The sequence below is a fragment of the Micropterus salmoides genome, unplaced genomic scaffold, assembly GCF_014851395.1.
Source record: "Micropterus salmoides isolate LMB-PRFRI ecotype aquatic unplaced genomic scaffold, ASM1485139v1 Ms_hic_scaffold_19, whole genome shotgun sequence".
NCBI lineage: Eukaryota > Metazoa > Chordata > Actinopteri > Centrarchiformes > Centrarchidae > Micropterus > Micropterus salmoides.
Genome location: NW_024041039.1, coordinates 20,657,934 through 20,941,937, shown reverse-complemented (window position 1 = coordinate 20,941,937; position 284,004 = coordinate 20,657,934). Strand labels below are relative to the sequence as shown.

The following is a 284,004-nucleotide window of genomic DNA, read 5'->3' as shown; positions in this document are numbered from 1 at the left end:
TTACATGTTACTAGTAAGGGATCATTGTTATATATTTATTTGATCATGCCTCATGGTAAACTTGTTTGATGCAAACAGGTTATGAAGGGTACAGTAGGCCTACAGTAGCATAACTGTGGATTAAACAAATGTTACTAATAGGGCTGTCCCCGACTAAGGGATTTACAAAGTCGAATCAGAATCAAGTCAAGTTCTGCCTATTGTCGACTGATAGCTGAATCATGTGAGTTTTTGTGCACGGCCGAAGCTAAACTGAGGCTTATTGACCATTTTCTCTCTCTCTCGCCTGCCATTCACCAGTCTTGAGTTTTTGCCGTGTTGTTGACAACTGCATGCACGTCGCGGTTCCTCACGGTTCTATTTATTGTTTAAAAACGATATAATATTTGTGTGGTTCATCAACGGTGATAAATAACCCGAAAGTCCCGCGAGGTGCGGACAACTCCGCACAACACCATTGAAGGTGGGACTCCATCTTCAGCAAGTGTTCCTCCTGCCACTACACATATACATGCTACGCCTACTCATGCGCACTGACGACCCAGGGTTAGGGTTAGAATTTTGGATTTATTCACGCACTTTAAAAACATTTATTGGAAGTTTTTTTTTTCTTTTTACATGTTTATTTACAGCATTAAACGTCAATATATATATTGTAATAGGCTGTACATTTACTTATTGGGAGAAAACTGGTAGTTCTATGGAAAATCAGACGTTGAGCACCCCCATATCGCCAAAATGGAATGATCCTTGTTTCGCTGTGAAGCTTCGACTGTGAAATTGACAGTTGAAACAGGCCCCGCCTATCGAAGCATCGACTCTTCGACTATTTGGGGTCAGCCCTAGTTACTAAGTAGGTTTATTTGTCAGACAATGTACAGTAATAAAAAAGCAATTATAAAAATGGTAAGCAGAAATAAACTATATTCAGCAGAGCAGTGCTGAGGATGAATTTGCTTGGGGGGAAAAGCTGCTCTGCAGTCTGGTGGTGCAGCAGCAGAAACTAATATATCTCTTCCCAGAAGGCAACAGGGTGAACAGGCTGTGGATGGGTGGGTGCTGTCCTTTAGTATCCTTTGGGCTCTGCGTATGCACCTCACCAGACCTGTCCTTTGTTTATTTATTTTTAAATTTGAAAACATGATGACCTTTTACCTGATGACCCCATCTATGACAAGCCCTGCCATTCAGACCAGACACCTTTAGTGATTCAGCAGCTCTGCCTACAGGACACCTGCGATTCCGCCGGTAAGAGGGGTTTGCCGCAATGTGCTTGTTGTGGGCTTGGGTTGGATGTATTTTACTGATACTGCCTGGACTGCATCAGTGTTCGAAATGTTCAAAAAAGGACCTTGACTCTATGGAAGCTGATTCGGCATATTGGACTTGTGCATGCCCACGAACCTCATTTCAACATAACTTGTGGGATAAGTTACTGCCAGTCGGCTTTTTCCAAGTATCATTCTTTTTGGCGGCATGTTAATCGTAAAAAACAAAAACAATATTTGTAATGCTCTGAATCACCTGAAGAAACATCCGAAGAACTAGTTGAACACACAAGCAAGTTTTGTCTACATCAGATTTTTTCAGAAAGCATGCGATTCAATTGGGTCACCATACATAATAGAAGAACACTGCAAATCAAAAATGGACTTGACAGAACAAATCAGTTACGCTGTAAGAGACAATGCAGGATTGAAAATTGGTACTTAAGTTCCAATCACACAGCTATTAAAAAATATTGCTGTGTAGATGATGTGTGGGAACAGGTTGTTTTGGATAACCACAGAAACTGAGATGATGATGTTCTGACAGACTATGGTGATGGCATGTACTTTAGAGCACTCATTTTTCAAAGATAATCCTCAAGCTCTAACACTTCATTTTTATGAAGATGAATTTGAAATTGTAAACCCACTTGGAGCTAAAAGAAATAAGTATAAAATCTGTGCTTTTTATTATACATTTGGGAACATAAGTGGAAAATATCGCTCAAAGTTGAGTCACATTCACTTAGCTTTAATGGTTCACCATTCACATGTGAAAGAGGGCTTGAAAGTACTATTACAACCCTGACCTTAAGATGCTCTCCACAGAGGGCTTCACTTTCAGTCTTAATGAAGTAGAGCACACGATTAAAGCTGCTCTAGCAACTATTTCATGTGAACAGCATCTCTGCTCATATGATTGGGCGGTTGTCTTTCAATGGTCAAGTCAAGTCAAATTTATTTAAAGTGTAAAATCACCAGCTGTGTGGTTCCAGTACACTTTACAGAAAACAGAGACACATAAAGATTGCAGAATTGGATAAAAAAGGCTGACAACACATAAGATACACACACTAAAAACAATAAAATCCACAATTATAAAACTAATAATAAACTAGAACCGCCAGCCGTACCCCCTCGCCCAGCGGAGGGCGCGTGAGTTGACCCGGGCGCTCAGCCGTGGCTTCGGGGACCCGCGACAAATAAGCGACCAGAGTTTGACATCAAAGGGACTTGCGGTTACGGAGATATAAAATGAATGTATGTCTATGGTAGTGGGATTTCATATACGATTAACAGCGGCGTCTAGATTCACACCAAATGGTTCTGAATGCAGCAGAGGTCTGGTTTTTGATCAGCCCAAAAGGACGCATGTCACTCCATTGCTGTGTGACCTCCACTGGCTACTCATGGCTTCCAGAATCAGATTCAAGTCACTAATGCTTGCATACAGAGTGACTACTGGGTCTGCGCCCACCTACCTAAACTCCATAATACAAGTTTACGTTCCTTCTCGGGCCACTACGCTCCTCCAACAAAAGCCGCCTTCACACAAAGCAATCCCAGTCCCGGCTGTTCGCATCTGTGACACCACGATGGTGGAACGAGCTACCACATGCCATCAGAGCAGGGGCGTCCCTCTCTAACTTCAAGAAGCTCTTGAAAACTCATCTCTTCCGAGAACACTTATAACACCTCTAACTCCTAACCTCTAACATGCACTTCCTGTGCTCTTCTTCTTCTGTCCCCTACAATTATCTTGTGTTGATTGCACTTTTTAACTCTAACTTCTTTCCCTACGTATTCCCATTGATGCGATATGTGCCATTAGCGCTTACTAGTATTTATTACTGCTTTTATTAATATGTATTGTCAGTTGTAGATCTCGTGCTGTATTTTATGCTTTGTTAATGATTGTATGTTGTTCCTCAAATGTACGTCGCTTTGGATAAAAGCGTCTGCCAAATGAGTAAATGTAATGTATATGTAATTGTCGGTGACAAGTTTGGTGCCGATCGGACTTGCCGCTTCGGAGGAATTAATTAAAATAGGTTTTACAGTTTTCGCAATTTAGCCAAATGAAAACGTCATCGCACAGAGGCGTGTCCTATACCATACGAAACGGCAGTATTCCCCAAACACGTAGACATAAGGTTTATGAATGTGCGACGTAATGGCGCGTAGTTATGAGGCAAAATGTGCCCTCAGGGGGGTGTCCCACATTATTGCTCCAAATTTGGTATGATCGGCCATTCTAAACGTAAAATATGACATCACTTCCCGCAAACATTTGTTAGCATATAATTGCAACATTTTTTTGTCAGATCAAAATTTCCTCTGCAGACTTTTATCAGCTTGGTCCAGAGATTATCCGTACCAAATTTGGTGTAGATCGGACATGTGGCTTTGGAGGAGTTAATTAAAATAGGTTTTTCAGTTTTCACGATTTTGCATGGGTCATCTGTATCTGTTAATGTTGTCAAATATGCCCTTGGGGATGTTTTTGTTGTAGGTCATGTACACACAGAAGCCATCCCTTCATTCTTGAAAATTCAGTATGTTGAGACTTTTTGGGTGTTGTGTGGGAAACTTATTTCCTTGCTCTTTTGACAATCATTTCCACGCTTACCGTGTCACAGTTAACAGACAACGGTTGGTTTGGGTTTCATTGAGGTATTCTGTCTAAATATGTTGAATTTTTTCCTGTTCATACAGACGGGGGACAAATCGAAGGAGTATAAAAAGTGTCTATTGTTCAATGTATCCTGTAGTTTCACATTGGGGTTTAGGTAGAAGTGTTATATCAGTGGATGTTATAGTGTTATAATTAACAGTCAAAAAGCAATTATTGTGTAAAGAATTCTGGTACATTTGTCTCCTTAAAATCCAGAATAGCTTTTCGCTGGGGTGGTGCCCTTAATAGGACATATTACCCTTTAAATGGGTACATTATCGTACTACTGTATATACAGTGGGGCCAAAAAGCATTTAGTCAGCCACTGATTGTGCAAGTTCTCCTACTTAGAAAGATGAGGTCTGTAACTTTCATCATAGGTTCTAAAAAGTTCTATTTTGGTTTCATCCATATGCTCTCTGGCAAACTTCAGACGGGCCTGGACATGTACTGGCTTAAGCAGGGGGACACGCCTGGCACTGCAGGATTTGAGTCCCTCTCAGCGTAGTGTGTTACTGATGGTAGCCTTTGTTACTTTGGTCCCAGCTCTCTGCAGGTCATTCATCAGGTCCCTCCGTGTAGTTCTGGGATTTTTGCTCACCGTTCTTATGAACATTTTGACCCCACGTGATGAGATCTTGCGTGGAGCCCCAGATAGAGGAAGATTATCAATGGTCTTGTATGTCTTCCATTTTCTTACAATTGCTACAATTGCTCCCACAGTTGATTTATTCACACCAACCTGCTTGCCTATTGTAGATTCACTCTTCCCAGCCTGGTGCAGGTCTACAATTTTCTTCCTGGTGTCCTTCGACAGCTCTTCGGTTTTGGCCACGGCGGTTGAGTTTGGAGTCTGACTGTTTGAAGCTGTGGACAGGTGTCTTTTATACAGAGAACGAGTTCAAACAGGTGCCATTAATACAGGTAACAAGTGGAGAACAGAAGAGCTTCTTAAAGAAGAAGTTACAGGTCTGTGAGAGACAGAAATCTTGCTTGTTTGTGGGTGACCAAATACTTATTTTCCAACATAATTTACAAATAAATTCTTTAAAAATCCTACAATGTGATTTTTATTTCTCATTTTGTCTCTTATAGTTGAAGTGTACCTATGATGAAAATTACAGACCTCTCTCATCTTTCTAAGTAGGAGAACTTGCACAATCAGTGGCTGACTAAATACTTTTTGGCCCCACTGTAGTTTAAAGGTACCTTTATGTCTTGCAGGGTACACAATTGTACTTTAACTAGTACAATTTGATAAGGTACAAAAATAGACTAGCAATAAATGGTAAACAATTGTCTCTCAAAAGGGTACCTTCCCAACGACAAGCATTTGTACCCTTTTAGGTACACACCCGTACCCGTACGCAGTAGTGGTCTTATTAGGAGTGTCATGTTAGTGGATCATTATCACCAATGCAGTACTGTGTGTAACGTTTTAATGTTTTTCTAGTTATGATCGTTAATTTTAACAAATGTATATACTGTTGGTAACATTTTCAAAGCTTATCATATGTTTTACATGTAAAATCTTTTTCTTCAAATAAACTTCTAATTAAATAATGAAAAAAAATAGTAAATACTACAATAATTACCTTTGAAATGTAGTTTAGTAGATGTAAAGTAGCATACAACAAGAACAGTACAAGTATCTCAACATTATACTTAAAGTACTTGTGTAAATGTACTTTCTAACAAGAAATGTAAATGCAAAAGTAGTACCATGAGTGATTGAGGTCATCCCAACGCTGTAGCCTACACGTGTTTGTTTGTAACCAGTCACCACCGGTTCAAACTGCAACAGTAGTAATACCAACCTCACTGTCTGTTTGGGTATTTACAATAATTACATCCCTTGGGCACCACCTTTCTGTCTTAAGTCATTCGTAAAAAACATCACATGAGGTGATCCAGGTAAGTGCACTAGAGGACAACAAACCGGTCTCATGAAGTCTGATGGGTGAAGGGGAGTTTTGTAGACGGCCAAATTGTGACCCGAAACGATCAGTCTTCTGTTTTCTGAAGCGCAAACATGTCTAAAAATGTTGTTTTCTTGTATTTTGATATTCAGCTCTTTGTCATGTCAAACCTGATGATGATTTGTGCACTAATTCAAAGAAGCTGTGATAGATAGGCTGTGTGGCTCAGGCAAAGGAATGTCTCAGCACTCATTTTCATGTGAACATGCACAAACTTGAAAGTTTAGTGCATACCTAACTTGTGTGAAAATAACCTCCCTTATAAAAATGCTGTCAAATCATGTTGATTCAGGTGAAGGTGCTGCATCTGTTTTAAAGCTGCAGCGTTTCTCATAATGTCTATAATTGCACCTTTGTGATTTTAGATAATCATTCATCTCTAAATCAGGTTATAATAACAATAAACAGCTGAAAGGGGAAACCAGGTGTGAGTAAATAAAGCCTGAATGAGTGTGGTCATTGCTGTTCACTCACTTCACTTCACTTAGTTTTCACTTATCTTTCACTGAGTAATACTCAAAGGCCTTTCTATGTAAATGATGATCAGCTTTTTTGATCCAGAAAACGAGGACACTGTAGTCAGTATACAGTAAACAGCAGCCCATGACAAGCAAAGTGAAGGGGGAAAAAATGGGGAAGATTGCAGATGATTTAAAACAGTGACACTAGAATGTTTACACTGAAAATGCTGTTTTCATTGCATTATTGTTTAATTTATTCCAAGTAGATTTGAATTGAGAAAATAAAATAGATAAAGTTTTTGTTTTTGAAAATATTAGTTGTGTTTATTATATATCATTTATATTGCATTAGTTTATTTTTTTTTCTGAGAACCACAAAGGGCTTATATCTGTCCATAATATCTGATTTAAGTAAAGATGCTCTCCCCACACAATGACAATTTGTTGTGAAATATTTTATAGCTGAACAGGTGACATAACATGGAAAAACAACTACAGTTCCAGCATGGCTAATGAGAAAACTCAGTCTGGTGATGAGGACCAGGGGATACAATCAAAAGCTCCAGGACAAGCAAGTAAGTGGACTCTGAGTTAAAATTGCTTTGTCAACACTTTTTGAGTCACCTTGATATTTCTGACCAAAAAGCCACACAGGGTGACTGAACAGCAGATTCATACTAAATATCTGGGTCGTATCACAGAGCAGTCTATATTACAGGATAACTACAGCACAGCTGATGTGTTGAGCACTGCAGGAAGTGGACTGTCTCTCTTCTTCTGTGTCTGTAGCTGCCTGTATATGTGTAGGTTACAGTTAGCTTGTGCATCAGCTATAGGAAAGCAGGCTGGGAGGCAGGCGGCCTCTTGACCTCTTCATATTTTGGAGGCTCCTTGTGACATAGATTTGGCGCCACATTGTGGACATGATGTGCAATTGTCTCTGCTGCTGCCTCTGCTGTTAGCTTGATGACGGTGAATAGTTAATGTGGAGGGTGCCGTACTTTGATGCCACAACACACGCAGCAGTCTGGATTTATATCGTGCTATGTTGTGAATAAGGATCCCCTATCAAAATGAGATAGTGACTCTGCCTTGTTCAACAACTGTTTTTCACACAGACACTGACCTCTGTAAATAATTTATTTGCTTTGCCCACATGGCTGCTGATGGGCAACTTGTGTTCTATACAACAGCAGCATCAGCCTAAGGCACACCTGTGCAATACCCATGTTGTCTGATCAGCATCTTGATATGCTACACCTGTGAGGTGGATGGATTATCTCGGCAAAGGAGAAGTGCTCACTAACACAGAGTTTGACAGATTTGTGAACAACATTTGAGAGAAATAGGCCTTTTGTGTACATAGAGAAAGTCTTAGATCTGTGAGTTCAGCTCATGATGAATGGGGGCAAAAACAAAAGTGTTGTAGTTATAATTTTGTTCAGTGTATTTGTGGCTCATAATCTGTATTTACAGTGATTTTTTTTTCAATGACTTATCTAACTAGTTTTTATTGAAATGACCTAAAATGATTTAATTTCTACAAGAAATGAAATTTATGGTGAAGATCAGGCAATTAAAGGACTCTGCAAGCGAAGAGGGTGGCCTATCCTACCAATAGTTATACATTTACAGTATTTGCATAAAACATGTAGAAAAGCGCATTAAAAATGTAGAGGCTTGACTTATGATTAACTTAGATACAAGATCAGAGGAAACATAGATGGCCACAACTCCACCCCTGGAGCAGCTATTAGATCTACATAGAACATTTATTTTCTGAGATGTTGCTTTGAGCCATGTTTCAGAAAGTTTATTTTTTGGTCTAGGTGCTGATTGATTTGTATTATCACCCTGACTTTTATTGCATTTTATTTCACCAATGTAATCAGTTCATCCTATGCAGAAATCCTCCAAACATTTGTTTGCCACATGATGTTGCTGACATGGCTGAAAATTCATAACAAACACAACGCATGTTTACCACACTTAAATTATAGAGGCTTTAGATTTGTTGAGTTGTGAATGGAGCCATAAAAGTTTCCATGCGTTTGCTCTGGATAATTGTGCTATATATGTGAATAAACAATAAATCAGTCTTGTCTTTTTCTGGATTATTTTATTAGAGATGCATTTAATTCTTTACAATCATTATCACAGAATGGCGATTAAAGGATCATTTATTTGTGACCACCACGGGGTGCTCCATGTCCATGTCCCTTTTCCTTCCCAGGTTCCTTTGCGTGTTCCTTTCCAGGTTCCTTTCCTTGTGGCTTTCCATGTTCTTTTTTCCCCTGTAAACAACCACAACCACAATGATTGATGCATTTTCTTAAAATACAGACAGAGAAACGCCTGTATAGTTTTAATTATTTTTAATTAAGCACTCTTCAGGAAGATGAAAGATGACTTACTCCATCTGACCCAGATGTTGAGTGTCCTTCCGCCGCCTCTGGCTTCTTTGCCTTAATGTCCTGAGAGGGAAACCGCATCATGAGTACACATGTTTTCATGCTGTTAGTCACAGGTCTAAAGGAACTATAATGAAACAAACTGACTCACCTTTTTGCCGGCTGTGATGGAGAGAACAAAAATAAAGTCAGAAATTAAGTAACTAAAAACCAAATGTGTCAAAAGAGGTTGCACGGGACAGTTTGAAATGGCAAAATGGAAATAATCCATTAAAACATTTAAAGCGTTTATGATAAGATTTTACCTACTGCTCTCAAATGTGAAATAAATGACCAAGTGCAATATGCATTAAAATGTGTGCATACAAATAGAATAAAGTACAATTAGTATTTTAACTTCACCAATGCACTAAAGCACAGCATTCTCAACCTACGATAATAATTAGATATTGTTCAAAGTTCTGCGCAGAAAACTATTCTAAAGCATTCTTAACAAATAATCAAAGAGACTTACGTTCACTCATTTTGTCTTGTTGACAAGGGCAGTACAAAGTATTTTCCTGGGCAAACAAATAAAAGGAAGAATCTTAAAAATCTGAATCATTACATTTCTAGCAGTCATTACAAATAATCAGCAGTAACCATTACATACCTGGTGCAAAAATCCAGAATTGTGTCTAATGTGTGTGTTCAGTCTGTATTTATAAGGGGCTGTACGACATTATGTGGGTGTGTTATTGTTGCACACAAGTTGTGAAATGTGACTGATAGATGTAGGACAGGTGTGATTGTGGGTGTGGCCAGTCAGTGTTTTTCCATGTGAGAGCAACTGACTGTTCCACCTCTAAACATTAATATAAGGACATTCACAGACACTTGAGAGCAGGGGCGTAACCAGAGGGGTGACTATGATGACAACTGGCCCACCCTTAACTTGACGCTGTATCTGCAAACCTTTTCTCTGAAAAATCACCTTCAGGCACAGCCATTTCCTTGTTTGCTCAACAGTGTATTTTGCAGGGGAAAGATAACATGCTGCCCGGATTCCGTTACATCAAATGATTATATTGAACACATTTAGAAAATGTTCATAGTCAGTGTATTCAGCTGATAATTCACTGTTAACATGCCAAATATACCTGTAAATAGTCACTGTGAAGGTGGTCCAGGTACTTTATAGGCAACTGAATTAATTTGATTAAAATTATAAAATGATCACTGCTATGCAGGAACAGGTTTCAACCACGAGTCAAGAAGTACATTCCAGCATAATTATAAAAGTCACACTGTTCCCGGGGGAACTTATCCTGATAGGCCTACTGCAAATGTATGCACTTCAACTCCTTGGAGGCAAGCCCGCATTTTCTTGCATGTCACAGGCTTTTTAACCCATTAATGTTGACATGTCGACACCAGTGCTAGGTAGGCCTATTGGTCTTACATGTTACAAGTAAGGCATCATGGTAAACCTGTATCATGCAAACATGTTCTGAAGGGTACAGTAGGCCGACAGTGGCGGCATAACTATGGATAAACCAAATGTAGAATCTCTAAATCGTTACTGATAATGAGTGGTTGGAGGATTGAGATAGTTTACTAAAGTTAAACAAGAAATACCATACTATGAAAATACTCCAATACAGATATTTAATATTACAGATCATAAATCAAGGACACACCTTTCACTGTCTTCTGGCAATTATATAAAACCTGATGTTAAACGTCACATGAGGTGAGCCAGATACTGAATTAAAGGACAGACAAACACATGTGATAGCCCATCCCACTCTGCCTGCCTGTTTTGCAGATTCTGGGAGTCTCTTGCAGGCGGAGCTGGGAGGGTCGCTTGCTTGTTCTTGCTCATCTGGGCTGGGCTTCTTAGCTTCAACCATAAAGGACTGCCCTTCTGGAGGTCTCACTCTCTGTCAGCGGGCCTACTGCATCAACCTCAGCTTTCTTCCTTTGCTTGATTTTGCAGCACCAGCCAACATGCATTACACATACATATATTTACACTCATCTACAACACCTCTGAGATGACTGATGTCTCTCCTTCATACACACACACCCCACCAGTTCATTCATATGTTTATTAGTTTGAGTTAAATACATTACTTTCTGTCCCTGTATCTGTGGGTGGCTGACATCTGATGGGCAAAAGCAGCAGACAGCCAAATTAATATGACCTAAAACAATCTGTCTTTTGTTTTCAGAACTATAACTCTTTGTCATATCAAACATGATGATCAAAAAGCCTTATTTAGATTTGTGCAATAACTCAGCAATGCTTGGCATACATAGGCTGTGTGACTCAGGCAAAGGAGCGTCTCAGCACTAGTTTTCATGTAAACATGCACAAACTTGAAAGTTTAGTGCATACCTAACTTGTGTGAAATAACCTTCCATATAAAAAATGCTGTCAAATCATGTTCATTCAAGTGAAGGTGCTGCATCTGTTTTAAAGCTGCAGTGTTTCTCATAATGTTGAAAATTGCACCTTTGTGACCTGAGAGTCATTCCACTGAATCAGGTTATAATAACAATAAACAGTTGGAAGTGGAAACCAGACACATGTAAATAAAGCCTGAATGAGATCATTGCTATTGATTCCACAGCCAGCATACTCCACTGCTGGCAAAACAAGCAATTCTTTTTTTTTTTTCATTTTGTTTTCCCTGATCTTTCACGGAAAAATTCACAGATCTATTTAAATGATGATCAGCTTTTTTGATCCAGATTTTACCACCCAAACCAAAAAAAGAGAGGATTGTTTATCAGTTTATGGTGAACAGGGGCCCCTAGTGGTGACCTCATAAATGAAAAATAAATTGCAAATGATTTTCTGATTATATAAAACTGACACTAAAAGTTTTACAATGCAGATGCTGTTTAATTATATAATACCCACATATTTTTTTGGATTTTGTTCATTCATTGCATTTTTCATTGCATTATTGTTTTATTATTCTCCAGTAGATTTTAGTTAAGTAAATTCTTTTTAAGTTAAAATTGTCATTTTGAAAATATTAGTTGTGTTTATTAGATATTATTATTATATCTTATTTTCACATTAGATCTTTTCTTTTTTTCTAAAAACCACAACTGGCTTATATCAGCCCATAATATCGATTTAAGTAAAGATGCTCCACCCACACAATGCTGTTGTCTGTATTACAGGATACCTACAGCACAGCTGAACTGTTGAACACTGCTTGAAGTGGACTGTCTTTCTTCTTCTGTAGCTGCCTGTACTTGTGAGTTACAGCAGTCAGTTAGCTTGTGCATCAGCTCTAGGAAAGCAATAAGACAGGCGTCCTATTGGCCTCTCCTTCATATTTTGGAGGCTCCATGTGACAAAGGATTTGGCGCCACATTGGGGACTTAATGTGCAATTGTCGCTGCTTTTAGCTTGATGACGGTGAATCCATCTAATGTGGAGGTCGGTACAGTCTTTATTGATGCCTCACTGATCTATCTAAACAAAAAATAATATCTAAATAATAGCAGTTTTTTAATGTAACTTGTGGGGAAAATGGCAAGAAGGCAGCATAGCTGCAGCCCAGTAGCCCAACGTAAGTTCTGTTGCTTCACAGACGGTCTTTGGTTTGGCTGGGGCCTCCCGGGGGCCCTTCTGTGTGGGTTCTCTCCAGGTGCGCATGTTCCCTACCACAGTCCAAAGACATGAAAGTCAGGTAAATTGGAGACTCTAAATTACTCTTATAATGTCAGGTGTCAATGTAAGCTTTCATGTGTTTTTAGCCCTGGGATAGACTGGCAACCTGTAGTACCCTGACTCTCTCCCAGTGCCAGCTGGGATTGGCTCCAGCCCCCCTGCTATGGATGGACGGAGGGAAGTAAAGATTATGAATATGGTATTATGCTCAAGGCAAAACAGCAGAATCAACTATATAACTATGATATAAATAAACCCAATAATGGAAAGTCACCTGCATTTGTGAGAAGAAGGATAACATTATGTTTAAAATTAGCCTGCCAGCCATAACACTTATTATTATTAACACCTATTACTCTGATCACATACCTGCAGGACTAATAATATTCCCATCAGCTTTAGTTGTTCTTTGTATTTAGTGCAAATTAGCGAATGATAGCAATAACATGCTAACACGCTAAACATTATACCTGCTACACATAAACATGTTAGCTTTGTCACTGTGGACATGTTAGCATAATGGCGTTTGTAGCTAGGTTCTTTGTCTTGTTAATTGATATATCTGTTAATTAACTCTTAAATTATAATAATTAAAATGTAACTACTACTCACTTCACAAGCAATTGTTGTTAATAAAACTAATGACATGTTTAAAAACTCAACAACTTAGTTCACCATGTAGTACAATACTTTCCAGGTATTAACGTGTTAGAGGCATACACAAATTTAAACACAAACTTCTTAGGCATTAATTCTAAAATAACTCAAATACTTGCAGGCAAATATATTTTGTAAACAGCTTTTGCTCATTAGCAGGGTTGATCTAAGTAGAATGTAAGCTATGTGGACTATGTAGCTCAGACTGGTAAAAGATGTGTTTGTTTCCATAATGATCTAGAAATTGCAAAACACTGACTCTGAGTCAATGACTGACTTCACCTCTCCTTGAGACGCTTGTGGCATTTGTCTGCCAGGCTGCATGTTTTCTGCATGCCATTTGCTCTCAGATTTGGCAGCATACTGTGCATGAGGTGTTGTGGGACCCCCCCCCCCCCCAGTCTTTAGGAAGCTTGTTTAGTACTCTAAACATGTAGTCTGGAGCTCGTAGGAGACGCAGCTGGTGAATCCACAGTGAGAGCAAACGACACACACATCTCATTTTTGGTGTGTGGATTTATATTGTGGCATATTGTGAATGAGGATCCCCTATCAGAAGTCAGTAACCAACCCCATATCCCTTATATATGGCTATTTTGCTGCCAACACAACATATCATACACAGAAGAAAAAATATGTTAATGTGTCAGTTAAGCAAAAGTGCTAATTTGGGCCTAATTTAAAATTCAGTGTGCTGTCGGCAGGGTGACAGGATTTTACTAGCATGCTTTGAGCAGAGGATAAGTGAGGAGGGGAAAGAGCAAGTGCTTTAGAAGGCGAGAGGGAGTGAGAGAGCATATGTGCAGGAGGGTGGGAGGATTGGTGAGGGAGAGAGAGGGAGAGAGGGAGAGGACATGCGGATGGGTGCTGTGAAATCCGTTAACAGGGGAGCTCTGTGCATTTGTTAGACGTCTTGGCTGCTTGCCCAACTTGGCTCATTGTAGTCGAGGCATGATCGTCGACTCTAGAAAGCCCTCTCTGCCGCCTCGCGCCTGGACCCAGCCCAGCTCTCACTGCTGACATGGAAAGACCCGTGAGTCCCTTCTCTCTCCTCCCCTTCTCTCTTCCCAGCTCTGTCACTCTGGTATTAGGTTCCCCCTCTTCTTGTTCAGCTCTGTCGCAGATTTAGCTGTGGCTACATGCGTTTCAGTTGGGTCTCTGGCTCCTGTTGTAGCTCCTGTAGGAGGCAGGAACGCTGTGTGGGGAGAACGCTTTGGCAGCTTTCTCTCTGCAGGGCCCCCTCCTCCCCTTTGCCTGCTTGTTCGGGCATGGGTGCTGTCCGCTGGCAGACCCACAACGGCTTGGTGTGTATTGTAGTTGTGTGTGTGTGTATGTGTGCATGTTAGCCTTGCTGCTGCACAATCACAGAACTGGCCAGCAGAACCCAGAGGGGTACCATCCACGCACAGAGTCTCCCCACTTTGGTTTGTGGAAGCCGGCGTTCACTTCAGTCTCCGCCATTGGCCTCGCTGAGATTCAGAGCCGGCAGCGTGTCTCTCCCTTGCGACTATTCTTGGTGGTATGTCCTCATGGTCTGTTGTGTTTGGATACCCTGACAACTAGAAGCCGTGAGGTAGCCACTTTCCAGCTTGCTGTCTCTCTGAGTGAGTCTAAACTTTTCTGAAGCTCACTGTGTCTTTGCAGGTTAGGCACAACTGCCTTCAGGATGTGTAGCTTTTGTTGTTTTACGAAAGGTCTGTGCTGTCATCGTACATTTAAATAACGTCTGATCGCTCTTATAAAAAGACTGACTAGAGCGTGGTTGTTGAACTCAAACTGTTCAACAGTTTATCAGTGGCAGCAATTCTTTGCAGGCGTAACAGCGGCGGCGATGGAAAAAGCACAAAAGATGTGATGGTCTTTGTGCGCTCACTAGCCATGAGTCATCATTCTGTGCTAGTAATATCACATATAAGTAGCCTTGACTGTCTTGTCGTCACTGGGGCAACAGTGAAGGATGACTGAGTCACTTTGGCAGGTCTACTTCCTGTCTCTGTCAAGAAGGTTTGACCCAGCTGAATAATAGAGTGTGGAGAAAAGGATAGTGTGAAATGAATTATATTTTTTCACCGTTTTAACAAGCAGCTAGTGACAACTTTCCTAATTGACAGCGTTGTTGTCACTCCTCCTCTATAATAAGCAAACATCAGATGCAGGGATGAAACAGCCGCAAACTCATAAGTCTCATATTTGCCTTTCACATCACTTTCTCTCATGAATAAACTTACATTTTGCTGTTTCTTCATGCTTAAACTACGAGCTGCGCGCAAGTGAGCAGTTTGCTTAAGAATAGTTTCTTTTTCCTTTTCGTATCATCTCATTAACTGGGGCATTTGTCTTTGCAACATTATGCTGCATTAATTAGGCAGGAGCTGCCTTGTGATCCATCGTGCTGGCATTTCATCCACTGTGGTACCAATTTAGGGGAATAGTTCAACATATTGGCAAATATGCTTATTCTTTTTCTTGCTGAGAGTTAGATGAGAAGGTCGACACCACTCCAATGTCTGTACGTTAAATATAAAGCTAAATTCAGCAGTCAGCTTAGCTTAGCACAAGGACTGGAAACGGGGAGACAGCAATCCTCGCTCTGTCCAAAGGTAACAAAATCTATCTAGTAGCACCTTTTAAACTCATAAATTCACTCATTTTGTTTAATCCATACAAAAATTAATTGTTGTAAAGTTGTGTGAAGCTGTGGTTTTACAGGTGCTTATGTGCCGGACTATTTTTGCTGCCTGGCAACATCACAATGAGGACAAGACTTCAGGAAGTTACGACTGTATGCTACCCTAAGCTAACTTGTTGCTAGCTGTAACTTCATGTATACCTTCAGACCAAGTGGCAACCATCCGGTGCTTCGTTACCTCAGTAAAACACTTTGTCACTGAGTGTAATGAGCTACGTCCGCCTCTTTTACAGTCTATGGTACGGACATGAGCTTCATATCAATCTTCTCAACTCCTGCCAAGGAAGTGAATAAGTGTACTCCTAAAGTGCAGTGGTTTTATTGCAGCTTCCTCTTGGCATCTCTGACATGTCATGCACCTAACCTGAACCTCTATTGATCTTCTTCTTTAAAGAAGTTGGCATACTCTCTTAAGCATTGTGCTGCAGAGAATGGAGTTTTTTTATTTTGCTCTACAGCCAACTAAAGGAACCACACTTTCCCCACTCACACATCACCTAAGAAAGACTACACAGACCAGATAGGAGAGGGAACATTAAGTTCCAGCAGGTTAAAGGAAATGAGATATCTATGTTGGAGATGGTTGATGCAATATTATCCTAATTTTACCTGTTGTGAATATGTGTGGACATTTCTTAACCTCTGCAGCTCTCTTGCACATGTTTGCAGTTGGTACAGCAAGTTAAAGAGAGATTTTCTAGAAAGGAAGTGTTAACACTCACCTAGTTACCGTTTCATGAGAGCACAATCGGTATAGGGCCTCTTGTTGTGTGAGGAGGCGCTGACCGCGTTGAGATGTTTAGGATGCTCTATGCATTTTCAATGTGTAACTGAGCTTCTTAATGAATGCCATATCTGTGGGGTGTTTGTTAGTGTTGTGTGTTACTGCAGCACACGCGGTGGTGTGAACAAACAGGGACATATTCCTTTTTTCTCCTTTTTTAAATTTCATTTTATATGTACTTTTAGGCCATGTACATTCAAAAACACAAACAAGAGACAACTATACACAGACAAACTTTGGTTAAACTTTTAGTACATTTGGAAATAATAGTCCATCAAATTTATTTTGGTACAGACCTAAATGTGTCCATTGTAACAAGGATTGAAAAACAAAAGCATGCAATATCTGGTCTTTGTAATAAATATTAATTGAATCAGTATTACACTATTTTATGTACGTTCTCATACAGCTGTTTGTGTTTGTAAACCGTGGCTTCTTTTATTAAATGAAAAAAGGTTTTGTAGAAAAACCTGTCAAAGTAAGGTAAAAAAAATTGTTCTTGGATCTGTATCCTAGACTCAGTTAACATGTTGTTTTTTTGCATGCAATACCCAGAAGTTTAAAGTAGACCAAATTTTGAAATGTGAAGGTACTGATATGTATCTTTCCAGACTCCCAGTGAAACGATGCCCAAGAAAGATCATGAGAGGGACCTGGAGCTGGACAAGAAGATCGAGGCTCTCCGCAGGAAGAATGAAATGCTCATGAAGAGGTACAAGGTATGGACAAGTGCTTGCAGGCACAGACGCTTCTGTGGAGTCCAAAATTTCACTGGTCATCATCAGGTTAAAAATGCAGGTCTGCTCTGCTCTTTCTGACTTCCTAATTAATTTGTTTTCATTGAGTTGCATTTAGGAGGTGGAGGAGGACAGGAAAAGGGCAGAAGAGGAAGGAATGGCGCTACAAAGCCGCAAGGGCAAAGCTGAGGATCTTACCATCACAATCAGCAAGTCTACCAGTGTGAGTTTTTCCATATAAGATGACAGACTTAAGAAGTGTCATAATACAAACTGTAAGAATATTTTATAACATGTTCTTGTCTTTGGTCAGCAGGATAACCGCGTGGTGGTGACAAAGCCATTAAGCAGTAGTTCACCAGCTGGGAAAGGACAGCAGGAACCCGGCCCTGACCGGGGGCAAGAAAGTCCTCTGCAGGGTGCTGGCCGAGGCCACAGGAAGCAGCTAATGGTCACCATGGCTGGCAAAAAGGTAAATACACTGCAGTGCCAATCAAAATGATTTAGGAGACCCCAAAACCTCTGTAGTTTTACAGTAATAAATGAAAGAATAACACAGAAGCAATTCCTTGTTGCTGTGGCTCTGGAGGTAGAGCGGGTTGCATTTCGAAGTGTCCTTGGGCAAGATACTGAACCCCGAATTGCCCCTTGTGGCTATTCCACCAGTGTGTGAATGGTGAATATGATGTAGTGTAAAAGCGTTTTGAGTGGTCAAAAAGACTAGAAAGGCACTATACAAATATGGAGCATTTACATTTATTCACATTAATAAATACACCTAGCTAGAAGCAATGTAATAAGGACTCAATTAATAGGTGTAATGTTGAAAGCATGATAGTTTTTAAAGAAGACAGGAGCACTCAAGAATGATGGATATGCAGCGTAGACATTATTTCACAAGCTGATGCATATACAAAAGTGTGCATTCTTGAGTTGAAAGCATTCCATCACTGTACAGCTAGAATTGGTCAGACAGCAGACACAATTTGAGGATATGGAATTGAAAATATTATGATTATAACATAAACTATTAACAAGACCTGTATAAACTTAAGCATAATAGTTGAGGCTTTGATGTTACTCTGAGAAAGTGTTCAGCAACAGCAGATCTTTTACAGTTGAGATTGCTGTATGTGTATCTGCATCTCAGCAAGTGCTTTACTTATTTTGTGATTTAAGATTTCTATACTACACACATATTATATCTGTCTACCTGAGAACCATTACTTAGTCAGTGCTACCATTTTCTAATGAATCTATGTACTCATTGTGTAGTTAACAAAATATGGCTAAATATGGCTTATTCAACCAACATGTGAGAGTAGTCAATGAGACTAACACCTTGAATCCCTTTTACACCCTATGCAATTTAGATTCAGAAAAAAATATCCAACTGGACCCACATGCTGCTACTTGCATGAAGTTATTAAAGCAAACTGAAGATGAGTGGTGGGAGCAGCTCTAAATAAAAAAGAAATAAATTATCACCCCTCAAAACTTGCGCCATGGGAGTGCCACAAGGCTCGATTCTAGGACCACTGCTTTGCTGTATAAACACATCTTCCATCTGTTTGCAATAATGTTGAAATCATGATGTATGCAGATGACTCCTATATACCCATGGGAACACTAATTATGTTGCCACAAAATGATCAAAGGGAATGTTGTTAAATGACTCCTGTCTCAATCGTAGGGAAGAGTGTAAGTTACCAATGTACTTAACCAATAAATACAAACTGTTCTAAGATTTTCCTGACATCTGTGTAAATTGACAAAACACATGTGCCATTCTTGAGCCAAGTCTTGACTTCAAAAAGCATATTAAAAAGGAGGAGAATTAACATACTAAAATAGAACTGTGCAAACTTCAGAAACTCCCTTACAGTTGAGGCCTCAAACACTTACTTAAATGCAATTCTTTCACACTTTTGTACTGTGTGACAAGTTATTATATAAAGGAGCTTTTAAAATTCATGATTAAACACATCAATATCACCACTGTCATATACTCAATACATCTAATATGTTACATTTTTATGGGTTTGTTCCAGGGTTATAAATTGTAATTGTAATTCAGTTTTTGTTATCTTTGCCTGACTGTAAGGGAGCCGGGAGGGACAGTTGAATGAGATTCAACTTTTTTTTGCTTGGGAAGGGAGAGGGAGGGGTTTTATTTTGTGTGGTGTGTTACAACAAGATGTAAGTTTGGACTTATATTCCCGGTTATTCCATATTAAGTTTATGTAGTTAGGCGAACCCAGGATTTTTCTGGTTGACTGGCGTGTGATGGGCTGACCGATAGACACTAGCATGGCTGAAAATGTAGTCACAAAGCAGCTGTTTGAAAGCTTAGGTTTGTGCTAGCGATATCAAAATCCTCTGTCCAGGAATGGTCTGTATACAGATGAGACAGCCAGAATAAATGTTTAGATTTGTGAATGTGAATTTCTTTAATATTTTGCATAACAACTAAGTAATTTGTACCCTCAAAATAATCATCAGTCTTGTGCACAATTTGGACATGATGAGGACTGGCGCTCTTACATTACAAGGCACATTGCTACAGTTATGATACTCTAATATGACTAACTGTCTCTCCAGGGTAAGAGGTTGGTGAGTGAGAGGCCAGAGAAGAGGCCGGGCCCTGCCGATGTCAAGAACTCTACAGAAGACTGTCAGGCAAGGCATGGGGAGTCAGCGGGGAGGGGGAAGCAGCCACATCACATGACCAGGAGAGACGCAGTGGCACAGGTCTGAATCAGACACACTGACCACTCCAGTGATCATATGCTTAAAACCCGGCATGCATCATCTGGTCTGCTTCCACTCTCTCTCACACCCCTCTTTTGTTCATTCTCTTGTGCTGCAATGACGTGTTTTACATAGATGTCAGACAAGTCGGTCAGCCACTCCCCTCCAGTGATGGAGCACAATGGTTTGTGGACAGGAGGTGGACTGGGGCTGTGACTGACTGGTTTGGGATTGACGGAGGGGGACTGCTTATAGAGCTGTTTGCTGGGTAGAACCAAATCTTGAAATGGCCTGGTTGACTGTTTCTACTTTTCTTAGTGTATCCCACACAGGTCTAATTGTTATTTATTTTATTTCCTCCCTCTGAGGATCTTTTGTTATATTTTTAGCTAAAGAAAAATCACTCAACCTCTGGGTGTAGATGCCTTTAGGTGCGTGGGCCCAAGTCCCTCGGAGCCATAAAAGATGGATAAATGCTTTAAAGTCTCTTGACCCAACAAAAGACCTTGTTTTGAGTAGTATGAGACAACAATAGCCTTACTATATACTGTAGGTCTCAGATACCATGTTTAACACAGATAGGCAGAGATGCATGTGCACATGGTAGTACCTCCGGCTGAAATGCCACACTGTTACCGACCTCAGGACCTCCGGGTATGCAAAAACTCTACAACAGCTGCTCTGCCTCAGTCTGAAACCTCACACACACACATACACACACACACACACACACACACACACATATCCGTGCACTCACAGACATACACAAGCTGCTCAATCAATAAGCTGATGCACAGCACAGACAACTGATCCTCACCACTGTAAACACCGACACCAGTGGAGGCTCTTTCTAAATATGTATACCGGTATATATTTCTGCCTCTGATTGGCTAAGAGACTGAGTACTGCTCACTGGCCCGTCTGAGCTAATGTGCACTAAATCTATGGATTGAACACGCTGTTCTCTTGACTTTATTTCTTGCCCGCTTGGTCTATCCCCCTTTATTTATCATGTGGACTGAATCAGCACTTGAACAGTAGCCAGCGCTCCAGCGCTCCAGCGCTCCAGTGCACCAGCCATCCGTGAATCCCAGAGACCTGTTTTCCATGTGGCTGCTGTTTACATAACCAGTATCATTTAACCTGGTTTATTGAGAGCGGCAGGGGAAATGCTGCGAAAGGGCATTGATGGAAGGAGAAATTATCATGGATCTATCTGGCAAGCATTAGAAAAACACTATGGATAAGAGCCGCAATAAACTGCACATTGCTATGGTTTTGCCCTGCCTCTGAAATATTTTTTGTGTGAGTGTTGGACACCCTGGAAATAAATAATGACTCTGTGAGAGGGGTGTGGTTATTTGGCAGTGTCCCAGGCAGATTGTAATGACTAGAAGTACCCCTTGACTAGACTGTCGGTTTACACTCATGACAGAAAGAGACAGGAGAAAGGAAATGTAGAGGGAGAGAGTGAGGAAAAAACAGCGGTAGAGAAGGGGAGACACTCCGGCAGCCCACCATCTGTTTCTAGCCTCCATTTCTCCTCCCTGGAACCTTAAGTGGTCTGCTCTCCTCTGGCATGATTGTTTCCCCATTCCCACCATCCTGAAAGGGCCGATTTGATCTAATTAACATTCGACTGCCTTCTCATTCTGAAAAGGCTCATTATGCAGCCAAAGCGATGGGCCTGGCGAGTTGCCAGGAAAGGGTCAGGGAGGGAGAGGAAGAAGGAGTGAGAGGAGAAAGAAGAAAAGACACAAGATAGTCAGGGGTCTTTTGTTTTTGTGCAAAAGCCAGACTGCATTTGAGTGTGGGTAGTAGCGTGTGCGTGAGTGTGTATGTGGGCGTCATTGTCTGTAGGTGCACTAGACCCCTCGGTTCAGCTATGTTCTCTCCCCTCTCGGCTGTTCATGCAAGTGAGGCTGTTAATGGAAACATGACTCACCCGCTGTGCTCACCGGAGAGCATCTTTTTAGTCAGAAATGCTCTAAAACCAAAATTCACACAATTCTTTGCTTGCAATAAGATGAGTTTCATTTTCCAAACCACTGAAGTTCAACCACCTGATAATTGCACTCTGCTATGATGACCTCATTGGATAGCGGACATTTAAAACTGAACCACCATTGCCAATGCACACTGTAGCACCATTAGTCCACTTGAGGGCAGTGTAGGCCTCTCAAGCTTAATGTGTGTGTCTGCGCTTTTGCTTGATTTGCTTTTTATGGCACCATTAATGTGACTCTTTACAACCATGCTTAATTGGCTGGCAAGATGCTGTTGTGCCACCCTTATTGTTGTTCTCATCTTACTTCTTTCCCTTGTCTCTCTGTGACAGGCTGAGGATAAACAAGGGCAGAGGCACACTGAGGAGCATCACAGGCTTTCAGAGCCCTGCCAGGTACCACAATACCTCTGTTACCAAGGCTGACACTCACTCACGTACATAAACACACATAATATATTAATGTGCATATTGCCAATATCTCTATGTACCCTCATAAGCCAAAGGGTTGTATCTCCATCTCACAATGATCACATGATTCACTGAAATTAAAACAAATGTGAAATACACAAAAATAGGCACACAAAAACACAGCAAAATGCGAAATGCACACACATGCAGACAGGCACAACACGTTGTCATGCACACTCTCCTTTTCTAGTGCTTGTCCCCATCTGCCTTCCGCTGGCTCACGTGTTATCGTGGCTGGAGTAGCTCAGAGCTGTCTCTCAGATCAGGCGCATGATTAACAGGCTAGCAGGGAAGACGGGCTTCAAAGGCCCGCCGAATACGCCACATGACAAGTGATGCTGCTCATGCCTCTCCGTACCTTGCCTCCTTCGCAGTCTGACCTGAGTGCTCAATACCACGCTGAGTACGTTTATTTTGTGTTGTGTAAGGTCAAACCCCTTGGCTTTGTTAGCTGTGGGGGATGAGAAGGAGCAGTTCAACAGTCTAGATTAAGAGCATGATCATTTACCAATCTTTAATCTATCTAAACATGCATGCACAGTCTGAGTCCTGCTCTCTCTCAACACTGGCAAGACTCACTGCGTAATGCCCACCCCACCTGCCTTGGCCCCTGACAACCTCTCCGTGAGGCAAGAGATTGGAAAGTGCTAATTAGAGGGGTGGCTGGGGCGGCTGGGGCAGCCGCAGAACACGGCCTGTTTTACCATGCAATAAGAGCCCTCCCTCGTGGCCCCTGACATCCTCCGGGGGCCAGAGGAGAGGGAGGGAAGAGGAGATGGAAAAAAGAGGGATGAGCACAGATGCCATGTTCTCTAATAACTGTACACAGGAAGGTAACATGTTTACTTGAATGTGATTGGTCCACATCATGGTTTCTTACTGGCACTGTGGTGTTTGTCTCTCCGTCTGACATCATATGTAGAATAGAATGTCGATTTTTATCCCTTTTACGCTCACACACAATCAATTTAATTTTTCTCCTTCCTGCTGTTTTAAAAAAAACAAGCACAGACGAGCACGTTCTCTCAGAGATTTTTGTGATTTCCCTCCAGGGCTTTGTAACCAGAGCACATAGCCTCTGTCCCCTTTGATGTGTTAAAAAGCCTGCATTAGGTCTCCCCTTACGATTAGCAAGCAATACTTTCTGCTCTCATCACAGTAATCCATAAGCAGGTTAAGAGGGGAATGCAGGAAGGGGACGTCCGTAATTGCATTTATTGTACATTGCACTTTTCCTGGAATATTGTCTCAAATAATTTGATTGAGTAGACAAACAAGAAGCTGTTTGTAATCAAATGGGAGCTGACTAGAGTTAATTGACACCCAGAGGCCATCATTAGTAATTTACAGTGAGGACGCGATTGACATTTACAGTAGAGTGCATAAAAGTACCAGAACTATCCTTCTTTGTTCCCTCTCTTTTGATGCTGCTGATCTGTATATTGCCCTGTTGCTGTTTAATTATTTGTTTAGAGATGAGAAGCTGTTCTTGTTTATGACCACCCATGCTTAATGTGAGGCGATTGTTGAGCTTGTTCCCATCGATGCTCTGATTAGTGTGCAAAGTGATGCTTCAGATGTATTATAATGTGACACAGTGGTGCAGGATTTTCATTTCTTTTCAATGCCATTGCTTCATTACTGATAAGTGGGCAGTACCATGCTGCTTGTTTTTATGCATTAAAAGACACTGAACTGTTTTGTGTCTGCTATGGAGCCTGACAGCCTGCAGGCCAGCACAGACCTCACAATCCCCACATCAAAAGAGGAGCAGGGGGAGTATCTGCGGTGGAAGAAGGAGCGCGAGCAGATCGACAGGGAGAGAGTGGCACGCCACAAAAACGCCAAGGGCCAGTGGAGACGGGCGTGGGACATGGACAAAACTGAGAACATGTAAGACATAACACTCGCCAGGAACTTCATCTGCTGATGTCTTTCTAATAGCTGTTCCTCAAAACTTTCTTTATCCAGGAAATGTTGACTGAACATAATTTCCAGTCAGGCACAGTTTCACATTCACACTTATCTGGCCTTTGGCCACTGAGCAGTAGGGGATGAAAATGATTTTCTCTGTATGTTGAAGCAGGATAAAGACTAGAAACTGCTAGCATGGCTCTGTCCAAAGGTAAAAAATATGCCTACCAGCGCCTCTAAAGCTCACTAATTAACATGTTATATCTTGTTTGTTTAATCTGTACCCAAACAGAAATGTGAAAATGATTAGGGGGAGGTTTACATACTGGATCTCACATTATTTCTCTGCCACCAGCTTAGAAACTTTTTTTTTTTTACCCTTTGGACAGTGCCAGGCTAGCTGTTTCACCCCGGTTCCAGTCTTTGTGCTAAGCTAAAATAGGGGTCTTCTGGCTGTAGGTTCATATTTAACAGACATGAGCGTGGTATCAATCTTCTCATCAAACTCTCTGCAAGATCATGAATAAGCATAATTCCCAATTGTTTTAATGTTGGCTGCTAAGTTACTAGCTTCTTTAGCTAATCCCCTGCCTAGCTAACAGCTATTTTGATCAACAAAATTTAGCTTCTCTCCTTCTCCTCTCCTCTCTCGCTTTTTTGACTTCTGGAGTGAGTGAAAAGCTCCATTCACTTTTAGTACAGATGTACATAACAAACAAACTAACCTTGAAGGATAGTTTGTTTCTTTCTCCTACCACATGATCACAAGACTAAATCTCAGGATGGCAAGGGATGTTGTTAAATTAACTTTTTGTGTATTCTCACATTTCTCAGTTTGATCACAGCTTCTGCTAACTTTAAAATGCGCCTATGGGCAGGATGTTGAACACAATTTATGAGCTTGCAATCCCATTGCTTTTTGAAAACACAAAATAGGAACCCAAAGTGAACGGAGGAAAAAAGAACAAACACATCCCATTCATTTGAAGTATTTGTTAGATTTCAAACAAACCAGGTTAAAGTACAAAGCGTGACCGAGTTGCAAAGTAACTTAATGTGCTGTTTAAAGAAGCATCCAAATGTAAAGAGACAAGGGAGGAGCGGCTATTTTTAGCCTGGGATAAGGGATGGAATGCCTTGCCTTTTTTGGCGAGACTTTAACAAGGCTCTCGAGTAAGAATAGAAGAGGAAGTGTGTTTTTGATTCAACAATTTAGATAGACTTGTGGAAGCAAAACCTCTCACTGATTCTGCAAATTCTCAAATTATAGGGCCATAAATGTACAATGATGATCCTCGAATGAGGAAGAGACTGTTGATGGGGGTGGAGATGTGTTGTTATGTTACCTGAACAGAAAGTGCTGAATTATTTTGAGTCATGACCACTGCTTACATTTTGGTTTGTGTTTCTGTCTAAACTCAACCCCTCCGCTTTTAGGTTTTCAGACAAATCCCTCCCTGATAGAGATTGGGGGTCTTCCAGCAGAGGTGAGACATTCACAGTGACCTTTCACATCCAAATATGATGATAACATGATGTGTTTCATTGTCATCTTAGACTGTTTTTTTTTTTTTATTCAAGGTGGACGAAATGCTAGAAGAGGACAATCCAGAGCTGGGTCTGACCCAAGAGGTATCCCACACTTTAATGTTATTTATTTATCAGTTTAGTGTCTTAAAATCACCATAAAGCGTACATAAAAGCCGAGAAAACCTTTATGAATTTATGTTAATTATTTAAGAGAAACAGCATTTTGTGTCTTGCTGCTTTTGCATTTTTCATGTTGAAACAGAATATTAGTGTAGGACATAATTCATGTAAGGTTCAGTAAACTGGTTAAACTGGTGGGATATCAACTAGAAAGAGACAATGTTAATGTTGGAGGTGGTAGAGTGGTGGCAGAAAATCATTGTTTTTTTCTTAAGAAATTTTAGCCCACTCAACAAGGACAAAAACAAAGAGAAGTGGCTTTTTATGTAAAATGTCATTTAATTGTGACATAAACTTTCAGTATCCTTCTGTCCTAGGTCATGAGAAGAGAGGCAAAGACAAGGGAAATAAAAACGTGCAAGTGATGAGCAGTAAAGCAAAAGGCATAGATCGTCTGACTGGGAGAGCCAGGAGGTCAGTAACGGCTAAACATCATCTGCATTAGTGCCATGCACATAGCAGTCTGATGTTAAAGTTGATTCAACCACCCAGATGTCTCCCACCACGGTCTCAATTAAGGGCTACTAGAAAACACACTATGACTAATAAAAAAATGTAAAACGAATGTGGGAAGGCATGTTGTTTTCCTGCACTGTGCCCTATTGTACAAACTCCTCTGGATGTCATGAGACTTGATTTAGAAGTTGTGACGGCTGACCAAATAACCCAGAGGGCCTCATTCATGTCTCACTACATTCATTTTTTCTCCTCCAGCTTTCCTCTGTTGTGAAACAAGCTGCTGTGCTGGGTGGTGAGGAGGCTTTCAGGGTGTGTTGTTTGTTGCACAAGCATTGCTCATAAATTGCAAAAAGCCACGAGACCACAGACCTAGATTATAGCCTTTCAGCTGGAAAGTGAAATGTGCTGCATGATTTTCTCTCTATGTTTGTGATTGAAGTGGCTAAGGGTCAGGGGGGAGTGCAAAACAGTTTTCAGGTGTGTCCGCCTGATAAGATTCTTCATTCATCTTGTCACCTTTCTCACCCCTACTTTTTAAATGATTGATACCACTCTCATAACTGTACGGTATACAAGAAGCCGTTAGCTTAGCTTAGCTTAGCATGAAGACTGGCAACAGTTAGCCTGACTCAGTTCAAAGGTAACAAAATCCACCTGCCAGCAACTGTAAAGCTCACTAGTTAACTTATTATATCTTGTTTATTTAATCCGTATAGAAACCCAAGTTAAAAATCACAAAATATGTTTTTTGTAGTTTGTTATGTGCGGGATATTTTTTGGGCAGGCACAGACACTTTATTCCTTGCTGTTTTATGTTTTACGGATTAAACAAACAAGATATCCCATGTTAAATAGTGAGCTTTAGAGGTTCTGATAGGTGGATTATGTTGTTACCACAGGATAGAGCCAGGCTAGCTGTTTCCCCCTGTTACCTGTCCTTATGCTAAGCTAACTAGCTGCTGGCTGTAGCTTCACATTTACTGTACAGATATGAGAGTTTACTGTAAATTGCATATTGTAATGGACTGAGAGAATTACATCCCACTATTTCTACATTGTTTTTAGATGGCAGGCAAATGAAGAAGGAGAGAACCTACAGGTGAGAGATCAAACCTGTGTGGGTGTGAATGGGAATCGTTTGATAAATGTTACTAAAGAAGCAATAACACCTGGTTTGTTCTCATCTCACCCTCCAGACTTCTGACACATTAGAGGAATTCTTGGAGGAACTCGACGCCCTCACAGATGCTGAGGTAGAAGATCAGAAGGATCAGGAGTCCAAAATTGAGCTGTCGCCCAGCCCCAATTCACTGAGTACGTCTGAGGAAGTGAGTGGATCCATGGCTCCTGAGTCAGCTACTCCCCTGAGAGAGCACGCCCCCACACAGGGCAAGGCAGAGGCCTCGTCCCCTCGGGGTTCGGAGAAGAAAGTGCGCTTCTCAGAGGAACTCGTCCAGGGTACAAGGCAAACCACAGGCTCTCAGGACTCTGCCTCCACAGAAGCAAGAAGTCTGAGTTCCTTAAAAGCTTCCTCACCTAAACCCCCCCCACACGAAGTGCAGGGGTCACAGCAGCCTCTTGAAAGTGCCAACCAGGATGATGGTTTTCCTCAGGATCAGGGAGGTGGTCCCTCTGCTCCTCCTGTTGCCCAGCAGCAGGCATCTGAAACTGAATGTACTAAAAAAGACAGCATCCCCCCCACCGCTCCCAGTTCCCCCTCGCCTGAAAAAGCCTGTGCCTCTCTACAGGAGAGCTCTGTCCAGCTTGTAGAGCTTGCCAAGTGCAACATCAGCAACACAAACACAGGTATGCAGTAGCTTCAATGGCCCTTGACTTTTCCTGACAGTACATCTGGATGATGTATAACTAAGCTAATGTTTCTTTCAAAGAGGAACTAATAGACTCCGGTCTGTCTGTCCTGAGCCTGGAATCAGGAGAAACGAACCCAGCACACTCCACCAGCAGTGACAAGGTCAGTGTGAGAGACAGAACAGGAAGAAGGATGGGAGAATCAATAGATGTGAAAATGGCCTGATGGAGGGAAGTGCAAATAGATGATGAGTTAAATGAGTGAAGAGAGACAGCGAGGCGGTATATCTGCTCTGAAATTTCGGTTTAAGTGTATTCATCACCTCTGAGGCCTTTTTGAGTGCAAGACAAGTAGTCTCATGAGAGAATGCCTCTTCATAGCATCCACCACTGAGATAGCTTAGTAATATATAACTGCTTGCTTAAATAATTTTTACAAAAGAGAAAAGGTGGGCCTGAGATAAATAAACTGTCTATGTGAATTATGGAAAAGAAATCCGTTGTAACTAATACTTTTGTGTATGTTTTTCTTTTTTTTCCCAGGCAAGAGAGCATGGGAAGATTGTTTGATTGACATTTCCGGGATGTAAAAATACTGTAACCAAATGACAGCAGCACAAAGCCTTGCGTCTTTGTATGTGGATGCATCATTTTGCTTCAGGTAGCTCCTTTGAGATACCACGTTTATGGTTTACACACAAAATCATGGTTTCATTTTGCTGTGGCATGTCCCAACTGTGGAAATTTTGAAATATTTAAAATTCGACGTAGGAATGGTGAATGATTTTCCTTCCTCAAATCATTTTTACATCCAAGCACTTTATGAGTATAAAGGTTTGTGCACTGACACATTGTCCAGTATGTTAGTATGCTGCTTGAGTGCAATATCGTTGAATGTTTACATTTGTATGAAAAGGTACATATCAGGAGGCTAGCTAATCAGTTAGGTAGCCCTTGAAAGTTAACTTCAGCAACAGTAAAATGATCTAGTGCCTGGTTCTGCCTTAGAGGTATTTTCAATGAATGAAATAAAGTCTGTATTATATGATGATTCAGTAGTGACAGACCTACAGTAGAGTCTGTATTTCTACACTGTGTGAGTAGATATTATTTATTTACTGCTTCCAGCATCAGCCAATGGCCTTTCATGAATCAGAAATCAATACCTGATTAAAGGGCACATTTGAGATGTATTGCCTTATTGGCCACTGACCAACACATTGTTAAGTTTATGAAATATTACTACTGGCATAAATGTTTTTATTAAGAACATGTAAAGGGGCACTTGAGTCTGACATAGTAAACCCCGTGATGTCATAGTGATGTCATCAAGGTTAACTCAATTTGGAAATCACAAACTTATAACAGAAAGCCTATGTTACAATAAAGGGTTAGGGTATAGGTATATTGTTTGTCACGCAGAGATGATCTAACAAAGAAATTATATCAAGTTGCATTATGGGAAATGTAGTATCCAGTGTTTTGGAGCTTGATCCATACTAAGGACAGGATAATGAGGCAGGATATCTCCGCATCTGCTACATAGATTTAGACTATTATTTTTTTAATCTGTCCCTCCAAAGTCCCTGAACTTTCTGAAAGTACAGAGCTATATCGGTTGAGTTCCCCTGTTAATGTTAAACTGACAGCCAGCTAAGAGCAAAATCCATATTACTGGCATCTGTAAATATGTAATTGTTTAAAAAGAATCATATTCTTACTAAAACTAAAAAAAATCTCAAATGTGCCATTTAACACATTGTTATTGTGTTGGCACTGTTTCACAGGTGAAACCCCACCATCTGGTCTTCCTCAGACACTTACTAAACTTTAAGGATTTAATATGGAATTGTAAGGTATGTCTGTAATCTTTCAAATTTAAACAATGACATCAGAGACATGAAAGGTTTATGAAGTTTTGTGAATCAGAAACTTAAATTGGGAACTAGAACATTATTAATAGTTTCCTCATGCTGTTTTGATCCACCAGAGATAAGGAGTCCCAGTTCAGTCTCCATCTTTTTTCTCTGTTGGGGCTTTTAGCCCCAGTGCGACCGGCAGATGGTGAAAATAAATAATCCATGTCCGTGAGGGGACAGTTTTTAGTCCACAGTAACACTGGGATTCAGCTGTAATTCATAGTTTTTTTTGTCATTTGTTCTCTTTTCTAATCATGAAAGACAACTAATATTTTCAGCCAGCTGTTGTGCCTTGCATATTGGCTTCTTCAAATACTGAAGGTGTACTTTTATGTAATGGATTGTATCGTAACATACAGTAGTATTAAATGTACTGTACTAACAGTGCAGCATCAGTATTAATTTTATTTATTGACTCCTCCATTTGGACGACAGAATGTTAACTAGAATTATTTTGCAAATCTAAACCTGTTTCAAAAACAATGTCTATGTGCATTAATGTAGCTGTTTTTTCCTCTGTGACATGTATTGATTTGTTATATATTGCCAGTCCATTACTTTCTTTTTGGTATGACGTGACAACTATAATAACAAGCCTTACAAGAACCCTGTCCTCAAAGAAGTTTTGGCTTTTGTCAGTGCTACAGTATAGTAAACAGTTATGTAACCTTAAGTAGAGAACATAGAGGCCATGCTTTGTGCTGCAGGGCCCCTGGTTACATAAAATACAAATCATCAGGAATCTCGTAGAAGCACACTGGGAAAACCAAGAAGCAATAACAAGGTTTGAGGCCAGTCCAACCATTAACAGAGAAAATGTGCTGTTTTTGAATAGGGTCTTTACTCTGTGTTATATGTGAAATTGGGGTGGATTGAAAAGGAAACAGTTGTTTGAAAAAGCAGGTCATACAGATTACCTCTGAAATATTACAAATTCCCTGTGAGATTCAATTTAGTGAAATGAAATTTAGGACCTGCAAACATAGAGCTTTTGTACATTTGTCCTTGTTTCGCAGTTGTTCATTTAGTAATCAGACATCTGTATTCCCATCTTAATTGTAAAATTTAGAGGTGGTGATTGTCTTGCTGCTCTTGGGTGTCCACTGCTGTCCTCCATGTTTTCACATAAACTCATAAGGAAGGATTTATTGTGAGTGCCTGTGTGTGTGTGTGTGTGTGTGTGTCAAGGTGTGTGTCAAGGTGTGATCCCAGGTTTTTACTGTTCGAAGTGCTCATGCTTATTTAAATCTGTGTGCAACATAGCTTCATTCACTGTAGAGCACTTTAGAAGGAATCATACCGAACGTCAATAAAGATTTCTTTTCTGTATTACAAACTCAAGTCATGACTGGTGTCGTTTTGTTGCACTGTCCCCCTCTCTTAGCCCGCTTCTCACTAACTGATGCACCCATGATAACATAACAAATGCGTACGAATCCTATCTCTGGAGAATTTTTAATGTCTTCAGAAAAAAACAGGGCCACTGAGTCTGAGAGAGCAGAAAGGGCAGATGTGACAGAGCGTGTTGCAACAACAGCCTCTATAGTTTGACCTCGGTCCACTGAGTCTGGCTTCATGGATTTGATTAATTTCAGATGAGCTCTCTGCAGGGCTGTTACGTTGGAAACGGCTCCCTTTCGGCCCTACATGTGGGACCTCCCATAGGTGCTACCATTTTAATTATCTCTTCCCAAGGCTATTTCCAAAGCAGCCTTCTGCCACTGAAGCTTTTGGGCTTGTGACCTGCTGTGGGAGTACAGCAGCCTCACTGTCCTTGAAAATAAACTGTAATGCTTTGTTTTCATAAGTTATTCTGTTTAACACAAGCCCGAAGGTGTTTGATTCCTGAAATAAAGTATTTTATAAAACACAGTCCATAACACTCCTGGTTCACTTCGGTGCTAAGCTAGCTAATAGTATGAAGGGTCTGACGCAATAGTACAATACAGTGGGGGTGTTGATATTATGGAAATAAGTCCTGTAGGCTGTGTTAGAGGATTGAAGTGCCATGTAGGATTATGTCAGCTGCACTCTGCAGCAGAGACAAGCTTCAGAAGCTTGCCTTTCCGAGAAAAATGCAACAACAAAAAAAGAGCTTGTTTGGTCGAAGCAGCTTTAAAGCAAGGTGAGACCCGTCACAGTAGATCACACACAATCTTGTTTTTGTGTGCTACAATAGGATTTTTGGTTTTGGTGCTGCGTTTGAAATTTGCGACTTGGAGAAACTAACAGGAGCTTTCTCTCAGATATGCTCCAATATACTACCACTAAATCCAGCTATGATGATGCCTGGGGTTAAAGTGAACTTTTGACTGCAGAATAATTTGAGAATTAGTATAAAGCAATAGTTTGGACATTTTATTTTTTAAAAACACTCCCACATAAGTGTAGTTTAGTTAGATGCAATATTGACACCATTCACAAACATGTCTGGTAGATTTGAAGCAACAGCCTGCAACTAGTTAGCTTAGCTGAGCATAATACCTTTGAACCGCTAGCTTGGCTCTGTCCAAACCAGCAAATCTTACTTATCACTACATTTAGATTACATTCTTTTGACAGATACTTCTGTCCAAAGTGACAATAAGTGCATTAAAACCTCGTAGGAGCAAGAGCTTGATTATAGCATTCAAAATTGGAAGTGTATCTCATTTAAACAAATAACAAAACACATGTTCAGTGCTGAAGTACAAGTGCTTAGAATGTTTTTTTAAGAAATGAGACATAATGAAGTGCTAGCAACCTCACAGTGACTCTGGAACTACAGGAAGTCACTGTGTCAGACAAAAAATAGTCATTAAACCAAGGAGATATATATTGTGTCTTCTTAGTGAGCATTAGAGGTGATAGTGGGCAGACTTACTGCAGTTACCTTCATACAGAGCCAGGCTGGCTGTTTCCCCATCGCCAGTCTTTGTGCTAAGCTAAGCTAATGGGCGTGTTACCTTATATTTATTAGACAGCTATATAGTGTAGTCAGTGTTCTCATCAGCGTATACTGTTTTTCATTTTCCAAAATGTTGAACCATTACAAGTTAAAATCTGAATAGCTAAAACAATGTTCTTCTTGTGTTTATGATGCCATCTATGAGCATATGCATTAGCCACATTAAGGTAACAGCAGCAGGATCACGAGGTGTTTCATTACAGGTGATGGATGTAGGTTAAGTGGAAGCGAAGTCTGCCCCGGCGCTGCGACCCTGACAGAACCTCACATAAGCAGGTTGGCAGTCCCCACTGAGTATGTGTGTGCGTCATCTCCTCGGCCCTGTCATGGTGTCAGGATGTAACAACCATGCCTCAGCAGCTGCCCTGATCCTCCACATAAACCCCCTCCTTTGAGATCCATCTTTTTTGTTAGCGTCATTTAATATCTTAATTAAAGCCTAGTTATTTTAGTCTTTTGCTGCATAAACAGTTATATTACTATTTCACTGGTGAATGTTATAGGGTAACAATTATAATTGCATCCAGCTAGTGACCTGATTTTGCAGTTGCCACTTTTAAATGGGCCAGTACTTGTGTGTCACACAATGTTTCAGTGTTGCAAACCTGCAATGATATGGGAAAATGAATGTCATATATTTTTCAAAAAGTCTTGAGGCAACGTTATTAAACTGCCTGAAACATGACAACACATTGCCTTCCTATACACATAGCTTTACTTTTGTTTTATTATCACTCCACATTAAGGGCCTTTTATTAATTGAAAAAGTTATTGTTCTCTGCCTTCATATTGTTCTTCTGTGCTGCGAGACATCATGTTAATATTTCAGAGCTTTGTGTTGGTGTCATACTCAAACAATAGTATTCTGAAAGGCTGTTAATCCCGCCAGATTTGTTGGAAAGGTCTCTTGGTTGTAGTGTTTCACCCTCAAATATGTCAAATCTGATAAGAATAGTTCACCTCCACTCAAAAATGTGTTTTGTTTGTTGTTGTTAAATCTGAGTATAAGAACAGTATTTTATTTATTTATGGTTTATTTTATTAGGGACCACTACATCTAACATAGATAAACTGAAAACAGCAATCCAATGTGTGTGTGTAGCAACTGTTGCTAATTTGCAACACCCGTACCTAGAAGTGCATACGTATATGATTTTTGCGGGCATCACTTTACACATATGTAGGCCAATCATGGTCCAATATGAAATTTACACAAGTGTGATGTGGAAACTTGAAGCCTCTAGCCCACATACACTATCAAAAGGACGAGTGAAGCTTTTTCAGTGAGGGTGAAGGAGTGCATGTAGAGTTTACTAGGCAATTGAACTTTTTTGAGGGAAATTTTTTTTTATGGCCTGGTCTGGTTGGGTTAATTTTGTGCATGCTTTTCTGTTTTGTAATTTACATTATTAGCAATATAAATCTTATTTTTGCAAATCTTGCTTTATAGTTTGTTTTACATTTTCTCACTGTGGATCTGTCTGGTGGATGATGCAATTGTTTAGCTTTTTTCTTGATAAATCCAGTATTAAACTGAGCTTTACAGCCTCAAATGCTACCATTTAAAAACTATTGTATTATTAAAAGATGCTGTGTCCTGACTTAGATGTAGCTTTCCAGAAATAACTGTCAGTACTGATGAACTTCAAATGTCAGAAACAAGAAGCCAGAAGAGGCACTGGAAACACATCTGTCAAGGCTGTCCTATTTACAGAATAGAGGTCAGTGCAGCATTGACAGGCCTGTCATTGTGCGATGCACACTCTATTCCGTTTTTCCAGTACACGTGGTTTATGTTGTGATGAAAGGCGATGTTTGTGTCTTGTGCTGTCTTCCCTGAAAAATGGACTTCCTGTTTATAGCTCACCAGACACATACCTTGGCTTCAGTTCTGAAAATCTGTCATATTAACAAACAGCGCATCTCATCACTGTTTACATCACAGTGCAACTTCACCGAGGTACTGGCTGCTCAGCCGAAATCAAGTGTTTTCATTTTCAGTGTGATGGTGAATGATGCTTGTCACCGCCAGCACAGAATCCAAACCTTTCTGGCGAAGAGTCCTTTTCAGAGAGTTAGATCAAAATAGCACCAAGCGCTATTGTGTAATGTGTTCTTCTCTGTTTTGTACGGCTCAACAACAGAGCTCTCAAATCGATACACCTCCCTCACATGCTGCTGAGAGAGCGCACGGGGTGGTTGGTCTTATTTTCACTTCATAGTTCACCAAATGTGACTGTGTGAAGTGGTTTCAGTGAGAGCTGCAGTGACTGAGCTGTGGCAGACTGGGACATGAATGCGTCTCTTTCCATGAGCAGCAGACAGTCCCCTCTGGTCACACACTGGACAGTTCACTCGGATAATTAGGGCCCCCACCAAAATTGGATTAAATGTCCATCAGGGGAGTGCTCTTTGTACTTTTAACATGTTAATTATTATTATTATTATTATTTTTCTGTTGAGCCTACCTCTTTGTTCCAATCAGAAAATGTGGGTTTTGCACATTATACTTCTGATAGCCTGAAAGGAACCATAGCTATTTAAATCCATTCAACAAAATATGAGATGTTAGGAAAAAAAACCCAACATTTATTTGAATATTATCCATTCTGGCTCTGAATAAATAACATATCATTAACATACAGGATAATGTCAGTGATTAATTCATGTTTTACATATATCTATTATAAAACCATACAAATGAATAATTTTCTAAGGATGTTTATTTGTACCTTGTGATATAGTTATACCTTAATATACTGTACCTTTAATAAAAATGATCTAATTACACTAAAAGTTCATCTAGGCCAAAAAGATTTATGCCTGCTCTATATGTACATAACCAAATACACAATACATTTACATGGTTATATGCACATACCTGAGCATAACTCAATAATGCAAGTTCTTCTACTCGGAATCCAGGTTTGATCCATGACAAGAAAATACAGCCTATATGTTAAAATGCAACAATGCAGTATTGATTTAGATCAGCCGATGTATCAGTTGTGTTTAGAGACATAGTTATGCCCTGCAAATCCAAAAGCATCTTTGGAGCCTGTTTCCTATTCATTTAACAAAATATCTAAGCCAGTGTCGTCCGCGTGTACAGGCAGGTTAGTGGCCTCAGAAGCTGTCCGAGGTAAAGTAGACACACATTGATTTAAGGCATACAGATGGCCTAAAACAAAAAAAAAAAGCATAGTTGGTGTTGAAGGGGAAACAGTGTTCATTGAAGAAGCGAGGTCTCCTCTTTTCATGGAGGTTCAGAGCGAGATGTCAGTTTATATGTGCAGTTCAGCTTCCATGAGAGGCTCTGCAAAATGTGTTTAAAGAAGAAGACCTGTGTGTTATCCGACCTGCGGCATTGAGTCTGTAAAACACTCCTTGTTGGGTCAGTTTATGTGTGTGGGGGTGGTGGTGGGGGTGTGTGTGGTGGTGGGGAAAAGGCCCGATCATTCTCCCCTCAGGCCAGCTCGGCTCGTCGCGGAGGATGGAGGAACAGTGGCAGCCTCTGCAGCCGCCTGGTCGGGGTCCCGCTCTTCCTCGTCCTCATTAAGCGCTGCGCCAGACTCCCTGGTGCTTGACGGGATGTTGTGCATCACTCCGGGTTGAGACGCCTGTGTCTTTATACCCAAAGTGCCCGATCTCTCCGCGCTTGTGTGACCGTGGGAAGGTGCGTAGAGTTCTTCCTCCTGCTGCGAGTGCGCAATTTCTGCTCCGGCCACCCTCTTGGCTCTGCCATCCCACTGAAACGCCCGACTGTGAGGGGTTGTGTCCTGCCTGGTCTGGTTGAGAGAAAGCAGCCCTGTCTGTGTAGAGTTCCACTCTGAGCCATTGTTGCCTGTGGAAATATTAGTTGAGATGTTTGCGGTGGGGGTGACCTCCTCGGGCACTCCTGGCTTCCCCGCAGAAGAGGATGAACTGGTTGGTTTCCAGATCAGGCTGTAGTAAATTGCCAGGATAATGGCTGCTAAGGACACGGACAATACATATGCAAAAACAGTGGCTAGTCTCACCCACTTCTTGTTAGTCTTAGCAGCCATCTTCGCCTTTTTGTCCCCCGTGTAAGTAGCAGGTTTGCCCCTCTCCATATTGGGCATGAAGTCCCGCTCTCTCATATTGCCCCTATTTTTTCCTCGATGCTCCACCACCCCCTCCGTCTTGAAGCCTTCTTGTTATCCACAATCCAAGAGAAGACAGGAAGAAGAGAGCTGTGGAGAAAGAGGCTGTACCACCTTGAACCGTCCGCACAACAGGAGTATTTGCAGCTAAACAGATTTCTGGTATTTCATTTGATCTCAGCAGCGCTGCGCCTAATATTCGGCAGCCCGTGCAGCATCGCGTTTCATAATGGACATCAAGAATCCACAGGCTGATTGCGCGTTTCAGCATCCGACAGCGGCGGGACAAATGTCCACCCGACACGACATTTCCACTGGAACAACTAGCTGTAGGCCCAAAGCAAATCCGCAGTATAATATTTGATTTATTAAAACGATTAAGTGAGATCATACGGTACACAACTGTCTGTCTTATCCAGCAAATGAAGTGGCTGGCTCAGCTAAAAATACAGGAGAGGGGGCGGGCGGTGGCTCTTAAAGAAGCAGCAGCTGTGCAGCAGACCGAGAAGAAACCACACAAAAAAACCCAACCCACTCATCACCTCAACATCAGGACGCGTGTGCCGCACATGGAGAGCAGGATGTTGTAGTCAGGATGAACACTTGTCCAAGTGACGCTGCAAAGTGTTTACCTTATACTGTGCGCACCCAGGCGATAAGGATGCATGTCAGATAGCCTATGTGCGATCAGCCAATAAAGTGGTAATTAATTAAATTTGACCGGGATTTGTGAATTATGTAATGCTTAACGAGTCCACGGATAAACCTGTAAGCACAACCAACGACATTGTATGAGATATGTGGTTCATTTTGGATCAGTTTTGATCTGTGGGCTGGTCCACTTACAGCTCGTTATTTCAGCACAACGGACAGCGCTCGGAATTTGTCATTGCGCATGTCCTCTGGAAGGTGAAACAGGTGAAGGTAGGGGCAACAGCGTTTCACCAGTGATGTGCCGGATTAAGAAGTGTTTAAACTCCATGTATCTGATAACTCACACAGCTATCAATAAAAGCAAAACAAACAATAATGTGTATTTTCAGAGGAGCAGAAAACTAAGTTTTGTGTTTAGGCTATAATTGTACCCTTAAAATAGTTTGGCTCACATCAGGATGATTGTATTTAATGATAAACATGATAAAAATTAAAAAAATTTCAGTTGATTTTGTTACTTTCATGCATGGGGGAGGGTTATGAGTCTACAGGGTCCACAAAGATACATGCTTATGTACAGGGTCCAAAAGGAAGATGATCTGCTGAAACGTGGGGTTTTCTACCTGTGATACCTGCATCTTAAATGAGTCAGTGGTGGTTTACCAAACGTCACTCCTCTGGTACCCGGCTGGCTGAACGTTTGCATTAGAAATTGCACGGTCTTAAGGTTTATTTGAATGATATCCAAATGACCACGACTCTTTTGTTGAAACAGCAGTCAGTGTCCTGCCTGAGTAATGACACTACATTATGACCCTGGACTGGTGGTTGTGGCATAATTTGATAAAATGATGAGCTGGTGTGGAAATGAATCGCAGATGATTTGCTATTTATGTAAAATGTACTGTATGTGGAGCTGCAAGCAGTGATTTATGTACACTAAACAAGGAAACAATCAATATAACACCTCTAACTCCTAACATCTAACATGCACTTCCTGTGCTCTTCTTCTTCTATCCCCTACAATTATATTGATTGCACTTTTTGTTAACTCTAACTTCTTTCCCTAAGTATTTACCCCATTGATGCGATATGTGCCATTAGCACTTACTGGTATTTATTGTTGCTTTTATTAATATGTATTGTCAGTTGTAGATCTCGTGCTGTATTTTATGCTCTGTTAATGATTGTATGTTGTTCCTCAAATGTAAGTCGCTTTGGATAAAAGCATCTGCCAAATGAGTAAATGTAAAAGTAAATGAGCATGCCTGATCTTAGACTGCTTCACATCCTGTTTCCACCATTTCTATTGTGTGATTGTTAGAATGTTTTACTTTGCAGCCATAAGCCAAAAGTGATATGCTCACAGCAAATGACAACTCAAAATGACGGTGTGAAAAGCAGCTGTGAAAATCACTTATTAACGCTTCAGTTCGTCCAAACTACAAGAAAAACATTTTCTCACTTACCTCGAGTGGTGTCAAGTCATTCAGAGACTTCTGAATATATGTGCCAGGATGTGAGGTTATCCATGTGTGAGATATCCACCTCCGACCCAATGCAATGGAGGTGAATGGAGTTTTGTGTCCGGTGCTCACAAAATGAAAAGATTATATATAATAATAATTTAACAGAAACATCTCTTTCCAGAAACTGTAACACTGTTATTCCATCCAGAAGACAGTGTCAGCACTTGTTATGTGGACTATTTCTTCAGTAGAAAGTTGTGAAAACGGTTTAGCACTGTTTTTGGAAAGAGATGTTGCTTCTAAATGTTGTATTAGTATGTTTATATCACACATAGATAGCTCACAACCTGGTCAAATATACAATTAAAGCAATAAGATGGGGTTATTTTTGTCATTTAGATGAAGGTAACCCTTTGAAATCAGTGAGAAATCAATGCCTTTTTAAATGTACTCTGCTGACTCTTGAGTTCTGATTCAGGGCCTGTTGAAAGGGACACTTTTGTTGTTTTTTTTAACTTAATTTGCAATGCATATTTCTCAGGGTGTGTCCTGAGTACAGTCAGAGTCTCTGCACTAAACTCAATTGTAGTGTATCTTTTGACTACAGATGGAGGGATAAGTGAGTCAATGGTTATGGCCATGGTGTGCACAAAGATAGTGGATATATTTCAATTATAGCATTAAACTGTAACAAAAGTTACTCTAGAAGGACAAAATGAACAAGAAAAGGCATTTTCTGGAGCCTCCTGAGGTCAAAGACTACCTAGTCAAAGGAGAACGATTTACCAAGTGGTCAGAGGTGAGTGGAAATAAAAAAAAGAAATCTGTATTACTAAATACTAGCTAAAAGTAAACATTCGAGCAACACAGGAGTCTCATATAAGTCCCGCTGTAGCTACTTAAATCTGTGGTGTTAATGAACTGTTCTGGAAATATGTAGCCCTATGGCATAAATGATCTAATTTAACATCAGCACATCATCATTGAGCAGGTCTGTTTCAGAGGATTAAACTCAATAAATATCCAAAACGTGTGAACCCTAATTCCTGTGTTCCCAATTAGGACTCCACCAAGACTGTTCCTGTCACTATGAAGATGGATCCAAAAGGTTTTTATGTCTACTGGATCAACCAAAGCAAGGTAATCAATATTTAGTCTGGGGGAAAAAAGCCCTTGCACGACATGTCATAGGTGTGGGGAAGTGTTGACTCCCGTTCAGTGTCCAGTAGAAATTAAATGGCTTTTTTAAGCGTTAGACAAAAAGAGCCTGACAGATTAAAACACATATCCAATAGAGGTGGTCATGTTTCATGTTTCAGTGACTCACATCTAGAGTATGTGTTATGTGCATGTGATTAGGATCTGCCAAAGCTGTGGGCTAGGAGCTGCACTGCACTTTCCGGTCCCAGCAGCTTGTGGAGATTATTGATTGGTGCTGATGTAGGCCCACCATCCTGCTGCACTGTACAGCTGAACTGTGATACAGATGGAGATCTGTCTTTGTTGTCTTTCCGTCTCTCTCTCAGTGAAGCGCCTTCTGTTTTTTTTTTTTTACCACATCACAAAACCAGTGAAGCCTACATCAAATGTGTGCCTCGCGTGTCTGGGCTCAATCATGCTGGCATGCTGTTGCTGACTTTATGTGAATTTCAGATGAAAAAGAATCACAACAGTTTCCTACGCGATATTTCAGGACACTGCAGTCAAATATCCTTCACACAAACAAAGTAAATCCCATAGTTTTTGCACTTTGCCAAAGAATGACTTGTATCTGAATCCATATTTGGAACGGCGCCTACATGTTGAATTCAGGATTGAAGATGATTCTCTTCTTGTTTCTAGGAGACAACATTCCTAGATGTTGCCACCATCAGAGATACCAGAACTGGAAAATATGCAAAACTTCCCAAAGTGAGTACAGTATTATTATTCAATATCATAACCTGCTCTCTAATCCAATTAAGTAAAACTGTTTGTTATATAAGAGTCTCTGCAGGCATGCAAATAGGGGGTCAAGCCCTTAGTTTCTCCATTAGTACGAGAGGCATATTTGCATTGCAAAAATGGCAATGGACCCATGTACCCAGGCTGCTCCCACAATAAAGAAACACACAGTTACACACATACACAAACAAACGTAAACACACACTGAGTCATGATCTGAGATTTCTGTGAGTAAGCTTGTGTGAGTCGAAATCTGACAGTTGTAGTTCTTCCTTTTCCGCTTCCTCGCTGGCCTCCCCAGAGAGTTGCAGTATGCAGCCATCATCATCCGTCACTAAGGGTTCAGAGGTGAAATCTGTTTCCCCTCAGGGAGAGCACAGAGCTATGCATCATCCCGGTTGGGGTGCCGTTGAAAGCACGTTTCTCTTAGGCCCCTGAGGGATTTTGGGAAAGCGGCTTTAGTGGTGATGTTAGGTGCCCTTCTGAAAGTAGCATAGAATAGATTGATTGCAGCGTAGCAGACACAGGAAGGTAGTACTTGGTGTGTGTGTGTGTGTGTTCATATGTTTGCATATCTTGGTCAGCAGATTTGCCTGTGTTTGAACAAGCTCCCAGAGAACAAGTGCCGCAGACATGATTTTACTTAAGCATAATTATCTTCACATGAATCAGCTTCAGCACCATGTATTTAGAGCCAATGAGATCTATGAAATATATCTTTCTGCCTTTTACAGCACCCCAAGGTTCGCAATGTGTTCAACCTAGACTTCCCAGACAGCAACCATCTCGCCAAAACTCTTACCATTGTCTCAGGTCCAGACACAGTGAACCTGACCTATCACAACTTCTTTGCCTCCAAGGAGAAAGTGACACAGGTAGATAAGCCACTGTATACACTGACTCTGTGTGTTATTATTGGCACTGTGTCCTTCCTCCAGCTGTTTACAATCCTCCCTTTCTGTCATTGATCTCCTCTGACTGTTCAAACGCAGCTACAGGTCATTAGCCATTATACAATGAGCCTCATCTCCACCCCCCAATAAGGCGCCCCTCTCTCCCTTTTAGTCTTTATGAGACATTTCGACTCAAATATCCGGATTTCATAAACTGCAATTAAATCACAAATGTGTTGTTCAAACTCAACATAGACTGCTCTCATTTCCTGAAGTACTCTTATTTTGATGCCCTCTAGTGGTGAATTTGGGTCAATTTAAAATCTTTCATAATGGTTTTAGGGCCAAAGACGTTTTAAGCACAACTCATGTTGACATTGGATGTAATATCCCTGTTTGTATTTGTAATAAATGCACATCAGAACTGGGCAAATGACATCCTTGCAATTGCCTACAACGGTGCCAGAAACAATGCATGCAGACACGTCTTCCTGGAGAAAATGTAAGTGAATGTCGACAGATCAGCTTTTGCTGAGTGAATACAACACTTTAATTTAACTTCCATATGTATTATTGGACTACATGCCTTTATGTTGAATTTTAGATACATCCGCATTTCTCTTCACACCAACAAGGACGGCAAGATTCCGGTGAAACAGTAGGTCACAGTGCAACTATCAGAAGGTGTAGGATGGCACACATGATTTAGTTTGTACAGTAGATTTCCATATTTCCTATCCAATGTTTCACTGTGTGTTTTTCTTAGTATTTACAAGATGTTCCCTGCGGATAAGAAGAGGGTAGAAAGTGCCCTAGCATCAGCACACCTCCCTAAAGGAAAGGTCAGAAACATATAGACATTTTGGTGTGTTGGTTATCCATCCATTTTACTGTAGTGTTTGTCACCTCTCCCATAATGTCCTGGCATATGTTGTGTTATTCTATCAGTGCATAATAAGGTAGCCAGTCTTTTTTTATTTTGTTTTTACAGTAGCAAAGTTTGTTTTTGATAATTTTGTAATAATTACATACATGTTTTCACATTTCAGTATGACACCATCAAGTCTGATGTCTTCACTGAGTCTGCCTTTAAGGCCTTTCTTTCAAATCTCTGCCCTCGGCCTGAGATCTATGAGATCTTCACTTCTTAGTGAGTCAGCCTTTCCTGTGCTTCACTGACTATCTCCTGATATGGATGAATAATCCTCCATTTATCATATTCTGTAGTTTCTCCAAATTCATGCCTTCTGTAGCTCAAATCTTGTATTATTCTTATATTTACTTTAATCTTGCTTTGAGACTTGAACAAATTTTGGGCCAAAAAAATGTTGTGATTTTTGTCATCATTTTGTTTTCTAAAAGGCTCAGCTATTTTGGATCAACTGCTTTGAAGTCAAAAACATACTTCTTTACATATTCTTCCATATTTGGCAGCACAAAGCCAGAAACTGAGCCTGATGGTAATTGTAATGCAACCCTGTTTCCAAAAAAAGTTGGCACACTGTGTAAAAATGTCATGATGTGCAAAACATTAAAACCCCATATTTAATTGAAAGACAACTTATCAAATGTTGAAACTGAAATTTTGAATTGTTTTTTGAAAACTATATGCCCATTTTGAATTTGATTACAGCAACATGTTTCATAACAGTTGGAACAGGATCATGTTTACTGCTCTGCTGCATCACTTCTTCAACAACACTCTGTAAGCATCTGGGAACTGAGGAGACTGCTATAATCTTTAAAATAGAATGTTTTCCCATTCTTGCTTGATGTAGTATTTCAGCTGCTCAACAGTTCGGGGTCTCCTTTGTTGTATTTTACATTTAGTAATGCACTGTTTAGTAATGCGCCAAACATTTTCAAGTTGGGACTGCAGACAGGCGGTCATGCTGTTGTAATATGTGCAGAATGTGCTTTGGCAATGTCTTGCTGTAATACACAAATGTCCCTGAAAGAGATGCTGTCTACTTGGCAGCATATGTTGCTCCAGAACCTGTATATATATATATATATATATATATATATATCATAAAGCATTAATGCTGCCTTCACAAGTTTGCAGGTCACCCATGCCATGTGCACTAATGCAGCCCTATTTGATCACAGATGATGGCTTTTACACTTTGAGTGGATGACAACCCACATGGTCCTCCTCCTCTTTAGCCTGGAGGATGTGGCGTCCATGATTTCCAAACAGAATTTAAAATTTTGACTTGTCATACCACAGGACAGTTTTCCATTTTGGCTCAGTCCATCTTAAAGGAGCTCAGGGCCACAGAAGGCGGTGGTGTTTCTATATCTGGTTTATGTATGGTTTCCTCTTTGCTCGGTAGAGTTTCAACCTGCATCTGTGGAAGCAGGGACACACTGTGTTCACAGACAATGTTTTTTGGAAGTGTTCCTCAGCCCATGCAGTGATGTCCACTACAGAATTTTGTCTGTTTTTGATGCAGCGCCATGTTAGGGCCTAAAAGGTCATGGTCATCCACTATTGGTTTTCGGCCTTGAACCTTGTGTACAGAGATTTCTTCTGATTCTCTGAATCTTTTAATGACATTATGTACTGGAGACAGTGAAATCACCAGATTCATTCATTCAGACAATTTTATGTTGAGAAACATTATTCTTAAATTGTTGCAGTATTTGCTATCGCCGTCTTTCACAGAGTTTTGAACCCCTCCCCATCTTTACTTCAGAAAGACACTTTTTATACTCAAGCATGTTATTAACTTCTTGCCAGTTGACCTAATTAATTGTGAGTTGTTCCACCAGGTGGTTCGAGTTGACATCGTCCCAAATTTTTTGAAACCTGTTGCTGGCATCAAATTCAAAATGGGCAAATCTTTGTTGTCTTTATGCTATTTTCAATTAAATATGGGGTTTCAATTATTGCACATTATCGCATTTCATTTTTATCTAATGTTTACACATGCCAACTTTTTTGAAAATGGGTTTATAGCCGGTCTCAATTTGAGCATTAGCTACCTGGCATAGGCTCAGATGACAGGTAGTGGGCCATGACAGGCAGGAACAACATTACATGCAGCGCTGATGTGATTATCACACCCACTGTGCCACCCAGCTCCAACAAACCCACCATGACAAAGGACAATTTCACCAAGTTCCTCAACGAGAAACAGAGGGACTCCCGGCTCAACGAGGAGCTGTTTCCACGTCTGCGGCAGGACCAGATCAAGGCTCTGATTGACAAATACGAACCTACCTCCTCTAATTCAAACAGAAGTGAGAGTGATTGATGATAGGTTTGTTCTATTCTGGAGGACTTACATGCTAATACATGCTACAGTATTTGTATTTTAAATATGTGTCTCTCATGTTCATCTGCAGGTCTGATTTCTCCAGAAGGGCTCTTATTCTTCCTGATGGGGCCGGAGACATCAGTTGTCATGCAGGACAGGCTGGCCAAGAGTCAGGACATGACCCAACCTATACCCCACTACTTCATCAAGTCCTCCCACAACACATACCTGACAGGTGATATACACCACTTTCATTTTAACTAATGAATTCTCATACCTGATCAACTCAACATCTGAGGATCATTTATGCTGGATTTTTCTGGGTCTGTCTGTCTGTCTTCTTGCAGCTGGTCAGTTCTCTGGCGTGTCCTCTCCGGAGATGTACCGTCAGTGTCTGCTGGCCGGTTGCCGCTGTCTGGAGCTTGATTGCTGGAAGGGCAAACCTCCAGATGAAGAACCCATCATTACCCATGGCTTCACCATGACAACTGAGATCCTCTTCAAGGTGATTACACATGGTTTTGGGCAAGCCTTCAGTGGGCTTTCACATTTCACTAATCTTTACATAGTGACATTTTTGTTTGCCTTTTATACATTAGCCTCCAGGGTCTAGTATCTTAACAATAGGGATGTAAACAAGAATAAACACATTATACAGACATGAACAGATAATGTGGTCTGAGCAGATACAAACAATGTCCAAATTTTTGCAGCAATATTCGTGATATTTTCACCTTGTGAACAGATAGTGAGTTCTTGCATTGCACACCTTGCTCAACTTAAAAGTAGACAGGAAGCTGTAGAGCTAAAGTTAGGGAGCGTCTCAAAAGTGCATGCTGAAAGGCCAAGAGAGCTTTTCAGATTTCTGTCAATAGCTTTTTCCATTTCAAACTAACTTTATTTTTGTCTGGACCTCCTCTGATTGTATTGCACATCATTATCCTACATACACAACCCCAACTTTTTAAAGACGAATCGTACAATATGGCCATTGGGACCAAAAACAGTTAAACATGTTTTGTTTAGACTCACTTTAGACTCACTTAAGATGGGGTAAAAATACAAATCATATTTTATTATTTGATTAATTTAGGTACATGCTCAAAATACGGTTGTATAGTTTATAGACAGCTAAACTTATACACATACCTATAAGCAATAGCAGCAATGTGTCACGGACATCATGATACACCTATAAATTCACTGATTACTTTTTATTCATGCCAGTTTGCACATTAAAGAACAAAAGAGTGTGAAAGCTTAAAAGTACACACATACACACACTCTGGCAGGCCCCCCTGTCATCTTCTCACACTCAACACTTCCATTTAAGGGCAGACTGAGCTCCACATTCCCAAGGGTTTACAGTCAGCCTGTGGATGTGATAGGTTTGGAGCTGACCTCAAGGCTTCTGCATAAAAGCATTAGTTCTGCCGTTTGTCATGTTATCTCTCTTCCTGCTTTGGGAGAATAGTCATGATTGACCCTGTAGTTTATTTGGTCTCATGCTTTTGTGTGATTTTCATGATTTTATTCTACTTGTACCATGTTTTCTGCTGTTTGCTGCTTTTTCTTTAATCTTAATCTAATTCAAATTATCGTCTAGTTAAATGCATAACCCCCCCCCCCCCCCCCCCCCCAAAATGTCTCTTTTTGGTATGTGACAGGATGTGATTGAGGCCATTGCTGAAAGCGCTTTCAAGACCTCACAGTATCCTGTGATCCTCTCATTCGAGAACCACGTTGACTCGTAAGACCTGAGCTTTTCCATGACCATGTAATGTTATTAACACAATGTAATAATGTTCTGATGCCATTATCAAAATGGAATATTAATGGGACATATTGAGGATGTAATTGAGCCGTTAGTTCTGGCAGTAACAGCAGACTGCAACAGGTGTTACACTGTTTTATTCCAGGGTGAAACAGCAGGAGAAGATGGCCAACTACTGTAAAACGATATTCGGTGATGCCCTTCTAACAGAGCCGCTGGACAAATATCCTGTGAGTACAGTGCTGCAACATAGCTCACTGTTAAAATAATATAGTTAGATAAAGTTTATAAATGTGGATTTTGTTTAACAGAAATCCACCTTCATAGGTAAATTAGATGAAGGATTATCATGTTGTACTGTGTAAATGCATTAGCATAAAGGCAATAAATGGTAAAGTTCAAGTTTCCTGTTTGTTCTCTTTCTTGTCACTGCTAGACATGACCCTCCTAGGCTCCAACTGATTTATATCAACAGCCAGCATCTGTTTACCTCCTCTCAGGAGGAGGAGTGTGTTGTATTCCTCCGGCAAAGAGAGGGCTGGTTTAACGGTCTCAAATAATATCAGGGCAGCAGCCAGGTTTTCAAAAAAGCTGACACAAACCTTAGCCCCTTAAGAAATGTTTGCTTAGTCATGTAAAACAATCTGTAAATTATATCTTCTGACATGAGGACCTTGCACTTTTAAGGCCCCCTCTGGCCCATCAGGAATATAATTCTGCGAGAGAAATAGTAAACTTTTATTTTTGAACAAGTTGAATTATATGTTTAAGTTTTGATCATGAGGCTTTTAGGTGTACATGATCTGTGTCTAAATTGTTAGCTATACAAATATAAACCATGTGTAAAACAGTGTATTGCAAATGCCTTCTCTGGTCAACACAGACATTGTTTGACATTTTTGAAAATGTACTTCGCTTTGAGTGTGATGAGAACATGACACCACTCTAATGTCTATATGGTAAATATGAGGCTAGAGCTTGCAGTTGGTTAGCTTAGCATAGCGTTAAGACTTGAAACAGCTATTCTGACTCTGTACAAAGGTAAAAGGTCTGCCTACCAGAATCTGATTGTTTTAGTTACGGCCCTGGACAAGTATTGTTTTGTGACTGTTTACCCCACATTAGTTTTAGGTTTCTTTCTATTTATCTTTAACATCCAGCTGAAGCCGGGCCAGCAGATCCCCAGCCCATCTGAGCTAATGGGTAAGATCCTCATCAAGAACAAGAAGGGCAGCCATGAGAAGCCAACCCAGACTAAGAAAACCAGCACAGCTGCCGCTGAGCAGACTGCAACCACAGATGCACCTACCCAGGACCCAAACACTACGACCACAGATGCACCCACCCAGGACCCAAACACTACGACCACAGATGCACCCACCCAGGACCCAAACACTACGACCACAGATGCACCCACCAACGACCCAAACTCCACTTCCCAGGATCCTGCCAACCCAACACCCAGCACCCAGGGGAACCAAGGTGGACTAGATGAACCGCAAGCCAAATCAGATTATGTTCCTAAAATAGCGTTTAGTTAATTTTAGGTGTCACTGACATAATGTTTATATATTCAACCAGAGGGGGACGCAGCTGTGGAGGACATTGAGGAGCAAGAGGAGACAGACGAACAGGATGAGGAGAAAATGAAGACATCAGATGAGGTAGAGAATGCCGTTGCGATGACAGTTTTATTGCTTCACATCATCCCTGTCCAGCTAAAACAGTTCCAACATCCGTAAACTTCCTGTCAATCTCCCACAGGGCACAGCTGGACAAGAAGTAACAGCGTATGAGGCAATGTCATCCCTGGTCAACTACATCCAGCCCAACAAATTCATCTCTTTTGACAATGCCAGAAGTATGTCTTTGATTCATACATTTAACTCAAACTCAGACAAGATTGATTTTTTGACAGATACTTCACAGGTAAATCAATCAAAGTCAGTGAGTTATGCGATTCTTCCTCCCGTTCCTTTCTTCCATCACAGAGAAAAACAAGAGTTACGTCATCTCATCTTTTGTGGAAACCAAAGGGGAGACAATGATTGCCAAGAATGCTGTTGAATTTGTCGAGTATCCTTTAAGAGTCCTGCTGATGCAAAACATGGCAACCTGTGTCAAATGGGGTGAATTTGATTAAGAATGACACAAAATTAGACAAGAATATGTTTCATTATGCTGTCATAAGAGGATCCTGGTCCACAGAAATGAAAAACTGTGCTTCCTAAACCATCTTTCCCAGATATAATAAAAGGCAGATGAGCAGGATCTACCCAAAAGGAACAAGAATGGACTCATCCAATTACAGCCCCCAGCCTTTCTGGAATGTAGGCTGCCAGATGGTGGCGCTCAACTACCAGACGATGGGTAGAAACGGACACAAAATGCACTGATAATCCCTTAAAATGTCATGAATGTGTTGCACTACATGAAAGGATTAAACCATTCACTGTTACTTTTTAATCACCACTTGAGTCTAACATGTTTTAAAATACCATATTCTGTTATGTTTAAGCTTGAGCTTCTGTTTTTTCACCACAGCAGGTCAGTGTTGCACCTCTTTGTGCTGCACATGCGTCTTTTGTGGTTTGCATCCCAAATGCCTGCTGCTCCTCCTTGTGCTTCAGAGAGGGGGCATGAATGGGCTGTTTGTGTCTATTTTCAGATTTTCCCATGCAGCTGAACATGGCTCTGTTTGAATTCAACGGCAGAACAGGCTATCTCCTTAAGCATGACGTCCTGCGTCGCAGTGACAAGAAGTTTGACCCTTTCTGCGACAGGATTGACACCGTTGTGGCGAGCACATTGACAATAAAGGCAGGTTCACTGCCTCGTTATCATTATGCTTCTCACACTGTGCTGTGTCTGGCAAAGTATCTTTGCAAACTAAATGCAAAAAGAAAACAGTTTAAAAAGGTGAAAATAATGACTGTAAAGCTGCATCATTTATGGTATTGCATTGTAGGGAAACTGATGAAGAATGCAATATGAGAATAGCTGACAGCTGTTTTTGCTTTCTCTAAATTGAGCAATAAATTTGCCTCAGTAGCCTTAGGAAGTGTCTCTCTCTCTCTCTTTCTCTCTCTCATTGTGTGTGTGCGTGTGTGTAGCCATGTTTGCCCTCTAGTTTAGATGCAGAGTCCATAACAATACAAGCTTCCTGCTGAGACTGATACATGGTTCCTGGTATTCAGCAGACTGTGTGAATGAACTGTTAAACACTTCATACACGCATGTCCTCAAATCTTATTCACCTGTCTCACTAGATCTATTCCGGCCAGTTTCTGTCTGACAAGAATGTGAAAACAGGAGTTGAGGTGGAGGTGATTGGGTTGCCGGGAGACCCCAAGAAGAAATATCGCACCAGGTGGTCCACCACACCCAACGCCATTAACCCTGTGTGGAATGAGGAGCCTTTTGTTTTTGAGAAGGTGTGTGTCAGTAGGTGTTCAATACATGTGTAAGTGAATGTGTTTGTGAAAACCTAGCTATTATAACCTACTGTGCTGCTGCTGCTGCTTAATATATTTGTTGTTGTTATGACGAGTAGATTCTGCTCCCAGAAATGGCCTCTCTAAGAATTGTAGTCCATGAAGAGAATGGTAAATTCTTGGGACACAGGATCATCCCACTTGATGCCATCCAATCAGGTCAGTGAGTCATCCAAGGCCTCAGAATATGTGCTAACGTGTTTCAGCCAGTTTCTGGATCAGGGAAGCTGCTGCCTTGTTTAATTCACTGGGGTTTGTTTTATACCCTGTAGGTTTCCATCACATCTGCCTGCGCAGTGAGAGCAACATGCCACTCACTCTGCCTGCTCTCTTTGTGTACATCGAGGTCAAAGACTACATCCCTGCCGCCTTTGCAGGTGCTTGGCTTTTCACATTGTGCTTTTGCAAGAGAAGAACTTCTTCTTCTGCTGCAACTGAATGCATGTTGTCAGAGGGATAGTCGGCACTGCCAAGGCTGATTTATTTTGGGGTTTTTTGCACACATTTCTATTTGGTTTAAGGATGAATTGTTGCTACATTGTGCACTGACGCATTTTATTCTGCCACAGATTTCACAGATGCCTTATTTAACCCCACAAAGGGCACAGAGAAGACCACAAAGACCCCAAAGGAGGTAACAAAATGCAGCTAAGAGAAACTGAGCTCAGCCATCATCTACTACAATTGACTTATCAGCAATGTCCCCAGTTCTTCTTTAAATCCTAAACAAGACTAATTAACTTCCTGGAAGATGACCAGCCTTGTTAGATTGTGATGTTCCTGTCCTTTTTGTGCCCATGCAGTCATCCTCCGACTACATTTCTCCCTATGAGTTGCCTCTTGTGGTCCAAACCCCCACTGACAAAGCTGGGGAAAGTGAATCCCCTGCTGCAGGTAATTAAGCTTGTGAAGGGGACACAGTTCAGAGTTTGATACCGAGCTTTAATATTGCTCTTGTAGTAGGTCTTTAGTGGTGAATTAAGAAGCTGTTTTTGATCACTGAACTTTCCACTTCCCCTAGAAAAGGCCATATCCGAACCTACACCACCAGTTGATGCCAATGACCAATCATCCAAGTCTCCACCAGAAGCAAATGCAGAAGAAGCTAAAGAAGAGGCTGAGAATAAGTCAGACACTCCGCAACCTGCAGCAGATCTTCCTCCTGACAACGCTCCTGCTGATCCAGCCCCGGACGCAGGAAGCGCCACATCTGAAACCCTTCCTGAAGCCGATCCTGCCCTTGAAGCGGCAGCACCTGAGAAGGAAGCGGTTCCAGAGACAGTACCTGAAACCAAAGAGGAAACTGAGCCTGCTGCAGATGATAAACCAGGAACAGAAGCTGCAGTTGCTGCTGAAGAGCCTGCACCTGAAGAGCCTACTGCTGAAGAGCCAGTTGCTGTGGCCGTGACCTGTCCAGCAAGTGCATTGCCCGAGTCTGCAGGATCAGATAGCTCATCTCAGCCGCCGACATCCAGCGAAGGTAATGAAGCGCTTGAGGTGCTGCACTCATCACGGTTTCTCTTTCATTAGTACAATTTAGGTAAAGATCCCCACAAAGAAATACAGAGACGAAGTAAGTCTTTTTTGTCAAATAGATTTATTAAAAATGCATTTACATTGCCGACACAAGCAGGAGGATTCTCACAACAAAGCCCCGTGTGTTTATGCTGCAGAGCCTTTGACTGTGACTACCGAAGAACTGACACAGCACAAGAACTATGTGAAGGTCATCAAGCGTCAGGAGAAAGAGTTGAAAGAAGTGGAAAAGAAGTATCAGAAAAAAGGAGAGGATCTGATTCAGAAATACACTGACTCCTTCAAGACCATCAAGAAAAAGGCCTCGTTGAAGAAAAAGGAGTAAAAGGATTTATTTGTTTGTTCCTCTTTGTTGTCATATTGCTTTTCAGAGTGAGTTTCTAGCTGAACTATTGTAGGAGAAAAAATGTTTGACAAAAGACAGATAGTGTTGGCGGAGGAGGGGTGGCATGTAATAATTTTAGAGTACTTCGATCCATCTGTCCAAAGACTGTTCTGTTTCCTACAAAGTAGCAGTGAATTCTGCAGCATATTAATATTGACCAACTAATGAAGTTGTTTTGGTCACTGTCATTAATGAGATTACATTTAGATGCACAGAGAATATTCCTCAGCTAATGTGTTTTTCTAGCTGAAGCAGAATATTAGGGGATGAAGAGAACAACTAGGCTAAATTAATATGGGCTTTTTGTGCACAGCCCTCCTCACTAACCTTTCAGGATAAAACATGTGTTATTCAAGGCCAGTAACCACATGGTTGTACATTCATTTCTGTCCTTGGAGAGGTAGTTGCTGTCAGTCGATAAACTCTGTTCCCCTCGCAAATGTCCTGTTATGTTTTGTCATGTTTCCTCAAGCAGAGGGGGAAACACCTCTGACTCCAGTGTGTACATTGAGCGGGTGCAGGAGCAGAAGGAAAAAATGCAGGTGGAGCTGCAGACTTTGTGGACGGAGCAGTATGATCAGCTGAGGAAGAAGAAAGAGCAGTGTGCTACAGAGGTTAGTAAAATACAGGTTCATGTTTAAAACCCCGCTAAATGTCATTAAACATTTAAAATGAGAAAAAGAAGACATTGAAAGTATCTCTTAATCTCAATATTTTTTATTAACAAGGCGTCAAAAGACAATTTATAATGTGAAAGGCATCACATGTAATAACCCACCGAGAATTAGCAATGCTTTAAAGAGTGTTTCAGCGTCTTTCAGCAACTTTACTGTTTTGGTTCAGTATTCAATAAAAAACACTAAACACCCACTGTACAATACCTGCTGAGCACCAAACAGCAAACAGATAACGTTAAAGTCAGTTATTTCCCTCAAGAGTTGGTGGAAACCAAACAGAGCTAAAAGGAGAGGTAATATTGGACTTACATTTGTCAGATTTCCACTGCTAATTTTGTTTCGTCTGCAGATTGTGTAAAAACTGTTTGGTAACACCTTAGCGATATCAACTTTATAAGCTGATAGTATGTGTTTGTACCTTATTGTACTGCCCTCAAGTGACCAACAAATTAAGTAAACATTTGAAGTACTTTAATATTTAAATTTCTGCTTTTTTATTAGCTGTTTTAAGTATCAAAAGTCTCTAAAAACTCACTGTACACAACTTTGCTGCCAATTAAAAACAGAACTAAAAGGAGGGTGAATACTGAACTTACATTTGTTTGTTGCCACAAGGCAACTTTGTGCAGTTCGGCTACTTGGTAGGACAATAACATGCTCAATGATGTCAAGCAGGCCTAATATTTTAACTGCTGGATGTGTAAATAAGCAACTGGTTGCAAACAAGTTTGCTATATCAACTTAAAAGGCCAATGTTGTGTTCACAACTTGTTTCCACTGGGCAAGATTTGCATACAAAATCATATAGAAAAACACGATGCATTGTTATAGATTAAATTACCCAACTATTGTTAATTGTCAGATTAACTTTTAGAATCACATCTCTTTTTATAGTTAGAAAATAATACACTTTATTCTGCTATGATTACAGTGTTATTTTTATGTTTCATCCATATACAAAGATTTTTTGTGAATGGGTACCTGAAAGTGAAGATCTGCTCCTTGTCCTACTATAATCTAAGCACTTTATGGTCTCTATTGATTATACACCAGAACCAGGTGCTTGGGGTGTATAGCATAAGTGCTGCATCTGTATGAGACTGAAGGATCAGTCGGGTAATAGACAGAGTGTAGAAGTGCAGTGGAGCAAGGTGAGAGTTAACATCTCGCATACACGTCTTCGGCCAAATGCTCTCATTGAACTTAAAGCCAAAGTTCATGCAAATTAACAACAGAAGCTGAACTTTTGTTTGGCTTAAAGAAGAGAGACTTTAATCACATACAGAATGGACATTGTTATTTAGAGCTACTCAGGTCCCATTTATCTTGACTGTGTCTGTGTAATTTCCTTCTTCTGGTGTGACAGAGACTGGCCAAACTGTTGGAGATGGCCACAGAGAGACACTACAGTGAACTGAAGACCCTGGAGAGGTGCGAGCACACACGCAACACATTTTGGACATGCTGTACACAGAGTGCAGAGGGCTTTGCTGAGTGTTTCCAATCTGTGCCTTGAGATTTTGGTGTGACACTGTTTGTGTGTGTGTGTGTGTGTGTGTGTTTGTGTGTGTCATCTAAGGTGAAACATCTGACATTTTGCAAAGACAATACCTCAGATAATGAATGAATCACCTCACTGTACAGGTCTTCCAATGTCCTTGGCTGGCTTATTGTGCTCAGAGAGAAAGAGTGTGTGTGTGTGCGTGTGTGTATATGTGTGTGTGTGTGGGTGTGTGTTATCCGAAGTCCCCAGCTGGCAGATGGCTATCTCAGGACAACCATTATCCAACAGGTGTTTAAACAGCAGTAGGGAAGCGAAGGCAACTCTGGTCATCTACCTGCCCACATAGACAGTATAACACTGCATCTAAGCCTTCCTTTCACTGAAAAGGTCACACCAGAGACCTGTAGCTCTTGTTTAACGGGAAAATGTTTCTTTATATGTCCACGTTACTGACTGACTTTGCCTTGTTTTGCAGTGTAACCAAAGAAAATAAGAAGAAAACACTCTCAAAAGGTTCATCCTCAGAGAAAGCAAAGTGAGTTTGACCTTCAGTTACTTTATATGTTTCCGTTCATTGCTGTTCCTCTCACAAAGTTACAGCTTCTTGTTCAAATTGAAAAGAAATATGAGAAGTCAAATGATGAGGAGTAGCTTAGCTTCTTACCCCTCTGCCACATCGCATTGCGCATTAAGTCTTGTTATTAAGGCTTGATTTAATGATTTTTTAACATTGTGTACTAGAGGTCTAATTGAAAATTACAATTATCTTCTCTCAGGCTGAAAAGGGCAATGAGCACAGAGCTGTTGGATGAGACTAGTCAGCCTGATGTAAGTAGTCTTTTAAACTTATTGAAAATAGTGGATTTAGAAACGTTGAGCATGCATGTACAATTAAAGGAGTAGTTTGACATTTTGGGAAATGTGCTGCTTTGCTTTCTTGCCAAGTGTTAGATGAGAAGATTTATACCATTCTTTATACCAAGCTGGAGCTAGCAGCTTGATAGCTTAGCTAAGCATAAGGACTGGTAACATCTAGCCTGGATCTGGTTAGAAAATCTGCCAGCACCTGTAGATTACTGTTTAACATGGTACATTGTGGGGTGGGCCTAAACACTGGTTGCAGTCTTTATGCTAAGCTAAGCTAACAGGCTTCTGGCTGTAGCTTCATATTTAACTGACAAACATGAGCATGGTATCAATCTTCTCGTCTTACTCTAGGCAAGAAAGCAAATAAGTGTGCATCGTGCAAAAAGCCGAACTGTTCCTTTAAAGGAAACAGCAGTTCACCTGGAAATCCCCACATGATTGTGACTAAAGTCTGAAGTTACGCACTCATCACTGCATTTACCATTTTCATGCGTACCTAAAACAGTATTATTGAACTTATTGTATTCAATAGTGTAACTATGGTTACAATGAGGCAGCAATTGTCTAAATATTTGAACAAAACATGGAAATATTATCACCTTAGGCATGTTACAGAGCTTTCCTTTCATACAACTGCACATATGTTCACATACACCCACGTGTTTGCTTACAGATACAAACACACACACACATTGTTGAACTGTAAGTACACACATACACGAGCATGCACACCAGTTTGCCCACAAGCCACCCACATACACAAATGCACACACCCTTTTACCCACTGAGTAAAGTGCAGCTGGCCCTGACCATAGGCCAGACTTGTCCATTACTCATTACTGTTTACAGGGAGCTAATCCACGTGTGGTCGATGACTCACTGAGCTCTGCTCGTGTTCCTCTGTTGGCAAGAGATTCAGATCTGTTGTATCTGGGTTAAAGACCCGGCCATTTCACTCATCTCCAATCCTCTATGATCGACTCAAGCACACCCCTCTCATCCTTCCGCACAGTAGGGTTGCATTGCAGCTCATTTTGATCTACTTAATCAGCATTTGCCTGTTAATTTAAACTATTTATAACACAATCACTATTTTAATCAGTCAGTATTGAATGGCTATAAGGACTGTGTAACTGAATTGGACAAGTCCAACCTGTTGTGACTTAACTCTATTGATTCTTTTGCTCAGGTTGCATCCCATGGGTGCATTCCTCACCAGACATACCCGCACATACACTCACAGGCAGGTACATGAGCAGACAAACTGCTTTTAGACATACAAACAGTCTTTATCTCACATGCACACACAACAAACTCACACAGACTCAAACCACAGGTCGATTGTGTTTTTCAGTGGCAACATATTGTGTTGTATTTTGCTATATTGTTACAGTCTTCAGATTACAACCCACAGCAAGAGGCTCTGACAAAGAAACATACTGCTACTCTGGAGGAAATCAAGGCCTTGACAAATCAGGTACACACACAGGACACACTTGTTTCTGTCACTCAAGAGGATGTTGCACTGACTTATAGCCCAAAACACTGGAACTCAGGAGCTATGACAGATTTACCAATCAACAATGTTCAACACTGCAAACTTTGATTGGTTTGTAAGTACTACCCCCTGAAAAAGGACTTTTTTGCCACATGGAACTATCATGCAATTACTAAATGTAGTTCTTCAAAAGGTTCTTGGTTTCTTGGGAAAGCCCTTAACCAAAATCCAAGTCAAAAAAAAAAAAAAAGATTTGTGTTGATTAGCATTTTGTCATCATCGTAGGGAGTCCCAAATGGGAGATGTGTTTCCTTAATGTGATTAATTCAAAAGAGCAGAGAGGTCTAGACCGTACTCCGTGATATTATTTACAGAAACCCAGCAATTCCCACCAAGAGCAAGCACTAGGTGACAGAGGCAAGGAAAAAACTCCCTTTAAGAGTCAGAAACTTCGAGCAGAACGATGGCTCAGGGTAGGCGGCCATCTGCTGGTTGGGGGTGAGGGAGAAAGAGAGAGAGAGAGAGAGAGAGCCACAAAGAGGGAGAGAGGGATGGGGAGGGGGAGCAGCCTACACAATATACACACAGAGGTACAGACAATAAAGGTAATGTTGGAACAGACTGAATGAATAATGGTGATATTTATAGTAGAGTTTATGATAATAATAATAATGCCCCGGCCTTTCTGTGTGGAGTTTGTATGTTCTCCTTGTGTCTGCGTGGGTTCACTCCGGGTGCTCCGGCTTCCTCCGACCGTCCAAAGACATGCAGCCTAGGTTAATTGGTGACCCTAAATTGTCCTTAGGTGTGAGTGTGACTGGTTGTTTGTCTATGTGTGGCCCTGCGGTGGACTGGCGACCTGTCCAGTGCTTTTTATAATATGATCTCTTTTCCTGGTTCCTGTTAGAACACTTGCTGCAGCATTCTGGATCAGCTGAAGAGTCTTAATGGAGTTTTTCAAGCAGCCTGATTATAAGAATTGCAGTAATCCTAGAAGAAGCAACAAATGCATGGACTAGTTTTTATGCATCATTTTTAGACAGGATGTTCCAATATTACATAGGTGAAAAAAGGCAGTCCTTGAAATTGCTTAATGTGAGAGTTAAATGACATGTCCTGATCAAAGATAACTCCAAGAATCCTCACAGTGGTGCTGGAGGCCAGGGCAATGCCATCCAGAGTAATTATATCTTTAGATAATGCGTCACGGAGGTGCTTAGGCCTCAGAACAATAACTTAAGTTTTATCTGATTTCAACATTAGAAAATTACAGGTCATTCAGGTTTTAACATCCTGAAGGCACATTTTTAGTTTAGCTAACCGATTAGTTTCATCTGGCTTGATCGATAAATAAAACTGAGTATCATCTGCATAACAATGAAAGTTTATGGAGTGTTTCCTGACAATATTGCCTAAAGGAAGCATATATAAAGTGAAGAGGATTGGTCCCAGCACAGATCCTTGTGGAACTCCATGACTAACTTTGGTGTGCATGGAGGACTAACATGTACAAACTGAGGTCGATCTGATAAATAGGACTTAAACCAGCTTAGAGCGGTTCCTTTAATGTCAATTAAATGTTCCAGTCTCTGTAATAGGATATGATGGTCAATGGTATCAAATGCAGCAGTAAGATCTAATAAAACCAGAACAGAGACAAGTCCTTTGTCGGATGCAATTAGGTCATTGGTCATTTTCAGCAGTGCTGTCTCTGTGCTGTGATGAACTCCTGAAATCCTGACTGAAAATCCTCAAATTAACTTGCTCTGTAGAAAGTCACACAGCTGTTTGGCTACTGCTTTCTCAAGGATCTTAGAGAGAAATGGAAAGTTAGATATAGGTCTGTTGTTTGCTAAAACATCTGGATTAAGGTTGGGCTTTTTCAGAAGAGGTTTAATTAGTTACTAAAAGTATTGTGGTACATAAATAGATTGATCATATCTAGTAAAGAAGTTCTTGCCAGTGGGTAAAACTTCTTTAAGCAGCCTAGTCGGGATGGGGTCTAAGAGGCAAGTTGATCGTTTAGATGAAGAAAGTATTGAAATTAGTTGGTAAAGATCGAGAGAAGCAAAGCAGTCTAAACATATATCCGGTTTTACAGCCGTTTCTAAGTTTTCAATTAATACAAGCACAAGCACAAGCACTGTAAATTACACACACATATACTGTATTTTTTTCAAATACACTGCGACAATCAAGATTGGCCATCTGTCCATTCAGTGATTATATCTAACGTTGCAGGGTGACACATCCAAGCGATTGAGAAGATACAGACCAAGCTCCCACCGCTGTAAATGATGTCAGAGCACTCTATGACAATGCTTTGCTTTGGATTAGTGAACTCTTGGCAGTTACTATTGGGAAAAGAGGTGTTAGATAGTTTAGACATTGACGCGTGAACGCCAGATGGATGGTGTGTTTTTGTATTTGACCAATAGGATTAGCTTAATTTGTAAGCTAATATGGAGATTTTGATATGGAGAGAAGCAGTGGGAGAAGTGCAAAGAGATTAAGAGACAAATGAGGATAACTTATTCGTTTTAACATGCTGGTTGTTTTTGTTGTATGTATTTAACAACACTGGTTGAATATTGAGCCATTTTCCTTAATACAGGGACATTGCCACATTATAAAATATCCTGAAAGCTCATCGGCACTCTTATTTAAAATCAATCCGTGTCACTGGATCAGGCCAGGTCCCTATCTCAGGGTTATGATCTTTATTTTTATTGGCACCACTACACAAATCTATGATGATCTAGATTATGATAAGCACCTGGCATTAGAAAAGAAATTTACAAAAAAAAAAGTCAATGTCCTTTCGACAAGCCTATAACCTCTAACTAACCTTTGGCCCCTGTTTCTGCAGCTCAATCAGGAGGCCCTGAAGGAGCACGAGCAGAAACGGAGGTCTCTGCCAGCAGAGGTGAAAGAGACTGTCAATGTCTGTGTTGGGGCCCACTTTCCTGAACTGGTCGACCAGACTAAAGACAAGAAGGTGCAGGGAGGGTGCTGCTATGGAGATGTATTCCTGGGTTAGATGGGCCCTTTGACCCTTCAGTTATCAAGCGTTGCCCTACCAACCTGTCACATAACCTTCTGTCTGAGAATAATAATGGAATAGTAGGAGATTATTCAATTAATTATTTCAATTTAGAATTGTTTTTCATAGAGAGTTTCTGTTTTGTTCTTAAATTTTAAGCCATAATGTTGTTTTCATGGATGTCCTGTAGACCAAAAGTTAGATTATTTGGAAGTTATATATTCTCTATTTGACTCTTTATTTCTGTTGCTTTTCACCAATGAAATATAATTAATACAGCGACAAATATCTTCTAGATGAAAGCACATCATTAAAAGCCTTAGTTTGGTATATACAGTCTCTTAATGAGTTCAAAAATGGGACTAAATGTAGCAGAAAAAATGGGTTATCAGAGTCTGCAGGCTGAATCGAGACAATGACTCCATCTGTCACACTTCAACACATGGTGTGTGCGATACTCCATGATGCTGCAGCAAAGCATTCACGAAAATCTTGCAGAAAAAAGGTACATTTCTCTTTAACTGGAACAAAGATCCTATAGAGTCATGATAATGGCAATACACCAATATTCCCTTTACAGTAAAAACATTATTTTCTCTTGTGATGTTCTTAATAAACTGTAATTTTGTACATGTTTTTTCCTTTATCTTTCCAGGGAAGTTTTACTGAATATGTTTACTTTCCAGTCTGTAGTTGTGGTGGATCATAGGGATAAGACGTTTACTTGGAGGATAGAGAAATCTGTTATTCATACAAAAGTATCCAGGTTTCAGATCACTTGCATGCATCAGAGCAGGTGTGTCTTTTGTGACTCCACCACATCCAGCAAATCTGTCATTCTGGACCCTGATATTTCTGTTTGCTGCTTGAATACAATTTCAGCATGCCGGTTTACTGGCTATTATGTCACTCGGGTTGAAGACAAACCCGCGTGCATGGCAGATAATTATCAGGTGTTTAGATGTTGAGTATCCCATTTGCTATCAGAGTACTCCAGCTGGCATATCCAGGTGTCTGAAAACAGCATATGATATTTACATGCACTAAAAACCCGATCATGAGCAGGATACTACTCAGCATGTAATACTCACTAAGAGAAATGCTCTCTTTTTCAGGTATGCCCTGTTCAGACACTCACACAGTTACCTACATTCACACCTGCAAAGCTGCCCTGTATAACTACAGTCTAAGCTGGTGGGTCTTGCTCAAAAGCACTGTAAATGAGGGAAGGGAAACTGCTCTTTCACTACTTTAGGATGGACATTTTACTAGTGGCTCCCAACCTTTTGGTTGTGACCCCTTAATGCCAACCAATATCTACTTGCAACACCATGTCACAGGGTGCATGTCAAATAGTCCAATTGAAGAGTGATTTACCCTGCTCAGACTGTTTATTACCAGGGGCCTAAAGAGGTAAAACTAGCGTATCTCACCAAAAAAATGCAAAATAGTGAGAGTTATTAAATGATAGTCCACATTCTTAATGAAATACATCAAGTAGGTACACATGGATATTAGTGACAAAAACTGAGGACAAGAGAGGCACAATCCAGGCAAAAGACAACTAATACGTGATCTGCTGTGGATCAAGTCATAATAAAGGCACGTGGACTGGAGAGAATGTGTTTACATGCATATATTAATGAACACAGCTTACCCCTGATTCATCATCCAAAGCAATCTGTCCATTTCCCTTATTTCCTTTTCGGTGTGAAACCCTTTTTCTGAATTAAATGACATGATTGACATTTAGAAGTGTAGGATCGGGACAAACCACGTCTGGGTGACACAGCTTGTGCCTGAGAGTCCTGCCACCTCATGCACAGCACAGATGAACTGTGAGCCTCGGAGTGTGAAACCAGTCAGCCCTGAATCACTGGGCTGATAATCTTACATAAGATGAAGAAAACTCCAGCAGCTCTGCCTCATGCCAGCTGGAGAGGGATGGCCTGAGCAGGATCAAGGATTAACAACCAGGCAACACTCACACTGGATGGACGAAATAGAAGGACGGAAGTGCTTCACATAAAAAAAAACATTACAGAGCAGGCACGGGATCAGATTTAATAGTGATTGCTAGAAGAATTCAGTGCATGCATGTTCAGATACAAACATTAAAAAGTGAGAGAAAGTGAAAGTTAGGATAAAAGAGATACTAAAGAAAAATCCTTATATACTAGTGTTTTAAATGCAGGTACACATTGGAATAAATGGGGTATATGGTGCATGTTTGGGTGTTCGTAAAGCTCAAACAAGAGTTGCATATACAGTATGTCACCTAAAAGGAGATTAAATCCACTTCCTCTTAACATCAAACATTTTAAAAAGACCACAGATGAAAAGCATAAAAACTGTTAACAGCAGTCATCAGTGAAGTGCTACTGAATTTTTGCAGTAGCTGAATTTTTACAGTTCTAGCTTTCCTGTTTTGCTATCTGTGTTCAGTCAGTTTATTTTAACCTCCCAAAACAGTGCAATGTTGAGACTCAATTCTGCACAATGTTCCAGTGTAACATGTACGATTATAACAACATTATCAGAGAATAGAAATGATATATTTTTAGTCACAGAAGCACAAAGAATGAGGACACTGTGAAGTGAAGCGTGAACTACTTTTCTCTTCTTCTTCTTGTTTCCTGTGTGAAGAAGCCGGCCTGACCCACAGGAGGTGGAGTCATGATCTATAGTCCATCTTGGCTTGAAGTCGATGCCATCCTGGATGAATATTAAGCACCCACGCCACCCACATACACACCACCTGCTGAGGCTGCTCTGTCACAGGCTGCATGTGTGTGTTTGTGTGTGTGTTGGATCGTGGGATTCAGGTTGTGCTTATGCTGCCTTTAAAGAGGAAAAAGCCATTGCTAGAACAAGAGATTGCAATAAAACACTGATTCCTTTATACATGGTTTGCATACACTTTTATCAAGCTGCAGGATGTTGTTTTTTGTTCCCGGATACTTTACACAATCCCATTAAAATCATGATTATGGCATGGGATTAGCAGCCTAATGAGTATTCCAGGAGGCTCATCTCCCTGCAGCCAGTCACCCTCTCCTGTGTGTCACAGTCACATGAGGGCCTGTGAGAGGCTCCTCCACCTTCTCAGAGATGCAAATTTTAACTTCCTACGTGTGTTGAGGATACGGTGATTACATTTAGAGAAACCCACGGACTCCTACAAATACACACACACACATGAAACACAGACACTCACATACCATAAGCCAGCACCAGATAGCACTCTCATACTTGAATTCTGATATTCTCATATTCCCCAGGCAATGTTTGAGCTGAAATTCATGCCATCACGCCCAGGTTAGGTGATTTATTCTGCTCTTGCTCTGGATCTTTTCACCATTTGAATACCCTGTTGCCTGGTAATATCTCCATTACAGCCCGAACCTCACTGGTATGAGAGCATCTGTCTCACCATGAGTTAAGAGGGCCGAGACACAAGAGCCATTTCAAAACTCCGGCAGCTGACTGCACTTTTATGTTCCTGTAAAGATGGTTGATTTGAACTGCAAATTGATCATGCATAATAACGTCCACTTGTTTCTGCAATGCTAATAAGTTCATGGCATGAGGTGATGTGAAATGTTGTTGAATGCGGAATTTTCATATATGGTACAAGAGTCAAATGAGTGCTTTGGCTGAATTTAGAAAGTTATATTTGATTTCTTTTTAAGCTATGGAACATATGTAATTTACATAAAGCAGCAGTCAGTAATCCTCTCATCTAACTCTTGGCAGGAAAGTGAATATGTGTAATTACCTATTTAAAACTATTGCTTTAATGGTTTGAGCCATAATCAAATATTTTTGTTGTTTGGGAGGGCAAATAACTAGGGATAGGCCCTAGTTATTTTCAGTCGTAGATTAATCGGGCCAATATCTGGCATTTTGAAATAATTGGCATTGGCTGATACCTGCTCTCTCGTTAAATATATATTCTTATACTGTAACTGTACTGTGAGATTAAAGCAGTTGAATGGCATCTATGCTTCTGACAAAGTGTACCCCACTATCTCTTAAACACCAGTCACACTCTGAAATCTACAACATTCCCTGTGTATTTTTCATTCACTGACAAAAATTCCATGTAAAACAACATGTTTCTGGCTAAGATAAAATGTATATTAGATAGTAGCGGCTGTATCAGTTCAAGCATGCTGAAATCATAAGTTTAATTTTCCTACGTCTTACTTTTTTGGATCTTTGCTCATGAGGCAGCAGCTGACAGGAATGGTGAGTGTGGAAAAGGTCATGAGCTGCAGTAACACCCACTGTATCATGACAGCAAGCATTTTATGTTATACACGTAAGGCAGGTGAGTCACAAAGTGCCTCTTTTCAAAGTAATAACAGGCTTACTGGGGGCTCATGTGATGTGAAACTTGCTTCTCCCCAGAGCTAAATTTACTGTATATGGCGTGTAGCTAAAAAAAGAGCCACAGGTGCCGATGTGAAGGTGAACGCTGAACAACGTAAGTGGCAGAGCATGGGTGGGAGAGAATAGATAGCCATGGTGCTCATGGCTATAAGTTCATTTAAAAAGAAGTGAAGTTCCTCCGGGGAACATAGAGGGTTGCCATTTACAAAGCTTTGTGTCTTGAGGTGAAGTTTGACTGATATGGTCTTGTCGTAAATGTTGCCATCTGTCACTCTTCTAGATTCAGTCAGATGTCAAATATTTTAAATTAATAAAAACTAGGGACGTAGATAAAATATGTGACAGTGTCAGCAGTGGAGACATCATGTGAAATGAAACCTGGCATCTGTTATTGTCTTCAAGCCTCCAGGTGCTTTCTTTCTGTTTTCTCCTCCTTTACTCCAGGTGTGGCTGAGTGTTACCCATCTCCGCAAAATGTGGCCATCAAACAAATACATTTGTTATCCATTTGAACAATTTATCGAGCTGTCAGAGGTGAGCAGGCCTGCAAGGCCACAAATAGGGCCTGTCAGGTGGGAGATGGAGAGGGAGCGCTCTGGCCCTCCATCTTGTCTGCATCATTGCAGGAAAGGAATTTCTATCAGACCTGATAGATTGAGCAGGGGGGTACAGGTGGCTCATGGGGAACAGCACATAGGCTCAGCCTGGCAAAAGGTGTTGTTGAAACAAAATCAAGTCATTTTGTTCAACAGGGAACCAGTGACAGGTTTGATCAGTGGGACGTCTCAGACATGCTATGTTGTGTATTTTCAGATAAATACCATGAAATTAAGTGTTGCTGACAGGCCTGCTTTATTTTACACAGCACAGCTGTGATGTTTTGCAGGTATAATGGTCACCATCTTTAGTTTAGTGTGTTAGCATGCTAACATTTAGCAGAAAGTGTGGCTGAGGCTGATTACATTACATTTAAATCTACTAATCTGGCAGACTCTTTTTTTCAAAGCGACTTACATTTGAGGAACAACATACAAGCATCAGTAAAGTAAGAGATCTACGAGCAACTGCTAAAAGATAATAAACACTTAATCATCACAAACTTTAATATAAGGAATATCAATCTGTCCAGTTAGGAAGCATAAGGAATCGTGAATTAGTGTCACCTGTTTTGGTGCAAATGAAAGAGACAACAGGTGCACTGAAGAGGCAACAGCAAGACAACCCCCCAAAAAGGAATGATTTTGCTCTCTCCTTATCCTTCCTGACTGAGTTTTCATAGTGTCCTTGGCACCACTGATAGCATGAGGCGGTACCTGAAGCCCATTCAAACTTCACAGGTAGTCCGGCTCCTCCTGGATGGCACATCCATATGTGCCGTCACAAGAAGGATTGCTGTGTCTCCCAGCACAGTCTTGAGAGCATGGAGGAAATACCAGGAGACGGGCTGTTACACAAGGAGTGCTGGACAGGGTCGTAAAAGGGCATCAACCCAGCAGCAGGACTGGCATCTGCTCCTTTGTGCAAGAAGGAACAGGAAGAGCACTGCCAGAGCCCTACAAAATGACCTCCAGCGGCCTACTGGTGTGTATGTGTCTGTCTGGTGATTTTGGTTCCCATTGACTGTTGTTATGTAATTTTGTTCTCATCGAAATATACAGTCTACAGGAAAGATTTTAGCATTGCAATAGAGGTGAGAGATAACCATGGTCTGTATCATGGTACATGATGGGAATGATACAGGTTATGAGGGGAACATAAATGAACCACATTTCATGAATATTCATCAAATGGAGATATTTCCATCTAAACTAAACCATTGGACCGACCCACTGAAAGGCTATCTCCATCCGTAGAGACATGCCGTGTGGCCAAAAAGAGTGGCCTGTCGAATCAAGTTGTGAAGTCTGTTATGCCATGTGCAGATACTCTTTGCTTTCTTTAAATAAGCCATTCATCAGCAGTATCACATGTATGCAAAAAGACAAAAAAATCTGCCACAATTTAAATTTTGCTATTTCCCCCTAGCAGTGCTGCTTTTCTTCTTGAACTATTATCAAACCCCCACTGCCATGGCAAAAGAACACAGGCCAGTCACGCTGTAGGTGCTAATTCTCTGTTGTCCAAAATGTCTCAGTCTGAGAACAGATATTAGAGTCCCCTAAATCCGAAGGCTGACGGAACAGCCTACTGTTTACCATCTGGTTGTGGCAGCCTGGCAAGACTGAGTCTGGGCGATAATTGATGAGAGCAGAGAGAGCAAAGGCGCTGAGGGGCCTGCCTCGTGGCCAATAACATATCAGTAGCACATGTGAGTGGCAGCTCCTGTTGTACTGGGGTCTTCAGCTGCAACAGTGTAACACTATGTAATTGTCTTCTCTCCAGCTCTGCCTTGCTATCTGTCCTTAGTTTTGTGACTGAAATTAGATTGTGGTGTATAACATATGTGCATTTGACGCATAACAGTTTAACATAGCACTGTAGCAGCTGGATAGAGGATTAGTGACCTTTTAAGGGGAGAGCAGAGGTCAGTGGTTATGTGGAGACTCAGACCCTTATATGGTGTCTAACAGATGCCTACACTTATCCTATAGAACTGTGCCCTTATATGGATTGGTGCCTTAGTTTGCAGACTCAGACCCTTATATGGTGTCTAACAGATGCCTAAACATATCCTATATAAGCTATGTTTGATGTATAGAGAGACAGAGTGGTCATCGGGCTGGGTCACTCTCCAAGCTGCTGCAGAACTTGTAATTGATGCTGAACTCCTTGATGTAATAAACTTTTATGATCAAGAACAGTGTCAAGCGGATTTCTTCTCAACACATCATCGCAGCATTATTGTTCGGACACCACAAGATCTATGTCTGCTTTTGATGAGTTTTTATCCTCAGGAAATAAAGACTGAAAACAAAAGAAAAGTGACTTTCATTAAGGTTGGGAGTTCATTTCAAGAGATTCTGCTGTTCAACATGGCTTTTGCTCTCTGCTATGGGACAACCACAGTGACCTGATACAAAAACACCATGGTTACACAGGGACAGCGGGCCAGCTGCTGCCTCTTTCCTGGAAAGGAAGGCATGTGAAATCTCCATTCAACCTAAGACCACTGTGTCCTTGTATCACATCAAAGGGCATTAGAGGAACTGAATAGACACACAGACACATGATTGTACTAGCTGAATACAAATGCATCAATTTAAAGCTTTTGTCCCTGCAGGAGTTGTTATCCCCCACTGCTCAAATGACCGGGCTTCCTGTGTTAAGATGTTACATATCTGTGTGGGAAAAAAAGTCAGATTGTGTTTTTGTTGTGATTTGAGAGGAATTGGCGTTCCACCAAACTGGAAAATTCTTGTTTAATTTGGCATGATAGTCTTAAAACTTATAGGAAGGCCTTACGTAATGCCAGAGCAGCGTACTACTCATCATTGATAGACGAAAATAGGAACAACCCCAGGTTTCTTCTCAGCACTGTAGCCAGGCTGACAGAGAGTCACAGCTCTGTTAAGCCAAGTATTCCCGTAGCTCTCAGTAGTTACGACTTCATATACTTCTTTAATGATAAAATTCTAACTATTAGAAACAAAATTCACCAAGACCTGCCCTCAACTGGCACGACTTATCGTTAAACTCAGGAACCTTAGAAACAGCTGTAGAACCAGATATATCTTTAGACTGCTTTGCTTCCCTCAATCTTTACCAACTAACTTCAATAATTTCTTCATCTAAACCATCAACCTGCCTCTTAGACCCCATCCCGACTAGGCTGCTTAAAGAAGTTTTACCCTTAGTCAGCACTTCTTTACTAGATATGATCAATCTATCTTTATCAACAGGCTATGTACCACAGTACTTTAAAGTAGCTGTAATTAAACCTCTTCTGAAAAAGCCCAAACTTGATCCAGATGTTTTAGCCAACTATAGACCTATATCTATCTATATCTAACCTATATCTTTCTCTCTTAGATACTGTAGAAATCAGTTGCTAAACAGCTGTGTGACTTTCTACAGAGCAATAGTTTATTTGAGGATTTTCATTTAGGATTTAGAGTTCATCATAGCACAGAGACAGCACTGGTGAAAATTACTAATGACCTCCTAATTGCATCAAAGTAACAAAAGGACTTGTCCCTGTACTAGTTTTATTAGATCTTACTGCTGATACCATTGACCATCATATCCTATTACAGAGACTGGATCATTTCATTGGCATTAAAGGAACCGCTCTAAGCTGGTTTAAATTCTATTTATCAGATCGATCTCTGTTTGTACATGTTAACGATGAGTCCTCCATGCACGCCAAAGTTAGTCATAGAGTTCCACAAGGATCTGTCCTCGGACCAGTCCTCTTCACTTTAAATATGCTTCCTTTAGGCAATATTATCAGGAAATATTCCATAAACTTTCATTGTTATGCAGATGATACTCAGTTATATCTATCGATCAAGAAACTCATCAGTTAGCTAAACTTCAAATGTGCCTTCAGGATGTTAAAACCTGGATGACCTGTAATTTTCTAATGTTAAACTCAGATAAAACTGAAGTTATTGTTCTGGGGCCTAAGCACCTCCGTGACGCATTATCTAAAGATATAGATTCCCTTAATGGCATCGCCCTGGCCTCCAGCACCACTGTGAGGATTCTTGGAGTTATCTTTGATCAGGACATGTCGTTTAAGTCTCACATTAAGCAAATTTCAAGGACTGCCTTTTTTCACCTACGTAATATTGCAAAAATCAGGAACATCCTGTCTAAAAATGATGCATAAAAACTAGTCCATGCATTTGTTACTTCTAGGCTAGATTACTGCAATTCCTTATTATCAGGTGGCTCGAAAAAGTCCATTAAGGCTCTTCAGCTGATCCAGAATGCTGCAGCACGTGTTCTGACAGGAACCAGGAAAAGAGATCATATTTCTCCTGTCTTAGCTTCTTTGCATTGGCTTCCAGTAAAATCCAGAATAGAATTTAAAATCATTCTTCTTACCTACGAAGCTCTTAATGGTCAGGCACCATCTTATCTTAAAGAGCTCATAGTACCTTACTACCCCACCAGAGCACTGCGCTCCCAGAATACTGGGTTACTTGTGGTTCCTAGAGTCTCCAAAAGTAGACTAGGAGCCAGTGTGTTCAGCTATCAAGCTCCTCTCCTGTGGAACCAGGCTCCAGTTTGGGTTCAGGAGGCAGACACCATCTCCACATTTAAGAGTAGGCTTAAGACTTTCCTCTTTGAAGCTTATAGTTAGGGCTGGCTCAGGTGAGTCCAGAACCATCCCTTAGTTATGCTGCTATAGGCCTAGACTGCCGGGGGATTTCCCATGATGCACTGAGCTTCTCTCTCCTCTAATTTCTCTCCCTCTGTATGCAAACTCATCATATTATTGCATGTTACTAACACAACTTCTCCCCTTTCCGGTAGTCTTGTGCTTTCTCGTCCCTCTCCTCTCTCCTCCTATCACTTCCTGCAGGTGTTTCTGGCTCTGGAGCTGTGGAGTCTGGATCTGTGATTGCGAGTCACCTGCTGCCCCCGTGTTCCTGCTCGACACCCTCTGCTACAATTATTGTTACTAGTCCTATTGTTATTATTGTTATTATAATCATTAACATTACAATTATTATCATTAACACTACTGTAAATATCTGTACCATTATTCATTCAGTCTATAGTAACATTATCTTTACTGTCTGTACCTCTGTGTGTATATTGTGTAGGCTGCTGCCTCCCTCCCCTCTCTCCCTCCTTCCATCCCTCTCTCTCTTTCTCTCTGTTCCTCTCTTGCCCTCTTTCTCTCCCTCTCAATTCAATTCAATTCAAATTAGCTTTATTGGCATGAATGTGTAACAACAATATTGCCAAAGCATCATACATACAACCACACAACCTCTCCCTCTCCCTCTCTCTCTCTCTCTCTCTCTCTCCTTCACCCCCAACCGGTCGAGGCAGATGGCCGCCCACCCTGAGCCATGGTTCTGCTCAAGGTTCTGCCTCTTAAAAGGAAGTTTTTCCTTGCCTCTGTCGCCTAGTGCTTGCTCTTGGTGGGAATTGTTGGGCTTCTGTAAATAACGTCACAGAGTATGTTCTAGACCTGCTCTTTTATGAAAGACGTTGTGATTTGGCGCTATATAAATAAAATTGAATTGAAGTGAATTAAAAATTTGATATTTGGACATTAGAGGGAAACAAGATGTCCAAAAAGAGGTCTGTGATACTGGTGACATGTTCCAGGAGAGTCACATCTTATCAGGTTAAAGATTATAACTTGATTAGGTTAATTGTGCCCCAGATGACAATATTCTTCTCTTAACAAATGTGTGCAGGGAATGGAAAATGAAGGTCACCACAAGTTTCATCCTGTTTTTCACAGTGCAAGGCAGGTAATAGCCTGAACCACATCATTCTCAGGTGTGATCAATTAGCAGGCAGAAGATGAAGTAGTCCATGGAGGATGAGGGCATGTTGAGTCACCGGTAAGAAAACATTTTTAGTTACAGTGAATGGGCCCTGTTGAATCTAGTGTCGAATGAGCTCCATTTCCTGCACTCTCCTCATACACTAATTTAGTCCCAGGTGTTAGTATACCAAGGGGGTTAAGTAAAGTGTTTTGTTTCCATTTACAAGTTTTTCTCGAAGACTCCTTAAGACATTTGTTGATTTTGTGGCACTGAAAGTGCATTATCCCTAGTGACTAATTAAGATATTTAGGGCTGCGGATAATACCTTAACTTGACACGAGCGTTAATTTCTAATCAGGCATTCAAAGTGACTCCTGCCTGGGCCAGGCCCGCAATGAATGGGAGATCACATATTTACCATGACATGTCTGCTTTATTGCATACATCTGTCCAATTAGCAAATCTCATGGTACCAACCCTTTCACATTGTGAATATTTCATCCACATTTTATTCATTTCTGCTCAGTCCATTTTTAACATTCAGTGAATCGACAGAGTGGCTTTGTGTCATTCATAGAGGCATACTCAGTAGCATGTTTTATGGCGGGGGAGGGTGACACACTCATGAAGGAGATATATATCCATTATAAATTCTAATTATTCTGTTCAAAAATAAAGATTAGATAAAAGGTATATATAGTACATAGATAGCTGCACAATAGGAACTATTTTAGAAATATTAATCCTGAAGTATTTCTTCTAAAAACAGCCCTAGCAGAAAATATCACAGATAATCAGCAAAAGCCAAAAGTCTTGGGGCCAACACAATAACTCAAGCACAGCTTGCGGCTTACCTGCGAGGACGCATGCAGTCCAGGCGGCTGAAGTCTGCTGAAAAGAGCAGCCAAAGAGCATTCAAACTGGAACACCTGATAAGACGTCTCGTGAGCACAAGTGTTGTCAAGCTCTGCAACATTCAACGTCTGTTTTTATCAGTTTTATTTAGTACAGTACAGCGCTGATGCTGGAGCCTTGATGAAATTCTGTTGATACAGTCAGTCAGTAAGTTTTTATTATTTTATCAACATACTATAGTGCCATCAGCATGGCCTCATTAGTATGGAAAGTGCGTGCTAGGTGTTAATTTTTGAAGGTGACCCAAGGCATTTCCAAGAACCTGTGATGGGGCATTTTATCAACATGCATGTTTCACATAAAGGACTAAAGCACACTGCAGTATGATTTGTCGTGACAGTTTTTGAGCCTAAAAAGTTAAACAGACATTCCTGGAACGGTCTGCAGGATGCAACTTTGTGTATATGAAACAATCAAGAGCTAGAATTGTTGCTACATTAAACATTAAAATGGCAAGGCACATGGTATAGAGAAAGAGACTTGTCTGTCAGTGAGAGATCAGAGTAGGATGGCCAGACTCAGTCAAGCTATCAGGATGACATACAAAATATGTAATGAACAGCACAGTAGTGTTCTGAATAGCATCTCTGAACACACAGAAAATCTTGAAGTGGATGGGTTATAATGGCAGAAGACCATACTGGGATCTCTTCAGCTACAAATTTGATAAAAGACCAGACTAAATCTAGAGCATGATCACCAAAACTAGAGAACTGCAATCTAGAAAAACCACCTAGTCCAACTATTCTTAATTTCTGTCATGATGTGCTGGCAGTATTAGGTTTAGAATCTGACATTATCAGTATGAATCCAGGGATCCATCTAAATGCCACAGGTAGCCTAAAGCTGGTAGTGTGGTTTTAGCTGAGCATAAATAAATATTATTTCTGGACAGAAGCATCTACATTCTCATGGTCACAGTCTATTATTTTTCAAATGTGTACTTCCAGCAGTATAATGCACTATGAGCTCATCACTGCCAGGTAGTTCCAGGAACATGGCAGTGAGTTCAGTTTACTGTGACAGATTTTACTCCACATTTCAACCCAGGTGAACACCTTTGGGATGAGGGGGAATGGGAGGAATTGCTACAGAAAAAGACTACACTGTAGTGCAATATACTGTGTAGTAATGGACTAAGAATGTTGCCTAACTTGTGAGATGCATTCTTTAAGGTCCAACAACCAATCCGTTGTATCCCAGTAAAGTGTACATATTTATATACATGGACATATTTGACAGATATTTCTTGAGATTTTCATGGCTCTGTGGATGGCAATGTTGGTCTGAATGTCAGTCTACCACTTTGATCCAGACTGAAATATCTCTATTAAATGCCAAGAAAGTTTTCACAAATATTCGTGGTCACTGGAGGATGAATCCTAATGAGTTTGGTAAAGCCTGATTTTCCTTTGACCGCCATCATGAGGTTCACATTTGAGGCTTTATTTGATGGATTACCATGAAATCTGGTACATATATTTTGGTCCCTTTACTTTTCATCTACTGCCATCGTCATGTCAAAATGTCATTTTTCCAGCTTGTGTTTGTGACAAATAAAAATGAAGATGATGATGATGAAGCGTCACAGAGCTGCTAGCATGGCTGTAGACATGGCTGTCTTATTTAATCATATACAGAGGTTTATGTTCCATTCATCTCACAGGCCTGCTCCTATCAGTAATTCAGTTTTACCATTTTATTATTTGTATTGAGTTTCAACTTCCTTTCTATTAATAGTATAGAAGGCAGAGCATTATAACACGTGCGGATCCAGACTCTGGCCCAGGAGGAAGTATTGGTCTGTTGATGAATTTCAGCCATGTTTAGATGCTTGAATGGCTCTCGGTGCTGTATAAAGGCCCCGCTGAGGTTTTGATGAAGCCGGATGCTTAACGGTGAGGAAGACAGAACCCCGACGATGTTTCTCTCACCTCCACTGTTTGGCACAGTTTTGGGTCCTGCTGAGATTTATATTAGCAATTGAAATTAAATTCTGGTCTTGTGGAGGAGAAACAGCTGCGTAAAGGGTCCTTGTCATTTTTTTTAACACAAGCTTTGACAAAAGATACAAGAGAGAAGTTTTTAAATTTGGTGCTTTTGATGTTGAAAGTAATAAACTGAGTAAATATTAAAAACAAACTTGAAGGTTGTAAGGAAATTGGAGACAGTTAAACAAAATAATGAATTATTTAAGTAATGAAGAAATGCAATAGAGCAGTATTACCTGTGTGCTTAACAAGGCTCACGATAGACATACTCCCTTACTACAACAATATTATAGTTTATGCTGTGAACAGTTATATTTAGAGGAGGTCTATAATCACAAGAGCATTTATTTTTATTCTTACTTCCTAAAGCAATAGATAATAATCATGCTGATATCCTCATACAAACAGCGGTCTTGTTCGTAAATCTAAGGGATTAAAGGGATCCATGTCACTGCAACGGCTGGATTGTTTGACAAAGATCAGTCTGAACACATCAGCTGGGTACTGTTTAGTGTTTTTTTAATTTAATAAGATAATTAAACATGGCTCTTAAAGCCCTTCTCAAGGGATTTTCTATTTACCATGACAAAAAAAAGACCTTCAGGCAAACTCATTATTATGAAACTTTGAGAAAGTCAAGGCACAGCAGAGTAGCATAATTTGAATTTGTTGATTTGAGTAAACTAAGAGCAGAGGATAGGTGGATGCAGCATTTAAAACACATGTAAGGCAGAAAACAAGCTGTTAATTTTCCCTCCTGTCCTTTGAGGCAAACTCTCAAAGCTTAATTTCAATCTTCCCTCAAACCTTTGTTGAGAGTCCTGTTAACAGTCTTGAATATAAATGGACTCAACATAATGTACTATTCATAAATTTCACAAAATGCCGGATTGTCCTTCTATATTTGACTATTCTATCAGCAGCAGGAATTTGTTAATGAAGTTAATTTGCATCAAAGAAAAGTAAAAATGGTTAACCTCACAGACCTCACATGAAAAACATTGGCCATGTTTTTTCTCCTTGAGTAATTATTCTGTTCAAATAGCATATATTTCTCTCCAGGCAGATAGTGCTTGGGCTGAATGGATGCTGCCACTGCATAATGGTCCTCAGACGTTTGTTTCCTTGGCAACGTGGGGAGGGCATGTGAAGAGGGAGGTATAAAAGCACTGGCAGCTCCTCTCTGAGTCTTACTCTGAAGTAAATGCATTCACTGTCAACACGGAGAGCCTCAGAGAACTTGCTACACACTTTCTCTCCCTATTTGTCACCTTCTTTCTTGGCTCACTTGACGGCTCAGCTCCACAAGTAGCTGTTCAAGAATGATGCGACCGAAAGATTTACGCCAGGGTTCTGGCACCAAGACCTTCCTAGATGCCATGCACGGCGGTAAAGTTCACCTCGCACGCTTCATCCTGGATGCCTTGGATGGACGCATCATCAACTCTAAGACAGAAAACAGCCGCACTCCGCTCATGTATGCTGTCTGCCTACAAGACCCCGGGACCAGGGCCAAGTTCACCCGGCTGCTGCTGGAGAAAGGGGCAGATGTCAACTGCCAGGATGAGGACGGTCGCACAGCCCTGAGCCTTGTCTGTGAGTTGGGTCACCTGGACGTGGTCAAGCTTCTTGTGCAATTCAATGCTGACCCCGACATCTTTGACGCCTGGGGTAACAGTGCTCTGATGTATGCTGCCTTTTCTGGGCATAGCCAGGTTCTGGAGTTTCTGGTCCGGGCTTTCAAAAGATTGGGACTGAGGCTGGACAGAACAAATAATGCTGGTCACTCAGCCATCGAGGTGGCCAACTTCTTCGGACATAACCAGTGCGTGCAGATTCTGAACTTTCCTTGCAGGAGGGGTGTTGGCACAGATGATCCACTTGCTGATTCGGGTACCAGTGGTGAAGGAGAGTGTCGGCTGCCCAACAGGCTCCCCAGGCATGTTCTGGAGACGTTCTCCAAGCAGTTGAATAGCAATGAAGACCAACTGCCTGGGGTATTTCAGAAACAGCTGAAGGTTGGTGACAGTAGTGGGCTGTGGAACCGCTTCAGATGTCCCAGGAGCCAGTCTCAAGAGGAGAACCATCGCCACAACTGGGCTCTGCCTCCTCAGCGAGAGAAAAGCCAGTTTGAAGGGGATCACAGCGTTCTCTTCACAGCCAAACAACTGCAAAATTGCCAGCTTAGAGACCCGAGAGGGGCTAAAACACTGAACTCTCTGCCTCAGCCAAGCCAGAAAGATGTCAGAAACACTGGACTCCAAGAGCCTACACCAGTTAGTTTTCCTCTCTGGGGAAAAGCGAAGTCGTTTAACCTGGACCTTCTGAGCAATAGAAAGCAGTCCTATCAGGGTGATGTGCGTGACATGAGCCTGTCAGCCAGCAAATTAAAGAGAGCCTCGCTACAGGATGAGAGATGCCTTATAGACAAGATGGAATGTCAAAGGAACACCCGGGGCCTGACAAACGATGCTAACAAAACTCTCTCAGTGCCAAAACCTCTTTTAAACAGCAAAAGTCAGCCCGTGAGAGCAGTCGAGGAGAATCTCAAATCAGAAGAGGCTAATGACATAGTTCCATCAAGTAAAAGAGAGCAGCAGAAGAGGGGAAGCTTTGGCCCGACCAGCAGACACAACAAACTGCTGTCTTCCAGAGGGGAGATCGAGACGGGGAAGATCCCAAGCCGTATGCCGGGGTTCATGGGCCTGGGCAACAGACTGCTGCGTAGATTCACCGCACCAGAGTTCATGAGAATGGTGACAGACTGTTCGTCTGGCTCCTCTAATGGCCGAGGGCGCATGTCCCGCTCCGAAACCTTCCCTCTCTCTCACACACATCAGCAGGTAAACAGCCAGCCAAGCGTTGACAGCATCAGTGGAGTGAAGTGCGAGTTTGAAAGCTGCTCTTCTCAGTCCGCCCTTGATTAGAATAAGGACATTATGAAGCAACAGAAATGGCTGGTAAAAATTCTGACAATGCAGTTTGATTGTTTGATGATATTATCTATTTATTGAGAGAAATAATAATATTTTGCTTTTGTTGCAGTTCATTAGTTTTTTCAATGTTTATCAATAAAAAACGAGATTTAAAGAGGTTTAAAAGCTTATTGTTCAGTTGCATACAATTTTGCTATTGTATATTTGAAATAATTTATAAATTAACACAATATCCATCTGTGAGCTACTGAAAATAATTATTTTTGTTTGACATATATAAGATTTATATTGTATGGAATTTAATGGATTTGATATTGCTTCTGTGTTTATAAGAAATATTGTACGTATTTTGCTTAACGATATTCAGTGACTGTGCACTGTATGATCCATACTGAATACCTAATAAACACTTTAAAACACCAGTATTCATTAATATCTACATGTGTGTGAATGAGGAAAATGAGGGATGAATTCTGATTCAATATGCATCATTTATTGATTTATACAAAATTAAAATGTGTAATTCTCTTTTCCATGAATGATCCACACAGAGATAGAAATACATGAAACATGTCAACATGTATCCGTGTCAGAATACAAAGACTATGTGCAAAGTGTTTCTGAGCAGGTGGACGTCCTGCAGCATCACATGCCAGGCCTGTGTGCTTTATCTAGGCAAACAAATGCAGTCATATACATCTTGTTGAGGAGCAACACACACACATCTGGTGGTTTTTAAAAAGTCTGTCACAGTACAAAGAGGGCTGTATCAGAAGGAAACAGTGAGATGTTGCCTCACACACATCCATGTACCCATGTGCTCACACACACACACACACACACACACACACACACACATGCACACATACAATTATACACTCACATTTCAGTAAAGAAAAGTAAAATTTTGAATTCATCTCATATAATTTACTGCAGCAGGTGTAATGACCTAATATCCAGTATTTGTATTTACATTATTCATGTTTCTGCTTAGTCCATACTTAATAATGAAACCATATTTGCAACTTCACATCATACAAACAATCCACAATACCTTTTGGAAATAAATAATAAATGTGAAAAAGAGGAATATGGTACTGGTGATTTTCCAATAGCCCAATAGTAGCAGCTGGGCTTTCATCTACCCATTTATTATGCTAATAAAAGAGAAATGTCTTTCACATCCCAGTTTGGTACATATTCAAGCATATTCGCATCAGGCCAGGTGTGCCTCCATTTGGCCATGCAAAGAGTCTACTGTCAGTATTTGTGGAGTGTACTGACTGAGTTTCCACAACAGAGTGTGTGAGTGTGCAGAGGTAACTTTATCCTTCCCTAACAATGTCACAATGAGCTACTGTGGTTTGAGCCTAACACCAGCTTTATAAGCTTTACACGGCTAGCAATAATGCCCACTATAAACACTATAAAGGATCTTTAGAGTAGCACGTGTTCATTACATATAGTTACGTGGAATATCGATTAGTTGATATGCACCATCTTGTGTTGAATCCCACTGAATGTTAAAGGAAGCCAATCAATATTCGGATTCGAACCGAGTTGAGAGGTGAGGGATTGCATGCTGCCTTTAACTCACTCCTAAAGTGCTTCTGTCATGCCCGAGACCATGCGGTGTCTTTCAACCAAACTTGCCGTCCTGCCACCATCACTCTGGCAGCAACATGCTCTCTGGGTCTGTTTCTCTAGAGCTGATCGCCCATTGGCTTGAGTGCAAGAGGAGTTGTAACCCGGTGCTGGTCCTCGTCCGAGGCCAGATCAGGACAGATTTAAGGTGGGCATTGGTGAGAGGGATCCCCCACAGGGTCAGCAACGGGACATGCGCTTGCGGTACTGCTCCACCAGCGGGACCAGGCACTGAGGTGAACCGCTCTGCAGCAGGAAGGGGTGCTCCAGCAGGTCAGTGGCGCTGGCCCGCTCTAGAGGGTCCCGAGTCAGCATACGGTCCAGGAAGTCTTTTAGAACTGGGGAGATCTGGACCAGAGAGTAATGGGTAAATATATTTTAACTCCAATAAATTGTTGCAGTAGTTATTTTGATACATTTTTGTAAAAGTACAGTAACACTACAACCAAGACAGCTGAAAGTCTTTATTAACTTTGCTAAGAACATAACATTTATTCAACAAGAAGCAGTGGATTTGATAAGAAACATTGTCTTATTTTTGGGGAACTAGAAGGGGCAATACTGCTGTCAAGATGGCATTTGATTGACAATACCAAGGTACTAATTTGTCACATTTTACAGCCATGCTAGCGAATCTGTGTGACTGTGCTTAGGTACAGTGGTGCTTTGAGCTAAATGCTAACAGGCTCACAATGAAAATGTGACGGTTGTATCAGATATTGCTGCTATTGTATCATGATAATGTTTAGCAAGTGCATTAGTTACCATGTTCACAATCGTAGTTTGGCGTATTGGCATGCTAATGTTTACTTATTAGCACTAAACCCAAAGTACAGTTGAGACTGATGAGAATTTCATTATTTTTGCAGGTATTTAGTCATAATCCAAAGTATTGGACAAAGTAAAACATTGTCTTTACCAAATGTCATGATAATCATTCAGAGATATTTATTCAAGACACATGACACATACATTACCATCTCTAGAGCCACGTCACTGCAAATGCTATACACAGCATGTTTTAAGAAAGTTACGAGTGTATGTGAGTATGTGTGTCTGTTCTCGTACCTGGCTGACATTTCGTACAGTTGGAGCCAGCTCATCCCTCAGTCTCTTCATCGCTGCTACAGGGGTTTCACTGAAGTACGGGGGCTCTCCATCCACCATCTCCACCACCATGATACCCATTGACCAAACATCCACCTGGTGCACCAATACAGAGATAAATTAGGAAACAGATCTTCCACCTTAGGCATTCATACTGCACGAGACAAATCACCACTGCTATTCAGTGTGAGTGGATTTGAATGTGTGCCTCCTCACCTCAGTGCCATATGGTGATTTGGAGATGACCTCAGGAGCCATCCAATAGGGTGTCCCCACTAGAGACTTCCTCTTAGGGATATCCTTGCTGATCTGAGCACAGAAGCCAAAGTCTGAAAGCTTGACCTGGGGGTACAAGAGAAATACCTTAGTATCAAGATAGCAAAACAAAGAAAAACAGAAAGAAAGAAAGAGCAACACCATCTCATACCCTTCCGTCTAATGTTAGTAGTATAGAGTCACTCTTGATGTCTCTGTGAATGACTCCCTGTGAATGGAGATAGGCCAGGGCTTGCAGAACAGCTTCACACACTGTGGCAATCTGCTCTTCACTCAGCCTGCAGGATAACACACACACACACACACACACACACACAAGCACACATGTTTACACCATGGTTTACACACACACACACAAACACACACACACACACATGTTTACACCATGGTTTACACACACACACACACACACACACACACACACACACACAAACAGATTTTATATTAACATTTCACACTTTTCCATTACGATGTATGACGAATCACCAGCTGCGAAAGTTAGAATTCATCATTCATCATCAAACATTAAAGGCAATGATAAAGAGTGCAAGGTTCAGAACAACAACTCCCACACAGCAGAAAGACCCACAAAACATGTTCAGTCCTCTACAATGTACATAAACATAAGAGACAGAGACAAAAGACAAAAAGCCATTTTAAAACAGCAAGCAAGGTCAGGAGCTAACTGAAAACGAATGTAACACATAGTAACAATTACCTAACAAAGCGCTGTATTCTCCCACATGATTCTCAATATATTTAAAAGACATATCTAAAACTATATTAGGGGAAAAATAGGCAGTTATTCTGCTTCTTAATTTATGGATACTTTAATGAGTCTAAAAATTATATGACACCAGACTGTAGCTAGGAAAAACAGAAGAAGCCAAGGACTCTTATTCTTGATTGTTCTGTCAATATACTGATTATTTTAGTGTCTGACAAACAGTAGCTGTGACATCTGGCTCATTTTACATGTCATCTGGCTTGAGAGAAATTTTTATAAGTGATCTCACCCTGAGGTCATGCCATGGCAAACAGTGACAGTTCAAAATAGTTACAAATAGTGTTTTCCTTGTTTTTGATGTATGCGCTACTAGACAACGTGACAGCATCAGGAAAACTAATTTTCAACTAAAATGACTTTCCACATGGCATCTAAACATACACATATTTGATTATGTTATTGAATTATTAACTTTCCCCAGAGAAAAGCAGCTGGCTTGGAGTGGGAGAGAGTGCTGAATGACCGTCTTTGTAAGTTTTTGTGATGCTGGTCTCAAGACTGATCACTCACCAGTCGATACCACACTACCCCCTTGTGGTTGATTTAGTTATTAAAGATGATATCATAACCAAACAGAATGCACCAATGCAGCTTTCTTAAGACGGGTCAAGACGATCTCTTGGTGGTGCTCTTACCTGGTTTCAGACACAATGTTGGTCAGTGCTCCACCCTGCAAGTACTCCATGATAACCCACAGCTCCTCCTCTACCAGGGCTGATTTAAACATCTCCACCACATTCCTGTGCTGATAGTCCCTCATGATGACCACCTGCACACAAAACATACCTGTTAGAACCAAAATCTTTAGAGATATTGCTAATAATGTGACCACACATTTGGTTCTCTAATATCAAAGGGGTACTTAAGCAATTTTGTACTCAACCACTTTCATAAAGTTAGGGGACTTGTAAAAGAAGAATGGTGAAAATCGGGGCTGTAGAGGTAAGGACTCTTTAGCATGAAACAGTCTCTTCATACCCAAGTCAATAGTGTCTTTGATTAGAAATCCTGACTGGTAAACACCCACACTTAAGCCAATTAACCCCTGATGACATCATCGGGGGTTAATTTCTCAGACTTTAGAAAGCTCCCTCCATAGCCAAAGAGGACATAATACAACCGTTTTACAGGCTGAGTAGTACTCCCAATGACATATTCATGATCATTCAGGTCGAAATAAACTGGAAATATGCTTTAAAGGTGCCGTAGAATGCTTGTTTTGAAGTCCATCCTTGTATTTAGAGTTTCTACCAGAAAATGTTTGCATGCTTTAATTTTCAAAAAACACATTATTTTTCTCATAACGTCCATTGCTCCAGCTTCTCTTTTCACCCTCTGTCTGAACACTCCGTTTTAGCTCCTGTCTCTTTAAGGACCCCCTCTCTGAAAGCCCACTTGCTTCTGATTGGCCAACTTCCCTGAGCACAGCAGTGGGACGGGACCTAGCTGTACTGGACTGAATCAAGGCCTCCTATGCGAGACTAGGTGTCATTAATTACTGTACGAAAACACAACTTTATAACTTTTTTTGCTGGTTTTGGTGAAACTGGATCAGATTTGACGGAGAAAATATTTTCTGGATTTCCCTCTGATGTCCTCCAGCTGCTCTGCCTCCACTTTTGGTGATTCACAGAGTGTTTGTTGTTACTTTACCTGATAATTACTGCTATCAGCAGTGTAGCTGCTAGCAACTCAGTTGGCTGTGCAGCTAGCCGTCCTATTGCTGATTCTGCCTGGACTGGAAGCTTGGTGCTCCAAGGGTGTGTTGGTGTTTACACCTCTAACATTCTAACAGAAATTTTGGACCGCTGGTTCAGAGTGAGATGATAACAATACAACCAAAACCATCAGCAGCAGCTAGTGGTAGTGTTAGCAACAAGTAAAGTCCATCGGGAAACTTCATAATCACAGAGTTGAGGCAGAACAGCAAGAGGACCTCAGAGGGTAAACCAGAAAATATTTATCATTCCTTCATAACCATAAAAGCACTTTCTGTGAGATATACTGAACAACCTTCAGCTCTAGGTCCATGAACTCGTATGACCGCTTCTCTAGAACGTGGGCTGGTTTATGTAAATGTTGGGGGAGTGAATATTAATGATGCCAGATGTTACGTCACATCTAGCACTTGTTGGCATTCGCCCGTTTTTCCAGGGTCTTGTGCATGAGCGAGATTTACATACGAAGGAGGAAACAGTGGTGACTGATGCTCACGGTATGTCAGTTTCATGGACTGAACTCTTTTTACTATGATAAGGTAAATACAGTTTTCCATTCTATCTTTCCATCTTTAAATGCTAGACCACAAAGAATAGCAAGCAATAAATTTGTAGCTGTAACCTTGAATCCATTGTGTGTTTGTGATTTGTCTTGTGTTTGTTTGTGGGAATCACTTAGCTGGATACTGTACCTCGTTAAAGAGCAACTCTCTTCTCTGCTGCCGCCTCAAGTCCATCATCTTCACCGCTACCTGCTTGCCACTGTGCTTCTCTGTAGCGATACACACCACCCCCGTCGACCCCTCCCCAATCTTCACAAAGTTCTCCAGGTAAGACCGCGGATCACCCTTGTCTACCACCATCTGTAGGGCCGCTTTGAACTGTTCATGGGTCACTTTGGGTGGGTCTGGTGGTGGTCTGGGTGAAGGATGTTGTGGTGGTCTGAAGGCAGGGGAGCATGTGCCAGGAGGACTGGTGGCTAGTGAGCCTGTAGGGGAGGGTCGAGGCTGGGAAGGGCTGTCTTGCCGGGGGTAGGGAGGATTGGGGCATCCAGAGTGTCTGAAGAAGGGGTCAGGCCCACTGGGCCTCAGTCCCATGTTAGGAGACAGACCCAGCGTGTAGCTAGCTGAGGAACGCACAGTACGCTGGGGTCTGATGCCGCCCACAAGAGGACTGCTGTTGCCAGTGGGCAGGAAGCTGGAGTGGTACCTCACTACAGACTCTGCCTGCACAATGAGAGAAAAAGGGTGAGGAACTTTAAGAGAGTTTACTCTTACTCTGTATCCACTTTACCTGATATGACCCATGTATAGATGTTGCTACATGGACCCAAGTGGCCCGCTGAGATCTTGCCAAACACACCATCGCTCAACATTTACAACCCCACTGGCACTTTAAACCCACATTTCATATTTTAACTCTTAAATTAAATAAAATTCTCAGCCCCAGAATTTTAATCACCTTAAGTTTAGATGTAATCAATATCATGCCTCGCTAAGGTTTCGACAACCCAAGCATGAAAACGAACCCCTAAGATTTCATGACAAAAATTTGTATTTAATGGATTCAGAGTACATGCAAAAACATGCTGAATACTAAATTATGATGTACATAACATTAGCAGAAATATGCATATATTGTGTATTCTGTGAATAATGTATTAACAGTGCACTTAATGGCCACAAAGATGTGCAAAAATCTGCTGTAATGTCAGGCTTACTTTCAGGTCATAGGAGGAGAACGGCCTCCCGGGGCTGTTCTGTGGGTGCATGTACATTGGTAGGTTGGGCCGGAGCTCCGTGGTGACTGCCGCTTGATCTCCATGGGGCGGCTGTACAGTCATAGCTGGGCTGTAAAAACAAGCTATAGGTCTCTGGCTTGGAGGCATTCCCCTAGGCAGCTGGAAATCTCTCTTCCATATCACTCTCTCCTGAGGGCTGCCAACCTCACTGCTCATATAAGCCCCGTGACTTAGCATTGGGATGTTCTGAGAGTGAGCTGGTTGCGAGGGTCCCTCCAAGGAACTGACGCTGACTTCATAGGTGGACTTGGCCTTTGGCAAGATCCCATTGGGCTGCAGAGTGATGCTCTTCTTCATGCCCAAGTATGGGGTGTTGGTCTCACTGTGGATGTTCCTGGCCTTGTCCCTCCACTGGTCTTGAACCGCATCCTCGTCGTCTTCATCATCTTGGGTCAGGCCCTCATACTGGTAAGGGTCTCCCTCATTCACTTCCCCCAGCCTTCCCAGAGACTGTGCCCTCTTCCTGGCTGAGGGACTGCTCTTCCTCAAAGAGTTGGAACTGGTCACAGACAGACGGCTCATATCATTGATCATGGCTGCGATGTAGTCTCCGTGACCGATCATGCTCCCTCGCACAATGGTCTGAAAGAAGAGAGGCGTTTATCTTTATCACATTGTGCATGCCATGATCACATTATAGAAAGATTTCAGACTGGAAGGAATAGTGAGGGTGACAAAATCATTGCTCAGAGGCAAGTTAAACTTAGACTTGAGAATCTGTAAAGGACATCTCATTCTTCAAAGACAGTGACATAAATTATTTTCCCAGTGGATAATTCTGACGATACACTGACAAATGTTTCAAGAGACACGATAAAAAGACAGAGCCTCTACAATTGTTCTTACATTACACAGTTCAGATATTACAGAGAACTGTTCCTATGACCACATGGTATGCATAGTTAGCAGGCATGCAATTGGCCTATACTTGACAGCTGACAGAAAATGATCAGACAAACTTAAGTTCTTTTGCCAGATTAGTGTTACTGTTGCAACTGTAAGAAAGAGTGCATGGGGGCTCATTAGTCACTCTCGGGGTAGAGTCATGTTCAGTTCACAGCCAGTCAACAGCCTCTCCTGTTTCTCTAGGTCTGTGCCATTACATCTGCACTGGGGGTAGAGGTCAGATGACATCTCACCTACAGTAGCACCTCTCAGAGGAGGGAATGGCAGGTGATAATGGCCTTGGTGAGAAATCCTATTCTAGAAGAAAAAATTCAGATGTCGCATCACATCATCTTTTCAGTGAGAGCAACAATCTAAAATGTACTTTATTTTCACCTATATGTTTAGTATTTTTGCAGTATGTGGTTCTTGTTCTTCACACTCATCTTGATGATGCTATTAAAACCATAAATCTGACCTAAATGCTGACATGACGGTTCTGATATTGATCAGCACTAATCACATCAGGGCATTGATGAAATGTTGGTGTTTTAACCATTTTTTTCTGGGGGGGCACAAACAGCATCGACAGTATGCTCCGTGAAGCATAGAAATCTTTAGATTTGCAGCCTTTATCATTCACTGGCATTTCCTTTGCTGTACCTGCACTTTTTATCCCTTCTGCTTGACATCTGTGAGAAGGCACCATGGGCTGTTATTAATTGCCTGCATGGAGTAATAAATCTTGTGGCCCCTCTGAGCATTCAACATTGTACAGTCAGTGTGCACAGCAGGGTCATTAGCTCAGCCCCACGATAGATAAGAAAGCAAAAAGATAGGGAGGAGAGCCGGCCTTCCTTCCACGTTGTCATCAGAGGATTATGGCATTTTCTGAGACAGCAGGATCCCTCTGCAGCACTGAAGGACTCTGCATCAATACAACCAGCAACATATCTTTATGCATGAGTCTCTCATTGATTAAAAAGATATTTTAGAATGGCAAATTATCGTGAGAGATTAATGACAGCCTAGTTGAATGGTGTGCCAGTTATTATTGATCAGTTTAAGGTAAGGTCAGAAGATCAATGACGAGTTGAACAGAAGGTGTGGTGTACCTTCTTTGGCCTCAGTTCCACCTCTGTGATCCTGGAAGGGTCTACCATGGGTTTGGGCCTGCGCAGGTTCTCTATCAGACTTTGCCATTGGGTCGGCAGGCCCACAAAGCAGCCGTGCTTGGCATCAAATGAGGTGTGGACACGATGTTCAAAGTTCTTGGGCGCTGATATCTCAGGCCTCTTCTTTTTCTTCTTGCGAAACATCCTCAGGTCCACGAGGGCAACAGCCTGCCCGCTTCAAAATGTCCCTGCAGAGAAAAATATTCATCTTTTAATAAACTGCACTCCACATTACACAGACACAGCACATGTCCAAGTTACTGTAATCTTGACTTTTGAAAAAGTAATCAAAAAAAATGTTGCCACTGACGGACCACTCTTCTTTACTATCTACAGTTTGACCAGGTGTATTCAAATAAATACTGACAACAGGGACGGAGAAAAAATTTCAAATGACTTATCTAAAAGCTGTTCCATGTCTGGGATGTGTATGTCCCATGCTTTGCTGGCTGTCATGAGCTTGTGCCTCTGAGAATGGCTCCAAGGAGAGTGGATGGATTTGTAAGCACATGTGTAATGAAGGATATCTGGTCAATTAAGGCTTATTCATTCTCTGTGCCATTTTACTGATGAGCACGCGGCCAGGCTGGCCAGCGCCCACAGGCTTTCAGTGCATTAGCAGGACAAGCACACACACGCTCATGCACACACACACACATATGCAAACACAAATATACTATGGCAGGCTATCCTTCATAAACCCTTTACCCTTTTATATCCCGTCCTAATTAGTAGCGTGTGTGCCCTTGATTGCAGGGAGGGTAACCACTTAATCCTTGGATGGTTGGTCCTGTGTTTGGCGAGCCACTAACTTGGGTTAACTGTATGTGCTTTATTTTCCATTCAAGTGAAGGGAAATAATTAAATACATTTCATACATCTCATTTCCTCAGCTGCACAGCTGTGCTGGGAGATAATCACTCAAATTTAAGTCTCATGATTAGTATTAATACTGTGTCATGAAGCTAACGGTATGGAGGATGTTCTGGCAAGCCGTGTTACCAGCATCGCTCTTGGGATGGCAATGCAGGTTTGTTGGTCAGTCTGTCGATCTTTCCACCACAAGACGTGAGGGGAGACAACAAGATGTTGATGCATGATGTAATGAGCTGCATTCAGTGACGTGGAATAACATATTGCTGCAATGCATATTTCATGCTAGTGGTCTGATACATCATGCGCGACAAAGCACTTGCAATAAGGAATGTTGGAGAATGGCATACATTTACTGCCTCTATAAAGTCACCCATTGAGCAAATAGGGCTATGGCTGTGAGCACAGTTTTGCTTTTTCAGGCGTGCCAGCAGCAAGGGATTGCAATGTTGGTCAGTTTGTTAGTGGACTCATCACTTTGGTCCAAACTTAAATATCTTGAAAGTTATTAGATGGATTACCGTGATATATGCTACAAATGTTCATGGTCGTTAAAGGATATATTTTAATGATGATCCTCTGCATTTTCCTCTATTGCTACCAGCACCAGTTTTTTGAGTGAAGTACCGCAACAATGACCACCAATGAAATCTGGTGCAGACAGTCATGATCCCCAGAGGATGAATTGTTATAATTTCGATCCTATAAGCCTTTATCTAACGCCATCATCAGGTCACATTTTAATTTGTCCAGTTTGTTTGTTTGTTTTGGTTTGTGGCCATATACCTGCAAAACTATTGACATTGCCGTCAGCCTCAACTTTACTTTGCATTTACTGCTAATTAGTGAAGTAGGAAAAAAACATTGCACTCAACTAAAGACAAAATAGAGAGATGGTGTGCAGAATTTGCATACTCAAATCAATGAGATTATTCCTTTTATTCAATTTTCAATGTCAAAATGAGCAAATGCAGAGGACATTTCAGATATGCCTTACCAAGAGGTGCATCAAGTAGCTGCGGTCATATTTTACCTCTGTATGTTATTGCTTTGTCTGTTCTTTAACTTGTATCCACTGAGATGGTGAACATGTTACACATTATACCTACTTAACATGAATATGCTAGCATTATCTTTGTGAGCATGTTATCTTGCTGATGTGACCATTAAGTTTAAAATACCAAGTACAGCCTCGCAGAGACGCTAGCATGATTGTAGAAGTCTTGTTTATTTTAGCAGAATGAAGCACTTAGAGGCCCTGATGGACGTGGCCAATGCAGAGGCTTATATGGTGCCCCTATACTATCAGATACAATCTCCCATCATGCACTGTGAAATGGTGGGAGTTGAGGAAATTAGTTTTGCAGTTATCTGCAGCTCAGCAGGCGATCACGCTGGCAGCCTCTCCTCTCTCCACCTCCGCCCTCAGACCAGCACGGCTCTAAACGGCATCAGCGATGCCTGTTATGAGCTGTATCGGTGACTACCACACACCACTCGGCCCGCAGCATCACCAGAGGGTAAAAGGAGGTCAGGCCAACTGGTCACATCAGCTGCCTAAATCATCCTCATTACAGGAAGGAAGGCGGAGTTAGGACAAGGTGGGGGCATGTCACCCTCCAAGGATGATTCAATCACAAGGCTAATATGCTAAGTGTTGCATAAGCGCATCACTCTGTGCTCTCCCTATGTACATAACGTGGTGCTGGGAAGGACTTTAATTCCATCTGACAGGGACATTATGTTTTGAGGGCTCTCAGGGGGTGGGGAGAGAGGAGTTGGGGCCAAGATTATATTCAGACCTGGATGTTTTAGAGATACAGGGACCCAGATTCCTTCTCACAGACACAGAAAGGCTTTTAACCACCAATTGTGGCTGTTTTTTGAATAACGAACGACTGAGAAAACAAGCTGCAAGACAGAAGATTATGATCTCTGATTTTTTTCTTCTTTTTCCACTGCGCAAGAGACTATCTGCTTAGATAACTGTTAACGTGCAGATGTTGGCATTGCCTGAATAAATATTTACACATAGCGCTCATGTATCCTTTTACAAGCAGATCAATCAATATTTACTCATGAGTCAAATGCAAACTGCTACAGTCCTTCACTGCCAGCAATAATAGGGTGATACCAGCACAAATAGGACGGCTGCTTTGTATGGTACTTTATCAAGCTTCATTAGTTCAAAGCAGCAGAGAACAGAGCACATCACAGCATTCATTATTCATTCTCGACCACTGTTCTCCTCTGAAGACTCTGGAAATACAAACTAACCACTGTGATATTAGAGGCAAGTAGAAACATACACACACTTTCTTTATTCATGTCCAGCCAAAATGTATTGAAAAGTTGATGCAATTATTGATTTACAAGCTTTAATCACATGCAACTGGCCTTTTATTGACCTCTTTGACTCTGCCAAGTTTATGACTGTCTTGATAACAATATGCTATTGATTTCTAAGTCACTAGTATAATACGTATGCACAGAGATGAACTTGCAAAGTGCATAATAACGCTTTCTGGTCACATCCCTCTAAACTGCAGGGATTTGACCCTATGCCTCAGTGGCTTGTCTTGAATCTATCAAAGTGCTGAGGCAAAACTAAGCCAGCTGCTGTCAGGGATATGAAGAGCCAAAGGGAGATGAGATCACTCCGAAATTGTGCTACATTAGGAATTTCCATCTCTACTACTGTGTGCAGGAGCAGAAAATTAAATAGATCCAAATGCTTGACCTGGCAATCCACAAATCACGTCACTGAGAAATAAAAGCTCACTCACAGGAAATCATATGAGCATAAAGCTGTTTGTAGCTAGTCTACTTGTGAAGTCTAAATAAACACAAACCTTGAAAAAAAAAGATGTTGGAGCGTCCAAGTTGTGTAAAACATGCAAAGAGATCACATTTTCGCTGGAGAATCACAGCTTAATCACAGCAATACCTATTCTAGGCTCAAATGAAGATCCAATCACAGCCTTACCCCGCAACTGAACAGAGCTTCTCCACCTGGCAGAGCGGCCGAGCCTCTCATGCTATGCAGAAAAAGAACCAGGCAAACCATATGTTTCCCACAGAAAACATGACAGAAGAGGAGAGGGCATGCTCGCATTCCTCTCATGTTCAAATCACCCAAAACAGGAGTTGTAGATGTGTGGGAAGGGATCGAGAGATAAGAGAGATATTGGATTTGCTCCGAGCTCTGTTGAATGATTTTTTTCCCTATTTGCCCTGATTTCAGTTTCTATCTTTTTTATTGGCATGCATGCAGGAATGTAGTGAGTGTGCAGGTGACTGTGATGGCGGGATTAGTATGGTGTTCAGTCCTTCACTGATCTAATTTTAGGACACATCATGCCCCCCCCCCCCTCAGCACCAGACGCGTGTTTATTTGGTACAGGATTCATGTCAAATAGTGAGGTGAGAGTGGGAGACGATGAAGATGAGGTAATCCTCTTTTTGTGTTTGTCAATGCATGTAGAAGCATAATCCAGCTATACAGAATTACAGGGGGCTACATCTATTTCACAGTGGCATAGATACCATCAAGGTCTTAACTGCTGTTTTTTGGACTCGGCACTGCAGTGTGGGGGGTTTAGAGATTGCTCTTCTATCAGCTTCATTATGATGACCGTTCTGCCCTTTGAGTGTAATGGGACTGCCTTTCAAAAGGGGGGGGGGGGGTTATTGGTTGGTCATCTATTCCTTGTGCTTTGTGAAACACATGCACATACACACACCATCTGAGGGCATGAAAAAAGGTACATAAGCGCTGGACGTGACCGGACAGTGCAATAGCAGTGTTTATGATTTAAGTTGATGTCTGCTTTCTCTTTGAAGTCACCTCTGCAGACATGGAAGGATAGTCAATAAGAGATGACAAGTGATGTAATAAGCTGCATTCAGTGACACAGAGTAACACGTTGCTGCCATGCATATTTCATGCTAGTGGCCTGATACATCATGCACGACAAAGCGCTTGGAATAAAAGGAATGCTGGAGATTCGCACACATCTACTGCCATCTAGCCCTGCTAGCTGCTAGGGACGACAATGCCGGTTGTGGTTGTGGTTTGCCTTGAAATTTGATTCGCTGACTTTTCATCTAGCGCAACCATGAGAGCCAAATTTGTCCTAAACTTTGGTTTATGACTAAATACATGCACGAATAATGTTAATTCCATTAGCCTCAGCCCCACTTTTCTGCTAATTAGCAAATTCAAGCATGCTAACATGCAAAACTAAGATGATGATCATAGTAAACATAATGCCTGCTTAGCATCAGCATGTGAGCATGTTAGCATGCTGATGTTATCACTGAGCTCAAAGCACTGCTGTGCCTAAGAACCGCTTCACTAACATGGCTTTAGACTCTAGTCTTGTATGAAAAATTTATCATGTAAAAGTACTTTATCAAAAATATAGGATACGGATGAAACTGAAGATGCTACTATGGAGGTAGTACAGGTGAAGATTTGTGCCAGCTGTTTCTAATGTGGTCAAACAACAATGTTCTCAGTCCTCTATGTATTGGTATCTCTAATAAAAGCTCCATTCAGGAAGGGTAAGGACACAATGTAGAGCATACCCAAGGGCATGTGAAGTGAATGTTATGGACTAGTTTCAGTATACAGTTTATGAAAAGCAAAGTACAAAAGCAAGTAAAGGTGCGTAAAAGTGTCAGAGGCAAATAATAATCAGTGAAATACTCAATCATATCAATATTGTGCATTTACTTTTTAGTTGTAAAATAGGGGATGACTCATATTCAAACAGAGAGTTCATTGATGTTGACATATCTTGGGGTATTTCAAATGTCACATAACTTGCAACGATGCGTCATGTGTAGGTTTTCACTCAAACCTCTGTATGAAGTAGTTCAAGTCAGAAATGGTTCAAAGTCACCAAGCACTGCAATTCTGAGGAAGTAATTTTCTCATGCGCTGAATGAGTAAGAAAAGGCCTCAGGATTGGAAGGGAATAGTAAAATGTGATGTCCATGCCCAACAATGTGGGCTGTCAGTTCTTCAAGGGCAGACATCTGCGCAGGAGAGCACATCACTCCTGTGTTAATATTGACAGAAGGAAACAAGAAATGAGAGGTCGACATGGGAGGAGAAAGAGTGGGGGAGGAAAGGAGAGTCTGGACACTCAATTGTAGTGACAGAAAAAGAGATGGAGAAGATGAAAGGGAAGAAAGCGAGAGGAGAGAAATGAAAAGAATAAAGATGCTGAATAGATAGACATACATTTAAAGTGTCCGTCCCCTGGAATAGGGGCATAGCGTTGTCGACAGCAGCCCTCTTTGTTCTGAAGTTCCCGACAAGAAAACAAGTTTGATCTTTCCCTGCGGCGAGGAGTGTGGACATAAATGTGCAGTAAAACCTACGATCTCTATCTACTCCAAATACCTTAACATAATGACATTGTAAAAGCAACACTTCTAGTGTCCTGGGGGTTTTATGGGATGTTCTACTGATGCTGACACATCACTAGAAAAACACACTCAGGAAGTATGCACCTCCATACAATATAACAATATGTAGGGGTGGCCTAGTTGCTCCATAGGCATGCGACCTCTGACATATCTAGCAATTGTAAGTAGCTTTGGATAAAAGCGTCAGCTAAATGAATAAATGTAAATGTTAAGGGCTAGAACGCAGCACTGACCAACACTCTGCTTAATTAAAGATCCTCTTGGCTTTTACAAGTGCTTTGAACAATTTGATGCTGTGCTGATAGAGACATATGACCAGCATGGACCAATAGTACGAGCCCAACTCTTCTCTCTTGGGTCTAATTTATTGATGCACCGGGCCTCGGTGCAAGCTTTACTGTACGCGCATGTGCTTATGAAAGCTTTGATTTATATTTTTTAGCTCAGGCCTCAGCGTGTCTCTCCCAGGGACAAAGCACCGACCATTTTTAACCTCAGATCCTTTGTGGTATCAATCTGCACTGACTCTGCTGCCATCCTCTGTCACCCAGCACGGGTGCTGTTTCAGCCCAGAGAGGGAAATCATGGCACGCTGTCCCAATTTGGACTCAGAGCCTGTTTTAATCCTTAGTGCTTGACGTCTCAGGGCCAGTGGCGACGCTAAGCTGGTAATGCACGCTGTCCCCTCCTTTGGCTGACATGAACATGACACTAGCATTCCTGAAAACAATCATGAACACAGCAGTGCACATGACAATGATTTACCGCCTACACCTGCTTGTTATGTTCATGTGTATGTGTGTGTGTGAGAGGTCCCTATCACTTCCTGTCCTGTCAGTGTCCCATTACTCGTGCTGTTTAGTCTGTGCTGCCAGTTTGCTTTGTACTATGAGTTTGTAAGAGTGTGAAAACAAGATGGGCGACATGAGACGCCCTCCAAAAAACTAGCAACTTCAGAAGACGCCAGAGTGTTCACATCATCCTCGGTGAAGCAGATGTCAAGCTGTGTGTGTGTGTGTGTATGTGTGTATGTCTATTAGTGTGTGTGCATGCACCAAAGAGACCTTCTCTGTCACCTCCTCTACCCTTTCCCTCCTCCTCCTCCCTCCTTGAATATCAATGAGTAACCTGAGACACAAACACATGGTAGTGTGACAATTGGAGAGACTATGTTACATCATCATCAGACTCATGAAATGCATGATTAAAAACCCTAATAAAGAGAATGCAGATTCAATGAAAATCTTCCTGACTATCTGATCTAAACCCTTTGTGCTGATCACTTACAGTATATGTCTGGATAACATCAGGTGCAGCCACCAGTCTGTGTTGTGATTCTGTCAATAAGAATGAGTGCAATGGCGATGCTAAAGCATTGGACTAAAACTAAAATCTATACACTTCTTTTAAACACCTTAGCCTCGGATTGATTTTCACTGGGGATTTAGCATCTAATAGAGAGACTTTACAAACCTCTTTTCAATAATGCGGAGCAGATTCAAACAGAGCACGGTTCAAACATTGCCTCCCACGTTTATGCAAGCTCTAGTACAACAGGTTTTCTCATGGTTACATTTACAGATGTAGAAGTAAATGCTGTTACTCAAATATGTCACATGTCAGTCTCCTATCCTGTGGCTGTTTTTCCACAGCCTCCATCTACTGAAGTGTGTATATACACAGAAGCAGCTTAAATCCACATGCAGTGGTGGGACCAGAAAGATAACCTAAGAACTCAGCCTACACACCAACACTAGAACACACAACAGTAAAAACAGGAAGCTTCTGTTCACAGTGCCCATAGCAATGGCACAGTCTGTATTTGTCAAGTAGTGTGATCCGTCCTGAGATAGGCAACATGTAAGCGATTGTTGCACCCTTTTCCTTGAAATACAGGCTAAAGACAGAAGCAACAGAGACACAGAAAGAAAGGGGATGTGGGGAATTAGAGGAAGAGGGTAGAGCAGAAGGTGAAGGCTCCTCTTTTGAGATGCAGTCCATCACAAAATACATCCAGTAACCCTCTCCGTCTTCCCTTTTTGTCCTTCACATCAGCACCTGGCTGCACTGCATTCTGCTCACAGCCACTTCTCTCCCTCCACCACGGTTGAAGCCTACCGACGGCATACCCCCTCCACCCCCCCACAGAGAGGAAATGGGGCTCTGGTGGGATAAATCATTGTTAGAAGAGGGGAGGGGAAAGAAAATCTGTCATCCCTCTTACCTTGCCTTGTAGTGAAGAGGAGAGAGGAAGGATTGGAAGCCAGAGTGTGTGCGCACACACACACACACACTATTATACACCTCTCACTCACATTTACACACACATACACTCACTCATGGACTTATACGCTCTCTCTCTCTCTCTCTCTCTCTCTCTCTCTCTCTCTCTCATGCACACAACGGCGAGGAGGGTTAGCTCCTAAGCAAGCGCACACTGCAGGCTGCCGCTTGCCTGGGAAAGCCTGATGCGTTCCTCCCTCCAGGCAGAAGCACACACTGCCATCTCAAAGGCTCTTTGTCGGGGCTGATTCATCCCCGGCTCCGTGGCTGAGTGCTGGTCCGCGTAACGGTGCCTGCTCCTGGGGAAACAGGGTGACCGTACAAAAGAGGGACAAAGCCATGAAGAGGAAAGGCAGCATCCAGGAGGAGAGAATATCACGGCCCCATACAGCTCCTTCCATCCCCCCCTCTCCTTCTCCTTCTCTGGCTCGCTGTCTCTCTCTCTCTCACACACACACACACACACACACACACACACACACACCCTCCCACCTCCCTTTCCCTCCCTCTCTTTCTCTCTCTCTCTCTTTATCACTTCCCTCCTTCTCTGCCTCCTCCCACTCCCTCATTGGGCTGCAAAAGAACTGATAGCAGTGTGTGTATGTGTGTGTGTGTGTGTTTTAAAGCCGGTTTCCAGTGACTGTAAGGAGAGGAGAGCTCCGCTACACCTCATCACCTGGGATACCTTTCATCCACCTCCATCTCCCCCTCTGTCTCCTTTACACATAATGTGGGTGACATGAGGGTGCTGCATTCGCCCAGTGTGCTGCTGTTCAGTCTATTGTATTATCCACTGAATGACAGGGTCAGTAATGGCAGATGACGGGAGGGGTTGTAGTATCACTGAGTGTAAAAAAAACAAAAAACAAAAAAAAATAGGGGGGGGGGGCATATTGTGGAGCTATTTCTGTAGAGGGTGAAATCCTCATCCTCACAATCTCTTTTGAGTCCATTGTGACCCAGAAATCTTTGTGGATGAAGGCATAAGAAACTGAAGTTACAATGTTGCCCCAGTCCAGCATCCTCATTATTTGACTGAAAGGTTCCCCTTTCTTTTTACCACAATCATTTCCTGAATAATTTATACAGCAGCAAAGACCAGACACAAAGCAGGGAAATGTATTAGGGTCAAGTCATGCAGAAATTGCTTGTAGTGTGAGCCAGATCCAGGGCCTATGTGTAAAACATGGTGTTTTGATATGAGAGACGCATGCAAAGGCTCTACAACAGGCTTAAATAATGATGTTCCTCCTTACACATCAAATAAACTCAAGTGAAAAAGGCTCCACTGAACCAATCTGCATAACAATGACAGATTTTGCCTGTTGGGGGTTTGGCAGACACGACCCCTCCCTCTATTTCACTCTTACTTGTCAGCATTATTGTCACAGCTATTTATTGGCATTGCTATATTTTACTGCCTCGGTTGACATATTTTCCTGATTTCTTTTAGTTCAGAGCTGCGAACAGCAATAAAAACGCTCTTGTAATGTAACGTTTTTTTATGTGCAAAAGAATTGTGGTTACCACAAAAAACAGCTCAGCTTGCTCAGGATATCTGCTGTAATTATTAGTGTACCCGCTTGGCCGATATGAAGAGAAACAGGAAGGGTCAAATGTTATATATATGTTGTATATTGTCTATGTTTTTACATCATTATGGTATATAAGATTTCTGTTAGATTAACAGGGACTATAAGGGTTTATTCAAATTAATTTGTCAGCTTCACTGTCAGACTTAATGACCTTGCTAAAGCATCTCCTGAAAACATTGACCCCCCATTTGGGTAAACAGTGGGAAAATAGCCTGTAATGTAAAAAAGGGCTTACAGGAACAAGAGTAGTCTTAAACCACTGTCATTACAATGAAAGCCTATAAGTGATACTGCCTTAATTGTTTGCATTTTAATTCATTCTATTGTTTAGGATGAATCTGTAAGGATTACACCAGGGGTTATCCAGGTTCAGCCTATACAGCTAAAGCAAATGTAATTTCGTGCCAAAAGAAATTATAGGTCATCTGGAAATGCCATTGACATTTCCAGATGACCTATAAATCCATTTAAATTCGGTAAGAGTGAGGCTACTACAGTAGAAATTAAAGCTCTGTCATTCATACTGTATATTGAAAAGCATTTCTGGACAGAAAATAAAAAATAAATTACAAGTTAGTCCTAATAAAAACAAATTCACACCAGGTACCGTAAATCACAATTATGAGATTAAAAAGTCACAATTACGATTTAGGAAGTCAGAATTGTAAACTACAAGATACAAAGTCAAAATACTGACTTACTAAGTCAAAATTATGAGATAGTAAGTCATTATTTCAATACAATGTTGATTTATTGAGTATAAATGAATAATGAAGTAAGTCAAAACTATGGGACAGTAATTCAAAATGATAAAAAAGTAAATCAAAATTATGGGATAGTAAGTCACAACTACTATAAGTAAATTTTTTTTCATCATGCCTAAATTTCTATCTTTTGTTCTTTTCCTGGCAGAAATGGGCTTTTTAAAGAAACTGGTCTCATGTTTGCAGCTACACTCTTCCTTCTCCATGCCTGGTTAGCCAAGTGCTGCTCACCTTGATGCAAAATGCCTACTGACCTGTAAGTGAGGTACTGTAGAGGCTCGGGTAGAGAACTTTCTGTGAACTGCTGCATCTAAAAAAAAAAACGTAACCGTACAAATAGGTTAAGAGCTCTGATGGCAGCCCACACAGAGTGTTCTTGTCTATTACAGTAACAGTGCTGGACAAAAGCTCTTCTCTGAGGGTCTGTCCAAAGCGCATTAAGGAAAGGTGGCTTGCTTGTACCATCTGTCCACTGCAGTAAGAGAGAGCTATGGATTTTCTGTCTGAGGCGCTATCGGAGTCACTGGCTGCTTGCTTCCATGGAATGAGCTTTTAATAAGTCCTGCCAAATAGCAAGCCATAGATGATGCATTATGATATGGTTATGCCGTGTTATTATGATGGGAGTGCATCATGTTGCCTATCATTTGTCACTGAATTTCAGCTGCTCTCAGTGCTAAGCCAAAATTTAAAGTAGACAGTTTGGGAACTCACCAGTTGAGAGGATCTTTGCTGGCAGTGTCATATTTCCAATATGAGATTAAAGTCTGTTCCTACAGTGCTCCATGTGCATGTAAAAGCAGCAACACTCTGTGCCACAGTACATCAGGGTGGTGACCTCCTGGGGATAACCGAGGTCTGCCCACAACCGCAAAGGGTGGATTTCACTTGCTAATGAGCAAACCACCTATCTTCCAGCCATTCATCAAAGTCTGCCCTGCAAAGCTGCCTGTGTGTGAAGTACATCCCATCATCACAGTAGATTAGGTTTACTCCTACCACTTTAGTCAGCAGGCTTCTAGGTAGCCTCTCCTGGACAATGATTAACATTTGGCCAGCTGAATGCATGATCTGCTCATAAGGATCTCGTGCCTGGATTCCTTAAAAAGCACAAGTATACCTGTGTGAGGGAGTTAAATAAAGTCACTGCATTAGAATAAGTAGCAATAATGATGGCATTTATGACTATTTAAATGCACATTGTTTCTGTTTTAACCCTTGCCCACTAGTGTTGGCTCTTTAAACTGCAGCAACAGATTACAAACGACACTAAATTGTTCTTGTGCTCCATTAGTAATCCAAATACCATTACCATACAATCCATGTTTCCTGTCGCATGCTCCCTGCTGACAGTGCATTACTACAATCAGCTGCTGTCTAAAAAAAAACCTCCCACCACTAGTCATCAGCCCAACATTTTAACAAGTTTATTGAACATCAAAGACACACTTCACTCAGACTGAGACATAAAACGCAGTGGAGTCACCTCACTGCAGTAATCTTTAGACTTTGTTGGAAATGTATTGAAATATCTGTATCTCTATCAAGACAAATCAAAGGCAGCACACAAACAAACACAGTTCTCAAGAACAGTGCAGTTAAGAATATGGATAAATGGACCAAGAATGAAATAGTATTTCTGTGGCAGACTTTAGCTGTGGTAGACAAACGTGTTTACTATTTACAAGGAGTTGATATAACAAACAATACATTCCAGTAGCCCTTTAAATGGTACCATGAAGCCCATGTAGTTTATATTCTTTGTTGATGTGTGGATTTTTATTTCATGCTATTGTCAGTTTTGCAGTTTGTAGAATTTTGTACCAGATTAAATTACATTGTACAGGTGTTCCCATTATTTGGTCCACTCACTGTATTTTAACAAATCCAATACAACTATTAAATTACTGTGTCTTCAGTTCAAAGGGTTTCCAAAAAGCTTTACCCCTTTTTTGTCTTTTTACCTTTCGGGAAAACTCTATGAATAAAATATTTACAGCAGGATAAAAGCAATACAGTAACTACATGATACTTGCAGATAATATCTTGTCTAAATGCAGGTAAAAATACAACAAAAAACTGTCAGACTTCTTAGATGCATCAGTTTGAAGTACTGGAACTAGCTTAAGCCTTTTCACCTCTGACTTCCTGTGATTCTTGTGCCATTTTTTTGAAGAAGCGCTCCGCACGCAGTTCCTCAAAGCAGAACTCAGTGGCGCCGCTGAACAGCAGTTCTTTACAGTACATGCTCTGCTCCTGTAGTTTTCCTGAGTCTGCTTCCTTTTGTTGCTGATGGTGTTCCTGTAGTCTCTTTAGTGGAGTTTCCTCTCTGCAGGGCTTACGTGATGATAAAACGGTGTTCACAGCTGAGTTGATTTTACATGGAGTCCTGAGATGCCAAAGAAATCAAAGAAATTTAACTAACATAGGCTGAGAGGAATAAACTATCATTGAAAATAAGTCAAAAATAGCTTGAATTGTCTGGCCATCTTTCTAAAAATAAAAAAAAATCACAATTGAAAGTAGGGCTGGGCGATACGGCCAAAAATGTTATCACGATAAAAACATTTCATATCATTTGATATCGATAATTATCACGATAAATGTCAAATCATTATTTCTTTCAAGTTTAAAGTCTGATTTTTGCTCCTTAGTGAAACCTGAAGAAACCAGATGGTTAATTATGTGGTTAAACTTTTCTTAATGATCAGAATGAGAGGTTGAAACAGGAAGTGCTTTACTTCATTATCATAATTGTTGATTAATTCATTTCAGTGCTAGTCATCAATTTCAGGAATCTGGGGCTTCTCATTATCAGGGACCTGAATGTGTGATGTAAATAAAATGTTCAGCAAATACAACCAACAAATCAAAACTGCAGATAAAACTAAAGATTCTTGTAGTCACTCACATCACTGGAGGCTGGTCTGACTCCTCAACAAATGGTTGGAAGGTGGGTTTGGGAGGCGGTGGGGCCATAACGGTATGTCCAAACTTGGACTTCTGTGGCATCTAGGGTACATACACATTAAATTGACATCACTGGTTTACATTTCACACATTTAAACAATTAACACAACACCTGCTTGTTGGTCTCATACCTTGACATCACACCATTTTTCAAGCCTCCGCTCATTCTCCTTTGCCCTGGAAGTGGGAGGGGCCATCCAAGACTCCATCTTAGGCTCTGAAGGGCCAGCACTTTGAGCCTTGTTCTCATCAAAGATCACCAATTGACTGTTTGAAGCATTACTGAGGACAGGGGCAGTGTGTGACTGCAGGCCTCCAGAAATACCTGTTCACAAAACCAATTAAACATCAAAATTAAACAGACCTTTCAATGATAATGTTAATTAGGGCTGGCCAATGACACCAAAAAGTCATATCCCGGTATTGTTAGGCTGACTACCAGTATAAAATTCCACTCCATATTTATATATTTCTACATTTATTCATGTTGACTGTATGTTTATCTACGTGTAGCACCTTATCACCACAGCAAATTCCTCGTATGTGTAAAACACTACTTGGCAATAAAGCTCCTTCTGATTCTGAAAATATATCTCGGTATTTTCTGCTAAGTATGCACACTCACAGACCTCTGCTGCAAACACGTAAGCGCGCCCCGCTTCTTTCAATCTGTCCCTCTCCATGCAAGTCTGCTCCATCAGTAGTAGGCTGTGTTATATAAAGTCGCCAAAAAAAATTTGTCTTCTGGACTTTTTCTCCCGCAATTTTGTTCACAGCAGCAGCTGCGCTGCATGTTGAGGAGTTGGCGTAGCCTATCAAAACAAATCCAACATGGTAGCTAACAAATGACATCTGACTGGTGTGTTCATTGTCGCTTGTCTAACTGGTCCGCGCTTCTAAAATATCCGACATGTCGCGACTTGTAACGTAATAACTCTGTGTTTCTCAGAAAAATGCTACAATATGTCGCCTAACCTGGGGGGACCGCCAAAGTAAAGTGCATGTTTGGGAAACACTGACTGAGGCGTTGTTTTTCTTTTTACAAGCCAGGCCGGCACTGTGTCTCCCTCCATGTTGTTGAGAGTTTGTGAGAAGACAGCTGCCTGCAGATACAGAGGGAGGGGCAGGGCTGTGCAGTGAGGGAGGGAGAGAGGAGCAAACGCTGGCAGGACTTTATGGAAACATAATAATTAACTCAACATCAAACTATATTGGTATAAACAGTATGGTCTAATTTTATATCTCTTTTGAAATTATATCGGTACACCTCATAATACCAATATATCGCCCAGCCCTAATATTAAAATTTAAAAGCTGCTGGAGCACTGGGAAAATCTGATTACATTTTTATTTTAATATTCAACTTATCCAAGGTGACTACTCGAGAGGATGAAAAGGACTTATCCCCTATTTCCAATGCTGTCCTTTCGTCCCTTCCCAGGAGATTGCACAAACTCTCACATTTGGTCTCACGCGACAATGCCAACTATGGTCATTCAGACTTCAAGTGACTCCAATGACCATAAAGACTGTCGTTACAACAGCCAGGAGCACTAATGAACCAGGCAGTATCCATCACCTTGATAACAACTCCACAGATGTTAAAGTCAGCCAGTCAGTCAGAACCGAAGAAGCCTCTTGGATGACAGGCGAAACGTCTTCAAGTATCTTTAACCAGTTGAATTGACTGATTTCAACCAATCTTGGATAACTATGACCAGGATGACTGAGTATCTTCACAGACATATTCTACTTACTTCTGATTGCAGTCCCAGATCTGTTGATGGGGGCAATGGCCTTTTTCTTCCCCCTATATTTGAGGTTGGCTAGAGAAACTCTCTCATGTTGTTTAGGCTCATCATCACTATCGTCCTCCTCCACATTCATCATTACCTGTCGGGACACACGTGCCTGCAAAGCCCTACGAATAATACAGATAATTGTGATTATGCCAACATTTTGCATTTTCAAACAATATCTCAAACTTTACAGGATTAATCCATACTTGTGAAACTGCAGGAGCTTATCATGCGGCTCAGCGCAATTCTTGAATCCTTCCTGATAAACTAGGTCTGCTTTGCGACAGTTGCCCCGGTTCTCATACTCCTCAGACCAAGCGATGTAGAAGGATGCCTGTGTTACTCCTATTCCCTGCGTTTGCATGTACCTGTAATTGTCCAAGGGCTCTGGGCAGTTCTCTGCCTAATGACACACAACACACATGTATGGCAAAAGTTATTACTGCTGCATTAGTTTATCAAAGTAGCAACAATAGTCATAGGTTAAAATATTACACATACAAATTTGATCCAATGGTCAACATAACGAGGGTCGTTGTGATATTTCTTTTCCTCTGTGAACTTGGTCACAACTCGTTCCAACAGTTTAGCGAGGTTGCTCTCCTTTCCTCCCTGAGGGAAGGTTTGCTCAGTCCACTTAATATACCTGTAAAAGACAGAGCCATGTGAGGATTAAAAACAAAACCTCTCACATTTAAGAGCAGTTTACTGTTTACACATTTGACTTACCGATCCCAAACATCCAGTGGATCATCTCCGTCATACATTCGCAGTTCTGACTCAAAGGCTCTGGAGAAACAAAAAGCCACAAAAGCTCAATCAATATGTGATAACTGCTGTGAAAACGTGTTCAACAGAGAAAATGCCAGCACACAATCTGGGTGCAATGTTTTAAAAATCATCCATACTGTCTTTGCTGGTTGAGGGCAGAGCTGAGTCCGTCCTGTTGTTGACTGAGCGCCTGATGTAAGGCTGATATGTCTCTGCCCCTCCGCAGTGGCTGTATGTTTTCTTTGCTTAGCTCCCATTCAACATTTCCTCCTTCTGCCATTGTTGAAATTAAAACACCTAGATGCCAATAGGCAGACAGACAATCACACAAACATAATCAGTTATTAGTGATTTTAAGAATTTATTAAGTTCTTATTTTCTAAAATATCTTCTTGAACTTGCTCCTGTCTATGCTGATGATCTTTTCAAATATATTCTTTTGAACAAAATTTGCATAAAAGCCTTATTTCTTCTCACTTTCAATTTTGATAATCAACTAATTGTTTAAGCTATTTATCAAGGAAACATGCCGAACACTCTACGTTTCCAACTTCTCCTATGTGAAGATCTACAGCTTTTCTCAGTTTTCTGTAATTGTAAACTTGATATCATTGGATGTTTCACTGTTCGTTGGACAAGCCATCTGAAGACGTTTTTTTTTTTTACTATTATCTTACATTTTATTGTAGGAACACCTATCAATTACCTAAAAATACTGAAAGATTTATTGATAATAACTTGATTGTTAGGGAATACAATCTAAAACAACCTGGCTAGATTGTATTCCCTTCATTCAAAGGCTTATGGAATAACATCATAAACGTTACTCACACAGGGAGTTGTACAAAGTTTATTTATTATTAACAATGTATTTATATTTATCTTGACATGTAACGTTAATCTTTGACCTTTAACGTTAGCTTCTTACAGCATTGTATAACTAAGGTTGTAAAACAGCGACGTAAGTTGGCTTTCGTATTTAAAGTGTCCCATAACAGTTTTTTTTTTTTAATTACTATTTATTGTAGCTATTAGTTTACACCCATGACTGAAGGACTTCTCTGCTGTTTCCAGTGTCCTAGCTAACTTACTAACGTTAATGAGTGCATGACGTGGGGGAGCTAACACACTAGCTAGCGAACATTAGCTTTAGCTCGAGATTTTGGTCGTTGTTCGAAATATTAATTAAACATATCAGTCAAATATAAACATAAAACTGGTGATCAACAAAATGGTGGTTCTCATACCGCTTCCTATCGTCCTTTTGTCTCTTTTGCAGATTATTACATCTACAACGTTGCTGCAGGCAAACAGTTCAGCGGTCGGTTCTATGTTTTGAACAAGGACCGCGAGAGAAATTGGAGAAAGCTGATTGGACAAGCCAGACGCAGGAAAACGCAAACGGACGTCACTCCGCATCTTCCGGGATGGTTCCTGTTATGATTATAGAAACGTTGAAAGGTTGAAATAGGTAGCTAGCTGCCACATTATTGTTCGTAGGGTCACTTTTCTTTTTCATATGTACATGCTAGAGCAGTATAAGTCCGTTTTCTGATGACTATTAGTCTACACGTGTTGGCATGGACAACCGTTGTTATTGTTGTGCATCAAAGTTCAGTCTCTTCAAGAAGGAGGTAAGATCTTGCTGGCTAATACTGACCACATAGCTTGTGTACGGTAACACATTAAACGTTTTATGGGAAGTAAACGGTGTTATTTACGCTGCAATATCCTCACAGCTTGGCTGTAAGAGCTGCGGCCGCTCCTTCTGCTCCAGCTGTTTGACTTTCAGTGCTGTGGTGCCTCGCTGTGGCAACACCCAGCAGAAAGTCTGCAAACAGTGCCACGGTAATCTGACAAGGTAAAGGTCAAACCATGCAGAAAAATATAATAGTGATTATTAATTTATTATTAATTAACCATTATGGCTTATCTCAATTTCTTCATTTTTAGTGGGGAATCTCCAAACAGTGCTGAGAAATGGTCTCCTCCCGAAAATTACAAAAAGTCAGTATATGATCAAATGTGAAAAAAGAACTTTGTCAACACACAGCAGTTTCATGATATCTAAAAATCATGTTTCTTCCATAGACGTGTCGCTGCACTTGAGGCCAAACAGCAGGGACTGTTACAGCCTCTTGCACATGGGGCCAATAGAAACATTAGAGCAGGCCATCTACCTACCAAAGGCCTGAGTAAAGAAGATCAGGCTATTGCTGAAAGACTTCAAAAGCTGAAGGAGGACACTGCCCCAAGTAATGAAATTAGATTTTTATCAGCAACCTTTTTAATTTAATCCGACAAATACATTACCAATATTTTTTCTCTTGGAAAAAGCCATTGTAAGCTTTTTACCTCTTCTTCAGAGTCTATACCCTCTGAGAAAGAGCTTGAGTCTCGCCTTGCTGCTCTGAAAGCTCCCAGCCGACCAGTGCCTTCTGCAGAGGAGATGGAGGACCGTCTGGCAGTTCTACGGGGTCAACCTCCACCATCTCAAGCTCCTCCACCTGTGAGATAAACCTCTCCCTACTTGTCGACATGGACAGCTTAGAGTATTAAAGGCTATTTAGAAGACACTGCACGTTAAATAGTTTGCTATAATTGCTCACCAGTGAATGTACTTTTGTGCTCATCTGTAAAGGTGCACCAGCCTCCGGATAACAGGACTCAGACTGAACAAGCAAATGATTTGATTACTCAGATGACAGAGGAAGTTTCCATAGATAACCAACAATCAAATCCTGAATCCAGTAAGATGTTACTTGTTTCATTAATTTCTCCCACATATCAGTTACTAATTAATGATGCAGTAATATCATAATTTCATGCAGTCATAATAATATATCAATTTAGCATTCTGACACCAAAATCGGACTTTGTTGAGCTACTCTGGGGGGGCTTCCTAAATATGCTGAATTTTTCACTGCTATTAATCCCTTTTCAGGCGTAGATGGCTGTATGAATGATCTCAACAAAGGGGAGGAGGGCACATTGGATGAGAATTTGGAGGAGAACCAGGAGGCGGTCAAGCAGCTGGAGGCTGGGAAGGCCCATCTGTTGGAGGAGGCCATGGAGGAGCTGAGGAAGGAGCACCACTCCCAGGATCAGATCCTCCACATGGCCAAGAGGCTGGCGCAGCTGAAGGGGCAGGACCCAGACAAAGGTACATCACACGCAAAGATCATGGTGTACCACTTTCTTAACTGGTAGGTGGTATCCGGTATCCTTACTTCCACATCAGAATGTCAGAAAATATGATAAGAGCTATAGCTGTCAACATTGTGGCCATAAGGCAAGGCACTGAAATACAATTGTTTAATAGAAAATAAACATAAGACAAAACAACAGGAAAGTTACAGTGCAGTGAAAAGCCTTGAATTTTATTTAATTAAAGGTAGTAGCAAAAGTAATAGTCTTAGACCTTGATTTAAATCAACTGAACTGCATTTTTCTGGTAGTTTGTTTCAGATATATGGTGCATGTAAGCTGAATTCTGTTAAGATTTGACTCAGACCTGTCTCAGATGACCTGAGAGGTCGGGATTGTTTATAATGTGGCAGAAGATCAGAAATGTATATTGGTCCTAAACCATTTAGTGCTTCATAAACAGTAATATTTTAAAATAAGTTATTTTACAAACAGGAAGCCTGAGCAGCAGCGTTCTGAATGAGTTGCAGTTGTCTGATTGACTTTTAAATAAAAAGTTGTAACAGAAGTGTGAATGTCTTAGAGAAACTGTCATTGTTGTGTTTGTACTTTCACCTCTAGTTACTATGGAGGACTTTCAGCATCCTGACAGTGAGGAGGAGACTGAGGAAGAAGCTGTGATGCGAGTGTTAAAGCAGGTCTGGGGCTTAATGCAAAATGAAGTTAATACTGTAATGTATATTATAATACATTTCATTTTATTACTTCTGGGTGCATGTCACACCTCTTAGAGGTGATCTGATCTTTAAACAAACCTGGACCATTGTAAGAGGCCACAAGGGGCTGCTATTTTGCCATTTTAATCATTTGTAATGTGAATTGGAGGACATGCTCTGAAATCCCTGTGTTTCTGATGTTTGTTCCAGCTCTCTGAAGAGGCTGCATTGGATGAAGCCAGTGGCTACAACATACCTTTGGAACAAAGTGGGCCAAAGAACACAGAAGAGAAAAAAACTTATAAGAAGGCACCGGTACAAAACTGCCAAAAAGCAAAATTCTTAATTTTTATAAGTTATTTGAGAACATAACATTTAACCCCCTGTTGATCTGATGTTTTTTTAAGACCCAGGCTCCAGCACCCAAGAGTAGGATTTCACCGGCTGCATATCAGCCATCAGACAGTGATGAGGAAGAGCTTCCATGGTGCTGCATCTGTAACCAAGACGCCACCCTTCGCTGTCACACCTGTGATGGAGACCTATACTGCAACCGCTGCTTCAGGTAGCATGACATACATTCATTATAACAAGCGCAAGACTAATTCTGGTTTCTGTCTCATAGTAGAGCTTCCCATGGAAATTTTAGGAAGATGCCTGTGATTTGGAATGTATACCATGACCCAGATGAATTGTAGACAGGCTGCTGCCATACTGTGAAGCAGCATGAATATAAAGTATTTAGTGGGATGAATTATCAATCCACTCTCCATTATCTCCCCAGGGAAGGCCATGATAAATATGACAGGATGGAGCATCGCTCCACTAACTACACTGCGCCAAAGAAGAAGAGGAAGACATGATAGTGAGACTGTGCTGTAGGTGTTTGCTTTATCAGGCTGTAGTCAGTCATCACTGTTATACCTGTGCTTTCGACTTAAGTGACCTATTATTGTTAATAAAACAGTGTCTCAGAAAATTTAAACACTACCTATTATGTAAAGCAAGCCGTAACCCTTCATTTTAACCCCATCCTCTTTTATCCAAACTGTCCAAATTTGCTACAAACATGCAGCATCTGCTTTCTGTAATGGCTAACAGATTAACTGAACAACTAAAAAATGATAGGTAACTTTTATGGCGAAGCAGAGACTAGAAATAGACGAATGTTAATGTAAATGTGATACACTTTGTATAATATGAAAAACATAGCTCCTATTTTTTCTGTAATGTATAAAAATAGAGTTACATAATTCTTGCAGAGGCTGCTAGACATTGTTGGTATTTTAGCAAAATGCACAGCTTCTGCACACAGAAAAGTTTTAAAACTGGCCAACCAGATAAGAAGCTTGAAGAAGGTTTTATTTAAATTTTTTTTATGTCACTTGTCCTACTTCCCAAAGGCAACAGAGGCTCATCGTAGACACACTTTGCACTTGTCACCATTTGATTATAACACATACAGAAAGCAGACACATCATGAGCTCATCTTGCGTGATAAGATGCAAGATACAATCCCAGACTGCTATCAGCTCTGGACTGAAGAAGTACAGAGGAGTCAGTATAAAAGGATTACTGAGGGCTTTGTTTTCTTTTGGCAGGCACTGCAGTCACACTTGTAATCTATGTTTGGCTGTGAGTCTGACATGAGTATTGCCTTTCTTGTCCTTGTGTGTACTTTCATTATAAAGGACGCAAAAGTGTTAGGAGCTATCCTCTTTGAGGTAACGCTGCATTCCCTTTTAGTTATATTTTCATTGCTGAAGTTTTTTTTATTTTATTGCTGATAATATCACTCTACGAAAATGTCCCAGGCTGGCAGGCAGTGTTGGAGTATGGATGGCCTGTGTGTCAGAGAAGAGTGGAAGTGAGGGCGAAATTACTATGATGGAGCCCTCAGCTGAAAGACCCTCTATGTATGACAGTGAGATGGCCAGGGTGCAGCTTCATCAGTGTGCATTACTGTGAAGCTAACTGAGGAGAAACCATAATTACACTTTCCTCTAGGGGCTTGCTCCATTAAAGTTTGTATGGAGGCCGTTACCGTGTTTGCCTTTTCTTCCCATGTCAGACTCGCACCGCAGGCAGGAAATGGATGAGGATAATGGGTGCATACTTAATGGACCTTCCTGCTGCTGATTTCACTGTGTTTACTCCTAGACCTGGCATGTCAACGTCTTTATTGTCTCCATCACTCTGTTGAAACATTTACGCCAGACAACAGAAGCTTGCATTCTGGGAATGATATGCTAACAGCTATGCCACACTGCAGTAAAGTCTTGTAGTTGTTCTTGAACAATGGACAAAATCATTCTTTAAAGGCAAATCAATGTTTTAGAGCTGCAGTAAAAGGAAATTGCGGTAACTGTAGTTTAATTGGTACTGTAAATTGGAATGTTAGTATTTATTTGTGTGGAATAAATAATACCTGATGATACCATACTGTTGAAAATCTGATGTAACCCTTTTGATATCTCATCAACAGACTTGTCTTGAAAATGTTCAATTTTATTTTGACTTATAACACTGCTATCAGAACAAAAATATTTATGTACATAAATAGGCAACAGAAAATGTACAGTCTTACACAAAAGAAACAGTCTGTCTGAGTAATAGTACAACTTTTATCACATGTGCATTATTGGTATATTGATGGGAGACGAGATGTTATAACTGTCCATAAAATAAAGTGAAATAATAAAAAACTATTCAGCCATTCAAACCCCAACTGCTCTGGTGTTAGATTGATGCTGACCCAGGGGGGTGGGGGGACCACACATACAGGCATCCAAACAGTTAACACATGGGGGATGGGAAGATAAGAGCCTCCACCTTGTCTCAATTCTTTATTTGACCTATAATTATTTCTTCAAGGGACCTGACATTTTGCGTAGACCCTTTATCCTGTAGAGCAGGCTGTTGATAAAATCCTGTGGGGAAAAATGGAGAAAATGTTTGGAAACTTTTACACACAAGACATGACAACAGTAACAGTAAAAATCAATGTTTCAAATTGAAATCTTTATATGTTTGCATGTAGCTTCATATATGTTTTTTTTGTCTCACCTCTTTCGGCTTTCCGCATTCTTGCAACAACTCCTAAGAAAGAAAACAAATGCAAATAGTCTCACTAACAGCACTGGACATTGCTTTTTCACTGCAAACATTGCAACATTGCAGAATCAAAATTCTGATTCTGACATTGGATTCCAGCAAGTTAAGTTTGTTAAGCTATTGCCCCACATAGCTAATAGGTATCAGTGAGGAACAAGGTGTTAAAATGTGACTTCAGGTTGACCTTTGTTTGACTAACTGCAGTTTGAACAGTTCCAAGAAGCTGCTTGATATACAAATAACTAGAGATGCAGTGTGAAAAAAATGTCATTGTTTTTAATTTAACTTGCACATTCTTACCTGCAGCCGGGTTCTCTGCCCCTCGTCCGTCAGCTCCAAAAGCTCATCTATGTCAATCTCTAACTCTGGAATCTCTTCCTCCTGTAAAGGCAGAGAGAAACAACAAACGTTAGGGTTATCGAAGGTTAATATTCCTCTTTCACTATATTGCCCTCACTGCATGCTACATGCAAACATTGTATAATGTGGGCATCTTGCCATCCTTTTAGTCACAGTGGTAGGATAGTCCACATCACTGAGCAGAGTCAATCAGAAGGAAAAGAAAGTGTAAGCTGTGATCCCAGATGTGAGGGAACATGGGAAGGACTTCATTGCAGTCACCTGTGTTAATAGTATTGGCTGTATTGTAAAAGTAAGAATAAACACCGTAATCATTTCTCATAACAATGATATGATTGATGATGTGCTGCACACATGAGCAAAGCTGGAGAACACTGAGGCATGAAGGCAGAAAGGCTCCAGGAGGAGTTGCCACATGTCATCATCAGATTACATGGGTGGTTTACCCAGCTAGCATTCAGCTCAGCCATTTCTGAGAGATAATTTCCAGTGGAAGTATTTTCTAAGGAATATATTCATCTCAGCTAGGTTGTCCCACATGGTATGTTTACCTGCATTAATATACAATCACAAGGGCAGCATGAACTGCAGTATATGAACTAGATGTCTGACTAAATCCACAAAAGCCTATTTTTCTAAAATGTTAGCCTTAACTAAACAATGGCAATTGGAAGATTAATGTCAACCTAATGTAGATATACATCCAGAGATTGTAAAAAAGGGCACAGACTCTCCAGTTATATATATATTAAAAAAAACAAATATAGCAAAGTAATAAGTTTGTATCACAAGCTCTTAACCGCACCTTTTAACTTCATTTTCAGAGAATGAGCAGTGCTCACTGGAGGAATCCTAGATATCTAGAGTCAGCAGGTGTTCGCTCACATTTGACAAGTGGGGCTTCTTTTTTAAGTGGAATATTTTCCGGTTGGAGAGTTTTCATGGCTGGTGAGGATGGGGCTCGCACAGCTTTCTGGATGAGGAGAGAGCTAATCAATGTGGTGGAAGTGCTGAGTGGCGGAATAGATGGACCCACCTTCAGAGTCTCCTGTGCCCCCCTCTAACTGATACATGCTGCCAGTTTGGACCCCGTGTGATTCTGCTGATGCTTGCAGGACACAAGCACGGCTGCACTCTTGTTTTTTTTTTTGTGGTCCATGCTGTACGTTTCTGTGCTGCGTGGGTTTTGTTTTGCCAGCTCTGCTGTGTTAGCCTGTGGGTGGTTGTGTTGTGCTTCAATTGGTTAGGCCAAATGCTGTTTGGTATAAATGAAATAGTCCAGATTTGTTTTAAGAATTGCCCTATATAACAGCCATTGCTCATTATATGTGTTCTGTATATGGTTACATGTTTGCAGTAATCCATTTTTTTCTTTTTTCCTTAACATGCAGCTTCAGCTTGCTATCCACAGTCTGCATGTAGTCCAGAGCTAACATGATGCTAGAGCAGCCCAACAGTAATGAATGTTAGTTATTTCAAAGATTTACTTATTTCTGCTCTTAAATTAGGTGTATTCTCTACCCTCTTGGCATCCAACTAAACATTTTGGGAATAACCATAATTGCTACAATATACTATATGCAATAATGATAGCATGGGTTGATGTAACAAGGATTAATATTATATTCCCAGTAATTGCACAGAACTTCAAATGGCTATCTGGAGTGGCATATTCAGTAACTAAAGACTGTGAAATGTGAAAGTGTGACCTACTACATCAGTCATGAGTATAGGGACAGTAACAGGGATATACTTTAAATCATGCAGAGCACCACTGAATATCATGAGAGGCATTTTCACTGAGCTGAGTGGAGCATGTGCATTTACCATGAAGAAATGCTTTCACCCGTCCAATAACTTTCAGGATTTTAAATTGTACGCAGTCACAGTTTTCAACTTGTTGAGAGTTACCTTCATTGTCAGAGCAAAATCCCATTTTAATGTGGCCTCCGGGCAGGAGTGTCTAAGCAGCACTTTTTGAAGTTAAAAGCAATAGACCGAAGCTAAAATGAATGTTGGCGCTAATACTGGAATTCATGAATATCAAAGTGGTTCTCAGAGGATTGCAGTTTTAGACAGGCTACACAAACGCAGTCTAAATAAGCAGTTGGATTTTGTTGAGATAAGATGACCTCCATGACATAAGTATATATACAAGTCAGTTCAGAATCGGGAAATCAGTATTAAGGTGTATCCTGAGGTGACCTGTTTTTTCTTCTGTCAGGACTTCTTTGGTTTGGACCTCAAATTTCAAGAGCAGCAAGATCATTTAAAATATATATTTTTTGATTTTACTCTTGCAAGTAGGCTACTTGTAGTTTGTTTAAGGCAGTCTTATGCAAATTAAGTTTACTAAAATGGATGATGGTACTGAAAAATCGGTCAGCCCATGCAATACTTTTAACCACAGGGAGATTTCTGAACTTTTAGCAAGATTGTCATTGAGTATTGCTATTCATGGTTAAGTGAAATTATGTAGTATTTTTATCTTAAAATAACAGCTTCAAAATATTTTTGATGGTACACTGAATTTAAATGGGGTGAATAGCGCCTGTGTCCACTTCGGCCAGGAGTGCCTGGTATTGTGTAACATTGAAATCCCGGACGGGAAATCTATCGCGAGAGTGGTCTTGTCTTCTTAGCAAAGTAATGTAGTCATAACAAATGCACGTGTACAGGTGTCCTTAGTTACAAAAGCTGTGAATTACACTCTACAGTAGTGCTAACGGTAGGGGTGCCAAATTGCACAAAAAAACAAATCTTACATGATGTTGCTTTAATGATTTTAGTGACCCCCCTGACCCATCATCTAGGGCAACACTCAGGCCAAAACTTGTCATTTCCATTCACTCTAAGGATGTACTGGATATTCGTGTATGATGATCCACCACCAGGACAACATTTCCAGTGCAAAGTCCAGTTCGCTTAGGATGAATACTGAAAATGGGGATATAACATGTTAATTAATGACCATTAGAGGTACTAGACATATTTTGTAAAATCTGGGCTAGGGTAACCAGTTGCTGGATGTAGCTTCATACTGACCATACAGATATGAGGGTGGATTTTTTATCTAACTCTGGACCAGAGAGCTAATAAATGTATTTCCCAAAGTATGGAACTATTTCTTTATATACTTTTGTTTCCCTGCTTACAGCTAGATTCCTGTAGTTCTCTAAGTGTTCCTTATATGTAAGACAAGAAACAATATTCACTGTAACAGTAATGTAAACGTAACATCAAACATAGTGTGGTTCCATTACACACCCTATGTGTTATTATAAGGTAAGGAAAAGCCGGGAAACCCAGCTGTTCTGAGAAGATGCCAGTGCATGTTTAACTTATCAGACCCTTTCCTTTTCCTGTTAGAGGCACACAGATCAAAATATTCATTAACTTCACTGAGTGAGTCATGACACAGTTTAAAGAGTGCAAACTGAGTGAGAAGATCCAAATTATATAAGCCACTTCCTAAATTTAAATTAAAACTTATGAAAACACGATGTGATCTACAATACACAAAGTCTTAAAATAATTAACCTTTTGTCAGTGGAAATTTTGATTACTGTCCTGCAGTCTATTAATTTAAGTAAAACAAACATTCACTGAAAGGTGCTCACAGTTTAGTGGCAGTGGGGGAAACCCTGATCTGGGTTACTTTACACACACAAGTCTAAACATTGCTCAACATTTTCGAGTCTACCTGAGAGCTCTGTTTCATTCACACCCCCTTTATTAGTTTACCATTTCTCAAAAGGTGTGAAGTTTGCAAAGGAAGGTGGTCACTCCAGACAGAGGCAGCACTTGTATGAATTAGAGATGCGGCTAAATAATTCAGGTGGTGACACAGGGGACTGATGGTAAATGCTTCCACGCGGAAGACTCTGAGAACCAACAGAGTAACCTTCCCCTGAGCCCCATGCAAAATTCATCGCACCGGCCAGTGCACATGGACAAGGCACGACTAATTCCACACAAGTGGTTGATGCAAATATCCATTATCACAACTTGAAAGTAAAGCCTTACTTTGCACATTGCAAGGATGTAGATTGTACTTGAGCTTATGTTCACTTCATTGCATAATGTCCAGCACTGTCATGATGGAATTATTGCTGTGTTTCACTATCTCATCAATCATACCGAGATCACATCATTCAGCTTGCTGGGAAAACATCTACTAGCTGTGCTGTACATGTGCTGCAAATTTATCCCTATGTTTTATTATGTTAGAACCAGAACATGACGTGGAAATAATTGTATGTTTCTGGGACAGGATCAAAAGAGTCCACAGAGAAAGACTTCAGATCTGTTTTTGTTTTCCACATGTCCTGGTTTCCCCTAATGTGATTTATTCCACCCTCAGCTGTACAAGCATATTATCATTTCCACAGGGAAGAAGGCTTGGGATGTAAATGGAATCAAGCTCATAAAATAAGCATTGTAATGAGGAAAACAGTAGCACAATAACCCTTACTATCTACTTGTGTAGAAAAAGATGAGGCGCAGAGATAACTGGAGGTGCTACTTGACTCTCATTAGAATTTGTTGTATTGAACTTCCATGTCAGCTGGCCAGTCATGCTCACGTTCTGCAGCGTTAGTATAAGCCATTTTCAAAGGGCTCCCTGGCAGAGTAAGGGGATGCCAGAGAAAGAGAGGTGGCTACAGGCCATCTGCAGCCAAGGGTCTCTGTGTGGTTCGAGAATTAAATGAGAAACAGTTTGTCTCTGCCTTCTCCGGCATGAAACGTAGGCGGTGTTGTCATCGGATCTGCATCATCATTAGGAAGCTCATGCTCCCTAACAGACACCCCTAATTCCACTCTGCCATGCTGCCTCATGTGGGCGATGAGACATCTGTTGCCATGGTTTCCCCTTAGAGAATGCCAAGCAAATCAATATGTATCCTCTGACATAATTGGACTGTATCCCACCTTACAGGAGTAGAGTTATGAATGTGTGTGTGTGTGTGTGTGTGAGCTGGCTGATGTCTCCTCATAATCCCCTGTATATTACCATCTATGCAATGAGGCCATTAATTAGGCACACTATGGAAATATTGATGACACATTTCCAAATTACAACTCATTTTTACATAGCACATGGGCTGTGTTAGTATTAACTGCATATGATGATGGATGGATGGCAATATATAGGGGCACTCATGCATATTTATTGAGTGACTGTGTCCACAATAATGGGTCTGCATATCCCAGACACACATCTTAAATCAGACGTCATTTCTTGGAAAAAGTCACTCTGGTGGAACACCACGGTGCACACCACACAGCTGATTCTGCTGTCAGGTCGATGACACATGAGGGTTCCTGTGCCAAAAATTGCAGCCATGAAGCAAAACTGCTTGCTTCCCACCCACTGCTCTTTAAGGATCGCTATAATCTCTCATACATGACGGATAGCCCACCACTGGCACCTAAGAGCAGTTCCCTGCCTCCGTTGCTCTTCTCCCTCACCTCCTCCTTCTCTTCAGGCAGTGTGCGTCTGAGTGTGTGTCTGTGTGAGCCAGCCCTACCCTACCTCACAGTCAAATAGGAGGTGCAGCTGCCCGTCGATCCACTCCTCGATATCCAGCCTCCTCTGCAGGTCCTTGCGGTTGTATTTGACCGTCAGCTTTCCCAGCTTGCGGTGCGCCGGCTCCTCTGTTTTGCCCGTTGCCTGGAACATCACCCTGGACTGGGTGCTGGGGTCTGATGCCATGGCTGCCACGGCCTCGGGAGAACCGTGGAAACACACTGAGCTCACACAGACAGACAGACCCACAGGCTCTGACACGTTTGTTTTGCACACCGGCTCGCCTGCTCTGTCTCTATCGTCGCTTTTCCGGTGGGCTGCTGTCCCACGCGTAGCTCTTGTTATCTTGTTGACTGTTTCTGCTCTCCCTCTCTGTAACACTGGCTCTAGTTCTCTGCCTGTCCTCCCCCCACTCTTTCCCTCTCACTGTCTTGCTCTCCTTCCCTCCTCCTCTTGCAACACCCACTGGCTGCACTATCAGGAGGATGGTAATGAGATATGCCTATGTGTGAGTTTGTGCATGCTCTTGTGTGTGTGTGCACTCGCACTTTATGGGGTGTGTGTTTGCTTTTTGCTCTCTGTGTTATAGCAGGTGGGAGAGCATAGGTCACTTACAGCGATTAAAAACTGGAGAAAGGGTGAGAGGGCAACCACAGCAATTAAGTTAGGAATATTACTACATGTCTTACAGACATCACAAAATATAGCAGTGTGTGTGTGTGTGTGTGTGTGTGTGTGTGTATGTGTTTACTTTAATATGTTTGTACTTTTGTTCCTTTATCTCTGATCATATGGTTTTTGGCATCTATATCCCAACACACCATATTATTCTAATATTCACTCAGTAAGAGTCTAAAGTCAACAGGGTTTGACATGCTAAGGGCTCTTGTGTTCAGAAACACATCCAACAATAGCTGGCTCCCCCTGACAGGTGAGCCAGGGTTCCTCTAGTGTGATAGCTGCCTTGTCCTTTATAACAGACTTTATCAGGTGTACGTTTAATAAGCCTTGAAGTCAAATTGGCATCCTCGGTTACGAACCCCTAAATAATGGATGAACTGGAGAGCACTATTTATGGCTGTTCAGAAGTCAAATGTCAAATAAAAGTCTTGAAACCATCAATGACTGTGAAGTCAAACATCAACAGTAGCACATAACCCAAGGTCATAAATTCATTGTTGTACCTCCCGGTGCCAAATTATTAAAGTTGAGACAACAGAGACAATAGGCTGCAGAGTTTCCACAGATCCTATTACGATATGAATAATGGGGTTCAGTTTTTTGCTTTGGCACAGACTATCAATCAGCCATAGTTGTGCGTGTTCACCCACTGATGCACCGTCTGTTACAAACACTGAATTATTGAGTGCTTCTAGCAGCTCACCTTTCCAGGCAAACAAATTCATTCATCTCGTCTTATGCTGCTTGTTCTGCATTGTCGGGTTTTCAAAAAAAAAAGGCGGGGGGAAGGAGACCTGCGTAAGGCCTTCTCACCTTGGAGCCACAGCCAGGTGATGCATTCCATGCAGGAGAAAAGGAAGGCAGAGGCAGGAAATGAGCTTGACCTCTACCTTTTTAGTTTCACTGCTGGATGAATATCTAACATCTCACTCCCTGGAAGCCGTAGAGTTTGCGGATACCACCATTGTCTTTCCAAAACTCAACTATCCTCTGGCTAAATGTTGCTAGAATTATGATTCAGTCTACATCACTAAACCAATTAACCTATTGCTTAATTTAAGCGACACCTTCCTGCTTTACCTGTAGTCTAAGCTGATGATAACTTCATAGGTGGCTTCATGACTCATCACTTAGTGCATTCCGATGACTCAATGCATGAATCATCTCAGTATCACTACTATTGCAAAAAGAAGTTTGTGGGAGTTTAAATTATAAGTCATGTTAATGATGATACTGTATGTGAGAAACAAAGAGCCAACAAGCGTGTTTTACAATGCTTTGAGAAAAAAAAATAAACAAAGAGTTCACCCTCAGCTGTTTCTTCAGCCAGAGTTGGGATCATACTGCCACCTTCTGGATTAAAGCTTGTGAACTTGAAAGATGAAAACACTTCTACATACGTACTTTCTTGTCGAGAAATATGTGGTAGAAAGTTATGATCAGAAAAGAATTGATTGATGAATTGATTCTGTATCTTGATGAATGTCTAATTTGTGCATTAACATGGTTAGTTGGCTTGAGAGGGCCTCGTTGTCTTTGGCAGGGCTTATGTGAGCAAGCTCCAGGGTGCCCGGAGGTAACGACAAGGTTTTGACCTTGTTGATGTTCCAGAGTAAAGCACACATTGTTGGCACGCCTGTCTGTTGCCGTGAAGATAAAAGATTCTGTATAATGTAGAATAGAGGTTTTCAAAGTGTGAGGCGGCCCTCCCTTGTGAAGCTTTGTCTGAGGGGAGGCCCACAGTCGCAGACTTTGAAAACCCCTGCTGTATGACATACTGTATAAAGCTGAGTGACTAAATGTTACTTTAGGTTTTTTGGTATCTGGTGTCCATACACACACGCTGTTCCAAGATCTTCTCTGTCGACAGATTTGTGTTATATGTTATTATTAAATTTATTAAATGTATATACGTTTAGGTCAGAACAACTGAGGCTCATCGAGTCTATTCTTATATTCATCAAAGTGAAGACAGACCAGAGTACAAGGTTTTCCACATCAACATATTTGTTTGTGTAATACAACTTTGCCCTATTACCACCAGATTATGTTTCTTTTTACTCATCTTGCTGTTTTGTTTCTTTTCGTTTTGTTTATCTGTGCAAGTTATGCAACTATTTGATTGTTTTTTTTTCACCTTATCGATGGTTTTAGGTCTTTTTATGCTGATGTTAATATGTGTGACTGTCTTCTATGCTGCCACCCTGAAGCATGTGTGGAAGTTTGAAGGTTACCCTCAGTCCAGTCTCTAAATTTAAAGTTGTCCCAGTTTTACGGGCACAGGTAAACCACCACAGATATGGAAAAAATAAAAAGAGAATGTTTTTTTATAATAATTCCGTTTGAACTGATAAATACAAATATATAGTTCTTATAGCCAATTTTTAAAGAAGCTTCTTAAGTGTTTCACAGTTACAAATGACAGAAATGTTCATAGGCTACAGAAAATCCACAACAAAAAGCTGACCTACAGAGACCTATTCTATGTCCGTGAAAAGACGAAGAAGAATTAAAAGTAGTGTAAAAGTGTTTAAAAGCAGCTTACTCTCTACTAAAGGCCATATACCGTGTCATTACATGGGACCATTTCAATAACGTAGGCCTAAGGGAGTGGCATCTCACTTCCTGTATCTCAGGTGAGTCACCTGGGCAATGTCGTCAGTTTCTTAGGTAGTAGGCTCCTCGTCGACATCAGTCGGTTAAATCTCTTGTGAGCGTTTCAGAGTTATTAACATTCAGACCCGTGGAAGTAATTGTGGACGTTTTTCACTATTTCTGGATGCGTTAACAAAACGACAGGAGCTTGTTTCACGCAAGTTAACTGAAGCTTGATCTGTGAGCAGGCGCGGTGCTGTTTTGCCCCACTGCGGCCTAAACACACCTTGAGGAAGCTGACTTTTTTTATTCATATAAGAAGGGGTGTTTTTATTCTATACTCAAATTCCCGTGGTTACAAGTGGTCTCTGGCTTTTATTTGTGTGGAAATCTTTACGGGAGTTTGAAAATGAATTCACTCCGTAAAGAAAGGACGGGAGCGCCTGCGCTCCTGCTCCTAATTTTACTTCTTGGATCCACTTCTGGCCAGGAGACTGGTGAGCAATGCTTAGCCCGATTGAAGAAAGGTCGGGAGGATTTTATTCTCGAAGCCGATGAATCTGTGAAACACGGAGCGACGTTCATTTCGTCGCCGCAACTGAATCGATATAAGGACTGCTTGAGCGCCTGCTGCAAGGAGCCGAAATGCAATGTCGCCTTCATGGAGAGAGGAGACGAAGAAGGCCTGATCAACACCTGCTTTCTGTTTGATTGTCTCTACAAAAAGAAATACGTCTGCCGCTTTGTCAGGAAGACGGGATACATGAATTACATCCTGGACACCGTTTATGAGAGTTCTCTTAAAGAGGATGCTCCTCCAAGTAAGACCAAAACTTTTAGGCTATAGCAAACTAAAGAACCAAGAAAGATATTCATTTGCATGGCAGTGTTATAACAAAAACAAACATCATGTAGAGATGCAGTTTTGGCCCCCTGTTGATAAAACTGTCATAAGGGATCCTTTAGGATCACAGTGGTGAGTCATACGTTTGTTATGTTTCTGTAGAACTGAACTACTATATGTTATGGATGAAGATTTTACATCAGAGAGGGATCCACCTTCATTGAATTCTTCCTTTTGGCTAACATCTGCTAAGAGAAATGTTTCCCTCCACATGAGCCCCCTTTAAAAACCAAATGTCTATGTGCACATACCAGTTAAATAGCCTACATCGTTTTGGCTCATTTACTCAGGAAATATCTATTTTTGTGTGCTCAAAGAATTTCTTTCAGTGGTTTGTGTTAAAACACAGTTTGACATGTGAGGCCACAGAGTTTGGGCCGAAACCCCTCACTTCAGCATGTTCACGCACGCCAGGCCATTATGCCCCTGGTTCAGGTTTCTGTTTCTACCTCCGCAAGTGCACAAGTTACTGTAGAACTCGTCTATATGTGATTACACACATGACATTGAAACCACTGCCTCTCTCCAGATGAATCTGACCGTCCACCAGTGGCCAATGGAGGACAGGACCTGGTGATCCAGCCTCAGGAGAGCGTGGTACTCAATGGCATAGGGAGCAAAGATGACAATGGGATTGAATCCTACCTGTGGAAAATGCTCACTCCATATCCTTATGCTGTCATTGAGGTGAGAAAAGAGACTGCAATGCAAAAAAAAATGCAATCCCACATCTGTGTCTGATATTGCCTTTTTAAATGTCCACTGTAATGTTATTTATTTGTACCTGTCACTTCCTTAAAAATCTATTTGAGGATAATAGGAAAACACTGTCTTTCTGTGCCCTGTAGAAAACCACCTTTAAAGACCAGATTATGGTGTCCAATTTGACATCTGGGATATACAAGTTCCAGCTGACTGTAACCGACACCATAGGCCAATCAGACTCAACCAAGGTTACCATCCTGGTCCTTACCCCTGAGCAGTCTGAGCGTGAGTATCTAGACTGGGGAAGACGATGGCTAAAACCTCAACGTGATCTGCACATATTCATTTATACAAGACATCTGTTTTATTCAGTGTTTCTTGGGATGCATGGGAAACATTTTCATCCTGTAGACTATGACATTAATATCTCACTGCCAATCAGAGCTTGTAAATTTAAAAGTAATATCAAAAGTGGGTAATGCGGTTTTGTTTCTATGCAAATACAGACTTTTGGGGGGCATTTGGCAGAAGAGTTTCAGTGGTAAACATGAGTCGACACTTCTTTTGGCTTATCCAAAATCACCTGCCTTGTATTTAATGTTGGGACAAGAGGAGGAGGATGCCCATTGAATTTTAAATGTTTTAAGCACATAATTAAATTCCATAAATCTCCCATTTATTCTTGTTCTAAGGAATGTAACTCGTTGTTTGGTATTTGTCACAGGGGTGAGCAGTTTCATTTTGGTTGTGATCAAACCTGTCAGGGCACGCTCGCCTATTTTCTGTCAGCTGAATGACGAAACAGCATGAAGACAGACATAAAAGCTTACTTTATAAGAGGATTAGAACAGATTCAGCTCTTGTAATGGTGGAACTGTTGGTAGCAAAAACTGAAATATAGAACACATTGTTTCTTTAGTATGGAGCAAGTTGTTTCTATGTTAATGAACAGCGGTCTGTTTAATCACGTGAAGTATCCATGCCACTTCCCTTGAAACACGACACAGAAAGCTGCAGTTATGCTTTCTTTGCATGATAATGTTTGCAGTTTCTTGAGAAAACCGGAAATGAGCAGTGCGTTCAGTGGGTTTTTTTTCTTACTGCCTCAGCTGAGAGTCTACCACTCTTTCCACCCCCGACTCAGCGAAACCTGTCAATCTGGTTTCATCATGTGTTACACAAACAAGACGACGAGTGTCTTCCACGATCTTCGTCTGTATTGATTAAAAGTAATTTACCTTTATAAGTGCTTTATATTGCTCAGGGCTGTATTTAGAGGTTGTTTGTTGATTGTAGACTGAAGGACAAGAAAAGACTTTTAACCATTCTGTGGCTCAGTTACTCATTAACATCTTGCGTCCTGAATAGTGTTAGGAATGTGCTTCAGTGGATTATGCATGGGGTTGGTAGTGACTCAGTCAATGCTGCTACATTTACACAATGACTGGACCCATTCATGAATGACAGTCAGACATGATTACATAAGATGACAAATCTGTGCTGTAGGCTGCATGAGAACTCAGGTGATAGAATAGTTATCATTAACCAAATGCAGTCATCCTGCATCGTCTTTTCTAACCTCACTTCAATCGAAACATGCTGTCTCTTTGTCTCAGTTGCAGTTCTCTATACAGGAAAACCACATGTGCAATTATGTGTCTGCGTAGGACAAACGACAAAAGAAAATCCCACCAACTCTGGTTTCAGATACAAGACAAATCTTTTAAGGGTTATTCAAACTGGTTTAACGATTTGAAACAACATTACAAGTGTTGCATTGTATTTTAGGACATAAGAAAACTTTTGATCTTTCAAGATTTTACCCTCAGTAAGCCTTGGCGGGAGAGTTAGTGCTATTTCATACTTAACTGAGCAATGTTTGTCGCACCACACACCATGTATGTGAAAGTGTAGGGAGAAAATACAAATAATTTACATAATAATTAACTCTCAAACTTCTCACAGTGGTGGAAGTGTTGTGAGCTTTTTGAGCAAAAAAGTGAATGTCCCCTTCAAAGTCACAAAGAAATGGCATTTTGATGGGTTGTTGTGCTTTGTTTCAACATGATGTTGGAACAAAATGCACACTAGGGTTGTTAAAACATTGAAAATGTTCTTATTCCTTTCCCACAAATTTCAGACTTTGTTTAAAATGAATAGATTCTTGCCAGTGGGACACAGCAGTTATTTCCACTGTGATAGTATTACTAGTGAGATTTGATATGTATTTAATACTGGCACACGACGAAGTAACCACAGAATTTTAGGGAGCATAAGCAAAACACGACTGTGTAATTGAGAATCAAACCTAATCCCCTATTTTGTGTCCCACCAGACCACTGCATGGCTCCAAAGAAGGTTGGGCCGTGCCGCAGTGCTTTCCCTCGATGGCATTACAATGCTGCCTCCGAGAAGTGTGAGCAGTTCACCTGGGGGGGCTGCAGGGAGAATCTTAACAACTACATCACCAAGGATGAATGCGTCAGTGCCTGCCATGTCTCAGGTATCTGTGCTTTTATACTTGAATTGATATGGTGTCGTGTTTTGTTTGTTTTTGTGACTTTGTTGTTGGTGTTTTAAATTATGACCTTTTTTAATTCGAAGGATTTATGTTACAAAATGTTTGGGTGTAAGTTTCATACTTTATTTCTTTTATCCTGGTGGTTTGTTTTATTTATTTTTGTCTTTGAGGTTCTTTACATAAAGCTGCTTTACAGAAGTTTAGATGGTAAGAGAGAGAGACAGATATTCTTTTAATGTAAATCTAGTAAAGTCTTTAGCCTGTTAGTTACAGTTGGTGCAGATCTGAGTTCTCCTGGCAGTTGATTCCAGCAGTAAACGGCAAAATAACTAAATGCATCTTTGCCATGTTTTGTTCGGACTCTGGGAACAGTTAGCTGACCTGACCAAAGAGCCCTGGGGGGTTCATATGGAAGAAGTAGGTCAGGAGTGTATTTAGGCTCAAGCTATGACATGATTTATAGACAACCAGCAGTAACTTAGAGTCAGAGACCTGAGAATTGGTGTATTGTGTTCAGCTATCTTGGCGTTAGTTGCGGCATACTGAATGAGCATTTCTAAAAGCATTGCTATGTTGTTTTAGGTGACAATAGGCTGTCTTTTTCATTGATTTGATATGACTTAAAATTGAGATCTGAATCAATAATAACATGTTAACAATAACAAGTTTTTTGGGGGGGGGCGTTGCCAAAGTCAGAAATGTTGTAATCACATTTGGCTTTAACATCTGCAATTAACTAACTTTTTTTATTCAGAGAAAACCTGAGGAGTAGGAGTAGGAGTAGGAGTAGGAGTAGGAGTAGGAGTAGGAGTAGGAAATGCTTTCTTGTCTAGAGAAAGTCATGCCTGTAATGTCAAGGTAAATATGTTGCTACAGCTAGGAGACGGTTAGCTTAACTTAGCACATGAAGAAAGGAAACCGGGGGAAACCGCTAGCCTGGCTCTGTCTGAAGGTTATAAATCTCCCTACCAGAACCTCTAGAAGTCGTTAATGAACAAATTTATATCTCACTTGTTTAATCTGTAGAAAAACAACACATTTTGGTTTTATGGGGGGTTATTTGCCTCCACTAGATGCATGGTGAAACATTTGCTTGGTAAACATGTCATTTTTAACAAATTATTGAATTTTGATTTAGTTTTTTTGTTTGTTGATTTTCTTTCAGACAAAGCAGGTAAAGCTGGTAGAGGTTTGCCAGTTCCTGCGCCTCAAGGTAGGTTCATTCGGCTAATTGATAATAGGCATAATATGTATTTTATCTTCTGACACCATTTCCTCTACTACACTAAACAGCTGATAATCGTCTCAATCATAATATTTATTTTTAATGAGTAGTAAGCAAATGGTGAAAACTTACATGTGCAAATTATGCATATCAACTGGTCTGGGTGTGAATGTGAGTGATTCTAAGAAAAAAAACAATCCTGCCCTTCTTAGAGTTTAAATACTACTGTTAACATATAAAGAAGGCAACAACAGGTCACAGCAATGTTGTTTACCAAATGTGTGTTTAGTTAGACCTGGAATAACAGATTTTTGGGGGGGGGCCGAGGCGGAGCAGCAGATTCGGGTGATAATTTCCGGGAGGTTCATCCCTACGAGTAACCCCTTGTTTCACAACATTTTTGCATTGTTTTCACATTTAATACATCGTTATTATAAAGATCTCAGTATAGCTGCTTAAAAGCAGCAGCCCTGATGCACTACAAGTGACAATTCCCTCTGTGTTTGTGTGCCACAGGAGAAAAATGTGATGCTCCGTGTACCACAGATCAATTCACCTGTGCAAATGGCTGCTGTTTGGATCCAGGCCTGGAGTGTGACTCAACCCCACAATGTAGTGATGGCTCAGATGAGAAGAACTGCGAGGACTGTGAGCAATGACTATGCAAACTATGCAGGCTTCATTTTCAAACAGCCTCATGGAATTATAAATGCAGCAATGATATGACACTGATAAAATGTTTCCTTGAAAGACATGCTCACTTGAATTATGTCCTTTCTACTTGTTAGTGAACAACACATTTCAGATTCTGATACAGATTCCAGTGGATGAACAAAAAGGTAATTTGAACTGTGCGTTCGAAGCCTTTGGGCATAATGATTTTTGTCATTTAAAATTTGTTGTAATTGTAAAAAATGCTCTTGCCATCTGTTAATACTCCACAACCTACTATCCCACCCAGTCTGCTCTTTTATTGTCATTCACAGTGCGCTGCACAGAGCATCCTCAGACAGGAGACTGCAGGAATAGTATTAGCAAGTGGTACTACAATCCCCTCCAGGAGAAGTGCTTCCGCTTCCACTACGGTGGCTGCCAAGGAAATGAGAACAGATTTGACACTAAGGAGGACTGTATTGCAGTTTGTAGGGGGGTAACAGGTGGGTTGTTATTAATGTTAAGTAGGCATTTTACAGATATTTCAACATCCTATGTGTACCACTAAGATATACATTGCACAAAATCACACACTGGTGAGAGCCCTCCCATGAGGCACATGAAGAGGGTATGTTTTCACAACAGTCATTCTCCAACCATTCATTTTACACGCATACATTTTTTATGGTATTTTACTTTTTGTTGATGTAGATGGTTTTGTTTGGGTCAGCATTCTTGTCTGCAGTTTAAGTGGAGCCTACTCTTTCTACTGCCTCAGGCTGTTTTCTCAGATTGTTTTCTAATCAACTGACACCTGCACTGGCCCAGGGGTAATGGTTGACAGCCTAGACAAAAACTGTCAACAGGGTGAAACGTTAATTTGAACTCTGAATTATTGATTTCCCAGGAAGTTCTGCTTATTGGGTATTGTCAAAAACTAATATGAAATGACTACAAACGTTTTAAACTGGTTTTATTTAAGTGAAATTGCTTCATGGAGATGATATGGCAAGGAAATGTACTGAAAAATGAATACTTATTTAATCAGTGTTTTTATATAACCAAAATAAAAATGACTTAATGTAATGGGAAAGGAGTTGCTTGCCATGATGAACCTACAGAAAATAAAAATCTGACTCTGCAGCTTCCCCCAGCTCTGCTGAGAGTTTTAGTGTCTTTTAATTCATTGTTTTGGTTTAATGGCCCGCAGCTTAACTGTGTGATTCGCTCTCACCGCTCTCATCTGCAGCGTTGTCAGTCACAGCAGGCAGCTGTTTTCAGCAAAAAGCAGTGATAAAACATTTAACCAGGCAGCCGGAATATTTTCCTCAAGAGTTGGTGGGGACGGCTCCAAATGCGTGCTAACATTGCTCCGTGAGTGTTGGATGTATAAATAGGCAGCAGTTTGCCAGCAAGTTCACCGTATCAACTTAAAGAGAACACCACTGATTTTACACATACAGTCTCTTTACAGGTCTCGGGGGAGTAATACTACTACTACTACTACTACTACCAACAACAATTACTGCATATGTTGGAATAAAAGTTAGAAAAACTGGGGGTGTGGAGTTAGCAAGAAGTGAGTTAAACTGACCTCTGTAGCCCGCTCCTCATCTCTGCTAGAGGCTTTAGGCTACATTACCCGATGTACTCTCTGCGGTGACATTGCATTGTGGTTGCCAGGTTTTGACATGGAGTTATTGCAGATTTAATTTACCTTCATTGTGCAGATTTATGTTTAGTGAATCCTTTTCATGTTATGTGCGAAGATGTAGATTGTACCACGTAAAAATTCAAAAATCATAGGATTTATTTATTTTTCTTTATTTCAGAAAACGATGTATTTTCAAGAAAGGGTGAATATGAAGCCAGTGTGTCTGAAAGCCAGACAGGTATGGTATTACCCTTCATTTTTTCACTCTACTATAGTGAATCTACTATAATAAAAGAAAGTTAAAATTACACCTACCTACCAGCTTCGCATCCTTTCATGTAGTGTCTGTGACTGACCAACCACTAAGCTCACTTTTAAATTGTTTTTTCATTTATTTGACAGGTACTATAGTGATTGCTGCCCTCCTGGGTGTAGCTATCTTCATCCTACTGTGCATCCTGGTGTACTGCCTCATGAAAGGAAAGAAGAAGTCTTCACAACACCAACGTTTGCCCGTCAACAACGTCCCAGTCACCTTTGAGGACAGAGAGCGTCTGGTCTACAATAGCACCACCAAGCCCATCTGACCCAGCAGTCCTCACCTTTGACCCCTTGTTCCTGGAAATGAATGACGCTGATTCTGAGGCTGTGTCGTACACTGAGCATACTCAGATTGATGAGAGAGAAAGTTTGAATGCTGGCAGAGATCTGTTTTCATTTTGTCCATATATGGATGAATTTTTAAGGGTGAGATGTGACTTTAAGCTTGTTTTTAGTGCAGTGGTCTGTTCGTATGAGTTGTTGGATATCAGTGTGTACTCAGGTTAAAAGGGCTTTTCATTAGCGCGGAGGTAGATTACCACTGGATATCTACTTTGTTTTACTTGCTTCCATTAAATTATCTGATTGTCAGTGAACAGCTGTTTTTGAAACACTTTTAATGTCAGACCCTTAATTGTCAGTAGGTCCACATTGGTCTGCTACTTCAAAGTAAGAGTCTAGATTCCTCTGTGTCTTCTTAAAATGGACCTCTGGGAAATTTAGTGTATATTTAATGTTATATTGTAATACTTTCAACTCAGCAAGTCCTGTCAGGCCAGCTTCTTTATTCTGTCAGATTTGTTTTTATCCTGTTTTATACACCGTTGTTGCAATAGATTACACATACATGTTTAATGTTGTACATAATCTTAGAATTTTGAGAAAGTAATATTTTACTTGAAGGTTTTTTTGTCAGTGATTTTTCACAAGTGGTTTTTAGAACAAGCATGAAGCATACATTAAATAATGCTTATTGGTACCTCCTTATGAAGCAGCATTGCTGTTGAATATTCCAAATTGTAAACATATCAAGTTTGTACATATGACGTGGAATAGGTTTCTGTAACTTTAGCAGGATCATCATGTTTATACTGAATAAAAATATCAAATGGTACTTGGGAGATTTTGGAAGTTGTTTTTATTGATGTAACTGTTAACCAATGCACTACTGTCTTGCGTCATGAGACACACTTTAGTTATTGATGCTACAAGTGAAATGACTATTTCATGCTGCTAAAACGGCTATGTGCTCATTCCATTCTCAAGTGCAATTTCACTTTTTACATTTGGTTATTTAATGTTTAAAGTTTTTTTTCCAAGGTTCCTTATCTTAAACTATGCACATGTTCATTTATTGCATTTTGCTGTTCTGAAACTTCAGTTTCCTTGTGTGTGGGATCAGCAAATTTATCAGTTTTAATCATAGATGGACGATTTAAATAGTAATTTAGGCATATACTTTTACCTATAAGTCATTATGTTTGCATTCAAACAAAATGTGACACGGTTCAAGGGCATGTGTTTGGAAAAATGGCTCTATAGCGCTCCCTACAAGATTTCTGTGTGTTTCTCTTGGACCCATATGCAAAATCCAACAGGAAGTCCACCATATTGCATCGAATGTCTGATTTTACATTTTTTATAGGCTCGTACATTGACGAACTTGTCCTAGAGCTTTAACCCGACTTCAAACGTGGGCAGTGCGACCATAAATGCCTTGCAATATTAAATTGCGAAGCTTTTTTTTGATTGATCAAAAGGGTGTCCATGGCCTGGTGTTCAATTTTGATGATTCGCAATGAAAAGGAAGTAGCATGTAAATGGACTAGACATGGTCAGATCTGTCCCAAAATCACATGTCAACCCCTAAGAGACTTAGGACAATCACACATCATATAGCAGGATGTGTGCTTCTGCAGGAAAGCCATAATGCTTTAATGATGTTACATTGTGAAAATTCTGAGTTCTTATCAAATGCTGTCATCCTGGTGAGTAATTACTCGCCATGAAACAGGAAGCTGTTTTTTAAGAGCTGTACCTTTAAACCCACGGAAATTCAGCCACGTTGAATTAAAGTAGTAACTTACACATCAACCACACAACTTCAGCAATTTTCCACACATCACCTGTATGATATGTGCAGTGTTAACTTATAGCACGACCCATTATTCAACGGCTGTGCTTAACCTTGCGGAAATGACAGATGCAGGACACCCCAACTTGAAGGAAGTGGTACCACGCGACAGCTGCACGGGTACGGCACACCCCGACGAGCGAGAGGTGTTCGGGCCCGCTCATCGCTGCTTGCAGCTTTAATTTAATCTGTTATCTAAATTCAACATAAAGAGCACACCCTGACAATTTTTGAGCTTGTGATGCCTTTCAGCCTCTGTTAAACTGTTACTTTCAAACAACTGATGTTGTCAGTTTTTGTGTGAGACCGACTAAGAGATAAGAGAAACAAATGTCTCTGCTAACAGTTAGATGTCTCTGTCTCTGACAGTGACATCTAGTGGCAGTTAGGTGATCACTACAGAACACAGCTACTGGGTTTAGACCATAGGTTTAGACTAATCCACAGGTGCAGTTTGAACTGCAGACTCAATGGGGTCTAAACCATGTTTATTCCAGACATGTTAACCTGTCTTACGCCTTAAACCACATTCCCATAGGGACCATATCCACTGTGGTCTTGTATTATGTTGATTTACAACAGTACAACATATTAGGCCTATATCTTTTATAGAGCTTTATTCTGAATAAGGAATAGTCCTCCACTGTACTGCCTTGAGACTTTAGTCTTAAGGTTTTGACAATATAGTTACTGAAACGTTTCCTACGTGACACAGTTATTACCAGCAGATGGCGACATTGGTTTATTAGACAATCTACTCAGATTAATATTGGCTACACAAACTCTTTCTTTTATTCTAAAATATTTGTCTTATTCAGAATCATTAGGATGCATCTCTTGCTTTGTAACATATATTTAAGACAATAAAGATGCACATTGTGGCATAATGGAGCAAGTTCAGTCTAAGGCCTCTGTATGCATAACAATAAGCGCTGCATTTTCACACTGTGCTGACTCTTTCAGTAAAGTCGTCCAGCATATTGTTTTCTTCACAGCATGTATGGGGTTCTTGAGATAATCTCCTGGGGGGCATGGCCGAGAGGGCGTTGTGCAAAGCAAAAGCGCCTCTCTCTATTTAAGGGTAACATAAATTAGCACTCACCCAATTGATTCACTGAAGCCATCTTTTGTGAGCCGCCCCCAGTGATCTGACCTGACCGACATAAAAGTAACGTAAATGGCGGGTTAAAATGTGTTGTCTTTTTCACAAGCCTGTCATTGGTATCTTTTATTTTATAACTTTTATCTCTCTCTCTCTCTCTCTCTCTCTCTCTCTCTCTCTCTCTCTCTATATATATATATATATATATATATTACTAAGATACTTTTGAATTTAAAAGATACTTTTGTGGGAAAACTATCTCATACTGACATAAATTACCAAACTATGCAGGCCAGATGTTAAGATGTGGGAAAACCTCTTGACAGTCACCAAAACAGACACTGGGCTGTCAAAAACAGGCGGCCCTTTGTTACATTCACTTGCTCCTCGTAAATTAGATACACTTAAGACAGGTGGCCTTTCATAGATATTAGGCTATTCCTGCTTTTCACAAAAACTTTAAAAAATTAAGGAAGCTACAGCTTTTAGGTTCTCTTTTTTTTAACGTTTATGTACTGTTGGGAAGTGACAACTGTAAACAAAACAACAAAATGCATCCTACAACAACAGCAGTTTTTCTGTGACCAGTAGCTATTCCACTTAAGGTCAAGCAGTAACAGTCACTAAAATTTCAATCTCCAATCGACATTAAGCCGAACCAAAGGAGAGTCACATTGTATGTTCACGTGCGTTCACTACCAATTCGTAGCTATATTTCCGACACGTCTTGAATGCGGCACGAGTTCTTCGCAGACCTTCAAAGATGCAGCAGTGTTTGGACGCAGTACGAGTTGAAGACCTGCGCTGGGATGTGTGTGTGTGTGTGTCTGTGTGTGTGTGTGTGTCTGAGCGACTTATAACCATGTGAAAAGAAGAAACTAAGTATCGGAATAACTTTAAGATTTTCAGCAAGAAGAAACTTCAGAGAAAGCTTTTCCTGAGGATAATAACGATAGTCGTTGGAAGGAGAGAAGTTGACGAATTCGGTACGGGAACTATTTTTTATCACTTTGACTTACCAAATTGAGCTAACTCAACATTAGCTAGGATGCCAGTTAACAACATGTCAAAGGGTTTCTCTTCTGTGGTTGTCATGTCTGTATTAAGAGGGTGTTTTTGAGGGCTGTTGAACAACACCGGGCATTTTATTAGCTTTTGTAAAAAGCAGAGTGAGAGATTAAGTTGACCTTTGCACAATTTCAGCCAGTGTCAAAGTTACAAAACATCTACAGGCGTGTGTTTCTGCCCATGAATTTAACACATCCCGTGAGGATGAGCTCACCCGCCTTTGACGCTGCATTACTTACACACAGATTTTAGGTGCATTTATGCTTCATATAATTTCACAACCTCAAAGCTACAAGAACTTGAGGCTGGAGTTTCAGTCAGATGAGCAATGTTTATCTTTGGGCAGAAACACTTTCAGTTGAGTGAACTTTGATCAGCTGCGGGAGTCTTTTTTTGTCTGTCTTTTTATACAGGATGAGACTTTTCCAAATGAGACTTAACTTGTGACACAAACTAACCTCCATGCTACAGTTGAATCATTTGCCACTTCCCCTTTTTCCTGCATCCCATTCCCCCCTGTGGTGCCCATACTTGGCCCCAGCAAACCTAATTGTTTTTTCTAATGAGCACCCTGTTGAGGCACAGTGAGGTTTGAAATGCAGGCTGAGGCCAATGACTTCCCCCACCAGCTGTTAAAGAAGAATGGGACAAAATCAATCAGTTACTAGTGAAAAGTTCAATTTTACCCCTTTGACCTCACTTGACCTTTCAGACAATAACATCTCAACTTCATCTCAGATAAATGTTGCCTGACTGAGATGGACAGCGCTCTCTTCCAGGTGGTCCAGACAGGAAACTGCCCAAGTGTGTCTTGGATCTCAGAGTTGGTGCTTTATTCCTTCCTCCCAAGTCTTGGAATGCTGCAGCTGCAGAATGTAAGGGTGGTTTCAAGAGACCTTGTAACATTAAAATAAACCTACATCAGGGTCATCTTCTTTGTTAGTTAGTGGTTCAATGCTTATTTGATGCTGATAGACCTGGGATAGACCTGGATCTCATCAGACCATGACGTTCTGCATTTGCAAATTTCAGCTGGGACTGTGAGAGTTAAAGGTCTTTGTGTTTGTTTGACAGCGAAGAGTGTTTGCCTTAAATGATTTAGCAATCCAGACGCCCACGGGACGTCCGACTCTGTGTTTTTGTTGTTATGATGTTGACAAGGCCCCATGAAGGCACGAGGGAGCCGTTTAGGTGCAGATGTGGTGTTAGGCACCTTTAAATGGGAACACTCCAATTCTATTTGAAGACTTGTCGTTTCATTTTACCCGGCAGCCTTCCAGTGCAAATACTGCAGGGCAGTATGGAGGACAACTTACCCTCTGGTTGTCTATCATTTATAACTTTAAAGAACTGGAAGTCTTCGCTTGTTATCTGCGAATTAGGATGGCAGTTGCCAACTTCACTTGCCAGGTATGCATTCTGTGGTTATAGGTCATTGATGGGGAGGTGAAAATTGCTATTTCTCTTTTTTCAGCACAGCAGGGAGCGATTATTCTTCCATTAAGTGCAATTTTGGCCGGGGTGTAAATGCACCATATGGGCAATACTCCTCACACTGCCCTGTGGGTGTTCATTGGGATGGATCACTTATTGGCCACATCTGAGCAGCATGCTCAACATGCAGTGGACTAAAATAAGAGGCTCATATGTTGTGTGTCTGTGGGAAGTCACGGGTTAGGGCGGTGCTTTTGTGGAAGCTGCGGATTTGATTGAGATGAAGAGTGACCGTGAGGGTTTGTTGTTTTCCCCAGTGAATGAAAAGCTGTTAGTCTCTTAAGGCCTGTATGTCAGGGGACAAACTGCAGGAGTAATGTGGGAAAGAGGCCACTCACAGAAAGGCTTTTTGTCAGGGGATATTTTATGCTGGGGTCGACAGGGTGAGAGAGAGGTCTCGCAAGATAAACATGGCACCAATGCTGAAATAATAAATAAAGACTTTCTCTCTCAGTTAGCCTGTATAACCCTGGACCACTGCCTGCCTTGCCAGGTTTGCTTTTTATTTGTTCTGAATGTAAATATCCGTCCTGACTGATGGTGTCTTAAAGAATCCCACACCAGTGTGTCTGACTGGAGACATCCCAGTGGGCTTATGTCATACTTCCAGATTCCCATGGGCCTTATTGGGGCAGACGGTGAATGCAATGTGAGGTGCAGCCGGAATTCTCTGAACTATTCTTAGCTTCTCCTCCCATCAACTTGTTCCGCATGAGGAAGAACCCATTTGTGCTGTTATTTGTTGCACAAAAGGGGCGATTATGTTCTCGTTTTTTTGGATTTAGATGCTGGATCCAACCTGTATGTAATCAGTTGGCGGGAGGACAGCTGGTGGATGGGTGTTTGCTTTGGAGACTCCACTGTGACACATCAGGATTTAAATGTAAACACAGTCCATTACTTGGAAGCAATCTTGGCACCCAGTAATGTTTTTTTTGTTGATTAAATCTGATGTCACATTCTCACTGACTTGTCTGTAACCCTTATTTAAGAGACAGAGAAAGTGACATGTCTCCCCAAGAGAAGAAGTCTTGCTTTCCTTTGGCTTCCTCTGTAGACATGTTGAGTGGTTTCACTTCTGTTGTAACCTTGACGGGCTGTCAGTGGTGAAAAATGTTCCTGATAGTAAACCCCCCCCCGAGGACCTTTTCTCTTTAATATGAGACCTGAGATCTTCATTCAAGGTGTTTGTCTGTGCCTATTTTTGGGGCTTTAAACACATTTGTGGTGATGACTCAGTATAAATCTGTTTTTTTATTTGCACGAGTGTTGCATCTTGCCAACATCTGCCCCCCGTAATCATCTGTTTGTTGTGTTTTGAAGAAAAGAATCCAGGCTTTGACTGCCTGGATGAGTGTTAAGCCTGGCGATTAGAGGAACAAGGAATTTTATCAGCCCGTCTGAAGAAGTGATCCATTGCAAGTCTTTCTTTTAATAACCGTCAGATGGGCTCTTGTAGCATCTGTCTTCAGTTAAGGGGCAAGTTGTAGATTCCCATGCAGGAGGTTCATGCTGCGGGTAATTCAGTTGTCAGCTGTGGGAACCAAATGCTCTCCATTTGTGTGAAATGGCAGCTAGTTTAAGCACAGGTGGCCAGCTTGGCATGAATGTTAGCCTGTATGTAGTGTTTTCTTTAGGATTTGAAATGTGGCCGTGCCCCCTCCCTGGGAAAACAAGGATTTGGAGTTGCCATATGTCAGCAAACAGTAGGTGAAAGTTAATGAGTTACTATTGTTGAATTCTGTCCACATGTGTTAAGATTGTGGGTTACACTGCTTCTTGAAATCCTACTAGACATTTTCAAATATTTTCTCCACCAAACCATTTTTTCCACCTTCCGACCGCCTTTAATAAGTAAAGTTAAAACATTTTTAAGACCCAGACGTCCACAGTATTTGTATGTTTTGAACCTATTATTCCTAGTCTAGCCTCTTATTGACCAAACACAGATTAGCATAGATTTGGTCTAAGTGGGGTTAACTAAGATAAAGTCATGGCAGGTGGGATTATCAGAGGATTTTATTAGTTCACTCTTCACTGAGACAAGTTCAAAGCTTGCCCGGCCTCAACATGAATACTACTCTTGCAGGTTGTGCAAACTAACCCATCACTTGAAAATCAATTGGCCAAGCTTGGTCAAAGGCTTTTTGAGGAGGCTTCATTCTTGGATTAAGAATGTGATTGTAGCAGTGCTGAATTGATGGAGCATAAATCTTCTTGTTTTACAGCATTTGTTATTCTCTGAAAGATGCAACAAGATTATTGATTTCAGTCAGATCCATGTTGAAGACAAGTCACAACAGATTCAAATGGTGATGCTGGCTGGATTTGTCAATTTACAGACACAAAGTACATTCTGTGCCTTAAAGTTCCTGAAGCACACTCTGGACATCTATATAATATTAGCCTTCTTTGTCGCTAAACATAAAAAAGTCACCCAGACCACAAATTGAGAAGAAGATTTGTTTTGTTTTTTAATTGAAATAAAATATATACAGTCCCCTCCAAAAGTATAGGAACGGTAAGGCAAATTCCTTTGTTTTTGTTGTTCACTGAAGACATTTGGGTTTAAGATCAAAAGATGAGTATGAGACAAGAGTTCAGAATTTCAGCTCTCATTTCCTGGTATTCACATCTAGATGTGTTAAACAACTTAAAGTTAAACTTAGGACATATCACCGTTTGTATTAGACCACAGCATTCTTAGGTGAGCAGAAGGAATGGAACAAATAATCTTAAAGTAAATAACATTTAATATTTGGTGGTGTAACCCTTGCTTGCAATAACTGCCTCAAGCCTGCGACCCACTGACATCACCAAACTGTTGCTTTCTTCATTTGTGATGCTATCCCAGGCTTTTACCGCAGCTTCTTTCAGTTCTTGTTTGTTTCGGGGTGTTTCTTCCTTCTTAAGGAGGAGGAAGCTCTCTTAAGGAGGTGAAATGCAGCTCTATTGGGTTCAGGTCAGGTGATTGACTTGGCCAGTCTAAAACCTTCCACTTTTCCCCCTGATGAAGTCCTTTGTTTTGCTGGCAGTGTGCTTTGGGTCATTGTCCTGCTGCATGATAAACTTCCTCCCCATTAGTTTCAATGCATTTCTCTGTAAATTGGCAGACAAAATGTTTCTGTACACCTCTGAATTCATTCTGCTGCTACCATCATCAGTTACATCAATAAATATTAATGAGCCTGTTCCTGAAGCAGCCGTGCACGCCCAAGCCATGACATTACCTCCACCATGCTTCACAGATGAGCTTGTGTGCTTCGGATCATAAGCAGTTCCTTTCTTTCTCCACACTTTGGCCTTTCCATCACTTTGGTAGAGATTAATCTTGGTCTCAGCAGTCCATAAGATGGTGTTGTAGAACTTCCGCGGCTCATCTCTGTACTTCTTTGCAACTTTCAATCTGGCCTTCCGATTCTTCCTGCTGATGAGTGGTTTGCATCTTGTGGTATGGCCTCTGTTTCTGCTCCCTGAGTCTTTTTCCAACAGTGGATTGTGATACCTTCACCCCTGCACTGTGGAGGTGGTTGGTGATGTCACTTACTGATGTTTTGGGGGTTTTCTTCACAGCTCTTACGATATTTCTGTCATCAACTACTGTTGTTTTCCATGGCCGACCTGTTCGACATCTGTTGCTCAGTATACCAGAAGTTTCTTTCTTTTTGAGGACACTCAGCACAAATTGTTGTGTTTGCTGTGCCCAATGTTTGTCCAATGGCTCTGGTCGATTTTCCTTCTTTTCTCAGCTTGACAATGGCTTGCTTTTCTCCTATAGACAGCTCTCTGGTCTTCATGTCCTGTCTTTAACAGGAAATGCAGTCTTTATAGGTTTGAACCAAAGATAAAAACTTAGACTAGTCATGCAGAGCTATTTAATGTTTGGACAATCAACCTAAAAGGCAACATCTGGGCAACAAGAAACATCTGTCAGTCACATGTTCCAATAGTTTTGCTCACTTGAAAATGGATGGGTTCAAACAAAGGTTGGTATGTCCTAAGTTGTTTAACACATCTAGATGTGAATACCAGGAAATGAGTGCTGAAATTCTGAACTCTTGTCTCATACTCATATTTTGATCTTAAACCAAAATGTCTTCAGTGAACAACAAAAACAAAGTCTTTACCGTTTCAATACTTTTGGAGGGAACAGTATATTAAAGGTGCCCTATGGAGGTTGTAAACAAAGATTTGTGTTTAATTTAGTTTTACTCAGCAAATTGCATTGTATAAAACATTTGCAATGCATTTTTTTAAAGAATATTTTAAAACCTGGATTGTTTACATATACAGTGTGTTTTCTAGCTTGTATAGTTGGCTTATTGATCCAAAAAATGGATCCTACATTTGATTTTGATAAGATAAATAAGATATTTTCCCCATTTCACTTCTGTTTTGCTGTAGGATGAAATTATAATAGCTTTATGGCTGCTGAAGCAGTAAACAAGTGCTTCTTGAGCTCAGGCTGCAGCTGCATGGACGCTACAGTGAAGCAGTGATCTTAATGTGTGGATCCAGCTCTGTGACTTTTCTCCATGCATTCCTGCACATCTTAATTGGTGAACCTCCTGGCAGTGGGCTTGGTTTGGCCTCAGCTGGCCTGGCTGTCAGCTCGGCACAGTGGCCAGCAAACACGCTAGGAACAATACCCAATCCTAATCCCTGAAGAATTCCCGCTCCTCTGATCTAGCTGGCCCAAGAATGTAATGTTTAAATGGCCGGAGACTCACCAGGAATCACAGGGAGACAAGTTCCCATGCACAGTCTTCCATGTTAATTTGTTGTAAGGAGCCAGAGAGGCAGTGATGTGAGAAACTGGCAGCACAGTGGCTCCGGGGGGGACACACACCTCATCATTAACAACACTGCAGCCTGGCATGAGGGATTATGCCACCAGGGGTGAACCTGTAATGTCACGAGACATTTGCACAGATAATGAGAGACTTGTTTTGATGTGACATGGATTTATTTGTTTATTTCTCAAATGGCAGTCACAGAGGTTCTCATGTCACATCCATAAACGAGTCCTTGGTAGCTGCTAAATCTCTTGAGCGTAAATTCATGTTAAGCCAGACTGTTAGACTGCCCTTTCTCTACTGATTAGCCTGAGTTTATATCACAGTTTCCTCTACCGTGCATACCTCAGCCCCAGCTTTGCTATATAATAGCAAGTGGTTGGCATGAGCCAATACAGAGCAGTGAGCCGGGGAATGGGAAGAATTTCCTTTTTATATAAGACCTGAATAGACAGTAGCAAGTTTACGTTCAGTGAGCAAGGCCAGCAAAGAAAGCATGGGTCAATTTACAAATGAATAAAAAAAACTTTAAAAGACTAACGTAAAGGGAGGGCACTTAAGTTGTTTTTAATGAGAACCCACCAAGAATGATAAACATTGCCATGATGTATGCCCTGACACAAAGTGCTTGGGTTCTGTTTGACCGTTAATGTTTTGTTTTGTCAGTTCTAGGGGCTTGAGTGCCATGCCAGAGGGGTCCCATTCTGCTTTTCACCAGGGCCCAATGGGGGAAGGTAAGATCAGTGCAATTATATTCAGTATTCTCTGGCAATTGCTGCCTATGAATTAAGCAGTCTTATACATAGAGTTTTAATAAGTCGGGTTATTCCTAATGGTATATCTGGTTACCCAGGACAGTGAACTAACATAACACTCAAGTACAGCAGAGGTAAATGGAAAAATGCTGGAAAAGTAAAGGCTTTACTGAACTGAGAGAGCAATGAACTCCCCTCCTACAGTCCAGACTGGCAGAGAGGCTCTTTGTGTGGCTGTGGAGCTCAGCCAACCCCTTTTTATACAGCTGAAAATCCTGAACAGTCGCACATCAAACCAGAATGTGTCAGAATCACAGACAGCCAAGATGGCTGGTGCAGCCAGCGGTGCTGACCTTGCATGCTGAGGGCCACTCAAATTACATATTATTTTAGTGTTCATTATCTTCGGTCACAGAGCAACAGCATTGACACAAGGCCTCATTGTATCTGTTTGCCTGCTCTGTCCTTCAACCCCCCCCCACCGCCCCTGCACCTCCTCTCTTCTCTACTGAACACATTTGACGCTGGGCTTCCACTTTGGCTGAAGAATACCAGTATCTCAATGGTTCCCTTTTTCCTTTGCGCCTGTCCCTTTGGGTCAGCTTTGGCCAGAGGAGGCTTTTGGCTGGAAGAGACGTGTGCCGCCCTCATGAAAATCTGTTTCTCTGTTTCTTCAAAAGGCCACTCTGCAGCGACTGCACGTTCTCACAGCTCATTTTGCAGCTCAGATGTCCAGCGCGAAATCACCTTGGCACGATGGAAAACGCACTTGGAGTTAAAACATTTTCAGACTGATTTAGTTCGTCAGCCAGTTGGCGTTGGCCTAGCACCGATGCTGTGGATGGATGGGTGGTAATTAAGGGGCAGTGCTGCTGGTAATGCGCTATCTGTGTGGGTAATGATTGGATGTGGTTAACAGACAGGGGGAATGCACATGGTGAAAGGAAGCACCATGTCTGGTCAAGTAAAACAATAAAATGGTTGTGGTGACTATCCAGCTCCAATTCCTCTGAAGAGTCAAAGAGTTTTGAAGTGAAAAGAAGCTGTATCGTCTGTATTATCAGACAAAACCAGCATAAAGTAAAGTATTTAAACTCCAAGAGGTACCCAGATATTCTTTTCAGCTGTTGAAAAGAAGTTTCTTTTTTTTTTTTTTTTTTTTTGTCGTTGTTGTTCTGCACTTAGGATTCCCTTTTCCAGAAGAATTAGATGATGGGGAATCCACATAAGCCCCCTCATTATTTCCAACTATAAGCTAAACTTTCATCACCGTGGTGGAGTATGATTATAATCCTTATGTAGCACTTGTACGTCTAGTCTGTCAATCCAATGACAGGAGCTCAAACAAGCATTAACAGACATGAGGCAGCAGGAGCATCTCTTTTAAATATAAGGATTTCCTCTGCACTACTTAACCCCAGGGAGGAATGTAGCTGTGTGTGCAGAATGTACACGTTTAAAGCGGTTCTAGGGGGGACGAACGGATCATCTCCATTCACTGCAGCTTTTCCAGACCAGTGGGCATGGGGCTGTGGACATAGATATATGATGACAGGGATGGCTGCATCTCTGAGTGGGCTTGTTGATGGAGCTCCTAGACTGGAACTCTTTCTCTGCTTAATTACCTGTAGCGTTAATTACAAGCAGCTCAGGTGAGCCTGCACCTTTTTTAGCAGGGTTTTGAAGTCACACACTGAGACTCCCGACAGACCTTTATTCTGTCCATAACATCTTTAGTTGCATTATGTGTATCATTATAACTACTATTGTAATAAGATTCCACATTCACTGTATTTCACTTCATTGTTTGGCTCAGACCCCCCTCCTCACAAAACTGTATATTTCAATGTAAATAATTTTACATCCTCCCACAATGGCATTTCCTCCTATAGAGCTCTTCCGGTGGATTACCCACATTAGTTGCAGGCTTTCTGCTTTGGGTGTTCCTGTTAGTTGGCCTCTTGGAAACTCATTTGAATCAATAAAAATCTTTATCAGCTGCCTTCATAACACTTAACATTCAGTTGACGTTTTGTTATAAGAGCTTGCAGTGCATTAGAACATTTTAGTGACACCACAGATACACACAGGAATGGATTTGAGATGTTAATTACATGTTATTGTAAAAGATCATTTATGTGATTAATGCTGTGTCTTGTAGGACAAAAACATATCTCTCCTGTGTTTAATAATGTACACAAAAGACAAGTAAGTTAGTATCAAAGCAAGCTGTCAAATTCCTCATTTGACTACTGTGTTATTAAGGTCTAAACCAGAGGAAAACAGCATTGCACCTTTTATAACACTGCATGTGATAAACCGCTTGATGTGAAGTAAATTAAGTCTTCCTCCTGACCTTCTTCCCTCCACACTTCGCGCAGCTGTCCTGCCACCAGCTTGTGTGGACTCTGCAGAGAGGCGCTAACAGGACCGCAGTTTGGTTGTAAAGTATCAAATTGGTGGTAACGTTTACAATGAACTCACACCTCGGGGCCCAGTTGGTGTGTGTTGTCTAGAGGAAATGTGAATTTTGAATAGCTCCAAACCAGCCTGTGTGCTAGTGCCTGGGGGGGGGGGGGGCTTGTTGATGGAGGAGTTGCCTAAGTGGATCATCACATGCCTGTGCACTGAGGTTAGCTGGCACAGCTGGATCCTTTAAGAGCCAGGGTCGAGCACAGGGGGAGTTTTTACAGGATTAAATTTGAGAGAATCCTGCCTCTCTAAGGCCCCATCCACACTACTGCGTTTTCGTTTTAAAACGCTGTTGTGTCGCTGTTTACTTTGCAAGGACTCCCTTGTTTTCCACTGCAACACTCCCGTGTTACATTCAGTAACAGACCCAGCTTGTTATTGGTCCGTGCAAAAAAAACCCCGGTGTGATTCTTTCTCTGCATTACTTTAGTCTTTCACCAAATCTTCTGTAACTACAGAATAGACCATCTGCTTCATGTTTACACCGGCATGCGCATGCCCAGTATATGTGCACAGCCACTAGATGTGCATTTTCAGTCGTTTTAATGTAGAAGGAGATCAACTCTAAAACGCAGCTAAAACACTGGTGTGGACTGAGATTGTATTTGTTTTAATCCTCTGTTTTTAAACTAAAACGGAGTAGTGTAGATGGGGCCTAAAACATGTCACTCTCTATTTATGGTTAAGTTATTTTGTCCTTTCTCTCATCCTGTTTTTTTTTATTGGTGTATGTTATAAGTTTGAATCCCCAAAAATGTAAATGTTGCTATAGTAGCCCTTTTTTTACTATTATGGTTGTCTTATTCAATGGAGATCATTTTTTACACACACACATTTCAGGAATCTAAAGAATCTTAACAAAATCATGTTAATATTTTACTCTGCTTAGTGAATAAGTGACTTTTGTAGACGACACAAAGCACAGTTAGTTTCACTTTTAAAAAATAGAATTCACCCAAACCTTCCCAGCATAAGGTTTTGACCTTGACTGTTGGTGTGGAATGTAGGATCAGCTTGTGTGTGTGTGCTCAGTCTCTATTGTCCACTACGGTTTATTTGCCGACCTTCAGGCTAATTATTAACACCGTATTAACAGCTCCCTGTGAGGCCAAAGGCAGGTGGAAATCAAACCATCTTGTACATTATGAAAGACCGTTTTACGCAGAAAAACCTTGTAATGACATAAATTCTTTCCTCCATCAAGGGATAAGAAATAAATCCAGGCCATCGGTCTCAGTGTCTAATCTCCAGTGTTCTGGCTCATGCTGTTTGATAATGGTCTGTGAAGACTTGGGGCCTAATCCTCGGAGACACCCTTTATGCTTGTGCCTCCTGCACTGCTGAGGGGAGGCCATTCACCGTTGCCAGGTGGGGAGGGGTTTTTCCCAAGGGGATCAATGCAAGACTGCCTCCCGGTCTCCCAAGAGCCACTTGGGGGGGGGGGCTTGAGTGCCAGAGGTTGTTATGGAGGGGCACTGAAGATGGCAGTTCAGAGTGGATCTTGAGGGGCGGAAGAGCTTTATTAAGATGTACTGCCAAACATCTGGGAAACAGGGTCACACACTGTGGCCTTCGCTCTGAAAGAGTCAGCAGATTAGCTGACTCTTTCAGAGCGAAGGCCAGCAGTCTCCTTAATAGCCGGTTTGAAGTTGGGTTTTTTTCTTCCTTGTGAGAGAACATATTAATCAGCCAATTAGGAACTAGGATTTTCCACCATGTTACATGCTGTAATGTGGGAGTGTGGTGGGTGAAAGTTCACTTTATGGCCAGTGGGAATCTCCGCTAAATAGTTACTACTGTAATAGTACAGTAAAGAGGAACTGCCCAAAGGACGGCAAGAACGTGCTTTGAACAAGTATTTTGTCAAGAAAGATAAGGGCATGTTGCACGAAAATGTGTAAACTTTACAGAGGAGACTAAAGTTGGTGTAGATGCATCCCAAATTACCAGCACTTGTAAAAAAAAAAAAAAAAAAAAAAAACATCTCTGTTTGTCCTAGAGGGATTTAAATAACGAATAAAGATGGTGGCAGGCACTGAGTAGCCAAGGAAAGATCTTCCTAGATGACTCAACATGATGAAACTGAGGACTGAAATGACCAATATTTCCCAGTTCTATCGTCAATGATCATGCAGTTGCAGGTATCTTATCAAGCTAGTGTCTAGAGGAATATCACATAGAGACTTGAGATGTGATTCATTGGTCGCCGGGATTTAATACATGAGTCAGTATGAATCAAGCAGGAGCGGCTTTGTGTTACTAACAGTGCAGGCAGGGGCTTGTCAGTGGGAGGTTCTATCCACAGTGCTGTTACTCTGTATTATTTGTTTTCAATGCTCTGGAAAACGCTCAACACTGATGCAGATGACAGACTTGCCACAAGCAGTAAAGTATTTAGAGGTGCTTCGGTGTGGCGTCTGTTATCAACTTTCCAATAAACAGAGAGAGAGTCATTTTCTGTTGCTAAGAGCTCTGAATTAGGAAAAGGATTTGCATGCTGCATACGGATATTGCTGTGTTGTTCCCGTTTCTTTGCCCCTGATTTGATTAGAAAACAGAAGGCCGCAAGCCAAACAATAGCACAAACTCTGGGCTACGTACTGACTGAGTACTGACTTATAGGCAAATAAAGAAACTTTGACTTGGGGTGCTAGAAAGTTCAATTGAAATACTCATAAAGGTGTGTCTTTCTTCGTGACAGCTCCTCTCTAACTGTGTAGCGCACACTCATCGTTCATCATATTAAACATGTGGTCACAGGGGTTGGAGGGATTGGCGAAGGTGATTTGGAAATCACCCAGGACTTTGACACGTTGATGAATCTCATCTGTGTGGTCTTTAAGGTAATGTGAGAAATGACACATTAGAACATACAATAATAAGTTATTTTATATATAAAAGATACATATATTTTTCACTGTTGAAATACTTGAAACATATAATTAGTTCAACTTGCCAGGGATTCTTATTATAAGTTGTTGGCGCTTCTAACATTTTCCATCACGCAACATCATTTCTTGACTGGCTTTGTTATTACCCTTGTTTGTGTCTAGTTTGTTTCCTAATACCCTATGTCAATTATACACTGTGTGCACTGTATACAAAGATTTTACTGCCATCCTGCTGTGAGTGCAAAACAGAAGTTAGATAAGCCAGGTACGTGGACGGGGCAGTTTTAATAATAATACAGAAAATAAAATTATAGCTTGTCCTGCATTGAATTTGCATGGAGGCTGGTTTGCATGAACTGATGTGAGAATGCGAGGCACATCACCACAGGGTTTTGCAACCAGCAACGAACGTCATAGCTACATGCTGTGGCTTATCATGTTCTCAGAGATGGTGGTAATGTTTAGCTGGGAACAGTGGTGCTCTGATATATGCCAGATCATCGTCAGTGGAGGTTATGGTAGGAACATTAGTAAGCGTTTCTGAGATGTGTCTCAGCATGCTAATACGGTTTTTACACAAGCCAGAAGCCTATTCTTTATAAAGGAATGCTCTGTGTCCTGTACACTCAACAATTTCAGATAGATACAGATCATGTCTGTCATACATGTCTCTGTAGCCTTTTAAAAAAAAGTTAATAACCAGGTGCAGGGATATTAATTTCAGTGTTTCTGTTCACCTCCTGTGCCATTTTATTAGGCACTGCGTGTCATTCATACAACCATGATGTCAGAGGCGGATGAGCTTATGAAATGTCTGTCTTGTTAACTGCATAATAAGCTCAGACCGAAGTGTAGACATTATTAGTTTTAGACTCATTAGTCATCGAGCCCCTCTGTGAGTGAATCCACAAAAAAGCCAAATTCTTTATCATTCATACTCCTCTCACTCACTGGTGATGGGTCAGTCTGGGATGAGTCTGATCTTTTAAGTGAACAATGGGAGGCTCCTGCCTTAGAGCCATTATATGCCACCTTTTAACAATCAATATGACAGACTGTTTTAAAGTATTGCAGATAAAGAACCTTGCATATTAATTTCTTGCAAGAAATCTTGAGAAGTGGTACTAAAGGAAGAGCTGTTGGGGAGCAGAGCCAGCTCTGGGAAAGGAATGTAGCCATAAGATCCGGCTCCCTTCAAAAAAGCTGTAATTACCATCACTAACACTCACTGGTATTATCAACTAAAGGGTCCTGGACTTGGAAGCTATTCAATTTGACTTTTTCCCAACACCCAAAATCACTTTCTTTACACGTTTTTTGGTTACAGGTTGTGTTAGTGTATGCCAGCACTTCATTAAAAGGAACCACTGTCCAGGGGATTTGGATTCAGGGGATCAACAAAAGAAAAGGGACGGCCATGCCTGTAGTATTAGCACACCGTTGTCTGTAAAGGTTAACCTTGGCTTAACAGCCAGGAAACTGGAATTCAAAGAATTGAAATGAGGGGTTGGGAGATTTTTTTGTGTGGAATTCCAACCATTTTCCCATTAGGAACAGCATTAGTGATCTGTTCACACACACAAGCAGCTGATATAATCCATTAAGGATCACACCGTCTCTACGCACTTTAACAGTCTTGCTGGTGACTGAGACGAAATGGGCTGTGAGTTTTTGAGGCTAGAGGCGGTCTGAAATGTAGTCCAAATACTATACTATCTATTAAGCCTTGACTTGGTTAATGGTTATATTTGTGAGTTAACAACTGTATTGCTGGAGTACTGACACAAAGGAGAGTGTTGTGTTGAGGTAGTACGCTTTGGGAAATTGTGGCGTGTGAATGTGAAAATCCATGGCTTGGCTGAAACAAGTTTTGTTCTGGACCCTGTACTTAACTGTGCAGCCATTCTGTGTAAGTTATGATTTAACAGGTCTGTCCACTGAGCTGGATTGTTTTGTAAAGAGATACAAATATGCTGCTCACAAATTACACTTGACAAAAAAAACTATGTGGATGTTAAGCAATCATTCCTTCTCACACGTGACCTGTATGAACAATTTGAAGTCTACCTCAGTGAAGGAAGTCAAAACCTTCTTCACAGCTGAATCTGACTGCTACTTGCATGTGTTACATCTCTATAAAGATTCGCTGTGTTATTTAGCTTAGCTGCTGTTGTTGCTATGATCACTGTGCTATATTGTGCGCTGCTCACTGCCTCTGTTTCTTTTTATAGACTTTCCCTGCAGTTATTGCCAAAACATCATTGGCATTTGGGCTTTAAAGGATGAATTCCAAGTACTATTTTTCCTACTCATAAAGTTAATGGTAACAAATTTGGCCTTACAGCAGTCAGAAAGCTGTGCTTATCTGTGATCTGTCTAAGTTGCTGAAGGGAAAATTGCTTGAATGGAATGAATATAAAGTGATGTATATTCGTTTCCCATTGTTAACCATCAATTCAGTGGTTGTTAACACTGCAGAGGCATCAGCAATTATACAACCAACAAATGCAAATAAACCATGACACAACTAACATACAGAAATGCACACTATAGATATACATCCGATCACCTTGAAATATAAGAACACTATGGAAAAGCATACCAGGTAAAAAAACAGCCTAACCTTGCTTTCTATAAGCGAAAACTTGTACCATATGTTTACAAACAGCTAAATCTGATACCAGACACTTTACAGTCCTCCACATCTGACAACAGGGTGGCACAGCAATGGGCATTGTTGTTGCTGCAGTCCCTCAGAGATTAGTGATAAATGTTTACAGATGCTGAAGAGACTCTGTGGCACTGAGGGAGACCAGACACTCTGCTTTTGCAATGTCTTTATGCCGCTGGTTGCTTATTATTTAGTATATTGAGAAGAACTACATCATAACTGGTAAAAAAACAATGACGTAGATGCATAGTCTTCTCCGCCTGTACATGCTTGATGAAGTGTAGCGACTGCGAGTCGTCTTTGTCTAGAGTGACAGACAGAATGGTAACATTTGGAACTACATCTCACAGGACCGGGCTCCTGGCTTATCTTTGACCTGCACGTTGACCAGATCATTTGCATTCCTCTGCTTGACCTGTTTTGACAATGTCATTGTATTCCTACATCGCCGTTTTCACCTGAAACATGTGGTGGGTCGTATCAGCCACGGCCTGCCTGTAGAGTCCGTGTCTGAAGTGGTTGATCAAAGCTATGCTGGTGCTGGAGTCAAGTGTGTGCTCAAGGCTTAAGATAAGTCAGATAATATTAATACAGTACCACTGTCTGTCTTCAGTTAAGTTCAGTCAGAGTTGTCTTGTTTTGGCACTTAGGATGTGCTTGAGGAGATATAGGTTGTGATTCTGAGCAATAATATATTCACAAAAGGTTTTGCTGCAGCACCGCAGCTTTATTACAGAGGGATACTGGGTGCGAGGACAAGAAGGAAAGGGGAAGGGAGTTCCTACATGCCAGACAGGCTTGAAACCAAATGTAAAGACAGAAGCGGCAAAGGAAGCGGATGCCTCGCTCTAATTTGTAGTAGTTTAGTGAGTGTCATAGCTCACCACTACACTCGCATTACACCATCAACCCTGTGATTTGACACGGAGCGTAAACAGAGTTTTCTCTAGTGGTCAGCTCCTGCTTGCCAGCTCATCTGTTTCTCCCTGTGAGGTTTTGCATGGGAACTGTGTCATTGGACGGCTTCGTTTGGATTGTGGAGCAAGTTGTGCAGCATGAGCGAGACTCTCACGGGCTCAGTACTGACTCATGGAAAGTTAGAGGATGCCAGTAGGTGTGTGTGTGTGTGTGTGTGTGTGTGTGTGTGTGTGTGTGTGTGTGTGTGTGTGTGTTTCTAAATAAACTGAAAGGATCTGTTTGATTGTTCCTGTGAAGCCAATCATCCAGCTGCATGTCACACTTTTTCAAGACTTAATAAATCACTAACTTTGGGTACTTCCCATGATCTCATTGGAAACGTGTCCTGTTTAACACTTTATTCCAAGAGACCTGTAAAGGTTGTATGTTCTGTATAAAGCGGTACATGTGAGATAGATCAAGTGAGTGCACTTGTTAATAGTGAAACACCCTTTGCAGACTGATAAAATACCTTTTCCATCAGGTTTGTGTTATCAGCGGTGGGCTGCTGACCAATGATGCAGCAAGGAAGCATGACATAAGCTACATCTGTGGGCCATCAACATCAAATAATACTCTCCATCCCCACTTGGCAATATCACTTACTTGATTCATTGCACTTAATGGCTAACTTGATTATGGTTTGTGCCTCGTAGATTTCCATTTATTGGTCTGAAGAATTATACGACAAAGCTTCATTTCTTTAGCTGGGTAAAATGGTTTTGACCCTGTTGCCCTGCAAATATTTAAGGAAACGGAGCTCTCTGGCTGCTCAGTGCTCCCATTCTCACACTGTCATGACTTCATGTATTTAGGAAACGCTTGTGAGGAAAATTCCCCATTTGGCCAGGAAGGATGTGAAACTGAATATTCCTTTTCTCTTAAATTCAAACATAGCTCAATACAGACATATAAACAAAGCTCCTGGACCCCTTCCCTGTGTTTTTTTTTTTTTTCTCCTCATCAGTTTTCTCCCCCTCTGTTTTTCCAAGGTTCAGCCTTTAGCAGTCAGGAGAACAAGAGGAAATGGCTGGGTTTTCCACAGAATATGCATTGTTGTAATTAGGCCATGTCAGTAATGATTTGAGCGAGGCCTTTTACTGTAAACCACTCCTTAGTGTCTCAGTGTGGTCATAGTAATCTGTTCTTGATCTCAGCATAGTACTTTGTTCAGTGTAGCTAGAATTATATTTATCTGAAATTGTCCCTAGACTGTGTTTTAATGCAGTCATAGCTTTGCTTTTTTTTATCCACTGCCAGGTATGCAAAAGTGAGTTAGAGGATGCCAGTAGGTGTGTGTGTGTGTGTGTGTGTGTGTGTGTGTGTGTGTGTGCGCCTTAATAGGTTTTGGTAGTTTGTAGAGTTTATCTTCTAAGAATGTTGAAGTGAGATGAAGTGTGCTGACCATACTGCCTTTTTAAATACTGTTGTATTGTGTGTTTCTCAAATCCTGACACCTACCTTCTGTCTTCCTCTTACCTGCCCCAGAATCTCCTCAGTTGTCCTCATCCCTGTCCACCAGTGAATATGACCAGGCAAACATTGACCCAGGCCCGGACTGTTACAACCGGCTTTGTGCGGAGCCGCTGGACGGAGAGGGTGAACGGCCGGTGAGCCTGGTGTCCACCCTGTCCTCTGGGTCATCACGCGATAGTCGCAGCCTTTTTGGGAGCACTGTAGCCCTTCCTTCCTCCCTTACCCCACCCGTACAGAGCGAGGAGGACATTGACTTGGAGTTGAGCCCAGCCGAAGGCACCGGAGAGCAGGCAGGTGACCAGAGTCCCACCCTTACTGGCCCCAGGGGCCACTGGCAGGACCGGCTGGTGCCCAGGGTGATCAGCAATCAGTGGAACAACAACAATGCCACCTCCAACAAGAAGGCAAGTGGTGAAGTACCTCACATCCCTACCCCGCCTGTCGTCACAAACATCATGGCGCCAAACCCAAAGCTGACCTATGTGGACCGTGTTGTCATGGAGATCATTGAGACGGAGCGCATGTACGTCAAGGACCTGCACAGCATCGTGGAGGTGAGTGGGTGTCAGGGTTATGCCGACTGTAGTCAAATTGAATTTTCCGTTACAATTATTTTTTTCACTTTCAGCCAAGCATTCACTGTGAGCCAACTATTTGAAGTTAGTTGGCTCAAATCTAAATCAAAGCTAAATCATCAGTAATCTGTGTATTTAAAGCACATGTCTGACTTGGATTTAAATGCAGCTATGACTTCATGTCTGCAGCACCTCTTAGGAGGTGATTTACTGAATTTGGCCAGCCAGGAGCTGAAATAGGGGAATTGGACCAAACGGCTGTTGAGAGAAAATAATGTCTACTGTTTTCGAAGCAGCCGTTTGTGGCCACAAATTAGTCTGATACTCTTAAAACATCCAGTGGATTTTTCTTTTTCATTACCAGGATCCTGCTTTCTAAACAAACCGCTCAGCTGACAAGAATGCGCGCCTGACATCTGGCAGTTGTGTGCTTTGTTTATAGATTGGAGTTTTAGTTCATAGAGAAGGCTGTGGAGCAGTTTATGATCTGGTCATAGTGTATATGAACCGTTCTGTATAGTTAGAGTGCAGTGAAAGTTTACTGCCTGTAGCCTGGGACTCCGCTCATATCTGGAGTGCAAACACAGAGTCAAAACTGGGACACAGTGCAGGTCTTTCACAGCAGAAAACTTGGGCTTTATGATCTTAGTCAAAGATGGTAGGAACCTCACTTTGGAAATGTGAAGCATGGAAAACGGGCCAGGGAGGATTTTACCACTCAACAGACCACTTACCTCTTATCAATCTTCTACCTTTTGTAGTCTGGAAATAACTTCCAGACCAAGAACCATCTCTGGCCCTTAATCATTCCTGGGTCTTGCAATAGAAATAGGAGTGCTGTGCTGTCAGACAGTCTCCACCTCACTGACGGTAATGTCTTAAACACATGAGGCACTTCTGAGACCGACTGGCAGTAAACCAGCTAGCACCTCTCCTCACCTTGTCTCCGACTGTGCTGGCGTCTGGCAGTTGGAGTGAGTTCTGCCCTGGTCACAATTTGAGTAACAACTTGCTCCTGACAAACACTTCCAGGACTTCTAACTATTTCAGTTGACAGGAGTAGCAAGCCCAGCCCGGTCTGGCCCCGGTCGCACAGGCCATGCAGCGAGCTCCTGCCTAGCCTGAGCGCGCAGGCTAGTCCTCCCAGCCAAGACAAACACCTCCGTCTTTGCCCCAACTGGAGAAATAAAGAAAGGAAAGCGACTGGTTTTTCCATAGGCTACAGTGTGGGAAACCCGGTCTAATAAAGATCTATCCTCTATCCTTTTAAGATTACAGTATGGCTTCCATCAAATTGATTCCAGACATGTGTGAAACTCTTCCTTAATTTTCACATTGTTTCTTCAGCAAACTAATTCAAATGACTTGATATTGACACAGGACTCACAAGCAGCTGTCGAAGCTGTGTCTACTTTAGCTGTAGTCTATCACTCACTCTCCACTGTCTATCTGTGAAATAAAGTTTTGACAACAGCTGTTTGACCCAGCTGGTCTCACATGTCTAAAATACATCCCCAACACCTGGCCTGAACACACCCAGATGAATCCTACTCAAATTGTTGAACCAAGAATGTGGTCAGTGCTTGTGGGATTAAAAAAGTATAATTTAACAAAATAATGTTATTTGACCCATAACAGTACCACAAAGACAAAACCGCCCTGCTTATTCTTTAATAAAGCCCAGCTTGAAGCACTATAAACTAGGAGACTACATACATAGCAATAAATCTCTTACGCTATGCTAAAGGTCACGTGTTAATGGTGTTAACACTAGTGGCAAATTTTTCTATAGGAGACCATGAGACGCCCTGCTGACTGCAAGTCAGCATTGCTCTCACTGCTCTGGAATTCTCCATCCATGACCGGCTGCAGTTCAGTCAGTGGTGCGATGTGATGACTCTACTCTCAATCTGGGCTGGCCGGCCAGCCTGCGAAGTGTGTGTGTGTGTATTTGCACCACATCATCTGGGAGGCTGTGTGTGTGTGTACAAGCTGTTTACTGGTATGCTCTTTATATAGTCGCAGCGTGTGTGTGTGTTTGCCTGTCATCAACTTACTCCTCTACTTGTTTGGAGTTGTTTGTATGCCACATGAGTGTGTAATTGACTGAGAAGGAGGGTAATCATCCAGATGTTGGCATATTTGGCTACAGTTTTTAGATCATCTACTTCTGAATACTCCTGAGGTCCAGGGGGAGTTGGGTCCTTGGAGTGGAACAGACTGTGCTCATGTTTCTGGTCTGGGTGCAGCAGGATCTGCTCCAGACAGTCACACTTGCTTCTAGTCAATGGAAAAAATCCTTAAAAGGATCCTTTCATAATCACATCAATTGTATGTGATTTACCATGATGATACTCCTTTTTTTAAACAGAAAAGCCTTGAAATCATGATGCAGTGCTTGTCTCTTCATGTGCATTAGATGTCATACACTGTAGCCCTAAAACTGTAGAGATCAGTTGATTAAACTAAATGTCTGTATGGAAACAGAACACCTCAGGGAGAAATGTTTTTCTGTATACATGCTCCCTCTGCTGGTAAGAATTTGGAAGTGCCTATGTGACACCAAATATTTACAGTATTTTTGTATGACTCTATCTTTACTGTTTCACCAGGACTACTTGGCTCACATTATTGATATGAATAACCTTCCCATTCGGCCAGAACAAGTATGTGCCCTGTTTGGCAACATAGAGGACATCTATGAGTTCAACAGGTAAGTCACACTCACAAGTACAAACACACTGAGAAGCAGTATTTCTCTGGTAGATATTTAGATTTTTTAAACAATTTTTTTCATGACTGACTGAAAATGGCCACAACAGTCAAAACTACAAGATAATTAGTGAAAAGATACCATATTTGCTTTCATGGCAGCCTGGTATTTCTGACACAAAATGGAGGCAATGAGAAACAAAAGAACTCCACACTCTACAGTAACGACAGTTTTGCAAATATCTGAAAGCCAGGGAGATGGCGGTGCAGCTAGCTTTACATTTAATCATCTTATGTCAGCAAGTGCTCATTGCTGACCACACTGCGTGCCAAAACACACATTAACATTCCTCTCTCCCCGAGCGAGGAGCCTCCCTGCTTATGCCAAGGCTATCATACAGCTCTGAACCACAAATGGGGATGATTTGATTCTTATTAATTTTTAATGAAATTCTAACCAGCCAAACAAGAGAGGTTTGTGTGAGGTTTGCATGTGTTGCCTTTTTCTGGGAGATTAGGCACTTCTTTGTGTCACATTGCTCTGGGAGGCCCTGTTTTCTTTAAGTTAGCAATGAAGATAATGATAATGTCTTTTATTATCTCCACCAGGCATAAGCTTAGAGGGCATTATGCTTGTGTGTGTGTGTGTGTGTGTGTGTGTGTGTGTGTGTAATCTCGCATACTAATAAAGCAAAAGCTGTTTCTGCACATGTTTCGTTATACAGCTGCATAACGAAACAACTTTTGTAGTTCCTTCACGCTACACACAACATATTAAGGGTAGGCCTATATTAAAATATGGTAAAATAAAACAGTATATACAGTTTATTGAGACAATGTCACACCGCTAAAGGCATTAAAATGCCTTACATCTCTCAGGTTTTAGCTTCCCAAACTCTGAATAAAGCTGGGTTTTGATGGGACTGTGTCCATGGAGAATTCCAAGTCAAATGCATGTTGTTTTACGCTCAGTCAGAACCATAGACTGTATATAAAAAGGTCTGAACATGCAACCATGTTTAACTGTGTTTGCTGCCCTCTTGTGGAGATATTCTTTAACATGAGTAAAATCTAACTTGAGGCAGAAATAGAAGTCATTCTGTCCTTCTTTTCTTCCTTCCTTTTTGTGGTTTACTTCTGTTTTTGTAATCCTTCCTAAACACAGAAATTAGGTTAGTAAAGCCACTGAAACTCTACTTTCTCTGTGTTGATTTTTCTGCATTTCAGTGAACTGCTGCAGTCCTTAGACATGTGTGAAAGTGACCCTGTGGCCATTGCTCGATGCTTTGTAGATAAGGTGAGAGGCACTGTCTTCCTCATACATATTACAGTGTTATCAGGTCCTCAAGATAATGAACACTAGTGATTTGTTTGTCTGACCTGTGTTTCCTCAGAGTGAGGACTTCGAAATATACACTCAGTATTGCACCAACTATCCCAAGTAAGTAGATAGAAAATTTCATTTTAATTAGACTTTTGCTGGTGATCCCAAATGTAAGTGTCAATGTAAAGTCAAATATGCCATGATTAATATAATTCTCTGCCGTCCTCCAGCTCAGTGGCAGCACTCACTGACTGCATGAGGAGTACAACTTTGGCCAAGTTCTTTAGGGATCGGCAGGCTGCTCTGAAGCGCTCCCTCCCTCTGGGCTCCTATCTGCTGAAGCCGGTCCAGAGGATCCTGAAATATCACCTGCTGCTTCAGGTACAGAATGTCCTCGGTGGTCATTTTGCTTCAACACAACTGTTCTTCAAAATGCAGCCTGCAGGCTTTTGCTAGATTTATGGTTCTATAACTATGATTGAGTAGTTGTCAGCCCTTATGGATTAGGAACAAGCAGCGTCATTTTGTAAATACTTATTATGCTGAATGTTGCCTTTTACTGTTGAGCAGTTCTATCAAAGTGTTTTTTGTTGTTCTTTGATTTGATTAATTATTAAAATTATTTTATTATTAAAATCTCTTTAGCATTTAAAAAGGTAAAAGCAGCAACAATAACAGAAAAAAAACACAAAAAGATTCACTTGGACACACACCTTTCTTGGTTTCCCTGATCTCTTTTAAAGGAAATTGCAAAGCACTTTGACCCAGACGAGGAGGGCAATGAGGTGATTCAGGAGGCCATAGACACCATGACCGGAGTGGCCTGGTACATCAACGACATGAAGAGGAAACACGAACATGCTGTCAGAGTGCAGGTCAGAGGGAATTACCACACATGCATGCCAACTTCCTTTTGAAGGAAGGTGTATTTATGCCATTGCGATGAAGTGTTTATATACAGTACATCACATACTCAAGGGGAATTTGCTCTGTTACACCTTGTCTTTCTCTTTCCCCCTTTCTTCAGACGCTTTCTGATTTTCTCATGTGCGTCTGTTGTCCAGTGCTACTGTAGCTCTCTCTGCTCATCTGGAGGCCTTGATGGCCCAAAGTAATTTCTTTCATCGGCTTATTCCACATATTTGCTTTTCTCAACAAGGCAGCCCTCTATGACTTCTGTCTCTTATATAAATATGTATTTTAAAGCTCCAAGTCTCTCAGCAGATATTGTCCAAGGCAAATCTTATTCATTCTCATTCACATTCAGAATTTGGTATTGACCTCTCTTTTTAATGATTTCCTGCATTTGAATGAATGGCCAAGTGGCTGGTTGACCTTCCTAATTTTCTTCGCACATGTGTTTGTGTTTGTAAGAATTACAAAAAAAAAAGTTGACACTTTTCTACCAACGGACTGTATACACCGTCATATCGCCCAACACTATTTGGCTGGCATTTATTTCATTTCATGCAGAAGGAACATGGCTGAGTGTGTGTGTGTGTGTGGTGGTTTGTGCTTTCATGTGTATCTGCAGGAGATACAGTCTCTCCTGATCAACTGGAAGGGTCCTGACCTGACCACCTATGGAGAGCTGGTGCTGGAGGGCACCTTTCATGTCCTGCGGGCGAAGAACACCCGTACACTCTTCCTCTTCGAAAGGATGCTCCTTATTACTAAGAAGCGAGGGGAACACTATGTCTACAAGATCCACATCTTAGTATGGTTCTTTCATTGATTATCATTTTATAGCTTGATAGCATAGGTGAGGATATTGTTGTACAATAAAAAAAATGGATAAGATCATATTTACTGTTAAATTAGATAAGGTAGCAAATTAAGAGCAGTAACCAACTCAACTGGATGAAGCCTCCGCTACATCACTACATTCATTGTGGTTGCAGTGCTCCACCCTAATGCTACTTGACAGTGCCAAGGATCCCCTGCTCTTCAGTGTCATCCATTTCAAGCATCCCAAGCAACCCCATACAGTGCAGGTAAATATGAACACCAGTAACTGTCAACCTTTTTCCAAACATATACAGCATGTTTATATTGTTTTTGAAAGTGCACCTGTGAAGAAAAACAGAAATTTGCTGCTTGATTTTTTTTTTTTTTCTCAAACACTTCAGAGCCAGTGATTTGTACTGTAGTAAGTCTCTATTTTGTATGCATGCCGCATGTCTGCTGTGTCTTTATTAACATCAATGACTCTTAATGACAAGTGCTTGTTGTTACAGGCTAAGTCGGTAGAAGAGAAGCGTCTCTGGGCCCATCACATTAAGAGGCTGATTCTTGAGAACCACAACACCATCGTACCGCAGAAGGTGAACGACACCGTCCTTCACACAGTAGTTCTTTCTTCCCACCTACTGGAGAATTGCTTTGTATTTTTAACACGCTGTCTTTGTTATTTTTTTTAAAGGTGAAGGAAACCATCATGGATAATTCTAACTGTAAGTGTTGCACATAGAGTAACTTTTCCGTAGCTACCTAAGATGCTGCTCCCAAAGAAGGAGGGCGGTTCATTTTCAGTGGAAAATATGGAATGCTGTTTAATTTACCGGGAAGGCGTAAGCCGTCTGTCTTTGTGAAGAAAATTGTTTTTTGTAATTTTTTTCGCTGAGTGTAATGACTTATCCTTCTGCTGATCAGATCCAGGGAAGTACCACTACAGTCCTGAGAGGCTGAAGAAAGCAGAGTCCTGCCAAGCTGACTTCCATCTTGGAGGGCGAAATGGGAGAAGGAGATCAGGTTGAAGACCCACTATTCCATCTATTTGTTATGTATTAATATTTAGAATATTGATAGAATATTATTGCTGATGATTAAGTGTCCCTTACACCATTAGTGAGTTGTTTTAATTTCTTTCTTGTCTTTTTAGAGCCTGCAAAACAACTCATTAGGAGCACAAAAGGTTGGTACATTGTGGGCTTTTTGTTTATATCACCGAATGTTCAGTAAGATTTTGGCAGCCCATTCATTAAGAGTGGGTCAGTCTGATCCACATTCTTTATGCTGTCGAGTAACCTAGCGCCCACACAGCCCCACTACCAAGGTTATTTTGTGGCTGTCCAATAAGAGCTCTCCACATCTCCATTGCACTTTGGCTTTGTTCTCCCTCAAAGACACCTGGAAAAAAGATCAAACACAACACACACACTGCCACTCCACTGGCCTCCTAATGAACTTTAATTATGTGCCACATTGGTCGAAGGCTTTGTCATACACAAGCTCTTTTCAATAGTCAAATTCTGCCCTCAGATGTGCACATCGTCCTGTTCCTGTCTATTCTAATCGGCCATTATGAAAGAGAAGACCTCTGTATTCCTCCAAATTGATTTTTAAACCAATGTAATGAAGAAGTAATTTTCATGTCAACCTTCCCATCTCGTTAAGGGAGTAGGTCATCACATCCTGGCTAATTGCATCATGTCCAGTTTGAGGCTCTGAGAGGAAGATGCTTCTAATTGGTATTTATCTAATCACAAGGCCTCCCTTAGGTCTGGGCCAGACTGACTATTGCCTCACTCAGTCGTGGAGGCAGAGATTGTGTCTTGACCATAATTGTACAAGAACCATGTGGTGTTCAGGTTATTTAGTCATATAATTTTTGACTTGAGCCTGCTTTTTTTCAGTGCTATTGACATTCTCATTTGTTTATCTGTCCCCTTCCTCTTTATCTTTGTTCTCCATGCAGCTGTTTTGAAGGTAAGCAAATGTAGTTTTTTATTAAACCATGATAAGCTTTTTCATTCTTTTGTATCAAAGCATTTTTTTTAGGTCAGTCTGCACCGGTGAGATATGGTTTACCCAGTTTTGACTCAGCAGTTCAAACTTTCTATTCTAATTGCAACTATTATTCTAATAGAACTCAAACCAAAAATGAGAAAGTGCAAACCTAATCTTCACGGAACATATTCTGACTTGTCCTGGATTATAAAAATCATATCTCACCCAAAGCTAAAGCCGCTTTTTGATGATTCCATCCCATTTACAGCCTTGCAATCACAACATGGCTCTAGCATTGGCCTTGCTATAACAAACCACATGTCTATGACTTCACGCTACAGCATGCAGACAGTGAGGGTGCACTGCTCGGGGAGAGATGCTCCCTTCAGCCAGCCACTAGTGTCAGTATGCTGGCCTCCAGTCTAGGCGAGCACCAGGCTGAGAGGCCATGTGTGGAGGATCTAATTCCCAGAAGGGACTCTCTGGAGCAGCTAAGTCCTACTGACTGTCACCCGAAACTGGGCTCTTCACCCAGTGAGGGGGGGCTGGAGCTGGAGAAGGCTGAGGAGGAGGAGGAGGAAGGGGAGAGTTACGAGGAAGATATACTGATGGGGGACGACCAGGTAGCCGACTTTGCCAGTTCAGTGCTGGCAGCCATCTCCTGCTGGCACTATAGAGCCAGGGCTTTGCTTTCTACTCACTTCACAACGGTGAGGGTTTCTGCCACCCACGGGTTTCCCATTTCCTGCTCCATTCTGCTGGCTTACCTATACTCTCTGCCACTCTTTCTCCCACGCTGGCTCTCATCCCTCTCACTCTTTTATTTATTTATTTTTCTCCCTCAACTAACACCTCCTACCATTTGAACTGTGCACACTGAATGCCTCCGGTTGAATTCATGCTATTGAAGTGCACAGACCCGAACTGCTAACACTGAACTCTAAAACGTATGGTGAAAATCAAAAGTGAAACTTGGTGCATGTCTTTGTATTGTTTTGTACTTGAAGGTCATCCGACTGTGCATCCTCACCTGTGTAGTTCCAGTGTGCTGTGTTTAAAAATTGTGTTTTTGGGATGTGATTGATGTCAAAGCTTATGCTGTTGAAACTCTGCCTGCATTTGCATTACAACCAGTGGCTTAATGCGTCCTGTTAAATGTTGTTTGACTTCAAAGGTTAATTTAGCCATCAAATTAAATTATCATTATAATAGAAAGAGCTTTGCTCTTTGATAATCATATTTCCCAATCACATTTCCCCTCTGAATTTTCATAATTAGAAAGTCTTTGTTAAGGTTAATTGTTATACCAGTATGGTTTCGGAATATGAATTAATACTTGTCGTTTGAATTGTAAGACTTTTATTATAACCATTGAAGTAGATCATTTCAAGGCTGATCTGAAAACACATTAAGTGTCCAGGGAATGTTTGTCCGCTGTGACAGATTCTTCTGCTTCACGCTGCCTCGCAGTGTGATCCCTAGGAACATTTAGAACAAAAACTCTTTTCAACTGTTTCAGGATGATCAGAACAGAGAAACGGCTGAACTGAAAATGACACACAGAGAGGAGGCAGAAACTCGCAGGCGGGAGGAAAAACATGTGGACGCGGCTGTGAAAGAAACTCTCACCACGCAGGTATTTAATAAAGCCGTGTATATATTTATACACACATCCATTCATTACGATACGTGTCTCTAAGGCCACATGTGCAATTTATTCAATGTGTAAAAAAAAAATCCCATCTGTCCTCATGCAGGCTTAGCTTAGTTTGTTGTTAAGCCTATTCTCTCACCATGACACGCTTTCACTGCATTCACTGTTGTTATATAGTGTATCTGTGAATGAGAGCATGCAGATTCAATACTACATTATTACTTTTCAGTAAGTTCCCTACCTAATAGTTGCCCTTAGCCATGAGCACAGCATTTCTCTAGGCCTATTTGAGTCATGCCTGGAGCTAGATTTGTTCCTGGAAATTAAAATGCCTCACACACAGTCAGTACTCCCACTGAGAAAGGCAACATTGTATTTCGGTGCCAGGTGTCGGTCTCACCTGATTCTAATGGTAACTTTGCAAAACAGCTCCTGTATCAGATTATTGGCTGTTATTCTTCCTAACGTTATCTCCACCACTCAGCTCCAAGCTGCACTTTTTTTTTTTTTAAATTTCAGGCACTCCAAAAGAGCAGGCAACACCTTGGAAACAGATTTAGATTAATGGCCGACTAGGGTGACATCAACACTATGAGTCTTGTTCGAGCTGCAGACGTTGCAATGTTCGCCGCTTAACTCGCCATGGGTAACAAAAAGGAGTCGTTAGGAGCCAAGCTGCAAATGTGATCACAGCGTCTCCTTTTTAGATAGAAAAGCTCGACTGGGCCTTATAAGATAAAAGACGTGCATCATAAATTGTGGATGCTTTAGATTAAACTGCGTAGTTGACTTTGAAAAGGCCCATTAAGTCAGTGGGGAATGGAGAGTGCTGCCATCATAATGCTTCTTTACTCATTACATCCCACTTTGCTTCTAACACTCCTATCATGTTTCAGGTCAGTGTGGAGGAGCTGTGCCCTCTAGACGGTGTCCCTCACGTGGAGAAGAGCAATCAGCTGGAGGGCATTACTCCCAATGCCCCGAGTCTCCTTCCTCCCTTTTGCCACAAGAAGCCAACACACCAGAACCCCAGGATACCTCGAGAGAAACCGGAGGGGAGGTAGAAGGGGAGAGTGATTCCTCTGGTCTCCAAGTGGAGGAGACGAGTGTGCTGACGAACTGGGAGCTCTCAGAGGAGGAAGAGGAGGTGCTTTCAGGCAATAAATGCATCCTTCCTTCCTCTGTATTGGATCAGGCTGGTGTGATAGCTGAGCGCTTTGTCAGCAGCCTGTCCAGACGAAGCAGTCTGGTGTCAGAGGAACTGGGTTCAGTCGCCTGCCCCTCACCCTCAATAGATAATGACGCCTTCAAAAGCCCCTCAGCTTGCATGGACTTGGAGAAACACACCCAAATGTTGGCCAGCTCTTCCCCAGAGCCACAGGTGACCTCAGAGGCTGATCTGTCAACGCCTGCAAATGTACCTGCCCTGGACGCCCTCTATGAAGGGGAACGCAGGTCCACTCTCTCCAAACAAGATCGCCTCCTCATCCACAAGATCAGAAGATACTACGAGCACGCTGAGCACCAAGATGCTGACTTTAGCGTCAAGCGCAGGGAAAGCCTCTCCTACATCCCAGCAGGTCTGGTCCGGCACCTGAGCAGACAGCTTAACAGTGGTCCTCAGGAGCAGGCCTCCCCAGTCCACAGGAAAGGCCTCTCTCGGAACCGCCCCACTTCCTGGTCTGTTTTTGACCTTCCTGGCTTAGAAAAGAGTCGAAACACTGACACTCATCAAAAAACTGAACCACAGAGATCAGTGGAAGCCTCCACCACAGATGAAGAGTTCAGACCCTCATCAGACATGCTCAAGGTTTGGCAAAACATGGAGGAAGGGAGCCAGGAAGTCCAGCAGATCTCAGGGGAGAAACTTAATGATTCTAGATCAGAAGCGACACAGGATTCAGTCACTTCAGGTGATGAAACCAGTGGGCAACCGCCTCAGATTTTGGAAGAGCCTGAAATGAGCACCGCCTCAGACGACTCCTCCATCTCATCTCCCACCACAACCTTTCCAGCAGAGGAGGGGGGATCCTGTCAGGACTCTAAGACATTTGGGACCTCCATGTCTCAAGAAATCAGCCATGGCCATCTACCCAAAGTCATTAGCTTACGAACAAGCATGGACGAGGACCAGATCCTTCAAGACATGGGAAAGATGAAAAACAAGGTGTTCCAGCTGGCACGTCAGTACAGTCAGCGCATCAAAAACAACAGACCGATAATCTGGCCGAGGAACCGAGAGCCAGCAAGTCAACGGGACTTCAAGAATATGCCTGCTGTCCATGAGGAGAAGACGCAGTTTGGGAAAAAGGGTAAATAGGGTGCAAATGATTGCCATGTTGCTTTCTTTTGCAGTAACCTATCACTCATGTATGGAAAAAACTGAAAAGCATTTTTCTGGATGTTTGTCTGTTTTTTGTGTATGTACGCAGGTAAACCCAACCTGAGATTGACCTTTAACACTTGCAATCAGGCGGTCATCCATGAAGAGCATCTTCCAAGCCCAGTCCAGACCCCCAGCTCTGGAGCCAGCTCCCAGAGCACAGTTACCTGCCCACAAAGCCCACAGCCAGACACCTTCCACTGGCCTGATGTACAGGAGCTGCGCACCAAATACACCAAGACCTCCCACCCTAAAGTAACCCGTAGCTACACGGTCCCAGACGGGATGCCAGAGTATAGTAATGGCTGCTTACACAAGTACAATAGCTCCTCTGACCTTCACAAAGCTCTGACAAACTGTCCTAGGACACAGTCTGAAACAGTATACAAGGAAATGTGTCCTGTGGTGGAGGACTGGCCCCAGTCCCAGCCTCATCTTCAGCCCCTGCTGTACAGGTGGAGCTCCTTGGACCACATGCTTGGGTCTCTTCCCCTCCATGAAGTACAGAACCTTCAGGAGCCTGTGAGGACCTGTTACACAGCCAGCCAGGTGTCTCTGCTAACAAGAGACACCGGCAAGCTACAAAACGAGGACACCCTCCTGCAGGAGGGCTCGGGCTGTGCAACAAAGTCTGCTGCCTTCAGTTCAGGGAAGATGACAGAAAGTAATCTAGTGAAAAGCTTACGGGAGAAGTTTCAGAGTTTAAGCGCAAGCTCGTGAGCACATGTACATTTTTATTATCAGGGACTATCACAATGGAAACATTATCTTTACCTGATACTTCTCAACCTCCCCTTTTCCCACCCCTCCCCTCCCCCATAAAATAATGCAACTTGTTGTCTGCACATTGTTGCAAGTATACAGGACCCGGTGATTATGTCAGCACCAGTGAAACATAAAAGGGATATTATTGGTCATTGGTTAGGGCCACGATGGGGATTGTCTTTAAAAAGGTGTATTGCAATATTTGTACATCGGATATTTGTCTGCACTGTACAATACAAAACAGGTTCATGTAAAAATATGTATATAGTCCACTGTATCAGTTCGAGATTAGGTTCTGCTTTATTATTATATGCATCTATTTGGTTCCCTCAAACTGTTGGTGATTCTTGTTACTATAACACTATTACCATTAAACCATGTAAACTGTCAGCTGGTGTTTCAGGGGAAAGCAAAAGTCTCTGAACGTATACCAAAGTGGGTTTTCCTTTTAGCATTTGTTGACTTTCAGTGCATGTGGTCACGGCAGTAATTTGCTTTCACGTCTACTGTTGCTGCTTCTACAGCTGTTTTCACATACTGTATCACTGGAGCTTTATTTTTCGCAATAAGTTGTGTATTTCCTTTAATATTATTTATGAAATTGTATATTTGGGAGAGATTGGCCTCATGTAAATACTAACCAGTAGCAAGCCTTTTTACTATTCCATTCCAGAAAATATATTATTTCATACTTGAAGTTTCCCATATTTTCAATAAAAACAGAAATGGTTAAGCATCCGCATGGATCCTGCATCTCAATACAGTATATGCATCTGTTCTGTGGTTGAAGTGAGTCAATCTAGTTATATCTACAACATCCATGATCAACTGGTTTAATGGAAAGAAGAATGCTTCCTTTATTTATACTGAGTATTTCTGTTTTTGCAATGCAGGATTGAAAGAGAGTCCAGACTATTTTATTGTTATGTAGAATGTTTGTTGTTGACAAAAGACGAGACGAGGACCAAGCAGCGCCACTAAACTAAGGAGGCAAGTGATAGTTATTAATGCATTTGTGGCTAAAAATAACGGTTTATTTAATAAGTGGGGGGAAAAAAATATCAAATTAAACTTGTGTTTGCAGTCTGGTGACCATGGGCTTCCAAAAAAAACACCATTAAAGTTACTTTTAATTGATGACATGTTTCAGAAGTCTGCTACAGGAAATCACATATTGGTGTTTGCACATGTATAGCATATAACAGGTTTACATTTATAACATTGTGTAATACTTTTATTATTTATACGACTTTTATCAAACGTGAAAGCCCAGTTTGTGGCAAATGGAAGGATTACCACTTATCAATTTTATACATTTGGGTTTTGAAAAAAAAAATGGGAATGTGGGAAATGGTTGATTTAGCAATTATTTTTTACACATGCAGCATTGAGCTCTATCGGAAACGAACGTAAAGCCACTGTCAACAAAACACAAGGGTTTAAATTTTGAATTGAATTTTGTCAGGTTTGAGTGTACTTAAATTGAAATCAGCAACAGGCTGGGAGAGGCAGTGGCAGTATGATGAGGTGGTCGCGCTTGTGTGTGTGCGTCTTTATTCATTTGTGTTGGCTATCTTTTATTTTATACCACACAGCCCATCAGATCATAAGCGCCCTTTATGGACCGATGCGCGCTGTTTCCCTTTCAAGCGCATCATCTTTGCGTCAAGAGACCCATACTTACACCGGAAGTAAGCAGGGCCATCCTTCAACATAAAAGCGTCATCACTGCTTAGTACTCCCGTTGCATGTGCTCGTCAACGAGAGTTTATATTTTGAGCCCATTACCAGAGCTTGCATCCTGTTGATCTGTTTACTGACTTGACACTCTCCGTGACACCGACCGGCGGAGTGTAGTTCAAGACGCAATCGCACACTTAAACCAGATGCCAGCAACATCACATATCATCTGGCACAAAATCAATTAACCCTCGTTTTTTTCCTTCTTCTTCGTGGATCCAACATCACCGTCAATTTTTTTTTTATGAAGAATGGGCTGCGCAATATCAGGTGTGACAGGAAAAGCAGAGTTTGGAGAGAGGAACACGGAGGATGCTGCTGCTGCTGCTGCGTATCCCAGCGAGGATCAGATTCAGATGATCAAGGAGTCATGGAAAGTTATCCGGGACGATATAGCCAAAGTTGGGATTATTATGTTCGTCAGGTAAGACACGTGAGCCTCTGCTGTACTTTAACAGTGTTGGTTGCATGTTAATAATTATTGTTATTGAAGAGACATGCGTCCACAATTGGAAGGGTAGTAATGTAAAGCGACAGGATCAGGAATATTGTGGCGTAATATCAGGTCACACTAAGTAGCCTAAACAGTGTAATTCCATGCAGACATATTTAATGGTGTGTTTAAATGGTCCATAATCAAAATGAGCAAATGTTGACTTTTCAGTTTAAACTCAGCTCAGTGAAATGTGATGAAAGTCTCTGCTCTGCTACCTGACCCACAGCTGTTTGATTGAGAGCTTGGAACAGGACACCCCTTTTTCCCTCTTATCACTTCATATCACATCTTAACAACCTTACATAATAATACACAGCTCCAGGTCTGCCATATGACTATAAAGTTAATGGTATCAGCTATCTGGCAAGGGCTTTTTATCAGTTGTGATGATGACCAGCATCCGGGAAAACATATTTGGCCTTTGGTTTGGAACTAAAACAAATGAAAGAATATGGTGATATAGAGTGGCAGACATTCAGGCTGCAGCTGCTAGATCTACAGTAAAAGGGACTACCAGCACAGGACTAGAAGCCCAATTAAGGCCAAGTGTTTTTGGTAGAAGAGATTGACCTTAGCATGTTTGCCTGAAAATACATGGGCCTCTTGTGGGTCAGGGCCACGCCAGGTCCCCCAGGCTGTCAGGGCTTGTATCTCATAGCTGAACAGCAATTATTCCAGCAAATGGGAATCACCTGTTTTTCATTGTGTGCTTTCTCTGAATTTAACAGACCATGTGTGTACCATGGCAAGGGGATGTTCTTCTGTCAAATTAATTTATAATAAGATACAGACGTGTGGGATCTATTCTCGAGTGCCAAAAGAGCTATGAATACAATCTCTGGACAACTCCAATTAAAATGATCCACATGAGCTAATATAGTGCTACATGCTGCATTATGTACGGAGCACTTGTATGTCCACGAGAGGTGTGCACAATGGAACAAAATAACCTGCGCTCTACATGTTGCTGCTGTGATGACAGTGGCAGAGACGGAAAAATAAAGGGCAGCTAATTTCCCATTTTCTCTAATAAGTAAAGTTGGAATATAATACACCGCCTGCCTAAATAGTAAGTACTACCATATGTTGCAACGTCTCTGCATTATCATCTGCTTGTCATAGGGCGCAGAGCTACCTGTGTTTTTTGCAGCAGCCATTAGAGACCAACACTTCTCTGACACCTCTCTCAACACCTCTCTTCATACATCTATCTATGAAGCGGACCATGTGTTCTAGACATCTAATGCATTTATTCATGAGGACTCTGCTCCGCATTACAGGTGTAAAAACATATGTATCTTTTTCCCCCCTCTCGCTAGCGGCACTGGAGGCCATGGAAAAATAAATAACAGGAAATAGAATAAGCTTCTGCTTGACCTGCCACACAAACAAGTTTATTAAATGTCATAATTTATTGTTAATGTCTAGCTCAGTGTTACAGTTCCGCACCACAAATATCCAGGGTGTTGGATTAGAACATATGCCGATCATTAGCCTTTTTTGTCTCTTTCCTTTCCTTTTTTTCCTCCATTTTTTTTTACCCTAACCCTTGCATCTTATTGTGAGCACAATACAATGCACATCCAGAGGAGGCAACTGTGTATTCTTTTAGCATGACTCATCACAGGTACCTCAGCTGGAGACTGGAAGGCTCTCTGATTGGATGGCAGCATGCTTAATTGCTCTCTCTGGTTAAGAAAATTGATTGAGGTTAAATCAGAAAAGGAAAACTCTAGCAGGAGCTGTGGCTCCATTTAACTGAGACTCTGCACTGGCTCTTGTCAGGGCAGGGTGGTTCGTCACAGCTCCAGGTGGAAATGAGAGTATGGATAGACGTGGCAAACAAACCCACGGATCCACCATATCCTGTTACTGATTGCAGCTGTTGGGTGTAAAAAAACAGGGCGGGGGGCCGTGACAATCAGAAGAAACAGAGTAAGATCAGGAAGGCACAATCGCATCACATTCACACTCAGCATTGTGAATACAGGATTCCAGTTTTGTGACTTATGTCATCCTAGTTGGGGAGCTCAGTGGGAGGTTTGTTGTCGTGTGGGAATGAATATGTGTGCTCTTGTCTTCTTGGTGACAGGTTGTTTGAGACCCATCCCGAATGCAAGGATGTCTTCTTCCTTTTCCGAGACGTTGAAGACCTGGAGAGGTTGCGGACCAGCCGGGAGCTCAGGGCACACGGCCTACGGTCAGTCACCAACTCTGCACTGCACAACACATTAACACATCATCATCCTCCACAACAAACCTGAGCAAACCGTGAAGGAATTTTCCTCAGGTCAAGTTAGTCAGTGAGACAGACAGTAAGTCAAACTCGCCTCTCCTCTCTATCTGTTTGGTTGACGGACTTATGCAGCTACCTAGATAACCCGAGGTCAAGATTATCTTTTGTTTCATACAGACAGACTGGTGAGCATAGTGTCTAGTTTTGAACAAATACCCAACAAAATCTTCACACAAGATGGGTGAAGAATAACATTAATTGGACACAATCTCTGTAGGTCTAGGTAGGATAAATACTCCCCGCCAAGATGTATCCTTGTTTGGTATTACACTGTGTTCTCACTCTGCACTCCTGATGCCATTTTTTCTCCCATATTGCTGCTTAAGACCTACTTTATCAGTAAGAATTGACTAGCTTACACAAACCAGCCAATGACAGCAGAGCGTGGTGGTGCATGGTATACACTGGGCAGGGGAGCATTTTGACATCCAGCACTCTCTAGTCTTGCTTATAATAAAAAGGTATTCAAAGTAATTCCATTGGCTTATGCCATAATAATGACCACATTAAATTACTATGCAAAAAGAAAAAGCTTGTAAGCAATGCTTACATTATCATATATTTTCCGTCTCTTAATAGTTTCCGACTTCCCTCCTGTGTCTGAGGCCACTCAGTCACTCACAGCTCACAAATATATAGTTTCATTTTTACATATTAGGCAGGCAATGATTTTTGGGGAATATTTTCAGCCATTGATAAATACACATTTGGTGCTCTTGAGCAGTGATTCCCAACCTTGTTTGTGATGTACCCACTCACAGCCCCACCGGAGGAGCTCCTTCATCGAAACCACCTCAAATCCCAAATGTGCTCATTTGAATTGTTTTAAATTGGATGTGAGTTAATACTTTTAATCACATAAAAGTGGATCTTGTAACAATACAAGACAGTGATCCTGGAATTGTGGATGCTACGCTTTACTGGGCTGTTTTTTCTTGTGCAATGGCTTTTGGACAACAATGGAGTTCTATGGCTCCACGAAGGAACAGGCTTTGGCAACAGACAATACTTGCTTTGGTCTTTTCATGGGGAAAAACATCCACCCGATCCAGGTTAGGTTAGGTTTCTGTAACAACAATGTTACAATGTGATAAAAACCAAGCTGCACACAGTGCAACAGTGCAAGACACAAATCACGAGATAATTGGCAGAGCAAAACACCTCAGGCAGTCATATCATTATAACGTTGCTTACCACTCTGCTGCAGACAGAGCCTGCAGCATTTATCACAGCCACTTGTCTGTTGTTTCCCAGCGTGCATCAGGCCTCTCTGTGTTCCTCTACACACAGGGCCAAAGCAGCCAATTACTGCCTGAGGACCTGGAGGTACAGAGGCCAATGTGGCAGCAGTGAAAATGTGTCGTGCATCCCAGCATGAACTGGCTGCTCTCAAATACAGCGATAAGGCCAAATGGCCCTTCAGCTGCACTCAGGGACATCAGTACGAATGTCCACGGTGGCAGCTAGAGAGAGAAGAGAGCGCTAAACTCTAAACCCTTTGTTCCATGCTCATCTGCACACACTCTGCGGTGATGGCAGACCCACCTGCAAAGCAAAAAAGGAAATTGATCCTGTGGTGTTTTGTGCAGGGAAATGAAGGCAGATTAAGTAGTGTGCAATCAGTTTGTTTTGCATCAGGTGTGGCCTAGATTCACAGATACCCAATGAATTGTGTTAATTTTTTTGCGCCATTTGAGTTTTGTGAAAGTACAAATGCCACCATGCAACCTTTTAACACACTTCTCTGCAGTATCAGGGCATCAGTTGGGCATTGCCTACTGCTAATGCACGATTAACTGGTGGATCAATAAGGGCCTGGTGGCTCATCCTACATCTCCACCCTCATTTCTTTCAGGGTGATGTCTTTTATTGAGAAAAGCGTGGCCAGACTGGACCAGCTGGAGAGACTGGAAGCTCTGGCTCTTGAGCTCGGAAAAGGCCATTATCATTACAACGCCCCACCTAAGTACTACAGTGTAAGTCCCCAATGATCCAAACAGTGCTGTCTGTTTTTGTGATGCTCGTTTGTTTATAGAGGAATACACATGTTGTTATTTCAGCTGACACTGTAGCTCCAGACTCACCATTATACTGAGATCCCTACCATCACAGCAGCTGAATACACTGACGCACAAAAGATGCAGAATGAAAACAACCTGTGCAACACACCAGCATTGTTACCAAGGCATAAATAAGCACGTCAGTAAGTATGTCACACAATTATTTTCCAGTATGTTGGAGCAGAATTCATCTGTGCCGTGCAGCCCATCCTGAAGGAGAGGTGGACAGCTGAGCTGGAGGAGGCATGGAAGGTGAGGAGCGTCATTGTGTGACCTGTGTGGCTAATCATAGACCTTCAGAGGGACCCGTTCTGGGTATATTCCTTGTGAGATAGGCCTGATGTGCAGCAGTGAGGGTTTGCGTCTGGCTCAGCGTCAAGAGTTGTGCAGTTGTGTGTCTCTTTTTAATGCGCCATGGAACATGTCAAGGTGGAAACCAGTGCAACACAAGCTTGACTGATGTGAAATGTACATCTCACTGAACCATGCATGAGCATACTGAGAAAAAGGAACATGGCTCTGTCACATCACGTTATGTCACTTAAATATACCTTGTGTGGTTAATACAGAGACACCTGAATAATGCTGTTGCTACACAATAGAAAGATAAGTGAGTTCAGTTTTGTTGTGGAGCTTTCTGGCAAAGGACAACATAGGCGTTATGACATTGAAGGGGTTTAAGACATTATTTACTTTTGGAAAAACACATAAAATTGCAACATTTAAGGTTACATTTAAAATTAATTATTATTAAAAATTTATTTTAAGGTAACAATTGTGTACATCCTTGTTCATCTGCTTCAATTTATGGCCTCTACTTCCCTCTTGTGGCTGAAGTAAATTTTCATTTTAAATTACCCCACTACTCTAGACACTACTACATATCCAAAAGAAAACAATACTATATACTTTCAATAAAACGTATTCATGTCAACATTTTCTGATAAATAGTATAATGAAAAGAACTGCTACAAGCCTAAAGTTTATCATGACGAAGAGCATTTTTCCCCGTCTTCCTCCAGACTGACATACTGGTTTCAACACAGTGATAAAATCCTAGATCTCAGCTAGGCACATCAACATTTTCGCTTCTTAGATAAATGATATATAGGCCTACATAATTCTCAGTATCATATTGATAGTTTATCATCCTAAATGTGACCATTGTCAAAGCATTTTAGTGTAGCCCACTGTTTGTACCTCTAAGCTGTTTTTTTTTCATTATTCAAACAAATGACTCACCAAACACAAAGTTGTAGCACAATATGCACACTTCTTTTGTCCAGGAGCCTAGAATTAGTTTTTCCTAAATAAATCTCTCCTTTGCATCCAAACCCTTCCCATTCTCCCATTCCCATGTTTCTCCACTCCAGCGTTGGTCCATATTTGTGAACACCTAAACATCACATAGCACTAAGGCCCTGGCTGAATAATCAAGCACAGGAAACTGTGTTGTCTGCATACAAAATAATGCTCACACTTTAGTAGCTTAAGCATCACAAAGCATTTCCCATTTGCTATCAGACAATTCAAATCTTGTTTGAAAGAATCATGTCCAATGTCCACCTATGGGGACCCTGACCCAGTTCAATGTTTCATTGTGTTCTTGTTTATGATCCAGACCATGTTCCAGTATTTGACCAGCCTCATGACGCAGGGATACCAGGAGGAGAGCCACCGACAGCGCCACCTAGCAGTCTCCCCAAAAGAAAGACCGGACAAGAGGAACACAGCACTATGAGACGCTACTTCTCTCAATACACAGCTCAAGACTGTTTTTCCAGAACATCACAGAAATGTGTTTTGTGTAAATAGTGTATTTACTGTCTACTTTTCTACATCGCTTGTCATTGTTTACCATTTTATCCCAATGGACAAAACCAAAACAGTGATTTTTAACAAAGCACTTTATTTCTGAACTTAAACTCTGCTGCAGGATTCAGGAGCGCAACAAGACAATACAAATATTTGACAAAATATTCTGGTTGTAGTTAAATCTGCTTTGTAATTGTGAGGAACAGAAATGACATTACAGCCAATACTTGCTCTGTGTATTCATAACTCAAAATCAATGCCTTTCAGTAAATCTACAATTTAACGTGTTTATTGTGCTATTCAACTCATTCAGAAAAGGTACCATCACATTTCAATTAACCACATTAGCTGAAGCTACACAGAACATTTTATTGGTGTTTAATGATTTCAAAAGCTTGGTATGCAACCATGATTCAAAACAAGGGGGCGAAATAATACACATTGTACTTCAAAAAAAGGTAAATTCAATTAAAAAAAAAAAGTCAAATACAGTAAAATGTGTTTTAAAAGTAGAGGAAATGATTTAGTTCTGCATTTCCAAGCAACTTAACAGTAATCTCAAATGATTTTCATCTTTAAAATAAAAAATCTCAATGACTGGACATTCTTCTTGAAATGCAGTCGAATTGAGACATGGCAGCACAGCTCACAGGTTGGCCGTAAATGTAACATAAATAGGGACTCTAACAATTAAATAGTGTGAAAGGCAAGAATCATTGGGCTCCATGGATTTGGCTCCAGATGGAAATGCAGCCATTGATGACCTGGTTCTGAAGCAGAAAAGTTGACTTTCCTCATCCTGTATGAAATCCTCAGGTCTTCTGTTCCAGATCACCGATGGCACCGACCGACCAGGAATGAGACGTCATCATGCAAACAATGGCATAATATCAAAGCAGTCACCAGGTAGATGAACAGTGATTCTGAGGCCTCAGGTGAACGAGAAGTAAGCCGGATGGGGCAACAGACCAAGTGGAGGCCTTTCCCATTCCCTCAAATAGTACAGGCCAGTTTAGGTACCCATGGTTATGTTAAAGAGTCTGCTGCTCATTGGGTGGCTTTGGTTTTCTTGCTTTTGTTTTTCTTATCCTTCTTCTTTAGTCCATCCATGTGAGCTCTTAGAAGGTTGGAGTATGCCTGTAAAGACAATTTGATGTTATTGATTAAGTTCCAATTGCTCATTCATCAACAAGTTAACACCATAGAGACCTAATCAAGAAAATCAGCATTAAGTGATCCTGTCAAACAATAGCTTTCAAACAACAGTGAAACTGAAACACAATACAAACTCAACCTACCATTTGAAACTTGATTACTTCTTTCGTGCTCACCTGAAATTGCAAGAAATGAGAATTCTGCATTAACAGCTTGTGAAAAACAAAAGAAAAAATATCATAAGATATAAAAGATCAAACACAAAAACTTAATAAACATAGCTCACCACTGTGCTAATTTTCCTCTTGCCATCAGATGCTCTGATGAGACATTTGTTGTCTGCTGGTTCAAATGACTCTGCGTGACCCTTTCGGGGCGCTGGTTTGGTCCTCCCGTCATCTGGAAAGAAGAAACACATCCCATCCCAGCTGCTTAGATGTTGAGAGAGGAAACTCGCAGCTTTGCTTCCTGACTTGAACTTGAATGATAATTACCAAAACTAGGGAGGGATCTACTCACATTTCTTTAGCGTGATTACAACACTGCCAGATGTTCTGCACTTCTGGAACAGCCGAGTGAGCTCTGTGAGGAACTGGACAACACAGCAAAAACAAACATAATAACATAAATATCGACAATTTTGGGGCTGCAGTTGATCTCAGCACAACGAATTAACATACAGGGACTGATTATGTACTCACGTGGCAGTTTATTAGGTACACCTAGCCTAAACTAATGGATTGACACTTGTTTTGTTGAAACTGTTGGAGAGGGGAGTTTTTTCACCTTTAGGGTTGTTTTGAAAGTTTGTGGTGGTGTTAAATTGTATTGCCTCATAATAAAAAGGTGTTTCTAATCTTTAGCCAACCCTCATTTATATAAACGGGAGAGCAAAACAGACATTTCAGTCTATTATATTAAGACTGCATTAGTTTAAGCTAGCTAACGTTAAGTGTAATGCTGACGTTACCTAATAAACTGGCGAGAAACTCATAGGTTGCTATGAATAACCTAGTAGATAACCTATAAATGTTGATTAACTAGTCTTTAAAAAACTAAATTAGAAAGCCACAACATGTTGTTTAGTTAGTTAGTTCTGAATGCAGATAATACGTTACTAACATAGCTTTAATGCTAACGTAACTTACAGTAACGTTAGAAGTTTGTGTATGAAATGGTAGCAAGACACAACCGCAGTTACACAGGTATTTACGTTACAATAAAACAATGTAGCGCTTAATATTATAGAAAATACATCAACTTTATCCACATATTTGCCATTTTAACGCAAAACCAGTGTTAGCTTCAACCTAACGTTAGTAGGCTTGCTAACGAGTCTGTTTGCCGACTAGCTTGTCTAACGTTGAGGCTATTAGCTAGTTAGCTGTTGGACAACTAAAGCAGACAGTGTCAGTTTTTAGTTTATAATAAAAAAGCGTCAACGGGTCAAATTATTCAAGTTTTCTTTTTCCTTACCGAGTCATTTTCAAGCAGCACCATGATTCTCACTTCAATTCAGCTGTAGTTTTAGCTTACTGGCCGCAAGCTGGCTGCTGGCTGTGAAGCACCGAAGCACACGTACTACACAAGCCGGAGCTCCGCCCTGCGCCATCACTGCGGAGACAGTAGTTTAATCACAGAGCCCTCTACTGTCAGGGAGGGGAACAACACACACAGCTCCCTTCAGTCAGCCATCCAGCTTCAGGGAAATATTTGTGCATTGATCTTTTCCAATGATTTTGGGCCGTTAAGAAAAAAACACTTTCTATCCACTGGAAAGCATGGAGACTTGATCATCTAACCAGATAATGCTCTGTCAAGCTGTAATTGTTGCAGTGTTTACATGGCTGCAGATATTTTTTTCAAATTCTGACTTTATTTATATAAACAATCCATGTCTCATCAGAAAATGGAAAGTCTTCACGGCATCAAAAAAGGAGCACATGTCAGTATATTTATTTTTAATTTAATATTTTTAAGAGCTTTGTTAAGATAAGGACTTTTCATTTTATAAAAATTGAACAAACCAAAAAGTACTCCTTCTAACAAATCTTAATGTTAGAGACGATGTTATCAGTTATGAATGTTGACATTTCTTTCCCTAAGAAATCTGCATGAGCCCAATGCCAAAATAAGTTTAACTGAGTTTCTGGTTGACAGCTAAAGCTGTAGTCTACTGATGTTATACTTATAGCTTATATTCTTTTGACTGGCTTTGGCTATTCTGATTACCAAGGCTGTGACACAAGGGTTGTTGTTGAACTCACTGCAATCTCAAGGATGTTGACATACAGTATATTTAAGAATTATAAAGTATATTAACCACATACAGTATTTAATAATTATTATACAGTATATTCAGTAAGCATATTATTCAACTTTCAGCTCAGCACTAAACACGCACTACATCTTATAAAAACATCAATGACAACTTAATAAACCATATTTGCATGTGCATTACATTCAAGTCAAATAACTGAGGATAAAACAGCTGGTGTACTTTAAACATTTAAAATCATTTGTAATAGTGTCCACTTCCTCCTCACTTTCAGTGCACTTAAAGAATATAATTAAATTGTTTTTAGCATTCACAGCATGGAAATAACATAAAAACAGCAATATCAGTCACAACTATGTTGGCCTTGATAAGAAAATAAACATACACAGTTATATGTAAATTTTATAAAGGAGTTTGCGTCATCTTGATAGTGCACAGTCTGGGTGGTGCCCCAGGTCAGCGAGGTGCACAGCAAACTCAGAGTGCCAGTCTCTGTCAAAGATCGCCCTGAGCTGGCTCTGCAGGGCCTCGGTCTTCCATACAGGGTGAGGAGCATGCTGGGAAATCACCAGACCCACTCCAGCTGTGGTCTCAAAGTAGTCACCTGACCAATTGGAGGTACCTGAGGAACAGCGTTACTGGTCAATTATTAACCAGTTCACACGCAACAAACTGACTCCTCAACACATGAAGAATTTTAGTGAGTTTAAACTGTTATTCTGTTACTCACCAATGTAGGCTACCTTATCAGTCACCATGTATTTATTGTGGTTGACTCTGGAATATGGAATATCAGACTGGTTTCCCACAGGCACAATGTACAATTTCTGAAAAAAAAAAAAGAATGATATGCAATTTAAAAATAAATAAATAAATTCGGTGGCAAAAACGTGTTTATCTCGTGTTGTTTCTTACTATTTGGATGCTGATATCATGGTGAGGGCTGTCCATTGAGGCTAGAGACTGAAGGAAGGGCAGCATGGCTGGATCAGAGTCCTGCCCACAGCTGATCAGCATCCGGATCTCAACCTTCCTCTCGAATGCGGCCACTCTGATGGCATCGTCAATGAATGGCCAGTATCTGTTCAATTTAAGAATCCAGAGTGAAGAAATAAAGCAAGAGGTGAACAGTCTGACGGAGACAAATGGCTTCAAATGAGGGGGAGGTTCACCTCCGAGGCTTTTCAAAGCGCGTGGTGGGGAAGTACTCCATGACGGCTATATCGATATAGTGTTGGGCCTCCGAGATGATCGAGAGGATAGCCTCAAGGTCCTGTGTCCTTGATGGAGGACAGAATGATGGTGGAGAACCCTGGGGTGAAACGAAAATATGGAATAATAACACCACCAAAAACAACTAAAACATTTGAGTCAGGTTGTTCTAGGCAAAGTAGTAGCACACACACTGTACAGTCGCTTCTCTGTAAATAGAGATCAGAATAACAGTGACCCGTAAAAAAGAATTGAAGCCTAATACAAAGGAACTCACTGCAAGGTAAAGCCTGCTGGAGACATTATCCGTTTTCACCAGCAGGGGGTGATATTTGTTGATGTCCGTGTCGTACTCTGCAGGCCAGGGCTGAGGCAGGGAGCTGTTGGATTGTCCCATCACCCAGTAAGACTGGAAAATCTTATGGAGGTCCTTTGCTAGACTGGAGCAGTTGTAGACAACTACTCCCAGTTCCTTCACCTACAGACAAAGGTGAATCATGAAATTGTCAGTCAGTGTTACAAGGTTTCATATAAGCATCGGTTACCTGTGTGAGAGCCCTCCAGTCCATGTTGGCGCTTCCGATAAACACATGTTTTCTATCAACAATCCAGAACTTGCTGTGCATGACGCCCCTCGTCAAGCGGCCAAAGTTCACCTTCCTCACCTGAATCCCTAAGACAGAAGAGCAGAGCTCAAAGAAGGTGGCAGATCAAAACGTATTGCAGTGAATGTATAGAACAAGAACAGGGCAGTCACTTCCAAACCTTTCTGTTTTAAGATCTTTAAATCTGTGGAGTTTGTGTTAACGCTGGGAATGCTCGTCACCACTCGGACAGATACATTTCTGGAGGGCAACTCTTCAAGTTCTTTCAGGATGTCCCGTCCCTGCCGAGGACAGACTGAAAGCGTTAAAGGCCCCTTTTCTCCCAAGCACACCAAGATATTCAATTGTGTTTCTTCATGTTTCTATGCGTTTTAGCTGACAACTCACAGGTATGTCAGAGGAAGAGTTAACATTGATGTCTTCCCCAGTTAAAGTCCAGTAGAAAGAGGCCACATCCACTTGGTGTGTTGCCATTGAGATAAGATCTTTCCAGACCTTTTCCAGAGGGACGCCAAGCGTTACATTGGCTTTATATTTCACATGTTGAGGGATGCTCTCCACCAGGGCCATGCTAAGAGATGAACAAAGACATCTGCTGAGGGAAATCTCTTTAAAGAGAAAATTAAGTTATAACTTAGGGAGAAAATTAATCATTCAGTCAATAGATGTAAAGTGAGCTACTGTGGAAGAGTTTTAGGCAGATGTGGAAAAAAGTATGTAAAGGAAGAATGCTTTCAAAAGCAGACATGTTAATAGATTATAGTTAGGCCTCTCAATTGCAAAGTACTCACCAAAGCAATGTTATAAAGAGGAAGTTTTATCAAAACAACTGATAAGTCCCTAGTGGCCATTAAAAGCACACCAGTGTTTACAGACTTTGATCCGCTTCAGTGGGATGATTACCTGCACTGGTCCGTAGAGGAATTGCCACCACCAGCTTCCCCGGGAAGAGTCTCATGATCTTTGGGTTCTGGTGGTCTTTCCAGTACAGCGATGGCAAGCAAGATCCCCAGGACGGTCAGACAGCCCAAAACCACAGCTAATGTCACACAGCTGGTCGACCTCTAACAGCGTGAAGTTTAACAGAAAAACAAGTCCAACAATAAGAACAATGTTTTCACACAAACCACAATGAATAACTTGGTGAATATTTGGCGCAGTCCTACCGCTTTGTTTGAAACAGAACTGTCATGAAGGCGTTCATACATAGAGGTCATTTTCCCTTTTGAGTGCCTATTAAAGTTCAAAAGCAGAAAATTGTTCTCAGACGAAGAACCACTTTGAGAGCTTATAATTCTGACCACACTAATGACAGAATTAACAAGTTAGCAGTTTGAATGGTTTCAATCGTAAAGTTTGGTTTTCAAGCTATTGAAAGCAAAAGCAACTTACAAAGTTGAAAAAATTTTTTTCCCTCAAACTTGCCTCCAGCCCTTCAGCTGTCGCTCGAAACTGAGCCGAAGTGATCTCTCTGCTGCAGAGTATATATATCCAGCATGGTTCCTGTTTTCACTTTCATTTCAGGTTTTGAGACATGTTTTTTGCTCAGGAATAGAAAGAGTGTAGTGAGCAAATAGAAGTCATGAAACAAAGAAACTTTGCAAATCAAAATTTATTTGAAAAACCTGAAATCAGCTAATGGATTACACAAACAACCGAACATAAATACCAGCTAACAAGACAGCGATTACAACGGAATCATCCAGGCTGAAAGGAGGGAACAAATTGAATATCAAAGGGGGGGGGGGGGGGGGGACATTTGACAAACAAGAATTACAATTCAGCTCTCAAACCTGCTGTAGCTTTGTAGCTGAGTAAAGTAAAGGGGAAATACTATACCATAGAAGAAGAATAGCAGCAACACTCTGAGCAAGAGGAGCCAGAAGGGCAAACATTCAATTTCTGCTTCAGTTTGTAAACCACCACTGTGGCTGCATGGAACACACACACACACACACACACACACACACACACACACACACAGCTCTGTGGCACATATAGGTACTTCCCAATTACCATCACATGTACAAGTCGGGACTGGGTGAGGGAAACTTGCTGGTATACTGGGTCACGTTCTTTCCTGCTTCTTCAAATGTTTACAATCTTTGGCAGTAAAGGCTTTCAGTTTGCAGCTTATCAGGTGGAGGGGAGAATTTTGTACTACATTAGTGCAAAAAGACATGGTTGAGAGGTAATTTGTAGGACATATAAATATCTTTATACATTTGCATACTGAAAAACAGAATGTCACAAACTCATTATCAGACTTACAGTTTCAAACAATTGACCACATCAACGTAAATGCTAAAATTACTTCTCCTGTCATGTGAGGACCTATCAGAAGGGACTTTGTGACTTGAGAGACTAGAGGAAATATCAGATCTTGAGCATATGGAGGGGTTTGGGTGTGGTGTGAGGAGCTCAGCACACACACAGATAAAGGAGTCCTAGCAGTTGTGCTCCTCAGACATGGACACAAGACAATAGTCAAGTTTCAATTCCCCTTGGCTTTGTTTGAAAAATAAAAAATACCTTTCAGAAGGTAGAGGAGCCAGGAATGCTTGAAAATTCGTTTTCTAGCCAACTTGAGTTTGTGGTTGCTGGGTAACTAAACTATGGGCCGATTCCCTCTTACCATTTGGCTCACACATTCCTGAGGGATTTTCATCTCCACTTGGACAAAATATAAAGTCCATGTACTGAGGAGGGCCTGGACAGAGTCTCTACCCTGGGAAATGTTAACAGAATAAATACAAAAGAAACTGGCTGGTAGCAACTGTGTAATATAACATTACTGGTCTGGCACTAGAGTCCACCAACTCTCCCAAAGTCATGTTGTCTCGGTTACAGCGTCTCACAAAAGACCCCTAATAAATACTTTACATTCTTTGATAAATCTGGTCCACAAAGACAAAAACTTGGAACACAACACATAAGGAAAGGTAGTGGGTTTACTGTGGATACAAGTACACCAGATCTGCATCGTGTTACTGCAGTTCTTTCTACCCAAAACAAATACCCATCAACTAATATTTCCTCAAAAATGTGATTTGTCACTAAACATAAAAATATTAACAAATTCTCCTGAGATGATTATGCTCAGGCTGTTTTTTTATACTTTTTTTATACTAATAAACCAAGTAAGTACAATGAACTTTTAAATGTTGGTCATATCATTGGCAAATAAAGAGGTCAACCTTTAACACACAGAGAATCAAGTATAGTTTCGAGGCCTGTCAGAGGTGAAGGGGAGATTTACTGAAGTATTTTGGTACTTCCTTAAATCATCACCTCATATGTAGCCCTCTCACTGAGCATATTTTAACGGTGTTTAGTAGAGGCTTCACTGTGAATTACACCCCTGTGTAGGTGTATAGTGCAGTAGTGTGTATGTTTGGATATACAGGAGGCTACAGTTCTGCGTTTCACTTCCTCCCTCCTGGTTTCATTGTGTGCACAATGGTCCGACACCTGGGTTTGTGGTGGAACAGCAGAAGTTCAGCACTTGTGTAACATCTCACACCAAATAGCCCTCTCTGAGATCGTCTGGTGTCACAGCTGCTCTCCTGATGCTCTCACTGGGCCTCAGGCCGCCACCCCGTTTGGAGGCAGAGTGGACTGTTCTGAAGTCTCGTGAGGTGGGAGGTCTGGAGGGACGAACTCCAGACGAGGAGGAGACCAAAGAGGCTGAGGCCTTGGATGCTTCAGGCTGGTCATTGGGCTCCATGACTGTGTTAATGACTGGGGGGGGGGGGGGTTCATGATACAAAAAGTAGTATGAAGATTATTTATGATTTTTAAATCATTTGTATTTATCTTATAAATATTATTATTACAATAATCTGATTGAAAGTTGAAGAGAGCAGATGGTTAATTGTGGTTTTAAACTATTCTTTATCGTCAGAATATGACTAACACTTGACAAACAGTGGATCACTTAACAAATCTGAGGTGGAACATTCAAAATAATGATAAAAAATTTTTTTCAACAAATATGCACGAGTAACATTAAGTAAAATCTATTTTCAGTCCCTTTTCCTCAATAAAATAAATCTTAATAGAAAAAGTGCTAATTCGTTCGTGATTCAAATGAATTAAATAATTGATTGAACATTTGTTATATTGTTAATGAAGAAAATTATACTGCAAAAATTATCATTAGTTTTATTGCCCGGGCCTAGTGTCCAGCTGACTCACCCTCAAGTTGTCGTTGAACTCTCCTGAGTTCTTTCAAGATAGACGTGATTTCCTGAAACACACATACAACTTAGTTCAGACATATATAATTATTTAGCATACAATTAACTTGAATGAGTGTAGACTGAAAATACACACACCTGCTCTTATTTAGATATGGAATTGTTTGTGTTTTAATATAATTTGATGGGAGTCTTATATTGATGTTTTTATGTTGTACATGAGTTTTTGGAACCGAATTGAATATTGACAAAATATCAGTCACCCACCTTGTTGGAGGTTTTGACAACAGGAAAATTATTGTCAGAATTAACCTTGGTCTCAATTTCTTCCCAGATATCCATCTTGCCCTGGAACAGTACCCTGCGTGCAGAATGTCAAATTCCGTCAGAAAGTGGACTTCTTACAGTGTTCTTTAAAAAAAAGGAACAATCAACATTTTTATGTCAAAACATTGTTGATTTAGTCTGGAGAGTGCAAGACCCTCATGATCCTATATTTCTTCTTTGATATCTTAGGTTTTTTGGTTGGAACAAATTGTGGCTGCATCTTGTTTAACTCCAGTGGTTTTATGGGCATCTAATCTATTCAGAAGGTTCAGATCTGTGGTCTTCTCAGTCCGATATTGTCAGACTATACATCTGTGTGCTGACTCATGCAGTTACACAAGTTTAATAAGATTATTGGCTCAGTGCAGTCTGGTTGTCAGGCAGGATCAATAGTTTTTCATCAACCCAGATTAAGCATGGGGATAAAAGATGTTTATATAAGTGCTCCTGATGTGTGTTTTGTTATAATCTTACTTAATTTTGTCAGCAAGTTGCTCAGTGTTTTCTCTTATGGTCATGATGATCTGAGACACAGGATTTAGCATCAGAATGTCCACAATGACCTGGAGACAAAGAAAAAATACTTTCTAACGATCCCAAGGCTAGCATGACAGAGGTTTTGAAAATAAGGTGAAGTGGCATATTGGGTCAGACCTCGTCTTTGCTACGAGCTTGCGGCCTGCAGTTCTGTTCATGGTCACTCAAGCTTTGGTCAAGGTCCCTTGTAGATGTAGAACTTGGTGGGACTCTCTGGTAGTTTAATCCAGCCTCTGGAATATGATGAACGAGCTGGAACACAATCAAGGTGTTAGAAATTGATGTTACAGTTTAAGACCGACAGAGAGACAGTTAGTCCCTTTTGGCTAATGTGTTAAACAAGGTAAAGCGATATAACCATTACGTACTGTTCTATACCAACCAAAAGCGATGGATTTCATTTGACCATTTAGGAAATTTTAAAAGACGTCATGTTACATAACTGCAGCAGATCTGGATAGCCAAAGTACAACACTGTACTATACAAGAACTTCCAACAAAAGCACTGCGAAACACTTCCTCTTTCAACAAAAGAGTGTTTGTGATAAAAAAGGACCAAAAAAAAAAAAAAAAGAAAAAAAGATACCGCACAGTGTGTTAGACTAAGCAGCCCTCAGAAAAACGTTTAATGTACCTGTTCGTGAGTGGTCACTGTGGAGACGGGCGCATTGCTCTCCACTCCAGGGTTTTGTAGCTCACCATCACCTGCCACGTCATGGATCTCTCGAGCCAATATAGCTAGGTCTTTAGCGAGGTCTTGACTCAACCTAGCAGGGCGGGAAATATGGCTGACAGAAATAAGAATTCTTTTTATATACATTTACATTACTTTCCTCTGAGTCCTTGATCTCTTTAGGACCTGTGCGCAGATGTTCCATAACAGAATAGATTGACTGAAATGTTCCAGGAAAGGCAGCAGCTGATATCATTCACATAATAACCTTAAAAGTATTTTAACACAATGTGACCATATACACACCACCACTGCTAAGGTCCTCTGTTTCGGAAATTAGAAACGATATACATATCAGAACATCCTGGTGTTCTGTGTGCTACTGCAGCAATTTAACTCAATCAAGATCACTTATTTAATGTGGTATTGGCTTCCTAGTTATTAGCCTTAATGGAAAAATGCAGTACATAAATGCTAAATGCTGTATGTGTGAAACAGTCTTTCGTGTCAGTAAGGCTATAGTAGCACATCAGTTTAACCTTTGAAAATCATTTTAGCATGCAAAAACAAGAACTAACCAACCAATAAATAACTCAGTTCGTAATGTTCCTTACCGTGCTATCTCTGCACTGTGGTTGGACCAATTGTGGAACGTGTCTCCCTCATGGTTCTCCTCCTCAGAATCTCTGCTGTGGGGCTTCGGACGCAGGGCGACCACCGGCTGAGGCCGAGGGCGATTACGCGGGCTATGGGAAGCTGAGGAAGGTTGGGAGCGTTTGTGTTTAGGAGTGCTCTGGTTTGAGTCATACTCCTCGTCTGAGGTAGAGGTATAGTCAGAGCCTTTCTGTCGTCTCCTGGAGTCTTGGCGTCGTGAATTGGTTTGAGTTTGAGGACGGAGGATAGAGAAGTTGGGAAAGAGAAATGAGATACCATCAAAGAATTAAGGCAAGAAAAACACCACCAAGTTGTCACCAAAATCCTCCCCAAAACGAGAGAAAAGTTGCTATGGAAGTGCTCATTTATACAGCTAAATTTTATCAGAAAGATGACTCAGTTTTCCCCCCCAGATTCAACATAATTTATTTACAGACATGAGAAATTGACTTCCACAGTACAGCAGCTGAGTACCAGACAGAGGAGACGGTGTTGTGTAGAATAAGGAATTTTGTACATGGTACTCAAAAACTACCATAAACTGCAAATAAAGTACAATCTCATTTTAAAACCACGCAAGTGCAAACACAAAGCGCCCAAGCAGGTCTTGGGCGCGAGGACTACATAGGCGTCTTCAAGTGCACTTGCTATTTTGGTTCAAATATGTGCAGCAGCGCAACGTGGAAAAGAGCTGGCTGAAGGGGAATATAGATCAGAGGGGGTGGTGATTAATAAATACACTCCCAGCCAGCCACGTCACTTGTCTCACAGCTCTCCAACAGCTATGACAATTACAATGACAACAATAGCTCAACATATGAAGAATCCTCTGCGCCAGGAAATCATGTTGTGTGGAAGGTGCAGAGCAGCACCATGTGAACACACAGCACCCACAAGTCTGCAGTTATTTTAGCAGTTAATTAGTACAATGACGATAGAAAATATAAATAACAGCATCAATCTGACGCTATTCAAGTAATAATTCTGCTCAATCCTTTGCAAATGCAGACATCATAACTTATGTTACACAGCAGCTTGTGCTTCCTAATGCATTTCAAGAATAAAACATGAAGAGTTGCAAAAGGAAGATCTGATGCACAGGATTAATGAGCTCAGGTTATCCGATGTCGCTCACATAAACAGGCAGAATTATAGCGGTCCTAAAGTGTGTAGAGGTTAATGTGTGGTAATTCTGTAGCAGCCTGGTGTCTTTGCATATGATTTAAGCACAGTAAACGCTGTGGCACTGCGCCCTGACGCGGCACATCTTTTATCAAGAGGCTACAGATTTTGTCCTGCCACCTTGAGATGGCTGCAGGTATTTAATAAACTGATCGAGAAGCTCTTCATACAGCAAAAGACAACAAAGACTTAATGGCCTGGTTTCTGCTCATTTGTTTCAAGTATGTAAGTGGCAGCTGAATGACGTTGCACCAGAAACATCCATGGTACTGAGACGCCAAATGTTATTGCATTGCCTCATTTGAATGAACGTCCCCTCCACAGACAGAAAAGAAGAATTTCAAGGACAGGAAAACACAGCCCTGAATGTTGGTGTTATTGATGTAAGTGAAAGTCCAGAATCAGTTCCCCAGAGAACCCAGGTGTTATTTCCTGAAATACACCGCATATAAACTATAAATGTATAAAACCAATTCACCACTGTGATTGATTAACAGACGTCTATTGCTTCCAATTCAGGCACACTGATGTCATTTCTTTTCAATGGTTTGACTAAAACAGGAGTAAATGGTTATACCAGTAAAGATCACCTCATCTTACACTCAATGAAACAGGTATGTGTTAGTGTCTGTGTTATACTCACTTGTGGTGCTGCTGGCATATTTGGCACTGTTTGAACGTCCGCGAGTTATTGGTGTCATGTTGAGTGCTGTTTTCTGGGGCTTTTCTACAGGCTTCGTCCCCGGAGCAGAGGCCCTTCGAACTGAGCTGGCGCCTGACTCTGTGCTGCGGTTGGAGAATCCTGTGCTCCTGCCGGTCCACTGTGGGGTGGAAGAGGACTCTGTGTCACTGGGTGTGTTGAAAGAGCTTGTCCGCTTGCGGGGCATCGCTAACATATCCAGTCTGGAGAGTTTCTTGGTTTCCTGGGGTTGCTTAGCTGGGGCACTGCCTGCCTCCTGGGACGGCCTGTCTGTCTCTGGGCCTTCGTTGTCTGAAGCTTCTCCCAGACGAGCCCGACGGAGCATGGATGCTCTAGTGGGTCTTGGAGCTAACAAGCTGTTGGTGCGACTCAAGGCCTGGGACACTCTGGTGGTCTTAGCGTCATCCTTCTGAAGGGGCACTGTGTATTTTTTGCGGGTTTGGTGGTTGTTCGAGTCCTGATCAGAGTATGGTAAGCTCTGAGGGTCGTCACTTAGGTCTGTGGAGCCACATTTCCCAATGCTACGTCTTAGTCCAACTGGTCTCCTGACAGACTCAGTCCTATTGTTGCGGTCTGCTTCCTGAGACCACCGTTTTTCTGATGAAGTGGACTGGCGACGAGAGTCCTGACTTACTATACTGGCTGAAGACCTCTCCCTATGGAGACCACTAACAGAAGGTTTTTTAGTCACTGTGTTTGGCCTGGTCGTATTGCTATGGTGGCTGACTGTGCTGGAGGTATCCACATCAGACTCCCCAGAAAGAGAGTCCGCTATTGGAGACGGTGTGGTTTCTGATTGTCCTGCTTGGAGTTTGGCCTCCAGAACAGCCAGAACATTCTCTGTCTCTTTGAGGTAAGCATGAGTGTCCTGATTGCAGACCCCCTGGAACGATTCAGGGTCAGGGTCTCTCTGAAAAGGCTGGCTAGAGATGTTGGGCAATCTGCCACTGCTAGGCTGCTCCTTGGTGAAGCTCTCCTGTCTGATTAATGGGGATACCGTGCCCTCTTTGGACTCTGGACTCCCCGAGCCCAGGACAGAAACAGACACATTGGGCTTAACCTTTCCACAGTCCTGGTTACTTCTCAGTTTAGTCAGGGTAGCTGTTGAGAAAGTTTTTGTTATTTGTTTTCTTTCAGTCTTAGGAGAGCTGGGTTTTGAGCCTCCAGCTTCAAGTTTGGACACGGACTCCTCTGACCCGATGTAAAATGATGTAGACTTGGCTGGGAGTCTGTTTTTGTCCTCATTTTTCTTTTCTTCTGTGTCTGACAGTGGCCTCCTCCTTTGCTCTATGATGGAACCATCATCTGACCTGCTGGTGTCACTCAGGCTGTCAGGTTCTACATCGTCCTGCACCGATAACCTGTGAAGGCCATCCTGAGACCTGGGGGCCATCAAGCTATTCTCTTCTACATCAAATGTTGAATGTGGGTCATAATGGACATGAATGCTGGGAGTTGGAACGTCACTCTTCTCCCCCAGTGGTACCTGGGGCAGGACTCGCCGAGCTCTTGAACCACTGGAGTCAGTGCTGTTGTTGTGTCGGCTGAGCGTGGCCTTGTGGATTATTGTGTCTCGGGCTGAAGTGAAAACAGTTTTAATGCATATTAACCACACATAGTGAAACTGATTATCATTCATATTCATCAGGGTGTCTCATTATCATTTCAAATAGACTCATGTCTCATCAGGTGGCTTACCCCCTCCTGACAGCTCCATCTGGGAAGGGATGTCAAAGAGCCCAGACGAAGGGCCAGATTCTGTGTAGCTGTCTGCCAGGCTGGCCCAGCAAGACATCCATTTAGGTGCTCCCTGTAACACTGCACCTGCTGGCTGACCCTGCGTGGTATAACATACAACTTATTCAATATCTTTTAAAATAGATAGAAGATGAAACATTCTCAAAAAATGTTTTAATTATTTGATTTCTTTAGTAGGAAACAGTTACTGTGACAAACAAAAGAAGATACCGTACAATCTGTTGCATGAGTAAATATGTAGTATAATAAATTTATAAAAACATGAATTTGTCTCCTTATATTTGGTTAGAAAGAAAAAATACAATACAATGTAGAACCCAGAACCTGTGAGGAAAGAAGAGGCAAATCTAGAATTATAACAACAAAGAGATAACACCAAAAAAAGAGAAGAAACCCCAAGAAGGCAAATCAAGTCAGTGATTCATCGAGATTTGTGCAGTTATGGTTCACTGTATCTACAGATTAATTATTTAATTGTCTTTAGAAAAAGGTGGTAAAATGATGTCCCACCACGAGCAGGAGGGTTTACCTTTACCAGACTCTGTCCCTGTTCTGGAGCTGGGCTCAACTCCCCGCAGCTACTCTGCCTATGCTGCTCCCTGCTCTGATCAGTAACAGGACTAAATGCTGATGATGTTTCTGCTTCACTCTGGTTGGTTTGCTCTGGGCTCTCAAAAACACCAAACACCTGTCAGGAACAAAGCAGTGCAACTGGATAAGTGCAGGAATGCAGAAAGTGGAACTGCAAAGGCCCATGGCTCATTCTGAGGGCACTGTTGAATTGCGAAGCAAGCAGAATAAGTTAAGTACTATTTTTTGTGATTATTAGCCCTAGCAACTTCTCCTATAATAGAAATTAAAGGGAGAAAAACTTGCCTGGTCAATCTTGCTGCGTGCCTCTTCTAGCTCTCCATCTTGAACATCTGCTTCAATGGTGTAGGTTCCTGCGTCACTCAGACTGTCATCCTCTTCGTTTTTGGGGCAGACATGGGGACTGTTCACTTCCACACTCTGAGAAGTCAGAGGCATTACAGGAGCCTTGAGGGGGACAGGCTGGTGGATGGGAGAGGAAGTCTGTGGCTGGTAGTGAGAGTTAGATGGAGGGGGACTAGTGTGGGATATTACCACTCTCTCCACTTTAGCAGCTGTAGGGGGACTAGATGCATTTTTCTTCCAGCTGGAGGAAGCAGACTGCTTTGTTTGTTTGAGCAATTCAGCAGTAAATTCCTGGGCGAGTTTGGATCTCCGTCCCACACTGCTAAAGGGCCTTACAGATACAGATGATGAAGAGCGAGAGGAAAAACTGGTGGTGCTGATCCGGTCCTCTGTCTTCTCCCTTCGTAGAGAGCCAGCTCTTTGGGGGCCAGTGGAAGCAGAGCCTCTCAAGGGGACAGTGTATCGTTGGGTTGGGGGAGTGCCGGTGGTTGGAGACGGGACTTGTCTCTCCGTTGTTGGGCTTGAGCTCTTCCTCCCCTTCTCCTGCTGGACCTTGAGGCCTGGGGGCTCAGGTGGGGATGTGTTATTGGTGAAGGGCTGGGAGCCCTTTTTTCTTGGATTATCAAAGAATTCAATGACAAAGGCTTGGTGAGGCTCAGCCTTGCCGAGACTGGATAGAGACTGAGACTCTGGAGGAGAGTAGGACAAGGGCTCCTCGGAGACAGGGGAGGCAAAGCGTTGTGGCGGGGACGCTCTCAGTGGTTTTGGAGCATCCTCGGACCCAATCCAAGGTTCTGATTGGAAGAAATCATTTCCATTGATTGCAGGGTCTCCTGAATCACTGTGAGTGCCGTCTTTGCAGTGGTTTGCTGATGATTATAAGATTACAAGTTAAAATGTTAACACATTATTGCAATCAAAGCCAGTGTCATTAAAAAGAAACATACTTTGTATAAGGACTCACCCTTTGTGATCTTCAATGATGGGTCACTGTTTGTGCTATGTACGTCTTCAGACTGTGACCGCCTCCTCATCATGCTAGCGTTGCTTTGGACCAGCCAATCAGCAACTTTGCTTTGTGCTGACATCACCTCGATGGGTGCGGTGGCAACCTCTGCGGAAGGTAGTTTGCACTGCTGGCGTAAAGAAAACTTTGTCACGTGGTCCTTGATCTTCATTTTTCCTGGCATGCATTCATCAAATTCAATGGTGAAGGAGGCATGGCTTTGGACCACAGGAGGGGTAGGGGTGGAGGAGACAAACTCAGTGGGATCTGGAGTGTCCTTTGTTGGAACCTCGTGAACCTGCGACTCGGGTTTCTTTGCTGGGCGCAACAGAAATTCCTTTGTTGGGATCTCAAAGTAGCTGGGCTCCCGGCGGTAGGAGAAGACGGACTTGGTGTGACTGTCGGACAGAGAACCGTTGACCTCATGTCTGGACACATCTTTAGAAAGCTCTGCTAGCAATGAGAGGGCAGCAAACAGAGATACACAGCAAGCATTAGTGATGGTTTTACATAACCAAGTGATCAAATTACTATAGAAAGAATACCATTTTGACATTAACATTTGAAATCTATTATTGAGTTCCTCTCCAAGCTCACAATTATAGCTACTGTAGCTGAAAGCGAGATAAGATGATTGGGATCTCACTGTCGCACAATCCCTGAAAGTGGGAGCCACAAACACCACAAAGATTCCAGCTGTTAGACTGAGAAAACAAATCTGCCAGTTGGTCTTTGGGTGCCAGTTGGATGTGGCCAAATATCACTTTAGGAGCTCAGAGTGGAGCAGAGGGTAGCTGAGCGGGAATAATCTGTTTCAGCCTGGGCAACATGAGGCAAACAATCACCCCTCCTCCCTCAGCTTTGAGGGTCATAATCCATCACGAGGCACAAAGGCACTGCCCACTGGCCTGGCATGGTATGGCCTGGCTAACAGTCCACAACTGCCAGCCAGAGGCCCGCCTTGGACTTAACACTATCCATCTCTCAGTGACCCACAAAGGGCATCAGATAGCAGTGCCATAGAAAAACATGTCATTACAAATTAGCATCTAATTCACAGATGTAGCAAGAGCCAATACAATTACGGTACAAATGTACAAAAGTACATTTTGCTTTAAAGATGTAAACACATCAATTAAGTCTGTGGCTTCCACACATATTAGTAAAAATATTAGACAATATCTGACCTGGAGACTCCTGTCCTGCTAGTTTTCCACCTCTGTTTTCCTTTTTGTTGGCTGGGTCCTCATCCTCTCCCCACCAGGACGGTTGGCCATAGAGGGGAGTAGGTTTGGATATCGGAGAATCTGTGGCAGAGACTAACAAACAAACACAGACAAACAAACACTATAAGGCATATGGATACACTCAGGCACGGGGAGGAATTGGAGGAAAGAACAAAGTGCCAAACGAAGAACTGAGTTTATCCAGCCTATTGTATTTATAAGGCATTGATTTTATGTTAGTCGCATGATAAAACAATGTTCTGTCTGAGCTTGGTCCTGCAATAAACAAAATGCTTATCATTATTGGAGCTCAGAAGGACCGATTGTTACAATACCAGTAGCTGCTGAACATATTACCATTACACAGAGAGAACAGAGATGTTAAACTGTGATACACACTGTCTGTCACGAAGCCACCAGAAACATAATACTCATTGGGTGAATAGGGACAAAACTAATCCTAATCTTCAAACAAAAAACAGGATATAATACAGGATGTAAGATAACAACTACATCTTAAGTTAAGCTTCTTGTAGACAGTGACACTCGTTTGCACATTGTACTCTATAGAGTATATTATAGTCTGTATATACTCCCTACAGTTACAGGGCAGGGAATGAGGGTCATTTCCCTATTGCTATTTCAGGACTGGTGTTTAGCCGCTGGTTTGCCAGTCCACACACCAGCCTATATAACACTAATCAGATAATCTAGATGCCACTTGTCGGCTTGATACATAGGCTAAACAAGCTCTGTGGATTTAAATGTGAAGGCCTCACAATTCTAAGCATCAACAGCACTTCACCACTGTTGCCTTGGACACACACAATAAGACATCAACACAGTGACGGGAGAGGCAGAGGGGCATGTTACTAATTCCTTTTCCCTTACCCAATGCTCTGCTTTTAGCTAAAGCGTGTCTGAGTGTCTGAACTTCAGTGGACTAAGCACAGCACAGAGTTATATTAATGTTGTTTTAAAGACAATCAAAAGTGCAAGGTAAAATAAAATTGTATTCAAGTTCAGAGACTGTCGGTAATTATGATCCTTTTAAGTTCTTTGGGACATGAAAAAGCATGAATAGTTACATAGCAGACCCAGAATAACCTACGTTTTAAACAGTACAGTAATGTACAGTAGTACATTAAAATAATCTGCTAAAATCCATTTCTGTTTGTCCTGAATATGAGGCCTCATGAAAAGTTGAATTCCTAAATAGGTACTAGATTTAGCCTAATTAAAACATCTTATTACGGAAAAACTTGAACAACATCATAAGTCACTACATGAAAAACTAGAAAAAAAAAAAAAAAAAAAAAGAGGAGATCAAACACTGACATTTTAAATCATGTAATGCTGACATGTATCAGGGAACATGTGAACCATCATCATCATTCCCCTTAAGCAAATACTAAATAGCCGTGGGTCCTGGCAGAGAAAAGGAGGCCTGATTGAGTCACTGTACAAGTGAAGTGTCCTGCCCTGCAGACAGCTGGAAGACTGGACACACCATATCCTACACAGCTGCAGGGGGAAACAAGCAAGAGCACACAGAGGGGAAAAAAAACAAAAAAAAAACAAAATCTATAGACAAATCTATACACAGCTCTCTCAGCACTCTATAAGTGACAGAATTTGAACACAATTCAGGGTAAACAAAAAGAAAACCTACATTATATCAAGGCCTCCAGTCAAACAAATTCATACCAAGAGAATCAATTTGCATTAAGCCAATAAAAGTATAAACACTAACAGTGTGCTGCTTTCTGTAACATACTGTGAAATAATATCCTTACCTTCTTTTGACTGTACATTTAGTGATGCAGGGGACGCTAGTTTAGTTTATCTCAATGCTGGACTTAGTCACAACAACACAGGGCCCGGCTGCTGTCACACTGCAGGCAGTAACTGTATGCAGTCACAGGTTCACAGGATCGCTGTGGTTATCTAATAGCTGCAGGAGATACAACCATACTCCCATCCCAGTAAGGGACCTCTTACAACGCTCACTAAACGTTTTCCAAAGTTCTGCCATTCAATGACTTATTTGTAAGGCACTCTGAGGGATACAACCCTAGTTCTGGAAAAGTCCTATTTTAAGCACCAGTTGTAGTTTTCTAAGCTCAAAAGGACAATTATGGAGCAGAAAGCACAAGCATTGCTAAATCAACAACAGCTGGAATAGTTTCTGTCAGTGTAAATGAGCCTCTTTTACAAAGTGCTTCTCTTAAACTAACAATTCTCTGACTGTTGAACCGTTTCCTATACTGTGCAACAGGACTTTCTCAGTACAGCTCAGGGCAGGGAGCGCGTGACTCCAATTGGAAATATAAGCAGCAACAAATCCACCACCCCCGCCTACATGGACAGAAGTGCCAACTGGGCACCATAAGCCAAGACACCTTTCTAATTCTTCTACGACACGTGTTGAACCATCATCATGTGTCTGCAGACAGGCATGGCTGACAGAGATAAGACTGCTTGTCCTTAACTCTTCGCCCACATCAAGCTCTTAACTCCTGTATACTCATTCTGCCAACTCCGGGATGTCAAGCTCTATTTTTTTACTGACACCATAGGATTGTAGCATCAGCCTCTCAGCTCACATGGCAGCTTAATCTCACACCAGGGGAGCTCTTAGTAAAAGAAGCGACAGCCGCCTTATCAAGTGATCTACAGTCAAAGTCGTACAGTACATGGAGACACAAAGACTTCCTCTTCCTCGTGTGTGAACAACATGGCATTCAAATCCACTTCAGTTAGAACACTTCCTCCCAGGCCAAAAAAAAAAAAAAACCAATTAACCTGCTTATTTTATCATAAAGCCTTCCGCCTTCCTGCTAATATGATGGAGTTGTTTACCTATGAGAGACTGGGCTTTTCCCTCAGCCCTCTCCTGCAGTTTGACATTAGCAACAGAGCCTTTGCTCTTCTCCGAGCTCTGGAGCTGCTGTTTTTCCTTCGCCTTGGCCTCCAGGGTTTTTATACCAAGCTGCAACTGGCTGGTGTACTTCTCATGCTGCACAAAGAGACAGGAGGGAAGCAGGATGTGAGAAACCTTCTGCCAACAATCAGTACAGATGTAACTGTGCTCAGACATATACAGTAAAAGGAAGAATATCCACTGGGGACTAGTTAGCTCAGCGTTAGCTCCTATTTCTTATTGTTAGCAATGCACATTATTTTCAAAATACATTCATTCATTTACAAAAAAGGAGCATGTTTTACCTGCTGCTTATCATTAAAAGAATTCATGGCAAGCATTTCAGCACATACTGTCAGTAATACTTACTTTAAGTGCTTCCTCTGGGACCTTGTGTTGACTCTTCTCCAGGATATATACATGCGCATGTGCAGGAAGAGTTAAAGTACACAAACATTTTTGTGAAAAGTATAATATAAGATAATAAGTCTATTTATATATTCACCGTTTAGCGCCTGGTTCAGTGACACATCTCATAAAAGTACAGTAATTAGTGAGTACTCTTACTGAATTTCCATTCATGCCTAGTTTTCACCTTGTATCGTAAGGAGGTCAAAAGTATTCTACTGCTTGCAAGAAGTTGGAAAACAGATAAGCAGTCAAGACCTGTTGCAATTCAAACAAGCTCATATCTTCAGCAACTCACTACTTGAAAACATGTAACATCACATGCTACATACTGGTCACTTACAATCCTGGATGGCTCTGTACTCTAAAGGCTTTCCCCCTATTTGCTTAAGAAGTTTCTAAGTTACACTATTCATGAATTTCTGCTCTGGGGGTCAAAGGGTGCAGGAGACCATAATCCAAAACCCCTGACTGAAAAACCACAGGGGATTAACATGCCGATGGAGTGAAAGACCAAAAAGGGAAAATTAAATGTCAAAAGAATTGTGAGTGAAACAGCTGCCAACCACTGGCTCATTTCAGTGCGGGAAGCTAATCACCAACTTAAACTGCTCCAACTGAAGAACAGAAAGTCTGTATTATGTGAATCACACAGATCCAAATCAGAGAGAAGTCAAACACATGTGACTAAAGTTTAAAAACATAAGTAAAAGGATATCATAGCCAAAGCGAATGACATCAGAGAGCTTGAGGGTGATGTACGTCTGGTCTGGGATTCTTAGGTCATTCACAAATGTCTGCAAAACGGGAAAAAAAACAAAAACACAAGCTCAAATCATTTTCACTGGTCATTGATGAAGTAAATGTGTTGACTCCCAGGTGACAGGCTCTCGTGGCACGTACCCAGATACTGTAAGGTGCTTTGCAATTGGCCCTTTCCCCACTGAAAGTTAATCCATCAGCACATTAAAACTTTGATGAGATTATGTTGTTATGCAATGGCTGTCTCGGCGTTTGTAGAACGACAAACAAACTAAGCACTGTTGCATGTGTTTAGCTTTATCTGGCCATGAAGCAGTTAGACTATCTTCTGCCTAAACTAACAATTGGCGAGACAAAGGATCCCGAGTTTATCATCAGATTGCTATACGTTAAGGAAGATAATGCTCAAAGTGTGCAGAGGGAAGAATGGGGGAGCATATTTTACTCTATACAGACTAAATGAAGATAACTGGGGGAAAACATGTTGGGATTTCAGTTTCAGGTCCTCGCACCGTTCTGCTCTGATTAGTTTGGCTGCAGTTACCAAGGCCAAAAGAAACACTCTGAGAACAATGAACGGTTTCTCCCACTGCTCAACTCTGGATTTCATTGGGATAATGGTGCAATGAAGTGGCAACAGAGCGGTGAGATAGAAAGAGTGGGAAGGGAAGAAAAGGCCAGCAGGAAGATCCAGTCTCCCGATTACCACTGTTTTACCAACCGTTCTCCACTCTGGCACACAGAGAGAGGTAGTTTGTGCTCTGGGAATTGTTGTGGTCGTAAGATTGGAGTCTTCAGGGAGACCAGTGGCTGGCTCCTTTATCACTGTGGGCTGAGGCAGGTAGTCTGACACCACTCACCCCGTTCAAGCTGCCCAGGTCCTTCACCATGTGCTCGTCTGTGTTTGTGTCGTAGTTGATCACAGCGTGCTGTTTGTCCACACTGCGAGACTGCAACACAAGTAAAGCAAAAGTCATTAGGGCTGAAATGACTGGTCGCTTGACAGAAGACTGTTTTGATAATTGATTTTTTCCTCAAGCAAAAACATCAAGCTTTCTATTTATTGAATGTAGGAATCTATTTTCTTCTTCATGCTTCATGTGTGTGTGTGCGCATGTTTCTGAGTGTGTAACCTGGTGAAAGAGCCTTCGCACAAAGTTGCCCCTGACAGCTGGGGCTGTGCGATATGGCCAAAAATGTTATCATGCTAAATAAATCAATGCCGTTTGATATTGATAATTATGACGATAGATGTCAAATCATTATTTCTTTCAAATTTAAAGGCTGATTTTTGCTCCCGAGTAAAAATTGAAGAAACCAGATGGTTAATTGTGTGGATAGACTTTTCTTTACAGTCACAATGAGACAAACTTCATGCCAAACAGCGGATCACTTCACAAATCTGAGGCAGAACATTCAAAACTATAATGATAAAATATTCTTTCAAAAAATATGATCAGTAAATCTTGTTTCAGTCCATTTCCCCTAAACAAACATTAATATCTTAATAAAAATTAAGTGCTAATTTATTTGTGAATCAAATCACTTAAAATCAAACATTTATTGACGATATACTGAACATTTGTTATATTGTTAAGAGGAAAATTACGCTGCGATACTTATTGTTTTATTGCCCAGCCCTACTGACCTTTCAAACACTGCCTTAAAACATAGCTAAAGTTTTCGCTATAAATAATCAGTACATTAAAAGGTTATTTGCAGACCTAAAAGTCATTTTCATGTGTATACTATGATCTTACATTAGACAAAACGTAACATTAGAGAAGAATCAGATTAACCCTCCACTGCAAACGCTACAAACAAGTCTTAAACAGTTCACTAAAAGATGGTCCTCATCTACCAAACTCTGCCTGTGTAGCTCAAGTCGTTGTGCACATAGTCTACGTGCCATTCACCAGAGGAGAAAATGTGCTGACATCCATTAGGCACTAACTGCACAAGTGATTCAGACTCACTCGCTCTTCTCTGCTCATTAGCCACTCTGGGCCTCCTAGTCACATAAATCACAAAGATTGAAGGTGACTGCCAAACTAATTTGCAAAATGACCACCATCCTTCAACAGTCTGTTTACAGGGTTGTCCTAAACTCACCACACCACCTACTAACTGGGAGTTCAGAGGCTGTGTGCATGGTCTGTGTTGGACTATACAACCAGCGGACTTCCACATAACTTCTTGTAAATACTGAAATGCACTGGGTTTATCAGTTAGTTTACCTACTTGATTGGGTTAACTGTGGTGCAGCAGTTAGCTTCACTTTGCCCCCCTTATCACAGAAAATGTTAGTTCTGACTCAAGGAAACAATAACTACACCATTGAGGTAGAGAAAATGCTGTCACTATTATTGTAGGAGGCATACGGTCCAATTACTGCTCATGCAGATAAAGACATTGATCAGACACCAGCTGACATTAAAAGTCCAAACATTCAAGTGGGAGCCCTCAGCTATGCTATGTGATAACTTCACTTCACACTAAATCTCTGGATTTCATGCCAAACAGGATTCTCACGTTACAGACATTCAACTGTGGTTTCAATAGGGAGGGAAAAAATGCATTGAGCTACAAACAGGAAACCAAAAGATTAAAAGAGTTAAAACCAATGTAGAGGAGAAACTGATTGTGTGCCAAGCCAGGAAGCAGTCCCGAGCACTTAAGCAGAGCAGCAGAAAAGTCTGCATCATTTCAGACTGGGAGAAGCTGAGGTTTTTCCTTGATCCGGCGACGCCTAAATGTGGACATGAGCAACTTTTCAATCTAACCGACCTCTGTGGTTGGCACAGCTTTTCTGAGCATAATGCACTGACTAAGGAAAGTATAAACAACTGCTTCAGAGGCAACATTCCTCTTTCACTGGTCTAAATACAGAGTGAGGAGAAAACAGGAGGGAGCGTATTACACAAAGACCACAAAAGAAGATGTGTTTATGACAGATGCTGCATGGAAAAGCAACACAGTGGAAAGCTTTAGCTGTGTTTTAAGGCATTATTTGAAAGGCTGTCAGGGGCAACTTTGTGTGAAGGCACGGTCACCAGGTTACACACTCAGAAACACACACACACACACACACACGCACACTGGTGTTTCACATATCTGTGTGACCAGCTGTCCTGTCAGACATCAGTGAAAAGTAATAAAAAATCATGAGTATTTTTGACAGATTATAGTGAAGACCAGTTGGGGTTCATATGACACGAGAGCGAGTACACACACATTCCCTGTCAGCCTGGCTTATAAAACATACACACCAGTCAACACACCTGCAGCATTAGCTCGCAATCATCCCGGCCCACAAAGATCATCTCCCGTGGCAGCCGGTGGCGTGTGCCAGAGCTGCTGACCAGGAACCATGATGTCACACTCATCTTGGGGCCGCGAGTCAGGATCTTCTTAGCATCCTGGGAAAAGACAACAACAAATAGTCAAAGCACAAAAAGACCCAGACGTCTTTTTCCAGTCAAAAGAAACCTGAGGGTTGAAGGCGTGAACAATTGTGAACTGGCATTAGGGCTGGGCAATAAAACAATAAGGATTTATTGCAATATAATTTTCCTCAATAAAATATAACAAATGTTCAATAAATGTTTGATTTAATTCATCTGAATCATGATCATCTGTTAAGATACTTATTTTGTTGAGGAAAAGGGACTGAAAAAAGATTTTACTTAATGTTGCTGATGCATATTTGTTGAAAAAGATTTTCTCAATTGTTTTGAATGTTCTCCCTTTAGGTTTGTGAAGTGATCCACTGTTTGGTATCAAGTATTTGTCATGCTCTGACCATAAAGAATAGTTTAAAACCACAGGTAACCATCTGGTTTCTTCAACTTGCACTCAGGAGTACAATTTAACCTTTAAACTTAAAAGAAACAATGATTTGACATTTATCATGATAATTATCTATATCGAATGATGAATGAAACTTTTTAATCGTGATAAGATTTTTGGCCACATCACCCAGACCTAACTGGCATTCAGGAAGCATGATCAAAAATCAATAACTGTGTCCCTGAACAATGCAAGGTGTCCTACACAAAGCTGCTGTGGTGAAAGCATCCTTCAGTGTAGAGATCAGCGAGGGGGAAGTTATAATCTCATATAAGCTAGACTTGTTCTTCCAATTCCGGCCTGGCTGTGTTACTATTCAGATAATGCAATTAAATAACCACTTTGAACATACTGTGTGTGTGTGTGTGTGTGTGTGTGTGTGTGTCAGCGAGTCAGCCAGGTTAGGGCCAGACATGTTTCAACAGAGGATTTACAAATGCAAATTTACTTATTAAATTCAAAAGACACAGCAGATGCTTTTTAAAAAAAAAAAAAAAAAAAAGGTCTGTTTAATGAAACATGCAGGGAAACCTGTTGAAAGTGGCACAGGTGAGTAATCAACGTTAGCTAACAGCAACTCAAACTTCCAGCGCTATTTTACTTCCTGTAACCTTTGCTACCTAAACATTGTTGCCACAAATGTATTAGCCAGAAACAGTCTTTATAGCTTAAATTACAACCCATTAATTGTCTCGCAGTGGCAGCACTAATATTCTTTTGAATATTGTTTGAGTCTGTCGGTGACAGTGGGGGTGTTTAGCTAACGTCAGTAAGCCTCCGGGGCTAACGTCAGACCGAAACAAGCTTTTCCCCAACGATTTGCTCCCAACAAGGACAAAACGTTACCTTTAACGCCTTCTCCGTTTTACTCCTAAATGAAGCCAGTGTTTAACGTCCAAAGGCAGATGAAATTCGACAACCGACATGTACAGCGGGAGCACCAGGTAAGGCTAGGCAGGTAAATTTCGTTCACGCCCGCTTCTTCCTGTGGGAATGACAACCAGCCGAAACTGTCCTCCAACGCCTCTTCTGCTGCCGACCCGGTGACGTAGCCTGACAAGTCCAGTCAAAGGGCTTCAGCAGTTTGAGCCGAGAGGTGCGGGCAGGTAGGAGCGCTCACTCTGTTGGTTTTCTGGGTGCAGAAAAACAAGTTACATGCATAAAACATCAATATTAGTATTATTTAGTATTGCTATGTATTTAATACAGACAAATAATATTTGTATGTTATGATTTGTTGTGTTCCAGTGGAGCTTCATTTAAAATTTTGTTTTGGGTAATTAAAGGTAAGTAAAGTACTTGTACTTTAGTAAAATGATAACTTTTTCTTAGTTACTTTCAAGTAAAAGTATCAATACTCTAATAATAAAAAATAATCAATAAATAGTATCATAACTCTAACAACCCTAAAGTAGTTGTGTATTGTAAATACTTTTACTTAATAATAATTTACTTAAAGAACAAAAACAGAAATATTATCAACAAAATGTAAAAAAAAAAATAACAAAAGTGTCTTTACAGGGAGTTATATAATCTTACTGGATTATTATTACTAATGTATAAACATGTAGGCAGCATTTTAATGTTGAAACAGTTCAACGTAAAGCTAATTTTAACTACTTTATCGTAGAGCTAGACTGATAAACTGAAACAGCCAGGCCAATATTATCTTGTTGCAGATATTGCTGTATCAATATGTCGGCCCATAAGTGACAAGAAACTGCAGTACAGAAATGTCAGAATATTTCAATTTCAATTTCAAAACACTTTATTTATCCCCCAGGGGCAGTTGCAAAACATGTTTAAGATCATTTAGAAAGAATGTCATTATGTAGTTTGTGTAACACTACAAGTTTATTTTTCTACTGTAAAATGTGCTCTGTGTATTTCAATCTCAATAAAAATACAAATAAATTCAAAAATATCAATATTGATATCAGCCTGCAGAAGTACAATATTTGTTATAGACTTAAAAACTTTTGGATAATTTATCATATCATTTCAAAGAGAATTTCAATCTGCAAAGTACCTAACATTAACTGTTAGGGCTGCTGCTGCTCAGCAGGCAGAGCGGCTCATCCACTAATCACAGGGTCCTTGGGCGAGACACTGAACCCCAAACTGTCATCAGGGGGCACCTTGCTCGCTGCGAAGGTATGTGTGAACAAAGGTGTGTGTGAAGAAGGTGCGTGTGAAGAAGGTGCGTGTGAACAAAGGTGTGTGTGAAGAAGGTGCGTGTGAACTTTGGTGTGATCAAAATACAAAGTGACATAAAATTTAAATGCATGTTCTTAAGTACAGTACAGTAAATGTGCGTACTTACTACTGTAGGCTATGACAGATTATCTGACAAGGAGCGACAGTTAGCCTTCATCCTCATCTTGTTAATAATATGATGAAAAGATACAAATATGGTAATGTGTCTGACAACGTCGTAACTGGGGAGATTTTAAAATCCGTGCACAGAAAGCTGCTCTCTGTATGGGCTCCAGTAGGAATTTATCCATTACTACAGGTGTAGAGCGCATGCGTAAAGTCTAGAGACTATTTTTGCAGACCGTTCTAGACTTTTAACCCTCCGGAGATTCATCATCTTTATAGACGATCTTCGTTTATATTCACTGCCCGATAGGACTTTGTTTACCGAGCGGGACAACAGAAAGGAAAGGATATCAGATCAAAGTAAAAGAAAAGTGTTGCTTTTCTGTGTCAGCTAAAATAGTAGTTAAAACTGCTGCCTCAGGGAATATACTGGATTTGACATTCAAATAGTGATGAAATTGTTCAAATTATTGTTGTTGAACCCCGCGACCCAGTACGCTCCTACATCGTCTCCTACTGGTTGACGATGGATGGATGGATTGTTGTTGAAAAGTATGTAGAGCCCAGGAGACACCAGTAATTGCAAAAGGCTACGTTATAATTCAACTCGCAGTGGGCTACGCAGTCTATCTAATCCCATAAAACAGGAAATATCTAGTCTATTTGCTTTGTGATGAAGAGTGGATGTGGAATATTAATCCAAGGGAAATACTTTTTACATAAGCCAAATACCCGCTAGATGGCGCTCTAGTTCCAAGGTAGCCTTCCTATTGATCTCCAGCAAAACATGTTTTGTCACAAGATAAATTCAGGATGTTAAGGGCAATTTGAATGAGGCCACCCAATCACAACGTCTCTCTGTGTTCATATTAGGCTTCAAATATACTCATTCATTGATCCCATTCAGCACACACTGATATCTGATCTGAGTAGTAGGCTAGGCCTAAGCAGTGGCAGAAGAAATACTCAGCAGCAATAGCAATACTACAGTGTGGAAATACTCTGTTGTCCTGCATTCAAAATTTGACTTAAGTAAAAGTACAGAAGTATTAGCTTCAAAATATACTTAAATTATAAAAAGTTAAATTAGCCATTACACAGAATGGCCCATTTCAGAACAATGTATACTATATTATTGAATTCTAATTATGAATGCATTTCTATGTACATTACTTTAATGTTGCAGCTGGTAAAGATGGAGCTTAGTTTTGGACTATATTTATTGCTGGGTGTGAATTTCCCCACAGGATTAATACAATTGTATTTTTTATCCATAATACTACATAATAATTTATTTATGGATTATTTAAGTAGGTAGTAACTAAATGTATAAAATACATGTAGTGGAGTAAAAAACAAACAAACAACATTTCCATAAGAATAAAGTGGCAAAAGATTGAAATACTCAAATACCTCAAAATTGTACAGCAGCACAGTACGTGAGTAAATGTACTTTCCACCACGGGAAGTAAATTTTAAAAAAAAGAGGAAAATGTCAGTCAGTATCCATGTGAGGAAAAGCAGCTCTACCATTTGCTGAAACAATCTTCCCACAAAGTACATGTTTTTACAGTTTATTTTACAAATAAAAGTTATTTATGTAGCCCAATACCACAAATCACAGAATTTGCATCAAGAGGCTGTACAGTATACTAAACCCTGTATCCTTAAACACTCCATTCAGATCAGGAAAAACTCCCCCCAAAAACGAGAAGCTCCTGGAGGATGAAGATCCAGATCAAAACATCTGGAATGAGGCACTGACAGCCAGGAGAGTGAGAGAGTCCCAGTCCCAGTACAGCCGATGGTCCAGAACAGAGAGGCTTGAGTGAAAAGAGAGGACAGGGAGGAGAAACTAGGGAGAGAGAGAGAGAGAGAGAGAGAGAGAGAGAGAGAGAGAGAGAAAGTGGCACACAGCTGTTTGTGGGACACAAGAAAGTTTACAATTTTTTCACCGACAGGACAAACATGGACTGTAAGTACAATAACTTAAAGTTAAGGCAAAATGATGAGTTTTAAATTTGGATATAAAGGCCTCAACAGATTCAGATGTCATCAGGGAGATTATTCCAGACGTACCTTAAATTCTGATCTGACATGGATAGGAAGCCAATGCAGGGAAGCTGAAGTTAGTATTATATAGTCAAATGTTTAGTTTTTAAGTACGATTCTAGCTGCACTATTCTGACTATTTGGATTTTCCTTATTCTAAGTTTAGGTGGGTTTACCCCACTGGATGGTACCAGCGTTAATGTTATCAAGGGACTAAGGGACTAAGGCCCTAACTTCTGTCACACCAAAACTCCTCCTTGTAAGAAAAGAAAACCCTGCTCTTTCAAAAAACCATGACACCACTTTCTTCCACCAAGTCCAACGAATCCGCAGCAGGACTTTTTCACTGAAGACAGTTTGACAGGTTAAACTGCAAGACACCACACCGAGTGAGTTTTCAATCCAGGTAGCGGGTTATGTTTTATCTTGTCCCACGTGCTCCTCTTGCTTTCACTGTCTCCTACTGATGATTGCATGCTCTTGCTGCAGTTGCAGCAGGGTATTGCAGTCAGCATCAGTCCTGCTGAAGTGTCCATGAGCAAAACCCAGAACAAGCTCCAGGCCTGTCTCTATGAAGCTGATCTTGCACTCTCACCACTGAGATTAAGGGACAAATTCTCTTAGTGGTAAATTATAAAACAGTTTAAAGTGAAGTACATTACACAGAGACTTTTATAAAGTAAAAGTGGCTAAATAGGATTTGGATGTTTCATGTTTCAAACTCCTCACATTGGTCACAACTTCTCATTTATAATTTCTATAGATTCTAAAAGCAAAATCAATAGGGGATAATGGCTTTATCCTGAAAAATAGTTCTCTACAAAGAAGAGAGGAGCTCTGGCTTGCACACTGTGTGAGTGACACGTTGCTCACACAGCACCGCACTACATCACCCAGGGGAGGCCTGTGGCAGAGCTGCAACCCTGGCTCTGCGGTGTGTTTTGGGCAGTACAGCTGGAGTCAGGTGAGGGATGGTTGTCAGGTGAGCGCCACACTGGGCCAAGCCTCGGTCTCACAGCGTGGCGCTGGGTATTGCAGCTGGCCAAAAGACAGACTGTGAGCCCTGGCTGTCAACATCTGCTCCAGAGACTTCACCATCTGCCCGAGGCCCGGGGGGAGCATCTCTCCCGTCTCAGACCAGCTGCAGAGCCCCAGACGTGGACCTGAGCGGTCCTGCAGAGGCAGAGAACACAGCCAAGACGCAGTCAGAGCCGAGCTGAGCGCTGGGACATTTGTCTCACGCACTTAGCCGTGTTTTATCTGTAATGTGCAATCAGTGAGGTTTAGATAAACAAACATCCTGCTGGTGTAGCTTTGGCAATTTAAAGGAAATAAAAAGTCTTAAATCCTGCATATCTATGTAAAATCAGAATTGATGTGGCACATTTCATTAAACTAAAGTAACCTTGTGTTAAACAGGTTAGTAAAATACATCAGGGAGAAAAAACAAGGAATGAAAGATGAGGACGGACATGACCAGGTGCTAATGGAAAGCCCAGGAAGGACATTTGAGTGAAAAACAATGGAGATGTCTAAGCAATATTTCACAATACTGTTTATTTACCCAAATATGACATTAATTTATTTTTCGCTTTGAGATTTCACAATTACACAAATTACAACAAACAACAAAATTAGTCTACACAGCTTATTGTTAAGACCTTTTTTTATTTCATCAATTCAAAAGAAACAAGTAAAAACAGTGTACAAAGTTTATATTATTTGTTTACTAAAGCTGGTGTCCTCAGTCTCAGGAGTATGGGAGGGCAGGTACAAAAAAAAATAAGATGAAGTAAAAAATCAAAAGTATAAAATGAATTTCCCTATTTTCAGAAGGTGACAGCAAAGGGGGAGCGTGCATAGGAATAAGTAACAGATTCAAAAAACTTAAAGGTTTGAAGTGAAAACAATATAAAAACCATTACATTCAATAACGTATGATGCACTTTTAGAAAGTTATCGTCTGTCATCTGAAAAATACTGAGGTGCTTTTGGAACTTTCTTAGTACGCTTTGAAACAAGAGTTTCAGTAGCCTACTTAAGAGTCTCATTGTTAGCCTCAGCTGTCTGTAAAAGGGGAGTAATCATTTAAACAAGCAAACCGTGTTTTATTTGTATCCACAACATTTGAATTTTTACATTATAAAATAAGCTAATTTAGTCTTTACCAACCATGAAGTACAATAAGAGTCCAGATACAATCATTTTGGGGCAGCAAAGTGCATATCATTGGCACAGTAAAACTCATTTTAGTCAATGCTGGTCTCATAAATAACTCAGAAGCTCGTGAAGGGACAGATGTCCCCTAAAGTAGCAAATCAAAGATGTGTTTTTTCCCCTGAAGCCCAGTTTGTTTGCAAAGTATTCCTTAAAGAGGTTTATTATGTTTTAAGTGACCTCATTGAGGCTGCAGTGAATGCACCAGGTGGAAAACACCCAATACTGTACTGTACATGGAGGAAAAACCCAGAGGAAAGAAGAGTTCAGCACAGACTGACCCTGATCAGAGGGAAACCAGGAGGTGTCTGCAGCACAGCATCGAGAGAGGAAGGCATCAGGAACTACAAGCACTTACTTCGGGGGGGGGGGGTGTTATTATCCTGGACAGGAAACGGAGGGTCTCTCAGTGAGTCGGATGTGCTAACAGTTAAGCGGAATACATCGCAGGGCAGCTTTTATCTTAATAATTAATCACCGCATTCTTTTGCATGTCTGTCAATCCTCATATCAGACTGTTGCTGCACAACTGACTCAGACTCATCTTGCTGTAGCATGACCATACAACAGCCTTGATTGGTGTCAGTTTTGCATCAATGAAGTAGAAAAAAGGGCATACAAATATCTCACCATCTACAGAAGATGGTATTTCAGTCTTAGGAGAATCAGCCATGTGTTACAACAAGTATGCAGAAAGTTTGACTTTATTTGATACGGTACATTCACTTTTGAAGCCCAAAAAATGTCCTGAAGTCTGAATGGTACTTGAGTTGTTCAGAAGTCGTAGAGAGGAAAACATGGATTTATTACCCACTCAACAAAACAACACACTTTCTGCTCACATGTTTTTGGTCCACAGTATGCCTATTCCTATTTGAAATGGTTGATCGATATTCAGTTGTATATTTTCAATACAAAATGGCCCTTTTCAAAATTCACATCAGTGGCCCAATTTGTGCATAGCATAACTACATTTTCCCATTCATTATGATGTATGGATGCCTGCTCAGTATACAACATAACAACCAGGAAATACAGAGTAGTGTTAACTCTCTCTCTCTCTCTCTCTCTCTCTCTCTCTCTCTCTGTGGTCAGTCTTCAAAAAAGGCCTTGCAGAACAACCACAGCTATTTTTGTTTTGTCTTGAATTTCCTCCTTCCTGGAAAACACAACTTGCAGAATGTAAATGTTACATCCACCAACGGCATCTGCAGACAATGCTGGGAGGACGGGGCAGCGGTCCCTGGTCTTTCGAGAGTGCAGTCGGGTGGGGTGAGGGGAGATGGTGGGACCAAAAGAATGTAGCAGAGTCGTTTAGGCCGTCCCACTGGCGGAGTAGGAGAACTGGGGGAAGTGGGGTCTCCGCTCGCTGTCAAATGACTCCATGCTGTCATCTGCATAGAGGGCAAAGAACTGCTTAGATTTTGAACAGCTCAGTGGGCATTAAGTACATACTGTGAAACAATATCCATGTGTCTACCGTCAGATGTTTTTGCCTTCTCCATCTTGAATATATCTGGGTGTATTAGACCATGGTAAGCAATGTAGCAAATCAATGACAAGGACTCTTATGGATAAATTAGATTTTAGTTAGAATTTTGCATCAATGTGATGTTTCTTGAGCGGTCAGATATTTAATTTACTGGATTAGACACACAGACATTCTTGCCTGGTTGCTTTATCCATTAACAGTTTCCGAATTGAATTCCCAGAAAATGTAAAGTAGTGTCATGGAGAACTATAATGCCTACTCCTTGAAGAAGCACATATTCATGTAATTATTCCACTAGCTGGGCGATACGATGTTGTATTGTTATAACAGGCTTGATGTTGTCTTAGATGTAATTATAATATTCAGTAGAATGCAGACCTTTAATAGCCGTAGAAGCTGCATTACAGTAATAGTAAGCATTTACTCACTAGCTGACATTCACATGCATCTGATGACTTTGTGAGGAATGGTACTATGTTTTAATGACACTGACTCTCCAGGAGAGGGGAGACTCCTCTCAGGGGAGCTTTGTACACCTTGATGATTTTAAGTTGGGTTATACCACACAAGCAAAGCTGGTGCTACCTTGTCCGGGTGGCGTAATAGTGATGGTCTGTGCTGTGAACTCCTCGTCAAAATATCGTGTGTCCGTCTCCGAGGTAACTTGGGGCTTAAACGGCGGGACCAGCTGTTGGGAGACGAGAAGAGACACAAGCATATCAGCACATCAGCGCCGTCAATCAGTTTGATAACAGATGTCCTCCTGATGACAATCTACATCGTTTCTACATGGTGGGGTTTTTAGTGACGTAACAATATCGATCCCTGGGGGGAAATGACGTTTATCTGAGCTTGGGGTCCTTTCAGTGACGACCATCATGAGGGAGAAAATTACAAAGCAACATGAACATTTTAGAAACTGACCTTCTTCTCATAAACATCTTGCCATTCAATTCCTGCGAAGAACTTGTGCTGCATGATTTCCTTGGCATCGTCCGGCCCTCCACCTAACCTGGAAGACGAGTGTAAAGGAGCAAATCAGGATGTGTTGTGACAGAAACAGCATCAATAAATATGCAAACTGGCAGCTGCCTCTTTGAAAAAAAAAAAGAAATCATAAACAATTTGATGACTCCCACTTTGACATTCCCTAAGGTAGTCGACACAGTAGAGGGTGCTCACCTCTGCATTGGGTCTTTCTTAAGAAGGCCGGAGAGCAGCGAGCGTCCCTCTGGACCGAGTGTTCGGGGAAAGCGGATGTCTTCCATGAGGATGAGCTCGAACAGCTTCTCGTGGTCCTGGTTGTAGAAAGGCAGTCTGCCGCACATCATCTCGTACATCACCACCCCCAGACCCCACCAGTCCACTGCACGGCCGTAGTCGTTGTCTTCTAGCACCTTGCAAAAGTTTATTTAATGCAGCTGTTAGGACGCTACTTGGAGGGGGTATACCATGTAGCTAGTTTTTTTTCTTTACTTTATTATAAGACAGAAGTGTTGTTGTATAAAAAAATATCTAAATACCTTTTTTCACAGAATAACTGTACAACTAGCGAAGAAAATGTTGCCTTGGTTTTGTACTAACAGTTAGGACTCAACCAATGAGGTTGTGTTTGAACACCAGAAGGCTGTGAAAACAGCAGCTCTTTAGGCTGAATATATAAACCCTAAAGCAACTGGGTTGTCCCCCCACCCGCACCTAAATCACCTGCTCCCCCCCAGGTCTTGGCTTCTGAGGCAACCCCAGCCAACACTGACTCACATCTCACATTAGGAGCAAGGATAGAGTTTCCCCTGGAGGACTGCATATTTAATCACCACAGGGCCTTCCACACATACACAGATCAACATGCAGCAGAGGTGTGGGTCGCTTAAATAAGCCAAAGTGTGGCAACAAACACAGAACAGTCTTACAAACAAACCGCTCAATAAACACAACCAGAGTCAGAGAGGGAAACATTTAGTCTTATTATTTCCATAGGATGACTTTTCTCAATGCTTCTTAATGAGACAAACCCCTCCAGTGTTGTGATTACTGAACAGCACAGCCTGTTGCATGAATAATGTGCTGCTGAGCAGAGTTGTTCCAAGGTCTCTGGGGACATGTACTGGATTCTACCTCGGCAGGCGGATGTTGAAGGTGAAATCAAGACAATGAGAACAGTCTGTCCTCTTAAACCTCAAGCAGCACGATGCTAGGCAATTCAGACCTAAGAATAGAAACTTAGGTAAAAAGACGTGGGCGGATTAATAGAATTAGATATGCACAGGGCGAGAGAGAGGGTCCTGGAAAACAGATGGACGGATGTGTCCGTAAAAGGAACAAAACTACTGTGTGTGCGTGTTTGTGTGCACGCACAGGCAGCCGCGCATGTGTCTGTGGGCACTCGGCCTGGCTCTGCGGTGAGTGGTGAGCATCGAAGAGGAGGATTGGGAGGGCAGGGAGTGTAACGTGAAGCCGGTGTGGGGCTAGGATTACTGGGCCGTCTCTATTTCCAGCGCTGCTGTCGTGTGATTCACACCGTGCGACAGCTGGGCCCGCAGCTGCCCCATATATGTAGAAGAGCGCCACAGCTGTGAAGCTGCCAGGAGCGCAGGAGCCAAGCTCATCCCTCATATACGTAATCAGGACTGCTTGCTTGCCTGCCTGCTTGGGCCTCAGCCCCAAACTAATACTGTTACACTGCCCCAAAGGAGCAGAGACAGGGGGAGGAGACAGCGCATAAAAGCACAAACACTTGCTGCTGCTCTGTATACTGCACTTTTGCTCACAAAATTCTGCACTGAGAGCCATTAATATTCCATGATTGTGAATCTTGATCACTTTCAGTGGCTAGATTAAAACCTGTCCAAATTTTTCCATATAGATGATCTCTAATGCCAATTCCCTCAGCCGATAATGGGTTTTTTCTTGTAACTACTTAATAGAAGTAACAAAGTGAATTTGTCCCACTCCTTACTCCAGAGACAAACTGGTCAGGGTTTTGCAGATTGGATCTCTCCTCCCTCTCTCTCCCCCCTGCTCTGGGTGGAATATTCCCAGACGTTACAGCATTCCTGTGCAGCACACACAACAAGGTCATTGTTTACTGCAGAACAACCTGTAACACTGCCTGGCCCATACTCCATAGAGACGCTCGCCAGCGACCCTGTTGCCATAGTAACGCCCCGTCGTCTCCCCGCACTCCACTGCCGAGGCTGGTCATAGAGTGTGCTACTCTGTGCAGTAGTGAAGTGGGCTAGACAGTTTAGGATGGACAGGTGGGGAGCAAGTTTGGTCTGATGAAAAAAAACATGTTCCTATGACGCTCTGCCCAGGTCAGGCAAGGCATCCAGGGCACCAGTGGGGCTGTGGCTCCCCTGGTGCCACACAACAGCTGTAGCCAATGTGAAGGTCCTTTTTTTTTAGTAGCGGAAGCTCACGTTTCCTCTTCCTCCCCCCAACCAGAAAATTCCAAATGGAGGCTAAAAGCAACGATACGGCAACTGTGTCAACATGGACATCCTTCTCCTGGAAAACATTTTTACGGGCAACAGGCTAGCGCAAACACTTACACACTGCCTCCACTCACAATGCAATATCAGGTTACACAGACCACTCCAACTCTTGTCATACCTACACGCAATAGGGAGTAGCCACTCCCCCTCCACATACAGCAAATATGAGAGCAGGCTGCCCTACCCTGGGCACACGGCACACTCATTAACTCAGACTTCAGCTGGAGATTAGAAAGGCATTTTGGGACAGCTGCCCTTTCTTCCACATGCTTCTCATCCACTGATGTCCAACAACACACGCTGCATCTCTGTTTAGAGTCTACTCATGTCACGCATTATGTTATTCTTTATCTACTGCAATCAAAATGATTTTACTTTGTGTATTAAGTAACATTATAGAAAGCCCTGAGCTCTTATATTCATACATCTGAAAAACTTATCAAATAAAAATTAAAGGGGAAAACTGAAGTGAAGGAACATAATGAATGCTGGTGATCATCAATTTGAAATCCTATGGGAGATTTTGGAACAACAATTTAGCTTTCTCCCCCAACATCATTGTAGTATAGTGTTCATCCCTCCATAGGACTTTCTGAGACTTGGAAGCTGTTCTGGCAGCTCTAAAGTGGCCTGACACAAGACTTCATGTTTATTTTTATTTTAATTTGTGTCTACATAAAATTGACTTTGTTGCAAGAAAGGGTAAAGTCAATATTTCAGGTAGACTGAATTCCTGTAGTGGTTACCTCAGGTGCTAGGTACTCTGGTGTACCACAAAATGTTTTCATGGTAGCGCCATCTTTGATCCCCTCCTTACATAGGCCAAAATCTGTGATCTTTATGTGGCCATCTTTGTCCAGCATGAGGTTTTCAAGCTAAGGGGGAAACAGACAGAAGACGGATGTTAGCGTCATTGTAAATTGACTCAATGTTCAGGGGAGTTAACAAGCAAACCATTCTGAGAGGTGATGGGAGTAATCATTTATAAATGAACATCATTGTTAGTTATGGTTCCATCAAATTATTATGCAATTATTAAGTGAATTTCAAGCACCAGTAATTTTGATGACATTTCATTGCTGCTTACCACCCAAAGTGTCATTTCTTTTTTAATGAATGAATTGGTCACCTAATCCCTGTGTACTTTGTGGTGTTTGTGTCTGCAGCTATGGTGATAGGAAGAGGTGAGATGCAAAAATCCCCCATCTTAAATTACACCAGCAATGTTGTGGTAACAGCTCAGCTTCTAAGAGTGAATGGTAGCATGTCATGAATGACAGTTCTACAATAGATTAGACTTATGCAAGTACCATGACAAAGGTCTATTTGAAGAATCTGTTTCTACTGTTTGAAAATTCACTTGTGAATGGAAATGTACCTAGTGATTTACATTACAGTAAATTGACCTAAAGGCCTCAAAGATGTGCATCATGCAGTGTGATGACTTAAGGTTGTATGGCCTCCCTCTCTCTCTGTCTCACTCTATCAGTTAAAGTCACCTGGCAGCTGTAGCTCACACGTGGCCAGCAGCGCCTGGCCAGAGTCAGCACATCCTCCAATCCTGCTACCCTGGCATTTTCAGGAGAACCCTAGCAGGCTGGGAGCCTGCCTCATAAACCCATGGGAAGGAGGGAGGGAGGGAGGGAGTGCTGTGCTGACCTGGCTGGTATAGTTTTATCGGCTGGAAGTAGTAGGGCTACAGATGCTCACTGCAACACTGATAACCACCCTAAAGCATCCATCTCTGATACCATCTTTAGAATATTAGACTTTTGTTTGGCTTTTGAACGCAAATACTAAAAAAAAACAACAGCCAAAACCTTACTTTACGATTATGATTGATTTCTATTTGCAAACTAATAGTGCTGGACTGTTATAGGATATAAAATGACATCAATCGTGCACAAAAATCACCCACTGACAGCACTGTAAGCATGATATAATAGGAGGCGGTGGTGATCTGTTCAAAGAGGACTGGTGGTTATTTCTGTCTAGCTGCAGAAAGCGTATGGACCGAGCCTCCCTCCAGCTGCAGTGAGGTCTGGAGACTGATCTCGGGGAGGCGGATCAATAAGCCCTGGCCGCTGTCACCGCTCTGGATGGAGGCAAACCCTATTTATATCCTGTCAGGGGAGAAAGGTAGCGAAGGGGGAAAAGGGAGAAAGAAATACAGAAGACAGAGGCTCACAGCGAGGATGAGAGAAAGCGAGGACGTCTCTCCCCACCTACCTTTAGATCTCTATAGACCACGTTTCTTTCAGCATGCAGGTAGTCCAGCGCTGACACTATCTCTGCACCGTAGAACCGAGCCCGCTCCTCTGAGAACACACGGTCCCTTGACAGATGGAAGAAAAGCTGAGGGGAAACAGGGGAGATTGACAGAAGAAGAGAAGGCAGAAAACAGATGAAGAGAGAGTTGGTTAGTGCAAGGAATTTAGAAACAGCAACACTTTTTGAACTGTATTCTGATTCACCGAGACCTAAAGGTGCAAATATAGTGATTGTTAAAATGATTTACCTCACCGCCGTTTGCATATTCCATGACAAAGCACAGGCGGTCATGTGTCTGGAAGGAGTATTTCAGTCCCTGCATACAGAGAACGAGAACAGTCAAAGCAGAACTTGGTGATGTTTCCCACTAATTCAAGAGGAAGCTGGCATTTAAACTACTGATTGTTAACATGAAACATCACAATGCATGTTGCTGCTTTGACCCTTTAAGTTCCATTTTTAAAAACAAACATCTAATGAGAAGAAAATTCTTTTAAAAACCCGACAGCATAGTGTATCCAGTTCCAGCTGTTGTGTGGCAAACATTGGCCCCATTCATTGCACTGAGCATATCGCATTATGTGTCGCCTCCACCCACCACTTAGACTGAACATTTTGGAGGAGCTTTTCACTACAACCCACCTCAGACTTACAGAAAAGGTTAACGGATAAAAAAAATAAATAAATAAACATCCAGTGTTGTTATAAAAGGCTCAGCTCGACTGCAGCTTTTGTAAGAACAACTCTTCAAAACATCCCTGATAGAACTGCCCCTTTCTCAATGGATGATGCTGGGTTGGGTGCGAGAGGCTCCCAAAGATCTCTGGGAGTTAAATTAAGGTTTGGTTTAGGTATACGAGGGGGCTCCTTACTGTCAAGAACGGATGCTTTGAATTCTGGAGGACTCTGTTCTCTGTGAGTGTGTGCGCCACTTCATCCTGGAAAAAAAGCAACAAAAAAAAGTCACAAAGAGTGTTTGTGCAACTCTCACAATGGCTAACCATTTAGGTATCAGTCATTGCTCCATTGCTCCACTGCCCCCCCCCCCCGTGTCTTTTCTCCTGTTTACTTGCTCATTGGCATCCACTCACTTTTGCTACGATCACCTCCTTCTTTAGGATCTTCATGGCGTAGTAGCGTCCTGTGGCCTTCTCCTTTACCAGGATAACTTTGCCAAAAGTGCCTTTTCCCAGGAGTTTGAGGTATTCAAAGTCGTGCATAGTCTGGAGAGCCAGGGGAGAGAAAGTGGCATCTGGTTACAAACAGAAGCATTAACAAACTCATGCCCTAACTAGCCAGGACACACAATCCCACTAACAACAACACAGAAGCATTTAAGACAGTATTTCACACACCATGCAATGTCCACTCCTCTAATGGTTTGAACTATATGTAGTTGTGTCTCAGTTAACCTCTGACCCAAACGCTAAAGTGAATGTTAAAAATGGTTGTGTGGCGGACATCCAATACGGCAGCCTTGGACCTTCATGTCACAAAACGTGGGGTGGTGAAACCTGGTGGACATGCTATCTGGTGCTAAGCCACCCACAGGGCTGATGTTGGGAAAGTAGAGAGTAGCAGAGGAAAGGCAAAGGAAGGTGGAGATAAAGAGAAATGGTCAACTTGGAAGATAAGGATTTACTCAGGGTGGTGAGGAATAAAGGTAGTTAAGTTAAAGGGTTTATGCTAATGGCCTCTGAAGTGTGTCAATGTGGCGACATCAGAGAGAAGACGATACAGTGCAGAGTGTAAATGGGCCGTACCACTTTGTGTCTGATTTTGGTCAGGTAGACCTCCATGTCCATGGGGTCTGGAGAGGAGTCCATCATCTCCTCCTCTTGTTTCTGTAGGCCTTCAGCCACTGCTTGGATGGCTTTAGTCCATTCTTCCCTGAGGGAAGCACAGGCAGCAGAAAGATTACATCAGCCCATTTACCATCATGCAAGCCCAGCAGCCCAATCATGTAATTGTCTTCTTATCAACAGGAAGCCAATTTCAAATGCGAGTTCTGCCAATAGCCAGTGGACCTTGTGCAAGTGCATAACAATGATTAAATGTCTATGTTTGTGTGCGTTTCCACAAACACAAAACTCTTAAATGGCCAAACTGCTTTCTAGCAACAGGGGCAAATTCTCTGCATGTAAATGATTTCTGTTTTACGGCTCTGTGAGCTGAGAGGTGTGTGCTTCTCGCTTGCCTTTCCTCGGGGGTCTCCACGTGGAAGGTGCGCTCGATGACAGTGGTCCACTGCAGGCAGCGGATGATAAATGTGTTGGGCTTGGGCCGTTCCGTCTTCATCAGCTGGCACTCTGACCATAGCCAAGGAGGGAGGGGAGGGAGGGTAGGGAGACAGCAAGAAGGGCCAATGTGTAGGGGTGCAGAGGGAAGAGAAAGACCCACAGTTATAGCCATTTATCTTTATCGCCACCCTAACAGACACTGTCGGCCAATTTGGTAAGGAACAGGTGCAAAGGAAAACAACTCAGATCCTTAACTTGTCAGCCCCATTTAAAAATGAACATTTGATAATGTAGGTTTTGATAATTATTTAGAGTCTATGTAGTATTACATCCTGTAAAACTCTTTAGAATAACAGTCCAGTTTGCAATTCTACAACTGAACACATACTGTATATTTTTCCAAATACATAGTGTTTTTTTTTTTTTTACATGCTGGGCTACAGATCATTTGTATTTACAACCATTTTCATTATGGGTTTATGTGCAAATTGACTGATTGATTATTTTGTCTATAAAATGTCACAAAAAAATTAAAAACGCTCCATACAATTTCCCAGAGCCCAATGTGACGTCTTTCTCAGATCAACACTCCAAAACCCAAACATATTACATTTACAATGATACAATACAGCAAAAGAGAAGCACAATACAGAAGAATTCTTATCTTAAGCGAACATCTTCTCCATTTCCCTCAATTCTCACACTTTCACAGCAAATAATTGTCATGTAAGCTGTTTGCAAAACAATTACTCACAACAGTCTAATAACTGAATTCAGAAAGCAGAGATTTCCATCTGCACCTCCTCCACATTAACATCTGTTCCCAAATGAAACATGTCAGCAAATATGTCAGAACGTGACACAAAATGGCCTCTGTCTGATAGATGGAGGACATGGGAGTGGACCACCACTGAGATCCAACATGGCTCCATCAGGGTGAATATGTAATCCAGCTGCAGCAGCCCCGTCAGCAGCGACGCACCATGTGTCCTCTGTGGCGGGGTCGCAGTGGTGACAAAAACCAAAGCCACCGCTGATGGAGACAGATCCTCAGAGCGGAGCACAAATAAATACTTGAAATCAGGCGGCTAATAGCCACGATAACTCAAGAGTGTCGGAGAGGAAACATTTTGTTAAACAAACAGTATGCTGTCTAATTGCTGTGTTCAGTCATCTGCACAGCTTATCACAGCAACTTTCTCTGATGTGAAAATGGAGTGGGCTGGGCTGCTCTGGGCATTTTTTATTTTTTTTTTGTTGTTATTTTCCGTTATAGAATTAAAACAGCGAGTTTGGGGAAGATGCTTACAGAGCAGAGGAATGATTTGATGTATTAATGTCAGGAGCCAGACATCTTGCATGCACGTTTAGTGGCAGAGCGTGCTTTGCCTTGGAGCGGAGCCCCTACTGAAAGAAACTTGCTGTTGAGATGATACTAATTTGCTAATGTTTCTATTTATAATCATTTAAAGTGACATCTAATGATAAAGGCATCCTTGGTCAAAAAATTTTATGTGTTTCACTTCCATACTTTTATACACTGTCTTTTATAAACTGTTTTTTCCTGTTAATAATTACTTTTTATTGTGCATAGAGAAGCGAGATACATGTAAAATTGAAACAAGTATGAGAACACATTTGTTACAACAATGCAAGTAAAAACAAGAAAGCAGCAAAGAAAAAAAAGGGTAAAATAAGCTGCCAAGAAACAGAGAGGGAAAAAATGCAGTGGTTTCTCTGAAGCAGATACTCACGTGCGACAGAGAAGTTATTTAAGGGGGTTTCCAGCTGGTCAACATCTTGCGGCCGCTCTTTGTAGCCAATGAATGTACCATCACTCTTCAGGAGAAAATACCTTGGCCTCCAGGTCTTGATGTATTCTCCTGATATGAGAAGGAGATTGAAAAGTGCTGTAGAGTTATAAAGAGACAAAATAAAAATAACTTGTGATAAAGTAAGATTTTCAGAGGGTTTCTGCTTACAGACAAACCTTTATTGAGAAACTTCACGTGCTTTCACATTCTCAAAATGCTGACCGACACACAACTATTGTGTTTACATTGTGGTTTCATGATTAATGACAAAACAGTGTTGTCCTTTCTCTTTCTATTCTAATTCCCAGCAGTGCAATCCATTTCCTGCAATCTAATTACTATGCTGTTCACTAGTGTTCCCTAAAATGACCATCTTCTCACCATCTTTCCCTTTAGTGTAGGTCAGCTGCAGGACAAATGGTGGTTTTAGTAGGAGTCAGGACCCTTTCCCCCGCCCCGTCTGTCCCCTTTCCAGCAGAGTTCAAATTTAAGATTCAAGCTGACAAATGCTGCCAGAAGGGAAAGAAAAACTGTTCTGTGTAACTTAAAGTTAATTTTCTGTATAGTTAAAAAGAGCACTCCACTGATTTAGCATGGCAGTCCTAAAAACAGTACTGGACTCAAGTTGGACAGTTTGAAAATCAATGCAGCAGAATCAGAGATATTGTCTCCTGTATTCCATACATTCTTGTTCTTCCACAAAACTTGCCGTCTGCATTACTTACAATGCAACTTGACCACTGACAGTTTGTTTGGCGATTTGGGTGTGTTATGCTAGAAGCGGCTAATGTAGCATAGAGCCTCTAGCCCCAAGCACAGAGGAGGAACGGGCGAAAGATGCCTGATAAGCTCACTTATTTCCAACTCCAGAAACCAAGATTCTTTTCATTTTCAAACTTGTAGCCTTCAGCCCCAAACGACACTGCCTCCAATGACATTGCCACTTTATAAAATGTTGCACAGATATCTCTGGACAATCACCTTTAAAGCTTTTATTTATTTTATTTATTTTAACATCTGCAGTAGTACTCCCCAAGACCTGTTAAAAGACTTTGACATGTATAAATTGCAGTGTTCTCCTTTAAAATATAGATTCTATAAATGCAAATCTAGCTCATTGTTTTATCAACCACAAACACTCTGTGTTTTTTTTTAAATATTTTTCTTTTTACTTTCCTCAATTCCCATAACCTCAAGCCATGCATGTCCATCCCATTCACTTAGACACACTGACATCACACAAATGAATCTCTCATAGGCAGACAAAACTCAATTTATTCCAGTGATGCTTCAGGAAATGTTGCGCCAGATGTTGTGCAGACGGGGGAAAAAATAGCTTACATACCATAACAAGGCAGTGGCACACAGTGGAGAGGGGCTTGAATATTTATACAGGAAAAGTGTAATTTATTTTTAATTACGGAGCCGCATATTAACCCCATGCAGAGCCGTAGCAAGCTGTCCTTAATTGCCCCATTTCCTCTAACACAGAAGTATAGAGTGTGTGAGAGAGAGGGTATGTGTATGTGTGTGTCTGCAGGGGAGAGGCAGGAGATCTGTCAATATGAGCTTCTGTTACCCTCCTTCAAACACACACACACACACACAGACACACTTCTGTCTGATGAGACCGATAACTGATCATTTTTGAGACTGTACAGACCAAACAACAGCTAGTAATGACTCCTCTGTTGAGTGTTCACCCCCATAAAAGAGTTAAAACAGAGGACAAGAGTTTTCACTAATCAAGATTTGTCACTTTTGACATCTCAAATATTTTGAGAAAGTTATGACACGTGGAGCAAACTCTTTTCCATATAGCTTTTCTCTGTCTAGACCAAATACAGCTGGATGAAGCCTTGTAAAACAGGTTATCTGTACATCGACTGGCAAGGTGGTGGCACCAATCACCACACCAGAGGAAACGTGCCCCGGTACACAATATACTTTTGTCTTCAATCCACAGCAGATGTCCAAGTCATTACATTTTTCATCATTGTACAGGAGGAGATTTTTCATCTGGTTTTCTGCAGGGTAAGTGTTTTCACGCCAAACATGGCTCATTTCGAAATTAGCTCGACTTTGTCAGCCGTCAGATATGTGCTGTCCTAATTGAAACACACACCGGCAGGAATCTGTTTGGTGGATTTCCCCTCACGCCTGTTTCAATGTAACACAATTACCGTGATGAGTCGTTTGTCTGTTTCAAACTACAAGCGTTGCCAATCAACTTCCACATCAGTCACCCACATGTGCACGCTGGTCTACAGAGAATCCACGTTATTTATCACAGGCCTTCAAGAGAACCAGACTTCCTTACTTCAGCAGAAAATCTAAATAATCAAAGCACAGAAGAGGTGCCATTTAAGAGTACATGTAGCCATTCAAAGTATCAGCTGGGAGTTAAACCAACAGTCTGTTCAACACAAACATAAGTTGCCTAAATCTTTCACACTGCGGCCCAAAAGTCTCCTGAGTCCTCCATACCAAGCCATGTTTTCCTCAGCTGGGCCCCAGCTGGTGCCTCGCTCTGTGGTCAGGTTTTGGCTGACCTATATCCCCCAGCTCTAGTCCATGCCAGCCCACAGTGAGGACAGTATGTGCACAATGCAGAGACAGCATAATGAGCCCCCTACCTGACACTGTGACGCCAGACGAAGGCTCAACGTACATGCTTGTCTCACTGGTGGAGACTAAACTTTCAATTTAGAAGTTTTGGTTTGGCAGCAAGAATGCAGCAAATCGCCTTCCAGACTGAGTAAAGACCTTTCGTACATTATAGCATTCAGATCTGGGATGGGCAGAGACAGGTGTTTATGCGTACACATGTACGTGTTTGTATGCAAATACGCACTGACTGGAGCGTAGTAAAAAGGCATTTGTGTGTAACAGATTACAACAACATCCAGTTTGGAACGCTCTGAGCTTTTCCTGCCAGCTCAAGTGACGCACAGCACCCACCAGAAGTAGCATGGGTGGCCATACGTGACACAGCAGCGCACGGCATGGCTTGGATCAACATTCTCCTACGCTGAGGTGGCCTCGGTCACATGGATGTCGGGAAGATGACAGAAAGATGAGTGCCAGCTCAACATTTTCAGTCACTAGACTCTTTCAACTGTCACTTACTTGAATTATGTATGTGATATTAAAGGACTTCATGAAAAGTCTGCATGGTCACTGGGGTGAGGCCACACAAAACACACAAAGAGGTAAACAAGCCCATGAAGGAATGTAACACTTGAGTTCTAAACCCCTCCTGAGGTTAGTGAAACTGCAACAGTGATAATGTAAGTGCAAAAAATCCCACTTTCCACAGCTGGGTGTAAAAAAAAGATAAGCTAAATTGTTTGCATGAGGCTTTTGTTTTCTATTTCTACACTGACATACATCTTTGACAAAGACTGTCACATAGATGCGGCACCAAGGAGTTAAGTAACTCCACTTCTGCAACACACATTCTTCACTAGTGCATGCTCTTTCTAGACAGGAGGACACTGCAACTTCCTCGTCTGTGACCACAAACCTGGTCACATGACAAAAGTGGAAGCAGCTATATCCGGTTGTCTGTGTGTTTGTGTGTCTCCACCACTCTGCAGTGCAACTCCCCCACAAACAGTCAGAGCACAAACAACAAAGATGACCCTTGTCAGCTTCCTATTTGCACCCATTTCCCCTTCTTCTACTTTTATTCAGTTCTACTTTCTACACTGTGGTCTTTCTTAAGCACCGACATGACGAGAAAGTGAAACTGACAGTTGTGTTTTGTTTTTTTTAAATTGTCGACTCAAACACAGGACAGTAAGTGTGGAAACAGCATTACATTACACATCAAGACCAAATCTATTCACCATCTAAATATTATCCCTGCTTTCAATATTTTATACAACTTGACTTTAACACTTTGCAGAGTACACCCCAAATATATCCTGTGTACAGTAAGAAACACTGTGCAAGCTGCTGACAAAGGACAATGGGCCACATAACAACACAGGAGAGCCTTCTGCTTTTAAGTCAGTTCATCATCACTGATGTACAGTAAGCTAAACCCCTTTGATGTCACAGTGTTCTCCAAAACAGGAAACTGGCCAACAGACAGACTGACCACAACCTAGATAAGATAAAACCTCTTTCAAGTGTCAGGTCTGACTGTAACTGCTAAGGCACATACAGACAAACTTCGCTACGAGGAAATCCACTAAACGATCTGTGTACCGGAATCAAAGCTCTTCTAATACAAGTCAAGTGTGACAGCAGACATGTGGCTAAACTCAACCAAATTAGGGGAAGGACAGAAGAATAGGAAGACTGATTTGACACCAGATGAGAGATGAGAGAACTAGAGGGGATGAGAAAGCTACGCAGTGTGCAAAGAGTTGCATGGTAGTGAGACAGATCACTACATATGTTCTCCACATATGTAGGACTGTGAGAGGGGGGCTGGTGAGCGCAAGTGAAGTGTGTATGAGCCATGCGTACTGTGTGTGCGTGCATGGGAGGAGCTGTCAGGGGCTGATAGAGTGTCTTTACATGACAAGCAGCTGCTGAGGTCTGGGATGCGCGCTGGGCAAAGTGGAAAATAATGAACGGAGAACCGCTGCCAAACAAAACAGAATTCATCTTTATTTGCCAACTGCTGCATGGCCCTGTGTGTGGACAGCTCCAGCCTGCCACTGCCACGCCCTCTATATCACACACACACACACACACACACACACACACACACACACACACACACACACACACAGAACAGGTTTGGCCACAGCTGTACATGGTGAAGCATTGCCTGGTTTGTTTATACACGTGTGTAACAAAACAGAAGTTGGTCTATACGTACTTTGTGATCTGAAAAAGGTACCCCAGAGTGTGCCTGAGAACAAAGGTAAACCTTTATAAATGGCATCTCTCAAACATCTTTTTAAGTTAATCCAAGTGAACAGATCTAAAGGTTTCATCTGATTCTTCAAGGACTTACAACAAAGACAAGCCCCACAGGGATTAAAAATAATATATTAAATAATGTTTTCTTTCGACACTGAAGCCATTTCCTGGTAAACTTGGCTTAAGGGGCTGTAACATTAAGGGCCAGGCAGGCTCACTGAGGGGTCAATGAATAAAAGGAAAAAATGCGGAAGGTTTTAGACAGAAGGGGGGGTGGGGGAGAGAGTGACAGAGGTTAGTGGCTGTTTCCGAGGAGCGTCCTGTTCTGTCTGTCTCTCCGTGACAACAACAGGAATGTGGAGGTCCCAGCTGCTGTGGCTTGTTGGCTTTTAATAAGACACATCATGCAGCATTCATCATGTGGCCCCCAAAAGGAGAGGCCACAGTGTCCTAACAATGTGTCCAAACTAACAGCTCTGTTGCACGTCATCCCTTTCTCTCCCCTGTTCTACCCGGCTCTTTCTACTCGGAAGGATTTTAATAACATTTCAAGAACGATAATTTAAACAGAGGCCCACCTCAGTCATCTGGCACTAGATATACTATGCGCACACACACTCACGCGACGTGTGGCTGAATGTAAGCGCGCGCGCGCGCACACACACACACACACACACACACACACACACACACACACACACACACACTGAGAAGAACCAAGAGAGGGTCAGACAGAATGCGCCTCTCAATACCCACACCCAGTGGTTGGACTTCCTGAGGGGGCTGCTGTTGGGTTTTATCCCCGTCTGGCCATTCATGGTTTGGGGATGAGAGGAAGGGAGCCAGTGGTAACTGCATGAACTGTGCATGTGTGTGTGTTTGAGTGGTGAGAATCGGATGAGAAAGGGGGGGGGGGGGGGTTGGGGGGGGGGGGTAGGCGGAGGTTGAGGATTAGGGAATTAGAACTCCAAAGCGAGGGAGGGGAAGAGCGGGCTATGCCTTTTGTTGGTTTTTCCTCAGCCGCCCCCGCCATCCCCTCGGCCCTTTTCTGCCGGGTTCTGCCTGTAGGCTGCAGCTGCGGCCTGCTACCCTGTGCCCTGCATCTCAATGAGCCACGGGCCGCCCACTCCAGAGGAGAGGGGGCTCCCTGATGCAGGGGTCACCAGTGAGCCCCAGCAACTACAAACTCCACGCCACATCTTCCCTTGCTCTGAGCCAAGTTCTGAGCTGGGCTTCTCGTGCTGCCCTGACACCCATCTACCCATTTGCCCCTCTTGCTGTGACCATATAAGGCAGCACCAAGCTCACATGCAATCCTGAACTGTCCAGGAATTTGGGCTGCTTCATTTTATTCCCCGTGTCTTCCTGACATCCCCCTCCTCTCCTAACCTCTTTTGTTGGCCCCTCTCTCTCCCATGCAGCTGGATGGGGGACTCCATTGCCAGGGCTTTGGCAGCAGCATCAACAGGTTGCGGGGAAGGGCCACCCTGGCCTCCAATGTAGCCCTCTCTGTCTCTTCCCCTTATCCCGCTCTCTTTCTCTCTGTCACCGCGGTTGCCGCCGCGACCCTAACAGGAAAAAAAAAAAGCAGCTACGGGGTTGGGGAGGGGGGTGTAATGGAGGCTGCCCCTCTTTCTCACGCTTGTAAGAAAGCCCTCACTTCTTCTCTGTGGTGAGTGACACCTGCTGATTACCATAGAGACACTGTGGGAAGTTCCCCCCCTGCCACATTGGGGCTGAGATTTGCCCCCTCTCCCTGGGTAAACAAGCAGTCCATGGATTAGTTAACTGGGTTACTGCATGGCAAACAAATAAACACACATTATTTAGAGCAAATTAGTGCCAATGAACTCTCAATGAACAGTTTAAGATCTAACACCATCAAAACCAGCAAGGAGGAAACTCCAGAGGATGCATTTTTTTTCCTGAAGACAGGTAATCTCCAGCTCTTAAAAACTGTCAAGACCAACTTCCTGCAAAAAGTATGATAACACTTTCAGTACGGCCTCTGAATAACTTATGAAATATTTTCTGAGTAACATAATAAGCTGATGAGGAGGATGTAATGCATATCTGAGCATACAGTCAACTCTGTTTGCAGACAGCTGAGCATCCCCTTCATCTCTCGGTCTCCCCTGCCCTCCCTAAACTGGAGAGAGGTGCCAGTGATGTGATTGATGTCGGAGACTGGGAGCTTTTCGCTGGTCCATAGCCGCTTCCGCCATGGGTCTGAGTTGTCAGCAGGGTCATTATCCTAGCAACAGGATGGTGTGTCTGTGGGTGAGGAGTGTGCGCTGGAAGTGGGAGGGGGAGTTGGCGGGGGCAGGCAGAGAGGAAAGAGGGGAGTTAAAAGAGATGAGGAGCAGAGAGACAAAATGGGAAGAGTGTAACAGAGGTCGCTAAGAGAGCGCCGCCGATCACCACAGTTGTAGTGAGCAGGCGGACTCTGCACAGCAAAGTAAGCACACAGCGGGCTTGCCGTGAGAGGAGGCGAGCGGTTGGAGGTGCCACCTCCCTCAGCCTCCTGGTCCCCACATCATGCCAGCCAGCCTGCCTGCCGACAGCTGCAGCCCAGTAATTTACTTCTCTCCACCACATTTAGCATGAAGACTGCTTCCCATTACCCAGGGCAGGGGGTCTACGCTGACGGCCAGACACCCGCCCAGAAAGCTGGCTTCCCGGTGTGACACCCTCTGCTGCTGGACCCTGCCTACAGGGGCTCTGCTCCCATATCGGCCTGGCACGTCAACTTCCACTGCTGATGATCAACTGGGTAGTGTCTGACTATTTAATCACCAAAGTTGGACTTATCTGTTGTAAAGTTATTTAGTAGTAGTAGTCGCAGTTTCCTCACAGCTGTCCTTTTCATCTCTCACTTAGCCTCTATGAGTCTTCCTCATAGAAAAACTCAGCCTTTGACATCTCCACTCCAAATTTAGGTGCCATTTCTTATTAAAATGTTTTTTATAAAAAAAATCTTTTATATCAGCTGTGATGTTAATTGGTCACATGTTGGTCAGTGTTCCCCATATATCTGGATCAAAGAACATTAAAATATCTTGATCCTAAGTTCTCCATCTTTTAATAACAAGTTTTGTGTTTGTAAATTGAGAATTTCTGTATAATGATCAAAATGATTCCACGGCCGTACACTGCAAATTTCTGATTATATATTGGCTAAATGGAGTTTCATGTGTATCATATTATCTGTTACTTTTAAATACTTCATCATAACATCAGTTATTTGAAGGTTCAGTGTGTAATATTTAGGACAATCTATCGACAGAAATGCAATATAGTATCCGTAACTATGTTTTCAGTGGTGCTCTGAAGATCTTACATAACGAACCATTATGTTTTAATTTCTTTATATACACACACACACACACACACACTGCAGGTCCCCATCAAGGAAGTCTCTATGTTGCGCCGCCATGTTTCTACAGTAGCCCTAATGGTAAAACTGCTTTACAGAGCGCGTTTCGTCACTACGTTGACTACGTTGACTACGTACAAAGACGAAGAGGAAGAAACGTTACTAGTAGTCCACTTATTATTAGAAGGAAGAAAAGAAGAGAAATTTGGACAAATGGAGGACCACATGTATTATTTAGCACAAGAGCCGAAAAAGTGTAGATGAGACATAACGAAGTATACAGAACTTTGATTTGTGCCAAATAACGTATTGCATATACATATTTTGCAAATATTTTGACATATGGTTATTATGACGGTTAGTTTGCTGTCCATGTAAAGTAAACAAGATGTCTTGTTGTTTGTATGCTCTGATAATGCTAATCCAACACATCTTTGTTGTAGCGTCCATGTCGATTCCACATTTCGACTTAAGAGCAAATGAACACACACTGAAGTCGGAAGAACGACTTCACAACCCAGGAAATGGGACCATCCGAGGAGCACGTGAATGCACCATGAACCATTAGTTGCAATTCGCAACCATCACCATTAGATGCCACTAAAACTTACACACTACTTACACAAATTATGCATAACAATACTATTTACATAACGTAATCACATTACTAAAATTAAGTAGTAAAGCACTGTGTAACTTTATTTCTAACTAAAGTAACTATTACCGCAACATATTTTCCACAAGCTTCAAGATAAAATCATTTTGGGATCCACTTAACAGAATTTAGTCATTTTATATTCACTCGCGTCTCCTTTGTTATGTGAAAAGCCTCACAATATAAGTGAAAATATTAGATCCAGCTCTGCAGTACGTAATGTGTGTGTTTGTGTGTGTGCTGGAGCAGTGTGTGGCCCATGACAGCCATAATGAGGGGATGTGTAGGAGCCTGGGCGAGCCCAGCAGCAGAGCTGGCAGCCAGTCAAAGTCCTCAAGTCCTGAGACAGACATTGCAGCATCATGAGACATTCTTAATCAGGTGGGCCTGCTCCTTTGAAGAACATTTAACTGTGCAGGAACCACCACAATTCCCTTACTGAGATCACTAATACAGAGAGAAAATGAAAACAAATGTGGCAAATGCTGGCTGAATTGTTGGAGGCCTGTTCACCAGATGCACAAGGCACAGATATTCGAAAGATGAAAAAATGTTTCATCTACACCGATTATTGTGTCTGGTATTTCACAAAACCCATGCGTGCCTTTCTCCTCTCTGGACCACCAACAAGGTCTTGCATGAAGGAGCAGCTCATGGGTGTCCTTCAGCCGCATGACCAGCAAAGGAGCCAATCAGCTGATGAGTGCCAAACCAAACCACGAGAAGGTCTCTGCGGCATGTTGCACACAACATCCATCCACTCTCCTGAGGCCGCCTGGGTCACTGAGCAATGTTCTATGAACATGACAAAGATGCTGCTCAACTTCTGTCTCTCTCTTTGTCTGTCCTTTTCTTTTTCCCTCGCTATCTCTACTGTGTGCCCTCTGCTTTCCCTCCCTCCCTCTCTCACCCCTCCCCTCCTCTCGAGAGTCGGAGCCAGCTGAGCGTGCTACCCAAATCCAACAGTTGTTGCGGCCTTCGTTAGCCTAACGAAGGGGCCGGCTCTTTATACTTGTCAGGGAGCAAATGAGTCAAACAAACAAGGGCCAGGGAAGAGGGGAGGACAAGCAAGTGCTGTTCTGTTGAGCTTCACTGGGTTCTTGGCCGCAGCACTTCCCTGGAAACTAGGGAACCCACAATCTGCCTCTTTGATGTCTGATGATGCTCTGGCTTTGAAACTTTGGAAAAACACACTTGCAAAAAGAAATAACATGCTGCTCGGCCTCTGTGGCCACTAGAGGCCGTAGGCACATTCAAAGTGTGTGGGTGCACTCTGTGATGGATCTAAAAGGGAAGTATCATTTGGGGATGCATAACAACTGGTTATGATAGTAACAACAAAGTTAGAGTGTTTTTGCAAGCCTGTACTTGTGATGCGGTCTGTGCATAAGGGCACTGGGTAATGTCCTGCTGGCAGTGTATCTTCTGAATAAATATGCTTCATACTGTCCATACACAAACATTTGCATATGCATGTCCAGACGTACGTACGTACGCACACACACACACACACACACACACACACGCTACTCCCGTCATACTGGGATGCTTTGTCTCGCATTCCATAACTGTCCTTCCAAAACAGACAACCAAGATAACAGTCACAACAACACAGCCCAGGCAGCGTCCACAATCCAGACACATTACTGCAGCACAAGGCTTAAGGAGAAAGTATGAAGGTGTGTCCTTCAGAATGAGATCATTTCACTTAGTGCAGCCTGTCTGGAACAAATGCACAGAACACTCCAAGGCTGAGAATCTGCAGCTCTAATAACAGATTAGCTCTACTGGGGGGTTTACAGGGTAGTAAGGCACAATGCTTGCTCTACTTTCTTACAGTTTACATGTGCATGCTAAACATAACTTATCAGGCAGGAATCAAAAAGCAAGCAAGTGGCATGGGTATGCTCAGCTGACGCGCCAGAGCTGCTGTGCTCTGTGCCTATGACTAGCCCACCATGAAATCCATTTATCATGTAGCACCATTAAATGGGCATTACCGGAGGACAAGGCCACATTCTAACTGTACCTGCTTTTGTTAAGTCCCATTCGAATGCAGTGGTGTTAGACCACGTCTATGAAACACACACACAAAATGTTGATGGAAATATGGAGGGCTATCTTTTGCAAAACATTGAATTGGTGTTTTGAGTCCACACATGGGAGTAATGAGCACGCTGAACACACTTGTAAGTGGTATAAGCCATTTATTATTACGCCCACATGGAGATGTGAGTCACTTGGGTGGCGCCACCACACAAAACAGCTCCACTCAAGGTGCAACATGGGATGATAGCGGTTGAGCGGGGGCAGCCTGGCTGAGGTGATGGACAGTGAGACAGGGCTTCTGCAGGTTCACCTTCTGTGCAGTGGCTCTGGGGCAAACACTGCATGACAGTGACGCGACACTAAAGCCTTCCTGTCAAGGAGGCAGGTGGATGCCCTCCAATCAAAACACAGAGGCTCTGGGTGACATTTCACAGGGCACAGCTGCTGGGCTGCGACAGCATGCCAACTCACTATTCCTGAAGGGTTGTTTGTTTAGTGTGTGCATATGAGTGTGTGTCACAACTAGAAGGGTGTCACTGCTAGAACTCTTGTGTTTGGGTACACTACTGCCACACAACCCAACTGTTTTTCTACCAGTCACTATTTGACTACTGTTATAGTTACATTTTACACTGGCTCTCCATCAGAATCTTCCATTCGTATCAGCACCGACGAAGGTGTGGAAAAATGGACCTGTGCCAGTTTTGCGGCACAAATAATATCCCAGAGAAAGGAACACACACCAGAAATAACTGAGAATACAAATTTATAGACTGACACCTCTTGCTTAAGAAAGGATGTTCCTGTTCTCGTTATTTCTAAAAGAGAGACACAATAATAAACAGTTTGCCACTAAAGCCTCTGACACATGACAGAAATCTTATCAATTACATGAATTTTGATTTATAGATTTTTATGAAGAGCTGCAGGAAATCCAAGGTTGTGGATTAGATAACACCCTACATTTTTGTTAACTACTCCCTAACATTGCGGCAATGGTCTATACTCAACAGAGCTTGTGCAAATGAAACACTAATAGCACCCAACGTTTTATCCATTCACTCACTGGAAGGACCAGGGTGTGTCTGCCTGAGACCAACCGAGCCGAACCAGGCTGACCCTTTCCTAAAACAGCAGCCTGTTATGCTCATAGCCCAAGCCTTGAGGAGGGGGAGCGTGGGCTAACACACCACAGCGGCACACTGTTACCCGTAGAGTCCCAGGAACTCTCCTAGTGACCGGCTGCCATCACCTTATCCTCTGAGTCAGAGTCTTGGTTCCCCCTCTTCCAGTAAAAGCCTTGTCCCTTGGAACTGGGCCCAGAAGCCTTCATTGGTTTATCCTATTTTGCCCATGGTGGTAGTGGAGGCGGTGGTGGAGTGGGCTGTTTGCCGCAGTTTGAAGGCAGCGTTACTATGCACACATAAAGCTGCTCAAAGCCAGCAGGTATGTGAGGAATGCCTCTTCATCCAAACAACAGGACTCACGCCCGACACAGAGCCACGCCACACTACACACAGCACTGTCAGAACAGCTAAATGGGGCCTGCTGTGCAACTGGATGACTCTTTACACTAGATCTGGCAATATCATACAGCATGTTTAAATACGGCTACCTGGCAATGAATCATGCATGTATGTCATTTTCTCAGACATTTCTTCAGCATTTAGAAAACAAATCTGTCAATAGTACTCCTATAGTAAACGATAATCAAGTACCACAAGAATTAAGGTTATGCAGATTAGTGAAGTATTTGAACCATTAGAGCAGAATTTGCAATTTTTAGATTTTACTTTTATGTATGCCCCACAACCGTGGTGTGCATGTATTCCAAGAAACCAAGTACTTGTTTTGCAGTTTGAAAGCATTTCCCCTACATGTATCAACAAGGGATTCTGAAATATTTGCATAACAAACATATTTTAGGGTCTTTTCATATTTTGTGTTTTTAGCCAGCTTGGTTAACCCGCACATTTGCACAGTTGGGGTTCCTAGTATGTGGTTTCTATACTACATCTTGAGTGAATTGTAAAAAAAAAAAAAAAAAAAAGAAAAAAAAAATTACACAAAAGAAACCACAGCGCATAAATAATGAGGTTCATTCAGTAATTATCTTATTTAATTTTGGTTTCCAGCATTTTACATTTGAAACCATCACAAATAAAACTCTTTGTAACTGATATTAAATCAAACTATATAGTACAAACGTTAGCTGTGCCTTTACCTCTTTTATGCAGCCATCCCTCCTTGACAATCACCACATTGGTCATGTTGGTGGGCAGGGTGGAGGATCCAGGTTTCCCACAGGGTGAGACACCGCTTTGTTTCCTAAGTTTCCTTCACGTAGCCCTGTGCAGGAGCCTGGAGACGGGGTCCTGGGGTTTACAGCCGCCTTCTCAATGGTGGTAACCTATTAGTTGAAGAAGAGTAAAAATTAGCCCCATATTGAGGTGAAAGATTTTTTTCCACTTAACTGAATATTAACCCTCAGGTTAGCAGAGGGGAGGCAGTGGAATCGAGAGGATCCTAGAGCTTTCTGGCCCAGAGGATATGTAAAAACCAGAGCTTAGTCTCTTTCACGTGTGGAACCTGCAACCGGGTTGGGACACATTACTTTGAAATGTAGACATTATTGGTAGTTATTAAATACAAAAATCAAATATACACTGCTCAAAAAAATAAAAGGGAACACTTAAACAACACAATGTAACTCCAAGTCAAACACACTCCTGTGAAATCTAACTCTCCACTTAGGAAGCAACACTGATTGACAATCAATTTCACATGCTGTTGTGCAAATGGAACAGACAACAGGTGGAAATTATAGGCAATTAGCAAGACACCCCCAATAAAGGAGTGGTTCTGCAGGTGGTGACCACAGACCACTTCTCAGTTCCTATGCTTCCTGGCTGATGTTTTGGTCACTTTTGGATGCTGGCGGTGCTTTCACTCTAGTGGTAGCATGAGACGGAGTCTACAACCCACACAAGTGGCTCAGGTAGTGCAGCTCATCCAGGATGGCACATCAATGCGAGCTGTGGCAAGAAGGTTTGCTGTGTCTGTCAGCGTAGTGTCCAGAGCATGGAGGCGCTACCAGGAGACAGGCCAGTACATCAGGAGACGTGGAGGAGGCCGTAGGAGGGCAACAACCCAGCAGCAGGACCGCTACCTCCGCCTTTGTACAAGGAAGAGCAGGAGGAGCACTGCCAGAGCCCTGCAAAATGACCTTCAGCAGGCCACAAATGTGCATGTGTCTGCTCAAATGGTCAGAAACAGACTCCATGAGAGTGGTATGAGGGCCCGACGTCCACAGGTGGGGCTTGTGCTTACAGCCCAACACCGTGCAGGACGTTTGGCATTTGCCAGAGAACACAAAGATTGGCAAATTCGCCACTGGCGCCCTGTGCTCTTCACAGATGAAAGCAGGGTCACACTGAGCACATGTGACAGACGTGACAGAGTCTGGAGACGCTGTGGAGAACGTTCTGCGGCCTGCAACATCCTCCAGCATGACCGGTTTGGCGGTGGGTCAGTAATGGTGTGGGGTGGCATTTCTTTGGGGGGCCACACAGCCCTCCACGTGCTCGCCAGAGGTAGCCTGACTGCCATTAGGTACCGAGATGAGATCCTCAGACGCCTTGTGAGACCATATGCTGGTGCGGTTCCTCCTAATGCAAGACAATGCTAGACCTCATGTGGCTGGAGTGTGTCAGCAGTTCCTGCAAAAGGAAGGCACTGATGCTATGGACTGGCCCGCCCGTTCCCCAGACCTGAATCCAGTTGAGCACATTTGGGACATCATGTCTCGCTCCATCCACCAACGCCACGTTGCACCACAGACTGTCCGGGAGTTGGCGGATGCTTTAGTCCAGGTCTGGGAGGAGATCCCTCAGGAGACCATCCGCCACCTCATCAGGAGCATGCCCAGGCATTGTAGGGAGGTCATACAGGAACGTGGAGGCCACAGACACTACTGAGCCTCATTTTGACTTGTTTTAAGGACATCACATCAAAGTTGGATCGGCTTGTAATGTGGTTTTCCACTTTGATTTCGAGTGTGACTCCAAATCCAGACCTCCATGGGTTGAAATTTGATTTCCATTGATAATTTGTGTGTGATTTTGTTGTCAGCACATTCAACTATGTAAAGAAAGGAGTATTTAATGAGATTATTTCATTCATTCAGATCTAGGATGTTTTATTTTAGTGTTCCCTTTATTTTTTTGAGCAGTGTATATTGTACCTTATCCAGTAAAATGGGACACAGCCATAGACAAACTCTTTAAACATCTCAAAAAATTTTCAAAGCAAATTAAATGCATTTAGCATTTTATGTTAGTCAAATCAAATTGCAGTTTTTGGACTTTGTACCACAAGTTGAGCACTTACTCAAAATGTTCACCTTTGAAAGGTCAGAAGCTAAGCAATATGAATCCATCCAAATTAACATATTTATTTTACCATTACAGACTAAATGAAGATGGAATAAAGAACAAATGGGATATTTTGATCCTCACCTGGTAAAAAAAACGCTATATTTTAAAGCAATAAACCATCATATAGATTATAATGCAACTGAATATGTTTTAATTCACTAGAATGCAACTGTAAATCTGATGAAAATAAACTAAAATACAACAGTTATACAATATTTTCAAAATATACCAGGCGAATGTCCATATTTTGGCAATATTTACTGTTTAAAAGGGATACTTCGCGATTCTTATCCATTCCACTTTTTATTAAAATCTGCAAATATTTCCTCATGGGTCGGTAGCTCTTTTTTTCGTGTGCTCTGAAAAAAATCCGGTTTTCCTACACAGCCCTTGGTCTGTAAATTGAGCTCAAACAAATCTGCTCGGAGCGAGCAGCAAGTGGCGTGCTTGAAGCAGTGGGAGAGAGAATGTAAACAAACAGCGGTACATTCGAACATGACGGACCTCTTACTGGACTTTAGCTGTGAAGATGACTGAGAAACAGCCACAGAGGGAAAAAATAAATTACGAAATTTGAAAGGAATGAAAACCGATGCTGAGGTTGCTCCGTTTCTGCTGGACAGGTGAGTAAAGTTAGCTTTGCTGTTCCACATAAACAACAGGTTCAGTATTACTGTCTTGTCTGTTTATTGTCATGTTTGTGATGATCCCAACTGGTTAGCTTTGTTAGCTTTGCTGCAGCGGTCAGTATGTGTGCGGTAGAGAAGTAGTTTGTGTGAACGGAGCCCCGGTGAATAGAGTGAAACGGGTCAGCAATAAGGCTTGTTCAGCAGTAAATATACAGTAGAAGTTACAGTGGCTGGTGAATAAAGGTTTTCATACCGCTTATCGGTATACATTCTGAGTAACGTTGAAACGTTTTTAACTTAAATCAGGAGACAGCTGTGTGGACCGCGGCAGTTGTGTGTGGTGTGTCTATGACCACCAGCTACATTGAGGGGTACTATCGGCAATGGAAAACGGGGCACTGCCAAATAGACTTTATAGACGCTTTCATCAGACGCGTTTCCAAGGTGCTGGCCCGAAGTTACCTTCCCTTCTGTTTGTTACTAGGTTTGTGTTTACTGGCTAATATGGTGAGTGATATCCAGTACAGTGTTTCCCATACATTCATTTATTTGTGGTGGCCCATCACATTATCAGCGCTGACCGCCACATATTGATTTCCTTTTTTACTACTATTTGAGATGGGAAAACTTGTATTTGATTGCAGAGCTGCAGGCAGCGCATATTCGCATAACCCCCCACCGCGCTCGCCGCAGTTACGCTGCGGTAAACAGGTCGGTAGAAAAACATTCTTGTCTTTTCTTCAACGGGTCTGCTAGTGTGACCTTATCACATTTCAGTTTGCAGCATTTCTTTTCTTCGACTGGCAGCTAAGGTTATTTACTTGTTATGGATTGCTTGCGGAAGTTAAGTTTGGGCCAGAGTAACGCGCATGCGCAGTACCGTTTATTTATGTTATGCAGATACTCGGAGCAACTAATTGGCTGATTTTTGAAAAACGGCAAAAGTTTTTTGACAATCGCATGCTGCCCCCAGTGTTCAACATTAATACACTCATGCCTATCTAGGTTTTCATGAAAAACAGTTTCACACATTTTAAAATTAGAATATTTATAGACTCTAATCTAAATCTAATTACACATTTCAAATGTAATCCGGGTTGATAATGGTTACTTATTTTTTTGTAATCCTGATTACATGTAATCCGTTACTACCCAACCCTGCCTGCGACATTGCAAGGTTAAAATATCTGTGTAAGGCTGTGGTTCTTGGCATTAGTACTGAAATCTCCCCATACTGGAAAATTCCATGCTGTTCACACACAACACAACCATTCCTCATAGTTTTTTTCTACTCATGACAGCAGTGAATTAGAAAATAATGGCATAAAACAAATCTTACACAGGCTGCCTAAATGAAGGATGGCTGTTTAGCCTGATGGTTTGGCCAAAGGTATGTTTTTGATCCTATGCATCATGATAATATGCACCTATGATGATTTGATAACTTTATCAAATTTGTTGGATTTTTAAGCAGATAGCAGATTTGTATGAATGGGTCTTGTTAAGCTGTTTGATGCATATTATGTTTTGTTTGCAGGATGTAAAATTTCCAATCCACTATTTCTTTGAAAATACACTAGACACTGATCATGAAATTTACTAAATTATACATTTATGACCATTATGAACTTTTATCACAGAAAAAAAGCATGTCAAACTCAGCAATAACCAGACACATCAAGGAAATCAACCACTGCCAATATATACTGCAAAGAGAGAAAAACGTTCAGCAAACATGAGGGTATCATTTAAAATAATGTTCACATCTCCTACTACTTGTAACTGACTCCTTTAAATTTTATTTAAAAATTTTATTGAATTTCATTTCCTTGTACATAAATATTTAAATGTTAAATCCATTATAGATTTGCTGTCATGCAATGAAGTGATGTGTGCTAAAGCAGAAAAAAACGCACATGTGGCATTATCTTTGAGATGAGATTGTTCTGTTAATTGTGAAGTGATCGTGTTGACTTTGCATCATCTGATTAAAATATTCAGTGGCTACTGAAAAACATCAACTCTTCTCCCACAATTCAACGACAACTAGGCAAACGCCATCTGCTTTTTTTGTGCGATATGATTGAAAGCTCCAGAACAGCTACTAAATGAACAGGTTTAATTTTCAAAAAAACACCATATTTTGTTGTCATACTGCTCATTTTAGCTATGGAGTGATACATCTCAACTCTACAAGATATTTGTTGGGGGTTGCACATGTGCAGGTCCTAGGTAAGGACTACTAACCAATCAGAAGCAGAGTAGGGCGGGTCCTGAAAATCCGGTAAACACGGCTTCGGTTCAGCTGTACACGTTCCCCTTATCAGCTTAGCAACATGGACTGGAGCAAGAGTTTCAGAGTGGTGAGTTATTAATTTGTAACAAATGTATCTTTCATTCACAAAGTTTTAACTGAGCATTGTCTCTACATCACAGTAACCACTTTATGTCCACTGACTGCCTGGAGAGTAGCTAATGTTTGGAAGGCAGAGGAGAGGCAGCAGGCGGACGTCTTGTCACTGTGTGCTGCAGCTCAGACTGTTTTTCCACCGGTGTTTTTGAGGGCGTGTCTGACAAACCGCTTGGTGAGCATTATGAAGCACATTTTGCTGTGTCGTCACAGGGAACAAAGGGAACAGGCAGGACTACAAACGAGCTGTTTTCAGGCAGTTCAGAGCAGTGTTTTCTGCGGGAGATGGGAACTCCCTTTGGGTGGACTTTGGGCTTTTTCACTTTGTAATCCTATTACATGCACAAAAAAAGATATATAACTCAATAAAGGAGAGGGAAAAAGACAAAAAGCATAATATGACCTCTAACAAAATAAATGATTTGTGAAGTGAAGACATATTGTTTACTGTGAGGATAAATAGATTCAAATGTTTAAGAACCTAGATATACTTTGTGCACCGTATTTGTGGTGTGGCTGTTCTAGTCACACCTGACCTGTGGTGGAAGCATTACGGAAATGTTTTACTCAACAACTCACACATGAAAAAGAAAAAAACGAACACTGTCCCATTTACATAGTTGATGTGCAAAAGGGTCTTCAGAGTGGATGTACGAGTACAGCATTTGGAAAAATATCAAGCTACAGCAACAGTCTTCTGTTCAAACTCAGAAGTCAAAATGTGAGCGAACAGAATAAAACTGCACTGACAGTCATCTGATAGTCCAAATGGAGTGGAATTCCATCACAAGCACATCGGTTATTCAACGGCATCATACTAAAAACCTGCAGGCTATCATAACAAAAAAGCTTGACCTTTTGATTCATTGAGTACTTCTTTATGATATAAAGATAGCTTTGAATGCAGGGCAGAAGCAAAAGAATGATCAATTGCCATGATTGTTCACAGAAATGTCACATACTGCACCAGGCAATCTCTGACCATCCACTGAAATCAATTTGCCTGCTGCTGCTCCGTCAGAGTAAGGCCATCAAAAGAGAGCTCTGTTTGAGCGGCCTCATCCAGCTTACTAGTGAGGACAACAACAGGAAGTGGATGTGACTATTGACAGACTACGAGTCATATCAGTGCAGCCCCAGGCTCGAATACATCTGTCAGTGAGTGTGCGATCAACACGCCTTTTGCTGCCATTCTGCTCACTTCCATCAATGAGCAAAAGTGAGTTCTTGAGAGCACCGTTTATTTTTGCTCAGCGTTTTTGTTTATTGCACTGGGGTTGTGGTGCTTGTGTCACACAGTTGATGCTGGAAGGATCTTGGAGAGGGATTTGAAAAAGCATACTGAGTGCTATTCAAACTAGGGATCACACAGACCGTTGGATCCCTTCGGCAACTTAGTGTGTACTCTGTGACACAGGCAAACACACATTATATACACATTGGGACACATCACACAAACAAACTTGAGCGCACACACCACAACCAAAAAAGCAACACATGCACAAGACCGGCTCTGGAGCCACAACAGAGCACTGCTGTTTTAATGGGAGCGACCTGTTGCTACTGCGGCCTGTGTGGAAATGCTGGGATGCTGCCAGCGCTGCAGCCCAGCAGCCACTGAATGAACCCAGTACCCTGACAGCAGGTCACATGGTCCTCAGGCCTCTGGGCCACCGCCTGCCTGCCTGCCTGCTCTACTGTCAGTGCGGCTTTCAATCATTCATCTTTCTGGCTCCAGCTCCGGGAGCCACCCCATTCAATTCAAATCAGTGTCATGCAGGAAAGATGCCACACACTGAGCCTGTCACTGGGCCACTGAGGACAGTCCCATGTATTTATGGCAGGAAGCAGAAAATCAGGCCGACATCACCACACTACTTCCTTCATCTCTGATCAATAGATACAAGTCTGTTTCTGCTCTATTTACTGCTGCAGTTCGGGTAAACAAGAGAGTCAGCAGCTGGTTTGTGGTTACAAAGATAGAACATTACACTCAAATATTTAAAAACGATTCAATGAAATGAGAGCATCAAATATGCTCACCTGTTGCTGGTAAACAGAGCCCTGAAGCGACGCCTGGTTTGTGTTCAAATGCCACAGTGGAACCAGTACTAGTGTGTTCTACTACACTGTGCCAAGTTCCTCTTTCAAGTTCCCTGAAAACACATCACAAATGATAAGAATATTGTGGGTAAGTGTAGCTGAATACCAAACCAGCTGCTGTAACCTTGAAAGCCAAGTAGACTCACTACGTTAATCCTGTGATAACATGAACAGCAAACCCTTTGTGACTCATGTTCATGCATTCATTTTCATGCTGTTCAGACAAGCCACAGACTAAATTAAAGATGGATCACAAAGCTTCACATAAATAGCTGGACTATATACTAATCGTAACATACTCATTCTGTCCTTTAAAAAGGCTCTGGATAACACACAGAATGAGACCACAAAGTCCTGGTCTCTTTGGTTTGTTGCAAATCAAATGACCTGGCTATTAGCGTGATCAACAAGTAAACAAGATGAATTTCACAAATATTTTAGGCTGCGGTGTTCTAAGTTGCATGACACGGACCAAGAAGGGTACCATCATATGATGCTGATGGTGGGCTACCATCCTCCTGTGGTAATAATACATCTAAACCTGTAGATGTATTATCTCCATACTCCAGTGGAGCAGGCAGGACGACCACAATAAGTCTGCCTGTGTACAGGCACAATCATTTCAAACAACATTCTTCAGATTCTGCATGCATCTGGTGGCACATTTGCGTCAACGAGGCTGCGAAGAGATTGGGTGGGAGGTGACTGGTATTTTCTAAATAGAACAGGGAGAGCCAAGCAGTCACTGGCTGCATCATTACGCCAGCTTGTTGCGTCTTCCCCGGGTCACATGCCAAGTCCCCCTGCATACACACACTGGACAGACGATGTCTCATGACCGATAACAGCATTTATACACTAGAAGTGTTAAGGGTACAACATGCCCAGGGACAATGTTCTTTTCAAGAATGAAACTCCTGGGAGATAGAGAGGAAAAAACAGACACCAACATCAGTGAATCAGTGTTCTCATGTTGGGTCTTAAGCTTTGCATCTTGAATGTCCTTTAAAACCTGTGCTGCTCCAATGTGCAGCTGACAAACCTTTTCATTTTGACTCCCACCACATCAGTAGGTTTCACATCGCAGACTGTTCAAAAATAAACCTTCTTGACAAAATGATTTAGTAAAGAAATGCATAACTGTCATCATTGTGGGTGGGATTATAACAGTGCAGGACAGTAAAACAGTTGCACACATGTATTTTGCAATCGTACTGATTACAAGGGAGGAAAATGAGAATATAACTCTATTATACTTTTTCCTTTATACTTTATCCAAACTTTAGACCGAAAAGGCTCTGGGGTCCCATTTTGAGAACCACTACAGGGCAGTATCAAGTCACAACAAAGATGCACTACTTTGTATCACTGAATATGGATGCAACAGTGTTACAACAGAACAGCAACAAGCTGGCGAGGCTAACGACTAAACGTAAAATCATTGTCTGGGTCCATTTCTCACCCAAACAAGCAAACAAACGCAGTGGTAGCTCATAACAATGAATGAGCTGCTCTCTTGTTGAGCTCATTTGTTTTCGTCTGCCTGCTGGGCCATAAAGTACAAGTAAAAACAACTTTCTCGTAGAGGTGAACCGTTTAAAGTAACATGACTGCAGAAATTTTGGCCTGAGGGCTGTCTTAAAAGTGGTCATTGTCAAAACTGAATGGTTAACATCTGAAGATAGACTCACTGTTGTTTGTGGAAAAGCAACACCGCGAAATAATTTACTACGGGGCGTTTATAAGCCCTTGACTTTACTGCCAAATAACTTCTACGGCGACGTGAAGTCAGGAAAGTACCTCATTTCAGGTTTGCATTTAGCGATAGAAAGGATATGGGGCCTAGCAGGGCAGCTTGGGTGAGAATAACCGCATCCCATGTAAGTACAATGGGGACCTACCCTGTCTAGCTGTCGACCTCTTGTAGTTAACCATGCGAAGGAAACGCGGACATTTACCTGGACAGGAATTCAACAATGTGTCCGTCTCATTATAGTGAGCTGTTTCGGCGGTAAATTAAGTTGAGAAGTCCTTCAACAATCTGGACAAAAGTGCTCTCATTTACTCCGTTTCTTTGCCTTTCTTCCACTACACCTCCCAAACGCGCTGTCTGCAATGACTCTGTGGCAGCCTGCTCTCCCGGGTCCTAGAGCCGACCAAGTAAGAGTCACACTCATATGAGGAGTGGTAGGCTGTCAGCCGTCCCATTGAAAAAAAATCCTGCAGTGTTCCTGTAGGGGCTTATTAGGGGCTGCGTGGCCTTGTTGAACTCGTCGTTTTATCTGTGCCGGTGGTTTCCAAAATGGGGTCCTGGGACCTGCAGGGGCTCCGGTAAGGTTTCCAGGGATCCTCAGTACAGTGTGGGATATCGTTGTTTTTTACTTCCTGGAACAATTACGTGAGATAATGTATAAGACTGACTTTTTGGTTTTGGTTTGTTACAGCTGTTCTTTGGTGATTTAATATTGGTACTTTGCCACCTGCTGTAAAATGAGCTGTAGCAGACTCTACCTAATTATTATTTTCATTATAGATGAATCTGGAGATTCATTCTTTGGTCTCTTAGTAAATTGTCAGAAAATGATAATAAAACAGAAAAATAAACCGATGGTCCCCTGATGTGCCAGACACGTGCATTAAGTGCTTGGAAGAAAAGGATATTCAGTATCACTGCGTATGGGATTGCCCAAAAATAAAAAAATGTTGGGAAGAAGTTGTTCTGACTTTATCTGAGATTGTTGGAGTGAAGATACCTCTCCAGGAGGGAATATGTATACTTGGTATATATCCAAAAAACTTTATTGCCCTTTATTGTCAATCCTAAAGAGTTAATTTTAATTGACTTCGGATTCTTGCAGACTAGGAGGATGATTGCTTTGTCTTGGAAAAAAATGGATGTGCCCTCCATACATGTATCTATGCATCTTTTATTGTGTTGGAAAGACTGACTTATATAACCTGGGGAAGGGCTGCAGAGTTTGAGACTGTGTGGAAACTCTTAATAGAGTTTCTTAAACTTTAAAGGGCACAATCAACTTGAAACTGCTGTGTTGACATATGCTGCTGAGTGTTTGTGTTTTATTTATTTAGTATATTTAATTTGTTAAATGTGTGAAGTATGTGAAATGTCTTGTGGAAATTGTGACTATTTATTTTATGGATGTTATTGTTTTGATTGTTGACTCTTGTTTTGATTGTTGTATAAGTGATATAAAAGTTCAATAAAAATATTGTTGAAAAAAATACAAAAAACAGAAAAATGCTCAGGGCCCTAGTTGACATACCGTAGGTTATTTTTTGTTTTGTTCTACCCTAAAATAATATTTAAAAAAATGTGTGTGTATGTATGTATATGAGAGAGAGAGAGAGAGAGAGAGGTATGTGTGTGTGTGTGTATATATATATATATATATATATATATATATATATATATATATGTATGGGTGTGTGTGTGTATATATATATATGTGTTTTGTAGTGTAAGTGTAGTCTGATGAATGATGTTTTACTTTTTATTATTATTGGATAATTTTTTGTTGAGAAAAATCCACAAAGATTATTTGGAAAAATAAGATTAATGCTCAAAGTAAATGATTAAACATATCCGATATGTATCACTGTAAACTCTAGTAAATATATATTAAAATCAATTTGAAAAACTCACAACTAACCACTGTAAGCAGTGTAGGCTTGGATGCGATGCTGCTGTTTTTCTGTTGCTTGTCACCACTCAAGCTGCAGGCTTCTGTTGATTTATGGCTTATTTTTGGAGACACCTGATTGGAGAACATTACAGTAGCCAAGGCTACTAATGCTAAAAAAGACATTCTTTCACTCTGTGTTGCTGTCAGGTAGGAACGGGCACTGACATTTCCAATAAAATGCACTTAAGCCATGAAGTGAAAATGTAACCTTTAGATTTCTTACTTAGTGGTCTGGGGTAAATCCAACGCTTTTACAACCACTATCTCTTTTTTGGCACTTCAGTACACCAATTTCTTCCTGGTTGAGCTGTAAACCTGTTTTTTTTCTGGAGCTTTCAACTGCACCATATGACCTTCATCAGTATGACATTATAAATACTGAGCTCGCATATCAACAGAGCCATGTCCATGATAAATAAGCAGACTTTATCCAGTGATGGTCCCATGGTCAGGTATGAACTCTTGTGCTTGATATTTTAAAAAAGTAGCATCATTGTGTCGACAGGAGACATCAGGACAGATATGAAAGAACATGGCACGTGCTCAGATGAAACTGCAGTAGGGAAATAAAAAAAGGTGAAGACTATATGTGAGGTTACGTCAAATTACAACCCTACACGTTATTCTAGATTATTCAAGATAAACAGTCATCTACAGCCACAAACAACGCCCTGCCGGAGAGGTAGGAGTTAAACCAGTTTAGGACAGGTACAGACAGGTCGGTTCAGTCAGGGATCCTCTCAAATGAAGCCCTCAGATGAATTGTCTACTTGGTCAATGTGTATATAATATTAAATGTTTATACAACCTCTCTCTATAACATTTCACAAACATCCCTATAGCCCTGCTCTATATACAGTTATATACTTCTTACTTATTTTTAAAGATACCTTAAATTTTTATTTATAAGCACGACTTCTTTATCCGCTATGTGCAGTGAACTACAAATATGCATGATGTAAAAGAAACGGACAATGGTTTTCAAAGGTTGCACAATTAAAAAAAAAGAATGTTACAAGAACAGGATAGCAGGGACAGCTGCCAGCGTTCCCTCCGTGATGAAAAACTCACTGGCCTCTACCCTCTGTCTCTCACCCTCTCTGTTGTCATTTCCCCTCTTTGTAACTTACACTGTAATGTTTTCCCTCACTGCTACTATGTGTCAGCCTTGCCAAGCTGTTCCTGTCATACAAACAGAGCTGAGTGAGGGTATCCCATATTTTCTGATGTTGTTATTCAGTGGTGGTGCCCTTCTCCTCCTCCTCCTCCTCCTCCTCCTCCTCCTCGGCTGTCTCTGGTCCGGTGATAGGAATGCCTACCCTGTTGTTCTGCAGATTCAAAGCAAAAGTAACAAAATCAAAGGCTCAAAGTGAGTTGATAATGCCCTTCCTGTCAAAGACTCATCTGATCTCTTTTCTTGCCGGCTTGCGCTATCTGTTCAGAACATAACAAACACGAGAGAACAGAACTTAATGGGCTGTTGAAGGAGAATAGATAACATGCGGCAACAACAATTAGACACAGAGGGCAGGAGGGCCATAATAGGGAGGAAGTAGTGGGGGGTCTGAGCAATACAGTATCTCCCGGCAACTGTGGTGCAATGTTGCTACAACTGTCACATTATTTTCCAGGATGTATTATCCACCTGTTATGCAGCTTTGCCTACAGCGCCAAAGATTTAAAGATTTAATGTCAGATGCACAAAGAGTTTGTAGCATTGTATAAACAATTTCCAGGCACACTGTCCTCCATAAAAATAAACTAAAGTCAAGTCAAGATAATCAAATTTTATGTATATAGCCCTAAGTCTTTACAATCAGTACAACATATGCCACCTTCTATCCTTTCAGACCCTCATTTCAAATAAGGAAAGATACCACAAAAGCCACAGCAGAATACAGGAGGGGAAAAACTTGTAAAAAAAAACACTATATAAGTATAAAAATTACACAGCCTGTACAGAGTCCAATGTGCATAGTAGTGTTATTTATAAGTCCAACAGTTCAAATCCGTAGTATAATCGGAATCAGATTAATTGCTAATTAGAATTTAGCATGTAAGGAATTTGCCTTGCTATTTTGGTGCATAGAAATAACATAAAAGGCAAGAACTGCAAAAGTCAAGAAACTTAAATAGAAAACAAAAAAATAAATGGGATGTGCAACAGTATTATGAGTGCAAAACAATACAATACAGTATGCTTGTGTAAAAGAGTATAAAAGACAAAAACAACTAATGAATCACAAAGGACAAAAAGTTTAGGGATACTGGGGATCAGCCTGGTGCTAGTATGCAACATTCTCACAAACTCACAAAACTTTATTTCAAAGTATTGAAATTTTGAAGATCCCAGGCTTTTCACAGATACCAAATATGACTTCAAGGATATTCCCATACGATGGAATAGCTAGTACAGCTGTGAAAAAAAACAGAGTGCTGGGTGTAAATATTTCTGCCAAAGTAAGAGCTGGAACAAACTGATACACAATGCAGTCAGTCAGAGTGGAATATTGTGACTTTTCCAAACTTAAAGCTGCTTAAGGGAAAATTTAAATAAGAGAGCTGCACGTAAAGAGCTTTTAAGTTTATTTTTTAATGCATAGAGATGCATTACAAGCATCCTCACAGAGATATCTACAACGCGACTCAAGCCCACCCCTATGGTGAGACTTTGGTCCAGTGGGGAGAGTGATGTGGTTCAACTATGGCTGGATGGCTGGCTGGTTGGCCGGTCAGGCTACACTGGAATGCGGGGTCTTTTGTTTGTCTGAGAGAGGAGTGGGTCAGGGGGAGAATGCCATTGATGATTGCAGAGAGGAAGAAAGAACCTCCAGGAAGTGTTCTCTCTCTCTCCCCGCTCCCCCACTCTCCCATTCTCTCTCCCTCTCTCTCTCCATCTTTTACTGTGTGTGAGAACCTCCACCGTGCCGAGCCTCTCTCTCTGAGGCCACGGTCCCCAGGCACAACCACTGCTTTGTCTTGCCCTGTGAACACACACCCCTCCTCCATTGGCCGCCTACATTTGCCAGGGCCAGGGAAACACAGGGCCACTGCTCCTATTCTTATCCACATCGCTGCTCCTGCATTGATGGTGTGTGTCTGTGTGTGAGTAAGTGCTAAATGGTAAATTGTTTTTCATGTGGCACACACATCTGATGCTTCAAGATAAACAACTAATTTACTGGTGTTCTGTCAAAAGTAAGAAGTCATTCATCATTTTGTTTCTTGCTCAATTCCAATCAAGCCCTTAGACCAAATAAAGATTATTTAGGAAGCATGACACTGTCTTGCTTATGGTCATCTGGAAATGACCAGAGTGCAGATATCCAACCTACTGTAACAGTAACAGCCAGACTAAAAATGGAATAAAGCAGTAAGTGAATAAGAATCTAGCTGGTGGCCCCTTCTGACCAGTGGCTGCCGCCTCCCGTCACATTGCTCATTCCCCTCTGTGTCAGAAGGCTGCGAGGAGCTGCAAATGGCCCTTTCAAAACACACGGCAGCTGGAACACAGGGCAAAGGTGACCGAAGCAGTTGGGGGAGCACAGGGAGGAACAGGAGGAGGGGTGGGTGGGGGCACAAGAGATGAGCAGCTGCAACCACGAGCCACAGTTTCTCCACTGTGCCATCATCTCTAGCTATGACAATTACAGAACAGAGTACAGAGTCTTTTTTTTTTGTATTTGATGGTTCCTGAACTATTTATTTATTTTAAAATTATTCAGTATTCAAAATCATTCCTGTCTTAAGACTAATTTGGCTAAATAAATTACATCCAGGACCTGGTGTGGTCTGGGAAAACAAAGGCACCGGGTGGTGTGCTGCCAGGGAATTCCACAACCCAGAGCAGGATTAGAGAGAACAGCGCTTAAAAGTTCCCAATAGTCCGCTGACCCTCACAACTACAAAGCTTAATTTTATAATTATTTGTATCGGTTTGAATTCTCTCACAGACACCAAATTGTTTGTGAAAAACAAAACATGTTTCTTTCCTCCAAAGCAGATGTTAAACTGTAGGCAAAGGCTTTGCAAATTAAAATTTACCACATTCTGGTTTTTGAACTTTTTAAATCCGATTATCATCAAACAGCTCTGGGTAGAAAAGGGAAGGGCAGACAGGGGGCGTTTTCTTCAATCAAATAACACATTTAAACTTAACTTTAATGATTAGACTGTATACTTGAAGCCACTTTTTTTTTTTTAAGTTCGATTTTTTTGTCTAAAACTCTATGTGTGTCAGCCATCAACATTTGCCCTATTTGTATATTCCTTCACTCCACCACACTTGAGGATTTATCACACTGAAAGCGCCCCACCCCCCGCTCATGGGACAGGTGTTTTAACAAGACAGCCAGTTGATGTTCCCAGTGTACTCTGCTACTTGCTGCCGCTGTGTGAATTCGCGGAGTAGTACAGAACTTATTGTGGACGCACCCGATATCGCGAGACTTGTGCCATTATCAACCTGCTTGACACACAGCAGCGCTGAGTGCAGCCTGCCTTACCAGGGTCGGACTGAAGCTCAAGAAACGACAAGGAGAAGCGAACATCTGGCCGCACATCATGAAAGGACATCGCTGCTTATAGGAAAGAACACGACGAACTGGGAGGAAATAAATGTAAGTACAGTGTTTTTGTGCTTTGAGACGGGGAAAGCGAAAGTTAAAGTGTGTCCCCTCGCCGCTTCGTTCGGCGCAGTTGGCTGCGAGTTCCTCTGCTGTTTAAAAGGCTCCCAGCAATGCGTTTCCCAACACGGACATGGAGCTCGGTTTACTGCGCCCTTGGCTACCCGTCTCCTGCTCACACTTTTCTTTTAAAGCATATTACTAATGCGCGTAAATGTGTACTTATGCACTTCGTTCTCGGCAGCTTCCAACTTTAATGTCCAATTCACTCGAGTTTTTCCTCCTCACCATCTGCCTTTTCTGTTTTGAATTAACTCCGTTTTTAAACAAATATTTCACAGTTGTGCGCGTGTCTGCTAAGTGCGTAAAAGGGCCACAAAGCGTTTTATTCCCATCCGCGGTTGTCTGCTGCAGTTTTTTTTGGTGATAAATTACCCGATTAAGAGTTAGAAATGCCGCGTAATCTTGTGACACTCAGACCAAATCTACTCTTGTCCATTTGTTAAAAAAATAAAATAAAATAAGTTTGGTGTCTTGTTTGGACTGCGTAGCACAGAGTTAACATATGGCATAAAGGGGAGCACAGCTGGAGGTAGCGTTTCCATTGCGGTGATGTCAGAGCAGCTGACTCCACAGCTTGCAGTGTAATTAGCAAACAGAGCACCAGTTTACTCACTCTGCCCTGGTCTTATTTTTTCACGTTAGCCTCCTTCCCCGATGGACGAGTGGTAGCTTATCCTACCCACTCCCACTTGATTGTTCTGCAAACACCGCCGTTTCTGTTGAGCGCTTGGAAACGCGCCGTTGCGTCACTTTGTGCATTTTTTTTTTTTTTTGGAAGCTCAAGAAGTAGGCTTACTAATACAAACCGGAATACTTTGGATAATTAGGACGGTGGATCCGTTTACACCGTGAGACATGGTTGGGTGGCTGCGTAGCTTATCCTGCACCACTGGAAAGAATGTAGGATTTATGTTCGCAAGTTGGATAAAGTTATCTATATCAGCCTTTACATACATTTAAAATCTTATTGAATAAAGTTTTTAGAAATTGAGTATGATTTTGTGAACTTGTATTTAAAAACACAACATGTTTATGATGGTTTAAAGTAATTTTGTTATTTGGCTTGAGTTATTTCTCACATTCTCTCTCTGGTTACTTGGACCCTGATATACGACTGCAGCTCTGCCCTCTATATGGCTTCATTTCATTTATCCAGTATCCTGTTTTTCCTGTTTTTCATCAGGTTATGAAGGAAGAATGGAGTTCCCAGACCATAGCCGCCAGTTGCTGCAGTGTCTGAGTCAGCAGCGTCACCAAGGTTTCCTCTGTGACTGCACTGTTCTTGTCGGGGAGGCTCGATTCAAAGCGCACAGAGCCGTGCTGGCCTCCTGCAGCATGTACTTCCATCTCTTCTACAGGGACCAGCTGGACAAAAGGGACGTTGTGCATCTCAACAGTGACATTGTGACAGCCCCGGCTTTCAGTCTGCTCCTTGAATTTATGTATGAGGGGAAGTTGGAATTCAGCAGTCTCCCGGTGGAGGATGTCCTGGCAGCAGCCAGTTACCTCCACATGTATGATATAGTGAAAGTGTGTAAAGGCAAGCTTAAAGATAAGGAACTTTCCATTCTGGATGAAAAGATGAGTGAGGGTTTGGGACTCGGCTGTCTGGACAGGGAAAATTCCTCAGACGGCGAGCTGCACAGTAAGCAGCTCATCCGGCGACAGCCCCAGACAAAGTCTCAGGGGCTTCACAGGGCCCCCCCAGCAGAAGAGTTTGACATGGACAACAGCGAAGTCAGGCTGGCTGTCACAGATTGTGATAGGTCTACACAGAGCAGGCAGAAGGCAAATGGTCACTCTGGCAGGTCCCCGGACCTTGTAGGTGTCAATTATGTGTCAGCAGAGGCCGAGCCCTGTGTCCAAACAGCTGGAAAAACAAAAGCTGATGTCAGTAGTTCCACCGTATCGCTGTCCCAAAGGTCCCGGGCTTCAGATGACATGGACTGTGCACTGGATTTGTCTTTCAAGCCTCTGTCTAGCAGAGATCCCTTACACCCCTCCTACGTCTCGGGACAGCTGGCCCTCGACAGCCAGCAGCAGGGCACTGAGCCACTTGTTAAAGACGAACACGACTTGCTGTCAGAGCAGGAGGACAGTGAGCCGATGAGCCCTGAGAGCCAGCGCTTTGGGAATAGTGCCAGGAGCTCAGTGGTGACAGGGTTCGCTGCCCTCTTCCCAGGCAACAACGGCACCACAGCCGCCCTGCTCTCCCAGGAGGAGGACCTGATGGATGAGGAGGGGGAGGCCTGCAGAGGGAGGGAGGGCGCCCCAGGCAGGGAGGTAGAGGAGAGGAGGGGTAGGCTGCTGGGGGACAGTGAGGAGGAAGAGGAGGACGACTTGGCCTCTTCAGACATCTCCACTTCCAGCGGGGTGCTCCTGCCCCCGGGGCAACAGGTGTGTGTGTGCCCCCTCTGCAGTAAAGTCTTCCCCAGCCCCCACGTGTTACAACTGCACCTCAGCTCACACTTCCGTGAGAAGGACGGTCCCCGCTCCAAGCTGTCCCCCGACGGCTCGGTCCCCACCTGCATGCAGTGCAACAAGACCTTCTCCTGCATGTATACCCTTAAGCGCCATGAGCGCACGCATTCTGGCGAGAAGCCGTACACCTGTGGCCAGTGTGGCAAGAGCTTCCAGTACTCTCATAACTTGAGTCGGCACGCTGTAGTTCACACACGTGAAAAGCCTCACGCTTGTAAGTGGTGCGAACGACGCTTCACCCAATCTGGGGACCTCTACCGCCACATCAGGAAGTTTCACTGTGGCCTTGTCAAGACTCTCGCCATTGGATAAAACACCTCTCAGCAGTGCCATGACATAAGACCGAATGTCTTTTCAGATACTGAATACTACTACTGAACATCTTTTCCGATTTTAGTATACATATGTTGGCAGTTTGTTGGCTACATATCTTTTGGATTCTACCCCATGTGGCATTTATCAAGTTAAAAGATGTAGCAACTTTAAAACTGGAGCTGTTTTCTGTGCAGGACTGTGTCAGAGGCAGACAGTTGAAAGTGCACAGGCTGTTAGGATGAACATGGGTGCTGTGAAACTCAAGCTGGATCTGTGTCGACGAAGGTGAACAAATCTGATGATGCACTTGTTTGTTATCTGTCTTGTTTGTGTCAGTTAATTTGAGGAGTATACTTGTGAAAAGAAAAAGCATCCTATGTTCCTACCCTATGGGCAAATGGGTTATAGCTAATGTTAACATATATGTTAATACAATCGTCAGAGTGAGTGAGAATTTATTTGTGCACATGGGAGATCAGAACCGTCCGTGAGTAGCAATATGTGATTTTCTTTTTAACTCCTACGTTATTATTATTATTATTATTTATTTTTGGGGATTTGTTTAGTCCTTTTAACAAGTAAAATTATCATAAGGCAGCAAAACTAGTTTCACTACTGGAAGTATCATTTTTATTAATGAAAGTAGAACGTTTGTTTGGTTGAAATGAAGTTGATTACAGTTTAATGTTGCTCATAACAAGCGGCAAGCAGACCATCATATCACCATATTACTTTTCTGCCTTAGGGAGAGTTACCAGCTCTTTAGTTGCTAATGTGAGTGAGCACATATCGCCTTCTAATTGCTTTTTTTTTTTTTTTTTTTTTTTAAAGAAGTTGTATAATCAGAGGAGGGGTGGAGAGTAGTTAAAAGCAAATGCCTGCAACAATGGTGCCTACTGAAATTCTTGACACTTCACCTAGTGTACTTACTTAATGAAGAATGAGATATATCGCCATGCCTTCTGATCAAATTCAGTGAGTTTTTTTTTTTTTTGGCCTTTAAAAGATATGGATTACACTCCACATACCAGGTGGTAACAAAGGTAATTGTCTACTCTGGAAAACCAATTGATCCACGAGTGCCCTTTAATTAGATCATTTACAAGAATACAACAAAAGTTAATCAAGCTTGTGTCATTAAATGTTTATTGACTCATTTGGGTTAAAAGCAAATAGTTTACCTTGTTATTTCCTGGTATGGCGTAAAGGGTACACTGACATACAGTGTTAAGGCCAAACCCTCAGCAGGCAGGGAGGGGACAGACAGGTGGATATTGAGTACTTTGTCAGTCTGTTGTTAGCGCTGTTTGTTCTTCAAAGCTGTGCTCCACGTGACATTCAGCTGAACCTACTGACGTTTCTTTCTTTCAAATTAACCCCCTCACATTATCATATCTTCTTACTGTATGTGAGTAAGTTACTACTGAAGAAGTTGGAGCCTTTAGTGATGCTGTCCTTGAGAGAATCTGTGGGCAGGAAATGGATTTTCTTCTGTCTGTCCACATAGATGCTACATGGATTCTTAACAGGGGCGGAGCACTAAAAGTTTGTGATATTTGTCTAATCTGTCCTGAGAAGACTTGATCAGAATTTATTTATTAGTTTGACTTGGTTCAGGGTTTACTATAGGTGTAGTCCTTATTTCTATGAGCTTGAAAGACATCTTGTCTTGCCTAGCGATCTTGGTACTCATTAACTGGTATTTGGGGCTGTCTGTTCATTTTCTCTGTGCAAATCGAATTACTGTAATTGTATTTTAATATACTGTGTAGAAATCTCTACGGAGTATTCAAGTTTGTCACATGGAACATAGAGAAGCACTTGTTTTTTGCATGCATATAGTTTCAACACTATTGTCTAGGCTGCTATTTCTTACTATATGTATATTTAATGTAAATATATATTCTATTTATCAAACTGTTTGTTTTTCCATGTTACAACACATGTAAGGTGGAGAGAGTCAGGTGTCTTATTAAGACTGCAGTCTCTTAAAGCGTCACGTCTTCCCCAGGGGGTTTCGTTCCTTTTCCATATTCGAGACTTGATTGGACTCACTACAAATCAGAACAGTTAATACAGATTGGAGTGCTGTTCTGCCACAGGAAACAGTTGTTCACAAGCACAGCCACACTGATACGGCATTGGCTACCTATAGAAATGAGACAATACAGGCAGTGTTCCCCCCACCGAGTCCCAGGTAGTTCTCAAGGGATCATTGTGTATCCCCCCCCTCCTAGCTGTGGGGAGAAAAGGCAACGCAAGCCTCTGTTTCTTTGCACTTTTCTGTATTCAATGGAGCCATTGGAATGTGAGAAATGTATTTAGCAGAGGGAGACCAAGGACACTGTAAACAGGTGTATTGTTTGGAGGCATCAAAGAAAAGCCCCCCCCCCCCCCAATCGCAGCATGCAGTAGATAAATGCTTCATTGTTCCTCTACATGGAGGAGATACCACAGTGAGTTGATTGCACATCTATCAAGAGAATATGAGAATTATCTGAATATTGTTTTCCAAGTGCTAGATTTAGAGAAAACGTCGAGATTGTCAATAATGTGTCCGGCAATATGTCATATGTAAGTGTTGACTACCTACCCATTTCAGCATAGACACCCTAAGGTGTTTTTGTTTTTTTCTCCCTCCCCCTCCCCCTCGTCTTTTATGTTAATCACCCAGACATCTTTCAGGACACAAATGAATTCACCTGTGATTTCTCAGCATTTGCAATGGTTTGTCAGCAGTTTTAAACGAAGGGGAAAACCAAGTCAAGAAGGAATCAAACCATTTCTCTCTTTATTACTAATTACTGCAGTCTTGCTTTCATTCTGCTCCCTGACCCACAGTCAGCGACGAGGCTTGAATGAACAAGGCTGGTGTGTAATTTTACAAGAATTGTGATTTGGCTCCCTGTTTACTTGGAACAAACACCCGTGTTGTTCGCATGCCGCAAGAGTTTAATCACTTCGGTTAGTCGTCAGATCAATAGATATATTTCAGGTAGCTGGTAATGTAGTGTTAATGTATCAGAACACAGGAATGTAGATTTTGTCACTGTTTGAGTTTTTTAAAGGAACATTTCTTTTGTTGTGCAAATTAAATTGTACAGAGGTAGAAAAACTAACGATATGTGAAGAACTTTTTCTTTTTATTGTTTGGAGTCTTTATTTATACCTCCAGGATGATCACCAAATGTGCCTTGTAGACACACGAATAGGTGTTGCATCTGGAGAAGCCCTTTTCTATATTGTACATTTTGCCCTTGACTGCGATGGTAAAGCTCACATCACAGCAACAGCGGCCCACTGAAGTGATTCAGCACTGTTGCTCCTGTTTTTCTACCATATAGAAATGTTAAATCAGACAAACTAAAAAAAAAAAAAAAGTTTTGAGTCCCATTTATTTTTGCTGCTTTGCAAAAGATTACATTGACGTTTTGAGATTTATTTGACCATTTCTGTTTATGTGAATAAATCTGTTTTGGAAGTGTTCAACTGAAGACAAGCATTTTTGTAATTTGGCTTTTAGTAGCCAATACCACTGGGAACTAACAGTCCAGTCCTTAGTTAATGTCACTGTTGAATGTGAAACACTGAGATATTGATTGTTGACTTCTATGGAAACGGCGCGACTCTTGATCGAGAGCTATGTTTGCCTCAACTCATGCTGTATGATCTTTTAAGTCTAAAAAAATGACTTTACCGATACTGGAATTTTGTCCTCTGCAGGTTACAACTGTGAAATTGTGTATAATCATGAAAAATATTTATTATTGCATTTACTTCTTGTGCAACATTTGACTGTCTCAGTTTTAATTTGGTTTTTAAAAAAAGCTTCTAAATGTCAAATGAAAATCTTTTTAATAGAAATTTGTAGAAGTGCCATTAGAATTTAATATAATTTTTTAATAAGAAAGGTATATTTTATAGTAATCAATTGCTTCAGTGTTAGTGGTGTAGCGATTAGATGACAATCTTTATGCAGAATTGACATTGCTTAGATGTTGAAGCAATTTACTTTGATCTATAACTGTATGTGCATTTTCTTTGTTTGCGCTTTCGGAGTGTGCGTGTGTGTGTGTGTGTGTGTGTATGTGTGCTGTGGAAATGTGACAATCTTGATTTTAGGTCTTTCTTAAGATTATGCATAGAATTAAATGGAACAACTTTCTTTCTGTGTCTGGATTTTATTCATTTAGTAATCTTTTTTTTGTTTTTTATTTTTACACGGTCAGAGTAGTTTTCACACCAGTCAATATATACATTTCAGACAAAACACTTTAAGTTGGCAACATGAGATGAGCTTTGAATGTAATAAGAAATGTAAAAGTAGACTCTGACACACAGCAGCAACAATCAGCCAGTGTGTGGGGGGAAGCATTGCAATGTGTACAGAGACAACAGAATGTGATAATACTGCTGGTCTTTACTGGTCTATCCCTCTGAAACTATAAACTGAGCTCAAGGACGGAGCCGTTTCAAGATGGGCTCCCATTGTTCCTGACCTGTTGCCAATACTCTCCAAAGGAGATAAACCTGGAATAACGAAGCAAGTTGCCTTTTTTATATGCATTATTACAAAAAAATCACCTTGTTAATATCTGCCACAGCAAACTACACGCACACATCTACTTGTAAGCAAATGTGTCTACTTGAGGAACTTCATGCCAATTGACTGGACAATTTCAATGGCGAGAACTTTTAATTATTTCCCCGCTGCACCATGAAAGAAATCCAGCTGCTCTGGTACGTGATCCCAATGGGGATGTGCTCGGGTTCCCACCACCCTCCCCCCAAACCCAGCTCACCCGTTCTGGGAACTCCATATAGACAAGGGCTGCGTCCAACTGCCCCTGCCCCCATCTATCCTACCTCCACCCCCACTTCCCCCCAAACCACGGCCCCAAACGTCGGCCTCATCCCACCACTCTATTGTGTGCGTGGGTAGTAGCTCAGCCAGGCTATTGTCTGGCCCAGCTCCCCAGCACGTACTTTATGCACAAACAGACGACACAGCGGCGCTAGCCAGGCAGCTCCAACATAAAGAAAACAATGTCTTCCCAAGATCATTCATAAACACTCGGAACAGCCCCAGCCAGCTCACAGTAAATAAGGGCCCTCTGCAATGCTGCGGCCTCCTCGCACTGTAAACATCCACAGCAGCAGGCCTCAGAGCACTCGCTGGCACCAACACCTCACATCTGCCTAACGGGATCCAGGGCTTAGACTGACTGGTGTGTGTGCGATTCTTGTGGACCAAAACCTTCACATGGAAAGTAAAGGCCATGTGATAGGGCTTAGCTGCAGGGTGACAAGCTGGGATATGTGCAGTGTAACTGGATGGTGTAATAAAACATTCCTCTCCGAGGCTCAAAGCCTGGCTCATTTGGCCGTGAGTGGGTTTGTTTGTGTGTGTTTGTTTGTGTGTGTATGTGTTTAGAGGTACTTGAGAGAAGTTGAGAGGAAAGTTGTAAGTGTCCACCACCTCAACAAGGCCAGCGGTGGGAGCCCTTGACCTCTGAAGGGACGGACTGCCAGGGACAGCTGGTGTGGCCTGTGTTTATTTATTTATTTCTTAACAAAAGACAGGTGGTCACACTTGAAAAGGGCACACAAACACAGTCACACAAACATGCGCTTGTGTACAGACAATGCACACACACACACACACACACGCATGTGTAGTTTTATTTTTCTCGCTCTGAGTTAAAACATGCATATGGTTATCATCCACTTAATTTTAGAGGACCCATTCCTTTGACTTTCAGAAAATCTAAATCACATTGCGCACAAGAAATGAATTCCCAATTAATAATATAACAGTCTGGTGTGCAAAAAAAAGAAAAGTGACCATTATTGCCAACTTGTAAGGCTACATCCACATTTGAAGCAGCATTTAAATTCTTATTCACAATCTAAAGCAACCATCTAAACTCTATATACCACATATCAATTGCGACAAGTGCATAAATACATATCAACTAGTGCTCTCACACTGGGTTTGCCTTTTTTGGAGTGGCTCACCCTGACAGTGCCAAGACAGTGTGTCCTTGGTCCACTGTACAGCTGTCACTTACTCACACTGGTTGACGCATATTTATAGCAGCAGCATCATTGGGCTTGACGTTCGCCACACTCAGACCACAGCTGGTCCCCGATAGAATGGGTGAAAGACAAAGCCACGTGCTCCCGCTGGTCGACTGCAGTTGGTCCTGTCTGCAGCGCTGTGGGTGATTATGTGGCCCCCTTCTCCTCGCAGACACCCGGCCATACATGTACCAGGGAGAAGATGGGGACCATTCGTGGAGGGAGGGTGGGCAGGGGGGGAACCACACCGTGACCTTTTTTTTTCTCCCTTTGGTGTCACGGATGGGGATGAGCTGGAAAACCTTGACAGCTGCACTCTGTTGTTATGAAGATACATAAAGCCATCACATCGTTATGGAGTTAACAGAGAGCAGGGGGGAGCGCATCCTTTCCTCTAATAAGTCAACAATGTATATGGTAAACAGTTTGGATGACAGACAGGCAAGTCATGACTAAACCACTTCTGTAATTTCCTGTAACTGGTTTACAAGTTATTTTTCTTTTAGTAGTTCAGATTTGTGGAAGGGACAAAATTTATATGACCAATACTATTTGATTTGTGTATTGGGGCAATGCGGAGATAACACTGAAGCAATAGTGGATGATTTGTGAGACTGTGTTCTTTGCAGACGACACTCTTTTTCTCTGCTTTCATGCATTATATTACTCCCTTTCTTCTACATACAAAGAGTCCTGGTGCAATGATGGATCGCAGGAAATTGGCTGAAACAAATGGATAATGAGGTGAAACAGGGCTTCAGATATTTGTGGGTCACTTTGACTCATGATTCCATACCAGTTTTTCTTAGTTGATTAAGACAACTCCCCCCCAGAACAAAAAGGACAAGAGGGATGCTCCTTCTGACATTGGGAGGTGACTGGGATCAAGTTTCTTCCTCTTTTGTATCAGTAACCATTACAAGGTTCATTCAGTAAAATCATAAATGTGCATATCTTAGCTCTACCTCATCAAAACATTGTTATTGACCTGCACAGCTAAGAATTGTGGAATTATGGATTAAATCAAACATAAAGGCAAGCAGGATCATTCAGATATTTCAAACCTGTACTAGTGATTTCAACATATAACAGTAGGTATAACACATTTAATACACATTGAAATGTTGTGGGCAACTTGTTGTTCTGACATATTTTAAGAGGAAAGATAAATAAATAAGGGCCGGGAAATAAAGGCAGCTTTGAAAATGTAATTATTTGAATTGTGTCATTTAATTTTAGGAAACGTTTCTTTATTTTAGGACACTTTTGTCCTATTAACTCTCTCGGGCTGCAAGTAATGATATTATTTATATATATTTATTAATTATTGATTAATGGATTAGTCTAACAAATGACACAAAATAAAGATGCCCATCGCAAGTTCAAAGAGCCCGAGGTGACTTCTTCAGATGCCTTTTTTTGTTCACCAAACTCTCAAGATATTCACTTTACAATGATGTAAAAAATCACTAATGCCTAGCATTTCAGAAACAGGAAATAGCAAACACTTAACATCTTTTCTTGATTAATGACTTTAACCAATTAGTCTATTGTAAAAATAGTTGCAGATTCATTTTCTGTCAATAGACTAATCATTTCAGCTCTATAAAGTATAACTGAATTGGCTTTAAACACATCCACCAACTTTAGAACATCTCTGTTGAACTTCACAAGTCACTGGCTGTTTTATCTTAAATAAAGAAAAAAAAAAAAGAAAAAAAAAAAAACAGAACAACTTATGCAACTTTAAGTGAATGCCCTCCTTTTTAGTGTTTTATGTCCACCTTGGAGTTCCTTAAAGCCTTATCAAGAAATGTGCAGACAACTTGACGCCTTGCTTGCCAGCAGCTGTCTGTTCACTCAGCCAGAAATCAAATGGTGCCCTCGGCCACCAACTGCAGAGCTCCCCAAAGACTGGAGCCACAACTGGCCCGCTGAGCACGGGGATGTGACTCAACAGCTCATAGGCGCGTTTGCAGTAAGCTCCAGGAAGTGCACTCATCCAAGCTAATATCTCGAACACTTTGTCATGGGACTAATTTCTATAAAGCAGTGCTAGGACTTCTGCCACCAAGAACAATCACTCAGTGTACGATACCTGACCCCGAAACCAGTCATCAGTGACACAGCCAAGAGAAAGTGATGACTACGCCTACTACAAGATCACCATGTCCAGCAGGCATAATTGCAGCCAAATTGTCTGCTGGTTCTTTTAAACCTCTGGGTCTTTGTGTTTTAATAAATAAATTTGATACATTCTCAAGGTCAGCCCAGATGGACTGCATTGGAATTTAATTTCCATTGCCAAGAGAAAACTTTCATGCTTCAACTAAAAGGTTGAAAATGACCTTCTTTAACATAGGGAGATAAATGCGTTCATCCAGCAAGGAAGCAGGGCTTGCGTCTTCCTCTCGACTATGGCCCAGTCTGAAAGGAACTCATCCCTCAAAATGAGTACTTGAAGTGTGCTGCCATCTGCTGATGCATTTACAACACAGAACAACAGTTTGGCAACTTTTTGCTAATTGGCAGATATTTGTACAGACATCCCGTTTTGATTTATGTATTATTTGACAATTACCAATGTGCCCCTTTTATGAAGCAAAAATACATCTTTTGACTGTATTAATGACAGATATGAGTAAATAGATAACTGATCACATAACATTTAAATGCATACAAAAGTGTTCAAGTTTATTTCAGATAATTTTGGAATGCAATACATATATACACAAGAAAACATTTAGAGACAAAAATAAATCAGAGGTGTAAAATGCAGTCTTAGTTATATCTCATGTGAGGCAACTACATGTGTTCAAACACGAACTCCCGATCTCTTCTTTGTTCTTCTTTTACGTCGAGCAACTGCAGCACAATACTTCATCATAGCGCCCACTGTAACTGGAGCAAAAGACAACAAATTACAATTATTTAGGAAAAACAGTCAAAAACATTTAAACATAGTGCCACACCATAATACACAGTACACATTCAATGTGAACAGTCCAAGTTTCGGCTTCAGGCATGATGTGGAAAGGAGGACCAGGATACTGAACCAACAATATTAATAATGGCAGTCCTGCTCCAACACCTCAACTAATGCTGCAAAATGTGATGCACAAAGCAAGGCAAACATGTTGCACCATTGCAAATCTTCTGTTTAATGGAATGGTAATGGCAAAAAAAGTCCGATGAGTAACTGTAATACTATTCTTTAACAGATTTCATGTTTGCCAGCTGTCGTAGCAAGGCTCCCATCAAAAGGTATTTTGAGTTCTTTTCAGCCTCAAATGCTCAAACCCCATTGGCTTGAAGGGTGGCTGTAAAAGTGTGTAGTTTGCGTCTTCAAATGGTTTGCAACTTACTGGCACTACTGACCGAGAACCCAACAAGATTCATGGTTGACTGGGGCCATGGTTGTGGCTTGTCTAGGAGTTATTTAAGTATCCAGTTTTCTTTATGTACAATATGATGCAGACAACCCTAAAGCACTGCAGTCTGCAGTTCATAGTGTACTCATAGTAGAAGCACAAGAGGGATGCCTTTTACAGATGAGATGAGAAAGTGTGTCCCCCCCATCTTGAATGCCAAAGAAAGTGATTTTCCAAGTGACACCTAATTAACCTTAGCTTGCATGGTCTCTTAGTTTAAAAGGGATCTAATGATAGTTTGAAGCTGGGACGACTACGAAGAAGAAAGACAACCAACCAAAAATAAATAAATTTAAAAAAACAAAACAAACAGCAGCTGGATTCCAGCTGCAGATGCACTAAATAGTTTAAGGCCAATATTTGCCTGCCTACATTAATCCATTTTAAATGAGTCAATATACAAATACAGGTGCAGAACAGAAGCTTTGCAGACACACCCAGTGTTAAAACAAGTTCTACAGATACCCTGACAGTTTTATCAATTTAAAAGGGATTGTCATGTCACAATTACTTATATCCAAAGGAGTACAACTATTACTAACTTGACTCCAACAATGGCTTGTAATCTGTGCATTAGGACGTTGAAGCCCTTTGGGAGAGACTTACTCTATGATGGTACAGACAGAGCAGCAAAGGCTGGAGCAGCAGGAGCACTGCTGGGTACAGGAGGAACAGGCTAGACGGTCACATTGGGAACATGGTGTCCTGGTCCCCTGGGCTTTCTGACACACACAGCAGACTGTAGGAGCCACTGCCACACCTAGACACAAAGCACACATCCTTGAAACACAGTGGAGGAGCATTTAGCAAAGCACCAAGTTAAAAAGTAACCAGCTGGGCACCCAAATCTGTGATAACCCTGACATCTGCTGGTGAAAAGCATGAACTGAACTAACCATCTGCTTTTGGCCTTGGAATAAAACACTTCCTGTATGCTTGCCTGTGCCAGCTTAAAAATCCCCTATAATGGCAGGTGACGTGATCTTTCTTTATGCAGTTTAGAAAAGAAAATTATTGTCTTTCCATAATTAATGTGTGCCAGATCAGGAAATGTATGTGTGTGTTTGGGTGGTCACTGAAGTATGTTAAAAACAATACTCTCATGCCCATATGTACAAAGAACCAGTTTTTAGTGTAGACGGGAGATCCAAATCAAGTTTGCTTCCTCCAAAATTACAATAAGTTAATCTGAAATTCCCCCTCTGTGCTTCTTCAGACAGTGTTACACAAAGTGGGAGTCACACACTCACGGGGTTTTCCAAGGTGCACAGAGAAAGGGAAAAGTCTGTAGGGCTCAAAACTCTAGCCACAAGCTGAAACACATTGGTCTAACAATAGAGTGCGGCTGAAGTTACTTTGTTACTAGGGTTGAAGGGATTACCGGTTTAACGGTTAACCATGGTAAAATTCCCGACGGTCATTATTGCCGTACACATTTTAATTACCATGATAACCAGGTATGGTATCTCACGGCAAACACTGTCCAGCGTCTCCCAGAAGCAGCAACGTGGGTTTGTTTGGGTCGATGACAACACGGCGGAATACAGCGCTGCAGAGATTTTTCAGCCACTCTGAAGTTCGGTCATATTTTAGTTTTTATGAGCGCGCGGAGGGAAATTCGACTGAAGAAAATGACCTTATAGTGAACGCACTTTCATGTTTTCAAAAGGTATTTGCAGTCATTTTATTTTTTATGCAAACAAAATGGCAATTGTATTTGTAGTTTTCAATATAAAACTTATTGAAATGGTTTCAGTGTGTGTATCAGTACATTTTAATCTTTTTACACATACATACAAATTTTTACAATACCGTGATAATACTGATAACCGTGATAATTTTGGTCACTATAGTCGTGATATAAAATTTTCATATCGTTTCATCCCTATTTGTCCCCATCACTTCCTTTAGGAAGGGATCAACTCTGGGACAGTATAGACAGCAGCAATTATTACAGCCAACAATAACTCTTCCAAAGTACATCTGGGCATATAAGTATTGTATGAACAGAGATTTTAAAAACTGTAAAAAAATAAAATAAATACACACACTGGATCAATGAATGCAACATGCACAGCAACATAATAAATTGTTGTGGAATATATTTATGGTTTGATGTTTCCCTTTGTGCATTTCAGGACAACTGGTAAACTCAGGTGTAATGATTTGTCCTCATTTCCACTTTGTCAGTTGTTTACTTTATGCGGTTGATCATTTTCACATGGTTGTAACTTCATGAAGACCTCTGAATGCACCCTTAGTTTTGGGACTTTGCCAGGTCTTCTTTGGGGAGGAGCAGCTTCAGTTAGTGCTTCAGGTACTCCAAAAGAATCCACTTTTGTTGGTTGTGACCTTTTTAATATACAGTCTATGGTTGTGACGGCATGTTCTGAGGACTCAGTTACTTCAGTAGAACACAAGCATTATCACCTGGCTCCCAAGATCTGCCACTTAACTAGTCTGCTTTCATCAGTAGATGTCACCATTCTCACATAAGTGGACTTTGTTTACTCTTTTTGCTGTTTTAGAAATATATACAACTTCCTGTTGCAATTTCTGGGTGTTTTAATGTATTTTGCTCAAATTATATCATCTGGAGTGTAATCTCAATTTTAAGTTCAGGCTCACCTTGTGCAGCGTTTGTTCTGGTCAATCTCCCATCATGTCCAATCAGTGTCTGTCCTCTCAGCAGCGCCTGGCTGCAGCCAAGTGTCTCGGCTTGTTCAGCGGGTTGCGGGTCGGTGCACCTCTCCTCTCCAGTCCATATTTTGCTCATCACAGCCTTGGCACCCTTGAAGAGCAAGTTTTTTGTCTTTTCTACGAGAAAACCCCCCCCCAAATAAATAAAATAAAAAAGAGACCATGAATGACATTGTATGAAAGTAAGTCCGCTGACGATTAGGGTAATTTAAAGCCAGTCTGACTGCACGGTGATAGTTTAGAGGCCAGCTGGCGGTGATGGCAAATAAACCATGAATATTAAGTTTATCAGTCGTTACTTAACGTACGATTTTGATGTCAAGAGGTCCAACTAATGAGATCACCCGAGTTGTACACGGATAATCCTTTCAGGAACATAAACAAATGGACAAAAAGTGACAAACGCGACTGTTTCATGGCGAGTTTTGTTACTGTCCAACGACGCATTGCAAGCAAACACAACTCGCGAATGTACGCAACGACGAAGCTAACATTAGCTAACATGTACTTACCGTGGATTTCTTGCCTGTATTTGTTGCCATATACGCCGTAATTATTCAGCTCTTGTTGTCCGATATGTATTTTGTATTGGGAGGAGAAGGTTTCCTGAAAAGGACAAGCTCGTTTGGGCATTTTGACTGCAAAAAAATGTCCTGTCGTGCTCCTACGGCGTTACACACTTGCTTGTTGCGGGAAAAATGGAAGGGAGGAAGGAGCCAATCACACACATCCTTTATTGTCACATGAATGCTCAGAGCCAATCCTACAACTGCTCTGCGGTCACGTGTTTTTTTTTCTGACAGTAAACTTTGCCCACAGCTGTCCACACTGCTTTCAGTGGCTTTTGGATTTTCAAAAACTTAATTTCAGAAATTAATACCTGGAGATCGGTGGAACATCTCGATCTCTCTCCATCATATTGATAATGACTATTGACAGTAAACTTACTAACTGCTCTAGCTACATCAGTTGGTAACCCTCAAGTCAGTCAGTGTTGTAGATTACACTTCCTAATGTTTTGGCATTTTTAACAAAAATATGTACCCCGACTTCTCTGCATAAAAGTTATTGTTAAAATGCCAAAACATTAGGAAGTGAGGGTGCAACTGTGCATGGTCAGACATGGTTTTTGTTCACTTTCGGCGTCGTGCACCCCCCCATGCACCTGGAACGCTTTGAGGTCGGAAGTCAGAAGTTTCAACTGGGAAAAATCCCAGTTCCGACAAGTGTCTCGAAGGCGGCAATAACCTGCTCCGGAGGAGGTTAGCCGTGGTCATCTACCCCGGTAAGAAGTGAACCACCGTCGTGATACTGAAAACCCAGGGTTAACCCAGAAGTTACCTCGAAAGCTGAAATCCTGTGGCCTGTTCTACGAAGGGAGTTCAACCTACTCACAGTTAACTCGGGGTTATCAGGCAAACTCAGGGTTGACAAACTCTGACTGCCTACACTGGAGTTAAACGGTACTACGAAGGTGGATAAGATGTTGGTTAGTTGAGTCCGTGTTAACTTAATCAGAGGTGGCTGGGGGCTCGTAATGCTGTTATGTTCAAAACTTCATTGCAACTGCAGTGGAACAAATCAGGATGAAATCTAAACACGTTTTATGAAGTGGTGTATATTAATATCCTACTTCTCATCATTAACACTGAGTACAGATGTGGTGTAGTCCACGTGCAGGGTAACCTTGAGTTAACCACGAACAAAACCTGCAGGGAGCAGTTTAGAGATGCGGCGTAAATTGCCATGGCAACAGACCTCGGGTAACACCTATCCACCTTTCGTAGTACGGGTTAATCAGGAAGTTACACCCGACGTCACGACGTTACTCCTGAAGTTACCTGGATAAGCCAGTTACCTCGCTTCGTGGTACGGGCCCCTGGGCTCCAGACATCATATCAGTATGATGAATGATTTGCAGAGCGTGCACCATGGGTCGCTTAGCTTTTATTTGCAACCAAATAAATCACACCCAACACTGCTGAAAGGTTACATGGATGTTTTCTTTATTAACTAAAGATAATTTTAGGTGTTGAAAAGATGCCAGGCCATGCCACATCGTCTGCGCGTCCAAGGGGAGATTAAGGTTTCCCTTTAGAACATCTGGATCATGCACTCTCTGGACTTTCCAACACCAACCCACTTGACTAAAGAAAGAGAAAGAGATGGAGAGAAAGATTAAAACAAGTTGTCTGTATTATTAGTCATCACCATCCATTTTGATTTCCATTATATATACATATATACAATGGGTAACAAATGAAAGGGGAAAGCAACATGAAGTGTGTTAGTAAGCATGACTGCTTACTAACACACTTCATGTTGCTTTCCCCTTTCATTTGGCCATCACAAGCCTCCAGAACAGCTTCAGTGCTCTTTTGCAGGAAAGTCCTGAGTACAGCAAAGAAAAACAAACCGAACATAACAAAAGGACATATAGCATCAGAAACAGTCACATACATTGCTAAATAGATCTGGAGATAAACGTTTATATTATATTATTTGGTTTTATGGTGATGGAGGTGGAGAGCATTGTCTTACACGTTGATCCAAAATCTTCTATAGGTGTGAAACTGGGTTGATATCTGGAAGGTATCTGAAAGCCTTAGCATTAAATTCATGTCACTTTCAAACTCACAAAACCATTCTGTGATCCCTGGTGCACAGAAGCATCTACATTTGATATGTTTCTCCACTCTTTCATTCAGGGTTTCCTTTAATTTGTCCCCTTCTTGTATAATATTTGGCTTCACTTATTCTGATAAGTGAAACAGTGACACCTAATGGATAACATGCAGTTTCTGCATTACTACTGTATTTTGATTTGGAGGCCTTCAAGGCAGGTGTTGACGCTAGCTTTCTGCACTATTTTATATTTATCTGTGGGCTTTGCAAAGTAAAATTAAGATAGGTGAGTTAGTTATTTTGTGCCAAACATACTGGGAACTCCAATGTGGTTCTCAATGAAGCGGATGTAGTTCTGTGCCTTGGCCGGGAGGTCATTCCACTTCCTGACTGCAGACGTGTCCGTCTTCCATCCAGGGAAGGTCTCATACTCAACCTCCACTTTGTGCAAAACGTCCATGTTGGCTATGATCGAAAGAAATCAATTACCTACCTATCTTTAATACAATATTATCTGTCACCGAACAAAGCTGATGGTTTGCGAGTCTTTTTTTCACATATGAGTTCCTCTATTAAATTACCTGGGAAATGGGGAATTCTTTTTCCATTGAGTTTGTAGGCGACTCCAACTTTAATTTCATCCAGCACATCCAGAATGTCAAGTTTTGTCAAAGCAATGCTGTTGGACAGATAACGTGTCATAAGAGAACTGTTTAACAGGTGCTGTTTATTATTATGATTATGTAATATATGATAGTGTGGGAAAAACTGAGCATCAACATTCATAACAACCACGAAACACCTGATGATTTGCTTAAGCTGCTGTTGCCACTCACGCGGTGAAGCCATTAATCATATGAGCGTATCTGACGATGACAAGATCCAACCAGCCGCAACGTCGCTTCCTTCCTGTGGTTACACCCACCTCATGACCCCTCGTCTGCAGCAGCTCTCCTACTGCCTGCAGTAAACAGGGGAAAACAGCCCTATCTGTTATCTTTATTATCCTTGAACTTAAATGATGACAGGTCTTTAATAAACCCTACAGAAAGCTAAAAATATGCAGTCAGCACATTAGGACACAGCTGAGTTCAACAAAGCATCACATTTACCTGATGCTTTTATCCAAAGCGACTTACAATTGCTATACATGTCAGAGGTCGCACGCCTCTGGAGCAACTAGGGGTTAAGTGTCTTGCTCAGGGACACAATGGTGGATGGGTCACAGCGGGGGATTGGTCTCTCACACCAAAGGCATAGTCTTATCCATTGCGCCACTGCCACATGGGCTGGGGGATAACGTTTTAACATCTTGACCTATTCCTATGGTCAGTTCCCGTGACAAGTAACATAACCCCAGCTCACACAGTAAATATATCCTGAACTCGCACTCTGGCCCTAAATTTATCCCTCTGAACACGTGATCTGCATAAGAGGTAAAGGGTGTTTGAGCCTGTCTCACACAAAATTTGACAGCTGCACTCACAGCCAGAGAACAACCCCATGCCTCCTCTCCCCTCCGCTCCCCTCCCCTCGACCAGACCCGCTGCTTGTGTGTGCCACATGTCAAACGTAATATCAATGAGTTACATAACATGTCACGTGTCCCTTCTTCATACAACACAAAGGCCAGGAGAGAAAAGAAGACATGTGACTACTATCTAGTTTATGTGCCCCTTTAATCTTACTAATTTACTTAATTAATAGTATAACTTACATTGAGTTGTTCCGTGGGGAAGGCTCCAATCCCCACTCTGGTGGTGTAGGCCTTTGACACACCAAACACATCACCAATATTAAGTGGAGGGATGCCGAGGCCAGTGCATGCCCCACCCACAGTGCAATTTGACGACGTCACAAAGGGATATGTGCCTGAAGAGAATCCTTTTATTTGTTACTATATAGAACTCCTTCCCAGGTCCCAAAAAGAAAAAAATCACATGAACATTTAATTTAATGGCTGCTGACCCTACCAAAGTCAATGTCAAGGAGAGCAGCATTGGCTCCTTCCACCAGAATCTTCTTTGGAGGTCCATGAAGAGCTTCATACATGTAATAGACCCCATCTCTCACCATCGGCCGCAATCTCTCAGCATATTCCTGCACGAACAAGGAGACAGACACATGTTTATTTGTTGGAAGCAACGACAATCATTTATCGCTTCACTCGTCATCGGTGTCTACCTTGAGTTTCTTCAGTTGGTCCTCAACATCAACTGTCAAGGCTGGATACATGGATTGATACTGGTGGACGAGGTTCTTGAATCTAAAAGGAAAGGAAACCATGAGTCATATCACGAACCATACATTATAGTATTGTTCTTGGTGTCTGCCATATTCCCACCATCCCCTTACCTTGTAGAGAAGTCCTTAAAGTCACCCAGGAGGTCACACACACGTAGGCCGGTGCGAGATGCTTTGCTGGAGTATGCAGGTCCAATGCCCTTCTTGGTTGTTCCAATGCTGTAATTATGAAGCACAATCAAAAATAAGTGATGTAAGATAATAATGTGGATTGTAGTGTACTGTGGCGTATTAAGTCAAGTCAAGTAACATTTTATTATCCCACTAGGGGAAATTTGGTTGCAGTCAGGTATTAAAACACATTCAATCCATTGTCAATACAACATGAAGAGAACATACCAGACAGGGCACAGAGACAATAATACAGTACAGTGCAAGTGCAAAATGTTGGCAGGTCTGGCTCACTCTGAAAATTCTCCTGCCCTCACCGCCTTCCCTACCCTTACTTCTTTCCTTCTTGTGCTTGTCTTTCAGTTTCCTGTAAGCCATCGACGACCTGGTGGAAATCAAACACTGCAGAGACAGCAAACACACAAATAAATGGCAACCTTCACATGCAAGGTTGTACTACGTTAATAAACTTCTATAAACAGGGACATAAACTGCACGTACCAAGGTGAGCTCTGTCTGAGACAATCAGTCTCTTCTCCCAGCCTTTCAGACCTGGTCAGAGAATAGAAATCGCATCTATGAGTGTACACTGGACTTAATTTTCACTGGAGCAAAACGTAGAGAAGTGTATTCTTTCTTAAAATACCTTTCTTCTCATTTTTATCGCCTTCCTCGAACAAGCCAGGCAGATGTATGACCACTCCGTTGCCTACAAGAGCAGAGGAAGAGGAATATATAGACTCGGCTGCAGTGATATTCTTAACGATGCTGTCTCTCTAAAGTGGAAAATTGAAGCCATTACCAATGAGTGATATGCTTTTGGGGTTGATAATTCCACTGGGGAGAAGGTGGAAGTCATACTCCTTGCCATCCACTACCACTGTGTGTCCTGCATTGTTACCCCCCTGTAAAGTAAAGCAGGGCAAATATTGTGACCACGTGATAGTTTATAATGTCAGTGTTTTGATGCAGATATAATCAAATACAGTATGATTCAGCCACATTAACATGTCTCATCTTATTTGGTGAGACGGCGATAAGCCACCCTCTTCCCAATTCACAGAGCTTTCCCAGCACATATTTCAACAGACTTGGCCAGTGCTGGTGGATGCTCCACTCTGTTCCCCCTGGCTAAGACCTGGCCTTCTCACATATCAAGCCACCCTGAGAATGTGACCTCGCTCTATCCCCGGTGGGTGGGGCTCTCAAGCCTCCAGAACACAGGGTGCTAGTCCTGTCAGTGGTGAAAGTACAACACAGCAACTGTTGGCAGGTTTCTGGAGTGACCTCTGATTTCTGATCTGAGGTTTGCCTGTCTTATGTAAAGGGACGTCTGGGGTTGTTTTTATTGTTACTGAACGCATCTCAAAATCCAACCTTTCCTTCTATAATCTCTTTGTGATCAGAATGAGTTAGTCACAGCAACTTTACACTAGGTTTAGTGGTAACAGAGAAATTAGGCATATGTTATGCTAAAATGATATTAAAAATGGATATGGGACATTCTGTATCTGTTAAATGTTTTGAAATTTGCGTTTATTGGGCACAATTCTCCAATTCCATCATTTTAATCATTGAGTACACCGTTAAGAAAGTACAGTACACATTCAATAGTTTATTGTTATAGTAAAAAATAAGTCCCAGCTAATGAATAAAATATTCTGTTAAGTATTCCCCAAATCACAGAGGTACAGTGTTTTCAACCCGGTGCACCTGTTGCGCTCCACCAGGCCGCCAGTAAGTGACAGATTCAGTTGTGAGACTTCGAATTCAGTGAAAAAATGGCATTCAGTAATAAAATGACACGCCTCTACGAATGCTCAGCGGAAATCACGGATCCAAAACATTTACCTGACATCTGCAGACGACGTCAGCTTCAGTCGCCAATAAATCGACGACTTTTCCTTTGCCCTCATCTCCCCACTGCGCACCGAGCACCACGGTCGCTTTGTTCCCCGTGTCGTTGCGCGATCGCTTCTGTCCCGTCGCGGAGGCTTGATTCATGTTTTTGTGGTCTTTCGCCGACCAGGTGAGCGACATGATGGTGGTGGTTTTACTCTGTCCGTCTCAAGACGACTAAGCTGTCTGCAAGAGTGGCATTGCCATATCTGTAACTTCATAGCCGATGATGTCAGAGCCAGACGCACAGAAGCGCGTAACTGAGCTCATGCAGGTTGTCTCCAAGGCTGTTGAAGCAACATGGGAAAAAGGCTTTCCGCATCAGTGAAAAGTATGACGGTGGACTCACCAATTAAAATCGTAACATCATATAACATTTTTGGTCATAACATTTGATTTTGGTCGCCTCATTACCGCCATCTGTGTGAACGTGTTGATTAAAAACAAACAGCCGAACAGTACATTGACTTTTATTAAAATATATCGAACATTAAAAGTTACAATGCATTCAATGCGTTCCATATATTTCCCGTTGGAGCTCATCTGGATAATATAGAAAGGAATGACATGACTTTCAAGCGGTTTGGTTTAGATGTGTTAAATTAAATATCTTGGAGCAAACACCGCAATCTTTCCTTCTAAAGCGGCTGAACGGTAAATAGAGCTTATAGCAAAAAACATTCACGGCATATTACAACAATTGTACAAAACATATAAAGCATATTCAACTTTTTTTTTTGAATAGTTCTGAATCAAAACCACTCATTTACACAAAAACTAAAACTAATTTACATAAAGTGACATGTGAACATCCATGCTGTGAACATCCCAGCCTTAGATGTGCTTCCTCTACTTGGTCTTTGAAAACAACTCATTTCAAAAGGAAGACTTCTGCATCCTCTTGAAGGAGTCAATATTCATGTCCCAAAAAATAAAATATACTTTAGTCCTTCCAGTTCAGAACTGAAATTAACATGTTCTTTTTCCTCTTGATTTCCTTTTTCTGGAGGCACCTAGGGAAACAAAGACTAAAATGAGTAGATAGAATCAAATTTTATATAAATAAACTGCTGTAATACCCTCATGGCTCATAGGCAGTTGGCAGAGGAATTTATTTACGATTGTTTGGCTGCAGACATGAGTACATCGGCTTTAAAATATATATATTTTTTTTAAGTAGTGATAACATCTTTAATGCATTTCCATCACATACAGTATGTTTCATCAAAATCAGATTAACAAAGCACAGTTTACAGGAAGCACACGAGACTGTTAGTAGATTAAAACAGTCCCAGTTGCAGATTTGGGGAATGGACGAGAAAATATGGAAGAAGAGACACAAAGAACTCAGTCCACGATGACTTCACAATGACTTCACAGACTGCAAGGCTGTTGGAGATCAGAAAACTGCAATGTATGATTACTAAACCACTGATTAAAAATAGGGTTAATTGCTGTACACACAGTACTTTTAGGATTAGTTTTCCGCAGGCTTGGACATTAGAATCACCTCAAGACACAATTAGGATTTTGGCCTGGGTAATCACTGAATTAGACAAGTGTAAGAGAGCAAGTGTTAAAAAGCTGGACAACAGAGACAAATGAAATCCAGATCCCAGTTAGACCAACAAATGACATGTTATTTGGGACAAAGCTTCGACGGTGATTGAGTTCATTAGGATGATGTTCCTGCTTACAGTCCCATCCCATCGATTTGACCTACCTCACTGCAACACACAGCCTTTTTTATGTTTAGTGTGTCCTTTCCCACTGTTACCTTGTGTTTCAGAGAGTCAGAATGGAAAACAGAGCATTCAAACAAACTGGCCATATTTAAAATCCATTCAATATTAAATCTGCAAATGCAGTGCTGTATACTTATACTGTATACTTAATAAAATGCATGTTGTCATGCAAAATACTTAAGATTATACACTCAAATAGCCCATACACAAAATATAAAACGTTAAATGCAATAAAAACAATGCAAATAAGGATTTCCCTTTAAGACACATCAAGAGACTAGCATTCCAAGCGTGATCTTTATTTAAGTTAATGGAGGGATTACCTTGATTACTCTTCTTTTTGTTTCGTTTAAAGAGGCTCTGTCGTTTCTTTGGTTCTGGCTTAAGGGATGGAGGCACCACTTCAGACGCAGATGGCAGATCTTCTGATCCCAGTCCATCTGGAACATCACACCCCTCGATGCCCTCGCTGAGTGTCGTCACATTACTTTTAGAGTCTGAATGTTTGTAACTCATGACCTCTCCTTGGCTGGGCGTTTTGACAATAATGTGTTCCTGCTCTTCTTGACCCTTCTCTTGTCCTACAGTCTCTATTAAATGGCTTACTTTATTACTAGTTTCGCCTTTCCCACCTCCCATTATATTGCTTTCACTGCTCTGCGTCATATTGTCTGTATTAGGTAAAGGGCCTTCCTTGATCTGAACATTCACACTAATGTCCGCTGACTCCTCAGGCATCGACTTCTCAGGTACCAGGCTGCGTGTGCCATCTAACATGGCATTAAGCAGGTCTGAATCTGAGAGGGAAGATGGGCTGAGGATGCTGGTCTCACTTGAATCCAATGAAAAGCCATTTGCGGAGAGACATGGTGGATGTTCCACTTCAACCTGAGCCGAAGGTCGTGTCATATCTAGTGAAGACGCTGCTGGTTTCTTGGGACAATGCCCCTGCTGCAGCAATGCAGGTCTTTCCAGGGGTGCCTGCATCGTTATGACTGGCCTTTGTGGGAGTGTGTTGGGAGGTACAGCTTGTCCGCCTTGCGCTGCCCTCTGAGGTGCTGGGGGAGTCTCTTCTGATGGGCTGATGAAGCCGTTCACTCCACCTGTGCTTGCCTGGTGACCCTCTGGCTGAGGTTTGGTGGGATCGGTGGCCATTTCTACGGCTTCTTCGTCTACAGGCTTCACACTTGATCCTGTTGGGAAGAGAAGCAGGTTGTATTGATGGTGAAGGTATATACATTAAGACCATTTTTTCACAGCGAACAAAGACGCATGTCAAGAAATTGATCTGCATGTGAACAAACGCTATTGTAGCTCGGCAAAGCAAGTAAGCGATGGAGCTAGCATAGCAAGTTGGCAGTGGTGTTAAAGCACAAATGAAAGAGCCTGGATAAAAGCAGCAAGGCGGTGTTGTGGCTTGCTCAGGAGCGGAGCTAGGAACTGCGGATGGAGGCCACAGTCTCTTGTCCTTACCAGATGGGCAGGTATTCCTACGCATTTCACTAGAAGGGAGGCTTTCCGAATCGCACCTTGGCCTGGTCTTTCTAAGGCTGAAACCTTTTCTGATATCCGCCAGGAGATGGTCGATGATGCAGCCGTCGTCCTGTGGCACAAAGCCTTTCTTGACTGGTAAAAAAAGAGAGGTAGACTATAAAGAGCGTCATCTCAGGAGTTTCTAGCACAGTGAAAGAAAGCAGGGCTGTTCCCAACTTACTTATTTTTCCATTATCTCCCTTCTGTCTCTTGGACTCTTCCTCTGCCAGCTGCTTCTTTCTCTTCTCAGCCTTGGCCGCCTGCTCTCTTCTAGTTTTGTTTTCCTGTTATCATGAAATCAAGGATGTCACTCACTGCCAAGTACAAAATGTACGTAGCAATTGTTCTTTGTATCATTTGGGCACAGACATATTAACATCTTTCAGTTTTTCCACAGTTTAATGATACACATGTTCCAAAAAAACAACCCAAAACACTAACCCATACCGAAGAGGAAGACTTAGTCTTGCACTGTGTGTATATATGTGCAACTTCATCACATCTCATACAATATAAATGTATTAAAAAAAACCTGCAAATACATAATCATAGGGACAGCCATGTATTGACTAACATCAACAAAGTATCCTTCCTGACCTTGAGTGCCCTGATGAAAAGTCCTCGGAAAGTCCTAATGGTTCCAAAGAGTTCCTCAAGCGACAGCTGATTGGCATCTTCACATAAGTAGACGGCCAGCTCGCTCCTCTGCTTCTCAATGGCAGCAAACCTCTCTGTTAAAGCTTGACACGCCTCCAGACTGTCCTGCAGCAGTGAATGGAGGAAAAAATTGAGGAATATGGGATTTGGATCTAGCTTTCAAAAACAGTATCGAGTGATCACATGACCATTTGTAGGCAAAGCACACTATCATCTCACCTCAAGAACTTTTGCATATTGCGCCTTCATCTCTTCGACAGAGTTGGAGACCTTCTTGGCCGTGTCATTGAGTCGTTTTAGTAGCCCATTGGCTTCTGACTGAACAGAGTCCAGATTAACTCTGAGGACAAAGTGTAAAACCTTTTGTTATATATCTGTTACAGACCCACTTACGACCAATTTAAAAGGAGCTGAAGTAGATTTGAAATGCTTTTTATATACCCTGCTGCTTTTTCACAGATCTCTATATCATCTGGCAGCGCCAAGAGCTCCGGGTGGTTCGCTTCTGCCTCCTTTGCAAAACAGGCCACAAACAGTGTGTTATTAAACAAGTTTATCACTGGGGGGTGGGATAGTGGGGGGTTATGGCAGATGTAAGCCTGTTTGTGTACCTCCAGGATGTGATGAAGCAGCGTAATGCGGCTCTTGTTGGCCTTGGTCTCTGTAAGCTTGAGCAGAGAGCTGATCTTGAACCCCTCGGCATTCCCTGTGTGACTTCCCTGGAAGTAGACCGGTGATTAAAAATGCAAGCTCTGTCTAAATGTCAGCTTAAGTAAAATATACATGAGACCGAAGAGGTTCTTACATAGTTGAGAAAATTTCCAACGTCAAGGATGAGCTTGCAGAAACTGGGCATGAGTGTGCTCGTTTTCAGAGCTGAGAAATTTGTTACATTGTGTTAATTTGGGGGGGGGGGGGAGCAACTGCATGCATGTGAATACAGCTGAAGGTTTTACTTACACTGGCAGGCCTCCTCCACCAGCTTAACTTTAGGTTTCAGCATGTCCAACACTGATGAAGTTTCCTCACACAACAACATGCACTCAATCCTCAACTGATAACTGAGGAGACAGAGCCAGAAAGCAAAGTAAATAAGGAGCCAAGTGTGACAGTATACGCTGGATTGAGAATATCAAGCATACAGCACGCACATAATTAAAAGTCAAACCAGTTACCATGGCACAGTGAGGAGGGAGGTGTAGAAGCGGTCAACATTTGCCAACTTGTCTTTATCTCCTTGGAAGGACTTCAAATTTTCAATCTGAAAAAACAAGACAAAAAACAAGACAGTGACTCAGACATTTGCCATTTTAAAATGGGCCCTTAATGGCATACTTGTGTGGCATAATTGTGCAAAAACGTGTCTAGGTAAGGATGGAGAATTGTTAAATTGTTGTTGAGTACAAACCTCATGCTTCTCTGGTAGGAGCTTTAGAAGCTGTTTTAGCACTTCAACATCAAACCTAGCACGATCCCCATTCTGAATCATGGCTACAAAGTCCTCATTCGTGCTAGACAGAGACAATAAAAATACTGAGCTGGAAAATAGACAACAATATATAAAAATAGCTTTTAAAAAAGTGTGATATCTTACCATTTGAACTGCTTTAGGAAGATGTTCAAATTTAGGTTTTTCTTTGGATCAATGAATGTAATCTATAGAAAGAAAAAAAAAAGACAAGCTAGAGAGGCATATTGATTATACAGCTTTGATAATCAGGCCTGTTTGTTCTGAGGGCTACAGCTCTGAGGAGCTGTATTGAGTGTTGACCAAGCGCACCTCTTTAGGCTCCTTCTTGACAGGAGCAGCTGCCCCCTTGTCTTTGTGCTCGGTCACTGGGAGACAGAACAGCTGCTCAATACTGCTGTAGTCCGGCTCCCGAGGAGGAGGCTCTCTCTGAACCAAGGCCCACATGGAGTGACCATCTGTGAGTGTGCAGGAAGAGAGGAACCTGTCATGAGCTCACGTGGCTCCTTTTTGAATTAACGTATCACTGTGGCTGAAACTCGTTTAAAAAAAAAAGGTGATGTTGCTCCCTCTCAAATCTCAGGGGAATCCTCTGTAACACCCATGTTAAATCACCCACATTTAAAATAATGGACTGTTTAGCCTTCAGATGTTGTTGTTACAATGAATGTTCCATCCCTGTCAAGTTCTCTACACAGGTGCCTTCTGCCTATGTCTGTAGCTCAATTTAAACAGCATGACGGATGGAAGCAAAGCCTTATTAAATTTTACTTTTTAGTCTTAGCATACGTATATCAAACTTGACACTCTTGAAATTATATTCAGCCAGGGTTTGCTGCCTTCATAAAAAAGGTACATGACTTTTGACTGAATGAATAAAATGAATGAGTGAATGACTGGATGTTTTATCCACTCACCAGTAACAGTGCGGAGTTTCTGCCAGTTGAGCTTTTTCATCCTCAGGGTCGGGCATCTGTTTGCCTTTGTGGGTGCAGCAAACCCTAGGGCCTGGCTACTCTGAGCCACTACCATGCCTGGGGGAGGAGGAGGAGCAGGCACCATGCCAGGTAAAGGAGGTGGTGGTGGGGGTCCACCAAACCCTCCAGGTAGTGGTGGAGGAGGTGGTGGGGCAGACATGCCTGGGCCACAGGGCAGTGGTGGTGGTGGTGGTGGTGGCTGCATTCCAGGCAAGGGAGGAGGTGGTGGGGGCCCACCAAACCCTCCAGGTAGCGGTGGAGGAGGAGGTGGTGGGGGACACTGGTTAGAAGGCTGGCCCAGGGGCCCAGTCATACTAGGTGGTAGAGGAGGAGGTGGGGGTGGAGGGGGAGGAGCGACACACAGCGGCTTCTGAGAGGACTTTATGCTTTTGTCTGACATTTCTTTGCCCTGATGATCCAGATCAGTCTGCACGGCTTTATGCATTTTCATGAGCTGCCCGTCCACTTCATGATGACCCTCACAGCTCTTGCCTTTGGAGAACATCAGCCGCTGCATGATCTTATCACAGGACTCTATCTGAGCTGGAGCACAAATCCAAACACACACACACCGTCTTACACGTGTGTTCCTCTATCCCCGTGGGGTCATCTCATTGATACAATGCTTAGCCATCACAACTTCATGCTTAACCCTTACCTTAACACTAACCTAATAGTAACCTGAATCCTAAAACCTTGAAGTCTTCACCCTCAAAAGGCAGTCTCTACCCGTGGGGACCTACATTTTTATCCCCACGGTGACACGAGTCCCCATCGGTTAGTGTGCATTCAGGTAAAAACATGAAACAAACAAACAAACACACACACACACACACACACTCTCTCTAAAACAAAATCTTTTAGCTATCCTGTCAATAGCTGCCTCTATGATCTATTTCCCTGGATAATCACTCCCTTTCACACATGAATCACAGAGCAGGCCATTAGCTAGTCATTAGCCTCTTCAAAGTGTTGACCTAAAGTGAATGTGTTGCTGCTTCAGTGCTGACTCACAGTCCTGGGCCAGCAGTATGGCTCTATTAGTGATGGCCTCCAGAGCCAGCCAGATATCAGAGCGGCCCGGCCCCAGCACCAACAAAGTCTGCAGGATGGACAGCAGCTGGAGAGAGGCTGGAGAGCTACTCACCTGTACACACCAACACACGCACAAAGTAAGAGGGCTTATCATGTTGACATATATCAGTCACAAAAACTTCATGAATTGAACTGTTTTAAATCAGAAAGATGATCGTGATCAGTCTCCAATGTGCTGAACTATCTCAGTTCTTAGTGGTGGATGATAAAGCCAGTCAGACCTTGTTAAAGAGTGTAGTGAAAACCTCCAGGTGATTACTCATGTCAATGCCCCCATAGACCCGCAGCAGCTCCTCCTCATCTTCAGCCATTGCCTCTTCAAAAGCTTCACATTGAATAATCAAGTCTTCATCCTCCTGCTCCCTGCACACCACCCACATACAAATACGCTGATGGGGACACTTCATCGCATTTAAATGTCATTTTCAATTTTTTTAAAGCAAAGGCAAGGGCCACAAATTACTGTCATTAATGGACACAAATTGCTAAGATCTTTTCCTAAAAACACCATTTTACTTGCAATGATTATGGATTTTATTAAATAGAACATAACTGGTTGCATTAAATCTGCTTCAGAGATTAAGAAGCTGACAAAAATCAAATGTAAATCCCAGGTGGTAGGCTCACCTCAACTTTGGCAGAATATCAAGTAACTGAAGCCCTGCAAGACAACAATAAAACACAGTTCTGTCTATCACAACACTCAGTTATCAGTTTTTAAGAAGGGTTCATCTAAAAGAGGTCTATCACATCTCTCCACAGAAGCATATGTTAGTTTGGGGGTAATGGCAAGAAGTCACAGGTGAGCAATCACAAAAGAGGAGTGGCCAAACAAATAGCGATTGGTCGAAAGGTGGTGGGTGGCATTTTAATGAATTTGGGAGGGTTTACATCGATGCAACTCTGACATATTTGTTAAACTTTCACAACCGTGGTGATCTTCAGGCAGCTTGATAGCTCAGCACTTAACACTGATGCCTCATAGGGTAAAAAGGTCCTGGTTTCATGTCTGAACTATCAGTATGAGGTTAATCCTGCTTTTGTCCAGTAGTATAGATAAAAATATAAATAGTGAGTTTCATTGAGATAGATTAATTTCTTCAAACTTAAACTTTTGATAGTCACTAGTGATGGTGCAAAATGCATGAATACACAATTCTTTATCCACTTGAGGTTTGCTTAGTTCTCAGGCATTTTGTCAAAGTGAGAATGAGGCCATTAGACCTATTCTTAGACAGACCCAGTGACAGAGATATTTGTAATAGAGCTCCTGCAGATGGCCTGATTCCCCCTCTGCATTCACTTAGAGGGGGAAACACAGATTACCACAGCGTCACCTTACTCATGTGCCTCTAGACTCCTGATTAATTGTCCAACAGCAGCTGAAAAGAGCACCTACCGATAAACTCCTTTCTCATCTTATCTCTCTTCCTGAGGTCATCTGTCCCGAAGATGAGGGCGTTGATGACACTGAGGAGTGTAACCATGTAAGGGACATTATCTGTGGCCTGCAGCTCATTCATGATCCCACTGAAGCGATACTGCTGCGTCTTCACGCCCTGAAGGGGAAATTCAGATGTCAATAATCACCTTAGTATCATTGAGGAAGACTGTGATTCTACAGCACTATAATGCCTGTTCATGCAACCCACCACTAGAGGGCAGCATTAGGGGATTTATTATTCGGAGATGTGGAATCATGTGAGGTAAATCCTCCAACAACTTAACATTTCAAAACAACGGTAGAAGCATGACTCTTCTACATGTTCATCTACTTGCCTTGTAGTGATCCAGGGAATCCAGTGCCAGTCGATGGCCATCTGCAGAGAACATGCTGAGGGCGGCAAGGAGATCAAAAACCTGCTTCTTCACCATGGTGTTGGAAGTGTCCAAGGCTGTGGAGCAATGTGATCACACACATCAATAAAGGTAGAGTTCTCACATTTCCCATCAATTTCTTCCATGTTTCTCTTAAAGCAAACCCCCTATCTCTGCTATCTCTTCCTTTTTGCCTCTCTTGTCTACACCTGAGCAGGATGCTTTGTTTCACCAACTGAACTCAACTTGAACTTTGCCCTCTGAAGATGTGGCACGTAAACACGTGTATGTGCGTTTGAAATCCAATGTACACAAGACACTGATTCTTCTTTGTACATACAGCAGTACATGCCCTGGAAATTCAGCTCAGCAGAGTGAGTCAGGGAACCATTTAATCACCTGAGTTTTGACCAACTAAACAATATTACAAATGTTACCTTATATGTATAAAAAAACAAGTGGCACCTTAGGTCCTTAACCATGAAATGGCTTTCTTTTTTAATGAACAGTTTAATTTAAATATATTGTATTTTGTCTTTTCATGTGTGAGGCTACTCTGAGACATAATCATATGAACACTACATGGAGAAAGTAGATGTGATGATTTAAAATGAAGGGTATGGTGGAACCTTGGGAGAGCTTCCGAATGTGTCCCTCATTCTCTATAATGAAGTGGATCCCTGCAGAGGAGTTCATGACCGCGCGGACGCAGCTGACGCAGGTAAGCTGCAGGAGGGCGTCTGCAATGCGAGAACACCCCCGCCCTGAGAGCCGGTCCAGGGCCTCCAGGAGGAGATCCAACCCGCTCAGCTCCAGGAACTGGACCATCCATGTCTGGTCGCTGCCCTCCAGGCGACGCTTCAGCCCCGAGTAGTTGACCACAGTGGGAACTTGCAGCAGCCTGATGCACAGCTCTGGGTCAGCACTCTCCAGGTTGGCCTCCGGCGCGGTATCCGAGTCCTGCGAGGAGCCCAAGCGACCCCTGACTGCTGCCCACTTTTTTTTCCCATCTGACTTCCCTGACATGATGGCTGTGGAGGAAAGAAAGGTGACAGAGGACAGGTAGAGACAGAGCTGCACTTTTAATTGCTGCAAAATATATCTCCTCATGCCACGAACTGAGGACAACTCAGTTAAATAATTGTACTAATTTTCAAATTATTATTATTTTGATTGGTTGATTTTGTTTTTAAATTTCACATTTGATACCAATTTTTATATTTATTAATTTTTTTAATTTAATTAATTAATTACATTTTTTGTCTGTAAATATAAACACACATGTTTACGGTTTTATCTATTTATTTTATTTTTAATATATTATTATAATAACATGTTACTGTTTCATTTATTTTATTTTATTTAAATTTTTTAATATATTTTAATTTTCTAACACATGCTTCTGGTTTTTATTTACTTTTATTTTTACAGGAATTTTTATATTTTTATTATTATTATTAAAATTTTTATTAACACACACAAACACAACTTTTACTTTTTTATTTACTTATTTAATGAAATGTATGAAATTAATTGTTCTTATGTAATTTATAGCTTTGGCAATATTGTTGTTATACATTCATGCCAATAAAGCTGATTTGAATTGAATTGAATTGAAAGGAAACATGTTCACGGTTGCTCTCAATGTTAATGTGTGCGGATAACAAGAGACAGTTTTCAGCTATTAGTTTAAAAAAATAAAAATAAAATAATAATTCTGATTGTTTTGGACAGCAGATGGTGTCTGTTTGCACCAATATCCGGAATTCAGTGTCATCATTGCATCTAGACCAGGGGAAGCAGGCCAAAAGAGGGCCTTATCAGAAAGGAAAACAGAATAGGAAATGATAGCACTGCACTTTTGTGGATGTGTAAAATATATGTCAGCAGTCCAGTCATCACCAGTTCTGCCAAACATTCCTACTTAATCCTGCCTGAAAGAGAAGAGACGTGCAGTCAGCTTGTCAAGCCTCTCTGCAAAGCCAGGCTCTACATTGCCTGGACAGAGCGCAAATTACATTATGAATAACTGTATTTTTAAAGCTCATTAATGAGATATTAAACATTGGAAAACATGAACAAGGCACACTTGTGAAAAGCTAACACATAGAAACAACTGTGCAGGAAGAACCTTTCACAAACATAGAACATATCGGACCCTGACATTGATGCCACAAGTGCCCTTTTCTGGCGTAACCCCAGAGCACAATCCTGTCTTTTACCAACCTGTCTCACCCCTGAGCTTCTAAACTATCCACTGCAATGCATGTCACTAGTATAAAGACGTTCCCACACTCTAATAAAATCAACAGGATAAGGGTTCGGACCAAAAAAGGGTAAAACGTTTTTCAAAAGCCTAAAAATATTTTCTCTCTGTGCTGAATGCGGTGATATTAGGTGGCCCAGCACAAATGAACAACCCAAGTGGTTCTTCTGTCTTCTGTTGTTGATCTCACACTTGGCAAAGATAACATATACAGATGAGACACTGAGTGATGAGCACGAACACACACAATGCTCTGCAAACAGGTCACTCTGCAAAGAACACCGAAATGGCCCTACTCAGGAATCTTGCTTTTTTGATGCTTCATTTTGTTTCTACATGTCAGGAGCTCAGAATACTGAACACAGTTACAAACAAAAAGCTTGCAGGCGGCTTGGATATCTCTCTTTTCAAAAAGTCATTTGCAGGGAACAGAAGCAATGACTTGTGAAAAATCCGACAAATTGTGTTTCTATTCACTCGGTGGAGTCAAGGTACAATTAGGCTTTTCTTTTCTCACATATTCTGGTAAGCATTTGTCAGCTCTGACTGCAGCATTTTAATCGTGCTGCCAGTGTGAGAGTGTTACCGTGGCAGCAAGCAGGCAGACAATGGTGTTCAACAATAGGCCGTCTCAATACTCTTCAAAGGGCTGTGTTCATCAGCCACACAAATGGATGGAATGCTCCCTGCCCCCTTTTAAGGTTAATAAGGGTTACGCCGAGCGAACCTTTAGGCCTATACACCCTCTGATTGAGGATTACACTGTTCTTTCATGTTCAGTGTGAGTAAAGAATGAAAGTTGTTTGCTTGTAATGTGGAGAATTTTCACAGCCATGAAAACTTGTGAAGCTACCAGCGTTCATTGAAATGCACTGAGAGTTTTGTTAAATGGATTCGCTTCCTGCAAAGTTATGACTAAAAGACACTTCAAAGTGTGTGTGTGTGTGTGTGTGTGTGTGTGTCATGTGGACAGTAAGCTGGACTCAGCACGACTCAGGAACTTTTCAGAGGGAAGGAAAGGACTTTCCCGGGACAGGAAACTTGGCTCAAGATAAACATGCTCGTGTGACAGCTCATGTTCCTCTTTTGAAATTTCAGTTTCATTCCAAAGGATGTTGATTTGATCCCAAATAGTCAGATATTCTGGTCATGTACGAACATCTGGGTTACATGTGTCGAGCAACGCCAAAGACTGACTGCGATGGAAAAACCATTTGCATTTACTTTTGTGCACCCGTCAAATATAAGCAACTTTCAGTTGCCGACCTTGTCTGCCAGAGCTCCCACATGTACCACTAATAGCAGGCTGATTCACTGCACACAGGACAAGCCCACGCATCTGTCCTCTGGTGAAGCCGCCCACACAGCAGCCCACTGCTACTGTACAGCATCAACACTTATGAAAACGCTGAAACATCTCCACTGATTTATTTCCTCTCAGACATATGCAGAGCTTATGCATGATACTTTTTTTTCTACAAATGTTCTTTACCAGCATTACTAAATGAGTCAATAAACTAACAGATTTAGGGGCAATTAATTAAATATCATGGACCAGTTTAACAATTTTTCTCTCTTTTCTCATTCTGCTTTATTTCCCTTAAGTATGGGGATATGTATAATTAAATTATTGAGGAGTGAAATGATGAGTAGATTTCATGATAGCTACACATAACACATGTGTTACTTGGAGATTGTGTAATTATAAGATGGCTGTATCCAAAATCTTTTACAGTATTTGCAGAATGATTATTAACAGACAACATCTGGTACACATTTAACTCATATAAACTCCTCTCCTCCACTCTCAGCTATTTAAGGGAGTGGCTGACATGTCTGCAAAGTCCACAAGCACCTTTTACGGTTGGAATGTATCTTTTAGTTGTAGTTTAGTTTCCTTTATTCCCAGACTGTCTGTCTGAGGATTTCTGTCAGAGCAATTGTCAGATTGATTTAACATGTGCACATGGCAACACACGAGTGACAGCACATATGGTTCATATACAGTCCTTAAAACTGGAATACTCACTTTAAGTGGATTTTTGCCAACAGTTTTTTTCCCCATCACAGACTGCTTCCTTTTCATTCTGTCCAAGGTAGGAAGGTTTAGATGGAACAGCTCGATCACCACCTCCAGGAGGTCTCGACAAGCTTACACACAATTGCCAGTTTGCCAATCTACATTATCCATTGGCCCATTTTGATAAAAAATGGACCTGAAATAGCAACAATAACGGTGCAACAACATTACTTTGCGTTCCGATTTCCTCCACATAGGCTACCGGGAAACATAACGGGACTAGTCACCTTACCGTGGCGAGTAAAAAGACACCAGGAAAACAAATCGAAAACGCTAATTACTTTCGCTACCGCACATGTTCCATCCTACTGTATTGTTACATCGTTATAAATAACCAATATGCCCACAGAGATGCCTTACCTGGTTTTATTCCATAAAAATGCACTTGAAGAATCGTCCTCTAGTGTGTTTCAGATGAGGGGAGGGTGGGGGGGGGGGGGGGCGCTTTGCAGTCATCCAGACAACATTTTACTATGCCAAAAAAATTAAACATGGACCCCTGAAAATTTCGGCACTGAGTGATCTGGCAGGCCAGGTGGTGTGCGGATGGCACCGCTTTCAAAACGCTGCGGCCCCTGAGCTTTCACTCACTTGTGAGAGACTGACAGTGTGACAACAGCAACATTACTGAAGTTAGACATCCGCTCAGAACTGTCAGAATAAAACGTGTCCCACTCCTCCCGGTGAAACACTGGAAAAGCTTGTGCAGCGAGCTCATTTTGGCAAGTTTCGGACCAACACCCTTTATCAGTACACCCACCCCTCATTCTTGTGTGACATAGGCTACACACAAAATAACTAAATGGATTAGGCCTACCTACAGAAAATGCTCCAGCAAAGGGAATTGGACAGTAGCCTACATAAAATATGATTTTAGGTTTGGTCACAACATAAATATAACAATTAAACAGAAATTAAATTGCTAGGCCAACTACTAGCGACATAGCCTATCAAGAGAATTACAAGTGGGCCAGTATTTACCGGTAGGCAGTAGGCTACCGGCACTTCTACATTTTAGTCTTTGGTGTACCGGGAGTTTGTCTTGCGGACAGGTGTCATGCCAATGTAGTTTTCTGCCCTGTCCATACCAGGTTCTGACGCCCACCTGTCCCCTTTCTCCCCTGCCTGCTAATCTCTGTAGATGGAGACAGTGCAGGGAGAAGCCTGCTGGCATTAAGCTGTTGTCTAATAAAGGCCCTTTTCCACGAGTTGAGCTGGTACTGGTAATGGAAAAGCGCCAAAAGTCACTTTTCGTGAACCGACCAATCACAGCATGAATGGGGCGGGACATTCAAAATAGGTTGACGCGCTACAGCCAACTTTTGAAATATTGAACTCCTTGTATTTGCATGAACAGTAATTGTTATTGACAAGTTAGTAGGCTTACTTAGAATTAAGAAATGAGAGATTGACCACATGTAGAGCATTTTTTCTTGCACAATAATTTAATGAATGAAAACAACCGGCAGAAATGAAATGAATAGGCCTACTGAATGAATAATGAATACACTAACATTAACCCTAATCAAACCTTAACCGCAGTGGTATAATATCAGAATTTTCTTTTTATTTGTGAAACAGTTGGAACTGTTAAAACACAATTAATAAACTGTTTAAATGTTACAAATAGGCCACTCCATAAGCTGTAAATAGTAAATCAAGAATATCAAAGCAAGTCTAACCTGTGTGATCATTACAATTAAAATATTTATTCTACGTACTGGAGGAATAGCCTAACTTAAATCATGGTCGATTTATCCAAATCGTTTTCACTGTGTGTTAAAACGTTTCCATGGTCTGCGTTTTATTGTGAAGGCAGAATTGCCTGATTTCCGGTGTTAATGTGCCCGGTGTTGTCTAGCTTGAAGCTGTTTGTGATGCTGAATGCAGCCAGTGGTTGGGCCCTCCTCCCACACTCCCCATCCCATCAGCTGGATCTGACCTCAGGCTACAGTCCCTGCTGGAGGAAAATTAACTTTCCCTGATTCAAATCAGTCAACGAGTCTTGACAGCACACTCTTCATGTCACACAGTAACAGAATCCATTATACTATGTCTTGAGTTAATTTGGTTTTATCTGTTGATAAGGAAAGACACAATGTCCAGCCTTCAGGGTGTATATCTGACTGATCTGAAGAGCCTTATTAGCCATTAGAACATGGTCTAGATTAACATTTACGTCTATGTAAAATCTAGACCAGGGGCTTTCAAAGTCTGAGACTGTGGATGCAATGTGATCATGTAGATACTTAACAGTCGAACAAAGGGAGCCTAATATTGCTGTTTGGCATTACTTCAGACCAAATGCATAACAAAAGGTGTTTTGTTTATTTTTTAGCATGGAATACAGTACAATTCCCCAAAACTACTCTTTTACTCTCTCTTTAACAGAATCACACACATTTAGGCTGTTCTATGTGATCTCCTTTTGATAACTAATGTAATAACTAATGTAACCATTTTTTACTTCCTTTCTCTGAGCCTTCCCCGAAGCCCCCTGGGGAGACCCGCCTCCAACTTTGAAAACCTCTGATCTAGACCACTCCTCTTCCTTTCTCCCACTTTTACTAAATCCAAAATTGTCATTCAAATGATTTTGATCAGAATTCAGGATCCAGACATAATCTGGAGACACCCCCACACAGGGCTCTTTCCTCTGTGACGTGTTTACATAGCTTTATAAAATCTTCCACAAAGCACATTTTTATCCACTACTTTACTGATAAAAGTAGGAATAAGGGGGTGTGCCAACTAAGCATGTAGATAATAATTCAGTCACTTCCTAATTAACTAGATTCAAAATGTCCCTTAATGAAGAAAATGTTACTGTGACTAAAAAAACTAAAAGAACACAGAGTTCATGAAATCCTTAACTGCATTGAATGTGTTTGCATGTATCCTTAAAGACAGTGAGGATAAATGAGTTGTAATGAAGGAACAGGATGGTTATTATGGCTTTTAATTATTTAGCATTTTTGAAATTCTCTTATCACTGTTTGATAATATGCAAATCTGCAAAATACAAAGAAATCTTCAGTGGCCTTTTTCATTTAATATCTGAATCAGACAACCTTCACTGTCAGAGTAACAATAGTGACTTTTGTCTGGATGTGGATATTTTGTTGAGATTTTGTATCACTGTGTTGTTGCAGTGGAGCTGTCATCACTCCCCCTGGGACTTGAGGCTAATTAGCTTGCTAGTGTTTCACTGCCTCACAGAAAGGGAGTTATAAGTGTATTGTTGTGCTGCTTCTGTCATGGTGAAAATAGTGGTTACACATAAGACTGATTTGTTTTAACTGAGCAATAGAAACAAAAGCTATTGAGCAAATACAAACGTATCATGAATAGTCAACAACTGCCTTGCTGAGCTAGTTGAACAGGATCATGAAACGCATCAGTTGGAAACAAACTCCCAATACTTCAAAGTCAATATCGTCACACTTCCATTCATTGTTCTGTATACATCAAGTGATTTTAAACCATGATTTCAGGCAAAACGGCATGACTTTTAATCTACTAGTCCTGCTGCAAAACCTTATGGTCTTAAGGGTGTGTCTATTGTGTTTGTCATAGGTGTCCTGGGCTGAACTTTTTAAGCCCCATGATGGGCTGAACTATCTAAGTTCACAGAACTTTATTCAGGATGAACATCCTGAGAGAAGCCAATCTTATTAAACATCCTGAGTTGACAGAGCGATCATAAAATTCCAAGCTACATGTAGCTTTTTCATAACTTTTCATTTACATACTAGAAAAGGAAAGCTGCTCTAAGACATGTGAGGACATGTTCCTTATTCTGGATCACTATGGACCCCTACAGGAAATGCTGCAACAATGGATTATCTTCAGCTGGGTTATCAGTAAACCACAGACTGACACATGTCCGTAAAACTAAAACACCAGCTCATCTCTTTAGGAAATGTCATTAGAGTTATTAGATAAAAATATTTTTCTACACAAATACTATACATTTTGTCAAAAGGACATATGTGAACTGCAAGATGTTGCTTTTGCGCTCCATTTGCCAGCTGTTTGTTCATCTCTGCTGTGTAGTTATAACAGTGATGGGGAAAGATGCTCTGATCAAAACAGCTGTTTCTTTAGTAATTTGTTTACAATCCTTTTTTCATATGAAAGCAACATTATTATGAGTAGTCACCTAAAGTATTCCTCATTTTATTCATGACCCCTTGTCTGTTGAGGACACAACCTGAACGTAGCACAGAAAAGTCACAATCATAACTTTTAAAAATATAGCTACTAAAAAACAAAAGTAAATAGTAGTTTTCTGTGTACGTTTTATAATTGATTAAAAGTTTCATCAGATTTAAGTAGGCCTAAGTAAGATTAAAGACTTTAGCTTAAGCAGGCTACACCGTGATTCAAATGTAAATAAAGGTGGGGTCAGCCAGCTTCCCAAAATACAAACACAAGATGCAAACTGTTGCAGCCTACTGTTTTCTGTAGAACCTGTCTGATTCACTGATGCTATAAGCTGATATTGACTTATCAGACATATAAGTATGGGGGTTTATTTTGCCAGATTTGCAATAACTAAATGTACTGTAATATACAGATAGTAATACTAGATTAATATGTTGTCAATATGCATATTTATGTGCAAAAATAATGAATAAAACATAATTTTTACTGCCCTATTTACTCTCATTTATGAATATTTGGAAGTGCCTCAAAAATCAACAGCATCATGATACTGTGAATAGTTTATTTACAT

The 284,004-nt window shown here is 41.6% G+C and overlaps 20 protein-coding genes and 1 long non-coding RNA gene across 31 annotated transcripts; 8 read left to right on the top strand and 13 right to left on the bottom strand.

The window, feature by feature from the left end:
* Positions 1 to 8,481: 8,481 nt before the first annotated feature.
* LOC119910585 lies at positions 8,482 to 9,514 on the bottom strand. Its single transcript, XR_005445649.1, has 5 exons — positions 9,446 to 9,514; positions 9,308 to 9,353; positions 8,945 to 8,955; positions 8,797 to 8,856; positions 8,482 to 8,676 (listed from the first exon to the last, which is right to left on the bottom strand). It is a non-coding gene; the product is annotated as an uncharacterized LOC119910585 (long non-coding RNA).
* Positions 9,515 to 13,910: 4,396 nt separating this feature from the next.
* LOC119910869 (coiled-coil domain-containing protein 9B) lies at positions 13,911 to 31,712 on the top strand. Of its 3 annotated transcripts, none has more exons than XM_038729689.1 (14): positions 13,911 to 14,156; positions 17,208 to 17,315; positions 17,452 to 17,556; positions 17,650 to 17,805; positions 19,935 to 20,084; positions 22,423 to 22,485; positions 24,278 to 24,453; positions 25,912 to 25,961; positions 26,056 to 26,106; positions 26,502 to 26,598; positions 27,709 to 27,742; positions 27,840 to 28,449; positions 28,533 to 28,615; positions 28,996 to 31,712. In XM_038729689.1, exons 1-14 carry the CDS (start codon positions 14,145 to 14,147, stop codon positions 29,020 to 29,022), a joined length of 1,722 nt encoding a protein of 573 aa, XP_038585617.1. In that variant the 5' UTR covers positions 13,911 to 14,144; the 3' UTR covers positions 29,023 to 31,712. The 3 variants fall into 3 exon arrangements, with proteins under 3 accessions (XP_038585617.1, XP_038585616.1, XP_038585618.1); XM_038729688.1 differs by lacking the exon at positions 13,911 to 14,156 and adding an exon at positions 14,236 to 14,642; XM_038729690.1 differs by lacking the exon at positions 13,911 to 14,156 and adding an exon at positions 14,592 to 14,727.
* A 4,167-nt stretch (positions 31,713 to 35,879) lies between these two features.
* Positions 35,880 to 38,133, bottom strand: LOC119910804 (putative transmembrane protein INAFM2). Its single transcript, XM_038729608.1, has one exon. It carries the CDS (start codon positions 37,437 to 37,439, stop codon positions 36,774 to 36,776), a length of 666 nt encoding a protein of 221 aa, XP_038585536.1. The 5' UTR covers positions 37,440 to 38,133; the 3' UTR covers positions 35,880 to 36,773.
* A 2,088-nt stretch (positions 38,134 to 40,221) lies between these two features.
* Positions 40,222 to 61,073, top strand: plcb2 (phospholipase C, beta 2). Its single transcript, XM_038729787.1, has 32 exons — positions 40,222 to 40,364; positions 40,628 to 40,705; positions 41,408 to 41,476; positions 42,244 to 42,384; positions 42,825 to 42,904; positions 43,007 to 43,060; positions 43,169 to 43,244; positions 43,452 to 43,552; positions 45,488 to 45,648; positions 45,754 to 45,900; positions 46,013 to 46,170; positions 47,333 to 47,415; positions 47,585 to 47,669; positions 48,600 to 48,921; positions 49,021 to 49,103; positions 49,204 to 49,300; positions 49,431 to 49,515; positions 49,685 to 49,809; positions 50,108 to 50,259; positions 50,709 to 50,873; positions 50,993 to 51,092; positions 51,206 to 51,310; positions 51,503 to 51,567; positions 51,737 to 51,827; positions 51,955 to 52,413; positions 52,607 to 52,790; positions 53,330 to 53,468; positions 54,898 to 54,962; positions 55,511 to 55,570; positions 55,812 to 55,863; positions 57,296 to 57,379; positions 60,270 to 61,073. Exons 1-32 carry the CDS (start codon positions 40,281 to 40,283, stop codon positions 60,438 to 60,440), a joined length of 3,921 nt encoding a protein of 1,306 aa, XP_038585715.1. The 5' UTR covers positions 40,222 to 40,280; the 3' UTR covers positions 60,441 to 61,073.
* Positions 61,074 to 75,348: 14,275 nt separating this feature from the next.
* On the top strand, positions 75,349 to 77,496 carry LOC119910727. Its single transcript, XM_038729515.1, has one exon. It carries the CDS (start codon positions 75,462 to 75,464, stop codon positions 77,064 to 77,066), a length of 1,605 nt encoding a protein of 534 aa, XP_038585443.1. The 5' UTR covers positions 75,349 to 75,461; the 3' UTR covers positions 77,067 to 77,496.
* Positions 77,497 to 77,546: 50 nt separating this feature from the next.
* On the bottom strand, positions 77,547 to 95,509 carry LOC119910726 (serine/threonine-protein kinase PAK 4). 2 transcript variants are annotated; one of them, XM_038729513.1, is made up of 9 exons: positions 95,005 to 95,509; positions 86,409 to 86,656; positions 84,328 to 84,990; positions 83,300 to 83,833; positions 81,525 to 81,658; positions 80,254 to 80,380; positions 80,043 to 80,168; positions 79,788 to 79,922; positions 78,900 to 79,067 (listed from the first exon to the last, which is right to left on the bottom strand). In XM_038729513.1, exons 2-9 carry the CDS (start codon positions 86,610 to 86,612, stop codon positions 78,900 to 78,902), a joined length of 2,091 nt encoding a protein of 696 aa, XP_038585441.1. In that variant the 5' UTR covers positions 86,613 to 86,656; positions 95,005 to 95,509. The 2 variants fall into 2 exon arrangements, with proteins under 2 accessions (XP_038585442.1, XP_038585441.1); XM_038729514.1 differs by lacking the exon at positions 95,005 to 95,509 and having other exon boundaries at positions 77,547 to 79,067; positions 86,409 to 86,612.
* A 3,318-nt stretch (positions 95,510 to 98,827) lies between these two features.
* bub1bb (BUB1 mitotic checkpoint serine/threonine kinase Bb) lies at positions 98,828 to 104,381 on the bottom strand. The gene is made up of 9 exons (XM_038728929.1): positions 104,210 to 104,381; positions 103,100 to 103,259; positions 102,921 to 102,980; positions 102,693 to 102,837; positions 102,398 to 102,594; positions 102,150 to 102,313; positions 100,524 to 100,717; positions 100,334 to 100,434; positions 98,828 to 99,811 (listed from the first exon to the last, which is right to left on the bottom strand). Exons 1-9 carry the CDS (start codon positions 104,379 to 104,381, stop codon positions 99,547 to 99,549), a joined length of 1,458 nt encoding a protein of 485 aa, XP_038584857.1. The 3' UTR covers positions 98,828 to 99,546.
* A 73-nt stretch (positions 104,382 to 104,454) lies between these two features.
* zfyve19 (zinc finger, FYVE domain containing 19) lies at positions 104,455 to 109,533 on the top strand. 2 transcript variants are annotated; one of them, XM_038728932.1, is made up of 12 exons: positions 104,455 to 104,596; positions 104,702 to 104,823; positions 104,916 to 104,969; positions 105,054 to 105,217; positions 105,329 to 105,471; positions 105,604 to 105,712; positions 105,907 to 106,125; positions 106,731 to 106,807; positions 107,036 to 107,140; positions 107,233 to 107,390; positions 107,610 to 107,703; positions 108,897 to 109,533. In XM_038728932.1, the coding sequence occupies exons 1-11, from the start codon at positions 104,543 to 104,545 to the stop codon at positions 107,686 to 107,688; spliced, it is 1,284 nt and encodes a 427-aa protein (XP_038584860.1). In that variant the 5' UTR covers positions 104,455 to 104,542; the 3' UTR covers positions 107,689 to 107,703; positions 108,897 to 109,533. The 2 variants fall into 2 exon arrangements, with proteins under 2 accessions (XP_038584860.1, XP_038584859.1); XM_038728931.1 differs by having other exon boundaries at positions 107,610 to 109,267.
* A 125-nt stretch (positions 109,534 to 109,658) lies between these two features.
* zgc:162989 (uncharacterized protein LOC100037351 homolog) lies at positions 109,659 to 116,250 on the bottom strand. The gene is made up of 4 exons (XM_038728933.1): positions 115,836 to 116,250; positions 110,240 to 110,320; positions 109,892 to 109,924; positions 109,659 to 109,755 (listed from the first exon to the last, which is right to left on the bottom strand). The coding sequence occupies exons 1-4, from the start codon at positions 116,013 to 116,015 to the stop codon at positions 109,687 to 109,689; spliced, it is 363 nt and encodes a 120-aa protein (XP_038584861.1). The 5' UTR covers positions 116,016 to 116,250; the 3' UTR covers positions 109,659 to 109,686.
* Positions 116,251 to 119,139: 2,889 nt separating this feature from the next.
* spint1a (serine peptidase inhibitor, Kunitz type 1 a) lies at positions 119,140 to 128,210 on the top strand. The gene is made up of 10 exons (XM_038729306.1): positions 119,140 to 119,926; positions 120,539 to 120,696; positions 120,858 to 120,999; positions 123,050 to 123,217; positions 124,401 to 124,448; positions 124,977 to 125,108; positions 125,249 to 125,299; positions 125,447 to 125,617; positions 126,947 to 127,006; positions 127,171 to 128,210. The coding sequence occupies exons 1-10, from the start codon at positions 119,515 to 119,517 to the stop codon at positions 127,353 to 127,355; spliced, it is 1,527 nt and encodes a 508-aa protein (XP_038585234.1). The 5' UTR covers positions 119,140 to 119,514; the 3' UTR covers positions 127,356 to 128,210.
* A 2,857-nt stretch (positions 128,211 to 131,067) lies between these two features.
* LOC119910091 (pleckstrin homology domain-containing family G member 3) lies at positions 131,068 to 162,785 on the top strand. The gene is given in 20 exon segments (XM_038728475.1): positions 131,068 to 131,311; positions 138,350 to 138,417; positions 148,918 to 149,459; positions 152,093 to 152,193; positions 153,420 to 153,489; positions 153,587 to 153,633; positions 153,747 to 153,897; positions 154,260 to 154,391; positions 155,051 to 155,233; positions 155,418 to 155,510; positions 155,754 to 155,840; positions 155,939 to 155,969; positions 156,169 to 156,267; positions 156,398 to 156,430; positions 157,214 to 157,224; positions 157,587 to 157,955; positions 158,765 to 158,881; positions 159,796 to 159,859; positions 159,862 to 161,211; positions 161,332 to 162,785. Coding segments are annotated over 19 exon segments (4,200 nt in total). The 5' UTR covers positions 131,068 to 131,311; positions 138,350 to 138,368; the 3' UTR covers positions 162,003 to 162,785.
* Positions 162,786 to 163,846: 1,061 nt separating this feature from the next.
* xgb (x globin) lies at positions 163,847 to 170,741 on the top strand. The gene is made up of 5 exons (XM_038729218.1): positions 163,847 to 164,211; positions 166,376 to 166,483; positions 168,435 to 168,555; positions 168,811 to 168,891; positions 170,261 to 170,741. The coding sequence occupies exons 1-5, from the start codon at positions 164,039 to 164,041 to the stop codon at positions 170,378 to 170,380; spliced, it is 603 nt and encodes a 200-aa protein (XP_038585146.1). The 5' UTR covers positions 163,847 to 164,038; the 3' UTR covers positions 170,381 to 170,741.
* On the bottom strand, positions 170,728 to 173,234 carry srp14 (signal recognition particle 14). The gene is made up of 5 exons (XM_038729219.1): positions 173,086 to 173,234; positions 172,129 to 172,201; positions 171,896 to 172,008; positions 171,753 to 171,785; positions 170,728 to 171,591 (listed from the first exon to the last, which is right to left on the bottom strand). The coding sequence occupies exons 1-5, from the start codon at positions 173,107 to 173,109 to the stop codon at positions 171,502 to 171,504; spliced, it is 333 nt and encodes a 110-aa protein (XP_038585147.1). The 5' UTR covers positions 173,110 to 173,234; the 3' UTR covers positions 170,728 to 171,501.
* Positions 173,235 to 173,549: 315 nt separating this feature from the next.
* On the bottom strand, positions 173,550 to 177,221 carry LOC119910550 (5'-3' exonuclease PLD4). 2 transcript variants are annotated; one of them, XM_038729212.1, is made up of 11 exons: positions 177,097 to 177,221; positions 176,871 to 176,937; positions 176,608 to 176,768; positions 176,092 to 176,275; positions 175,865 to 175,985; positions 175,645 to 175,772; positions 175,377 to 175,577; positions 175,060 to 175,199; positions 174,803 to 174,968; positions 174,618 to 174,714; positions 174,307 to 174,509 (listed from the first exon to the last, which is right to left on the bottom strand). In XM_038729212.1, exons 2-11 carry the CDS (start codon positions 176,919 to 176,921, stop codon positions 174,307 to 174,309), a joined length of 1,452 nt encoding a protein of 483 aa, XP_038585140.1. In that variant the 5' UTR covers positions 176,922 to 176,937; positions 177,097 to 177,221. The 2 variants fall into 2 exon arrangements, with proteins under 2 accessions (XP_038585141.1, XP_038585140.1); XM_038729213.1 differs by lacking the exon at positions 177,097 to 177,221 and having other exon boundaries at positions 173,550 to 174,509; positions 176,871 to 176,921.
* Positions 177,222 to 177,298: 77 nt separating this feature from the next.
* cep170b (centrosomal protein 170B) lies at positions 177,299 to 197,890 on the bottom strand. Of its 4 annotated transcripts, none has more exons than XM_038729208.1 (19): positions 197,691 to 197,890; positions 196,277 to 196,414; positions 193,856 to 193,945; positions 192,952 to 193,030; positions 192,195 to 192,253; positions 191,765 to 191,921; positions 188,864 to 188,995; positions 187,635 to 188,129; positions 186,611 to 187,539; positions 186,264 to 186,422; positions 185,675 to 185,813; positions 183,920 to 185,554; positions 182,055 to 182,301; positions 181,402 to 181,534; positions 180,885 to 181,019; positions 180,705 to 180,793; positions 180,171 to 180,264; positions 179,902 to 179,953; positions 177,299 to 179,445 (listed from the first exon to the last, which is right to left on the bottom strand). In XM_038729208.1, the coding sequence occupies exons 2-19, from the start codon at positions 196,379 to 196,381 to the stop codon at positions 179,222 to 179,224; spliced, it is 4,953 nt and encodes a 1,650-aa protein (XP_038585136.1). In that variant the 5' UTR covers positions 196,382 to 196,414; positions 197,691 to 197,890; the 3' UTR covers positions 177,299 to 179,221. The 4 variants fall into 4 exon arrangements, with proteins under 4 accessions (XP_038585136.1, XP_038585138.1, XP_038585137.1 ...); XM_038729210.1 differs by having other exon boundaries at positions 182,055 to 182,196; XM_038729209.1 differs by having other exon boundaries at positions 187,635 to 188,126; positions 197,691 to 197,889.
* A 4,976-nt stretch (positions 197,891 to 202,866) lies between these two features.
* On the bottom strand, positions 202,867 to 237,423 carry akt1 (v-akt murine thymoma viral oncogene homolog 1). Of its 3 annotated transcripts, XM_038729216.1 has the most exons (15): positions 237,247 to 237,423; positions 235,229 to 235,341; positions 227,935 to 228,120; positions 214,690 to 214,818; positions 212,893 to 213,004; positions 212,459 to 212,585; positions 211,787 to 211,918; positions 211,568 to 211,633; positions 210,943 to 211,011; positions 210,654 to 210,779; positions 209,171 to 209,299; positions 206,110 to 206,324; positions 205,852 to 205,939; positions 205,513 to 205,615; positions 202,867 to 204,829 (listed from the first exon to the last, which is right to left on the bottom strand). In XM_038729216.1, the coding sequence occupies exons 3-15, from the start codon at positions 227,978 to 227,980 to the stop codon at positions 204,750 to 204,752; spliced, it is 1,422 nt and encodes a 473-aa protein (XP_038585144.1). In that variant the 5' UTR covers positions 227,981 to 228,120; positions 235,229 to 235,341; positions 237,247 to 237,423; the 3' UTR covers positions 202,867 to 204,749. The 3 variants fall into 3 exon arrangements, with proteins under 3 accessions (XP_038585144.1, XP_038585145.1, XP_038585142.1); XM_038729217.1 differs by lacking the exon at positions 235,229 to 235,341 and having other exon boundaries at positions 237,190 to 237,423; XM_038729214.1 differs by lacking the exon at positions 235,229 to 235,341.
* A 6,027-nt stretch (positions 237,424 to 243,450) lies between these two features.
* On the top strand, positions 243,451 to 250,641 carry zbtb42 (zinc finger and BTB domain containing 42). Its single transcript, XM_038729335.1, has 2 exons — positions 243,451 to 243,611; positions 244,864 to 250,641. Exon 2 carries the CDS (start codon positions 244,878 to 244,880, stop codon positions 246,471 to 246,473), a length of 1,596 nt encoding a protein of 531 aa, XP_038585263.1. The 5' UTR covers positions 243,451 to 243,611; positions 244,864 to 244,877; the 3' UTR covers positions 246,474 to 250,641.
* A 4,583-nt stretch (positions 250,642 to 255,224) lies between these two features.
* siva1 (SIVA1, apoptosis-inducing factor) lies at positions 255,225 to 259,395 on the bottom strand. Its single transcript, XM_038729653.1, has 4 exons — positions 259,201 to 259,395; positions 258,617 to 258,805; positions 256,595 to 256,748; positions 255,225 to 255,458 (listed from the first exon to the last, which is right to left on the bottom strand). Exons 1-4 carry the CDS (start codon positions 259,319 to 259,321, stop codon positions 255,410 to 255,412), a joined length of 513 nt encoding a protein of 170 aa, XP_038585581.1. The 5' UTR covers positions 259,322 to 259,395; the 3' UTR covers positions 255,225 to 255,409.
* Positions 259,396 to 260,670: 1,275 nt separating this feature from the next.
* Positions 260,671 to 265,845, bottom strand: adss1 (adenylosuccinate synthase 1). The gene is made up of 13 exons (XM_038728091.1): positions 265,580 to 265,845; positions 264,531 to 264,633; positions 264,375 to 264,437; positions 264,230 to 264,280; positions 264,064 to 264,130; positions 263,669 to 263,776; positions 263,498 to 263,579; positions 263,287 to 263,413; positions 263,031 to 263,185; positions 262,150 to 262,274; positions 261,895 to 261,992; positions 261,629 to 261,778; positions 260,671 to 260,835 (listed from the first exon to the last, which is right to left on the bottom strand). The coding sequence occupies exons 1-13, from the start codon at positions 265,766 to 265,768 to the stop codon at positions 260,783 to 260,785; spliced, it is 1,371 nt and encodes a 456-aa protein (XP_038584019.1). The 5' UTR covers positions 265,769 to 265,845; the 3' UTR covers positions 260,671 to 260,782.
* Positions 265,846 to 266,081: 236 nt separating this feature from the next.
* On the bottom strand, positions 266,082 to 273,904 carry LOC119909840 (inverted formin-2-like). The gene is made up of 19 exons (XM_038728089.1): positions 273,730 to 273,904; positions 273,324 to 273,465; positions 273,022 to 273,154; positions 271,948 to 272,550; positions 271,343 to 271,488; positions 271,157 to 271,218; positions 270,971 to 271,073; positions 270,738 to 270,823; positions 270,523 to 270,623; positions 270,368 to 270,438; positions 270,174 to 270,281; positions 270,004 to 270,074; positions 269,782 to 269,902; positions 269,503 to 269,667; positions 269,087 to 269,189; positions 268,846 to 268,998; positions 267,696 to 268,565; positions 267,351 to 267,404; positions 266,082 to 266,640 (listed from the first exon to the last, which is right to left on the bottom strand). The coding sequence occupies exons 2-18, from the start codon at positions 273,411 to 273,413 to the stop codon at positions 267,352 to 267,354; spliced, it is 3,039 nt and encodes a 1,012-aa protein (XP_038584017.1). The 5' UTR covers positions 273,414 to 273,465; positions 273,730 to 273,904; the 3' UTR covers positions 266,082 to 266,640; position 267,351.
* inf2 (inverted formin 2) lies at positions 273,726 to 279,881 on the bottom strand. Its single transcript, XM_038728094.1, has 5 exons — positions 279,627 to 279,881; positions 275,550 to 275,951; positions 274,882 to 274,997; positions 274,502 to 274,661; positions 273,726 to 273,763 (listed from the first exon to the last, which is right to left on the bottom strand). Exons 2-5 carry the CDS (start codon positions 275,944 to 275,946, stop codon positions 273,726 to 273,728), a joined length of 711 nt encoding a protein of 236 aa, XP_038584022.1. The 5' UTR covers positions 275,947 to 275,951; positions 279,627 to 279,881.
* Between the last annotated feature and the right edge of the window lie 4,123 nt (positions 279,882 to 284,004).

Coding starts and splice junctions, on each gene's coding strand:
- spint1a (XM_038729306.1), top strand. CDS start 119,515: ATGAATTCACTCCGTAAAGAAAGGACGGGAGCGCCTGCGCTCCTGCTC. Junction 125,618..126,946: donor AGTTTGTAGGGGGGTAACAG/GTGGGTTGTTAT, acceptor TCTTTATTTCAG/AAAACGATGTATTTTCAAGA. Junction 127,007..127,170: donor TGTGTCTGAAAGCCAGACAG/GTATGGTATTAC, acceptor TTTATTTGACAG/GTACTATAGTGATTGCTGCC.
- xgb (XM_038729218.1), top strand. CDS start 164,039: ATGGGCTGCGCAATATCAGGTGTGACAGGAAAAGCAGAGTTTGGAGAG. Junction 164,212..166,375: donor GGGATTATTATGTTCGTCAG/GTAAGACACGTG, acceptor TCTTGGTGACAG/GTTGTTTGAGACCCATCCCG. Junction 168,892..170,260: donor AGCTGGAGGAGGCATGGAAG/GTGAGGAGCGTC, acceptor TTTATGATCCAG/ACCATGTTCCAGTATTTGAC.
- LOC119909840 (XM_038728089.1), bottom strand. CDS start 273,413: ATGGCTGAAGATGAGGAGGAGCTGCTGCGGGTCTATGGGGGCATTGAC. Junction 269,668..269,781: donor AATATGCAAAAGTTCTTGAG/GTGAGATGATAG, acceptor TCACTGCTGCAG/GACAGTCTGGAGGCGTGTCA. Junction 268,566..268,845: donor TAGGAATACCTGCCCATCTG/GTAAGGACAAGA, acceptor TCTTCCCAACAG/GATCAAGTGTGAAGCCTGTA.
- siva1 (XM_038729653.1), bottom strand. CDS start 259,321: ATGCCCAAACGAGCTTGTCCTTTTCAGGAAACCTTCTCCTCCCAATAC. Junction 256,749..258,616: donor CAGAACAAACGCTGCACAAG/GTGAGCCTGAAC, acceptor CTTTGTGTCTAG/GTGTGGCAGTGGCTCCTACA. Junction 255,459..256,594: donor TCTGTCTGTACCATCATAGA/GTAAGTCTCTCC, acceptor CTTTTGCTCCAG/TTACAGTGGGCGCTATGATG.
- LOC119910550 (XM_038729212.1), bottom strand. CDS start 176,921: ATGACCTCTATGTATGAACGCCTTCATGACAGTTCTGTTTCAAACAAA. Junction 176,276..176,607: donor TCCTCTACGGACCAGTGCAG/GTAATCATCCCA, acceptor TTCATCTCTTAG/CATGGCCCTGGTGGAGAGCA. Junction 175,986..176,091: donor ACTCTTCCTCTGACATACCT/GTGAGTTGTCAG, acceptor TGTCCTCGGCAG/GGACGGGACATCCTGAAAGA.
- inf2 (XM_038728094.1), bottom strand. CDS start 275,946: ATGTCAGGGAAGTCAGATGGGAAAAAAAAGTGGGCAGCAGTCAGGGGT. Junction 274,998..275,549: donor CATTCGGAAGCTCTCCCAAG/GTTCCACCATAC, acceptor ATTGCTCCACAG/CCTTGGACACTTCCAACACC. Junction 274,662..274,881: donor ATTCCCTGGATCACTACAAG/GCAAGTAGATGA, acceptor TTTCCCCTTCAG/GGCGTGAAGACGCAGCAGTA.
- plcb2 (XM_038729787.1), top strand. CDS start 40,281: ATGAACAAGAAAAGGCATTTTCTGGAGCCTCCTGAGGTCAAAGACTAC. Junction 43,061..43,168: donor GGCAAGATTCCGGTGAAACA/GTAGGTCACAGT, acceptor TGTTTTTCTTAG/TATTTACAAGATGTTCCCTG. Junction 47,416..47,584: donor TTCGAGAACCACGTTGACTC/GTAAGACCTGAG, acceptor GTTTTATTCCAG/GGTGAAACAGCAGGAGAAGA.
- akt1 (XM_038729217.1), bottom strand. CDS start 227,980: ATGACCAATGTGGTGATTGTCAAGGAGGGATGGCTGCATAAAAGAG. Junction 211,634..211,786: donor AGGAGGTGATCGTAGCAAAA/GTGAGTGGATGC, acceptor CTTTTTTTCCAG/GATGAAGTGGCGCACACACT. Junction 206,325..209,170: donor CAGAGTACCTAGCACCTGAG/GTAACCACTACA, acceptor AACTTTTGCAAG/GTGCTAGAAGACAACGACTA.
- zgc:162989 (XM_038728933.1), bottom strand. CDS start 116,015: ATGGCATCAGACCCCAGCACCCAGTCCAGGGTGATGTTCCAGGCAACG. Junction 110,321..115,835: donor ACCTCCTATTTGACTGTGAG/GTAGGGTAGGGC, acceptor CTGCCTTTACAG/GAGGAAGAGATTCCAGAGTT. Junction 109,925..110,239: donor GGCAGAGAACCCGGCTGCAG/GTAAGAATGTGC, acceptor TTTCTTTCTTAG/GAGTTGTTGCAAGAATGCGG.
- LOC119910726 (XM_038729513.1), bottom strand. CDS start 86,612: ATGTTTCGCAAGAAGAAAAAGAAGAGGCCTGAGATATCAGCGCCCAAG. Junction 83,834..84,327: donor TCTCCTCCTATGACCTGAAA/GTAAGCCTGACA, acceptor CTCATTGTGCAG/GCAGAGTCTGTAGTGAGGTA. Junction 80,169..80,253: donor TACTAACATTAGACGGAAGG/GTATGAGATGGT, acceptor TTGTACCCCCAG/GTCAAGCTTTCAGACTTTGG.
- zbtb42 (XM_038729335.1), top strand. CDS start 244,878: ATGGAGTTCCCAGACCATAGCCGCCAGTTGCTGCAGTGTCTGAGTCAG.
- adss1 (XM_038728091.1), bottom strand. CDS start 265,768: ATGTCGCTCACCTGGTCGGCGAAAGACCACAAAAACATGAATCAAGCC. Junction 264,281..264,374: donor CGATAAAAATGAGAAGAAAG/GTATTTTAAGAA, acceptor TTCTCTGACCAG/GTCTGAAAGGCTGGGAGAAG. Junction 263,414..263,497: donor ACCAACTGAAGAAACTCAAG/GTAGACACCGAT, acceptor TTGTTCGTGCAG/GAATATGCTGAGAGATTGCG.
- bub1bb (XM_038728929.1), bottom strand. CDS start 104,381: ATGCGGAGTGACGTCCGTTTGCGTTTTCCTGCGTCTGGCTTGTCCAAT. Junction 103,260..104,209: donor CAAAAGGACGATAGGAAGCG/GTATGAGAACCA, acceptor ATTGGCATCTAG/GTGTTTTAATTTCAACAATG. Junction 102,595..102,692: donor TTGACCATTGGATCAAATTT/GTATGTGTAATA, acceptor GTGTGTCATTAG/GCAGAGAACTGCCCAGAGCC.
- zfyve19 (XM_038728932.1), top strand. CDS start 104,543: ATGGACAACCGTTGTTATTGTTGTGCATCAAAGTTCAGTCTCTTCAAG. Junction 104,597..104,701: donor TCAGTCTCTTCAAGAAGGAG/GTAAGATCTTGC, acceptor ATATCCTCACAG/CTTGGCTGTAAGAGCTGCGG. Junction 106,808..107,035: donor TGATGCGAGTGTTAAAGCAG/GTCTGGGGCTTA, acceptor TGTTTGTTCCAG/CTCTCTGAAGAGGCTGCATT.
- LOC119910804 (XM_038729608.1), bottom strand. CDS start 37,439: ATGAGAGAGCGGGACTTCATGCCCAATATGGAGAGGGGCAAACCTGCT.
- LOC119910727 (XM_038729515.1), top strand. CDS start 75,462: ATGATGCGACCGAAAGATTTACGCCAGGGTTCTGGCACCAAGACCTTC.
- srp14 (XM_038729219.1), bottom strand. CDS start 173,109: ATGGTGCTGCTTGAAAATGACTCG. Junction 172,009..172,128: donor TGTAATCACGCTAAAGAAAT/GTGAGTAGATCC, acceptor TCTTCTTTCCAG/ATGACGGGAGGACCAAACCA. Junction 171,786..171,895: donor AGAGGAAAATTAGCACAGTG/GTGAGCTATGTT, acceptor TTGCAATTTCAG/GTGAGCACGAAAGAAGTAAT.
- cep170b (XM_038729208.1), bottom strand. CDS start 196,381: ATGAGTGTGACATCATGGTTCCTGGTCAGCAGCTCTGGCACACGCCAC. Junction 191,922..192,194: donor TCCCAGAGGAAGCACTTAAA/GTAAGTATTACT, acceptor CTCTTTGTGCAG/CATGAGAAGTACACCAGCCA. Junction 180,794..180,884: donor AAGCTCGTAGCAAAGACGAG/GTCTGACCCAAT, acceptor CTTTGTCTCCAG/GTCATTGTGGACATTCTGAT.
- LOC119910869 (XM_038729688.1), top strand. CDS start 14,463: ATGTTAGCCTTGCTGCTGCACAATCACAGAACTGGCCAGCAGAACCCA. Junction 20,085..22,422: donor GGAGAGACGCAGTGGCACAG/GTCTGAATCAGA, acceptor TCTCTGTGACAG/GCTGAGGATAAACAAGGGCA. Junction 28,450..28,532: donor CATCAGCAACACAAACACAG/GTATGCAGTAGC, acceptor TTTCTTTCAAAG/AGGAACTAATAGACTCCGGT.